The 224,318-nt window shown below is 45.3% G+C and overlaps 3 protein-coding genes across 23 annotated transcripts; 1 reads left to right on the forward strand and 2 right to left on the reverse strand.

Annotated features, from left to right (window-relative positions):
* Nucleotides 1–55,525: 55,525 nt before the first annotated feature.
* On the reverse strand, nt 55,526–61,105 carry DBI (diazepam binding inhibitor, acyl-CoA binding protein). Of its 3 annotated transcripts, none has more exons than XM_009185040.1 (4): nt 60,971–61,105; nt 59,739–59,856; nt 57,265–57,327; nt 55,526–55,826 (listed from the first exon to the last, which is right to left on the reverse strand). In XM_009185040.1, exons 1-4 carry the CDS (start codon nt 60,977–60,979, stop codon nt 55,753–55,755), a joined length of 264 nt encoding a protein of 87 aa, XP_009183304.1. In that variant the 5' UTR covers nt 60,980–61,105; the 3' UTR covers nt 55,526–55,752. The 3 variants fall into 3 exon arrangements, with proteins under 3 accessions (XP_009183304.1, XP_009183305.1, XP_021779215.1); XM_009185041.2 differs by having other exon boundaries at nt 60,817–61,061; XM_021923523.2 differs by having other exon boundaries at nt 60,583–60,983.
* A 44-nt stretch (nt 61,106–61,149) lies between these two features.
* Nucleotides 61,150–174,474, forward strand: C10H2orf76 (chromosome 10 C2orf76 homolog). Of its 17 annotated transcripts, none has more exons than XM_021923519.2 (7): nt 61,197–61,264; nt 80,708–80,852; nt 100,699–100,749; nt 104,459–104,496; nt 109,964–110,045; nt 138,669–138,825; nt 150,175–150,853. In XM_021923519.2, coding segments are annotated over exons 2-7 (462 nt in total). In that variant the 5' UTR covers nt 61,197–61,264; nt 80,708–80,719; the 3' UTR covers nt 150,176–150,853. The 17 variants fall into 17 exon arrangements, with proteins under 17 accessions (XP_031507045.1, XP_003909259.1, XP_021779211.2 ...); XM_021923520.2 differs by lacking the exon at nt 138,669–138,825 and adding an exon at nt 140,285–140,406 and having other exon boundaries at nt 150,175–150,852; XM_017947931.3 differs by lacking the exon at nt 150,175–150,853 and adding an exon at nt 140,285–140,406.
* Nucleotides 152,409–197,192, reverse strand: STEAP3 (STEAP3 metalloreductase). 3 transcript variants are annotated; one of them, XM_003909204.5, is made up of 5 exons: nt 196,929–197,188; nt 174,558–175,057; nt 172,329–172,856; nt 165,748–165,912; nt 152,409–157,959 (listed from the first exon to the last, which is right to left on the reverse strand). In XM_003909204.5, the coding sequence occupies exons 2-5, from the start codon at nt 175,047–175,049 to the stop codon at nt 157,678–157,680; spliced, it is 1,467 nt and encodes a 488-aa protein (XP_003909253.1). In that variant the 5' UTR covers nt 175,050–175,057; nt 196,929–197,188; the 3' UTR covers nt 152,409–157,677. The 3 variants fall into 3 exon arrangements, with proteins under 3 accessions (XP_003909253.1, XP_031507042.1, XP_031507043.1); XM_031651182.1 differs by lacking the exon at nt 196,929–197,188 and having other exon boundaries at nt 157,432–157,959; nt 174,558–176,125; XM_031651183.1 differs by lacking the exon at nt 152,409–157,959 and having other exon boundaries at nt 163,698–165,912; nt 196,929–197,192.
* Nucleotides 197,193–224,318: the final 27,126 nt, after the last annotated feature.

Consider the following 224,318-nt stretch of genomic DNA (forward strand, 5'->3'; position numbering starts at 1 on the left):
GGGCAGGGTGGCCTCCCCATGAGAATAGGGTAAGGGGATGGACTTTGGACCTTCAGCCAGCACTTGCCCATCATCCTCAGCCTGTAGTCCTGTATTGTTTTTTCCACAAAGTGTTGGGTGTGGCTTTTCTTTTTTTTTTTTTTTTGAGACAGGGTCTCACCCTGTTGGCCAGGCTGTAGTGCAGTGGCATCATCATGGCTCACTGCAGCCTCAACCCCCTGGGCTCAAGCAATTCTCCCACCTCAGTCTACCAAGGTGTTGGGATTACGGGCATGAGCCAACATGCCCGGCCTCAAAGTGTTTTTAGTTAAAAAAAAAAAAAAATTCCCCCTCTCTACTAAAAATACAAAAAATTAGCCAGGTGTGGTGGCGGGTACCTGTAGTCTCAGCTACTCGGGAGGCTGAGGCAGGAGAATAGCATGAACCTGGGAGGCGGAGCTTGCAGTGAGCCGAGATCACGCCACTGCACTCCAGCCTGGGCGACAAACAAAAAAAAAAAAAAAAAAAGAAAAGAAAAAGAAAAAGTTGAGGATTTTATGCTAAATTCTGGATTTCTGGTGTAGGGGTCGGTCAAGGAAAAACTTCCCTTACCCTCTGAGGGTTTGCTGAAAAGTCAACTTGCAAAAGGAGGTTGTGGCACTGAAATGTATTAGCATGCAAGGGGATGAATCACAGCGTGGTCGCCCCACCGTACGATGGGGTACAGATGGTTCTGTACTCTTCTTTCTAGGGGAGAGGGAGATGGAGAAGTGTGAATGATTTCAGAGGGGTGCTAAGTGATCTTTAGGGGAATTCAATGAAGAACATACAATGGCCTGGGACAGAGTCTGTTGAGCCTGCAGAGCAGACAATAGTTTGTGACAAAAGCCTGCCCAGGTATGTGGACAGACTTCGGTCTTCCTGCCATATGAGTTCGGTTAATGAAAGCTTAGGGAAAGGACCAGGAGTCATTGTTTTCTTCTTCAGTGGGTCCAGACTTTAGGCAGATTAGGAAACTTCAGAGAACAACTTCGTGCTTTTCTTTGGGAGAGGAAGGATGGAGCCGGGGAAGATCAGAGGGATGGTCAGAGGCTTTTTCTTCAGTTCAGCAAGTCAAAGCACCACATTTTGCGGTATCATTTTCTGAGCCCCAACCCTGACTTCTTTTGAAAATGAGACAATCTGGAACCCTGAGGATCACTTGGCCAGATGGGAACAATGGCCACAGCCCTGCAGGGCTGCCCTATGGACAGGCTATGCTCTGTGGGCCCCACCAGTCTTACCCCTGGCTCTGTCCGTCCTCCATGTCATCTGCTGGCTCTTCTAAGAGTTGAACTTGTAAGACCAGCCCTGTTGCTGTGCTGGTGAGATAACCCAGCCATACCTGCAACATCCGCATCTCGCTATCCCACCTCCATCTGCCTTCCCCACCTCACCATCCACTGCAGCCTCCTGCCCGGACTCCAGCTCATGGCGACTCTACAGCAGCCCTCACCCCTCATGGCAAATGACCTCTCCACTTCCAGGCTCAGATTCCTCAGGGAGAATCTCTGTAGCCCAGTAGAGCTAGGCTGCTCAGTTTAATGATAAGCCGGCAGTCTGAGAGCCAGTTCCTCCAGAGCTAGGGGCCCAACGCTGTCCCCTAAAGCTGTGACCAAGGACTGGATGCAGGGTCATGTGGCATGAAGCATGGTCTCCGGGGCCACAGGGACTATGGACAAGAAGGGGCCAGCACTGAGGCAGGGCTGTCCACCCAACAGAGAGCTCTTCCTTGGGGGCAGGTGGCCCTGGTCCCAGGCTCTCTCCCCGAAGCACGTGGCAGGTACACTGGCCAGCCTTGTTCTGTGACTGCAAACTTCTAAGCCGACACTTCCTTTCAGCTGGTCTCACCTACACTGATGGCCAGGGGACCCTTCTGTCTTCCAACTTTGCACCAGAAGATATTGTATCCTTATGAACTGATTTTAATGATACATTTAAAGAATTCTAAACACAGCATTCTCCAGCTCCTAAGTACTTTGTGAATATTTACGTGATTCTCAAACTTCTTTTCCAGCAGGAGAGAGACCCACCTCCATCCCATCTTTTTGTTTAGCTGCTTCAGAGCTCATTAACCATTCTTCTCAGATCATGGCATATTGACAGAATCCTCACATTCAAGGTCTTTCTAGGATTGGTTTTTCATGTTCTTCCTCAGACTCTATTTTCATTCCCTATAGAGGCACGCCCTCTAATGTATTTGATATATGTTTGTAACCAAGTGTGTATCCTTGTGTGTGTGTGTGGATTTTGTTTCCTGAGTTGTATTGTGCTATAAATCTTGTTCTGTTTCCTACTCTTCTTACCCAACAGCATGATTTAAGACCATCTCTGTTGATGTACATTGAAGTCAATGCTTTGCAAATGAAAGTATAGGCCCCACTAGTGACTAGTGAAACGAATTTGGTAGGAACATCACTAGCATTTATTAAAAATGAATAGAAAATGTCAGAGTGCCTCAGACATAATTAAATGTATTTTTACGAATTTTTTCAAAGACGGATGGATGGATGGATAGATAGATATAGATAGATAGATAGATAGATAGATAGATAGATAGATACAGATAGATAGATCCCATGTTACAATATAAAAGGTATTTCTATGTTGTGACTCATGATAAAAGAAGTTTGCAAGCTCATAATCTAGTTCATTGCCTCTCACTGCTGTGATTACCCTGCTATTCATCCACCGCATTTTATTTGTTCATTTTAGTGGTGAACAACTAGGTCGCTTCAGAGTCCCCCCCCAGCCAACCACACTGATGAATATCTTTGTCCAAGTTCTGTCATGTAGAGAATTGTCTTTTTGCTATGGAAGCCTCTAAGCACAGCACCAGACAGGCCGAAACAGAGGTCACAAAATAGAAAGGCTCATAGGGCAAATTAGGCTGCCTGAGTCATATGGAGTGTTAGATCAATTGAAAACACACAGCAGGAAGGCAGGGGAAGACATAGGGAGTGTGTTAACATGCTTAGGATAGGGTACAAGTGGGCTGGAAGGTGTGCATGACTTGTGTCCCAGGTGCATAATGCTCAAATGTCTTCTCTGTCCTCCCCTGTGGCATCAGCCTTCCCCACTGAAGATGAATCAGGGGCCTAGAGTTGAGGTTTGAGCAAGGGGTGCCCAGCAGACAGATGGTGCCCCAGGGTAAACACACACATTTGCTCTATTTGACAGTCAAAGGAGAGTAGGCCTGGCCACAGCTGTTTCATAGTGAAGGGGCCCAGAACACACCACTATGACATACACGTTATTTTGAATTGAAGGCATATGAGAATGGTTTTGTTTTTGTTTGTCCTACACCTTTTATCAGCCTAAAACCAGAGCTTTCCAAGAAGAACTTCTAGAGGTGGAAAAACTGTTTTCCTTCTACCCATCTTAGGTTCATTGTCTGGGCCCCCATAAGTTAAACTGACAAATGAAAGATTAACAAGAGAAAAGCAAACAAAAGTTTATTAACATGTGTATTACGCTTGAGTGGGCAAACTCAAAAGAGTGGATACAACTTGGGTTTGTACAGCATCGGCTATGATTTGGATAGGGATTGTTTGGCTCCTCCAAGTCTCATGCTGAAATACGATCCCCAGTGTTGAAGGTGGGCCTAGTGGGAGGTGTTTGGATCCTGGGGACAGATCCCTCATGAATGGTTTGGTGCCATTCTCATGGGAGTGAGTGAGTTCTCATTCTTAGTTCCTGCAAGAACGGGTTGTTGAAAAGAACCTGGCAGCTCCTCCCCTCTCTTTCATCCTCTCTTACAGTGTGACACCAGGTCCCCTTCACCTTCCACCATGAGTGGAAGCTTCCTGAGCTCTCACCAGAAGCAGATGCTGATGCCATGCTTCTTGCACAGCCTGCAGAACCATGAGCCAAATAAACCTCTTTTCTTTATAAACTACCGAGCCTCAGGTATTCCTTTATAGCAACACAAACAGACTAAGAAAATTGATTCTGAGAGTGGGCATTGCTATAAACATACCTGAAAATATGGAAGTGGCTTTGGAACTGGATAAGGGGCAGAGGTTGGAAGAGTCTGCAGGGCTCAGCAGAAGACAGGAAGATGACAGAAATCTAGAACTTAAAATGTTAGAAGCTAATCAAGTGGTTGTGACCAAAGTGCTTATAGAAATATGGATAGCAAAATCTAGGCTGAGGAGGTGTCAGATGGAAGTGACGAACTTATTGGGAACTGGAGCAAAGGTCACCCTTGTTATGCCTTAACAAAGAACTTGGCCACATTGTGTTCATGCCCTAGGACTTTGTGGAAGGCTAAATATAACAGTGATGACCTAGGTTTTATGGCAGAAGAAATTTCTAAGCAGCATAGTATTTGATTAGTGACAAGTTGATTTTAACAACTTAAATCAACTTGAGAGCAAAGGAATGACTTAAAGTTGGAATTTACAATTAAAGGGGAAGCAGAGCATAAAAACTGGGAACATCCATAGCCTGGCCAGTGGCACAGAAAAAAAGAGAATTTTCAGGTGAGAAATCTGGCTGAGCAATCACTTGCTATAGAGATTAGCATGGATAAAAGAAAGCCAGGTGGTAATAGTCAGAGCAATAGGAAAAAGTCCCCCAAAACATTTCAGAAATCTTCGAGGCCACCTCTTCCATCACAGGGCCAGAGGCATAGGAGGACAGAATGGTTTCAGGGGCCATGCCCAAGATGCCACTTCCCTGCACCATCTCAAGATGGTGCTCTCTGTATCCCTGCTGCTCCACCTCCAGCCATGGCTCAAAAGGTCCCAGGAACTGCTTGGGCCACCACTTGAAAGAGCACAAGCTATAACCTTGACAGATTCCACATGGTGTTAAGTCTGCAGGCATGAAGAATGCAAGAGTGGTAGAGGCTTGGCTGGTTCCATCTTGATTTAAGAAGATATATGAGAGAGTCTGGGTACCCAGGAAGAAGCCTCCTGCAGGAACACAGCCCCTACAGAAATCCTCTATTAGGTCAGTGCCAAGGGAAGTGTGGGGTTGGAGTCCCCACAGGAGCCCCATTGGGTCACTCCCTAGTGGAGTTGTAGGAGAGCAGCTTGCAACCTCAGCCTGGAAAAGCCACAGGTATTAAACCTCAACCTGTAAGAACAGCCATATGGGCTTTACCTAGCAAAGCCATGGACACAAAGTCTTGGAAGCCCACCCCTTGCACCAGTGTGCCCAGGATGCAGGATATAGAGATGAGAAAAGTAAAATAGCTTAGAGCAGTCTGAGCTATGTGAGGTATGCAAAATGTATCAGGCACAGAGAGACATGAGCATGGGACTTTCATCCCATCATACTTCTCACCTCCCTTTCATTCCCCAGCACCCATCCCTGGGGACTGTCATGCGCGTCCACGTGAAGAGACCACCAAACAGGCTTTGTGTGAGCAACATGGCTGTTTATTTCACCTGGGTGCAGGTGGGTTGAGTCCGAAAAGAGAGTCAGCAAAGGGAGATAAGGGTGGGGCCGTTTTATAGGATTTGGGTAGGTAAAGGAAAATTATAGTCAAAGGGGGGTTGTTCTCTGGCGGGCAGGAGTAGGGGGTCACAAGGTGCTCAGTGGGGGAGCTTTTTGAGCCAGGATGAGCCAGGAAAAGGAATTTCACAAGATAATATCATTGCTTAAGGCAAGGACCAGCCATTTTCACTTCTTTTGTGATGGAATGTCATCGTCATCGGTTAAGGCGAGGCAGGGCATTTGCACTTCTTTTGCGATTCTTCAGTTACTTCAGGCCATCTGGGCGTATATGTGCAAGTCACCGGGGATGCGATGGCTTGGCTTGGGCTCAGAGGCCTGACAGGGACAATTGTTGAAAAACATCTTGTTCCTAACTAGCTGTCTCACTCATTACCTTCATGTTCTGGAATTCATGATACAAAAGACACTGTACAGCCAATCAATATCTTATCTTATTTTAATCAAATGTTTGGTAAACAACTTAGGAATTGCCTTTCTTTTCCTTTAAAAATCCACTTGTAACTGCTGCTTCTCAGAGTGTATATTCAGGGCAAATCTATGCTCCTGGGTTGCAGTCCTCAAGCTTGGCTCAAATAAACTCCCTATTTCTATTAAGTTTGCCTCAGTTTTTTCCTTTAGGGTGACAGAGTCAAAGGAGATTATTCTGAAGCTTTAAGATTTAATGTCTGCCCTGCTGGGTTTTGGACTTGCATGGGGCCTGTTACTCCTTTCTTTTGGCTGATTTCTCCCTTTTGGAGTGGAAATGTTTACTCAATGTCTGTTTCACCATTGTATCTTGGAAGTAAACAACTTGTTTTTGATTTTACGGTCTCATAGCTGGAAGGACCTTGCCTTGTGTCTCAGATGGGACTTTGGACTTTTGAGTCAGTGCTGGAACGAGTTAAGACTTTTGGGGACTATTGAAAGGAATACTTGTATTCTGCAATGTGAGAAGGACATGAGACATGGGGGGCCAGGGGCAGAATGCTATGGTTTGGATATGATTTATTTGGCCCCACCAACTCTCCTGTTGAAATCTGATCCCCAGTGTTGAAGGTGGGGCTGGTGGGAGGTATTTGGATTGAGGGGGGAAGATCCCTTATGAATGCCTTGATGCCATTCTCACCAGAGCAAGTGCATTCCCACTCTTAGTTCCTGCAAGATCTGGTTATTGAAAAGAGCTCGACAGCTCCTCTCCTCTCACTCTTCCTTCCTCCTTCACCATGTGATCTCAGCACACACTGGCTCCCCTCCACCTTCCACAATAGGTAAACTTCTTAAGGCACTCACCAGAAGCAGATGCTGGCACCATGCTTCTTGTACAGTCTGCAGACCTGTAAGCCAAATAAACTTTTCTTTGCAAATTACCCAGTTTCAGATATTCTTTTTTTTTTTTTTTTTTGAGACAAGTCTTGCTTTGTTGCCCAGGCTGGAGTGCAGTGGCTCCATCTCAGCTTACTGCAAGCTCTGCCTCCCAGGTTCACGCCATTCTCCTGCCTCAGCCTCCTGAGTAGCTGGGACTACAGGCACCCGCCACCATGCCCGGCTAATTTTTTGTATTTTTAGTAGAGACGGGGTTTCACCATGTTAGCTAGGATGGTCTCGATATCCTGACCCTGTGACCCGCCCACCTCAGCCTCCCAAAGTGCTAGGATTACAGGTGTGAGCCACCATGCCCAGCCTAGATATTCTTTATATCAACACAGATGGACTAAAATGGCATCTTAATGAAAGAGCAATAAGTTCTTAGAGAAGTGACAAGACAAAGGAAAAAGACTTTTGAGTTTCTAGAGTAGCGATTTGTGGGAAGGGAAATATATAGGGAGATTAATGGTACATAAGGGCTAGTTAGTAAGGTTTGCTATGTAGGTTCCTTTGGGGAATCTCCAGGATGATAAGAATCTAGAGTCATCTCCAGCTCTCTGGTGACTAACTTCTGTCTTTCCTGGTAGAAAGGGGAGGGAGGACATCTTTACAAATTTCTGTCCTGCTTTTAGGCAAATAGAGGGAGGGCAGAAAGCTTTTCTTGGATTTGCTTCTTCTCAATTGCCTTCAGGTCAAAATAATTCTCTGCCAAACTGGCACATTTTGGAGTGGTATGTTCTACTACTATTCATATTCAATTGTCATAAATTACTCCCCCAGAAATAACAGGGATGGTTGATTTTTGTTTGTTTGTTTTTTTGTTTGTAAGACACAGGGTCTCACTCTGTCACCCAGGCTGGAGTACAGTGCTATAATTATGGCTCATTGTAGCCCCAAACTCCTGGGCTCAAGTAATTCTCCTACCTTAGCCTCCTGAGTAGCTAGGACCACAGGCTTGTACTACTACGTCTGGCTAATATTTTATTTTATTTTTTGTAGTGACAGAGCCTCATTATGTTGCCCAGGCTGGTCTTGAACTCCTGGCTTCAAGTTATCCTCCAACCCGAGCCTCCTAAAATGCTGAGATTATAGGCATGAGCCACTACACTCAGGTAAAGATTGATTCTTACAATCACTGACTAGAAGTCAGCACTACATATAAACGAATGTTGCCACAAGACTGTCATATCTCCCATCTATTCTCCTAAAGGCCCACTTATTTTTCCGATGGTATGTAAACCCCAAATTCTAACCGTCTCCTTGAGGCACATTTTTTCTTGTGAACTCTGTATGTATATTATGAAAATCTACATTTTCTCTTTCTAATCTGTATTTTGTCAGTTTAATTTGCAGACCCACAATCAGCAAAGCTAAGAGAGCAGAGGAAAAAATTTTTCTCCTCAAAGTAGTGGCAAAGGTAATTTTCCTTCAAACTGACAATGGACAGATTAAAAGGAGAAAAAACATACAAATGTATTGATATGTGTAAGAACAGGAGCCATACATAACATGAGACTCAAAGAAGGGCCAGATGGCTGAAGCTTAAATAGTGCCCTCTTCATTGGAGAATGCAGGAAATTGTGAGAGATTAGTAAATGATTTTCAAGGGGAATAAATGGGCCTGGAAGATAGATAATGGTCTGGGACAAAGTTCCTCTGGGTACCAGGCCACATGGTGGGAAGGTGAGGGGCAGAATCTCACTGTGAACAAAGGTTGTCTTACTATGCAGATAAAGTCTCCCAGGTAATCTCTTGGAGCTACCCTCAGAAAAATAGATAAAACGTCCATGCCAGGCATGGTGGCTCACAACCGTAATTCCAGCACTTTGGGAGACTGAGGCAGGTGGATCACCTAAGGTCAAGAGTTTGAGACAGTCTGACATGAAGAAACCCCATCTCTACTAAAAATACAAAATTAGCCAGGCGTGGAGGTGCATGCCTGTAATCCCAGCTACTCAGGAGGGTGAGGCAGGAGAATCGCTTGAACCAGGAGGTGGAGGTTGTGGTGAGCTGAGATCACGCCATTGTGCACCAGCCTGGGCAAGAAGAGTGAAACTCCATCTCAAAACACACACACACACACACACACACACACACACTCACACACCCCACAACACAAAAAACATTCCCCTGGGCATGGTGACTACTTTTAGTCTTTTCTCTTCTCTGGTAATTAGTATTTCCTGCATGTTTGATGACATTCTAAGGAGAGGGTCTTAAGAAATTGCATTTCTCTTGGAAGAAGGTTTCCCTAGTCACATAAGGGAACTCCAGAGGGAGCTCCTGCCTGTGCTTCATAGTGGGGGTTTGGTGGGTGAGAAAAAAGAGAAGGTTAAAAAATCCTTGGTTCTGAGAGAGCTTCTGAGGCCTTCTAGTGTCCAAAGCACTGTATTTTGGGGGTATTGTGCTCTCAACCTCAACACTCACAACAGGTGATATCTTTCTTCTACTTTCCTTTACTAATGTTCTGCTTCCTGATACTTTCACCCACTAGATTGGTGGTCCCCATCCTTGGCTGCTCAGTGGAATCCCATGGGGAGCTTTTAAAACTATGGAAGCAGCCAGGCGCGGTGGCTCATGCCTGTAATCCCAGCACTTTGGTAGGCCGAGGCGGGCGGATCACAAGGTCAGGCGATCGAGACCACGGTGAAACCCCGTCTCTACTAAAAATACAAAAAATTAGCCGGGCGCGGTGTCGGGCGCCTGTAGTCCCAGCTACTCAGGAGGCTGAGGCAGGAGAATGGCGTGAACCCGGGAGGCGGAGCTTGCAGTGAGCCGAGGTCGCGCCACTGCACTCCAGCCTGGGCAACAGCACGAGACTCCATCTCAAAAATAAAATAAAATAAAATAAAATAAAATAAAATAAAATAAAATAAAATAAAATAAAACTATGGAAGCTGTCCAGTGCTTGCTTTGAGAGTCTGAGGTGGGAGGATCACTTGAGGACAGGAGGTCAAGACTAACTTTGGCAACATAGCAAGACTCTCTCAAGCTATATGTGTATATATATATGTGTGTGTGTGTGTGTGTGTATGTATATATTTCAGACATGGTGACACATGCCTGTAGTTCTAGTTACTTGGAAGACTGAGTTGGGAGGATTGCTTAAGCTAAGGAATTCAGGGTCACAGTGAGCTATGATCATGTCATTGCACTCCAGCCTGGGCGAAAGAGCAAAACTCCGTCTCTCTTTAAAAAAAAGGTGGGGAGGAGGGTGAGGGTGATGCTTGGACCCTTGGGCCCTGCTGCAGAGGATCAGATTTAATAGTTTGGGCTGGCTGATTAAAAACCACTGTCCTAGACTCTTCAGCTGTGGCTGTGGCACAATCAACCCAGGTGCCCTTTACCACATTTGCCAACTTTTCTTCCTTCATTGACCTAGAACTCATTTAGTGAGAAACTAATGAACACTTAGTTGTAAATGGATGATTTACTCCCCTCCAAGAAGTGGAGGGAAGTACTTTTAATGTGAAGATATTGGTGAACAATAACAGGTCTCTAATTCTCAGACTATTTGGCAGTATAGAAATGTAAAGTGAACCTCTAGGGAATTTACTCTGAGAGTAAAGTGAAACTTTTGAGGCCAGACTCTAAGCTAGGATTGCCAACTCTAACCACACATTAGAATCACCTGGGAGCTTTTTTATTTTTATTTTTATGTTTCTTTAAGAGACAGAGTCTCACTCTGTCATCCAGGCTGGAGTGCAGTGGCATAATTTCATTGCTCACTGTAGCCTTGAACTTTTGGGCTCAAAGTGTCCATCCTCCTGCCTCAGCCTCCCAAGTGGCTGGGATTACAGGTGTGTACCACCACACCTGGCTAACTTTTAAAACTTTTTTTTTTGTAGAGATAGGGGAAGAGGTCTCGTTGTATTGCCCAGGCTAGTTTTGAATTCCTGGCCTCAAATGATCCTCCCACCTCAAGCCTCCCAGAGGGCTGGGATTACAGGTGTGACCCACCATGGCTGGCCCACTTGGGAGCTTTAGAAAACACCAACAAACCCCTATCCCAGACCAAAGAACTCAGAATTTTGGTGTGGTTAGACAAGGGCATTTTTTAAAGTTCTGTAGGTGATTTTAATTTGCAGTTGAGGTTGCAAACCTCTGCCCTCAAGGCTTTGTGCTTTCCTTAGTTTCTTGCTCTACTCTTTTCTTCTGTTCTGGGTTCTAAGGAGATGTTTTGATCTTGGAGTTTCATTTGTTGGTTTATAATTGCCCCAGAGCAACATGAGCTCAGAAGTGGAGGGTTGGTGTTTGATCTTCCTGTAGGTAAATGTGGTAAGTAAGAGACTGTCTGTGTCTGTGTGTGTCTCTGTGTGTGTGTGTGCTGGAGATCTATGTAGCTGCATCAGTCTACACACGTACCTTGAGAGAGAAGCTATTCTGCTTATCCACATGCTACTCACTTGGTAATTTCACATGTGTCCATCACAAATGAGAATCAAGGAACAAACCCCCCAAAGGTTCCTCTATCATCAAATAGGGTCCCTGAAATCATTACAGGTTGAGCAATCCTGATTCAGAAGTTCAAAACCTGAAATGCTCCAAAACCCAAAACTTCTACATTTTATTTTATTCAATTTTATTTTCCTAGAGACAGGGTCTCATTCTGTTGCTCAGGCTGGAGTGCAGTGAGTGGTGCAATTATAGCTCACCACAGCCTTGATCTCCTGTGCTCAAGTATCCTCCCACCTCAGCCTCCTGAGTAGCTGGGACTATAGGCATGCACCACCACACTTTGCTCAAAATCCAAAACTTTTGAGTGTTGACTTGATACCACAAGTGGAAAATTTTATACCTCATGTGATGGGTCACAGTTAAAATGCAGGTGTACAACACACTGTTTATTTGGAGTCCCCAAGGGAAAAAAGACAGTCCCAGTTCCCTTCAGCTGCAATGTATCTTTTCTGCCCATGCCCAGATTCCTTCACACAAGCACACCTACGAAGGGTAACAAAATGATATGTGTGCAGTTTGGATGTGCCAGTGGCAGGTTTCCCACAATGCAGTACACGGGGACAAGGCCTGACAGTGTGTGCATTATTCATTGTTTTTTCTTTTTTTAAATTCTCTTCTCTGTAGTGGAGAGATGTTCTTGAAAATGTCAAAAAGACCTGCAGACACCTTTATGCATAAGAGCAAAAGTAAAAGAGGAAATATTTATATGTATAGCACAGAAAGTCAAGCTGTTGAAAAAGCTGGACAGCGGTTCAATTGCACAACATCTTACAGAAGAGTATAGTGTTCGAATGGCCATTGTATATGACCTGAAGAAACAGAGGGATAAACTGTCGAGGCTCTACACTGAGAGTTATGAACGGAAGAAGTTAATGAAACATAGAAAAACCCTACATAAAGCTAAAAGTGAAGATCCCAATTGTGTATTGAAAGAGTGGATCTATCAGCACTGCCATGAACACATGCCCCTTAATGGTACGCTGATCATGAAACAAGCAAAAATGTGTCACAATGAACTAAAAATTAAAGGGAACTGTAAATATTCAACAGATTGTTTGCAGAAATGTAAGAAAAGACCTAACATTACATTTTTTAAGATTTCTGGTGATTAAACATCTGCTGATCACAAAGCAGTGGAGGAATTCACTGATGAGTTTGCCAAGATCATTGCTGATGAAAGTCTGATGCCAGAATGAGTCTCTAATGCTGATGAAGCATCATTGTTTTAGTATTATTGCCCCCAAAAGACACTGACTACAGCTAATGAGACAGACCTTGTGGGAATTAAGGATGCCACAGACAGAATAAGTACTGGGGTGTGCTGATGTGGCAGGTATGCTAAGTGTACACTTGCTGTGATAGGAAAAAGCTTGCATCCTTGCTGTTTTCAAGGAAAGAATTTTGTGGCTGGGCGTGGTGGCTCATGCCTGTAATCCCAGCACTTTGGGAGGCTGAGGCAGGCAGATCACAAGGTGAGGAGATCGAGACCATCCTGGCTAACAAAGTGAAAACCCGGTCTCTACTAAAAAATACAAAAAATTAGATGGGCGTGGTGGTGGGTGCCTGTAGTCCCAGCTACTTGGGAGGCTGAGGCAGGAGAATGGTATGAACCTGGGAGGCGGAGCTTGCAGTGAGCTGAGATCGCGCCACTGCACTCCAGCCTGGGCAACAAAGCGAGACTCCGTCTCAAAAAAAATAAATAAATAAAATAAAAAATAATTTATTATCAGTTTATTATTATGCTAACAGAAAGGCATGAATCACTAGGGACATCTTTTCTGATTGTCTTCACAAACATTTTGTACCAGTGGCTTGTGCTCACTGCCAGGAAGCTGAACTAGATGTTGACTGCAAGATTTTGTTATTTCTTGACAACTGTTCTGCTCATTCTCTGGCTGAAATTCTCATAAAAATAATGTTTATGCCATGTACTTTCCCCAAACATGGCTTTATTAATTTAGTCATGTGACCAGGGTCCTTAAATCAATAAAGAATAAATATAAAAACTGCTGTTAGCATGAGAAGAGAAGTGTGGGTGTGAAAGGTTTTCAAAAGAAGTTTAGCAAGAAGGATGCTATATATGCTGTTGTAAATGCTTGGAACACAGTGACTAAAGACATTTGTGCATGCCTGGAACAACGTCTGCCCTGCAACTATGTTCAGTGATGACAATGAACAAGGTGGTGATTCTGAAGGATTCCGTATGTCAAGTGAGACAAAAGCAATGTCTGACCCCCTTACATATGCAAAAACAAAACAAAACAGAACAAAAAACAAAACAAAAACAACGACAACAACAACAACAACAACAAAAAACCCTCCAGAATCTGTCTGTATGCTGGGAGAAGTGGCTATTGAAGAAGTTTTCAACATCAATAAGGAGGCTCTAGTTGTTTATTCATTTACTGATGGCAAAAAAGCCAAAATGGTTCTGAATCAAGTTGATTATAATAACAGAGATATGAAGATGTTGTCGTTAATGTAACACTGCAGAAAAACTGCCTATAGACCATGTGGTGAAAACGTGTGATGGGCTCATTGAAGGGCTGGAGCAGTTTAACAGAGCAAGAAATCATGTCAGTTTATAAAATCCAAGAGAGATTTTAAGACAAAAACAGTTGTGAATAAGGCAGAGGACTCTGGAGGAAATATTCTAGAAAGCATCCAGCAGAATACCTCCTCATCTCTACAAGACCCACTTCCTGGGCCCTCAACTGCTTCCGATGTTTCTACTCACCTACGAAATAAAGTACAGCACACAGTAACTTTGTATTCAAAACACAACATTAGCTGGACCCTGGTGACTCATGCCTTTAATCCCAGAGTTTTGGAGGCTGAGGTGGGAGGATGGCAAACCCAGGAGCTGGAGACCAGCTTGGGCAACACAGCAAAAACCATCTCTACAAAAAATTTTAAAACATTAGCTGGGCATGGTGGCATGTGCCTGTTGTCCCAGCTACATGGGAGGCAGAGGCAGGAGAATCACCCGAGCCTGGGGAGGTTGAGGCTGCAGTGAGCCATGGTCATGCCACTGCACACCAGCCTGAGTGACAGAGTGAGACCCTGTCTCAGAAATAAACAAACAAACAAACAAAACACAAAACACAAAAAACAAACCCCACTAAAAATGGCAACAAAAGCCTGCCGTTGTTTGTTGCTGTTGCTTTGCAGCTGTTCTGGTGATGCTACTGTGCTGCTTAATTACCATGAGCACATTATTTTTTCACTCTATTAATGATACGTAAGACTTTTTACTCTTAAATACTTACATGTGAATAATGGTAAGAAAATGATTGCCTATCGGTGGCATATAAATTCCGAGTCAGGAGTGATGACGGTGGCAAACAACCACAGATTGTCCACACGGGTGGCTGCGATTGTGACCCCTTTGCTTTCTGATGGTTCGCTGTACACAAACTTTGTTCCATGCACAAAATTACTATAAAAAATTGTGTAAAATTACCTTTAGACTATGTGTATGAGATGTATATAACACATAAATAAGTTTAATGTTTAGACTTGGGCCCCATATCCGAGACATCTCATTATATATAAGCAAATATTCCAAAATCTTTTTAACAATCTGAAATCTGAAACACTTCTTGTCCCAAGTATTTTAGATAAAGGATACTCGACCTGTATTGAATTAACATAGCATCCTTGGCGTCACTGAATTAACATAGCATATTTGGCTTCACTGCTGAATTCCACCAAATAGTTAAGCACTAGTACCAATGCTACTCAAACTACTCTGAAAAACAGAAGAGGAGGTGATACTTCCAGACTCATTCTACAAGGCCAGCATTACCCTGATCCCAAAACCAGACAAAGACACATCAGAAAATGAAAACTATAGGCCAGTAGAGCTGATGAACATTGATGCCAAAATCTTCAACGAAATACTATCAAATTGAATTCAACAATACGTTAAAAAAATCATTTATCATGACCAAGTGGGATTTATCCCAAGGATGCAAGGGTGGTTCAACATACACAAATCAATCAATGTGATACATCATATTTACAGAGTGAGGGACCAAAAAAATGATAATTGTAATTAATGCTGAAGAAGCATTTGGTAAAATTCAATATCCCTTCATGATAAAAACCCTCAACAAACTGGGTGTAGAAGGCGCATACCTTAACACAATAAAAGGTATATATGACAGACTCACAGTTAGTATTATACTGAATGGGGAAAAACTGAAAGCCTTTCCTCTAAGATTTGGAAGGATGCCCACTGTCACCACTGTTATTCAATGTAGTACTGGAAATTCTAGCTAGACCAATCAGATGAGATAGACATGAAGGGCATCCAAATTGGAAAGGAAGAAGTCAAATTTATCCTTGTTTGCAGATGATATAATTTTATATTTGGTAAAACCTAAAGACCCAATCAAAAAAACTATTAGAACTGATAAACAAATTCAGTAAAGTTGCAGGATACAAAGTCAACATAAAAAAATCAAAAAATTTGTAAATGTCAACATCGAACAATCTGACAGGAAATCAAGAAAGCAATCCCATTTACAGTAGATAAACAGAAAATACTTAGGAATTAACCAAGAAGTGAAAGATCTCTGCAATGAAAATCACAAAACATTGATGCAAGAAATTGAGGAGGACACAAAAAATGGATATTCCATGTTCATGGATTGGAAGAATTGATATCATTAAAATATCTATACTACCCAAAGCAATCTATAGATTTAATGCAATCCCTGTCAAAATACCAATGACATTCTTAACAGAAATAGAAAAAAATCTAAAGTTAATATGGAACCACAAAAGACCCAAGAATAGCCAAAACTATCCTAAGCAAAAAGAGCAAAACTGGAGGAATCACATTACCTGACTTTAATTATACTACAGAGTTATGGTAACCAAAATGGCATGGTACTGGCCTAAAAACAGACACATAGACCAGTGAAACAGAATAGAGAACTCAGAAATAAATTCATACATCTACAGTAAACTCATTTTTGACAAAGTTTCCAAGAACATACATTGGGGAAAAGACCATTTCTTCAATAAATGGTGCTGGGGGAAAACTGAATATCCGTATACAAGAGAATGAAACTAGACCCCATCTCTCTCCATATACAAAAATCAAATCACAATGGATTAAAGGCTTAAATCTAAGGTCCTAAACTATGAAACTACTAAAAACAACATGGCGAAACTCTCCAGGACACTGGAGTGGGAAAAGACTTTTCTTTTTGCTTTCAGGGACAGCAGCCAAAGCAAAAATGGACAAATGGGATCACATCAAGTTAAAAAGCTTCTGCACAGCAAAGGAAACAACAAAGTGAAGAAACAACCCATGGAATGGAGAAAATCTTTGCAAACTACCTATCTCAAAAGGGATTAGTAACCAGAACATATAAGGAGCTCCAACAACTCTATAGAAAAAAATAATAATAATAGATTTAAAATGGGCAAAAGATCTGAATAGACATTTCTCAAAAGAAGACAGATAAATGGCAAACAGGTATATGAAAAGGTGCTCTGCATCAATGATCATCAGAGAAATGCAAATCAAAACTACAATGAAATATCACCTCACCCCAGTTAAGATGGTTTTTATACAAAAGACAGGCAATAATAAATGCTGGCAAGGGTGCGGAGAAAAGGGAATTCTCATTCACTGTTGGTAGGAATGTAAATTAGTACAATCACTATGGAGAACAGTTTGGAGGTTTCTCAAAAAACTAAAAATAGAGCTATCATACGATCCAGCAATCCCACTCCTAGGTGTATACCCAAAAGAAAGGAGATCTGTATATTGAAGAAGTATCTGCACTCTCATGTTTGTTGCAGCACTGTTCACAATAGTCAAGATTTGGAAGCAACCTGAGTGTCCATTAACAGATGAAGAAATAAAAAAATGTGATATGTACACACAGTGGAGTACTATTCAACTATTTAAAAAAGAATGAAATCCTGTCATTTGCAACAACACGGATTGAGCTGGAGGTCATTATGTGAAGTGAAATAAGCTGGGCACAGAAAGACAAACATCACATGTTCTCACTTATCTGTGGGAGGTAAACATTAAAACAATTGAACTCATGGAGATGAAGAGTAGAAAGGGTTACCAGAGGCTGAGAGGGGTACCTGGGCAGGGTGAGGATGGAGGTGAAAGAGGGATGATTAAAGGGTACAAAAAAAAAATAGTTAGAAAGAATAAATATGCTGGGCGCGGTATCTCATGCCTGTAATCCCAGCACTTTGGGAGGCTGAGGCAGGCAGGTCACAAGGTCAGGAGATCGAGACCATCCTGGCTAACAGGGTGAAACTCCGTCTCTACTGGGCGTGGTAGCGGGCGCCTGTAGTCCCAGCTACTCCGGAGGCTGAGGGAGGAGAATGCTGTGAATCCGGGAGGCAGAGCTTGCAGTGTGCCCAGATAGTGCCACTGCACTCGAGACTGGGCGACAGAGCAAGACTCCATCTCAAAAAAAAAAAAAAGAAAGAAAAGAATAAATAAGACCTACTATTTGCTAGCACAAGATGATGACAGTTAAAAAAAAAAAATTATACATTAAAAATAAGTAAAAGAGTATAATTGGATTGTTTGAAACACAAAAGATAGATGCTTAAGGTGATGGATACCCTATATACCCTGATGTGATTATTACACTTTGCATGCTGCATCAAAACATCCAATGTAACCCATAGATATATACAACAACTATGTACCCACAAAAATTAAAATAAAACAAAAATACATAATATACTGATTGATGTTCTGCGACCTCAAGTTAATTGGAAAAGTTGGGTCAGGTGTCCTTAAGAAGGCAGGGAGCCCACAGGCATTTAAAATGCTTTCTATCCATTGTGATGGGCTGTTCCTGCCTGAAGGGGTCAGCTGCAAATATTTGAGACAGATTTACGTGCAACCAGTTAAGTAGGTTATTCCTATATGTGTCTGTGTTAGGGATTATAATATTATTATAATATTTGTTGCACGCTTGTGTACTAGATACACTAGATACTGTGCTAGGCACGCTAGAATTTTTTTCTTTTTTTGGGGGGGGGACGGAGTCACTCTGCGGCATGATCTTGGCTCGCTGCAACCTCCACCTCCCAGGTTCAAGCAATTTTCCTGCCTCAGCCTCCCGAGTAGCTAGGACTACAGGCGCCTGCCACCACGCCTGGCTAATTTCTTTTTGTATTTTTAGTAGAAACGGGGTTTCACCATGTTGGCCAGGATGGTCTCGATCTCTTGACCTAGTGATCCGCCCGCCTCGGCCTCCCAAAGTGTTGGGATTACAGGCGTGAGCCTCCGCGCCCGGCCCACATCAACCTTTATAGGCAGGTAGTACTATATCTCCATATTAGGCAGAGGAAACAGAAGCACAAGGAAGTCAGGCAGCTGACCCAGGCTCGTTTGCAGCTGGGGTTTCAAATCCAGGGCTTTCTGCAGGATCAGCACTCTCAGCACAACACTCGCACTCTGGACTCACCACTTGCAACCTGGGTGCTCCGTGAAGGCCTGGGTTTGATTAAAGAGTCTCAGAAAGCGCCCAACGGCATTTCCTGGAGACCTTTCAGAATGGCCAGCTGCCTAGATGGTGAGCAAAGCACCAGGAAATGCCTCCCTCTGGGGAAAATCGAAGTGGGGACTGGAGCTGGCAGGCGACTGTGGATGCAGGGCTCCACGCCCCTGGCAGGCTGGCTGGGCTGGGCAGTGCTGTTAATTCAATGCAGATTGAGTGTCCTTTACCCAAAATGTTTGGGACCAGAAGTGTTTCAGATTTTGGATTTTTTTTTCTTCAGATTTTGGACTATCTGTATATACAGAATGAGATCTCTTGGAGATGGGGCCCGAGTCTAAACATGAAATCCATTTTTTAAATATACATCTTATACATGTAGTCTGAAGGTAATTTTATACAGTGTTTTAAATAGTTTTATACATAAGACAAAGTTAGTGTACATTGAAACACCCAGGTCACCACCCACAGAAATGTCTCAGCCGAGAATAAACTTGGCTTCCCAAGTCCTGTCTGTGGGTAGAGGGCCCTCAAATCCCAACACATTCCAACATCTCCCTCTGCTGGCCTCTGCCTGACATTACAGACAAAGAATCGATTTATTCCCCCGCCCAAGTCTGGTACCCCACTGCCTCTAACATACACACATCTTGCAGACATAAGAGATTTTAGTGCCTCTGTGTCTCTTTCCCCCCTCTTTTGGTAGCACTGCCCTGTTCTCTGGGGGGAGACTGGCCCTCTCCCCTTGCCCACGTTACCTGTTCCCAACGGAACCACAATCTCAGAATCCTGTCATTCCTGGCTGTGGCAAGGCGCACATGGCCTGGGGGTGGTGACAGTAATGGATGGGTCTGAGGGGTGGGTGCCTAGCCAACCCAAATGGGACAGTTCTGGGGCATTATGTATACACCTGGAAGTCCCTTCTTCCTCTGGTGTCTCCGTAGGTGGGGCCGTCAGCGGCCACTGCCCTCCTCTCTGCCTAGGAAAGTCCCTCCCCAGCAGGACAGAGCAAGGCCACTGCACAGAGACATCCAAGGGAGAGAAGGCTGGAGGAACACTCAGATCCACACCCTGGATCTATGTTCCTAGATCCAGGCCCACTGGGCCAACCAGCTTGCTGTGGGACTTGAAACTGAAGTGGAGAAAGAAAAGCCCCACACGTTGAAGCTGGGGGCTTGCTAGGGAGTTGACCACCATCGAAACTGAGCATGTGGACTTGGCTGCGCACACTGGTCACTGTACCTGGGAATATACTCAGTCAGTCTGTACAGTATTCATTAGCATTCATTTAATTTGTTTTTCAGCCATTTCTTAAGTACATCTTTTTGTGTATTTCCACCCCCCAACCCCCATCCCAACTGCCAAGCTCTCTCACTGTCTCCTGGACAGGGGCAGGTGCTTTCATTTTACCCAGTGGTGCGGGTCCTGGTCTTGTGATTTTAAATTAGAAAGACATCAGGCCGAGCCTCAGTTTACCCAGCGATGGGGGAGCCCTATGGCAGGAGCACACCTGGTCTCTCCCCATCTCCCACACAGCCTCTGGCTGCAGTGACACTGGAACCCATGCAGGCAGGATGTTCCCAAATGTCCCTTAGTGGAGTAACAAATGGCAATGGCTTGGCAATCATATTGCCTAGAGCTGGGAGTCCCAAATGCAGTAACAACAATTAAGAGTATAAATGTTAATGCTAATGTGGCTTCTGCATTCTAGGGATGATGGTAAAATTCCCATTTCTCATACAGGGAATAGGAGGAATTCCTCCGTCTATGGTAGTCAGCCGGGCGTCTGGTCCTGCTCTGCCCTGGAGGTCCAGCATCCAGGGCCTGCCGTGTTCCTGGATCCCCTTCCCAGGCCAAGGTCCAGCTCTCCACCCCTGCTGCTGCTTGTGTGGTGGTGATCCAGCTCCCTTAGTCAAGGGTCATTTCTTGACCCCTCCCACTTCCAGCTCATATTCTGCACTTTGAGGGACTGGAAGGGCTATGGTTTGAATGTTCATGTCTACTTCAAAATTCGTGTTGAACTTTAATCCCCAGAGCAACAATATTAAGAGATGGGCCTTTAGGAGGTGATTAAGCCACAAGGGCTGTGTCCTCATGGGTGAGATTATTGTCCTTAAAAAAGGGCCAAAGGGAGAGACTTTGCTCCCCTTCATTCCTTTTGCCACATGAGGACACCTGGACAGTGCCATCTATGAGGAATAGGCCCTCACTAGACACCGAACCTGCTGGTGCCTTGATCTTGGACTTCCCAGCCTCAAGAACTATGAGAAAATAAATTTGTTTTAAATAAATTACCTGGTCTCAGGCATTTTGTTATAGAAGCACAATTAGACTAAGAAAGAAGACTGCAGTTCAAAAACAGCTGACTTGGAGCCAGAGAGGTGCATGGCTCAAGCTTCAAGACCTCTTTCTCGAATGGGTCTCTTCTAAATGAATATTAGCTTTCAAACCTAATATGAGATAAATAATTTTACACCTCTGTTTTAAGGAGACTCCACCGGATGGTATAAGCCCACAGAATTTGCATCCATCTCGCCAGTAGGGGAGCCCTAGGAAGGGCCTAGCCTGACTTAAGGAACCGTGAGGTCTAACATCTAGTCTTGCTTTGTTCTTTGGTGTTTCCAGCTGGGGGATGCTCAGGTGGGTACAGTCAGGTGATCAGTCGTCTTCATGGAGTCTATCCATGTGGGGGAGCTTGGGCCTCCTCTCAGCATGGCAGCTTCTGCAAAGTCAGCCCTGGGAGGTGAAGGTGTCAAGAGTGAGCATTCCAGCGGGCAATGCAGAAATGCAAGATAGTTTTTCTAACATTCATTTTAAGCTTGCCCTTTCCTACCTTATACATTTCTTCAGATCGTAAGTTTTGTTGCCCACTCAAGACCAGTGCCAGTTTGGAGAAGGGAGAGGCCACCCAGACCCACACATGGGGCCAAGCAGAAGGCACCACAGAGACCCAAATCAGTATAAAGAGGGGTTCTAAGGATCAGAAACGATGAAATCTCTCCCACGAGTGTCAGTGTCACCAGGTGTGACAATGGTGACAGCAGAGCTTAAAGCAAGTCCTTCTGAAACAGGGACCTGTGTGTGGATCATACACTCACGAAGCTGGCCCTGGTTGGATAGAATCTGGCAGAATTTGGTGGCCCTAAAGCAAAGCCAGGTGCCATCCATTGCATGTTCTCAGGGTAGGAGCTCCTGTACCTCTTGTCCTAAGGAGTGCCTAGAAGACAGGAAGCTCTGCCAGTGGGGGCCTGTGACTGACACCAAGAGCAGCCAAGCCAGGAGCCATCCTTCCCTCCACACCTGCTAGCAGGTGCCCGGGTACAGACGCACACCTAGTATATGCCAATCATAACACTCCCATCCCAACTCTCCTTGAGCGAGAGGGGCCATGCCTTCTGCTGGGGTTTGTGGGTCTGTGGTGCCTTCTGATTGGCCCAATGTGTGGGTCTGGGTAGCCTCTCCCTTCTCCAAACTGCCACTGGTGTTGAGTGGGCAACAAAGCTTATGATCTGAAGACATGTATAATGTAGGAAAGGGCATTTTGACATTCTGAATAGTTTTGGGGCCAGGGGCCCTGCATTTTCATTGCAGATCCTGCCTGGGAGTGTAGGAGATACAGGTTCAAGGGCAGATGGGATCAGAGGCCAGTTGTGTGGAGCTGGAGAGGACAGAGACCCGGACCTTCTTATCTTGCTAGTCTACAGATGAGGAAAAGGAGGTCTCCAGGGAGAAGAGACCTAAGGGGTCCACAAAGCTGGTTAGAAGCGAGACCAAGGCTCTGTGTTTCTACACCAAACTCCTTGAACTAAAGCAGCCCCTAGGAATACCATGGAGGCATGATAGGTCCAGTGACCACCCTCTGCAGAGGCAGCACGGAGCTATGGGGACAGCCCGGGGTGTCATCAGATGGACTGGAATCTGATTCCCAGCTGTGGGATCTTGGAGAAGACGCTCAGCTTTCCTGTGTCCTCATTGGAAAACCAGGGATAACACTCAGGGCTGTTGTGAGGACTCCCCGGGGTGGAAAGAACCAGCTGTGCCGTGTAAGTAAGTGTTTAATAAGTGTTAGTCCCTTTGCGTGGTCCCTGCCCCTGGGGATGAGCCACAGCATCCACAGGCAGAGCCACTGGACCCAGAGCACTGGCGGGACTTTTGGGCTCTCTGTCTGGGTGGTGGCTCCCTCCATGGGCTCACCCATCCCCGTGCTGCAAGGTCCACTTTCCTGTCCATGCTCCCCACCTCACATCCAACAATTGGCATAACAGTTGCAGAGCCCTGGAGGCTCCTTCCTGAAGTGGCCTTACCCCTTCGTGGCTGGAGGTTGGGGACTGCTCAGGAACGGGGCTGGAGGAGCGGTGCCATGGAGGAACGGGGGAAGCTTCCTCTTACTGACGTGTACTAAAAGCAGTCCCATTCCATGGCTCATCTGCATCCTCAGCACTGGACGCAGTGAGTGGCACATGGCAGTGCTCAGCAAACGTTTGATGAGTGAGTGAATGAACGAAAGGAGAATGGAAACGCCAGGTACAGTGGCTCACATCTGCAATCCCAGCACCGGATGCCAAAGGCGGGATGGATACCCAGCATCGGGAGTTCAAGATAGCTAGCCAACATGGTGAGCCTGTCCTAAAAATTACAAAATTAGCCAATGGTGGTGGCATTGCCTATAATTCCAGCTCTGGGAGGCTGAGGCAGGAGAATCCCTTAGACTTGGAGGCGGGAGTGAGATTGTGCCACCTCCAGCCTGGCCAGGCGAGACTCTATGCCATCCTCTCAAAAAGAAAAAAAAGGAATAAGACAGATAGGAGGAGGCGGGCGGGAGGGTGCCAGGGATGGGGCATTGCCCGGCAGGGCGGGTGGAAGAAAAAAGGGCAGGGAGGTCTGGCTGCTGGCTTTCAGCAAGGTTTGCTGCTTGCGCCAGCTTTCAGTAGCTTCCCAGGACTGCGGCGCACCTACACCCTCACCTGGCTAGTTTTTGTATTTTTCCCGGTGAGAGCGGTTTCTGTTGTAGCCAGGATGGTGCTCGATCTCACCGGCATAAGTGATCGCCCGTCTCGGCAGCCTTCAAAGTTCTGGGATTACAATGAGCATTGAGCCGCGGCCAGCGCCAATCCCAGGGTATTTTACAGCCTCCTGCCTGCGGCCGGTTTTCCCCAGGCCGAGAGTGGTGTTATTGATGTGTAGCCGGTCGCTGGTGCAGGAACCAGCTCCTGACAGACCCCAGCAACTTATAGATGAGCCTCAGTGAACTTTCCTCATGACCATGCTAAAGTATCCACCCTGGGCAGAGCTGTAGCTTTATAACCATAATACGCAACCCACGTGCTGGCGTGATGACTTGCTGTGCCTGCGCCGCTAGGACTCCCCTCTCCATGTAGCAATGCACCCTCTGCTCTCTGCATCACCCCCATAAAACCCTCCTGTCACTTCCCTCAGGGAGACACTCTTTGGAGAATACACCCAGTGTGCTCCTTACTTGTGCCAAGAAATAAAACTCCTATTGATCAAAACCTGTGTTCTTGTGGGGAGTCATTTGTTACTCGCCAGGCAAATGAACCCTGGTGTTTTTGGGTAACACCTTCAGGCTCTGTTTCTTTTAGGGTCTGATTTTTAAATGCTGAGCAGAAATTTCCTTGAGACCTGTGTAGAGAGTGCAGTGTAGCTGAAGGATCATAAACCAGAAATCTTTGGTCCTGCACCGTGGGTGCTTTCTAAACTTCCAGGATGTTGCAACCGCCTCTGGTGCTTAGAAAAGCTCCACCTTATCACTCCTGCCCTCTTTGCCCTTGCAACTGGGGTGTTTTGGTTCCAAGCTCACATGGCTTCTTTCCACTGGGTGGTTGCTGCAGGATGGGGCCAAAAGCAGGCAGTAGAGATAGAACAGTGGTTCTCAAAGTTCAATGTGAATCCATTACCAGGAGGGCTGCTGAAACCCAGACGGCTGGGCCCTACCCCCAGAGCCTCTGATGTTGCGGGTCAGGGGTGGGACCCAAGAATTTTTCTTCTATCGAGTTCCCAGGTGATGCTGAGGCTACTGGTCCAGGGACCACACTTTGAGAACCACTGGTACAGACCATTGCACCAAGAACATGGAGACTGGCGTTCTGCTGTAAAGTCCTGATGACTTGGGTAACCCACCTATCTTCTTTTTGCTCTTTTCTCATCTCTGAAATGTTGATAATAACAATCCCTAACTCAGAGTCATTGCGAGAATCAGATGCGATGATATGTGTTAAACATATGCCACAGTCTCTGGCATACAGTTAGTGCTTGTGATACGGTATTGTGACTCATAATAAGATATAATCATAATAAGATATAATACGTGTTTTTGTTTTGTTTTGAGACAGAGTCTTGCTCTGTTGCCTAGGCTGGAGTGCAGTGGTGTGATTGCAGTTCACTGCATCCTCGATCTTTTGGGCTCAAGTAATCCTCCCGCCTTAGCCTCCTGAGTAGCTGGAACTACAGACATGAGCCATCTACTTTTAAACAATTTTTATTTTTAGTACAGATGAGGTCTGGATATGTTGCTCAGGCTGGTCTCAAACTCCTGAACTCAAATGATTATTCCACCTTGGCCTCCCAAAGTGTTGGGATTATAAGTGTGAGCCACCACGCCTGGCCAAGATATAATATACGTGTTTGGTTTTCATCCCTGTTTCCTGGCAAACAACTCCTAAAACCCTTGGAATCTCTAAAGCGATGTGTCTTGTTGAGTGCTGATGGATTAACTGTTGGCTGCCCAAGAGGATTGGGACTTTCACTCCCACTCCCAGCCTTCAGAGAGGGCAGAGGGGCTAAAGGTTAAGTTGGTCACCAATGGCCAATGATTTCATCAATTATGCATATGTAATGAATCCTCCATAAAAACCCAAAAGGACTGGGTTTAGTTGTTTCTGGACATGGAACACATGGAAGTTCCTAGGGGGTGGTGTGTCCAGAGAGAGCATGGAAGCTCTGAGACTCTTTTCCCATGCCTCGCCCTGCACATCTCATCCATAGGATGTTCATCTGCGTCCTGTGTGTCAACCTAAAAGGAAGAGGCTGAAGTGCACAATGTGATTTAAAGAGTTTACTTGAGCTGGATGTGATGGTTTATACCTGGAATCCCAGCACTTTGGGAGGCCAAAGCGGGAGGATTACTTGAGCCCAGGAGTTTGAGACCAGCCTGGGCTACGTAGTGAGATCTAATCTCAACAAAAAATACAAAAGTAGCCAGGCTTGGTGGTACACACCTGTAGCCCCAGCTACTTGGGAAGCTGAAATGGGAGGTTCACTTGAGCCTAGGAGGTTGAGGCTGCAGTGAGCTGTGACTGCACCACTGCACTGCAGCCCGGGTGACAGAGCGAGACCCTGTCGCAAAAATAAAAAATAAAAATAAGAAAATAGTTTACATGAGCAAAAATAAGGACAGCTGCGCAAAAGACTCAGACCCAAGTAATTCTGGATATGAGCTTTGAGTGGCCTTTACTGCAGGCAGGTTTTTAAAGGAAACAAACGTGAAACGGGGAATGGCTGATATAAAGTTCTGTCAGAAATTCTCTCTACTTTACAGAAATGACATGGATTAGCGATTGGTTATACACTGTTACGCTATAGGATGTGGGTTATATGCTGGGTGGGGCATTATTAGGTTAATCTACAGCTACTTGTGGCAATGGCAAGCAGTTTCCAGAGACGCAACATAGCTCAAAGTGGGAAAGAGGATGTGATCGCAGTCTCATTTCAATGCCTCCTCTCTGGGCCTAATAATTTGAAAGGGCTCCCATTCCTCAGATAAGAGTTATATTCTGGGTGGGTGTGGCAGCTCACGCCTGTACTCCTAGCATTTTGGGAGGCTGAGGCGGGTGGATCACTTGAGGTCAGGAGTTTGAAACCAGTCTGGCCAACATGGTGAAACTCCGTCTCTACTAAAAATACAAAAAATTAGCTGAGCTTGGTGGCGGGTGCCTGTAATCCCAGCTACTTGGGAGTCTGAGGCAGGAGAATCACTTGAACCCGGAGGCGGAGATTACCATGAGCCAAGATCGCGCCATTGCACTCCAGCCTGGGCAACAAGAGCGAAACTTCGTCTCAAAAAAAAACAAAAAAAACAAAAAAGTGAGTTATTTTCTTTCCTTGTTGTAATATCCTGTATAATAAACTGGTAAACGTGTGTTTCTGTGAGTTCTGTGAGCCGCCCCAGCAAAGTAATTGACTCCGAGGAGGGAGTCGTGGGAACCCTGAGAGCAGCCCATCGGTTAGAAACATAAAACATCACCTGTGCCTGCGACTGGCATCTGAAGCAGGGACAATCTCGTGGGGCTAGGTCCTCACCTCATGCTGCTTCCAGGTAGACAGTACCAGAACTGAGTTAAGTGATAGGACACACAGCTGGCATCTGCTACAGAACTGGTTGCTGGTGGGGAAAAATCTCCACGCATTTTATTTTGGTGACCAGAAGTCACAGAAGTGTTCTGTGTGGATCACTGAGTGAGGAACTAGGAAAAGCACTTTTTTTCTATATCTGCTCAGAGTGCCCAATAAATATTAGCAATTATTATCTAGAAAATAAAAGTGTTTTCTAATCCTGGTAGAGTAGGTATATGGCACATGCACAGACCTCCATAACCTGTCCCAGGGCAGGTGATACTAATTAATCAGAGCTTCCTTGCCAAGGTCTGGATGTGGCTTCAGAATCCTTCTCAACACAGTACGCTAGGCAGCCACTACCAATCCATTGATTGGACTCAGCATTCAAGTTGAAGCCTGTTTGCCCTCCCTTCCAGGGCTAGTGATCAGATGTAAGCTGAACCACATGGTCTCTTCTCCATCTGAGCAGACACCAGTTAATCTGGGGGTAGCCGGTGGGCAGACAGCGCACAGGAGGAAGGAAGGAGTGCCTGGTCAGCCCCAGGGATCACAAAACTGTCCAGGAAGGAATCCCCTGAGAACCACAATGTTCTTTGCCAAGCACCATGAAACGCCAATACCTTAATTCCCTTATGTGAAACAGAAAGGAAGAATAGTAGAAAATCCAGTTTCCTGACATGAATATATGAATGAGCCTCAAATAGAAAAACAGTCTGTCAAACTAGCAATCAACATTATTTTCTCAGTTTTCATCAGTACTAATTTTTTCATTATTTTAAAAAATGGGCTGCTACTAAAGAAAATTGATGGGAAAACCACTTGAAATTGAGACCATTCTACTCATCAACTTGGAAAAGCCATGTTTCATGGTGGAAGGCACATGGACTGTGCTGCCAGACAGATCTGACTGGAGGCCCCCCAGGTGTGGGCTCAGTGTGACCAATTGTCCGGGTTTGCCCAGGACGGAGGGGTTTCCCAGACAACGGACTTTCAGGAGGAAATGGAGAGTCATCATTTCCTTCTCTCCATAAAAAGCCCAAGAGAAGGCAATGTGGAGTGTTAGGGTGAGGGCTCTGGGGCCAGATGCCTGCATTTGCAGCCTGGCCCTGCCCCTTACCAACTGTGCATCTTGCAAAACTTACTTAACCTCTCTGTGTCTCTGCTTCTTACTCTATGAAGGAAGAATGAGTTAGTGCCTAGTCCATGTAATAGCTTAGAACAGACTTCCTGGTGCACAGCTCCAAAATGCTGCTGTTGATTATTTTTCTGGTAATCAACTATTTAACCTGCCTGGACATCAGGAGAGCACCGGGGCCTCTCAGGTGGTGCAGGTAGGGAAGGCAGTGTCCCCTGGGGGGAGGCAGGAGGAGCCCTGGGGAAGGCAGGTTCGCCCCAGTGCAGCTTCTCTTGCTCTCTGATGCCTGAGCATGAACCACAGATGAGTCATCTGTCAGGTAGAGCGTTGTATTGTTCCCCATTTCTCCTTTTGGAAAGCAAATATTTCCAGACAGCGTAAATCCTAAGCATTTCTGGGGCTGGGACTAAAATGAAGGGAAAAATGCTAAAAATGGAGAATGGGAAGGGGGTGTCTATAAAAGGCAGTTCTGCTCCCATCCTTGAGGAACAGCTTACAGGTAAGAGGCTCTGAGCAGGTGTAGCTCCTGAAATGAATGAGACTGTCCCAGGATGTCCCTGAGAAGGACAGGCCTTCTAGGGCTATTCTTAAAGGGATTGTGTGTGTGTGTGTGTGTGTGTAGAGAGAGAGAGAGAGAGATGAAAGTCTTCAGTTTGGGATGGGGCATGTGTATCAGAAAAACAGATTCAAATTAAAAGAACTCATATTTGGGCTGGGCACGGTGGCTCACACCTGTAATCCCAGCACTTTGGGAGGCCGAGGCGGGTGGATTGCTTGAGGTCAGGGGTTCGAGACCAGCCTGGTCAACATGGTGAAATGCTGTCTCTACTAAACTACAAAAGTTAGCTGGGTGTGGTGGTGGGCTCCTGTAATTCCAGCTATTCTGGAGGCTGAGGCAGGAGAATCGCTTGAACCCAGGAGGTGGAGGTTGCAGTGAGCCGAGATCACGCCACTGCCTCCAGTCTGGGCAAAAGAGCAAGATTGTTTCAAAAAAAAAAAAAAAAAAAAAGAACTCATATTTGGAAAAGGAAAAAAAACTCATGGTGTTGCAACACAGCTGGCAAAGGGAAAGCACTGATTGGTGAAGCTGTAAAGGGCTTTCAAGAATGGGCACCCTGCTTCTTCAGGGACCAAGGACAACCCTGTCTCCAGGAGGCTGTGAAAATGCTGAGTGGGTAGAGGTATCCGCCCACCCTCTAGAGGCAAAAGCTCAAAGTGCATCGTAGGTGGAGCCACCCCGCTCCCCCCATGCCCCTTGCTTGGTCGGGAGACTGGGAGTGGTCCAGCCAGATGTGCTCCATCTTTGTTTTCCATCACTTGCCCAGCCTCACCTTGCTTTGCTTCCAGTCCACTGAGGGTGGGTATGGAATGATGAGAGGTGGGTGACTTGCTGAGTCAAAGTATCTCAGTCTCTTCCAATTTAAAAGAGACTTTTTTTCGAAGACTTAGCCCCTTCAGAATTAGGACTTCCCATCAGTTCTTCTCCTCTCTGAAGGCGTCTCCTCTCTCACCCCTCCTCCCCAAGGCGGTGGGGCAGAAGGATGGCCCCTGGCCTGGAACTGTCACAGGGCCCCCACTGGATCCCTTACGGAGGTGTGAATGTCTTAGGAACCTCAGGGCCTTGTCAGGCCTTCTCCCCAAGTCCTTGTGCTGGCCTGCCCTTGCCTGGGCACTTGCTGGGGCTGCCATCCTTGAGGTCTGGATGTAGCTCTTTTTCAAGACCTGGCCCTAAAGTCCTGCCTGTTCTCCTCCTCAGGCTCTCTTCCTCAGAGGGAGCTAGCCCTGGGTTACCTTTGGGGCCCGTGGGCATCTCTGGATGGTGGAGCTCTCTGGGCCTGGCCCTTGGCCCTGGGGCCCCATTCTCCTAGGCAGGGGGCCTCAGCCTTCCTAAGACCCAGCAGAGTGCCCAGAAGCGAGGGAGGAGCCGCCTGTCGGATCCATCCTCCACCCTCACACCACCTGAGTATTTTGCTCTTGTAGGACTTAGCCTCCTTCCTCCATACTCAGCCTAGGGAGAGGGGGAAGACACTGTGGGCTCACCTCCAGGCCTTCCCTCCCTCCCTGCCAGCTCCGCCCCCTCACACCTCCTTGGAGGCCCTCCTCTGTCTCATGGAGTGCAACAGCCTGGTCATTCTGTATCTTCTTGATACTGTAGTTTATGTGAATGGTCTAGTCTCAGCCCTCAAAGCTTTACTTTTGACAAGTAATGGGAAGCGTTTGGAAGTCAGAAACCTTTTCTGTCTTCATAAAATCGAGTTTTAAACATTCTTGTCTTTCTAGGATTTAATAAAAAAAAAATCAGTTTGAAAAGGGATCAATGACATGTTCAAAAGACATCTCTTTTCTATGTCTGTAGCTTCAAAAATGACTCAGTAGGCTGGGCATGGTGGCTCACACTTGTAATCCCAAAGCTTTGGGAGGCCGAGGTGGAAGGACTGCTTGAGGACAGGAGTGTGAGATCAGCCCGGACATGGTGAGACTCAGTCTCTATAAAAAATTTAAAAACTAGCCAGGTATGGTGGCACATACCTGTTGTCCTAACTGCTTGGGAGGCTGAGGTGGGAGGATAGCTGGAGCCCAAGGGTATGAGGCTGCAGCGAGCTCTAATTGCACCATCGCACTCCAACCCAGCCAACAGAACAAGACCTTGTCTTAAAAGAAAAAAAGACTCAGCAGTAAGCAGTAGTATTTTGCTTAATTCTAAGTGCCAAGGTTTTGTACTCTAATATAATTCTACACCAAAGGAATCAGGATTCTGGTAGAAGGTAACTGATGGCCTGTCTGTGTCTTGGGAGTTGAGGAAGATCAGGATGGTCCTAGAATATCCTGCTGTTGGCCCCAAACAATGGAAGGTTTCAAAAATATGGCACCAAACGAACTGCTTGGCCAAACTGTAACAACTGGTAACCATCTATCATAATCTGAGCATCAAAATGGAATACTTGTAGTGTTAAGAATAAGTTTAGTCTAAAAAGACATGCGACTATAATGATACCTGAAAAAGAAATGTTTATATAAAGTGTAAAAAGATAGTATTGGAATAAATTGCAGTAGTGAGGAGGGTGTGGATATGTCTGTTTCTAAGGCTATATAAGACGTATTCTCCATTTGTAAGTGGTAAAGAATAAACATGGAAAGGTGAGCAAGTGAGAGATGACCAGGAGAAGCAAGGAGGACCTATCACTGTTGTCAGTCACACAAAGCCCCAGAGGAGAAAGATGCCCCAAAGTGCTGCACAATGACGGACCAGGCGAGTCTCCCAGAGAGACCATCTGTCCAGACTGCATTCGTGATTTCTGGGGGATGAGATCTCTAGTTGTCCTAATTAATCAAAATGCATCCTAATCTCAGGTGACGGGTGCACCAAAATCTCACAAATCATCACTAAAGAACTTACTCCCGTAACGAAACACACTACCTGTTCCCCAATAATCTATGAAAAAAAAAGCATCCTAACAAAACCAGCATATATGTCCTCTTGTCCGTCTTTCTCCTCTTCCTTTTCCTCCTTCTCTTTTTTCTTCTCCTTAATCTCTGCTCCTTGTTTTTCAGGATATATTTGCTGTATACCTTGAAGGTATCAATATACACGTTCTAAGCTCTAAAAAGGTAAAACAAGTGTAAGGATGGTGATTATAAGAAGCCTCCTGGACATGTGCAGTGGCTCCTGCCTGTAATTCCAGCACTTTAGGAGGCTGAGGAGGAGGGTGGATCACGAGGTCAAGAGATTGAGACCATCCTGGCCAACATAGTGAAACCCTGTCTCTACAAAAAAATACAAAACTTAGCCGGGCATGGTGGCCTGCGCCTGTAATCTCAGCTACACGGGAGGCTGAGGCAGGAGAATTGCTTGAACCCAGGAGGCGGAGGTTGCATTGAGCCGAGATCCTGCCACTGCACTCCAGCCTGGCAACAGAGTGAGATTCCATCTAAAAAAAAAAAAAAAAAAAAAAAAAATCTCCTGGCTGGGTGCAGTGGCTCACACCTGTAATCCCAGCACTTTGGGAGGCTAAGGCAGGTGGATCGCTTGAGGTCAGGAGTTCGAGGCCAGAACTAATTTTAGTCTCTACTAAAAATACAAAAATTAGCTGGTCATAGTGGTGCACCTGTAATCCCAGCTACTTGAGAGGCTAAGGCACGAGAATCGCTTGAACCCGGGAGGCAAAAGTTGCAGTGAACTGAGATAGCACCACTGCACTCCAGCCTGGGAGACAGGGCAAGACTCTGTCTCAAAAAAAAAAGAAAGAAAGAAAGAAAAAAAAAAGTAGAAAAAAAGAAAGCGGACTCTCATACTGGTGGTATTTTAGAACAAGTTTAAATGTAATCTTTTGTCTGGTGTATTTGTGGATATTTTGTTTCAGTCTAAATCTTTTTCTTAAAAGGCCAGGAGGTAATTTTGGCTTTACAGGCCATGTGGTTACTGTTGCAACCACTCAACTCTGCTGTTGTAGAGGGAAAGCAGCCATACACTATACGGAAATGATGGTGTGGCTATGTGCTAATAAAACTTTATTTGTAAAATCAGGCAATGAGCCTCAGGTTGCTTACTCCTGGAGTAGAATATTTGAAGTTTGAGATGATCCATCGTGATAAAACTGTAATTTTAGTTTAAGCCACTTAGGAAAGGTATTGAATAACATCTGTAATCAGTGTCCAAATGCTAAAGAAAAATCATTCTCTAAATGTGGTTTATTAAAACTACATTCTGTTTAATAAAGGTAGTATTAACTACCACACAAAAACCCTTCTAAATATGAAAATAGTCTACTGATGCTAGTGACAGAGCTGAATCTAAATTCTCAAATCTTTGAACTGGTAAAATAATTCCCATTAAGGTGGTGTGACAGAGAGTAGCCGACTACTAAGGAAACCCATTTCCTCTTCTCTCTGGGCACACATATCTGGACTACATTTCCTAGCCTTTCGCATCAATTTGGGTGCCTTGTTCTTGAATTCTAGCCAATGGAATATCAGCAAAAGTGATGCGTGTCAATTCAAGACCTAGCCTATCAAAACCTCCATTGTCGGCTGGGCATGGTGGCTCACGCCTAAAATGCCAGCACTTTGGCAGGCCAGGGCAGGTGGATCACCTGAGGTCAGGAGTTCAAGACCAGCCTGGTCAACATAGTGAAACCCCATCTCTACTAAAAATACAAAATTAGCCAGGTGTGGTGGCACACGCCTGTAGTCTCAGCTACTTGGGAGGCTGAGGCAGGGTAATCGTGTGAACCTGGAAGTTGGAGGTTGCAGTGGACCGAGATCACGTCACTACACTCCAGCCAGGGTGACAGAGCGAGACTCCATCTCAAAAAAACAAAAACGAAAACCTCCATTGTCCTTCCCAGTCCTCAGGCTAAACTCAGAGGCCCCCATGGCTGTAAAGGAGGTCAGAGGCAGAACCTGGAAGGAGCCGTCCACTCAGCAGGAAATCTATTTTGTGCTTCCCATGACAGAGCAATAAAATTCTAATATATATGTATAATATATATATATATCCTATAAATACATGCCTATGATAAAGTTTAGTTTATAAATTAGGCACTGTAAGAGATTAATAACAAAATAGAGCAAATATAACAATACAGTGTAATAAAAGTTATGCGAATTGTCTCTTTTTCAAAATATCTTATTATATGTAATATTTTTGGACTGTGGTTGGCTGCAGGAGACTGAAAACTTGGAAAGTGAAACCGTGGATAAGGGGGGCTCCTGTATCTTAACTGTGGCAATGATTGTTGGCAATGGGGATTTACTAATAGAATTTGTTTTGGAATACCTTGAATGGGGTAGAGCTGAGGAAGACAATCAGGAGATGAAATTTTGACATCCATCTGTTCATCCATTCAGTAAGTGTGTTTATTGAGGATTTATGTGGCTAACCTCTGAGATAGGGAAGATACAGCTGCTGTCTTCAAGGACCTTACCCAGGAGGAAGCAGACAGTTGTGCTAACAAATAATTGTAACAAAGAATTTAGCTGAGGCCAGTGGCTCATGCCTATAATCCCAGCACTTTGGGAGGCCGGGGCGGGTGGATCACTTGAGGTCAGGAGTTCGAGATCAGCCTGGCCAACATGGGGAAACCATGTCTCTACCAAAAATACAAAAATTAGCCAGGCTTGGTGGTGCACACCTGTAATCCCAGTTACTTGGGAGGCCGAGGTGGGAGAATCACTTGAACCCAGGAGGCAGAGGCTGCAGTGAGCCTAGATCGCACCACTGCATTCCAGCCTGGGCAATATAGTGTGACTCCATCTCAAAATCAATCGATCAATCAATCAATAAAATGCATCTAGAGTTCTGTGATCGAAATGTGTCCCCATGAGTGGGTGGGATAGAGGAGGGTGTTATCAGTTGCAGGAGAGAAGGGAACAGCTTTTTCAAGAGTATACAAGGGTGCTATAACCTGGGGCCAGATAGGCAGGGGGAAGTTGGGGTGGGGAGGCATACCATGAGGAGACTCAGAGAAGCAGTTCCCCCTCAGATCCCACCAGGCAGGTGACAAGAGGCAGGCGGTGGGTTCCAGGATTGGGCTCTGCATAAACAGATCAGGGTGTGGCATAAATCTATACCTGCAGTGTCAATTCCAGCCACCAAAAGGAGAGGCTGCACAGTCAGCCAGGCAACAGGACTTGAGTAAGCTTGTGGGGACCCCCAAAATGATGATTGGTTCAATCATAGGAGCTCCCATGCTTCCTATGCAGGTTCATTCTTTGAATGCACATACTGAATGGCTACTGTGTGCCAGGTGCAGTCCCTATTCCACTGTCCATTGGGCAGTGGGGGCAACAGACACATAAACAGATTATTTTGATTCCACGCCCTTTGTTAGTCCACTGAAAGACCTTGTTCTCGCCACACAATAAAACTCACTCCATGTATTGAGTAGGTACTGGGTGCCAGGCACTTTATACATCTGAACACATTTGATTTCATTCAGTCATCATAATAATCCCTTTTAGAGATGAGTAAACGGAGTTTCAGAGAGGTTAGTGGTAAGTGGCAGAGCCGGGATTTGAACCCAGACCTGCTGGCACTGAAGTAAATCCCATGCTTTAAGTACTCTGTCCCAAAGCTCCCTCCCTAGACACTTCACACTTTGCTCATCAGGCCCCAAGGCCTTCCTTCCTCCAGACCTGGGCCATTGCACTAGAGCATTCTGCCATGTCCCTCTGACAACCTTGTAGCATTCCCTTTACGTGTTCCTCTGACAACCTTGTAGGATATGTTGTATGAGGTTGTCGTTTTCCATTTGTTACTGTATATTATTCCATAGTGTGAATATTCATTTTAATTATTTAATTTTTAAAAAATTCAACTTATCAGTTTTGTTGTGTGTCAGTCAGTTACGGTGGCTCACACCTGTATTCCCAGCACTTTGGGAGGCCAAGGCGGGAGGATCACTTAAGCCCAGGAGTTTGAGACCAGCCTGGGCAACAAAGTAAGACCCTGTCTCTACAAAAATACACACACATACATACACACACACACACACGTTTCTTTTGTGGATCATGCCCTTGGTGTGTATCTAAAAAGTTATCACCATAGCCAAGGTCATCTAGGTGTTCTCCTATGTTATCTTCTAGAAGCTTTATACTTTTGCATTTTACTTTTAGGTCTATGATCCATTTTGAGTTAGTTTTTGTGAAAGGTGGAAGGCCTGTGCATAGATTCATTTTTTTTTTTGCATATGGATGTTCAGTTGTTCTAGCACCACTTGTTGAAGACTATCTTTTCTTCAGTGTATGACCTTTGCCCTTTTGTCAAAGATCACTTAGCTGTATTTATGTGGAGCTATTTTCTGGGCTTTCTCTTCTGTTCCATTGGCCTATGTGGCTATTCTTTCATCAATACCACACTGTCTTATTGGAACTTGATAGTAAGTCTTGATATCAGGTACTGTCAGTCCTCCAACTTTGTACTTGAAGATATCGTGTTCGCTATTCTAGATCTTTTGCCTCGCATATAAACTTCAGAATTAATTGACCAATATCCACAAAATAACTTGATAAAGTTTTGATTGGGACTGCATTAAATTAGATCAAGCTGAGGAAGAACTAATAGCTTGACAATATTGAGTCTTCCTCCATGAACATGTAATATACCTCCATTTATTTAGTTCTTTGATTTCATTCATCAGAGTTTTGTACTTTTCCTCATAAAAATTTTGGACATAGTTTGTTAGATTTATAATTAAGGAATTCATTTTGGGGGATGTTAATGGAAATAGTATTGTGTTTTTAATTTCAAATTCCACTTGGTATATAGGAAAGTAATTGGCTTTTGTATATTAATCTTGTGTCCTGGAATCTTGCTATAATTGCTTATTAGTTCCAGAAGTTTTGCATTGACTATGATTTTCTACATAGAAGATCATATCATTTGCAAACAAAGATAGTTTTATTTCTTCCTTTTTAATTTGTATTTTTATTTGTATTTATTCTATTCTTCAAGTTGGTATTCTTTCATTTCCTTTTCTCATCTCATTGCATTAGCTAGAACTTCCAGGACAACGAAAAGGAGTGGAGAGACAGGACATCCTTGCTTTGTTCCTTGTTTCCTTAGTGGGAAAGCTTTGAGTCTCTCACTATTAAGTAAGATGTTAGCTATAGATATTTTGTAGATATTCTTCACCCAGCTGAGGAAATTCCCCTCTATTCCTAGTTTACTGACGGTTTCTTTTTTTTAATCATAAATGAGTGCTGAATTTTGTCAAATGCTTTTTCTGCATCTATTAATTAGATCATGTGACTTTCTCCTTTAACATGTTGATGTGATGAGTAACATTAATTGATTTTGAATACTAAATCAGCCTTGCATTCCTGGGAGAAATATCAGTTGGTTGTGTGCATAATTCTTTTGAAACCGCCTCTGCAAAAATTAGAACAGAAAATTATTATGGTGAAAGAGATCTGACCTAACTGATTCCAACTTTCTTCTAACTTCCAAACTGTCCTTGTTCATTCCTGGGCGCAGGCCAAACTAATTTTGGAAGGAACTTAGTTTATGGTTTAACTTTGAAACAAAGAGGATAACAGCCCTCTTCCAAAACAAATCCGCTTCCCGCCTGGGGACTAGACTGCCTTTGCAGGACTAACAAATTAGCCACAAGATTAAACATTATGGTTTAGAAGTCACGCTGCTAGAGGCTGCAAGGTGCTAAACCTCCCAAATTATCGTGGGGATAATATCACTAAGATCAGACCCTGTACTCGATAGATCAGCTGGTACCAGATCTATCTAAACTGGCTCATCTGGTCTTGTGGCCCCCACCCAGGAACTGACTCAGCACAAGAGAACAGCTCCCTTTGATTTCATCTACAACTCAACCTGTCAGTACTCCCACGTTCTGACCCCAAGCCCACCAAATGATTCTTAAAAACCCTGATCCCCTAGCTTTCTGGGAGACTGATTTGAATAATGATGAAACTGCAGTCACTCACACAGCTGGCTCTGTGAGAATTAAACTATTGCAATTCCCCTGTCTTGATAAATCGGCTCTCTCTAGGCAGTAGGCAAGGAGAACCTGTTGGGTGATTATACTTTTCTTTCTTTTGTTTTTTTTGTTTTGTTTTGTTTTGTTTGAGACAGTGTCTTGCTCTGTTGCCCAGGCTGGAGCCCAGGCTCGGTTCACCGCATCCTCTACCTCCCCAGGCTCAAGCGATCCATCCACCTGAGCCTCCCCAGTAACTGAGATGAGAGGCATGCACTGCTATACCCAGCTAATTTTTGTATTTTTAGTAGAGGTAGGGTTTTACCATGTTGCCCAGACCGGTCTCAAACTCCTGAACTCAAGTGACCTGCCCGCCTCAGACTCCCAAAGTCAGTTACACTTTTCTATCAAACTGTTGGATTCAATTTGCTAATATTTTGTTGAGGATTTTGCATCTGTGTTCATGAAAGACTCGAGTCTGCAGTTTTCTTTTCTTGTAATGTCTTTGTTTGGTTTTGGTGTTGGGGCAGTGCTGGCCTCATAGAATGAGATAGGAAGCCTTTGGTCCCCTTAACGGTGTTTCTCACTGTCACTTAAAATTCGATTTAGGGAAAAAGCTTTTCTCGGTTCCTGAACAAAAACAGGATCCTGGCAGGCCCTATAGTTTGCCGGTTTCCTCATATATAGTAAAGTGTCCTTAGATGGAGTAAAAGAACTCTCACACAAAAAATACAAGTCTCACACACAAAAATATAATTTCATCTGTAGGAACCTGTAGAACAGGAAAAACTAATCTGTGGTAGAAAAGGTCAGAGTAGAATTTGCCTCTAGAACCATGATGACAGATATTGACTGGGGAGGGGCATGAAGGAACTTTCTGGATTGATAGTAATGTTCTATATTTTGAGAGGGATCTGGGTTGTACAAGTATATGCATTTGTTAAAACATCACACAGTACACCTTTTTGCGTGCATTTTGTGGTATATAAATCTTTCCCTGAGGAAATAATGGACTGTAAATAAATACTGAACTTTGGTTAATAATATACATGCTTCAGTTTTTTGGGGAAGCATACGGACATCGGCAACTTACTTCGATATTCAAAGAAAATATAATTTAGACTGCTTGAGTGATAGAGGGATGATGGATAGATGGATTAATATATGATAATGCAGCCTGGTGCAGTGAGTCTTGCTTGTAATCCCAGCACTCTGGGAGTTTGAGGCAGGAGGATTGCCTGAGGTCCGAGATTTGAGACCAACCTGGACAAAATAGCAAAACCCCATCTCTACAAACTTAAAAAAATAATAATAATGCAATTTGTGTAAAATGCTGTGAGAAAATCTATGTAGTGGATACAGGGGTGTTTGCTGGAAAATTCTTTCAACTTTTGTGTATGTTGGAAAATTTTCATAATAAAATGGAGAGAAATAACAAATGGAAAGTCCTTTAAAGTTTGGCATGGCTAAAAGAATGGTCTGTGTCCTGGCCCTGGCCAGGTGGTCTTATGGCTCTAGCCTGTGACTTCTGCAGACCCCTGGCCCCGGCTGTGTCCTGCTGTCTGTCTCATGGCCGTCTCCGCCGGAAATGGCGTCATCTGCTCAGAGCCCCAAACACCGTTTCTAGATGACTCATGGTCTCTGCCCACGCAAGATATACAGGTTCCCTTTTAAGCTTTTGAGTCTTGATCACACGCATCGTTAAGGAGATGGCTTCCTCAGTAGCTGTTGGCAGCAATGCCAGCACTGGCTTGGCTCCCCCTGAGCGCTGCATCAGGCCTGCTCTGCTAAGCGGAAAATGCTGCTCTGCCCACTGGGCAGAGATGAGGATAAGGGGGCTTTTCCCGGCAGGCGCAGCTCCACTCAACACCTCTGCTGGCTCCAGAGGGCTCTGGGTTAACCATTTAACATGAACTACCCTAGTTAATGGAAAACATCTGACCTGCTGCACCCTGGCAGAAGCAGACTTTGAAGTGGAGAGCTGGGACTGAAAAAGAAAAAATCTGTGTGAAGAACTCCAAAATACAGGAGGAAGGAGGAAACCAGAAATTACGCAAGATGGCCCCAAGGGAGAGAGAGAGAAAGACTGCCTCTGAAGCAGCAGAGGCCGCTAAAGAGAAACCTGGAGAAGGCAGCCATCAAACCCTTTTCACTTTCAAGGGAGCCTGAAACTGCAAGCTACCACTTATCGGCTGAATTACAAAAACAACAATGTTTAAAATAATAATATTCAGTGCTAGCAAGAAGTTGGTGAGAGGGCACTTTTGAGAGCTTGTTTGGAGGTTCTAGCAGGGGAGCACAGCTACTCGTATACCCTTGACCGAAGACCGGTCCTCCTCTAGCGGGGATGGTCGTCCTCTTCGACCAAGCACGCAGCTTCGGGAGAGACGCACGTGGAGCGGTGAGGGAGGAAGGGGACACCCGCCTAGCCAGCCAGATCAGCCGAATCAACCCTGGTGATCAATGGGGTGACAGATGTCACAGCCAGATCACCCTTACATCCGGAGAGGGCGCTTTTATACATTACTAGTAAGAGGTTTTTATGAAAATAATTTAACAATATGTATAAAAGGTCATACATTTTTACTCAATAAGTTATATCCAAGGGTATATCTATTCTAGGGGCAAAAAATCAAAATGTTTTCAAAGATCTATGTATAAAGATGTTTAACAGGCCAGGCGCGGTGGCTCACACCTGTAATCCCAGCACTTTGGGAGGCCGAGGCGGGCGGATCACAAAGTCAGGAAATCGAGACCATCCTGGTTAACACGGTGAAACCCCGTCTCTACTAAAAATACAAAAAAGAAATTAGCCAGGCGCGGTGGCAGGCGCCTGTAGTCCCAGCTACTCGGGAGGCTGAGGCAGGAGAATGGTGTGACCCCGGGAGGCGGAGCTTGCAGTGAGCCGAGATGGCGCCACTGCACTCCAGCCTGGGCGACAGAGCGAGACTCTCTCAAAAAAAAAAAAAAAAAAAAAAAAGATGTTTAACAAATTATTATAATAACAGGAAAAATGGGGTATTGCTTATAGGTTACTAATTAAATAATAGTTTAACAATGTGATGCAACTATTATGCAGACATTTTTCATGATATACTTTTAGGGGAGAAAAATCAGGTTATAGAACTATTATATGCGATATGATTCCCATTATGTGCTAAATGATTATGAGAGATTATTTGTTCTCTTTTTCATTGTTTTCAATATTTTCTAAGTTTTCTGCAATGCATGCATATTGTTTTTCATATTTGGAAAAATATTTCTTAAAATGCAGCAGTTTGGAGATGGAATGTGAAGATTTCTCTCTGGGGATGGAGAAGGCAATATTGCCAAGGCTTCTTTAATATCTCTTAAAAATCAATTTGCTTAAGGACGAGCTTGCTATATTAAAATTAAAAAGAAAAAAAGAAATGGAAAATAAATTTGCGAATCTTTTTCTTTTTTTTTTTTCTTTTATTTTGAGACAGAGTTTTGCTCTTTTTGCCCAGGCTGCAGTGCAATGGCGCCATCTTGGCTCACAGCAACCTCTGCCTCCAGGGTTCAAGTGATTCTCCTGCCTCGGCCTCCCGAGTAGCTGGGATTACAGGCATGCTTGTATTTTTAGTAGAGAGGAGCTCGTCTCTACTAAAGTTTCTCGAACTCCTGACCTCAGGTGATCCACCTGCCTCAGCCTTCCAAAGTACTGGGATTACAGGCGTGAGCCACTGCCCCTTGCCTTCTTTTCTTTTTTCTTTTTTTCTTTTTAAATCTTTTATTCAGTCTGTCCAAGAACACGGCAACATTTGCAGATTTTTTGCTTATACTATAAAGACAGTGCAGGTTCCAGTTTAGATTCGTACATGAAAATGTTGAGTCTGTGGGTAGGAGGAACAAAGCCGACTGCTGAAGAGCAGGGCTCTGCCTCCATTTGGCGGGGACTGATGCATTATAAAACTTCCCCAGAGTGTGGTGTAGTTGTAAGGCAGGGTTACGAACTGTGTAGGCAAAACAGCAAAACCCCATCTCTACAATTTTTTTTTTTTTTAAAAAAGAGATAATGCAACTAAAGAAAATCTATGTAGTGAATACATAGGTGTTTGCTGTGAAATTCTCTCAACTTTTATGTAAGTTGAAAAAGTTTCATAACTGTCCATAGTGGCAAAGGTTGCTGCTACGCTTTCTTGCAACACAGACAGCTTTAGTGACAAATTTCCACCATCCACGGGGAAAGTGAAGGGTCACTGGAAAAGAAGGAACAGGGGAAAGGCGACTACCACTTATGGAGTCTTGTGGGACGTGTGTATAATGTTGTTGTAGGCAGAAAATGACAGAAACCTCTCTCGCACTAGCATACACAAAAAAGCGTTACATTGGAAACGACAGTTCAATTGAAGCTTCATGTGATAATATGAATCTCTTGAAGCTTATATTTTCCAAAAATGGCTGCAACAATCTCCCATCCCATGGGCCTTTCCTACAATATGACTTTGACTTTCCTCCCTTGAAGAGATGGGGTCTATGTTCCTTCTGCTTGAATTTGGGTGGGCTTATGACTATGGCAGAAGGGACGCTGTGTGATTTATGAGGCTAGGTTATACCAGGTGACACAAATTCTGCCCACTCTCTGGGAACACTCACTTTGGGAACTCGGCTCCCATACTGTGAGGAAGCCCAAGCCACATGGAGAGCCAGGTGTAGGCGTCTGGCCAATAGCCAGTATCAATCATCCACCCGACAAATGAGTGAGGAAGCTCTGTGGGGCGCCAGCCTCCACCATCAGGTGCAGTCTTGGGAGCCATCCTGAACAAGACCCGCCCAGCTGAGCCCGATTAACCCCAGAGCCATAAAAACAATAATAAAGTGATTATTGTTATTTTAAGCCACTAATTTCTGAGGTGATCTGTTACACCAAAATAGAGAACTAGAACAATCTCCATCTCTTAGCTCTTCCTCCCTTTGTTGTTGAACTCATTCTCTCCTGGTGGGTGGCAGGGTGGCGGGAGTGGCTACAGTAAGCTCCAGGCTTAGTATCTCCATGAGAAAGAGATTTTTCTTCTAAAGTCCACATACAATCTCAGGAGACAGCTAGTGTGTTGACTCATATGCCCATCTTTGGAAGGTCACTGTGGCCAGAGGAACAGGATTCTGTGATTCAGGCTGCCATTTGTTCACTCCAACATACATTTCCTCCTTCCCCTGGTAATGACATAAATTCTCCTGATTTTATTCAGGTTGGCAATGTGCCCATCTCTCTTGTAGGTAGGCATGGCTAGGTGGTTAAATTCTGGCCAATGACAGGTGTGTGGTCCTTTACGGAAAGATCCTGTATCAGCTCCTATTATTGTAACAGATCACCACAAATGTAGTAGCTTAAAACAACATAAATGTATTGTCTTGCAGTTCTGGAGGTCAGAAGTTTGATGTGGGTCTCACCAGGCTAAAGTCAAGGTGTCGGGGGACTGTTCCTTCTGGAGGCGGTAGGAGAGAATCTGTTTCCTCACCTTTTCTACTTTCCAGAGGCTGCCATGTGCCTTGGCTAGTGCCTTCTTCCATCTTCAAAGTCAGTGATGGCTGATTGAGTCATTCTTACATCGCACAACCCTGACATTGCCTGTTGTGCCTACCTCTTCCACACTTTTGTGATTACAATGGGTCCATCTGGATAATCCAAGCATCTCCCCACCTTAAAATCAGCAGATTAGCAACCCTACTTCCCCTTTCCATGCAACCTAATCTATTCACAGGTTCTGGGGGATTCAGACACGAACCTCTCTGGGTAGATCATTATTCTGCTAACCACAAATCTTTAAAAAGGAAGGGTACCCTTTTATCCTTTCTTCTTCCTTCCTGCTATCTTGAATGGACTCCACATACGTCCACTTCTGGGATGAGGCACTGTGGTTGGCAGCCTGCCCAAAGCACCTTTTGGCAGTTGCTCCAAAGAAAGAGGAACTGTTATTAGTAGGCTGAGAGAAGGATGCCAGACAGACAAAAACATCAGATGTTCATTATAAACATCTGCTGCAATAATGCTGCATGATCAACAACCCCTAAGACTCAGTGGCTTAAAAGATTTATTTGTTAATTTCTAGCTCACAGGCCTTCAGTTGATGGTGGCTCTGCCAGGCTTATCTGGGATCAGCTGGACTTGCTCAAGGCTGTGGTTAGGTTCAGGTAGGCCTTGCTTGTCTCTCATGTACCTGGCAACAGTGGCTCCTTGGCATCTTCTCATGGCAGATGGCAGAAGTTCAAGAGAGCCAGCCAAGTCAAACAAGCTCATATAAAGCTCTTTCTTGCATCATGTCTGATCACATGCCATTGACCAAAGCAAGTCCTATGACCAAGCTCGAGTGAATGGGTGGGGACAAGCAGTTCACTTCTAGTGGGCACTCTTCAGGTTGGCACCGTGAAGGGCACAGACAGATAATCCTTTACGGAGGGTGCAAGGCATTGGGAACAATCATCTAATTTACCCTAGTGAGCTCAGCCAATCCACTTCCCTCATCAGTGAGGAAGTTTTGTAGGGATGTCTCTTCATGCCCACTTGGCCTGGAGGCGTGCTACAGTGATTTTCTTCCCCCCACATCCCATGCCCACTATTTTTAAAAATATTGAAAAGTGCAGAGGGAATGTAACAAATACAGAATACATGCTCACAATCCAAATGTAAGAAACTTTTAGGCCAGGTGCAGTGGCTCACGCCTGTAATCCCAGCACTTTGGGAGGCTGAGGCGGGTGGGTCATGATGTCAGGAGTTAGAGACCAGCCCGACCAACATGGTGAATCCCCATCTCTACTAAAAATACAAAAATTAGCTAGGTGTAGTGGCATGCATCTGTAATCCCAGCTACTCAGGAGGCCGAGGCAGGAGAATTGCTTGAACCCGGGAGGCGGAGGTTGCAGTGTGCCCAGATCACACACCACTGCACTCCAGCCTGGGTGACAGAGCGATACTCCGTCTCATAAGAGCCCCTTAAATTTGTATCCTTTTCATTTTCTACTTCTGGAGCACCAAATTTTTGAGACTCTCACATAACTATAAATGCAATTGTTTCTGTTCCAGAAGCCTGAGTCCTATACTCTAGGATTTTACCATACTTATCTAATATGGGCAAAGTCCTGACTAATCACAATACCTTTATTACCTAGGAATTACATTTGTCTGTGTGTAACGGTCTCCTGAAAAAAGTGGTTTCAACACGCAGGATCTATTCTCTTAAAGAAATAAATTTTGAGGTAAGCAGTCCAGGGATAATTCACACTTCTTCAGAGCCACCTGGAATCGAGATTCTTTTATCTTTCTGTTTCCATCCTCCCTGCTTTCAGGATAGGAGAGAGCAGACTTCAGCATGAGACCCATCCCTAAGTAAGCAGCTGATTTGGGATTTTGTCTTGGCTAAAGTTAACAACCAGCTCATCTTAATTTCTCCTTACCATAGGAGCGTTCAGTAATCATCTAAGTTGTGAGATAGTTTGTTTTGCTTAACTTTTTGTTGTTGTTGTTTGTTTCTGTTTTTGTTGTTGTTTCGGCCTTTTTTCCCATTGGGTTTGACTAACTCTATCCAACTTGATCATATCCAAGGGAAGCTTCCAAATTATGGGGAATTGTAGTGGGATGAACCACAGACAAAACTCCTCAGACACTGAGTTAAAGAAGGAAGGGGTTTATTCAGCCGGGAGCATTGGTAAGACTCCTGTCTCAAGAGCTGAGCTCCCTGAGTCAGCAATTCTTGTCCCTTTTAAGGACTCACAACTCTAAGGGAGTCCGCGTGAGAGGGTCGTAATTGATTGAGCAAGCAGGGGGTACGTGACTGGGGGCTGCATGCACTGGTAATCAGAACGAAACAGAACAGGACTGGGATTTTTACAATGCTTTTCCATACAATGTCTGGAATCTATAGCTAACATAACCGGTTAGGTCAGGGGACGATCTTTGACTACCAGGCCCAGGGCATGGCACCAGGCTGTCTGCCTGTGGATTTCATTTCTGCCTTTTAGTTTTTACTTCTTCTTTCTTTGGAGGCAGAAATTGGGAATAAGACAGTATGAGGGGTAGTCTCCTCCCTTAGAAAAAGGCATCTAAAGTGACTCCAAAAATGACATAATTTGGTTTATTTGGAACAAAAATTATACAGGAAGCATTGTCAAATACAAAATGGTGTTTGATTTTCTTTGGACTGTATTTGTATAAATGTTATTGGTGTGTGCTCCAAAATTACGGGAAACTTCTATAATTCTTATGTGATTTAGTGTACATTATCAGTAATAATCATAATTGTAAAGTTAAAATTATCGTGTGAGACAGAGGTAACAAGTTTCCTTGTCAATTGTGTCTTTGACTATGGCTGCCCTAAAACTTTTTCTCACCCATGGATAATTGTTGTCTTGTTTTGGTCCTCTTTAGAAAGTGGTTTTATAATCAGCTATGAAACTCTAACAGGTGCTCTCGAATGCAGGTTTCTGATAACTTTGGAGATTGTGGCATCAGAATAGAGGAAAACCCTTCAGGACTCATGGAGAGCTAAAACGTTCATGAATATCAAACAGAACAGGAGTTAACTGCATGGACTGAACTAATCTTTTTGACTTTTTGCTTAAAACGTTGCTGATCCTTTGTTTTGTGTTTCAGTCTTGAAACTCTTCTTTTGAGCTATTGACAGCTTTTAACAATTTAGTACACTCCTATGAACAAAATTTAGAGCATATGTTTCTCTCTACCTGATCTCTCCAGAATTGGAAAACTATTTGTGAGTATTCTTTTTTCGTTTTTGTTTTTTGTTGAGACGGAGTCTTGCTCTGTCTCCCAGGCTGGAGTGCAGTGGCGCTATCTTGGCTCACTGCAAGCTCCGCCTCCCGGGTTCATGCCGTTCTCGTGCCTCAGCCTCCCGAGTAGCTGGGACTACAGGCGCCGGCCACCACGCCCGGCTAATTTTTTTGTATTTTTAGTAGAGACGGGGTTTCACCGTGTGTTAGGCAGGATGGTATTGATTTCCTGACCTTGTCATCCGCCTGCCTCGGCCTCCCAAAGTGCTGGGATTACAGGCGTGAGTATTCTTAACTTACAGCAATACAGTTATTTGCATAAGTGCAATAAGAATCTGTTTTCATTTGTAACAGGACACAATTGGAGAAACTGGTTATTCCAGTCAAGGCTTTGACTGGAATGGTATGTTTTCCTTTAAGGAATCAACTTTGACTTATGGAGCCAATAAAAGCCCTTGGGGAAACTGGCCTCATACCTTGTCTACACAGTCCCTCTAAAGGGTTTCTGACCTGTGGTTAGTAATGAATGTCACTTTCTGATAGGCCCAGGAGCCCCAGGTTTATCCTGGGACCTGAAGAGGAGAGGAAATTCACCCAACTCATAGGTATTTGTTGATACAAATCTATGGCTGGGCTTGGCTTTAAAAAAGTCTCATCTGAGAGAAAGTTCCATCAAAGCAAATTTTAAAAAGCCTATGTGAAAAATAATTATTCTTGATGTACTTTATACAAATAATCTGGCCAAATATAATAAAGCAAATTGGTCCTACCATGATTTGTCTTTAGTAAAAATGGTAAACTGGTGAGAGAAAAATTATGTTTCAAAAACTATAGTACATCTGTTGTTAGATTCTAGTCTTGCCTAAAGTTTTTCAATTTTTATTATTTTCTACAGTTTGGGCTGAATTCTAATTTTTCCTGGCTACAAGTCTCCAACATGATATTTTAAATTTTTTTCTTCTTTCTTTTCCTTTTTTTCCCAATGTTTTTTTTCTAATTTGAAATCACTGAAAACTAAGCTGTGCTTTCTTAAAGCCCTGTGAACTGAAGCTAGACAACTGAAACTTCAGAAGAAAGTAACAGCAACTTATTTACATACATAAGCCACTTTCCAGGATCTTTCTTTTGTTTGTTGTTGTTTTTCTCCCTTCCTCTTTCTATTTTCTCTTCATAGGACAAAGCCACTAATGAGCTTTTGGGACCTACCCATCTAGGAATAAACTGCCCTCGCCATGAGAAATCAGATGCAACCTGAGACCAGAAACTCATGTTCTTTTCAAATGCTTTCTCCAAAAGATGTTAAAAAAAAAAAGGGGGGGAAATGTGAAATGAAAATCTTGGGGCCCCCAAATTACTAAGCTAAAGGGAAAAGTCAAGCTAGGAACTGCTCAAGGCAAACCTGCTTCCCATTCTATTCAAAGTCATCCCTCTGTTCACTGAGATAGATGCATATCTGATTGCCTCCTTTGGAAAGGCTTATCAGAAACTCAAAAGAATGCAACCATTTGTCTCCCATCTACCTGTGACCTGGAAGCTCTCTCCCTGCTTCGAGTTGTACCCACCTTTCTGGATGGAACCAATGTACTTCTTACATATATTGATTGATGTCTCAGGTCTCCCTAAAATATGTAAAACCAAGCTGTGCCCCGACCACCCTGGACACATCTTGTCAGGACTGCCTGAGGCTGTGTCATGGGTGTGCATCCTCAACCTTGGCAAAATAAACTTTCTAAATTAACTGAGATCTGTCTCAGATTTTTGGGGTTCATACCCACTAGGCTTGATCTGTTTTTCATTACCAATGCCTGCTGCTAAAACTGTTCAAGCACCCTCCCTCTAGGCCCAGGGACGATCTAGCAGGTGGATATCTAGCAGGTGGATATGCGAGACTGTAAGGGTTGGTTTTGAGGGATAGAATTGGTTTAGATCCAAATCAAGGATGGGCACACAGATGCTCAAACAGCTGGCCGGCTTAGGGACTTTGCTTCCCGGGCCATTATGTGGCCCCTTTTCAATCCATCCCAACCATAAAGAATTTTCTGCTTCTCATAGACTTAAAAGAGAATTGCCACGGACATCAAGACACCTGTGATGAAGCCTTCTGGGTATAATTGTTCCCAGTTATGGGGTTTATGAAACTAGATATATGACATAATTTATTGACTACCTTAGGACAAATTTCTAAGGAGACTGCAAAAAACAAAAAACAAAAAACAAAAAACAAAAAACAAAAAAAACAAACAAAAAAAAAACATTTTGGCACAACAAAAGTCTCTAAGTTCCTTAGCTCAAATAGTTTTACATTGCTACATATTTAACTGAAAACAAGGCTACAGTAGCTCAATTCATATAACTTATAGATAAGCCCATTTTACAACCTTGCTTTTTGGCTCTAAAAGGTTCTAAGGTTGTTAAGTGCCTGCCCACCTCCATTCTCATCTGGCCTAGAACATTTAATTGGTTGTAAGTCTTTTGGCTCTAAGTCCCTTGGCAATAGGAGTTCCACCAAGGGACAGAATGGACATGGGGTGGGCAGCCACACCATCCTGCAATAATATGGGACAAAATAAAAGTTTGGCCATCTCTGCTGCCTCTGGCAAATCCCAGCCAAAGGGGAGAAATGAGAAATAATTGTGTTAGGCACTGCTTAGTGTTTTTATAAAGAAACACCTGAGACTGGGTAATTTACAAATAAAATAAGTTTAGTTGACTCATGGTTCTGTAGGCTGTACAAGAAGCATGGTGCTGGCATCTGCGCCTGGTGAGGCCTCAGGAAGCTTCCAATGATGGAAGGCAGCAAACGTGTCACATATGAGGGCAGGAGCAAGAGAGTGAGGAGTGGGAGGTCCCAGACTTTTAAAGCCATCCATGGGGGTCTACCAGCTCCCACCCTCCCCCAACACCCCCCCACCCCGATCTAATACCTCCCACCAGGCCCCACCTTCCATATTGGGACTCACAGTTCAACATGAGATTTGCAGGGAACACATATCCAAGCCACATCAATATTGAAATCCAAGCTCCCCAACAGAATGAACGGACCCCCTTTTGGCCAAGAGGACCCCAGAGAAACCTTGGAAGCTGAGTTCCTGAGCATGATGGGATGGGAGTTCAGACATACCTCATTACAGCCTGTCCCTGACAACCACCATTAGGCTGTCTTCCCTAAGAGCTAAACAGAAACCAGCCCTTTCCAAAGACTCCACACTGATAATGTAGATTATCAGCTTATCTTCCCAGGTACAGAACAAAGATGAGATTAATTGTTCCTTCACCCCTCCCTGAGACATCTGCTTCCTCTATTCTCTTTTTCTTCAAATCTTATTTTATAAAACGTAGACTTAGTGGGCACTGACTGAGGTCTCATGTATGTAACCATTCCTCTCACTGCCACCCTGCCCCATCCCCTTTAGGGAAACTGTATAAAAACCTTTAGGGAAACTGTATAAAAACTAAACCTCCTGAGAGCCTCTTTGGAAAAAGAAAAACAGCCACAGATCTGTCTATGTGGCTTGTGCGTTTTCCCAGGCACGCTCTCAAAGCTGGCTCAATAAACCTCGATTGATGGGGACGCCTGCCTCAGTCACTCATTTTGGTTGTCAACAGCTACGTTAAAAAGAAAATATTTACAGTTTAGACTTACATTCATTCATTATTTAGCAAGGATACTTACTGAAAACCATAAAATAAGAAAACCTGTGGACCAATGATTCCTACTCTTCCAAGGGTTGAGTTGTACCTTAGGCAGCAGGTTGTTGCCAAGAAGGCGGTGGGTTCTCTGCTTGGAGGGGGAGGAGAGGGCCCCCCATGGCACATCTTTTGCACTGCAGTTTATAGCTTTCAGGCAAGAATGAGTCTTCATTTCTAGGGTCCAGCACAGGACAGCCCTGATTTTGGGGTTTATTCTTAGCTATCCCAAGTCCTTTTGAAAGAGAGATTGACTGTGACCACAAAATAAACAGGAGAAAACACGTTCTGAACTTCTCTTCCATGGGAACTGCAAAGGGCACAGGCCTTGTCTTGCCCTGACTCAGACCCCAATGGCACAACCGTGCAAAAGCCGCCCCCGCTGGTGATGTCTCTTGGCTCATCCTCAACTTCAAATACCTATAATTTAATGTGAAGCACCCTTAATTATGTGGGCACTTCAACTACCCCCTCACCACTTCCCAGCCCAAGCCTGGTTCTGATCAAGCCAGCCAGCCCCGGGGGCTTTCTCATTCTCCTTCTCTGGCTTTCAATGGACACACGACCTTCTGTTCAGCCCCAGCTTACTGATGAAGAATATGAGGCTTACAGAGGTGACATATCTTGCCCCATGTCTATTTAATTTGGATGGTGACTGAGTGAAAGCCCTTGCCACTTGAAATTCTGTGGCCTTTCCATGTTCCCTTCTGGCTGGCTCCTGATCCTCAGTCCTGATTTCCAGACTTGTGAATCTCGGAACTATTTGTTTGGGGAGGACATCCTCAGATAACCCCCACCTACTTGCGTGGTTGACCCCTAAATTTCTGGAGCCCTGCTAAGGTGAGAAGCAGCACTGTGCGGCCAGGCCAGTCCAGCCCGCCGGGGAGACCTTTGGGCTGCAAACCAGCTGCTGGTGGGTAGGCACCGTGCTAAACACTGACCCATCTTGTCAGCACTGTGAGGTGCAGATTCTACCCATTCTCCAGATGAAGGAACTGTGGCTTCAAGGTGATACATGATTCAGCACTGAGAGACTGAAGTAGGATTCACAAGTTAGTGTGTCAACAAAGCCAGATTCCAGCTAAGATGGACCAGAGGTGCTGTGGGCCCCTCACAGATGAGGGGACGCTTGGTGATGCCTTCACTGACAATCTCATTTGTATTGTGAAGTCAGGGACCCTGAACGGAGGGGTCCTCTACTTATTCGACCTCTCACCTGGATGGATGTTCCTGCGGAAATCTATACTAACGATAGTGTGCGCCTGGAGCTACAGATGACCGTTGCCCCGCTCAACCAGAAGAAGGCACTGCATTTAATGTTACTATGGGGTTATAAATATCCTCCTCTGTGCCTGAGACATGCAGCTGGTTGTATCTATATAGAAACTCAAGTCTGGGCTGCTTATCTTCCAGAGAGATTAGCCACAGGGGAATGGGGACATTTAGTCTCCAGCTCTCCCTTTCTCCTTTAATACAAATAAAAAGGGGAGTAATAGGAGATACCCCATACTTTCAGTATAAACCTGTAGGAAAACCATGTCCTAAAAATTTTGAGGGTCCATCTAAAACTTTAATTCGGGAAGATTGTGTTAACTCACATGCAGTAGTATTACTCATATGGTTTAGTAATAGACTGGGCACCAAAAGGCTATTTAAAAAACAACTGTTCCTCTGGCGGAAGGGAATGCCTGGAGGCTACTTATTTTATTTCTTATTGGGAGGACGAGGCTATTCATCTTACTTTGCATAGGAGGTTCAGCTCGTTCTGAAATGGGAAGATAAGGGCATTACCCCCCTTTACAAGGGTATGATATTCTCCATTCTGAGCCCAGAACACCCAGAACTTTGGAAATTGGCTATTGCCATGTACAGACTGCGAGTATGGGAAGGGGAAACTTTTCTGTTATCCCCACTACTGCCCCTCGCATCACGATTCTGAACCCCATGATAAATCCCCTTTGAACCCTTTTCCTCTTTTTGATGCTGACCCTCCTTTATGGGACTTCAATTGGCATTATAATTCTGCTCAACCCAGGTATGCCCCTGTACCTCTTCAGCATCCCCAGGCACCTTGGATTGCTTCTTTATGGCAGAGAACATCAGGTGTTGCCACTGTCGCCCCTCTTCCTCAGTATCAACGTAGATTCAAACATTCTGCTTTGTTTACCTCCAGCCTGACAATTCCTGTACAGAGTTGTGTTAAGCCTCCTTATACCCTGTTAGTGGGAAATATCAAAATTTGGATGAACAATCAAACTGTCCAGTGCATTAATTGTCATTTATACACTTGTGTTAACTCCCGTTTTGACTTCAGGAAAAGTGTAATGTTGGTTCGAGCTCAAGAAGGAATCTGGATATTGGTAACTTTACCCAGATCTTGGGAATCTTCCCCCTCAGTACATTTAATTGATGAAGTGTTACAACAAATTCTCAAAAGATCTAAGAGATTTGTTTTCACTTTAATCGCTGTGATCATGGGCCTAATTACAGTTACTGCACTGGCCACCACTGCTGGAATGGCATTACAGCAATCTATTCAAATGGCTCATTTTGTTAATGTTGACAAGCCAATTCTACCCAAATGTGGAATTCTCAACAGGGCATTGATCAAAAATTAGCTAATCAAATTAATGATTTAAGACAGTCTGTTATTTGGCTTGGAGATCGGGTAGTGAGTCTCGAACATTGCATGCAAATGCAGTGTGATTGGAATACTTCTGATTTCTTTATCACACCATATTCCTACAAGACTGATCATTTGTGGGAAATGGTCAAAGGACACCTGCTGGGTAGGGAAGATAATTTATCCTTGGACATAACTAAATTAAAGAAACAAATTTTTGAAGCCTTTCAAGCTCATTTATCTATTGTGCCTGGAGCTGAGGCATTAGATCAGGTGGCAGAAAATCTTTCTGGACTAAACCCCACGACTTGGATTAAGTCTATTAGGGGCTCCACTGTAGTAAATTTTGGAATCATGTTTCTCTGTTTAATTGGCTTGTTTTTAGTGTGCTAGACCAGTCAAAGAATCCTGCGTCAAAACCAAGAGAATGAACAAGACTTCATCGCCATGGCACATTTATATAAAAAGAAAGGGAGAGATGTTGCAGGAAGTTAGGGACCCCGAACAGAGGGACTGGCTGGAGCTGCAGCAGAGGAACATAAATTGTGAAGATTTCATGGACATTTATCAGTTCCCAAATAATACTTTTATAATTTCTTATGCCTGTCTTTACTTTAATCTCTTAATCCTGTTATCTTTGTAAGCTGAGGATGTACGTCACCTCAGGACCACTGTGGTAATTGTGTTAACTGTACAAATTGATATAACTGTACAAATTGTGTGTTTGAACAATATGAAATCTGTGCACCTTGAAAAAGAACAGAATAACAGCAATTTTTAGGGAAAAAGGGAAGACAACCATAAGGTCTGACTGCCTGAGGGGCTGGGCAAAAAACAGCCAAATTTTTCTTCTTGTAGAGAACCTATAAACAGATGTGCAAGTAGGGGAGACATCACCAAATTCTTTTCCTAGCAAGGAATATTAATATTAATACCCTGGGAAAGGAATGCATTCCTGGGGGGGGGAACTGTAAATGCTGCTCTGGGAATGTCTGTCCTATGCAGTTGAGATAAGGACTGAGATACGCCCTGGTGTCCTGTAATACCCTCAGGCTTACTAGGGTGGGGAGAAACTCCATCCTGGTACATTTGTGGTCAGACAGGTTCTCTGCTCTCAAACCCTGTTTTCTGTTGTTTAAGATGTTTATCAGGACAATACATGCACCACTGAACATAGACCCTTATCAGTAGTTCTGCTTTTGCCCTTTGCCTTGTGATCTTTGTTGGACCCTTATCAGTAGTTCTGCTTTTTCCCTTTGTCCTGTTCCCTCAGAAGCATGTGATCTTTGTTAGACCCTTATTAGTAGTTCTGCTTTTTGCCTTTTGAAGCATGTGATCTTTGTATCTGTTTTACATCCCCTCCCCCTTTGAAACTCTTAATAAAAAACTTGCTGGTTTGAGGCTCAGGTGGGCATTACGGTCCTACCGATATGTGATGTCACCCCTGGCGGCCCAGTTGTAAAATTCCTCTCTTTGTACTCTTTCTCTTTATTTCTCTGCTGGCCGACACTTATGGAAAATAGAACATATGTTGAAATATTGGGGGCAGGTTCCCCTGATAATTTGTCCCCAAGTGACACCCTGTGAGCCAGCCCTGGGTGGTACAAGGACTCCTGTGGGAGCCACAGGAGCAGGTACAGCCCCAGGCTGCTGGTGCTCTCAGAACTGCACAAACAGTACTTTCTGAGAAACCAGTAAAGTACTTGCTAGTGAGGGGGGAGGGCATCTCCCAAACCGGCTATGACCTAGTCACCTGAGGTGCCTAAAAGTCTCTCTCATCTGTGCCTCACTCCAGCTTTGGAAGTGGGACCTCACTGTCTAAGCCACTCTTCCGGAATGAGCTGCACAGTCAAGGGACAGATTTCACACCAGCACCTTACGCTAGCCCAGACAGACAGATGTCACTTGCTGCGACACAGCAGAGATGCAGACTAAGTGGCAGACAGGGGCCATGAGAGGGAACGTGGTGGAGGGGGACAAACAGGGCCCTCCCGGCCAGTAAGCCCTGGGCTTGGATCCAGTTAAATCACCTCTGAGCCTTCATTTCCTCACTCAAATAATGGGACAGTAATCCCCATTACACAATATTGAGGTATGATCCCCACCGCAAAGGGCAGCGGGATTGTAAATCCAAGAGCTGGAGGGGAACATCTGGCAAGAAGGGTCTAGAGAGCTGTCTCCTTTTCTTCGTTATTACTTTTCAACAACCTACCTCCTACGTCCTCCAGAGTCAAGCTCCAGCCTTTCTCCTCTGCAAGCTCCCAGGATTCTTTTCCCTGCTGCCTGCAGAGGACACAGCCCTTGCCCACTGACTGTTGCCCAGACAGCTGCCTGTGGCTTCCCCTGGGACTTGGGGAATGCCTCCTGTCAGGTTCACACTCCATCCCTGATGAGGGTTTCCACCCTGGCTCGTGCACTCTGGAATCAGGGACCAGCTGGGCCTCAGACAAACCTCAAACACTGTAAACCCTGCCTTCCACGGGGACTGGGGCAGGAGCATCCCCGACAGAAGTACCTGCAGACTGTGGTCTCAGCCAGCCTGCCTCATCTTCCTCAGTGTGGCTGAACTGGGAAGGAGGCGAGAAAGGCCACTTCTACCATCCTCCTCCTCCCCACAAAGGGCCAGCACACCCTGGGCCAGGGTGTGGGGCAGGACCGCCTACCTCATACTCTACCAGGTACATAGCTGAAGCACTACCAGAGGTCTTTAGAGAAAGGAAGCAAGGCTGAGGTCAGACAGAGCAAGTCATCTCAAGAACTCAGATCACTAAAGTTATTTAAAGTAACAAATACACTTTTAATGGATCTCAGATAAAAACTACTCGAGGAAGGTCAGTGATCGTTTTAGCCTCTAATCTGTTAGAGCCGTATGGTGCGCAGCCTTGAGTAGCTGGGCTAACTGGTTATTTTCCGGAATTCCCACCATCCACGGTATTAGAAAAAACAAGGCATTGTCTCAGTTTAGGAGAAACACATGGCCTAGTAACCAAATCCAGTCACTCATATCCCGTATTTTTTCTTTAGCTCTTCTACTTTGTCGATGTAAGCTTTCATGGCATCTTCCTTGGTAGTCCCTGTAAGGAATCGATAGGATTATTTGTCAGGGAGGCAGCGTGGTAGGAAATAAGCAGCTTCCAGAGCCCCAGACAGCTCTGCTGTAACTCTCCGAGGCTCAGTTTCTCACTTATAAAGTTGAGATTCTACTAATTACGTGTTGGAGGAGACAGTATCCATGGAACCTGGCCCGAAGTGAATGCTCTATAAGCCACTGTACTCAGAAAGCCTGGTGGGGCTGGCCAAGACCTGTCACCCATCTGCTGGACACCTGCATCCCCCACCTCTCCCGGGGGGAATGGCCAGTGTGAGCCTGGGGGAGAGGTGCCACCCTCCAGACAGGCAGGAAACTGTCACTGTGGTGACTTTACTGGTCCTGCTAACTCTCGTGGCTGACATTGGCTTTGGCCTTTTCAGTGTCTCTGGGTTGGGCTCCTATCTCCCAGAGCTGTTAAGCTGGCAGTGAAAAAGCAAAGTCAGGCACCTTCTTCTCCCCAGAGGGAGGCTATGAGAAAAGTTTCAGGAACTCTGAGCAAAAGTGGTTGCTTCTTGGAGGGGAATGAGGCAAATCTTTGTCTTCTTGCTGCAGTAGAAAGGACACGGAAGGTATCCCTCAGAGACAGTGACACCCAGTTTCCTGGATTCTGTGGTGAAGGAGAGAGACCCTCTGGAACTCAGAGCTTGTCGTGAAGCACTGGAGAGTATGGGGCCTGAGGATGGTATGGAAATGTCCCATGAAAACGGCCAGGCAGACGGGCATTCCCTTCCCAGTTACTTGCAGATCCTGGGAGTGTGTTTATTGTATCGTAACCCTTTCTGAATTCAAGGATTGCTCATATGCAGAAAGACAGAGGGCTTATTCAGAAACTAGCCAGCGGGAACGCCAATGCTGCCAGGAGTTTTGGTGCCAACTCTTGGGTCTTGCTGCTGCAGGTGGCACGTGATTAAGTACGAGCTTGGATACTTCTTGGCTGCTGGTGCTTAGCATATAATGGCTCCATTCACTGAGCCTACGATGCCAGTGGCAGGCCATGCATTAGCTCATTCCCTTCTTTTATGTACCCTTCTGGCTAGGAGGGAACTGGGGAGGGCCACTGGGGTTAGGGCCTGGCCTTGTAGGGGAGAGGGAGCTGCAGACAGGAAACCACCCCTTATTCTGAACATATCCGAAGTCCACGCCAACTACATCACTTCCCAAACTATTTTTCAGTGGCCTGATTCCCAGCCCCTCCTCTCTAAATGATACTCCTGCTCAGAGATGGTGCTTTTAGAAAAGGCATAAACAGTGTTAGGAAAAAAAGTAGGTGGCCCAGTTTTTTCCCATTCTGGCACAGCTCAGGCTGGTTTCCCACACGTGCCCCATTGACTTTGTTTCCTCTCCTCTTGCTTTACACTTCATAATGAAGACTCTTTCATTACTGGGTTTCACAAATGAAGGAAATTGATTAGAACAATTACCTTTCAGCTCATTCCAGGCATCCCACTTGGCCTTGCCTGTGAAATCCAACATCCCGGGCCGTTCTTAAACAAGGAAAGAAAAGGCATTAGATCTGGTTCGAATTCTAATGGAGACCTTGATCAACCTTCTTGCCATAAATGCCATCTTCTATTACACCTGTTCCTTCTAGGCTCTCTCATGGGGTTAAATAGGTCTAGTAGAGTGGGTTCTGCCCTAAGAAAACCAGATATACGCCAATCCAAACTTAAAATCTAGAGCAAATAGGAAGAACACTATTCTTATTACAAGATAACCTTTTTCTTACAAGTTAAGTGACTCCAAAATTTCTCCTTTAAAAAAATTATACTTTAATTACAATTGTTTTTAAAACATCCATTCATATGGCTTAAAATTCAAAAGCGACAGAGGAAAATACTATAAAGTTTCTCTCCCACCCCTGCTCTTAGCTACCCAATTTCTCTCCCTAATCAGTAATGATATCAAGTGTCCTTTCCTATGAACTGTTTATATCCTAGCCCCATTTTTCTACCAAATTGTTAGTCTATTTCTTGCTGATTTGTGGGTGTTTTCACCCAGGGTAAGATTTCTTTAAGTTACATGATGACTTTATGCTTATAGACCTGTTATCATCTGCAGTTGGGAAACACACTCACCATCTCCCTGTTGTCCTATTTCACTAACATGCCCACCCCCAAAGCCAAAGGGAACAGCGTCTGTAGCCTGGAGCACTGTGTCTGAGAAAATGTTCCTGAGCGCTTTCAGGGAACTGTTCCCAGGGACAGCTGAAACAAACTGCCCTTGCGGTCATCATCAGGATCCTAGAATAGCACTCCTCAACAGCTCTCTCCAAGCGATGGAAATGGAAATGTACATGTATATTTGCAATGTCCAATTCAGGAGCCACTTGCCACACCAAGTACCTGAAATGACTACTGGGCATCTGAAATGTGGCTCCTGTGAATGAAGACTAAACTTGATTTTATGTAACTATTTTTAGTTTTTTTTTTTTTTGAGACAGAGTCTCGTTCTGTTGACCAGGCTGGAGTGCAGTGGTGCATCCTTGGCTCACCACAACCTCCACGTCCCCAGGTTCAAGCGATTCTCCTGTCTCAGCCTCCCAAGTATCTGGGACTACGGACACGTGCCACCATGCCCAGCTAATTTTTGTATTTTTAGTACAGATGGGTTTCACTATGTTGGCCAGGTTAGTCTCAAACTCCTGACCTCGTGATCCACCCGCCTCGGCCTCCCAAAGTGCTGGGATTACAGGCATGAGTCACCGCGCCCAGCCTCAGTTAAAATTTATAGAGTCATATGTGGCTACTGGCTATTGTACTAAACTATTGTGTTTGGACTGTCATGTTTTATAATCGTGTAATAGCGCTGTAGAGTACAGCCCTAGAGAGCCAGTGATACCTCTTTGATCAGTAAGTGAAAGATTCCCATGCCAGTCTATCTAGACTCACGTGAAAACCGGTAACTCTAGTACCGGCACAGGCCAGTCTCTGTGAAAACACTGTCAGAAAAGTATCTCAGCACCTCTGGCCTCCTCCACTTCACCTTTCCTTCCCCTCCCTGGAAGGACAGAGTTTACGAACTCACTGTAAAACCCATCTTCGCCACAAGACCTTCCTCAACTAAGTGCTCCATGTGAACCCCAGGGTTTGATTTGGTACTGCCTGCGATCTGTCATTCTGGGTGCCATTTCCTGCTTCTAGCTGGCTGACAGCCAGCCCACATGCTCCATCTTCCACCCCAGCTACTGTGGAAATGGGGACCATGCTCACTTTCCTTCTCAACAGGGGCAGGGGAGACCTCCCTTCTGTGCTGCCATGACAACCCTGAGTCCTTGCACAGAATGCACTGTGCTGTTGCCTCAGTATCCACCCATGTTTCAGGGACTTAGGGACAGAATGAAACCTGCCGAAGGTAGGAAAGACGTTATTACAGAACATGATAGTCCAAAGTACAGCCTCAAAATCTGCACCAAGATTTTCGGACAGGGAAAAAGTTGTCATCAGGAAGGCACAGACTTGTTAGCGAAATGCTCTGACCTGGCCCAAGGAACCAGGTGCTTCTCTGCTCCTGACATCAGGCTTGGCCAGGCTGTCAAGTGCTCCACCTTTGATCCTGCCCATCTAGGGCAGAAGCTGAATGGCTCAACAATGATGCCACTGAGCTGAGAGCCTACAGCAAGTCTTTTCCAAGCTGCAGCCTTTGCTTCTTCCCTAGTAGAGAGGAGCTGCTGGTGATAACCAGTAAAGACCTTCTGAAGCCAGGATTTGAATTCTGCTACTACTGGAGACACTGAGAATCCGGAACACCTTCTTTTCCAACCCAGGAACCATCACCATACCCCAACTGAAGAGTAGGGCCTCAGGCAGTTTGAGAGTGAAGTTCCCAGGGACTTCCAGTCTGGGCTGCTGAGCCTGCTTTGATGAGAAGAGACCCTCCCAACCCCCGCTCCGCATACCTGTATTTATGTCGCCCACGGTTGCTTGTTTGTAGCGGCCATAGATGAACAGCATCTCATCATCGGCTGGCTTGGTCTTAAGGTGCTTAACCTCCTCTGCAGCTTTCTCAAACTCAGCCTAAATGGAAGGGAGAGGAGAGGACTGAGGGCCTCCTCTGGGTGGGAGAGGGTAGGAGTCCTGCTGTGGCCTGAACAGAGTCCAGTTACAGGGATGGAGAGGTGGGAAAGGTGGCACCCTTCGGGCAATGCAGCCCCTGAAGTGTGTCTGCCCCACCCTGCCCCAACAGGGCAGCTAGAAAGATTCAGCAACACAAGAAGGGGAAGCCCCTCCAGTTCACTCATTCAATCGAAAACCCTGTATCCAGCGCTCTCACAAACGCAGGCATCAGGTCTGGAAATACAGCAGTGAAGAGGGCAGGCCAAGCCTTTGCCCGCAGTGGGTGTCCACCCCACGGGAGAAGTGGGAGAAGCAGCGCGGCCAACTGCCTGGCCACCACCGTGCCAGGCACTAGGGAGTGGCCGGGGTTTCAGCTAAGCCCTGGCCTGGGGACAGAGGCGGCACAGCATGCTGGAAACCTCTGAAAGGGGACAGGGCATAAGTGCTCCGGTGTCAGCGCCCGTTGGTCCCCTCCCTCCCCCTGGGGCCTGGGCATTCAACACTGACCTCTGTCCCAGTGCCCGGATTGGCAGAGGCAGGCGGGAGGGGCCAGAGGTCGCCCCACATAGCTTGGTCTCCGATAAGTGTCTACACTGGAGGGAAGGGAGGGACCCCTGGGTCACCTCTCCCCGCCCGCGATTCTCCTCGTCCCGCACTCGGAGAACCCGGCCCCGTACTTCCCCTGACCTCCAAGCTCCCGTCCACGGCCTCCTCGCTTCCCCACTCCGCCGCGACGTCCCGCCCTGTGCTTCGGGATGGGGACTGAGTCTCCTCGCTCCTCCAATCCGTGCAACCCCTTCCCCCATCTTTCCATCGAGCACCCTCGACTCCCACTCCTCTCCCGCTACACAGCGAAGTCCACCCCATGGGCAACTTTCCGGCAGCAGAGTTAGAAATCCCCAAACGGAAAATCCCGCTCACAAGGCTCTGTCCAACGAATCAGGGCTGGACATGGGTCCAGGAGGAACTGCGGGGCACGGAAGGAAAGAGCCCGAGAGTTTCTGGCTGCCGGGTGAGCCACCAACAGGCCTCCAGCCCGCTGCACCGTCCCAGCCTGGCTGTGCACGCGCTGTACCTGAGACATCCTGGCCGCCTTGCAAGAACTCCAGGGAGACTGCGGAGGAGGCGAGGACCAGGAAACGATCGCTCAGACTGCACTGGCAAGCGCTTTTAGAGGCGCGGTTCACTCGCCCCAACCCCGCTAGGGCGAGCACCGGAAAGCCAATCAGAAGCCAGCTCTGTGCTAGGGGCGTGCCCAGCCCCCGCCGCGGCGCCAGCCCCGCCCGAGCCCACGTGGGACTGCTTGCGCACGCGCTGGGAGTAGCCGAAGGGGACGCCGGGAGCAGGTGGGGACCACGGAAGTAGGGCGGTTAGTTTTGCGGACGGGAGTTGGTTGAGAGTTGGGTTCAGTACTGGACCGTTGTGGGGGCGGCACGCGGGGGAAGGGGAGGGGACGGAGACCGAAGAGCGGAGGTCCATATATTTCTTTTCTTTCCTTAAATCTCTTGCCCGGCCTGCAGAGGCCGGAAGTTGCTTCTCTGGACAAGTAAACTCTCAGACCTGGGAATGGTGGGCGGGACCCGCTCGTCTCTGGGGGTCTAGAGGAGACTCCCGGAGATGGTCCCTGGTGAGCTGCGTGATGGTGGAAAGCTGGACTGGTCTCCAGAAAGGCGAAGCCGAGGCCTCTTCCGCTGAACTTTTGGCACGCGTTCTTTGACTTGCCTGTGGCCTTAGTGTCAGTCCTGTATTGCACATTGATGTCTGTGGTGCATTTCTCCATCTGGGGCCTTAAACTTAAAGGCAGGGACAGTGTCTTATTTGTCTTGATTTAACAAACTTGGATGGGACCAGGTGTTCAGCACATATTTAACAATAAGTTAAATATAGAGTTCTTTAGAGGCTTAGAGAGGTGGAAGTTTATAGTTTTAAATGAAGGAGGGGGAGTATTGAGGGAAGGTGACATTTGAGAAAGTTCCTCAAGGAAGGGATGGAGGATTCCAAGCAGAGAACAAGTGTAAAGGCGTGGACAGGGAACCAGGGGAAGAGTAGAAACATGAGGCTGGAGAGTTTTGGAGGTGGCAGGCTGGCTAAGTGATGTAGAAGTTGGCCTTCACAGGGACTTTGACTGTCATGCTGAGTGAGATGAGAAATCGTAAAAGGATTTGAAAAGAGGATGAGGAGACGGAGGGGAACGGCTTTGCGAGATTGTTACAGAGACTACTTTCCATGGGAACAGAAAGGAGCAGCACAGGTGTCTGGAAGTGTTTTAGGATCGATGTTTAAGAAGCTAAAGGAAGACTTCTCTGGCAGTGGTTACAAAGGAGCTGGGTGACGAGAGGGAAATGATGGAAAATTCTCTGGAGGTCGTTAAAAAAGCAAAATCCTTCCTCTCTAATTCATAATTTGTGGCAAGAGGACTGGACTACAAATCTCTCTGCCCTGCCTACACCTCCCCCCTCCTCAGGGAAGGTAGATACTTTCAGACTTAACTTACTAACTTAGTGTAGGTCAGGTTTTATGGACGGTTTGGGAAGAAATGAAGATGCAACAGGGAACAAATCTAGGGTTTTCAGTCTGAGAATTTTGTTTGAGAAAGAAAAACGAAACAAATTAACACAAATCTTGGAGTTAAATATGGGGAAAGTACACTGAAGTGTAAGAAATGCAGGTTTCTTCGAAAATCACAATTCAGAGCTGCTTTTTCCATGTACGGCCTGGATTTGGTTTTGCTCTACTTGGTGCTTACAGCTTCCTTGATGGAAACTCAGATTGCTTGTGTGGACCAGATTTGCAGTCAAATACATCCCCTAGTCAGCAGGTTTTAAGTTAGGGTATTGTCACGATTAGGTACTTTGATAATGCAATTATCACTTCTCAAAGATCAGTTGCTTTGATTTAGTTTTTTAGTTTTTTGTTTTTTTTCTTTTTGTGTGTGATAGGGTCTCACTCTTTTACCCAGGCTGTAGTTCAGTGGCACAATCTCAGCTCTCTGCAGCCTTGAACTGCAGGCCTCAAGCGATCCTCCCACCTTAGCCTCCCGAGTAGCTGGAACTATGGGTACAACCACCATGCCTGGCTAATATTTTTATTTTTATATTCACAACTTGGCTGTTTGGTGCAAGAGGCCTAATATTCAACCTATCTTGGCTTTTATCATGCCTTCCTCACTAAGCTTAATCATTTCTAACTTTTGATTTAAAATGAGAGACTAACAATGCTTCCTGTCACTTGAAAACCTAGAGGCCATTGCAGTGTTATTAATTGGCCTAATTTCAATATTGTTGTGCATGTTTTGTTAGATTTATACCTAAATACTTGTTTTTGAGTGATTGCAAATGTTATTGTATTTTGTATTTGTATTCGTATTGTATATTGTATTCCGTATTCCATGTGTTCTTTGCTACTATTTGGAAATACAGTTGGTTTTGTGTGTTTATTTTGTATCCTGTGACTTTGCCAAATTCATTAATTCTAGATTTTTTTTTTTTTTTTGAGAATTCTTGGGATTTTCTGTGTAGATAATCATGTCATCTGCAAATATAGGGACAGTTTTATTTCTTCCTTTCTCAACTCTCTGCCTTTTATTTCCTTTTCTTGCCTTGTTTCACTGGCTAAAACTTCCAGCAGCAGGTTGAGTAAGAATGGTGAGAATGGCTGTCTTTCCTTGTTCCTGATCTTAGGGGGAAAGCATTTAGTCTTTCCTCATGAAGTCTAATGTTAGCTCTAGTTTTGGTTTTTTTTGGTTTGTTTTTTGTAGTTGCTCTTTATCAAATTGAGATGTTCCCCTCTTTTCTTGTTTTTCTGAGAGTCCTTATTGTGAATGGATGTTCAATCTCCATTGATGTTTGTCAGGTGCCTTTTCTGTATCACTTGATGTGATTGTGTGATTTTTCTTCAGCTTGTTAATTTGGTGGATTACATTGATTGATTTTCAAATATTAAACTGACGTTGCTTCTCTTGAAAAAACTACTTGGTCATGGTGTATAATTATTTTTATGTATTGCTAAATTCTATTTGTTAATGTCTTACTAAGGATTTTCATGTCTATATTCATAAAGGATATTGGTCTGTTGTTGTCTTTTTTTAGTAATGGCTTTGTCTGGCTTTATTATTGTGGAAAAACTAGCTTCATAAAATGAATTAGGAAATGTTCCTTCCTTTTCCATTTTCTGAAAGAGGTTGTGTACAATTGATGTTAATTCTTCTTTAAATGTTTTGTAGAGTTCTCTAGTGAAACTTTCTAAGACTGGAGATTTCTTTTCTTTTCTCCTTCCTCCCTTCCTTCCTTCCTTTTTTCCAGGAACCCCATCAGGTTCTTATGGAGATTTCTTTCTTGGGAGTTCTTAAATTATGGATTTAATTTCCTTAATAGTTATAGGGCTATTCATATTGTTTATTTCGTACTGGTGAGTGTTGGTAGTTTGAGTTTTTAAAGAAATTGGTCCATTTTGTCTGTGCTGTGAAATGTATGTATGTAATTAGTTCGTATTCCCTTATTATCCTTTTGATATGTGCAGAGCCTATAATGATATCCTCCATTTCATTACCGATATTGGTTATTTGTGCCTTCTTTTTTTTCCTAGCTGGTCTTGCTTAAGATTTTTCAGTGTTTAAAAAATCTTCTCAAAGAACCAGCTCTTTTCTCATGGATTTTCCATTTTCTGTTTTCAATTTTGTTGATTCCCGCTCCTAATTATTTCTTTCCTTCTGCTTGCTTTGGGTTTGTTCTGCTCTTGATTTTCTAGGTTCTTGAGGTGGGAGCTTAGATTATTGACTTGAGACTTTTTCTCATTTAATATATGCATTTAGTGCAATACATTTTCCTCTTCACAGTGCTTTAACTGTGTCCAACTTTTATTCAGTTCAGTGTATTTTTAGTTTCTTTTTTTTTTGAGACGGAGTCTCCCTCTGTCACCCAGGTGGGAGAACAGTGATCTCGGCTCACTGCAAACTCTGCCTCCTGGGTTCAAGCGATTCTCCTGTTTCAGCCTCCTGAGTAGCTGGATTACAGTGCCTGCCACCAAGCCCAGCTGATTTTTGTATTTTTAGTAGAGATGGGGTTTCATCATGTTGGGTAGTCTGGTCTCGAACTCCTGACCTGAAGTGATCTGCCCACCTCAGCCTCCCAAAGTGCTGGGATTACAGGTGTGAGCCACCGAACCTGGCCTTAGTTTCCTTTGGGACTTCCTCTTTGGTCCAGGGCTTGTTTAGTAGTCTGTTCCTTAGTTTCCAAGTGTTTGAAGACTTTGCTGGTAGCTTTCTGTTTCTGATTTCCAATTTGATTCCACTATGGTCAGAGAACACACTGTTTAATTTCACTTCTTTAAACTCATCATAGTTTTTTCCTGTGGTGCAGAATATGGATGTCTTGGCATCTATTTTGTGGGTACTGGAAAAGAATGTGCATTTTGCAGTCATTAGTGAGGTGTTCCATAAGTGTCCGTTACATCCTGTTGGGTGGATGATGGTGTACAGCAGCGGTCTTCAACCTTTTTGGCACCAGGGACCGGTTTCATAGAAGATAGTTTTTTCATGGATGGGGTGGTAGGGGGATGGTTTTAGGTTGAAACTGTCCCATCTCAAATCATCAGGCATTAGATTCTCACAAGGAACATGCAACGTAGATCCCTCATATGCTCAGTTCACAATAGGGTTCGCGCTCCTATGAGAATGTAATGCCACCACTGAGAGGAGGAGTTGATTCCATTCCTTCTCCCTATAGGTCCCACAGGGGCAATCAGAGTAGCTCATTTGCTACTGCGTGTGCAGTGGATTTGTGTCACAGCTGTAAAACCCCAGGTTTAGGTAAATCAAATTCTTTATAAAGGGCTGCAGGCAAACCTGCCCAGCCTTACCCTGGAGTGAGATATCTTCATTGTACTGGACAGTCTGGTGGGAGATACTGTCTCTGTCTTTCTAAGCTGTTTGCTATATACATATCTTTGAAAGATAGTTAAGAATGAAAGCAGCCAGCGCCTCTACTTCTAAGACACTCAGAAGTGTGAGAGACCCATGGAGAAATGTCTCCTAACACACAATACAGGGATTAACATTCTCACTGATGATTGCAAATCAAGAAAAAGAGAATTTATACCCAGTATACCTTGTTTAAGAAAGTAAGTGTATGAAATATTCTTTCCAAATGGTTAAGTCTCCAACCCTTGAGAAAACTCAACTGTCCAGAATGGTTTATGGAGAGTCTTGCATATCTTGAGCAGAGAAAACAAATTATGGTTTTGTACATTTGCTCCAGATTGAAGGTCATAATGGCAGGTCTGAGGAATTGTAGGTGTTGATTTGTCAGTGGGTGGTGTACTGTACGTGTGAACAGTAATCAAGGATATATTTATTTTTACTGATAATGGTTCTTCCTCAGGGAAGGTCAGCTGTTAATGTCATTGTGTAGTAAAGCAGTTACAGCACGGAGAAGCATGTGCCAGTCAGCAGATTAGCTAAAATTCATCTTGTACCTAATGTGTTACCTAACCCCCTAGAGGTGGAAGAGTTTATTTTTTTAACCTATCTAAAAAATGGTTGAGGTTAAAGACTTTGAAATCATTTATAAATGAATTGTCGAAAATATATTTCTCAAAAGTTCTGTCAGTGAAAGATGATTTAACCAACTCTTCTAGAATAATGGTGCTTTCATTTGTATTATGCAGCTAAACAAACAAAAAATTGCCAAGAAGTTTTCAAATGTTATTTAACCCTCATATAGTCCTAGTTTATAAATGCAGGGTTTTTTTTTTGTTTGTTTGTTTGTTTTTATATTTTGAGACGGAGCCTCACACCATCTCCCAGGCTGGAGTGCAGTGGCAGTGGCATGATCTTGGCTCACTGCAGCCTCTGCCTCCTGGTTCAAGCGATTCTCATGCCTCAACCTCCTGAGTAACTGAGATTACAGGAGCATGTCACCTCGCCTGGCTAATTTTTTTCTGTATTTTTAGTAGAGACGGGGTTTCACCATGTTGGCCAGGCTGGTCTTGAACTCCTGACTTCAAGTGATCCATCAGTGATCCGCCTGCCTCAGCCTCCCAAAGTGCTGGGATTACAAGCGTGAGCCACCGTGCCCTGCCATAAATGTAGTTTATAAATACTGAGTTTCATATTTTTAAAAAAATGCTTTTGAAAAAATGGAAAGCAGATTCTTTAATGGACACGTAATTGTACATATTTGGGCAGCACAGTTTGATGTTTCAATGCATATATATGTTGTAGAATGAGCAATTCAGGGTATTTAGTGTGACCATTGCCTCATGCATTTATCTTTTTGTGGTGAGGATATTTAAAAATCTCTCTTCTAGCTATTTTGTAATGTACTGTTAACCATAGAATGCCAGAACTTATTCCTCCTATTTAATTTCAGCTGTGCCTTCAACCAGCCTCTCCCAATCCTTTTCTCACCCCTTCTCCAGTCTGTCCTAAAAAGAAAATTCCTGGGGCTGGGCGCGGTAGCTCATGCCTGTAATCCCAACACTTTGGGAGGTTGAGGCGGGTGGATCGCCTGAGATCAGGAGTTCGAGACTAGCCTGCTCAACATGGTGAAACCCCATCTCTACTAAAACTACAAAAATTAACGGGACATGGCAGCGTGTGCCCATAGTCCCAGCTACTCTGGAGGCTGAGCAGGAGAATCACTTGAACATGGGAGGCAGACGTTGCAGTGAGCTGAGCTCGTGTCACTGCACTCCACCCTGAGTGACAGAGCAAGACTCCAGCGAGACTCTCAAAAAAAAAAGAAAAAGAAAATTATTGTTACCTTTTTTCTTTTTATTATAATGTCCAACTTTTGATATTGTTACTGAGATCTGTTTTTAGAAGACAATTTTGTTCTCCATCCAAGAGTTAAAATTATGCTTTTGAAGTAGGCCAGAGCAGATAAAAATGCAATTAACATTTTGCTTTTAGTCATAGTACTAAGTGCGAATTAATTTTAATTTGTCATTCTTACAAACTTAAACTGAAGTTAATATAAAGTTATTAATTTGCCAAGGTTAAATTTTCTGTAAATGGTGAGCATTTATCATTCATCTACTAACAGTATGCTAGGTGTTCCATCTTTTTAAGAAGGGTAATAAAAATAATTTAGGCTCCCCGACATCACCCCGGCCTTAAACAACATTTTTTTTTTTAATAAAATGACATATTTAAATGCTATTTAATTGCACTTAAGGATTATTTACTCCAAAATCATTAAGGGCAGTTTCAGAATCATTTGCATATTCAGTGATTTTCTTCTTAGCAATTTCCTGCTCTTTCTCCTTTTATACGTGCTCACGTTTGCCAATTCAGTTTCCTCACATAAAGGAGCAGTAACAACCGTGTTTCATATATTCTTTTTATTGATTTATTTGTTTTAAAAGGAAGGTGATGGACTCTCTGCCCTGTGATACTGGTTCCTAAATCTTGAGGAGAATTAAGCATTTAGCATGATTACATATACATACGTACATATGTATATATATGTAATCACTCTAATATACTCTTTCTGTATATAACCTGTCTATAATGAAAGAGAGAATCTGGTGTTAAAAGGAAAACTTTTGACAATTCAATTTAGCAGCGTTTAAGTAAAGAATGCATTAATTAGGCAGCGTCTGAACTAGTAAAGGTTCAGAGAGCACTAACCAGCAACAGTATTTTCTGTCTGTAAATACCCATCAGGCAGTATTTATGGTCAGAAAACAGAAGTGAGAGACCGAAATAGTCTGACTGGCTACAGCTTGGCTTTTGCCTTATTTTGACATGTTTTGGCAGTTTGCAGCCTGTATTGGCTGAAAGTTTGGCTGCTGTGATTGGCTGAGGCTCCGTTACTTACTACAATAATACACTTGCAAGTTAGGTTGCAGCTTGTTTACATAGTAAGATAGGATGCAGTTCATTACCTATGGAGGCAGCTTTAGGTCAGATTTAATTGAACAGTGGTTACAACCTTCCCTTTTTGAAAGTTGTACCTTTTTTGTTTGGATAAGACAAACTTTAAAGGAAAGTTGATATATGACAAGTGTGATTTTACAGTACTTAAATTTAGGGAGTAGATGTGCTTTATAAATATTTTCGTTTTTCAAAATGATTCTCTCTAGGAATCTGTTAAAATTCTGGTCATAATTTCTTGGAAACCTGCGTGTGACATGAAGGAAGGTCAGCCAGTGTGCAAGTGGTTATAGGGTCTTCTCCATGTTAACTGCCTTAGTGCTTGATGCTTTGCCTACCCTTAAAGCTTCTAATAGCTCATTTTGGATTCCATTCTCTGACAAAAAGGTCAAGAAGATGCTTTCTTCAAATACCATAAGGCATATATACTGGGTTTTTGAGGTAGTACAGTCAATCCTAATTATTTTAGGCAGTACAGTCAATCCTAATTATTTTCAGATTCTGTATTTGCAAATTCATGTACATACTAACATTTTTTTGTAACCCCAAAAGCAATATTCATGGCACTTTCTTAGTCATTCTTGGACATGTGCAGAGCAGTGAAAATTTTGAGTCACTCAGTATGTTCCCAGCTGAGGTCAAACAAGACAACGCTCTGCCTTTTTTATTTTTTATTTTTTTGAGACAGGATCTCGCTCTGTTGCCCAGGCTGAGGCTGGAGTATAGTGGGACAGTCTCGGCTCACTGCAACCTCTGCCTCCCAGACTCAGGTGATCCTCCTACCTCAGCCTCCTGAGTAGCTGGGATTACAGGCGCACATTACCACACCCAGCTAATTTTGTTATTTTTTTCTTTTTTTTTGTAGAGACAGAGTCTTGCTATGTTGCCCAGGCTGATCTCAAACTCCTGGGCTCAAGTGATCCTCCCGCCTGGGCCCCCAGAAGTGCTGGTATTACAGGCATGAGCCACCGTGCCCAGTCGCGCTCTGCCTTCTTGTTTCAGCTCCTATATTGTAAACAAGTGACCAGTTTGTGGACTAGGTAGTGCCATGTTTTTTTCATTTTAATGCTTTTCTGTTGGTGATTCTGCTATTTAAAATGTCCCCCAAGCATAGCGCAGACATGCAGTCAAGTGTTCCTAGGCGCAGGAAGGCTGTGATGTGCCTTATGGAGAAAATACTGTGTCAGATAAGCTTTGTTCAGGCAGGCTGTGAGTGTTGTTGGCTGGGAGTTCAATGCTGATGAATCAGCAACACATAATGTCTCTTTCAACAGAAACATGCATGAAACAAGATGATGTATTGATCGTTTGCCAAAATGTGAAGACGGGCTCACAAGATCCTAATCCTGTAGTTGCCCTGGGAGCAGTGGTCCAGGATTTGCTAATTCAGTGTTCATAGCCAACTTTATAAACCATAACTGCTACCAACAAGCCGAACCAACTGTAGTGATGTTGGTTGTGAACTGACAGAGATCAGTGTAACATCAGCAATCAAGTATCTTGTGAGTGTTTTGTGCTTATCTGGATGCTTGGCTCTGAGCTTTCGTGTGTGGTGCCTAGTTTTTCACCCAGAAACCTGCCCCTGCCAGTTTATAACTCTGCAGCTCAGAGCTCTGCCCTGGGGAGACCAGCCAGCTTGGGAAGGGGAGCCACTGGGCAAGTTAAGGAGCATTGCATTTAGCTTGTTCTGGCTTTCCCTGGTTGCTGAATTTCCATCACAGGCTGCAGGACTGAAGGCTGAAGGCCCATCTCATCTATGGGGCCTCAAAGCTTCCAAGCTGTACTTCCCTCCTCACCATCCTTGCAGCTTGCACCAAAAAAGCAGCTGCAGAGGGGAGGGTGCTGGGCTGCTCTGATGCAGTGGTTACTGGCCAGGGAACTGGGGCTTCCATGCAAGGCAGTTCCTATGGAAGTTTTGTGTTTGCTTTGTTTGTCTGTAAGAGCTTCGTTTTGCTTTGCGTATGGACTTTTCTTCACTGCCCCAGACTAGCTGGGTAAGGTACTAGCTAGAACTACAGGTTTTTTAGGCAGAGAGGTTTAAAGACCTTCCTAAGCTCTAGGCACTCTTACTTTTCAAAACATCACCTGGGTCTTATATGTTGCAATATACCCATATCCTACATTAAATCTAACATGTATAATTATGAATAGAATCAAGTTGCTGTTGAACTGTTACATTTTAGAAATATATAATTAATATTAATTTTGTTTCTTTTTTCCCACATCTCAAACATTTTCTTGGGTCCTGTGTCTCTACTGCAAGATTGCCATGTTAGTGTGTCCTTAGAAAATGGAAGAAATCAGGTTTTGTTTCCTCCCTTTAACTGCTCATTAGTTCTACAAACATTTATCGAGGGTGGGCGTGGTGGCTCACACCTGTAATCCTGTGCTTTGGGAAGCTAATGCAGGAGGATTGCTTGAGCCCAGGAGTTCAGTACCCACCTGGACAACACAGTGAGACCCTAGCTCTACGCAACATTAACAATTTTAAAAAGAACATTTATGGGGCTTCTGAGGTGTCTCATGCTACACAAGCTGTTGGGTCTACAAAAACGGACCACACAGCATTCTTTCCCTTAAGGAGCTTGTGGGCCAGACCTCTAAAACAGATGACATCAATAGGGAGTGATAGGTACTGCCGCATCCAGAGGGGCCTATGGCTCAGCCTGGGGGAGAGGAGGAGCCCAGCTCAAAGGTGTCCTGCAGAAGATAGCCCCTGAGCTGGGTCTTGAAGGAGCCTCTGTGGGAAAGCAAAGAGGGCAAGGGGCGGAGGGATTTTGGAGAGAAGCTGGGCTGGAGAGGTGTGGTAGAGGTGTGGCAACAGCCTGGTGGGTGTGGGAAACTGAGCTGTCATTGTGGCTGCAGGGATATTTGAAAGGCAGATTTTGATGGTGATGTATACCACTGGAGAGGCAGCGAGGGGCTTGTACCATCCTGGACAAGTTCAGACTCCTCTGGGCGTGTGACCTGCTTCTGGTGCCTCTGAATGCTGTTTGGATTTATTTGGTGTTCCTTGGTACATAGCAGGAGTATAACTAAGTTCCTAGCCCTTCCCTCCTTTCCAATACTCTCGTAAGTTTGGTATTGTTTGCTTTGTTCTGTTATCTCTTCCTTCTTAAAAAGAAATGGAAATAGCTGAGTTTTTAAAATAACTTTTTGTTGATGCATACACATATATCAGAAAAGTGCAAATATAAGTATACAGGAAATAGCTTAATTTAAAAACATGATTGGTAAAACATCAAACAATATTAAAAAGTATATAAAACAAGTAACAGTCTCTTGGATTTCTGCCCTCAGAGATAGCCACTGTTAATGTTTTGGTAAAGGCTTTTCTGGACATCTCTCCATGCTTATGTTTACATGTAACATACTGACATTACAAACATGCGGTGATACTATACGCAGGCAGTTTTCTAATTTTTTTTTTTTTTTTTTTTTTTTTGAGACAGGGTCTGGCTTTGTCTCCCAGGCTGCAGTGCGGTGGTGCAATCTTGGCTCATGGCAACTTCCGCCTCCCAAGCTCAAACCATCCTCCCATCTCAGCCCCCCAACTACAGGCTTATGCCACCATGATGGGCTAATTTGTGTATTTTTAGTAGAGATAGGGTTTCACCACGTTGCCCAGGCTGGTCTCTTGAACTCCTGGACTCAAACAATCTGTCCGCTTTGGCCTGCCGAAGGGCTGGCATTACAAGTGTGAGCCACAGCACCCAGCCCTTTAACTTCTTTTTTTTTAAGACAGAATTTCACTCTTGTCGTCCAGGCTGCAGTACAATGGCACAATCTTGGCTCACTGCAACCTCTGCCTCCTGGGTTTAAGTGAGTCTCCTTTCTCAGCCTCCCGAGTAGCTGGGATTAGAGGTGTGCACCACCACACCTGCTTAACTTTGTATTTTTAGTAGAGACAGGGTTTCACCATGTTGGTCAGGCTGGTCTCTAACGCCTGACCTCAGGTGATCCACCTGCCTTGGCCTCCCAAAGTGCTGGGATTAAAGGTGTGAGCCACCGCACCCAGCCTAACTTGTTTTTTTACTCACTAGTATGTCATGGCCATCTTTCAAAGTTGGTATCCATACATCCATATCACCCTTTAATGACTGCAGGGTATTTTATTTTATTGCATGGCATAATTTACTTAACCGTATCTTTACTGGTGGACATTTAATTGGATTCTAATTTTGTTAACTATTAGAAACATTTCAGTGAAAGAAAATCTTTGAATGTACACTTTTGTGCACTTACAATCTTCTTGCAAAAGTTTTTATTAGGAAAAATGTCAAGCATTTACAAATGGAAAAGTATATGAGTCTTCATATATAACCAGCGTCAACAGTTAACAATGGTTTAGTATTTTTTTTTTTTTTTTTTTTTTTTTGAGACAGAGTCTTGCCCTGTTGCCCAGGCTGGAGAGTAGTGGTGTGGAGCACAGTACATAGTTCACTGCAGCCTCAAACTTCTGGCTCAAGTGATCCTTCTGCCTCAGTCTCCCAAGTAGCTAGGATTATAGATGTGTGTCATTGCACTCAGCTAATTAAAAACATTTTTTGTAGAGATGAGGTCTTGATATGTTGCCCAGGCTGGTCTTGAACTCCTGCGCTTAAGTGATCCTCCTGCCTCATCAGCCTCCTAAGTGCTGGGATTACAGGCATGGGCCACCATGCTTGGTCTCTACTAATGTTTTTTTAATCTACGCTTCTATAATTGTTTTTCCTCTGCTAGGGTATTTGAAAGCAAATACAGGTCATCATTTCACCTGTGTATTCCTCAGTCTTTTAAGATAAGGACTTAAAAACATAACCATAATATAATATAAACAGAATTAACATTAATTCCTAATATCATCTAATATTATACAAATTAGGATCCATACAAAGACTAAATGTTGCATTGGTTGAGATTATCTCTTTTAAGTCTCTTTTAATGTATAGCCTTCCTCTATTCTCTTTATTTCTCATGCCATTTGTTGAAGAAATCAAGTCATTTTTCCAGTACAATTTTCCACCATCTGAACTTGGCTGATGGCCTCCTTGTGGTGTCATTTAACATGTTCTTACACACTCTATCATAGCTGATAAACTGGGAATGAGATCTGGAGGCTTGATTCATTCATTAATATTGATTAGTCAGCTCAGGTGTTGTCAACCCCCGATGTACCCATGCTAAAGTTTCCCATCAGTCTTTTACCTGATGGTTTTAATGCCGCTTTATGATCATTACCTACACTCATTTCATTAGGGTTTTCAGAATGATAATTTTTAGAATCTTTTTATTTTGAGATAATTGTAGATTCACATGTAGATGTAGGAAATAATACAGAGATCCCATTTCCCCTTCATCCACTTTCTCCCATTGGCAACATCTTGCTTGAGTATAGTCCGATTTTACAGGCAGAAAATTTACATTGATACAAACAATGGACCTCATTTAGATTTCACTAGTTTTATATGCGTGTGTGTGTGTATGTGTATGCCTGCATGTGTATGCATTTAGTTCTGTGCAATTACATCGCATGTAGATAAAAATGGGTAACACCACAGTCAAGAATCAGAACATTCCATCACAAGGATCTCCCATTTTACCCTTTAATAGCCACAGACACCTCTTTCCCTCTCCTCCCTTAACCCCTAGCAACACCCTAATGCATTCTTCATTTCTGTATTTCTGTAATTTTGTCATCACAAGAATGACATAAAAATGGAATTATACAGTATGCAACCTTTTGAGACTGCCTTTTTTCATTCAGTTTGATTCCCTTGAGATTCACCCTGATTGTTGCCTGTATCAATAATTTATTTTTATTACTGACTAGTATTTCATGATATGGATATACTGCAGTTTGTCTGATCATTCATATGTTAAAGGGCATTTGATTTGTTTCCCAGTTTTGTGGTATTACACATGGATATGCTGTGCACATTCATGTACAGGTTTTTGTGTCAATGTAAATTTTTGTTTCTCTGGCATAAATGCCCAAGAATGCAATTACTGTGTTATATAATGGGTATGCCTAGTTTTGTGAGAAATTGCCATATTCTTTTTCAGGCTGGCTAGTACCATTTTACATTTCTACCACCAATGTATATGAATTTCTCCACCCTCACCAACATTTGGGGCTCTTGCTGTGTTTTATTTTAGCCATCCTGATAAGGTATGTAAATTGGGATTTTAAAAATTTTATTCTTTTAGTACTTTTTAGCTGTAGTTCTTCTATAAAGAAGAAACTTTTTTTCATCAGCTATTTGGTAACACTGAAATATTGTCTGTACAAGAAAGGAAGGGTAAAATGTTTGATTTCTTATTTCCACCAACCCTCACTTGGAAAGCCACTTTTCAGAAAAACAAATTAGTGCCCTGTTAGCCGCCAGAATGACTAGCTTTTTAGAGGTGTCATTATGAACTCTTGGGTTTATAAAATAATTGATATGATTGTCTTCTCAGGGTGAATTATTAGAAAAGAAATTGCCATATCAAAGGGTAGACAAATTTAAAATTTTGATACAGATTACCTACTCACCTCCAGATAGGCTGTTTCATTTTATATTCTTGCCAGTAGTTTATAAAAAATATTTGTTTCTCCATATCCTTGCCAACACTGGTTGGCCAGTTTTTAATTTTTCTTATTATACCAGTCTTATGGCAGAATTGATATCTGTTTCTCTTTCAGTTCTTTAGTTGGAAGTAAAGCTGATCTTTTCACATTATTGGCTTAAGTTTAGCCAGTTGCCTGTTAATTACCTTTATCCTTGTTTATATTAGGATATTGGTCTCTTTTTACATTTTTATGTTGTTACAACTATTAAGTCTTTTCCTTGATGACTGCTGCTTTGTCTTTGCTTAGAGCTTTTACTATCTTAAGATTATAAAAATATGTACCTATTTTCTTCTGGTGCCTCTTTATGATTTTATAGTTAAATATTTGTTTCATGGAGAGGTTGTTTTGTATAAGGAGTGAGATAAGAATCCATTATTACTTTTCCCCAAATCCATTATTAGTTTTCTCAATGCCATTTATTGAGGAAACTATCTTTTCCTCACTAATTTGAGATGCCACTTTCATCTTATATTAAATTTTCTATAATCTTAAGTCTGAGTTATCTGTTAGATTTCACAGATTTGTCCATCTATTCCTGTTCCAGTATCAAAGTTTATATTACTATGGCTTGATTTTGCATTTAAAATAGGTGTTATTGGATTTTGTAAAATTATGAAAATCAAACAAGCTTTTTCCTGTATAACGGTTGCTTTATAATGTGTTTTAATAATTGGTGTCACTGGTCTCTTTTCTTTTTTGTTGTTTTATGACTTTGCTGACAAAGGTCACAGATTCTTCTAGATGGATTTTAGAATTATTTGTGTCAAGATTCCCAAACAGCCCTTTTTAATTTTGATTGGGATTTTATTCAATGCATAGGTCAATTTAGGGAGACTTGATTTCTTTACTACTTTGAACCTTTGTAGTTAAGGACATTGTCTATCATTTCATTTATTTAAATCTTTTATGTCCTTGAATATTTTTTGTTAATTTATCCCAAAGTTTATTTTTATTGGCTTCTCTGCCTTTTCATTTGAGGAATGCTTTTTAAAATTGATCACATTCACTTTTTTTTAAAAACTAGGCCAAACCTTCTGGGAAAAATGTCAGATTTTATTATCTGTAAAATTAGTCTTCTAAGCTGCCTCTTCAGTATGTCATCCTCTCTAGGCAGACAAGCCTGTGTCCCACTGTCCTTAAGGCAAATTAGATAATGGTCCTTCTGATATTGTTTTGTTACTGAGTATAAATTGAAGCACATTTTTTAGAAAAATGACAATAGTTGCCCAAAATTAGATATAACTCAGATTTTGGGGTTTTAAATGGAAAAGTTCAACTATTTAAGTACAGCATATGGGCAGCTTTTTATTAAGTGAAAATAACAAACCTGTAATTGTGAAAAACAGTTTCATGAGGAATGCAAGTGCCAGCCTGCCCAGCCTTCGCTTCATTACATCTGGGAATTTATATTTATCTGCTGCTTAGCTGTCTTTATACCCAAACCTATTTTAGTCTAAATAGAATAATGATGATAAAAGCAGCTACTACTTACTGAGATCCTCCGATGTGCGAGGAATTGTGTTTAATGTATGTTAATTTCTTAAATTAATGGAACAACTTGTTTTTTTGTTTGTTTGTTTTTTGAGACGGAGTGTCACTCTGATGCCCAGGCTGGAGTGCAGTGGTGCAATCTCAGCTCACTGCAACCTCCACCTCCCTGCCTCAGCCTCCCGAGTAGCTGGGACTACGCCTGGCTAACATGGAACAGCTTTTCAAGGATTTCTTATTTTATAACACAGCTAAGAAGCAGAGTTGATCTTTAAGTTAAATAGTTAAATCTGTCCAACTCTAGGCTCTTAGGGACACTGGGCTGCATTATAGGGCTTCCCTGTGTGTGTGTGTGTGTGTGTGTGTATGTGTGTAGGTGTGTGCATATATGTGTGTTTGGGAGGGCTTTTTTGTTGTTTTGGGGGGTGAGAAGAGGGAGACGTGGTCATAGCTTTAGCAAACCTGTCAACACTGCTTCTGAAATACAAGAGGCTTCTATATGTCTCTTTCTCAGGAGGTATTCCTTATTGAGTACTTCAGTATATTTAAAATTTTAATTTTGTAGATGTTTGCTGAACTGCTATTATGTGATAGATTCTGGGATCAGATTTTCAGAGCAGCATTGTAAGCCAGATTTAATAAGAAATAGTGAAGTAACTAATATTGAAATTGTGAAAAGATTTGTTAAACTAATTAACCACAAAACATGCTTATAAGATTCAGAGAGACTTTCCAAGCCAAATTAATGTGACTTGCTTGTGTGTGTTATAAAATATCCCAGACGTAGTAAAAGGCATAAAGAATGATATACTTTGGGAGGCCGAGCCAGGCGGATCACCCGAGGTCAGGAGTTGGAGACCAGCCTGGCCAACATGGTGAAACCCCATCTCTACTAAAAATACAAAAATTAGCCAGGCGTGGTGGCTATAGTCCCACCTGTAGTCCCAGCTGCTCACGAGGCTGAGGCAGGAGAGTTGCTTGAACCCCGGAGAGGGAGGTTGTGATGAGCCAAGATGGCGCCACCACACTGCAGCCTGGCGACAGAGTGAGACTCTGTCTCAAAACAAACAAACAAAAAGCCATATACCTAACATCTGCTTAAGATATAAAATGTTACTAATATAATTGAAGCCCCAATTTATTACTTCCCAAGTACATAATTCTTCCTACACTTCAGGTGATTGTCTCCTTTCTTTTTTCTTTTTTTCTTTTTTTTTTTTTTTTGAGACCGAGTCTTGCTTTGGCACCCAGGCTGGAGTGCAGTGGCACGATATCCGATCACGGCAGCCTGCGTCTCCCGGGTTCAGGAGATTCTCCTGCCTGCCTCAGCCTCCTGAGTAGCTGGGATTTCAGGCACCCGCCACCATGCCTGGCTAATTTTTGTATTTTTATTAGAGGCTGGGTTTCACCATATTGGCCAGGATAGTCTCGAACTCCTGACTTCAAACCATCCTTCCGCCTCAGCCTCCCAAAGTGCAGGTATTACAGGGGTGAGCCACCGTGCCTGACTAATTGTCTCGTATGAAACAAAATAAAGACTATGTTTATGAACTTTGTATAAATGATAGTACGGGATGCTCTGATTCTTCTGCAACTTGCTTTTTTCCACTCATGGTAGTATTTTTGAGATTTATCCATGTTGATGCTTGTAGTTCCAATCCATTCATTTCGATTGCTTGTCATATTTCATCGTATGAGTACCCCATCCTTTTCTTATCTGTTCTGCCATTGATGGACAGTTGTTTCCAGTTTTTGCAGTTAAAAAATGACACTGCTATTAATATTTTATGGTTCCTCCTTGTGAGATTCCTTAGGGTACCTATGTATGAATGAAATTGTAGGATCAAAAGGTATGTGTATCTTCAGTTTTACTAAAGATTGCCTAATTGTCTCCAAAAGTACTACTCCTTTAAGTGCCTGCTGTCACTGATGAGGTTTTCATTGTTCTCTACCCTTGCCAGTAGGAGGTATTGTTAGACTTTGTAATTTATCAGTTAGACGAGTGATATGTCTCATTGTTATTTTGAATTTCCCTGACTACTAGTGAGGTCCTATAGCTTTCCTTACATTTATCAGTATTACAGGTATTTTTTTTTCTAATACTTACTCTTACTGTATATTATGGTTTAAAGTTACATGCAAAGTTGTAAGTAGCACAAAGTAGGTATTACTAGATAGAACTACGCCCTGCTTGTATCTTTAAAACAAATGGGTTTTTGATACTTCAGAAAGTGAATGTGAGAGTTAGAGTTACATCTTTCAACACAGATAAATGAAAAGCGATGCTGAAAGGCTTGTGGAAGCTACATATAATACACCATGTATTAAAGTTAACCATGCTGTGTATCTGTGGGCACAGTACTTCAGCCTATTTGTGTTTCACTTTTTCTGTATGAGATGATCTTACCAACCTCACAGGGTGATTGGAGGTGAGTGGGCAGTCGATGATAGAATGAGTGCTAAGCACTTAGAATAGTATCTGGCATGTAAGCATTGTTGATATATAACAGAAAGTGTTGCTGGGCATGGTGGCTCACACCTATAATCCCAGCACTTTCAGAGGCTAAGGCAGGAGGATCACTTGAGCTCAGGAGTTGGAGACCAGCCTGGGTAACAGAGTGAGACCCTGTCTCAAACAAAACAAAATAAAGTTAAAAAATATATATAGAAAGTGTTGTTATTGCTGCACATAATAGTCTATTTTCTGTAGATTGAAATGATACGAATTAGAGTGTAAAATTACCTATTGGAATGGTGTGTGTGAGTCACTGCTCTGTCATCCCAGGGCAGGAAATGCTGGTGGAATTGGGGAGGGTACACGGGACTTCTGATGTGTTTTCTTCCTAAAAGTTGATGCAGTTGCATCAGAATGTTAAGATTTGACAGGATAGTGTAGCAGGTTCTTTTTTTTTTAACTGTTTGCTTAAGATACTTCAAAACAAAAATATTTTTTAAGCATGGAAAAAAACATTGGCAACTGTGCAGAAATTTTTTGGAGGAAATAATTTGGGGTGGTTTTCCAATTTGGGTGTGTGTGTGTGTGTGTATGTATGTGTGTGTGTGTGTGTGTGTATTAGAAAGCATGGACTTTGGAATTAAATTGATGCTTCAATCCTGACTCCATTATTTGCCAGCTTTATGATTTGGGGCAGTTGATGCAATCTCTCCAAGTCAGTCTTCTCATCTTTAAAATGTTATCTCACTTAATTCTCTCACTAAAGCATGAGGCAAAATGCTTCATGGTTTGGTGAGAGAATTGAATGAATTAAATGAGATAACATTAAGACCTGGCACATGTGCCTAGTACTTAGTTTTAGGATGAAATATACATACTGAGCTTTAGTAATGTGAAAGACGGGTACACCATCATATATAATTAAATCAGCCCTGAAATCTGGCAGCATTTATGAGATTGAAATGCTGTCTGTTGATAGTTGATTCTAATATAAATGTGCTTCCATCTCAGGGCCAACTGAGGGGCCCACTGACATAGGGTACCCACAATAGGCGTGTGTTTGCCATGTGTTTGTGTTTGGCCATTCTGCTTCTCTGCTTCCACACGTATACACGCCCCTGTGTTACTCTGGTTCATTTTCTGTACCCTGTCAGTTTTCTGCTGGTTAGAACATCTGTGTCTGTGACAGAGCCGTCCAGGATTGCAGTGGATAGGTGGGCATAATCACTCGACCCTTCTGGGGACTCTGGAACCTGGCTTCTGTTTGGGAACTCTGTCAGTCATCATGCAGCGTGGAAGAGGGGGCTGGTGCCGGAGAGCTGATAGAGATGCAGGCTAGGTGCTGGTAGACAGCTGTGAGCTGGCTTCATTCAGATGTTTCTCGTGTCTCTCGCCACAGGAATTTCCTCACATGGCTCCTGAAGAAGTGACCATCACAGTTCGCCTCATCCGTTCCTTTGAGCATCGTAATTTCAAACCTATAGTGTATCATGGAGTGAATTTGGACCAAACTGTAAAGGAATTTATCGTATTTCTAAAGCAAGGTATGAGATGTGAAAGCCATTTTGTTTTACTAGTATTTTTTAAAAATAGCTGACTATGACATTAATAATATAATCTTGAACAAATCCTAAAGTACTTTGAAAGATTAACCTGGGTTCTAAGCCAGGTGCTGGGTGAGCCCCTATTCTAGGCCCTGGCATGTGCAGAGGGCCTCCCTCAAGGATTCTCACTGAATAGTCTGTGTCCTCATGAGGGATTGTGACCGTCATTTTTGGCTTTTTTTTTTTTTAATTAAAAAAAGGCAATATCTAGGTTTGTTGTTAATGGGCTTATGTATTTGGAGGTTGATTAGCAAGGGAGTGCAGTGTAGCTGATTGTGGTACCCAGCTGAGCACAGCGGGTGTGGGGTGGTCACATGGGGAAGCGTGGAGGGAGGGGAGCGGGGGCCGTACAGCAGGAAGTCATGAGAGCTGCTGATAATTGTGGTCACAGACACAGAAACGGTGGTGCTAGTTTATTGTTTCAAACTAAAAGTATGCATGAAGTTAGTCTTCATTCTGTTACGTCCTCAATGGGTTTCTCTTCTCTGTTTTTAATTATTGAAGTGTTCTAATCGTCGACCTTTGAGAAAACATCTAAAATAAGGTTCTATTATTTTAATTGAAGTGTTATTTATATATGCTGCAATCTGCAGATTTCTTGTATAGTTCCATTGGTTTTGACGAATAATATTGCTGTATGTCCAATGTAATTTTTGTTTACTTTGACATCATTTCAGAGTCATAGACAAGTTGCAGGAACAGGACAAAGAATTCCTGGATGCTCTTCACACAGATTCCCTGTGTGAACATTTTGTTATGTTTGTTTTATTCCTGTGGAGGCCAGAGCAACTCCATCTTGGATGCTGGTCTGCCATATTGACTTCTCATTAGCCCCAGTTTCGAGATGCCTCTAAGATTTCCAGGTTATCTACTGTTCCTTGTGTAAGAACAGGTACTTACTATAAATCCTGACCTTAGGTCGAACAACCTTGATGTTACTGTGCTTTGCTTGCCCTGCACATCCCTTCAGATCACCCTTTCCTATGGTATAAGCCCTGGGTCTGGGGGATAATGGTGTATGGATCCATTGTCCTGTCCTGCCGAAGCCTGAGACACAGACATGGCTTCTGTTTGTAAGTTCCTATTCAATATGTCTTTCTAAGAAACTGAATGTGTCAGCCTCTTTCTTCAGCCTCTCAGCTTCCTCGGACTTTCTGGGGTAGGTTCACATAGACCTGCTCACCTTGAAACGATTCTCCTCACTCCCTCCCCTCTCTCCTCTTCCCCGTTCTCTCTCACTCTCCTCACTCCCTCCCCTCTCTCCTCTTCCCCGTTCTCTCTCATTCTCCTCACTCCCCTCTCTCCTCTTCCCCGTTCTCTCATTCTCCTCACTCCCCCAGATAAGGTAGCATCCTCAACAAAGAAGAGTAAAATTTTAGAGAAGTGACAAGACAAAGGAAATGAACTCTGAATCTCTCAGGGTGACAACTTGTGGGAAGGTGAATAACCAATAGATAGTTACTAAAGCTCGTTAATGTGGATTCTGTTGTGCCATCTCTAGACTGATAAGGGTCTAAAGTTGTCTTCAGTGGTTAACCGTTGTTTTCCCTGGTAGAGAGGTGGGCGGGATACCTTTTGTCTTTGTAAATCTATTGTATGTCCTGATTTTAGGCAAACAGAGGGAGGGCTGAGAGCTTTCCTGCATCTGCTGCTGCTTAATTGCCCTTAGCTAAAAAAAAAATCCTTAGCTAAAGAGGCGTATTTTGAGGGCCACTTCCTGGTCTCTGACAGTGTCAATTAGAAAGTGTCGTGCTTTTGAGAGGTCGTTATCCAAAGCATAGTCAGAGTTTGAAATAGAAACAAATCCCTACTTTTTATTTATAATCTTTATGTGTATTATGGGTTGCGGTGTTTCTTAATGTTGATATAGCAAGTGCTATGATGTTCTTTGTACAGTGCAGACTAGGTTCTTGAAGTCCTTGAGAATAAGATGTGTTTTCAAGCTGCTGCAGTGGCAGGGGAAGATGTCTCTGTCCCAGGGTCATGGTGTTCTTTTCTTCCCAGGTACCACGATGCCTTCCCCAGCAGAGCAGTGGTACTGGTCACAGTGAGATGCGCAGACCCGCCTCCTCACACCTTTCATCTGCAGTGGGAATAACAGCCACTGCTTGTTTCAGTTGTGCACTTAAGGAAATGTGTTCCACTGAGTAAAAGGTGAACTTTTGGGGTACAGGCTTTTTTGCGTTGTGGGCTCTGTGTCCAACCCTATCTTTGTCATCTGATTTGAGCTACTATGGAACTCTGAAAGGTTGATGGGCCACATATTTGCCTTTTATGAATTGTGTACATAACAAAGACCAAATAGTTTGATAGTGAAGGATTTTTGAAATGTGTCATAATAATAATGATAGCAAACATGACTATGTATCAGGTACTATACTAAGAATTTTACCTAGAGTATCCATTTCATCCTCACAGCATCCCTCTAAAGTTGGAACCATTTTACAGGTGAAGAAACTAAGGAACAGAGGGTTTAAGAAGCTTGCTTGGCCACCTGCAGTGGATCATGTCTGTAATCCCAGCAATTTGGGAGGCCAAGGCAGGAGGATCACTTGGGCCCAGGAGCTTGAGGCCAGCCGGGGCAATATAGCAAGACCCTGTCTCTCCAAAAATCAAAAACAAAAACAAAAAACAAAACAAAAACTAGCCGGGCATGGGGGCATACATCTGTAGTGCCAGCACTCAGGAGGCTGCGGTGGGAAGATCGCTTGAGCCCAGGAAGTTTAGGCTGCAGTGAGCTTTGATTGCACTACTGCACTCTAGTCTGGGCCACAGAGCAAGATTATGCCTCAAAATAAATAAATAAATAAATAAAACTTTCCTGATGTTGCACGGGTAGTAAAAGGCAAAGCTGCAAATCAACCCAGGCATATTAACTATCAAACATGTACTCTTACTAAACACTGCACTAAATTGCTTCTTTATTCTTCTCTACTGCCTCACTTGCTTGAGTGGGATCTCTGAAATAAATGGATGGACTCTGTGTCAAAAGGGTCTTTGAATGTAGTTCATCTTGCTCTAGTATTTTGAATGCTGAGTGCTAGCGAGATTGTTTGGCAGTGGCATAGGGAATTTTGTACAGTCACAGAAATGGTCATTGTGAAGAAAGATCTCTTGGAGTTATTTTACATACTTTATTGCCTCCCTTTCTTTTTAAATTAAATTTTATTTTTTGATCCTCCTCCCTCCCCAAGGCTTTCTAAATGTTATTTTCTTTTGTAGTCATGTTTTGCCATCTACAGGTTAACCTAGTTACCTGCCATCATTCTTTGTAGTTTCTCCTCAGCCAAAAAGTTTTGGTTAAATTTTATTCATTCCCCATTGAGAATCATGGCCCTAGAGCATCAGGTCATCAAAACCTTAAGTCGCATAAATACAATAAATATAAATGTATATATTTACATATAAATATAATAAACCTATTGCTGATGTATGAGAACTTTTTCTTTCTCTCTCTTTCTCTCTTTCTCTCTTTCTTTTCTTTCTTTTCTTTCATTTATTTATTTTGAGACATACTCTCGCTCTGTTGCCCAGACTGGCGTGCAGTGGTGTGGTCTCGGCTAACAACCTCTGCCTCCTAAGTTGAAGCGATTCTCCTGCCTCAGCCTCCTGAGTAGCTGGATTACAGGTGTGTGCCGCTATGCCTGGCTAATTTTGAATTTTTAGTAGAGACGGGGTTTCACCATGTTGGCAGACTGGTCTCAAACTTCTGATCTCAAGTGATCCATCTGCCTCAGCCTCCCAAAGTGCTGGGATTACAGGCATGAGCCACCACACCCCGGGCCTGGGAAATGGATATTAACCAGATATTATGATCATAGAGGTATCATAATATATTACCATCTATAGATGACTGTATTTTTTAGGTTCAGAATACTAGATGAACCAATTAGATAACATAAAATTATTTTAATTATTCTTAATTTGCAAGCATTTCGATTCTTACTAATACTTCAGATCTGGTTTCCAAATGTAAAGTCATCCCAACTATGAAAAAGAACACTGTGGAAGCTCTGTCCAACCTTCCAGTTCAGTCTGATGTTTTTCTCATGGTTAGACTGGGCTTATGAGTTTTTGAGAGGAAGGTCACAGAGGCACAGAGTGATTTTATCAGATCGTATCAGAGGTGTACGCTTTCCACATGATTTAGGATTATTGATGTTGACCTTGATTAAGTGGCAGAAGTCATGTCAAGTTGCTCCACTGTAAAGTTACTCTTTTTTTCCTTTCCTTTTCAAATTATACTTTTCAGAAGGAATTCATATCCACAGTTAAACACTCGGGGGTTATGCTCCCCTTCCTTTAGAATAAAATATGTACAAAAATCCTTTGGAGTTCTGTGTGGCAGACTTGACTTTGTTGCTCAGATTATGCTAGCTTTGGGAGCTCTTTCAGTTGCTTCCTGTGCTCCTCTGACACACGCCCTCAGTGTGCATGGGTGCACGTGTTCAGTACTTTTTCTTTCTGCTACTACAGGATGCTCCAGACTTGTCTTGTACATGTCCTGTTCCTAGAATCAGCTTTATTTCCAAAGAGTCTTGGTTCTTTTTTAGTAGAAAATGGTGTTAGAAACCAGGATCTAGGTAGTAGATGTGTTCATTGCTACTAGAGTGTTATTTCTTTCTTTCTTTTTTCTATGGTAGATATCTAAAGACCAAGGAGTGTCATTTTAAACTGTCTCAGCTGATCAGGCAAAGAAACATATGTGTCTATATTAACTTCTGCATATGTACATATGTATAAATATTTTTATATGTAACGATCTATATGTAAATATGTTAAACATGAATTCTTACTGATCTTTCCATCTCTGATCCATTACCCTATGGTTCATTCTAGCTTCCTCTCCTTGCTTATCTGTTAATTCCCACACCAACAGTGAGAAACGTGGTCCCACCATCTGCTATCCATTTATTTAATTGTTTAATTCTAGCATACAGGTGTAGCAGTGTATCCCCGTGGGAAGCACTTGAAGTCAGTTAGATACAGTCCTTTTGTGTCCTTTCGCCATAAGCACTGTAGTCTTACAAAATCTGTTCATTGCCAGAGTTATTTAGGTCAGCACTTTTTTTTCTACTCCCTTCAGTAAGGTTGTTGTAGCTTTTGTAGTACAGATAGATTAGATTCTCTTGTCACCACCTGCATTCTTTCCTGGGATCCCCTGACTTCTTAAATAATTTAAAAAAAAATTTTTTTTGAGAAAGGGTCTCACTCCAGTTGCCCAGGCTGGAGTGCAGTGGCATCATCTCGGCTCACTGCAACCTCAACCTCTTGGGCTCAGGTGATTCTCCCACCATAGCCTCCTAGCAACTGGGACTACTGATGCATGCCGCCATGCCTGGCCAATTTTTATTTTTATTTATTTATTTTATTTTATTTTTTATTTTTACTAGAGACGGGGTTTTACCATGTAGCCCAGGCTGGTCTCAAAACTCCTGGACTCAGGCAGTCTGCCTGCCTCAGCCTCCCAAAGTGCTGGGATTATAGGTATGAGTTGCTGCGCCCGACCTTTTTTTTTTTTTAACTTTGCATACATTGAGGTTCACTCTTTGTGCTACAAAGTTCTTTGGGTTTTTGACAAACGGGTAATGTCATGCAGCACCGTTACAGTGCCGTACAGAATAGTTTCACTGCCTAAAATATCCGCTGTGCTTCACTTCTTTATCCTCTCCCTCCCCATGCTGCACCCTTGGCAACTACTAATTTTTTTCTTATCTCTGTATATTTTCCAGAATGTCACTGAATTGGAATCATACAGTATGTAGACTTTTCAGAATGGCTTCTTTTACTTAGAAATATACATTGAAGGGGTCAGGCACAGTGGCTTATGCCTGTAATACCAACACTTTGGAAGGTGGAGGTAAGAGGATCACTTGAACCTGGGAGTTTGAGACCGGACTGGACAACACAGTATGACCCCATCTGTATTTAAAAAAAAAAAAAAAGAAACCTGCATTGAACATGCATTGAAGGGTCCTTCATGTCTTTTTGTGACAAGTCATGTCTTTCTATTCTCCATTAATCTGGAGCAGTCCCCCACCTTCTTTCGTTTTTGATTATATTAATTTTTAAAGAAAAATTTAGGCCAGTGTCTTATAGAATGTTACATAATTTGCATTTGTCTAGATTGTTTTCTCATTATTAGATTCAGGTTAAGCAGTTTTGGCAAGAATACCGTGTAGGTCAGGGGTTAACAAACTACAGTCTGTGGACCATATATGTACCACTTTTGTGCTTTAGTGGTAGAGTTGAATAGTTGTGACAGACACTGTCAAAGAGATGGAGACTCGTCCACAAAGCCTGAAATGCTGATTCGCTGGCCTTCCAAAATAGTTTGCTGGCCTTGATGTAGGTGATTCTTCCTTGTATCACATCAGGGAACACTAAATGTCAGTTTATCCCTTCATTGGTGATACAGATTTAAATCCTTTGGCTAAAGGTGCCATCCACCAGATTTTCCTGGTGTAAAGGTATCTTTCTGATTTATAAGTAGTCTATGGAGTGATAAATGTTGAGACCGTTTACGTATCTTGTTTCTAATGGTTTTAGCATTTATTGATGATCCTTATCTGAATCATTGGTGGTTGAAAAACTGTGATTTTTCCAATTCTGTGATTCTCTCTACATGTATTATCTGGCACTCTTCTGTAAAGAAACACTCCCTTGAAGCCTCTCTTTTTTCGAAAGGAATGCAATAATTTGACTGCAGCACAGTCGTAACGTATTATTGCCTTATCACGTGAGGCAGTTCCTTCAACATATTGTTAAGGCAATGCTTTCTTGTTTTTACTACTCTACTACAGGATGTACTGCAGATTCTTTAAGTAATTAACTCTATAATTTTAATACACAAAATCATACATGGCCTGGCATGGTGGCTCACACCGTAATCCCAGCACTTTGAGGGGCCAAAGCGGGAGGATGGCTTGAGCGCAGGAGTTTGAGACCAGTCTGAGTAACAGAGCAAGACCCTCATCTGTACTAAAAATTTAAAAACGTTGGCCTGGCCTGGTGGTGCCTGCCTGTAGCCGAGCTATTTGAGAGGCTGAGATGGGAGGATTGCTTCAGCCCGGGTGGTCGAGGCTGCAGTGAGCCATGATTGTGCCACTGCACTCCAGCCTGGGCAACAGAGAAAGACCCTGCTCAAACAAAACAAAACAAAACTATTTTTATCATCTCCGGCTATTAATCTTTGGAATGAGAGTATAACAACAGAGCGGGTATGCTAACCTAGGGATGGCAGGTGGCTTCTTCTAGGAAGGCAGTAATAGTGGGACTGGGGAAAGATAGAAAGGTTTCAGCTGTTTCCAGATTGTTCTACTTAGTTAAAAAAAATAGTAAAGGATCTATAGTAATATGACTACATGTTAACATTTGTAAAATCTGGTTGGTGGGTTAAATGAATTTTTTTGTTCTACTCTGTGCTTTTCTATAATTTAGATTATTTTATAATTAAAGTAAAAAGCATCTTAATATAGCTTAACCTTGGAATCTTACTATCATATCTGATAAAGATACCTTATCAGGTTTGAATGTTGGTGCATAGTTTTGATTACTAGGTGTTTGGTATTCTTTGTCCATATAGATTAGTCATTGGTTTAGTTTTATTTTTTTTCCTTTAGGTGTTTATGCTTTCTCAAAGGTCTTCTAATGTAGATCTAGCATCCAATAAGTTACAGGTTGTACCACTTCTATTTTTAGAGCCTTTAAAACTGTAAGGCAAAGAATTATTTTATTGCCTATTGATATTTCAGTGGTTTTCTAGACTTTATTGATTTTTGTATTGAAATGTGTGTTTTAACATTTCAGACTCCCCTGGGGCATCCTAATTTTCAGTAGTATATTTGTTAAGTTGCCTAAATTTTTCCACTGATTTTTTTTAATGGAGACTTAATGGTGTGAGAAAAGTTACTGGTTACCTTCTCGTGACCTTCCTTTCTATTAATGAAATATTAAATTAGTTTTTGCAACATTCTGAAGTCTTAAGTTCAAAGGTGGGAAAACATAAAATGAAAGAATAACTCAGTGCAAAGTGGGAAATAATTTTCAGAATATAATAGATATGTCATAGACTTTTGCTTTCAGCCAAGATGGAGTGGGACCAGGGGACCAGGCTTGCTCTTCTATATTAAACAACTAAAAAAACTATATATAATATATAAAACAATCATTTCCCTGGGATCGGGGAAACAGGCAAGGTGACCCCTATGATTGCGCCACTTTCCAGGCCACAGGGCGGAGAGAGGGAATTCAGCCAAAGCTGGTGGGTTCCATGAGTTTAGGAGTCAGAGCTGGCAGTCTGGAGTGGAGCCTGGAGAGTTCACAGGGCAGAGTACAGGAACATAGAGAGCTGTACAGAGAGATGGGGAGCTCTGAAGATTTGCAGAGGAACTTTGAAGGTATACAGAGTGTGAGTCTTCAGTTGTGTGTGGATCAGTGCAAGCAAATAAAGAAACCACTGGAAGCCTGGGAAAGAACCACCTAAAAGTAGTAGAATGAGAAATGCTCGGAGCTCCTACAGGGCTGGGAATAGATTTTATTCCACCTGTCGGAGCGGAAACCTTGTTATTCACAGGCTGTCGGGCAGAGTATCCAGAAGGGTGTTGCTGCAGTAGTAGAGCAAAATTAGCTGTAGACTGGATTCTGCCCTGGTCCCACCTAACAAAGTTCAGAAGCACAACGTGAACGGATCACATTGTTTCCAGGTAATTTAACTGTATCCCAGAAGAAAGCTCAAGAAAGCTTACAGGAATACAGATATATCCAGCACCCAACAAGATAAAATTTACAGTGTCTAGCATCAAATCAGAACTTACCAGGCATGCAAAGAAGCAAAAAATATGATCTATAATGAACAGAAAAAAAAAAATCAGTGGAAACCAACCCAGAAATATTGCAGGTGATAAAATTAGTCAGCAAAGATGACAGAGATAATTATAACCATATTGCAACTGTTCAAGAAGCTAGAGGAAAGATTGAGCATGTTGGCAATGGAAGATATTTAAAAATACCTGAATTGAAAATAGTGTCTGAGATGGGTATACACTGGACAGGATTAGCCTGCAGATTAGATGCTGCAGGAGAAAAGTTAGTCAACTTGAAAACTTAGCAATAAAACAATCTAAGATGAAACACAGAAAAAGACTGGAAAAAATAAAGCAGTGGGGAGGTATGGGACAACTTCTGGTAGCCAAATATACGTGTCATTGGAGATGGTGAAGGAGAGGGGGATGGGGGACAGACGATATATTTGAAGAAATAATGGTTGAAAATTTTACAAATATGATAAAAACTAGAGACTCACAATTCCAAGCAGTTCAACAAATCCCAGCCAAAAGAAACATGAAGAAAGCCACAGCAATGTATACCGTAGTCTAACTGCTTAACTGGTGATAAAGAAAAAAAATCTTAAAAGCAGCAAGAGAAAAAAGAACACATTACATAAAAAGGAACAAAGATGAAATTGACAGCTGACTTCTCATCAGAATCAATGCGTGCCAGAAAGAAGATACTGGATTAACTTTTTTTTTTTGTTTGAGATGGAGTCTTGCTCTGTCGCCCAGGCTGAAGTGCAGTGGCACGATCTTGGCTCACTGCAACCTCTGCCTCCCAGGTTCAAGCGATTCTCTTGCCTCAGCTGCCCAAGTAGCTGGGACTACAGGCATGTGCCACCATGCTCAGCTAATTCTTTTCGTATTTTTAGTAGAGATGGGGTTTCATCATGCTGGCCAGGCTGGTCTCGAACTCCTGACCTCAAGTGATCCACCTGCCTCAGCCTCCCAAAGTGCTGAGATTACAGATGTGAGCCACCACGCCCGGCCTGGAGTAACTTCTTTAAGGCAGTTAAGGAATGAAGCCAACATGAAGATGTTTTCAGATATACCAAAGCTGAAAGAGTTCATCACCTGGAGATCTGCACTGTAAGAAATGTTAGAAGGCCTTCTTCAGACATAAGGAAAATGATACCAGATATAAATCTGGATGCGCACAGAGAAATAGTACTGGAAATGGTAAATACAATAAATATAAAATATTTTTTCTTATTTTAAAAAAATTTAAAAAATATATTTGACCATTTATAGAAACACAACCACAATGTATTATGGGTTTTGTGGGAAATTTATGACAGCAGTAGCACGAAGGCCAGCAGAGGAGAAATGGAAAAATCTTTTGCTGTTACAAAGTGCTATAGTATCATTTGGAGGTACAGTGATAAAGATGTTTACTGTAAACCTCAAAGCACCTCCTGCCTCCCAACCCCATAATCTAAGGGTTACAGCTAATGAGCTAACAAAAGAGATAAAATGGAATCGTAAAAGATTGTCAAATAGACAATCCAAAAAAAGAGAGAAAAAGGAAATAGAGAACAAATGGACAAATTTAAAGGAATAGCAAGATTTTAACCATATCAATAATCACACTGAAAGTAAGTGGTCTAAATACCCCAATTAAAAGACAGACATGTAATGGGAAGTCCCAATTATATGTTGCCTACAAGCAGTGTACTTTAAAGATAAAAATCAAGTTAGAATAGAAGGATAAGAAAGTTATACCATGCTGATATGAATCCAAAGAAAGGTGGAGGGACTATATTAGTATCAGATGAAGTAGATTTTAGAGCAAAATATTACTAGGGATAAAACTATTGCTTCATAATGATAAAGGCATCAATTGAGAGGACATAACGATGTACCTAACAACTGAATTTCAAAATAAATGAAGTAAAAACTCATACAACTGCAGGAAGAAATAGATGAATGGAACAAATAGAAAATCAGTAAGGATCCGGAGAACTGAAAAACACTAGCAACCCAGTTAACTGAATTGACATTTATAGAATCTTGCTTTCAGCAATAATGGAATTTACACATTTCTTTCAAATGCACATGGAGTGTTTATGAATAGTCCAGACTTCATGCTGTAAAACAAATCTTAATAGATTTTAAAGGATTCAAATTAGACAGTGTCTGTTTTCTGTCCATAATGAAATTAGATTAGAAATCAGTAACAGAAAGATCTCTGGAAAAATCTCCAAATATTTGGAAACCAAATAACACACTTCTAAATAGCCTAAGGGTCAAAGCAGAGATCAAAAGGGAAAGTATTTTGAACTGAATGGAAATGAATATACAACTTTTCAAATTTTGTGGGATGCATGTAAAAATAGTATTTAAAAGAAAGTCTATAGTACTAAAACACCTAAATATTAAAAAAGGTTTCAAATCAATGATTTCAGTCTCTATGTTAAGAAACTAGAAACAGAAAAGCAAATGAAACCTAAAATAATCAGAATAAAAGAAATAATAATGACTGCAGCAGAAAATAGAAAAACCATAGAGAAAATCAATGACAGTTGTCAAAGTTGGTTCTTTGAGATCAGTAAAATTGAGGAAGCTCTAGCCAGACTGATCAGGAAATAGAGAAGATACAAGTTACCAGTATCAGGAGTGAGAGTTGTCATATCACTACAGACTTTCTACAGATATGAAAAGAATAAGGGAATATTCTTAACAATTTAATGCTAATAAATACATTATCCTAGATAAAGTAGACAAATTGCTTGAAAGACCCAAACTATCAAAGCTGACTAAAAAAGAAACAGCCAGAACAACTCTGTATTTTAAAAGGAATTGTGGTTAAAAAACACTTCTACAAAGAAAACTCCAGGCCCAGAAGACATTCATACAGCCAACAAACACATGAAAAAATGCTCATCATCACTGGCCATCAGAGAAATGCAATCAAACCATTAATGAGATACTCATCTCACACTCCAGTTAGAATACATCATTAAAAAGTCAGGAAACAACAGGTGCTGGAGAGGATGTGGAGAAATAGGAACACTTTACACTGTTGGTGGGATTGTAAACTAGTTCAACCATTAGAAAACAGTATGGCTTATTCCTCATGATCTAGAACTAGATGTACCATAAGGACCCAGCCATCCCATTGCATATACCCAAAGGATTATAAATTATGCTGGCTCTAAAAGACACATGCACACGATGTTTATTGCAGCACTATTCACAATAGCAAAGACTTGGAATCAACCCAAATGTCCATCAGTGACAGATTGATTAAGAAAAATGTGGCACATATACACCATGAATACTATGCAGCCATCAGCATGAGTTTGTGGGGTCCTTTAGGGACATGATGCAGCTGAATCCATCATTCTTAGCAAACTATCACAAGAACAGAAAACCAAACACCGTGATGTTCTCACCATAGGTGGGAACTGAACAATGAGATCACTTGACTCGGAAGGGGAACATCACACACCGGGCCTATCATGGGAGGGGGGGAGGGGGAGGGATTGCATTGGGAGTTATACCTGATGTAAAATGACGAGTTGATGGCAGCACACCAACAAGGCACAAGTATACATATGTAACAAACTCACGCTATGCACATGTACCCAACTTACAGTATAATAATAATAAATAAATTAAAAAAAAAAAAAAAAAAAAAAAAAAGAGAGGAATGAATAAACTGTTATCAAACAAAAAAAAAAAACTCCAGGCCCAGATGGTTTCACTGGTACATTCTACCATATTTTTAAGGAAGAAATAATCTCAGTTCTGCAGAGATTCTTCCAGAAGAAGGATGGGAGCCAGGCACAATAGTTCTTCCCTATAATCCCAGCTGTTTAGGAGGCTGAGGCAGGAGGTTCTCTTGAGGCCAGAAGTTTGAGAACAACCTGAGCAACATAGTGAGATGCCGTCTCTTAAGAAAAAAGAAAAGGAGGGGGGAATATTTTTCACCTCATTCTCTGAGGTCATCCTTACCCTGATACCAAACCAGAGACAGTTGTTGGAAGAAAATAAAGCTACCAGCCAATATCCGTCATGAATGGAGATGTAAAAATTCTTGCCCAAACTTTAGTAAATCAAATCCAAAAATATTAAAAAGGATAATACATTATGACTCTCGGTTCTGCAAGCCACACACAAAGCCTAGTGCTGGCATGTGCTTCTGGTGAAGGCCTCAGGAAGCTTACTGCCATGGCGGAAGGCAAAGGGAAGTCAACATGCCACATAGCATGTCACATGAGAGAGGAAGCAAGAGAGAGAGAGAGGGAGAAGATGTCAGGCTCTTTTTAACAACCGGATCTCATGTGAACGAAGGAACTCGTAATAGAGGAGGAACTCACCCATTACAGCATGGAGAGCACCAACCCATTTGTGAAGGATCTACCCCTGTGACCAAAACACCTCTCACTAGGCCCATCGCCAACATTGGAGGTTACATGTCAACATGAGATTTGGAGGGGACAAAACATCCAGATTGTATCAATGACCATGTAGGGTTATCCTAAGAATGCAATGCTGGTTCCACCAAAAAAAAAAAAAAAAAAAAAAAAAAAAAAAGAATCTGTGTAATTCGTCATATTAATAGTGAAGAAAAGAAAACTATAAGATTGTTTTAATTGAAGACAGAATCCAAAATCCATTCCTGCTAAAAAACTATTTCAAGCTAGGAATAAAAAGGAACTTCCTCTACCCGATGAAGGGTATTTATGAAAAACTGTTGCCTAACATCATACTTAATGGTAAAAGACCAAGTGCTTTCCTTCTTTTTTTTTTTTTTTTTTTTTTGAGACGGAGTCTCGCTCTTTCGCCCAGGCTGGAGTGCAGTGGCGCGATCTCGGCTCACTGCAAGCTCCGCCTCCCGGGTTCACGCCATTCTCCCGCCTCAGCCTCCGAGTAGCTGGGACTACAGGCGCCCGCCACCACGCCCGGCTAGTTTTTTGTATTTTTAGTAGAGACGGGGTTTCACCATGTTAGCCAGGATGGTCTCGATCTCCTGACCTCGTGATCCACCCGCCTCGGCCTCCCAAAGTGCTGGGATTACAGGCTTGAGCCACCGCGCCCGGCCAGTGTTTTCCTTCTAAGATAAGGAAGCAGGGACATCTGTTCATCATCACTGCTATTCAACATTGTAGTGAAGTTCTAGCCATTCATTAAGGCAAGAAAATGAAGTAAAAGGCAACCCTGTTTGAAAGGAGGATGTGAGACTGTCATTATTCACAGGCAATATGATTATCTATGCAGAAAATCCTATGAAATCTATACAAATGTTACAAACTGAGCTTAGCAAGGTTATAAGATACTAAGATATAAGATCAGTATACAAGAATTAATTGTATTTATAGTTATAAGCAATGTACAGTGGGAAACTGAAAAAAATGATAAAACATCAAAAAAATGAAAAACTTAGGATACATTTGGTAGAAGTGTAAGACTTTTACTCTAAAAACTTTAACTATCACTGAGAGAAATTTAAAGAGCCCTGAGTAAATGGAGAGGTATACTGTGTTCATGGATCAGAAAACTCAAAACTGTTAAGATGCCATGTGTGCTCAAACTGTGGTATTGATTCCAGTTCCAATCAAAATTTCTGCAGGCTTTTTTTTCTTCCTTTCAGATAATACCAAGCTTATTCTAAAACGTATAAGGAAAGGCAGAAGACCTCAAATAGTCATAACTCACAAAAAGAAGAAAAAAAGTTGAAGAAATTGCACTAACTGATTTCATGACTTACTGCTATAAAACTCTAGTAATCAGTACTGCATATGTGATATTGGTGTGTAGATAAACATGTACATTAATGGGAAGTGGCGTCCAGACACAGACACACAGATGTGTTAAATTGATTTTTGCTCAAGGTATTTTTGAGGACAGTGTAATTTTCCTAAACAAGGTATTAGGACAATTTGGTAGCCATGTGCAGATAAATGAACCTCAATGCTTACCTCCTACCATGTACAAAAATAACTCAAAATTGGCCAAGAACTAAATGTAAAAGGTAAAACTATAAAACATCTAGAAGAAAACAGCAACAAACCTTAGAGACTTTGATTTTGGTAAAAGTTTCTTAAATACAGCACAATAAGCACAAACTATGAAGGAAAAAAAATCAGTTGGGCTTTAGCACAATTAAAAACTTTTCCTTTTCAAAATATACTGAAAAAAAATGAAAAACCAAACCACGGATGTGGAAAAAATATTTGTAAAACATACATCCAACAAGGAACTATTATCTAGAATAATAACAATTAAAACCAGAACCAAAACCTCTTATAAGACACACAACACAATTAAAAGCGGGCAAAAGATTTGAATGGACACTTCACTGAAGAAGACATGTGTATGGCAGATAAGCACATTAATTAATACCCATCATTAGTCTTTAGTGAAACAGAAATTAAAACCACAATGAGATTACACAACACATCCGTAAGAATGACTGAAATTTAAAGGAGTAACTGTAGCAAGTTTTGACTAGGATATGGAAGAACTGAAACTCTCATATACCACTAGGGGGAGTATTAAAAGGAACAACCTCTTTGGAACATGATTTATTATTTCTTTCCTTTCTTTTGGAGACAGTCTTGCTTTGTCTCCTCTAAGCTGGAGTGCAGTGGTACAATCATAGCTCACTGCAGCCTTAACTCCTGGGTTCAAGTGATTCTCCTGCTTCAGCCTCCTGAGTAGAGTAGCTGGGACTACAGACACCACCATGTCTTTTTTTTTTTTTTTTTTTTGAGACGGAGTCATGCTCTGTCGCCCAGGCTGGAGTACAATGGCGCGATCTCGGCTCACTGCAACCTCTGCCTCCTGGGTTCAAACGATTCTCCTGCCTCAGCCTCCTGAGTATCTGGGACTACAGGTGTGTGCCACCACGCCTGGCTAATTTTTGTATTTTTAGTAGAGATGGGGTTTCACCATGTTGGTCAGGCTGGTCTCAAACTCTTGACCTCAGGTGACCCACCCACCTTGGCCTCCCAAAGTGCTGGATTACAGGTGTGTCTTTTTTTAATTTTTATTTTTGTAGAGACAGGGTCTCGCTGTGTTGTCCAGGCTGGTCTTGAACTCCCAGGCTTAAGCGATCCTCCTACCTTGGCCCTCCAAAGTGCTGGGATTCCAGGTGTGAGCCCCTGCACTCTGCCAGCAGTTTCTTAGAAAGCTAAACATACACCTAGCGTATGATCCAGCCATTCCACTTCTAGGTGGAATGACAGTATGTGCCTGTGAGGAATGAAAGTAATTTCCTCCACGTGAATGTTCCCAGCTTTATTTGTGATAGTGCAAGATTAAAAATGACCTTTATCTTAAGGAACATGTTTGTTTTATTCTAGTTCCTTTGCAGACATCTTTATGCTCATTTTTGCTAAAGCTCTTATCTCACCGGAGTGTGTCTAATGTCTAATCTGTCTTTCTGTCACTGTGGAAGGTAACCGCTTTAGTTCCCACCCTTCTAAGTGCTGCAGGAGGGGAGTTGAGAGGGCTAGGTTCTGATCTCAGCTCTTGACACCTTGGACTGACCAGGCACTTCTTGAGACCTCAGTGTTCTCCACTGGCAATTGTAGGCATTAAATTATATGTATTCTTTCATGAATGTTTTTGAGCACATGCTGTGTACCAGGCACTAGTTTAGGTTCTGACAACACAATGGAGAAAACGGGCCGTGGTCCCTGCCCTCATGAAGCCAGTTTGTGTTAATTTGCTATGGGCTGGACATGGTCTTAGGTTTTGAGAGGACAGCCCATGTTGTCATCTCGAGGAATTTATAAATTCATAGGAAATAGAGACAAAAATAAGTTAAAAGACAAAACTATAATTGTAAAACCTGTTATGAAGGTAACAATATCAGAGAAGACCCCCACTTTAGGCAGGCTGTCAGAGGAGGCGGCACTTCAGTTAAGATTTAAAGGCAGGAAGAGAATAGGTGCATGCTGTGTCCTGGTCGTCTCTGCTCTCAAAAGTCTGGACTGAACATAAGACTGATTTGATTTCTTCAGTCGTAGACATCTCTAAATGATAATAGCTTCATGGGGCCATCTGTTCTTTACCTCACGGCTTTCTTCAGGGAGTTTCATTGTCTGATTCAGGAAATAAAAATGGCAATACATTAAATGGAATTAATTCTCCTTTCTGATGTTTAATGAATAGTTCTTTGGCCCATAATTCACAAATGATTGAGACAGAAGAAGAATAAAATGAAGTGCGTATACTCTTGTAAGCCTAAGCCAGAGGTTTCAAATTGGTGTCTGGCAGGGCAATTCCTGCCTCCAGAGAGGTTTCTTTTGGCCCATAGTGTTTTAAAAGTCAAGAAATTTCACCTAAGCCCTAGACTTGTAGCACTGCCATTTAAATCTTTAAGTGTGGCCACTCCAGGCTCATGTTCCTACAGCACTGATCAGTCAGCACTGACTGGCAGAGCCCCCTTTGATGGGCGCGTGCTCTCAGATCCCACTGCCCTTCCTTGTTTGACCTGCTTCACTCACCTGTTGTCACCTGTCTGGCCCCCGGGTAAATTTATTTGACTATGAATCATCTCAGGGTTTTTTTGTTTTGTTTTGTTTTGTGTTTAAATATCTCTGCCTGGGACCAGCCTACTGTGAATTGGATCCACTCGTGCCAGGCTGGGTGATTCTGACGTGTAGCCGGGTGAGGACCACACTCCTAGGACCGTAGCACTGGCTGGAAATGTACTTTTGTTAACAGCATTCACCACTGGAGCACACGCTGTCATGAGTGGGCAGCTCCTCTTTCACTCTGTTCCTGGAATACCTGGTAGTAGGTGCTTTAAATGCTTGTAACATAAATGAATAAATTCTATTTTAATTTGATATGTATTTGACCTTGAAAAAGCATTTTTAAAAACCCCACATTTCCTGACCAGGTGCTCATGCCTGTAATCCCAGCACTTTAGGGGTGAGGTGGGAGGATTGCTTGAGCCCAGGAATTTTAGATCAGCCTGGACAACCTAGTGAAACCCATCTCTATTTAAAAAAAAAAATGCCGGGACTATGGGCATGGTGCTGAGTGCCTGTGGTCCCAGCTACTTGGGAGGCTCAGGTGGGAGGATCGCTTGAGCCCAGAAGGTCAAGGCTGCTGTGAGCATAATCACGCCCCTGCACTCCAGCCTGGGCAACAGAGCAAGACCTTGTCTCAAAAAACCTTCACATTTCCTCATTTAGATATGTGGATTTTTTGGTTTGTTTTTAGTTTTCTTTAGTAGATAGCACATTCATGTGGTTTTAAGATCAAAATGTAAAAAGGAATATAGTGAAAAGTCTCCTTTCCCCTTCTGGTCCCTGTCTGACCAGTGCACCACCCCCTGCCCTCCCTACCCCCAGTCAGCAAGTACAAGCAAATCCAACCATAAATTCTCATTTCATCTCCTTTTTACTCAAAAGGTAGCATCCTAAAAATAATGTTCTGTCATATCTCTTTAGCCTTGACATAACTTGAAGATGTTATCATGTTAGTAGAGAGCTTCCTTCTTTTTCTTTTAACAGTTGAAAAGTACTTTTCATTGTTTGGGCATATTATGATTTACTTAACAAGTACCTAATTGAAGGACATTTGGACTTCTAACATTTTCTGCTGTGAGCAATGCTGCAGTTAATACCCTTCTATGAATGTCATTTTACACGCACACGTGTGCATACTATAATTCTATGATAATAAATTTCTGGCAGGGCACAGTAGCTCACGCCTGTAATCCCAGCACTTTGGGAGGCCAAGGCAGGCAGATTGCTTAGGTTCAGGAGTTTGAGACCAGCCTGGACAACATGACAAAACCCCGTCTCTACAAAAAAATTCAAAAAATAGCTGGGCGTGATGGCATGCACTTGTAATCCCAGCTACCTGGGGGGTTGACGCAGGGGGATCACTTGAATCTGGGAGGTCAAGGCTGCAGTGAGCCATGTTTGCACCACTACACTCCAGTCTGGGCAACAAAATGAGACCCTGTCTCAATCAATTAATAAATTCATTCATTCACTCATTCATTCTGAAGTGGAATGACTAGGTGAAGGAGTATATGCATATATAATTTTTATACACACACACACACACACACACACACACACACATTTCTCTGTTAGGTGTTGTACCAGCAGATCTTATTAATTAAAATTAGTACTGGCATTTGGAATATGTTTTTAAAAGAATATTTACTGTGTTTTGTTGTCTTTGCAGAGTTAGAGGAGTTATTTATTGGTTATATGAATTTTGGTAAGAGTAGTAAGATTGTTCCAGGTCATTGGTTTCCACCAACGGTCAAAGACCCATAAGGGGTTCTCAGATTCATATGCTAAACAAACATCAGCTATATATATATGTCTCACACAAGTGTATTAGTATATATTCTAACTATACATAGATACTGTTGTCTTTAATGAAATTAAAAATTCTTTTAATAGTGTTACTAAAGTCTTAGTTCAAATAGTAACAGCTCAACATCTTGTCAATAACTCTAATATTTTAGATGGTGATATGCTTTGTCCGTATCCCTACCCAAATCTTGTCTTGCATTGTAGCTCCCATAATCCCCACCTGTCAGGGGAGGGACCTGGTGGGAGGTAATTGAATCATGGGGGTGGGTTTTTCCCGTGCTGTTCTTATGATAGTGAATAAGTGTCATGAGATTGATGGTTTTATAAAGGGCAGCTCCCATGCACAAACCCTCTTGCCTGGCCATGTTAGATGTGCCTTTGCTCCTCTTTCACTTTCTGCCATGATTGTGAGGCCTCCCCAGTCCATTAAACATTTTTTTAAATAGATTACATAGTCTTGGGTATTTCTTTATAGCCGTATGAAAATGAACTAATATAGATGGCCCTTGGATTTCGGTGATGTATTCGTCCTGTGTTCTATCAGTTTTTTCAAAGTAACTTAGTCTGTAGATAGAGAAGAGTAGAACCAAAAGACTGTACATATTCCATGAATGTCTATTTGCTTATTGTGTAATAAAAATAATCTTTCTCTTGTAGATGTCCCTTTAAGGACCAGCCTGCCACCACCATTCAGAAATTATAAATATGGTAACCATTTTTTTATTCTTTTAAACTATATATTAATACAATTTTGCATTAGTTTGTTACAAACATATTTTGTTTTCAAAAATGAATTGACTATCTGTAAATAAAAACCAATTTGGAAGTTTATTTAGAAATATAGGAATGCTAGTATGTTGCGCAAATGAATTGTAATAGTAAGGAAGTGACATATTTGCAAAGAATAGCATGTTTGGCAAAACTATGTTTAAAATGAGTTTCTCTGCCAGATAATTAGAAAAGGAAAATGATTGAAGACTAAGAATTAAAAGAAGGGATTTAACATTTTAAATGCCAGTAATTTGAGCATGTTATATCGTAGTTTTATATGTTACAATTGATGATTTAAAAATGGAGTAATAAGGCAAGAAGCTAGATGTCATTCATTATTTGTTATAAAGATGGCACAGTTATTAACCTTCAGCAGAGGGACACTTACCAATCTTTGAATTTGAGACTTCACTTGAAAGGTATGATGCACCTAATACATATTTCTGTTAATTGATGCAGACATTTTAAAGTATAAATTTTTTATTACCTTAGATTATTTTTTTGGAGTGGCTTTTCATTCTGTTCTCATTTGATAGAACAACTTATGACCTAAAATCCTTTGAAATCACAATCTTCACCGTGTGTATGCATTTTAATATCCAGAAACTAATTGTAAGGTTATAAGGGGTAGTGAAGCAGAAGTTGAAGGCACTGAGTGGAAAGCACTTTGATTTATTGGGCTTAAAGAATTTACATACTCAATATTGAATAAGAGAAAGGAATAAAAAGGATGATTAAGGTAAATATGAAACTTCTCAATTGTGGCTTTCAAGGCTTTCAAAATACAATGTCTTGAAATATAGCCTTAAACTTGAATCAACTTACAGATGCCATTTTAAATTAGAATAGTTACATATGGTTTCCTTTTTCATGGGGTGTGTGTGTGTGTGTGTGTGTGTGTGTGTGTGTGTCTATATGTCTATGTGCAAAGCTGTGTTCCATGGAAGTTCTTTTGAAAGAAATTTTAGATAATGAAAGCGTTAGAATATCCAAGTTGCTAAGCATTATTGTGGTAGATAATGTACCTTTTAGGCTATTCTATCTTATTAACATCCTTCTGTCCTAGTATTTCTATACTGTTCAGATGAATTGGCAGAAAAAATGAATACATTTATCTGTGAAGAAATTCTAGAACCACTCAAGTTTTCGTAGACTTCAAGTGGCTTTGTCTGAACTTGGCTCTTTAACAATCTTCTGCTTTCTGTTGAACAAGGAAGGCTGCAGTGTTATTTTCGCCTGTCATTGTCATCCGAGATTGCCACCTCACAGTCTGAGATTGCCACCTCACAGTCTGCGGGACAGAGCACTTTGTTGGGTGTTAGGGAGTGGAAAGAGTGTGGAGTCAAATTTCAGTTTTGCCTGTTACTGTCTCCCTGCCCTTTGGCAAAGGGCTGGTTCTCTCTGCCACCAAGAGCCTGAGATTTCTTAGAGCCTTCCTCCCATTTAATTGGCATCCACATCTATTACTGATTTACCACGCATGCTACTTATCTTAAATCCCTATCGCCTAGATATGACGCATGAGGGCACACAAAAATGTAGTTGTTGTACAGTGTGGGCTGCTCATCCCTCTCTGTTTCGTAAAGCTGAGTGTGATGCTGCACAAATACAAGATGATATTTTTGTGAGGTTGCTTTCCTCAAGGAATTTGTATTTAGAAAACAATGCCCATAGGTGTTGTTTGTGATCATTATGAGGATGATTTGAAAGAAGCAAGAACAAGGGAAGTAACTTATTCAACACAGAAAGGGACAGTAATACATCTCTTTGCTGCTTTGTCATTTCTCCTTTCTTACCCACTCCTCAGGTCACACCCCTTTCTGTTGGAGAGAAAAATCTGGCAAAAACTTCTCTTCAAAACATTTCTTTTTGTGCTAAAATATGTAGCCATTTAGTTGTGTGTTTGCCAAACCTATTAGAGCAGCAGGATTTCTAGTTGAAAGGCTCATTAGCAAAATATATAGAACAGGATTAATATTTAGTAAGGTCAGACTATAGTTTTGCAGGTTGATTGCAACAGACTTTGAGCTCCTGTTATTTAAAAAATTACTATTGGCTTCTCTCACTTGTCTCAAATAATAAACATATCTACAGTAAGAAAAAGAGCATGATAGGTAATTCAGAATACTAGATAAGCTGAAAGTCAGCTTTGTTTATTTTCTTACACACATTTTAAGCTTATTTTTAGCAATTACGGTTTATTTACATCCCTAATATGTACATTTTACTTAGGTTAGATTTATTTTTATTTCTTAGGAATACAGAGTTATAGTCTGAGGATTATGTTGACCTTGTATAAAAAGTTACAAGACCGGGTGCAGTGACTCATGCCTGTAATCCCAGCACTTTGGAAGCCAAGGAGGACGGATCACCTGAGGTCAGGAGTTCGAGACCTGGCCAACATGGTGAAACCCTGTCTTTACTAAAAATACAAAATTAGCCGGGCGTGATGGCGGGCGCCTGTAATCCCAGCTACTCGGGAGGCTGAGGCAGGAGAGTTGCTTGAACTTGGAAGGTGGAGCTTGTAGTCAGCCAAGATAGTGCTGCTGTACTCTAGCCAGGGTGACAGAGCAAGACTTTGTCTCAAAAAAAAAAAAAAAAAAAAAAAAAAAAAAAGAATTGCAATAGATAACTGAAAGTTGACTATTTAAAATAATGGGCAAATTCAGAGTGCTAGTTCTTATCTCGATAGCCAGCTTATTCTGTATTATTAGAACATAGTTAAATAAGATCTGTTTTAAAAATAGATCCTTTCATTTCCTGTCACTGTTGGAATTCCTTGTTACAACGTGATTGATAGAAATGAGTTTTAGTGTAAGGTTGGGAGTTTATTCAGTAATACATTGTAATCATAATGCATTCATTAAATGGTTAAATAAAAATGAGTGAAGAATTGGAAACTTTCTGAATTCCAACCTGTTGAATGGCTGCGTAGATTATGTAATTAAGGGCTGATTGTTGCTGAATTAGAATTTTACCCAAGTGTGGAGAAGTTACTTACTGGAAATGCACAGTGTAGCCTGACTTCAAGATAAACAAATTAAGGAGTGAAGCTGGGTTTGAATAGAGCAGATTACATGGTGTGAGCCTGTGCAGTATTTGCAAACCAAGAGGCAGATATTGATATTCTTGGGGCATTAGCAGCCTTGTTCCGATTACCTGTGGTCCTAGATACAGTGTTTGAATTCTGAGAGTGGCAACACCTGTGTCATCGTTTGCTCTCGTCATTGTATCTCGTCTGAGTAGATTTTTTTGAACTGCTTTTGCTAATGTTTATTTTAAGACTTTTTTTTTTTTACATTATTTGCTAATCCTGGTCTGTAGTGATTCCAAAAAACAAGATACAGTAATGTGATTTGCTTGTCTTCCATTCTAAGAGAAAATGTGCTGAGTTGACATAAAGTTCTGACACACACTGCTGTGTGTCTAAAGACCAAGGCTTTAAAAGATAAAGATCTTTTACTTCAATTTTAATGATCTACAAAAGTAATTTTTCTTTTACTATATAGTATATTTCTAAGTGAGTCTGGTTATAAAACAAGGACTTACATTTCTCAATTTCATAGCCACCCTCCAATCATTTTAATAATTTGAAAAGAAGTTTAGAATAAACTGTGTAAAAAGATAACTTGCTTTTTTCTTTCAGATACACTAAAGATTATTCATCAAGCGCATAAATCAAAGGTATGTTCCACAGGTACACTATCTGGCACATAGCAAGTAATCAATGTTGGTTGAATTTGTGAATAAGTGAATGAATACCTGTACATCTAAAATATTTCCCATTATAATAGCGCTTTTTATTTTATAGGTACCCTTTCTACTGCCTTGGCTTTTTCATTGAAGAAAAATAAGCTATTTCCCTGTTAGTAGTAGGTCCTTTTTAAAAAAGTGTTAATTAAAAAAAAAGTATACCATATTTTGTTTATCAGGCACATATTTAGCATAAAATAAGCATAAAACTTGGAAAAGTAAATTCAGTTTACAGATAAAAGAAACTGCTTATTATCTGGCAATCCAGTGTCTTTTATTTTCTTAATTCTGTACCAGAACAAAAGGGCCAGAAGCAAACACAAATAATTCACTTGTTCTGATTTGATTCTTGCTGGGTATAAGAGAAGGCACAGAACCGTGGCTCTGGGAGCACACCTTTTAGCTCCACCAAGGCCACGGCCTGCAATACTGACGTTGTCTTGCCTTTCCCAAAGAGAGCTGTTTATGTATGGGTTTGTTGCGTGTTTATATTTCTGTTTTTTTACTTTTTTGGAGTAACATTTTTATGAAGCCACAATCAAAGAATTATCAGACAGACAGAGTGATTTTTTTCCCCTTTAATCTCAGTGGCCTTCTATAGAGTCCTCTTTAAAGCAGTAATCTTACTGTATTATATAAACTACTCAAGAACAAGATATTATTTGTCATATCCCAATACCTGGCACAATGCCTGGCTCATAGTAGTTTTTCCGTAACAATTTTTGAATGAAGTACTTATGAATTCATTTTATTTCATTGTCTTCTGTTGTCGTAATTGTACTTCATACACTCAATCACCTTTCAGATAAATGGGTATCACAGATCACAAGAAAATGGCATGAGGGTATGTCTGTTGACCATTGATTGATAACTGCTTTAAAATTTATTTAAAAATTTTTTTGTGGCTTAAAACAACACACGTTTATTCTCCCACAATTCTGGAGGTCAGAAGTCCAAAATCAGTTTCACTGAGCAAAAGTTAAGGGTTTAGTAGGGTTGGTTCCTTCTAGTAACTTTATTTTTTATACCAAGGATTGTATATGCCAGTTTTACAATATCCGTTGTGAAATGCCTCAAAATGTCATGCTCACATGTGTCTGGGGCTGTGATATGGAATCTGCCCCTTTGATTGGTACTAGAATATAGGGCCACCGTATTTGGACTTCGTCCAGTTTCTCTCTTTGGGGACAGGAATGTTTTCAACCTCATTCCTAAAATGTAGAGAATAGGAAATGTCCCATTTTATATTTTTATATATTATATACAATATATTTAAAATACAAATATAAATATAAAATAAAGTTAAAACAATATGCTCTTTGAAAAGGTTGTAAAGCAAAGTGAGTCCCCATTCTCCATTCATTGCTGCATGTTTTACATCGTTTGGCTTTTCATATGCTCATGTTTCCAAAAAGGAGTAAGTAGTAAATTATTCCTTTATCTTAGTGAAGACACAGTTCATCGTGTTCAAATTATCAGTATTATAACATTTTTAGAAATCTGGAAATTATCCTGTCATTGGAAGACAAAACAATCTTAGAATTGTTACTTATATTTAAGACATATGTTTCACACTGGCAGGTTCTAGTTATAAAATTAGGGCTTGTCTTTACAGTTGAACAATGTGTTTGTTTAAGGGAGGATTTCCAAAACAATTAAGTCACTTAGAGTGCTTCTGGAATCTAGCTTTATAAACTTTCATCCAAATCATAACAATGCTAGTTAAGATGCCCTGGGGATGGTTCTGCAAGTTTCTACTTCAACTTTTCTAAGGGAAGAGGTCAATATATTTTCACAGATACAGTTTTAAAACTTCAAAGAAACTTCATCCACATGTCCTCATTTGTGCCTTATCCAGCTCACAGTCATTTTTCTCATTTCCAAGTTATTGTTGTCCTTTCATTTTCTATTCCCCATCTGCGGGGCCTGTGGCATTGCTGGCCTGGCCTGTCAGTGTTCCAACTCAGCTATAATTTTAATTTCCTTCATCAGCCAAAAGGAGAGACTTCTAAATAATTCTGTTGTCTTAATGAACTCATTCATAAAAGGCATTTTTCCCATTTCCCTAGTTTTCTGGACTTAGAGACTTTCCTAATTGCAGTTACTACATATCCTCAGAAATTTCTTCCCATTCCAACAATAAAAAGACTGACTGGATACCTTCCCACCATAGCCTCGTGTGTGTGTGTGTGTGTGTGTGTGTATTATGGATGTAATCAGTGGTCTGTTTATAAAGTTAGAATAATTTCTATTAAAGAGATTGCAATAACTTTAATTTCCATTTTATGTGTGGAAGTCATATCCTGGAATAAACTTTATAAGAAATGTGCAGGGTCTTTAAAAAGAAAACTTAAAATGCTGCTGTCCTTCCTCACCCCTCACCACACACACACTTGAAAATATGAATCTAAGCTCTGGGATTAATTTTTCAGACCCATTAAAGTGAACTCTTCTCAAGATCTGTGCATTTTATAGTGTGAAATTGTACTTCAACTTAACAACAAAACAAAACCTGCTATGAGAGTTCCAAAATAAGACTTAAACAGAAATGCTTAGGATATTTTGGATAGGAAGATACAACAGCACAAAATCAATTCTCTCAATTTACATATTTAATGCTGCCCCAATAACACACAATACTTGTGTTTATATGTAAACTAAATAAGCTGATTTGAAAATTAGTATGTAAAAAATACGAATAATCAGGAGAACTCTGAAAAAGAGAAATGAGAGTAATTAGCTCTAACATATAAGACATGTTATAAAACTATAGTAATTAGAACAGTATGGCACTATCACATGAACTGGTAGTTTAAGGGCACAGAATTAAAAGTTCAAAAATAGACCCCAATGTGGAAATTGAATGTATGGTAAATATGGCATTTCAAGTTTGTAAAGAAAAGATGGCGGATTCAATAAATAGTACTTGAATAACTGCATAAACATCTAAAAAGCAGCTAAGTTGAATCTGTGTATTTTTCTTTATGCCAAAATAAATACCCCTTGGATTAAAAAATTAAACCCATAGATGAGGATAGAGATGAAACAGATGGAACATGACTTGATAATTTGTTCAAGTTGGGTCCTGGGTACAGGGCAGGGGGTTTATTACACTATTCTGTATCTATTGTATATTTGAAATTCTCCATGATGAAAAATTCAAAAAATGAAATTCATGAAAATATTTGAAGAGAACGTGGAATTTAAAAAATCTTGGAGTGAAGAAGGTCTTTCTAAATATGACAGAAAACTGAGAAACAATATGAGACTGATACATTTTACTTCATTCACTAACTTATTTATTCCAAGAAAATTCATTTAACACCTTCTATGTAAAAAAAAAAAAAAACAAACAAACAAAGAAACAAAAAAAAAACACTGAGAAAAAGCAAGGAACAAATAAAAAGTGGGGGAAATTTTTCTAACTTACAGAAAAGGCTGAATTTCCTTAGCATATGAAGATACTCTAGACTCTACAACTCTATTGGATAAATTAGCCTACAACTCCATCAAAAAATAGAAAATATTCAGAACTTTGAGCATAATAAAATACAAATTAAGACTATACTTAATCCACACCTGTCAGATTGGCAAGGATCAGAAGGCTTTGCTAACACACTGTGTTGGGAGAGTATGGGAAATAGGGCCTCTCAGTGGTCCCAGTCCTCTCTGGAGAACTAGATAGCTGGTGGATGGGGATTGGGAGGAGACTGACTTTTCACTTCCTATTCATATGTGCTTGGAGAACTTTGTATAATCAGTTATTATACAAAGAATAAAAAAAAAATTATTCTTTTTTTTTTTTTTTCGAAACAGAGTCTTACTTTGTTGCTCAGGCTGGAGTGCAGTGGCATGAACACAGCTCACTGCAAACTCTACCTCCCAGGATCAAGATATCTTCCTGCTTCAGCCTCCTGAGTATCTGGGACTATAGATGTGTGCCACCACACCCAGCTAATTAAATAAAACTTTTTTTTTTTTGTAGAGATGGGGTCTTGCCATCGTGCTCAGGCTGGTCTCAAACTCCTGGGCTCAAACAGTCCTCCTGCCTTGGCCTCCCAAAGTGCTGGGATTACAGACTGTATTACCTATTCTAAAATGATTTTTTGAGTAAAGTATTTTTTCTTTTAATGTGTGTGCTCTGGAGTTTAAGCCCCTGTGCTCTGCAGTGAATGAGGTCCATGAACCCTGCATGGCGTGGGCTTCGGATTTGGCTGCTGAGAGGCCTTTCCGTTGACTCTCTGTCTCAGCTGTATTCTAGAAATAGAATATGTTGCTAAACAGGTGTGTTCTGGTTGACAAGTGGTGCTGTGTGACACTAGTGGTCATCTCTTTGTGCTATTTAGAGGCAGATAGCAACTTTAAATTTTTCACTTGTATTTATGGAGTCTCGCTGGATTTGTAAATATCACTGGAGAGCACTCTTGTTTACCCCCACCCCAAATCACATAGAGAAATATTCCAATTAATGTGACATGGAACCAAATTTTTTTAGCTTGGGCAAGGTTTTTAGATATGTGGACTTATGGCCATTTGAAGTATACTTGTGGCCAGGTGTGGTGGCTCATGCCTGTAATCCCAGAATTTTGGGAAGCCAAGGTGGGAGGATCACTTGACTTCAGGAGTTCAAGATGAGCCTGGGCAATATAGTGAGACCCCGTCTCTACTAAAAACAAAAAAAAAATTAGGCTTGGTGGCACATGTATGCAGTCCCAGCTACTCAGGAGGCTGGAGATGGGAGGATTGCTTGAGCCTTGGAGACTGAGGCTGTAGTGAGCCATAATCATGCCACTGCACTCCAGCCTAGGTGACAGAGTGAGACCCTGTCTCAAAAAACAGAACAAAAGAAGGAAGTATACTTGCTTCTCTCAGAAGTCAGACTGGCCAGAGCTGGAAGCTCTGCTCTGTTGCTGACCAGGTTAGGATGGCAGGAGAAGATGATGATGATGCAGCAACAGAACAGTGACAGCTAAGAGAGAGTGCTCACCCTGTGGCTGGCACTGCTGAGGATTTATATGCTCCATCCTGTCACCCTTACCACAGGTGATGGGGAAGGAGCCCTCTCCTCCCCTTTTCTACCGACGAGGAAATCGAGTCCTAGAGAGGTCGTGTAGCTTGTTGAGAAAACACAGCTGAGTGCTGGTGGAGTCTGGATTTGCATCCTGATCTGACTTCATTGCCACGCCACAGGACTCTCCCCAGTGCTTTACGTGGTGCCTGCACTTGGCAGGACCTCACTGTGCCTCTGTTCACTGCCCTCATTATGGCCAGGGGAGTGGAATCTACTTAGATTATTGCTGTGCTCAAAGTTACAACTCTGTGTCTTTGAGAAGTCTCACGGAACACATCCATGTAAGTATAATAAAATGCAGATTTTCTTTTTCTTTTTTTTTTTTAGACAAATGAACTTGTGTTGAGTTTGGAAGATGATGACAGACTCCTGCTGAAAGAAGACAGCACTCTGAAAGCAGCTGGAATCGGTGAGGAAGGGGGCCTTGTGTTGCTGGAGGGGAAACCCTCTCCTGGCCTATGCTGAGGCCTGGCTGATGGTATTTGGATAACTCACTGGAAAGTAAATGCTGCTGTTGGCCCCCCGACACTGCCCGGTAACTGCTGAGAGGAGGAGGATGAGAATGATGTGCATTCCGATCTCTTGACTGAGGGCAGTAGATGTCTGCTCTCCAAATACGCAGAATATAAATGGCTCTTTTCAGAAGGTATGCTCAGAATTCTCCTGAGGGGCCGTTTAAGGGACGAGTTGTTAGTACCATGTCTCCTTACTCTTATCATTGTCACTTGAGCCGATGGTTGGAGAGAAATGGGCACAGTAAGAACTAATGAGGAATAATGCAATGCGTTGTTGTTGGTATCACATGCAGTGTGGTTTCTGATGGTCTTCCGAATCACTCAGGGCCCACCGAGGCATGGAATTTAAAATAGGAGCCTGGTGTGTGCAGCTGAAAAGTACCTGATTGGGCCTTCGAGCCTAGAATGTGCATTGGTTTTATTCTAAATAAATGTTATGTGACATATTTTGTGACCATTAGATGTCACTGTTATTCTACGTATATGTACACCTAAAGCTGATCTGGCAGGAGGGGAAGGGGAGATTGTCAGGGAGGTCTGAGTGGTTAAAGGCAGTGTGCCCCTGATACACCTCTGCTGTTGGTGACTGATGCAGTGTCACAAGCCATGCTTCTTCTTAATTATTTATTAATTAATTTATTTTTTGAGACAGAGTCTCACTCTGTCGCCCAGGCTGGAGTGCAGTGGTCCGATCTTGGCTTACTGCAAGCTCCATTTCCTGGGTTCAAGCAATTCTCCTGCCTCAGCTTCCTGAGTAGCTGGGACCACAGGTGCGCACCACCACGCTTGGCTAATTTTTGTATTTTTTTAGTGGAGACATGGTTTCACTATATTGGCCAGACTGGTCTCAAATTTCTAACCTCAGGCGATCTGCCTGCCTCAGCCTCACATTGTTCATAATTATTTATATGCACTTGTTAAGGAACACGTTTAGTAAGGTGCACATTGGGAGCCTGGATTTTTTTTTTTTTAATGAGTATTATTTTTAGTTACTTTAATCACGTATATCAGGAATTTACTTCTGATTGATTCATGTGACTAGCATGAATTCCTGACATAGATCTGAGTTAAACAGGATCTTAAATAGCATGTTGTGAAATCTTAGACTTGATTTCTCTGTTGTCATCTACAATATTTGCTAGAATATTCTTGTCTTTCCATGTTATGAATATGTAAGGTTGTTATTTTGAAGAATGATTTTAAATTTGGCATTTGTTTCTTTAAATGCTATTATATTATTGTAGCAGGTGGCACCTTTGTGATTGGGGCATGTAGCACCTAGAAGGTAGCCCTGTTTGTTGTTAAAGCATAAAGCATAATGAATATTACAGACTGATATTGATGGGGGTATTGACAGACAGCTCCATGGAAAACACTGGAAAATCCAAAAACTGAAAAAAAGGTAATATTTCACAGGATAATAAAGTTGACATTTCAAAGAAGTGAGGAAATAATGATTTAGCCAGAAAATTATGTGAAGCCCATTGCCAAAGCATTCAGGAAAATAAAATTCAAACTCTTATCTCATCTCTGTTTTTATTACAAAATAAATTCTAGATGGGTTAAATGTTATAATGTAAAAAAATTTTTAAAAATGAAAATGTAGTTCAGTAATCTCATAATCTTGGGAAGGAGAAGAGCTTTCCAAGCATGAGCTCAAAGACAGAAGCCGTAAAGGGGGATAAGTGATAGATTTGACTACGTAAAAACTAAAAACTGTAAACAGTTAAAGGAGAAACTTTGAAAAATATTTGCAGCATATACAACAGTTAAAAAAGTTATTAGCCTGGGGTCGGGTGTGGTGACTCATGCCTGTAATCCCAGCATTTTGGGAGGCTAATGCAGGAGGATCACTTGAGGTCAGGAATTCGAGACCAGCTTGGCCAACGTGGTGAAACCCCATCTTCACTAAAAATAAAAAAAATTAGTCAGGCATGGTGGCATACGCCTGTAATCATAGCCACCTGGGAGGCTGAGGCGGGAGAATGGTTTGCACCTGGAAGGTAGAGGGTGCAATGAGCTGAGATTATGCCACCGTACCCCAGCACAGCACTCCAGCCTGGGCAACAGAGTGAGACTCTGTCTCAAAAAAAATAGATAGATAAATAAATAAATAAGTAAAAAGAGAAGAAGTTATTAGCCTGACTTTATAAAGAACCGTTGTAATTACTATGAAAAAGAGAAATTCTACTGATAGAAGAAATAACTCACATATAAAAAATAGCTCCTTCTCATTAGGAGAGAATGAGGACTTACTAGAAATGAGTACATAGATACTGTTTTATGTAATAGAGTCTAGTGTGAAGACTCTAGTCTGGGGCTGGGTGCCATGGCTCACGCCTGTAATCCTAGCAGTTTGGGATGCCAGGCTAGTGGATCGCTTGAGGCCAGGAGCTCTAGATTAACCTGCACAACATAGTGAGACCTCATCTCTATAAAAATAAAAATTAGAGTCTAGAGCCAGAGTGCTTGGGTCCAAATCCTGATTCTGTCTTTTACTGTCTAGGTGACCTTGGACCGCAGCAGTTGTTATAAGATTAGCAGACATGAAAAAAGTGGCATTGTCCAAGGGAGTTCAAGGTGTAGGAAAAATGGAGCGTCTTATACCACCGTCAGGAATGAATATGACCTCGAATTTTCTGTGGGTCAGTTTGACCAATAAGACTTTCCCAAGTTTGAATTTCAGTGATACTTGTTTCTTTTTGTTTGTTTGTTTTGAATATTTAAAGTTTATTTCTTTCAGTACTTAAAGAAACATAGACTGAAATACTGGGAGAAACAACGGGTCCACTGACTGCAGACCAAGATGAATTAGTCAAGAGATAATATAAAATTTGAGCCAAGGGTCAGTTCATCCCAAACAGGTTTTGAAAGATGGTAAAGTATTCCCTCCCTCTCAGATGTCTTCAAATTAATGTTTTGTTTGTTTGTTTGAGACAGAGGCTCACTTTGTTGCCCAGGCTGGAGGGCAGTAGCACAATCTCAGCTCATTGCAACCTCTGCCTCCCGGGTTCAAGCAAACCTACTGCCTCAGACTCCCAGGTAGCTGGGATTACATAGTGATACTTGTTTCTAAGCCAACAGGGACAAGCCGTGAGGTTGTGATAGGTCTTCAAGGGGGTGGTGGGGTTAGCCCTGACCTTCCCTTGTATGTGAAGCACTGATGTAGAGCTTGATTTATTGAATAGAAATAGAACATGCTGTGTGATACCATTATGGTTTGGGTTTTTTTTTGTTTTTGTTTTGAGACCAGAGTACTTGCTCTGTCACCCAGGCTGGAGTGCAGTGGCACAATCTTGACTCACTGCAGCCTCCACCTCTTGGGTTCGAGCAAATTCTCCTGCCTCAGCTTCCTGAGTAGCTGGGGTTACAGGTGTGTACCACCACGCCTGTACCACCACGCCCAGCTAATTTTTGTATTTTTTAGTAGAGACGGGGTTTCGCCATATTGGCCAGGCTGGTCTCGAACTCCTGACCTCAGGTGATCCACCTGCCTCGGCCTCCCAAAGTGCTGGGATTACAGGTGTGAGCCACTGTGCCCGACCCCATTATTGCTTTAAAGTGTTTAAAATATACATGTAAGATTATTGTTTATGTGTATATGGAGAAAAGATCATATGCCAAAATTATAGAAATGGTTTCTTGAGGTGGTGGCATTGCCGGTAATTGATATTCTCCTTTGTAATTAAAGGACCATTTTTTTTTTTTTTTAAGTATAAACCCATGAAGTTGGGGAAAGTCAGTTAGAATGAAGGCTGTGCATTTTGCTTGCTTTCTGGCCTTCTGTAAGCCACTTATCGTCTCTGAAACTCTATTTTGTTTTCTGTAAAAATAGGAAGAATGAAACCTATTCTAGAAGGCTGTCATAAGGGTTGTGTAAAACAATGAAGGCATCGGGAGTGATGTGTGTAAAAGGCCCTCAAGAACAACTGCTTTGTCTGGAAACCGTCCTGGAGAAGCCAATTGGCAAATGTTTTGACTTTACTAAAATATTGAGTTGTTGGTCTTGTTGTGATTAATTACAAACTGACTTATGTAATGAACCATCTGTAAAGGTGAGAAGCAAATCCCTTTTTTGTCCTCTTACTTTAAGGCTATTGGTCCTGGATCAGAGTCAGATTCTTTTCCCAGATTCTCCACTCATTTCAGGGTGGTATGAGGACTCCAAACGTCTCTCCTAACTCCAGCAAGCCAGCAACCCTGGGCTCAGGGTGATTTGGGTCCCTGCAGGGAGCGAGGGTACCTGGAAAGCAACAAAAAATTCTAAGTGAGAACTGAGTTGTGAAAATGATACTTGAAATGTGATTTTTTTAAGACAGACCTCACTCTGTCGCCCAGGCTAGAGTGCAGTGGTGCGATCTCGGCTTACTGCAACCTCCGCCTCCCAGGTTCAAGTGATTCTCCTGCCTCAGCCTCTGAGTAGCTGGGATGATAGGCATGCACCACCACGCCCATCTAATTTTTGCATTTTTAGTAGGGATGGGGTTTCGCCATGTTGGCCAGGCTGGTCTTGAACTCCTGACCTCAAGTGATCCGCCCGCCTCGGCCTCCCAAAGTGCTGGGATTACAGGCGTGAGTCACTGCGCCCGGCCTGAAATACGTGATTTTTCTAGGGAATTTTCCCTCTCTCAGTGCCATGTTTGATGAGATTTTTAAGAGGTTTAAGAGAAAAATTCGAAGTCATCTCTGCCTCCCCCTTTTCACCACCTGATCTTGCTGTAGAGCCGTCACTCTGCGGCCACAGCCCGTTGCCATGGAATAATACCAGGGTAACAAATTTATCATTAGGACTTTTCTGCAGTAGTCATGAAAAGAAAAGAAAGGCTGCAGGTGGGGAAATTAGGGAAAAAAAATGTTTGAAGATTTCTTTTCTCATGGAGAAATTCTCTAGTTCATCCTTTGGCTTTTTCTCTGCAGTGCAGATCCCGATGGAACATTCTACACCTGACGTCAGTGGAAGTTTTTTTGCTTGTGGACTCAGTACGGAAAACACGTACTTAAAAGAGATTTGCTCAGTAGAAGCAAGAAGAGACTTTTACCTAGAAATGTTACTTATAATTTAAAGATTGTTTTTACCTTGTTGTCAGCAGTTGTAGTTTTATGGACTAATTCCCCTAAGTAATAAATTTACGTGTAAGGGTTTTTTTTTGGAAGTGTTATTTTCTCTCTTTCATTTTGCTACATTCTATTACTGTTGTCTTTGGAATCTGGTCTGGTTTAAGAGAGAAATTGTGACTGGGTAACTCTTCCAAAGCCAGTTGTGTTTCATTGGAAATATTTTAAAACAAGATACAGTGGCCAAACTGTAAGTGTTTATCTGAGGGAAGCATTCTCGGCAAGCCAGGTCTTGTAATAATTCCAAAACTCCCTCGTGGTTTGTTTTCATTTTGCGTGTCACTTCTGTCATCTGCCCCCAACCAGATCCCTGTCGTTCACGCCTCGCCTCTTTGGGTGATCTTGTCTGTACAGCTAATATTGTGGGATTCTGTGGCTCCCCCTTTTCTTTCAGGATCATGTTTGATTTGTGTGTCCTTAAGGTGTGGGTCCCCTTCCCTTTCTTCTTCTGGGTAGCAATATTTTAGGTCATGCGTGTTTTCTTCCTTCGACAGTATGTTATGGTGGCCGTTTTTCACTCTTACATAGAAACAGTGATAGTCTGGTTACTCGGTAATGTGGGTGTTGGACTCGGGAAACTGGGGGTTTCCAGAAGCAAGACTTAGAGTGAACCTCTGTGGAGTGCTTTCCTTTTTACCTCCCCACACCATGGTGGAAATTACAGGCATGTACCCAGTCTAGCAAAGACTGAGATTTTTTTTTTTTTGGCTAGTTGTTTTCTTCAAACTGTAGTTTGAAATCTTCTCTGCCAGCAGATCCAAAACAATATTTGAAGCAAGCCGCGAAATAAAAGGCACAGCACTTGGGACCTCTGTTGGTGGTGAAAACTTAGAAATATAACTCAGCTGCGAACACAGCTTTGAATGATTTGTAGATGAGGATTTTGTGACATTTGGGAGGATAGGTGATACTCCTCAAGTGGGAGAGAGGGGGAAACTTCGTCCTTTTGGTCTCAGATTGCCACAGAAGCCACACCTCACCCTTCATGTATTTTTTTGGTCAACAGTCTGTGGTTATTGTCACAAGGCAGCCTCCCTGATCGTGGATTTTCTGTACCACAAAGTCAGTGTGCGTGTCTCAGGCTCCTTTTTCCAGACAACAGGGGCTGCGCCTCATATTACATTGGTGCTGACTAGCACAAGGCTGGGGACTCAGAACATATGGATAAATCCTTGTTGATGATGAGTTTATTGAGATAAATTAGTTGAAGAGTTTAAATACATTGCATTTAATTTTTCTTGGGATTTTACACTTAAAATTGATCTTATATTCTTTCATTTAAAGTCATTATCATTATGTTCCTTTTAAAGTTGTGTATGTCTGTCTGGAAGCATTATAAAATTATTAATTTTATATCCAAAGTTTGAAAGCCCTGGCTTGTGTTTATTTCATTAAACTTGAACATCAGTATTAAAATGATCCTACAAATGTATTTGGAGGGTTCTCTGTTTCATTTGATAGTAAGACGAAGGGATGAAGTGGCAGTGTATTTATTGGATTTTAGATTGCACATTCATTTCAGATTCCCATGCCAAGGCACTCTGCACCTGACTGCACTGCCGCCTGCAGCACATTTAATTTAAAATCAGGTGCCCTGGGGGACCAGCACAAGGTAGACTTCCGGAGGGTTCATCCCCAGCCAGTTTTAAAGGAGCCATTTTAAATAGTATTTGGGAAGCAGGAATTTAAGGGATAATGGTGGAAAGAGTAATTATGTAGAGGTCTTAAAAATCATTTATAATTGGTTTTCACGTAAATTGGCAAATGAATTTGCAGTATAAGTCCCTGAATTCATTCTCTCAAACATTTTCCACAGAGTTTTACAGATATAAGAAAACATTATATTCTACTTCTGCTTAAGGACCACATTACTAAAATTTAAAACACATTTAATGTTTTACTTTTGAATGTTCAGAGTAAATTTTAATTTGTGTGTTTTCCAGTTTGTTACGGGTGAAGAAATTTTTAAGTCAACCTGAAGTATTATAGTTTAACCCATTTGTTTACCTAGATTTCCTGAAAAAAAAGTACAGTCATCTGAAAATAAAATCTTTACACTGCAGATTCTCATTCGGAGTCTACATTATGAGAGCTAGCATAAATGCCCTATGTAAATAATGGATTGATATTTAAGTTAACTGGACCCAGGAGAACCTATGTGTCAAAACAGAACTGCTTAGTCCTTGCTTCCCATCAGCTTCTCTGAACCTACTATTGCTGAAGAGCCACACAACATATTAGTTTCTCAGAAGGGGTTCAGATAAATGTCAACTGCAGTAAGTGAAAATTGTAATTACAGTTAGTGTGGATTGAGCAAAGTGCTGTGTGGGCAAAGCACTGTGTAAAGTTCTGTATGTAAATAGCACATCACAGATAAAACCTTGCTCTGTGATTATTAAGAACAGGGTGTCTTTTGCTCATTTTCCATTAGAAGGTTGATTAGAATCACTTGCAAATTATATAAGTCTACCTCTGGGCATGCTTCCCTTCAAAAAAGGAAACCCCAGGAGCTTTTTGTATAAAGGATAGATTTCCAAATATCTTTGAATATTGAAGTTTTTGAAGCTCCCTTTCTTGATTTTCTTTTTCCCACTGATTCCAAGTGTGGAGTCTTTTTACCTATTCTTTTAGATGCCACTTTCTTGTAAAATTTAACTGTACCTTAACTTACTGTTTGCACAGGGTGCATCTTTTCACAGCCCCTCCTTATTGATCTCCAGTTTCTCTCTGCTGTATTCCCCACAGGCTCCTTGTCATGCGAGGCTGCAATCTGATTTTCATCTCCTCAGATTAAATTTAATCTTGAAGATATAGTAAGGACTGGAATGAGGATCTGTGACTATGGCTGGCTTTATTTTCTTCTTTTGACACTTGTTTATTTTCTGTAATGAGCACGGGTAGCTTATGATTAACAAACGTTAAATTTGATATTCTTGAAAACAGCAAAAACATTTTTAATGAAATGGCATGCTAATCTCATTAATTTCATTGTTTTGTGATAAAGTCTAATGATGAGATGAGAGCTGTAAACTAAGAGACCAGTAGTAATCCTTGGCACCCTTTCTTATTATCCTATTTATTTGACTTGGAGAGTTTTACTTGTCTGTTTTTAGAGAGTATGTTAATTGAGTACTCAGTATTCATTACGAATAATCTTGACTGTTTTCTTGTGAAGATTCTGAAGGCCCTTTTGCTCTTTCTGTAAAAGCCAAGCAGACTGTATTAACTTCTGGTTTAATTTAAAAAACGAATGTGGAACTTGTTGGCACAACACCTTAAAGAATTGCATGTTTAATAATTGGAAGGCTTTCCATCAGATTTGTCTCTAGCCTGAATTAATAATGTTGCTGACTTACTGTTTTAGAAGACGCAGTCCTTGACCTGCTAGGTTGAAAGAATTGTGACTGCTCTGAACCTTCATGGGTCCTTTAGCGGTGCCATCTCCCCTGTGAATAATTAGAGGTATTTGAAGGTATTGAGGTAGCAGCCAATTTGTGTCTTTCACTTTGCATATTGTTGAAGCCGCATGAATTAATCATAAGCAGGGCAAAAAATTAACTTCTTCAGACACATATTTTGATGGGTCATGAGGGAGAATGTAAAGTGATCTGTAAAATATTCTACTGATCCTCTAAGTATTAAATTATTATACCTACAGGCTAATTTCAGGGGGGAAAAAGAGTTTTCCCTCCCCTTCCTTCAGTACCTGAGTAGCATATTTGAGAAAAAAAATCAAGGTTTTTTATTTCCTAGCACTGTAAAGAGTACTACAAATGAGCAATTTTACGATTTCCTGAAAACCAGATTCTTGCATTAACTCTTGATTTTAATTTTTGGGTTTTTTTTTTTTTTTTTTTTTACTTTTAAACCATTTGAGCTTTCAGTTCTTAAAACTTCACCTGAAACTTCCTGTTGATTTGGTAAAATTCATTGCCAACCCAACAAATAACTCATCTTTTTCACTTTAGGCATCTGAAGCTATTCTAAAATACCGAATCAAAGTCATATGGATTTCCATACTTGTTTAAAATTTAGATTTACATTGAAATCTTGTTTTCTATTTTCTGTTTTTTTTCAGCCAGTGAAACTGAAATTGCATTCTTCTGTGAAGAAGATTATAAGAACTACAAAGCTAATCCCATTTCATCCTGGTGAAAACATCTCGAGGGCTTCCTTTTTGCATACCTGTATTAAGCTTTCTATTCCACTGCTGAGTTTGTGAAATTGACAAATAAATCTTAAAAAATTAATCCCAGGCTCTACTCTTTGAGCTAAAATCTGGTGATTTCTTTCTCTTTAGGTCTTTCTTTCCTTCCCTCTTTCTTTTTCTTTGTTGTAAAATAATATATTATGAGAAAAACATTTGATTTTTTTAAAGGGAAATAAATTGTTATTAAAAATTATCGTGGAATATTGATTCTTAAATTATCATTTATTTTCTAAAATTAGGAATTATTTTGGTGACTTGCATGTTGAGTTCCTTAAAAAGATTGTAAGACTAAGATCATACTGTTTATTTTATATTTTTTCTGTAGTTTCTAATTAGAGCAACTGTTACTGTCTGTGGCTACCAGAAATTCTGAATTTCTTGACCCTCATGGCTACCTTTTAGCTCAGGGTGTGTGATACATACCACCATATGTGCAACTGAATTGTGTATATTTTAGGGAGGTTTTATGATGTAGGAAGGTTACTTTTTTTTTTTTTTAAAGTATCGCAGCCTATGCAAGTAATGTTGCTGATTTTTTTTTTCTTTTCTTTCTTGAGCTGTGTTTTCCATCTTTAGGAGCAAACTGTCATAGAACCAAATTCATTTATTTAGAGAGAGGAAGTAGCAGGATGCTTGCACTTCTGGAAGAAAATTGTTCATTGAGAACAAGTCTATGTCCTGGAAGATACATTCCTTCTAAATAATATAATACTTGTGGTTCCTGATCATGGCTGATCATCAGCACGTGAGGAGTTATTATTTCATAGGCCTTTCAGTCAGCCTGCGTTTAATCAGAACTCCTGGAGAGCTTAGCTGGCCTTGCCATTGCTCCCTGAGTGCTGGAGGGCTTAGCTGGCCCTGCCATTGCTCCCTGAGTGCTGGAGGGCTTAGACAGCCTTGCCATTGCTCCCTGAGTTCCGGAGAGCTTAGCTAGCTCTGCCATTGCTCCTTGAGTCCTAGAGAACTTAGCCAGCTCTGCCATTGCTCCCTGAGTCCTCAGAGTTGCCAGGAGGGCAAATTGGTTTCATTATGACCACGTGTAACTTAAGAAAACCTATTATTTTTTAAAAATAAACTTTGAAAGTCTGATTAACATGATTAGAAGATGCTTTGCTTTATTGAAAAAGTTAATAGGGTCTTCTTTAAAACAGAAATTCTATTTATTTTACTCATTATTTCATTCAGGAGCAAAGTGTTGAATACACAGATGACATAGCTATTGGGGGAGTTAATAAAGAAGAAAATAAGACCCAGTTTTTGCCTCAGTAAATGGAGAAAGACATAGTACAATCAAACGATTTTAAGAATAGCAGAAAAGCTGCCATCAGAGCATTGTTGACAGAAATTAGTTCTGTGGTTTTTGTTGGTTTTTTTTGTTTGTTTGTTTCTTTGTTTTTAGAAGTACCAGTTGAGCTGTGTCTTAGAAGATTGAATAGGAATTTTTGCTTAGAAGAAAAGAAGGGAAGGGCTTACTGGAGGAGGGAGTAGCATACACAAAGGCAAAGAAAGAGCTTGAGGTTTCAGGAGAAAGCACAAATTTTAGTGTCCCTGACTTTTATAGGTGGTGCAACTTAATGATGTTTAGACCTAACAGTGGTACAAAAGCAATAGGCATTCAGTAGAAACTGTACACTGAGTACCCATAGAACCATTATGTTTTCCACTTTCAGTGCAGTATTCAATAAATTACATGAAATATTTAATACTTTACAATAAAGTAGGCTTTGTGATAGATGATTTTGCCCAACTGTAGTCTAATGTAAATGTTCTGAGCACATGTAAGGTAGATTAAGCTAAGCTGCAGTGTTTGGTAGGTTAGGTGTATTAAATGCATTTTTCACTTATATTTTCAACCAACAATGAGTTTATTGGGACTAACCCCATTGTAAGTTGAGGAGCATCTGTACAGGAGGGCAAAGTACATGGAACAGAGTAGAGGAAGATAAGGCCAGAAAGGTAGGTTGAGGTAGGCCTTACAAGTCATGCTAAGGAGTTGGAACTGTATCTAGTAGGTAGATGGGAGCCAGTAGCATGATTTAAACAGGTGTTTGATTCCATTTGTATTTTAGCAAGTGAGCTTTGTCAGCAATGTCCAGATGGCAGAAAGACTAGAAGACATCATTGAGCAGGTGACGTTTGGAAGGCCTGGCTCAGGGCAGGGACAGAGGGGAAGAAGAGGAGTGGGGAGGTTCTTGGTGTTACCATTTGATCATGCATTCCGTGGCAAATGTGATGTGGTAGTTAATTTACATATGTTATCTCATTTGACATTTACCACAGTTCTTCAGTGGTAGCATGTATATTTATAGATGAAGACACTGGGGCCCAGAGAGGTAAAGTTATTTGCTCGAGAGAATGCAGTAATGTGCAATGGAATTAGAACCAAGTCTGTCTTAAAATTCTGACTTCCCCCATTCCATACTGCAGCCTCCCAGTGGAGACCTGAGGTAGAATGACCTTAGAATGTTTGGGACCTGGTGAATGCCTGGACGGGGATAGTGTGGGGAGGGAGGAATGGAGACTTCAGTGATTCTTGCTGGAGTTGAGTGGCTGGATTAATGATGGTAGCAGTAACCCAAATAGGGAATTCAATAAGTAGAGGTTAAAACATATTCCGTTTGTTCGCTTTGCACACATTCAATTTGCATACCAGGCTTTTTTAAAATATAAAATTAAGCATATCTTTACCTGTGCATTTTTAAGTAGATAATGTAAAAATATGTATGTATAGTACCTTTTTGGGTGTGTGTTTTTCTTATAAAAGGTACATATAGGCTATTTTCACTTATAAACAAGGAATAAAAATCAGAAATAAACCTATAGAGAGCAACCACCAGAAAGAGGCAAAGACGGATTGTTTCCTAAAGCCTGCAGAGCGAGCAGGGCCCTGCTGACATCTGGATTTCAGACTTGTAGCCTCCAGAACTATGTGAGAAAAGACATTTCTGTTGTATTTACAATAAATACAAATATATTGTGACTAAAAAGGACTTTTACCAGGAATGGAAGATTGATTCAATATATAGTTTTCAAAATCTATAAAGGAGAAAAAAATTATGTTTATCTCAATAGGTGCCAAAAGGCATTTGATGATATTCTTGCTCACGCATATATAAAAGTTAGCAAGGGAAAGAAATACCCTTAACTTGATGAAGGTTGCTCGTAGGAAACCTACTTAATGGAGCAGTGTTTCAGCAAATCTGTTAGATATGAATAAGAGGCTGCGGCTGGGTGCAGTGGCTCAGGCCTGTAATCTCAGCACTTTGGGAGGCTGAGACGGGCAGATTGCTTGAGCTCAGGAGTTTGAGACCAGCCTGGGCAAGAGGATGAAACCCCATCTCTACAAAAAAACAAAAATGAAAAATTAGCCAGGTGGGGTAACTTGCACCTGTAGTTCCAGTTACTTGGGAGGTGGAGGTGGGAGGATCCCTTGGGTCAAGAGGTCAAGGCTACAGTGAGCTGTGATTGCACCACTGCACTCCAGCACAAAAAATATGAATTAGACAAGAATGAACACTATTGCCAGTACTATTCAGTATATTTCTGCAAGTCTTACTGTAGCCAGTACTGTGGGAAAAGTAATGATTCTCAGATATTGGAAAGTAGTAGGCAAAACATTCATTTGTAGACAATATGATTGCAAGAGAATTAAGTTTTTTGAAGTAAGAGACTTCAGTGCTGAACCTAAAATGTATTGTCCATAAAAGCTATAAAATAGTGTTATTAGATGAGTATAAAAGACCTAAATAGAGATAGATTACATGTTTATAGATAGAAGATACCTACCTAGTCCATAAGTAAATGCAATCTCAATCAAAATCCCAAAGGATTTATCATGGAACTTGACAAATTGATTTTAAATTCATTTGGAATAAAAATATGCAAGAATAGCAAAGATCAACTTGGAAAAACAAAAGGTAGACCTTTATTTTTTTCTTTTTGCACATATGTTATTTAAACATATAGGTATGCATTTTAAAGCTTTGTCATTTTGTGCATTTCAAAGCGTGATCGCTCTCTTAAATACAGTTGAGAAGTCTTTTTTTTTTTAAATCACCGCTATGTGCCAGACACTGTATGTATTTTATATTATCTCATTTAATCCACACAGTACACTGTGGTAGAGCTCTGAGGAGTCCTGGTTTCCCCATCTGTGAGATGGAGGAGATAATAAGGGCCACTTTGTAGAGTTTTGTGATCAAGCGGGACATTGCCTACAAGGCACTTACGGACAGAGCCTAGCAGGAAGTGAGTGCTCATTACGTGTCTTCGGGTGCTTATTGTGAGAGTGAGTGCAGCAGCGACAACTTTATTTTAGAGCAAGGAACCCTCAACCTCAGAGATTAAGCCACTTGCCCAAGGCCTACAATCTGATAAGTCAAAGAGCAGATCTCTTCTGGCTTCAAACCTTACTTTCTGCCACTCTTCGAAAACAAAGGGAGTTGGGCACTTGGAGAAACATGGTAGAAAGGTGGTCAACCACGGCCAAGAGACAGTTCCCCATCTGCGTTGTTGGCATCCCTTTACACGCATTTTTCTGTTTCTCAGGTGAAGAGAACTTGCCTTTGCCAAAGGAACACATGGGCCCTGGTCCCACAGGTTGGGCCAGGTTTCATGTGACTTTGAGGAACTTCTTTGCCATAGCAAACGGGTTTTCTTTTCCTTCTTTTTCTGCTTGCCCCAGACACAGGCAGGAGAGATGGTGATGTTCCTGCCTATTTGGACACCCAGAGAACCGGCCTGGCCTGAGCCCCTTTGGAAACCTGCTGCTGATTGCTGGGGACAAGAGTGAAGAGCGGGGCCTTCCCCATTTCTGCTAATGCATGTCGGGGCATGCATGTCCTTTAGCTTGTGCATATGTGAGCCTGTAAGGGTGACTCCCAGGCAGGGGCAGGGACACAGGAATTACTTTGCAGACGGGATGTCCCGCTTCCCTTCCGAAGACTGAATGTTCTCACACATGATTAGGCAATGCCAGTAACTCTTCGGGTAGTGTACAAAACCCTCCATTTGTTTCTAGGTTATTTTAAAAATTAAGAAATCTCACTTTAAGGCAGCGGACAGAATAAAAACCAGTCTGCCCTGGTGCAGAACTGTGCCTCTGTGGGCTCTCTTCCTGGCTTAGCTGGGTGTGGCTGACAGCAGAGAACTATTCCCGGCAGAGGGCTGAGCTGGGGCTGTGAGTGGGGCCTGAGACAAGATCTGAAGTGTCCAAAGCCTGAATAGCCAAGGATCTGTACTTGAACCCCTCTGCCCACTACAGAAGTTGTCCAGCAATCTTGTCATCTTTTTCTCACTGTACATGTACACATATATACATGTATGCATGCATGTGTGTACCTGTATGTATGCAATAATCAGAGAAGGACTCTGATTATTGGTTCTGGGCAGTTTCACCGTATTTTACTTTCAGAAACTCTCATGATTGCTCAGAGTAGCAAAGGTAATTGAAGTGGAATATTGACTTAATTGGTCTGAGGTTAATATTTTGAACTGCACCATCAAGACAGTGGGCCTTGCTGTCTGCAGGCCTGGAAAGAACCCATATCTCACGTGGATCCGCAGCACATATCTCATGGCCACTCTGTACCTTCCACTCTGCACTTCTACCATTTACAGGAGTGGAAGAGGAAGGCACGGTATTCGTCATTTCTTTCCATCAAAGGAGACATATTTATTCAAAGAATCAGACCTGAGACCACTTTCCCCATCCCCAGATGTGCATTTTGGGCTAGAATATGAGCGTAAGAGTTTTGATAATGGCCTTTGGAGGCTCGTTTTTTGATCATTAGTCAGCGAGAGGGTCATATAGTTGTCATGACTTAAACATGCAGGATGTGTGTTGTGCTGCTCGATGATGTGGTTTCTTAGGGAGCAGTGACCCTCCTCCATTCCGTGCTGCTGCCACTTCGGCTTAGTGTTCAGTAAATGACGTCATTCGTAGGCCGCGAGATTTTAAGATGGAGAAAATCCATTTCAGGTCCCAGATGAAGTCACGTGACTCTTTCGAAATAAGTAAGGGCAGACCGTTTTGGGGATGCTGCCTTAGAGACTCAAGCTTTTGGTTTTAACTTCGTTTCTATTACATCCAATATGTAGGGAAAAAACTGTCGTCCATAATGGTATTCTTGTGATCTATCAAGTCTGGTCAATCAAAGCAGTCACCAGAGTACTCTTAAGGCTGTGATTCCTTCACAGGACTAAGGCAAGTGGCCAGGATGGAGGGTGGCGAGGGCTTCTTCCCCTCCATCTGTGACTTGGTGGGGAATGAGCGCGGTAAGATCGGGAGCGGTCATCTTCAATCCACTCAGTGTGAATTCTGTTTAGCAAAGCACAACAACCTCATTTAATTTCCTGATCAGTGCCCCTTCCCCCTCCCTCTGTCCTGTGACCTTGAGCCTTATGCCATCGGACTACACATCGCCATCCCCCAACCTTGTTGCAGACACCTGCAGGCCCTGTGCCACTCCCCCTTATTACCTGATGATTATAGCTCCTGGCTCACCGCTGCTGTCTCTCATAATTCAGGATAGACGTAGACTAGCCTTCCTGTACCCTAGGACCTCTTAGGTCATTGAATAACTCACTGCAACCTTCTTGTCGTCTCTGTCTCAGCCACCTACTCCTAGAGGCACACCTTTGCCGTAGTCATTAATAACTGCACCCTAGTCCACAACGCCATCTCAATATCCACCTCCCATTCTCTGACCGTTCTCTCGTGTCTTTCCATTTCTCTGCCTCTGGTGCCCCCTCCAAGGCTCTTCAACCCCCACCTGAACTACACTTCATTGATCCTGCTGTCTTCTCCCCGTCCCACCCCCGACTTGAGATCCTCTGCACCTTCTCATCAATCTCTGCCTAGACCCTTGCTGCCCTGACCCCTCTGGCCCCAGGCCTAACCCTGCCATGCTCCACCTTCTCCACCCGCACCCGAACCGCTGCACTGCACGTGGTGGGGTGGAGGGCGAGTGCTGACTGGCCACGCTGTCGGTCATGGCTGCTAAGCCGCAGTCAGGTCCTCACGCTACCCTGCAGTTCCCCTTGCTCTCCGGGTTCCTTTAGGCCCTCAACCCTGAGACCCCTCCTCTCACTCCCAGCTGCTGTCCTCACTTCGGGCCATCCTAGACAACATGCTCCTGCCCCCGGCCATGTCCCCCACCTGCCTTCCTGTGTGGATAGGCGAGCGAGTAGTGCCGTCTGTCCTCCCTCGTGCCCGGGCCCCCCTCCTCTGGAACACCAACGAGCATACTTCAGCGTTGTCCTCTCTCTTCCACACCATCAAGCTCTGCACCCCACCAGCATAGGGACAGCTCTCCCATCGAACCCTACCACAAGAGTCACCCCATCTTCCCTTTACAGCCAAATTCCTGAACCGAGTTCTCCATACCCTCTTTCCTCCATGAGGGCTTCCGTCCAGCACTCTGCTGAGACAGCTCTTGCAAGGTCACCAAAGGTTCCTGTTGCCACAGGAATAGGATTCTCTGTCTTGGAATTGCTTCACCTCTCAGCATCTTTGGACACACAGAATCAACCGACACCCGTCTTGCCCACACTTGCTTCGCTTAACTTCACTGGCCACTCCTCCCCATCTCGTTTGCCGGTTCTGCCTCATCCCTTAACCTTTACAATGTGGAAGGCCCCAGGGCTCAGGCCTCTGACTTCTCTAATTATATCTTCTCCCTAGATGACCTCATGCATGCTCCCAGCTTTAAATAACAGCTAAATGTTGCAGACTCTGGATCTCAGTCCACAGCGCAGCTCCGTGTCGGAGTCCCCGCTGGGTGCTCCCCATCCCTGGTGAGGTGGCTGATAGGTGTCCTCTGATAGATGCCTCAGATGCTAACACACCCCAGCTGAGCCTGTGTGCCTTCTCCCTGAGGCTGGACCATGCTCAGTCTTCTCCACTGAAGGACATGACCTCCAGTCCTCCATTTGTTCAGGCCAGAAACCTTGGAGATATATCTCTTTTTTCTTTAACCCCCACAACCAGGCCATCAGCCAGTTCTGTCTGCTCCACGTTCAGAGTATAACCAGGGCCCAGGCTTCTCTCACCTTTTTCACTACTACCACTGGGTCCAAGGCACCACCATTCTTACCTGGACTATTGCAGTCACCTTCCTTCTAACTGGGCTTCTTGCTGTCACTCCTACCCCACTACAGTTCTTCCTGTTCTCATTTCTACCCCACTGCAATGCTCTACCCAGCCATCACAGCGATTCTTCTAGGATCCTGTCATGCCTCAGCTCAAAACCCTTACTCAGAGAAAGAACCTTGGCCTTGGTCCTCTTCGTGGTGCATACCAAATACATGCATGCCCCAGGGCCAGCTGGTAAACATACACATGCCCCAGGGCCTTTGCTCTTGCTCTTCCCTCTGCTTGCAATGACTTTTCTACATTTATTTGCATGGTTTTCTCCCTTTCTGTCAGATGTCTGCTCAAATGCCATCAAAGAGGCCTTCTCTGCTTATCCTATACAAAATAGCAAATGCTTGCCTTTGCAAAACTCATTTGTCTAACTGTTTTACTTTTTAAAAAATCCTTTTCTGTTCTGCCTTCTGCTATTAGAATGTCTCCAGTGTATAGAACAGTGGCTGGCACTTCATAGGCCAGCATGGATGTTTCTGGGATGAGTGAAAGACTTTAAAATTGTATTTGTTTTTTGTTTTGTTTGTTTTGTTTTGAGACAGATTCTCACTATGTCGTCCTGGCTGGAGTTCAGTGGCACAATCTTGGCTCACTGTAACCTCCGCCTCCCAGGTTCAAGCGATTCTTCTGCCTCAGCCCTGGGACTACAGGCGCATGCAACCATGACCAGCTAATTTTTGTATTTTTAGTAGAGGCGGAGTTTCACTATGTTGGCCAGGCTGGTCTCAAACTCCTGTGTTCAGGTGATCCCCCTGCCTTGACCTCCCAAAGTGCTGGGATTACAGGCATGAGCCACCGCGCCTGGCCTAAGATTGTAGTTGAATGTTAAAGAAAAACTTTACAGATTGTTGAAGCTCATCTCATAGCAATGTTTTAATAAATCTGTGTAGATTGAATACACTCTCTAGGAGTTTCTTTAGTTGAAATTAGTCATCTAGATGTGTAAAGTGGTATAGACTGAGATCTGGAATAATTGGTCAGCAGTCCTGAGTGCATATGTGTTTCAAATGGAGTTGAAGAAATGAGATGAAAACCTGTGTTGAAAGTTAGTTTGTTGGCTGGGTGCGGTGGCTCACGCCTGTAATCCCAGCACTTTGGGAGGCTGAGATGGGCGGATCATGAGGTCAGGAGATCGAGACCATCCTGGCTAACACGGTGAAACCCCGTCTCTACTAAAAAAATACAAAAAGCTAGCCGGGCGTGGTGGTGAGCGCCTGTAGTCCCATCTACTCGGGAGGCTGAGGCAGGAGAATGGCGTGAACCCGGGAGGCAGAGCTTGCAGTGAGCTGAGATCCGGCCACTGCACTCCAGCCTGGGCGACAGAGCAAGACTCCGTCTCAAAAAAAAAAAAAAAAAAGAAAGAAAGTTAGTTTGTTTTTGTGGATCTGACTCTGGTCACTGCTGCACTGGCATTTGCATGCGGCTGACAGTTCTTTTCTGCTGCGTGGCTCCGCGTATGCCCGGAGGCGGTCCTGAGCCTCCTGTGAGGGCTTTTTTACCAGCTGGAAATAAAAGACAAAAAACCTCAAATGCTGTGGTGGTTAGTCACAATAGGCAAGATAAGTGTCCTAGATTGTCATTTGTTTCTGTTTGAACTGTTCCCTGGAAAACTGAGTAGAAAACTGAACAGTGGATTGTACAACTGTGCAAATGAAGGCAGAATTTTTTTTCCCCACTTGCCTTAAAGCAAAGTTGCTTGTTTTAAAAGTGACCTAGAAGTGAACTTGTGGTGACATTTAAAATTATACAAATTGGAAAAGGCAAATGGTGCACTTTTGCATATATTGGAATTATTGGTCTTTCTGTTTGCTTTAGGCAAGCATGAGTGGGAGGAGAGAGCTCAGCTTTGACATAGGCAGCCCGGGGTTGGCAGAACAAAGGCATTGTCGCTAGCTTGGAGGTGTGACCTTGGGTGAGCTGCTTGGCCTCTCCAGATCTCAGTTTCCGGCTCTCTTAAGTGGGGATGATAACACTGACCTTCCAGAATTTCTCTGTGGCTTTAAGGTGAGCTAGCTTGGTGCTGCCTAAACATACTCTGTTTTGGGGAATAAGTTCTGTTACACTGCTATTTTACAAAGAAATACTATTAATCCCATCGCTCAGGGAGAACATTTAGACACCGAATAGGAGGCTGTCCCCTATGAGCACTGGGCAGTGGAGCCAGGCCTCTTCCTACAAGGCAGGGGTGTCTGGTTGCCGCCAGTTCTCCCCCTCCACCTGCCAGCTCCAGCCAAACCACCCAGCATTGTTCTTGGACCCAGGGAAGGACCCATTTTTCATTTCCCAAGAACCCTTCTCTTCCCATTTTATTTCCCGAGGTGTCTTGGCCTTGGATTCATCTAGCCCTGAGCACATTACCTGTCACATGTTTCCTTGACATGTCCCCTTTCTTCTGGTTGGAATTTTCCCCAATTAGGACAAATGGGCTCATTAACAACAGCTGGCAATTTAAACGTCCTTTCTGTAAGAATAAAGCCGTCCCTTTCAGTGTTCTCTGGCTGTAACTTGCTTCAAGTGGGATGGGGTGGAGTGGGTTGGTAGAATGAATGGATACACAGGTTGTCCAAGGAAATATAGTCTCTGGGAAGAAAAATCTTGCAAAGGCCGGTTTTGTAGTTTGAATATTCTAGATACCTGCCAGGCACCAGCCGATTAATGCACAGCTGTTTATCTTTACGTCTTGCCTAGCAGCTCCTCCTCTGATATGACACCTTTCCCGCCGTTTTAGCACATCCTCCTTACCCAGAGAAGTCCAGGCTGCAGGTCAGGTGGAGTGGCTCTGCACTTGTCCGCCTTTGCCTGCCCTCAGCCACCAGGTGGCAGCAGAGTCTGTCTGGGCCTGGGAACTGATGAAGCCGAGCCAGTGTCAGTCATTTATTAAGGACTGTGTGCAGTAGGTTTATTCCCCTGTAAGTCAGCCTTGGCGTCTGATAGCTGAAAGTCAAAACCATCAGCTTGTACATGGGGTGGCATGTTGTATTAGTGCTCAAAAGCAATCATGCAATTGCTACCGCCTGAAATTTTATTTTTATTTTTATTATTTTTTTGAGGCAGAGTCTCACTCTGTCGCCTAGGCTGGAGTGCAGTGGCGCGATCTCGGCTCACCACAACCTCCGCCTCCCAGGTTCAAGCGATTCTCCTGTCTCAACCTCCCAAGTAGCTGGGATTACAGGCATCCGCCACCATGCCCGGCTAATTTTTGTGTTTTTAGTAGAGACGGGGTTTCGCCATGTTGACCAGGTTGGTCTCGAACTCCTTACCTCAGGTGATCCACCTGCCTTGGCCTCCCAAAGTGCTGGGATTACAGGCGTGAGCCACTTCTCCGAGCCTACAATTTTATTTTAAAAGTAAATGCTTAATTATTTCAAAGCCAATACCTAACTTTAGTCAGTTTTACCTCTATAGTCTTATTTCCTTCTTTTTCTTTTATACCACTCTATTTGATGATGGGCCATTTCTAAAAAGAAGACCAATAATGTGTCAATGCTTTGGAAAATGTCTCTCTTTATTTGTCGAGGATTCCTTAAAGCTGAGGGTTGAAAGTTGAAAGGTGCTGAGCTGGTTTCTATAGCTCCTTTGTTAAAAGCTTCCTAGCACAACAATTGATAGGCAACCTCCTCCGTTTGGCCCAGGTGAGGTGCTTAAAAAACTCCTTCCCAAACCAATTGCAGGGAGACTGTCTTCTGCTTGGTGGAGGGGCTTGGAAGCTGTCCTTTAGCTTGTGCATATGTGAGCCTGGAAGCAGTGCCCAGAGCTTTGGGGTGAAAGGGTGACTCCCAGACAGGGGCAGGGACACAGGAATTACTTTGCAGACGGGATGTCCCGCTTCCCTTCCGAAGACTGAATATTCTCACACATGATTAGGCAATGTCAGTAACTCTTCGGGTAGTGTACAAAACCCTCCATTTGTTTCTAGGTTATTTTAAAAATTAAGAAATCTCACTTTAAGGCAGCAGACAGAATAAAAACCAGTCTGCCCTGGTGCAGAACTGTGCCTCTGTGGGCTCTCTTCCTGGCTTAGCTGGGTGTGGCTGACAGCAGAGAACTATTCCCGGCAGAGGGCTGAGCTGGGGCTGTGAGTGGGGCCTGAGACAAGGTCTGAAGTGGCAGGGTCTCCTTATAGCTCTGTGAACTCCCTTGGTGTCTAATTCCAGTCCCCAGTCCTGTCAAAGCCACCCTGCACTTTTTTTTTTTTTTTTTGAGAACAGAGTCTCACTCTGTTGCCAGGCTGGAGTGCAGTGACACGATCTCGGCTCACTGCAACCTCCGCCTCCTGGGTTCAAGCGATTCTCCTGCCTCAGCCTCCTGAGTAGCTGGGACTATAGGCGCATGCCACCATGCCCGGATAATTTTTGTATTTTTAGTAGAGATGGGTTTTCACCACGTTAGCCAGGATGGGTCTCAATCACTTGACCTCGTGATCTGCCCGTGTCGGCCTCCCGAAGTACTGGGATTACAGGCGTGAGCCACCGCACCTGGCCGCCCTGTGCTTTAATGCAGACACCACCGCTGGTAGACGCTTCCAGAGTAAGATGTCAAGGAGACTTGGTTAAGTGCAAGATGGAACACAAAAGCTAAACCACAGGAGAGCAGAATTCTAAGAAGGCTGATTTGAGGCGGAGTGCAGTATGTCCACACCTGACTGTGTGAGACCCCCTGACCTAGTGCACATTCTGCAGCGTCAAGGCCCCTGTATTGGCTAGAAGTGCGTTGGGACTTGCCTGCAAAGGTCCTGGTAACTGGCCTTCCTTGGGCTCCAGGTCAAAGGGACAGAGTAGTTTCTAGAGCCAGCAATTCTCTCTGTATTCCCTCTTCCTCTCTTTCCAATGTGTTGGGTTTTTCAGTGTCTTGGCCCAGGGTTGCCTGTACACTTGAAAGCAGAACAGCTTGAAGATGGATTATTTCAGTCTTCCCTGAAAGCCTTCGAGAGTCAGGGAAATTTTGCTAGAAGGCTTGAGGTATAAGGGAGGGAGAGGAGGCTGGGGGCTGGAGTGACTCACCAAGGCTGAGGGGACGGAGCTTGTGGGTTTTACCATTGCCAGGTGTCTGGTTCTGGGGAGGTGACTTGTCCTCAGAGGGGAAGAGCTGACCCTAAGCAGGTGAGTGCCCCCTTTCCAGTCTCTGGCCCGGGCAAGGCCTGCAGCTCCCAGGTTCTGAGGGTGAGCGTCCAGCTTCTAGTGGATGGTGCTTTCTGCCAGTGTTGGGGTTGGAGCTTTCTCTGCCCTGACAGTTCCACCCCTCCGTCCACTTCTCACCTTCCAAACTTGGATCAACTCTCTCGTCCTCAATGTTTACTCTCTGGGTCTCTTTGTCTTCATGGGTTTATGTTTGTATTATCTCCTTACTCCCATCTTATTGGGGTTTTCAGAGGAGATGATGTAAGTGAATAGATCAGCCTCTCATGTTTAACTTTGGAAATCTGCTTGCTTGCTCTCTCCCTTTCTTTTTTAAAATTGAAGGATAATTTACACATGGTGAAATGCAAAGATCTTAGACATGCAGTTCTTTCGGTTTTGACAAGTGCACGACCCACATCTAAGTCAAGATGCAGAACATGCCCACCGCCCCCGAAACCTCCTTTGTGCCATTACAGTTCCCTCTCTGCCCCTCTGTCATCACCACCACCGCTGTGATGTCTGTCACCATAGGTGAATTTGGGCCTTCGTGTTTGAATATATGAGGGTAATGTATATGGTCCAAATCACTCTCCCAACACAACTAACTGAAGACCAACTCTAATATTATAAGAAATTGGAATTTAAGTAAGAACAACGCCACTTTATTTAAAACACACACAGTTGTGTCCAAATCTAACCTCTTCCTTCAGGAGTGAGGAGAGAAGGTGTGTTATCTTCTGGAATTTGCTTCATAACCAGAACTTCATGTCAGTTAAAAACTTCTTCCATGAAAAAAAAAAAAACTCAAGAAATCAAGAAAGAGCCTCAATGTCTTTGAACAAACATCGCGTCTCCTTCACAGATCTTCCCTGCCATATTCTCCTTTGTTGTTCTCGACAGAAACAGAGACTTCCCATCTTAAAAATGCATATGTGATGTCTTCTTTAAAAAAAGCGTGTTATTAGCTCTCCTTTCAAATAACCCTCCAAAGCTGTACACTTGAGGGCAGAGGCCGTTGTGATGGGGTTGTGGGAGAGCGTCTTGGGTGGTGCGCATGTGTGTACATGGGAACATGTGAGGGTGAGCTGGTGGGGACTGAGGTGTGATAGTTGCTTGGTTTCTGGCTGGTGGTCACTTCCATTGTGTAGATGTTGCGTATGTGACAAAAGCCATATTTCAGAATTTCAAGTATTTTTCCAGCAAGGTCCAGCAAGCTCTGCAGGACAAGCCATCAGAAGTGAGACTGAGCCAGGCGTAAAACAGCCAACATTTATCAAGTGCTTGCCCTGCCAGGCCTCACTAAAGCACTTTGCAGATATTTACTCACTATTGCTCATGACTCCTGTGAGGTAGGTACTAGTTATCTACATCTTACAGATGGGGAAGGGGCACTTGGAGGTAAAGTGACCTGCCCGACGTTTCCCAGCTCCTAAGTGATGGAACCTACCAGAACCAACCATCAGGAGGGACTTCACAGGTGAAGGAAGGTTCTTACACTTACTAGGGGTACTAGGAAGAAATTCCTAGTCATAGCTGGAGCAAGTGATACCCTTCTTTGCCTTTCACTACTTGCTGATACCTCCTCAACAGGAGTCAGCTCAGAATTGCCGGAATGAACATCTCATGAGAACGGCCTCCCCTTCCCTTCCCACCGCCACTGCCCTGCTCTGGGCCTCATCATTTCTCATCCTGACCGCAGAGACACTCTCCCGTCTGGTGTCCTTTCCTGCAGACTCTCATCCACGGAGTCCATCTTTCATGCCGCTGCCAGAGTCATCTTTTAAAAATGCAAGTCTGACTGCTGTATCCCTCCCTGTTCAGAACCATCGGATGGGTCCTTGTTTCCTTCTGAATCACGTGCACACTCTGGCATGGTGTATTGGGGCTTCCTGGGTTTGATCTCTGGCTACATCTCCAGCTTCTCCAGCTATGGAATTTGGCACCCCCTCCTGTCTTCCCCAGCTCTCCCCTATCCCCTTGCCCTGTTCTCTCTGGGCACACCGTGCTGCCACTTCCTCAGACTTCCCACTCTGGTCTCTGAATGTTCCACCAGACTAGCATTCATCCTGGGAGGCACAGCCAAGGACCATCTTGTCCCTAAGGTCCTTTCCGTCCCACCTTCCCAGCACTTCACAGTCAGGAGACTCGACCCTGCTCTCCTTTTCATCCTGCTATGTCCTGGCTAGTCCTCTGTGGCACTGATCACACACTGTGGCCTTGCTTTTTTTTTTTTTTTTTTTTGGAGATGGAGTCCTGCTGTGTTGTCAGGCTGGAGTGCAGTGGTGCGATCTCGGCTCACTGCAACCTCTGCCTCCCGGGTTCAAGCTATTTTCCTGCCTCAGCCTCCCAAGTAGCTGGGACTAAAGGCGCCCGCCACCATGCCCAGCTAATTTTTGTATTTTTAGAAAAGATGGGGTTTCACCATGTTGGCCAGGATGGTCTTGATCTCTTGACCTTGTGATCCACCTGCCTCGGCCTCCCAAAGTGCTGGGATTACAGGCGTGAGCCACCGCGCCTGGCCGGCCTTGCATTTTTATATACTGACCTTACCCAAAAGATGTGGCTCTCCCTGAGGTTGAAGATCAGGCTTACTGTTACATTTCCACGGCCTGCACACACTGGGAGTTAATAAATGCATGCATCTGTTGTTTATGTATGAATGAACGGATTCACTTTTCTTGCTATACCATATACTCTTCTAAAAGTTACCAGGCTTTCTGGAACTTATATTAAGAAATCCAGATACCAGCAATCATATCCAGGTAACTCAGCCTCTGCCCAAATTGCTTGATGAGATTACCTGTGTCTCAGCACCAGGACCACAATTTCGGTTTCTTTTCCATTTTCTCCATGCCCTGACACAGTGTTGGATATCCACTACCTGTTTAAAAATGTATGTGATGATTTGAGTTGGTCAGGTGTTGGGGGTGGGATACGACAGACAGAGAAAATGGGGTCCCAGCTACTGAGGACCTGACACATGCAAAGGCAGACGGGACAGAGCCTGTTGAGAAAAAGCTCCATTGAAGCCAGTTCCGGAGCCTTTCCTCCACAGCCCAGAGATGCCTGTGCACTTCCCCCAAGAAGCTCCTCCAAGTTGCATGACCCTGATGAAGGTCTTCCTTCACCATATGATTTGTTACAGGAAAAATGAGGAAGGAATTTGGAAGCAGTTAAGGTCACTTTGTGCCGAGACTATCGCACTATATCATGTTAAATAAAATGTCAGGTGATAGTTATTGAGTCATTCTTTTCTAACGGTTTTATGCACAGTAGATAGTTTTATTATCTCTATATGATTTGGATTTGAATAAATTATCAGTTTTGAAGAATTTAATAAGAATATGTAAATACATTTGTATTCCCTATTTAAGTCAACCTAAGAATGAAAGGATGAGAGTAATGATATTTTGTGAGGATGGCGGGGGCCTTTTGGTAGATGACCTCCTCTGATCTCCTCCACGATCCTGGAACACAGATGGTACATCCCCTTCTTACAAATGAGAAAACTGAAGCTCAGAGGAGTTAATTTGCCTAGGGTCTCCCATCCCAGAGTATGGGTTCAAATTTTAGAGGTTTTTCACCTTATGCTACCCTTGGATATTCAAATCTAAATTAATTCCCATGAAATGATGGGTTAAATCATTTACAAAATGACCAACCATAAGATTCTGTTGGCAAATACCCATGAAATATTTATTTTTAAAAATGTCCCGTCCATGCACATGGATTTCAGTTTTAAACATGAAAAATATTTTAGCTTTTAGGTTGCAAAAAAATCCCCCCAAACAACCCACCCACTATACGAATAGTATACAAAATGAACACAGGCTGATGTACATCAATGTTTCCATATAGTAACAGGAAACCTGGAACAGATTTTTGGGGTGGAGGTAATTTGGTAATATATATATACCCAGACAAAAATTGTACAAGCCCAGTGATCCATGGAGGCCTCTTGGGGGTTCTATGGGTACAGCGACAGGGACACAGGAGTGCAGGGAGGGGCTCTGGGTTGCCAGAGACCTGCTATGGAGAAGTTTTCTGCCCTCGATAAACCCTACAACTGTACACAATTTAGTTTGAGTCCTATTTTCATCATCCGCAAAATTAGGCTACTTATGCCTTTGTGGGGTGTCCGCATTGAATACTGGGGTGTCGGCCAAGTGCTTCGCTAGGAGCCTGTCTGCGACATGGCTCAGCCAGGCGGGATGTGACATTCCCTCGTGGTCAGTGAGGCATGCCCTCCTGGCTGTGACGATTGGGAGGATGTGAAACTGAAGCTGGGTGCTGGCGAATCATGGAGACAGCTGGGAACCTCAGTGTCTCACGCTCTGCTCCTCAGCTGGAAATGAGAAAAGAATGTGGCTTAGGAGAGGGGTGAACCTGATGTCTGAAACCGCTTTCCTTTCATGGGTGAGAAAGTTGAAAAGCCAGTTTCTACCAGGAAGGTGGCACGGGACGCCTTGGCTGTGCACCTGGATGTGTGGGGCCGTTTCATCACACAGTTGCATGGGGCTTGCTTGTGTGCTGAACTTTCCAGGATGTCCTGAGACTGGACCTTCCAGTTTCCAAGATTCAGTGCCATTGTCACAGCCTAATATCTGATTTTTTGATTTGATTATATGGTGTAGAGAAGTGGAAAAATCCTCAAGTTTGGGTCATTAAACATTGTAAAATAGGGCCAGGCACAGTGGCTCACACCTGCAATCCAAGCACTTTGGGAGGCTGAGGCGGTTGGATCATTTGAGGTCAGGAGTTCAAGACCAGGCTGGCCAACATGGTGAAACCCCGTCTCTACTAAAAATACAAAAATTAGCTGAGTGTGGTGGCGCGTGCCTGTAATCTCAGCTACTCGGGGGGCTGGGGCAGGAGAATTGCTTGAATTCAGGAGGTGGAGGTTGCAGTGAGCCAAGATGATGCCACTGCACTCCAGCCTGGGCAACAGGGCCAGATTCCCTCTCAAGAAAAAACAAAAACAAAAAACAAAAAACCCCAAAACCATTGTAAAATAGAAATGGATGTGGGGAAGAGAGAGGGGGAGAAGGCAGAGCAGGAAGGAGGAGGCAGGAAGGGCAGAACTGGCACCAAGGCAGGCCCTGGGCTGGATGCCCAGGAGTGTGGGCAGAGGGGGTGCAGCACTGAGAGGCGGACTGGAAGCTTCTCCTGCCAAGCTCATGACAATGAATGGGAGGCAGGGAGGAGGCCCACAGAGCTTGCCGAGTGCTAAGTGCCTGCACCCCTGCCCCGAGCTACACCTTGGTGCCACTGTCAACGGCCAGCCCGAAGCCTCCAGGGAGATGGCCACCAGTGTCTCTCAGGGACCTGGGCTTCCTTCCCACCAAGGAAGAGGGAGAGAGACTAGGGCTGCGCTCCACTGTGAAGAGCCCAGCTAATTATTCATGACACCCCCGCAGGATGGCTGGACTGCCACAGCTTCCCCGTACCCATCCTCAGAGACAGAGCCTCAGAAGTGGACATCCGTCTTTCAGGCGGGACTTAGAGGAGCCCTCCCAAGGATGAGCATGTTGTTTCCCGCCGAAGCCTTGAGTTTTGAAAAGTGAAGCAGGGGTGGTTGGTGATTCTAGGTTTAATGCTTCCACCTGATTCCCCATTTCATCACACTCCTCAGTGCTGTGACATTTGGATTATTTTTTAATCTTCTCTTCCCCTTTTTGTTGTTCTGCTGTGGAACCGATTATGCAGAACTGTGTGTTGATGTCTCTGTGGCATCTTCCCTCCAGGGATGCAGCTCTGTTTTCCAAACACCCCCTCTTAATCCTCTTAGGAGGGAGGATGCACCGCGGTGCTCACCCTGTCTGTCAGGACCAGCAGAGACGGATGCTTTACAGGTGTTTGTTAACCTGGACCATGCTGGATGGGAGGCTTGGAGGCACCAAGATGCTAAATCTCTTCCCCGTCCCTCCAGCCAGGCATCTCAAGTGGCTAAAGAATAAATGCATGAAAATTAAGAGCCAGCTCTGCCTGCGAAAGAGAACAGGAGCAAGCTGGCTGTTGGCTGTCACCTGGAGTCACCTGCTGGGAAGTGCCGAATCACCCCAGACCAAGGACAGGAAGGAGGCTTAGTGAGTGACAGTCCCACCCTGGCAGTGCCATGAACAGCAGAGCTTCAATTCAAAGTGAAAACAGATTCCCTGCATCAGAGCCGACCTATTGGTATAAGATATTTCACTTCCAGCCCAGGGGCATTTATGATATATAGATCCACACAGGATCGCCCGGTTTCATTGTTCATGTATATGGGCTACTCGGGACACCTCTCACTTTCCCAACTTTTTGTATCTTTTTAAATTTTTTTTCTTTGAGACGGAGCCTGGCTCTGTCTCCCAGGCTGGAGTGCAATGGCATGATCTCAGCTCCCTGCATCCTCCGCCTCCTGGGTTCGAGCGATTCTCCTGCCTCAGCCTCCCAAGTTGCTGGGATTGCAAGCATCTACCACCACACCTGGCTACTAACTTTTTATATCTTAATGCCTTTCCAGAACTTTCCAGAACATGTACAACATGCTCCTAGTGGACCTGGAGATGGTTGAGGGTGGGTAGCGCAGGAAGACAGTTACTTCAGTTTTCTTTCAGGTCTTCTGGTTGAGAGAATAAGAGGTTTTAGTTTGGTGATGGCAGGTCCTTAAAACTTCACTTGCTTGCCTCTCTCTGTTCTTTTGAGAGCGGGTCTCCACCAAGCATTTTAACAGGTAAAAAATCTAGCTAGAATTTAATTATATTGTCTTGTTTTTATTTATTTTGAGGTTGTAATTGCTTTAAGGTCTTACAGCCAGTAATAACGTTTTTCTATTCATGTTAGAAATGTTTATTTAGCAAACGCTTATATAGCACTTACTCTGTGGAAGATCTGTTTTAAATACCTTAAAAAGAGAAACTGTTTTTTCTCTCTCATTCTCTCTCTCTCTCTCTTCTTTTTATTTTGTGGTAGGGTCTCCTCTATCACCCCAGGCTGGAGTGCAGTGGCAGGATTGCAGTTCACTGCAGCCTCGACCACCCTGGCTCAAGTGATCCTCGCATCTCAGCCTAAGAGAAACTCTTGGAACAGAAAACCAAATACCACATATTCTCAGTTATAAGTGGGAGCTAAATGATGAGAACACATAGACACAAAGAGGGGAACAACGGACACCGAGGCCTACCTGAGGGTGGAAGTTGGGAGGAGGGAGAGGAGCAGAAAAGATAACTATTGGGTACTGGGCTTAATACCCAGTGATGAAATAATCTGTACGACAAACCCCCATGACAGTAGCTTTCCTATGTAACAAACTTTCACATGTATCACTGAACCTAAAATTAAAGTTAAAAATAAAATTATGTTAAAAGGATAACTCTTGTTTTTCTCATAACCTAGTAACAAACCTATGTGGTAAGAACTATAATCACCTTCATTTTATAGCTGGGGAAACTGAGGCAAGAGGCGGTTAAATCAGGTTAGGAAGTAGTAGAAGTGGTGCTGAAACCCTGGCAGTGTGGTTCCAGATTTTGTGTTCTTTTTTTAACCGTTTTTTGTTTTTTTTTTTAGAGATAGTGGCTTGCTGTCAGCCAGGCCAGAGTGCTGTGGTACAGTCATGGCTCACGACAGCCTTGACCTCCTGGACTCAAGTGATCCTCTCACCTCAGCCTCCTGAGAAGCTGGAACTACAGGTGTGTACTACCAGCTTGAGTAATACTTAAAAATTTTTTTTTGTAGAGATGGGGTCTCACTATGTTGCCCAAGTTGGTCTTGAACCCCTGGCCTCCAGCGATCCTCCTGCCTCCCAGATCCCTGTGATTACAGGCCTGAGTCCCCATGACTGGCCTGGACTTTGTGTTTACAACCTCTGTGCTATGCTGCCTCTCCATAGGGAATATTAAAAAGTAATGTGTTCAGGCCGGGCGCCGTGGCTCACGCCTGTAATCCTAGCACTTTGGGAGGCCAAGGCGGGCGGATCACCTGAGGTCAGGAGTTCAAGATCAGTCTGGCCAACATGGCAAAACCCTGTCTCTACTAAAAATACAAAAGTTAGCCGGGCGTGGTGGTGGGCGCCTGTAATTCCAGCTACTCCAGAGGCTGAGGCAGGAGAATCGCTTGAACCCGGGAGGCGGAGGTTGCAGTGAGCTGAGATCGCACCACTGCACTCCAGCTTGGAAGACAGAGCGAGACTCCGTCTCCAAACGAACAAACAAACAAACAAACATTTTCAGGGAGAACAAGTGAGTAGATTCGAAGGAAACATTGATATAAAGAAATGAGGTCCAAGCCTGGGTGGAAATGGCAGATATGGCAGAGGTGAACGGAAATGGGTGCAGCGGCTGGCCACACTGGCAGATACGAGGAAGAAGGAGCTGGTGGATTAAGCACTTACTTGACCTCAGACACGGCACGCTCCTCAACAGGGCCTCTGGAGCCTCAGCTAAACATTCCTGTGGGTTGACTCTGTAGTAGAGCTATCTTGCTGGAACAGATGTATTTGTAATAATACACACATGCATATGCATATACTGCTGCTTTTGCTATTAACTACCAATCCTTTCCTTTCACCTTGGTGACAGCCATAGGGGGTTTTCAGCTCTGCTCAGAGATAAGCTGAGGAACTCCTCTAGGCCCTATGGATGGGGTGGTGCTGGGCAGGTAGTCAAGGCAAGGCTACTCCTGAGGGCAAGCAAGGTCTTAACCAAGTATTGAAAAGTGACCTCAGGCCTGGTGCAGTGGCTCAAGCCTATAATCCTAGCACTTTGGGAGGCCGAGGCAGGCAGATCACCTGAGGTCAGGAATTTGAGACTAGCCTGGCCAACGTGGAGAAACCCTGTCTCTACTAAAAATACAAAAATCAGCCAGGCGTGGTGGCGGGCACCTATAATCCCAGCTACTCAGGAGGCTGTGGCAGGAGAATCGCTTGAACCTGGGAGGTGGAGGTTGCAGTGAGCTGAGATCGTGCCACTGCATTCCAGCCTGGGTGACAACAGTGAGACTCCGTCTCAAAAAAAAGAAAAAAAAAAGTGACCTCAGTCATCCTACTCAAAAAGGAAAGTGCTAGGTTCAGACATGACTCTGGACCATGATTCTCAGACTTCAGGGTTTACATAATGAAGAATTTAAATCTTACAGATCGATTTGGATTTGGCAGCTCTTTATTTTACTAAGTATGGACATTAAAAACCAAACCACACTTGCCTAAACAGTAACGAAGTCCGACCACTGTCTATCATCACTATCAATACATAAGTGAAAGGAGATCCTAGCACAGAAACATAGGGAGGAAATAAACTTCGAATAACCCGTGTGTGTGTGCGCATGTTTGCCTGCATGTGCATATCACATTGCTTAAGACAAAGATAACTTCTTTGGGGAACAACATTGGCAGTATTGGGAACCACCGACCTGGAGTGCCTGTCTGACGTTTTTGCTGTCTCCTGTTGGCTGCCTTAACTACCTTAATTTAAAAATTACCTCCCTCAAGTCATACCAACAAGGTATTTCCTAGTTATCCTGGAATGGAAGGTCCTGATTATGGATCGTCCTGGCTCTTACTTACTCTCTGCAGATTTTTTGTTGTTATTGTTGTTGTTACTTTAAGTTCTGGGATACGTGTGTAGAATGTGCAGGTTTATACATATACATGTGCCATGGTGGTTTGCCGCATCTATCAACCCGTCATCTAGGTTTTAAGCCCCACACTCGTTAGGTATTCATCCTAATACTCTCCCTCCCCTTGCTCTCAACCCCCAACAGGCCCCAGTGTGTGATGTTCCCCTCCCTGTGTCTACGTGTTCTCACTGTTCAGCTCCCACTTATGAGTGGGAACATGTGATGTTTGGTTTTCTGTTCCTGTGTTAGTTTGCTGAGGGTGATGGCTTTCAGCTTCATCCATGTTCCTGCAAAGGACATGGACTCATTCTTTTTTATGGCTGCATAGTATCCTATGGTGTATATGTGCCACATTTTCTTTATCCAGTCTGTCATTGATGGGCATTTGGGTTGGTTCCAAGTCTTTGCTATTGTAAATAGTGCTCTCTGCAGTGCAGATTTTTAAAAACCCAATTCCCACTCGGCCCCATCACCAATGGCGTAGAATGTCCCGGGAGGCTGTGAACTTTGAGTGGACAGCTGTGGTGTCTGTCACTGCCCTATCCTAGGACCTAGCACAGGGCCTGGCATAGGGCAGGTACACAATGCCTATTTGTTGCATGACTGAACGAATAAACGAATGACTGATGGAGATAATTCCATTTTTAATTTGTATTCTTAGCATGCAGATCTGATGAAGTCTTCATATAAAACACATTTGTGAATCATGAAACATGATAATCAAAAGTATACTGTGAACCCACCACACGACCTAGGAAGAAAACTTGGGTCTAGCTCCCCTGTTCCATCCTCCTGGCTTCCCTAGAAATAAAAACCAGCTTGAATTTTGGGTTTATCATTCCCCTGCTTTTTAAAAGAATAGTTTTAAAAATCACATGTCTACTTATTCCTAAACAATATTGTTCAATTTTTGCCGATTTCTGAGCATTATGAAAATGTTATATGGTATACAGTCTATCCTAAATTTTATGTTTGCCAGCCTTGCTTCCTTAAAACATAGTTTTAAAAATCAGATACATATGTATTCCTAAATAATATACTGTTTCATTTTTGCTTGGTTTCTAAGGCTTATAAAAATGATATCATATAGCATGTAGGTTTTTGATACTTGTTTTTTTCCCTCTCCATAATCATGTTTCTAAGTTTCACTGGAGGAATAGGTCATTTATTTCATTGCTGTATAACAGATCATCCTCTGAATAGCACAATTTATTCATGCACCCCTGTCAATGGAGTTTGGGGCAATTATGAACAATACTGAGATGAACACTCTTTTAAACAAATTTAGTTGCTAAAAAAGAAACCATTATGGCCAGGCACGGTGACTCACGCCTGTAATCCTACCATTCTGGGAGGCCAAGGCAGACTGATCACTTGAGGTCAGGAGTTTGAGACCAGTCTGGCCGACATGGTGAAACCCTATCTCTACTAAAAATACAAAAATCATCCGGGTATGGTGGAGGGCGCCTGTAGTCCCAGCTACTTGGAAGGCTGAGGCAGGAGAATCGCTTGAACCTAGGAGGTTCAGTGAGCCGAGATCCCACCATTGCACTCTAGCCTGGGAGATAGAGTGAGACTCCATCTCAAAACAAACAAACAAACAAACAAAAAATAAAAAAACAAACCAAAACCAAAATGAAACACAAAAAACACCATTATACACATACATGTATATATAGCATAAGACAAAATGAGAGGTTAACGAAATTACGAGATAAACACCTTTAAACATCCCCGTGTAAAGGAAATTGACTCTGACCCCATAAGCCTGCCGGGTTCACTTTCCCAAATGCAAAGCCCCACCCCTCCTCCAAGAGTAAATGCCAGCCTGGCTTTTGTGCTAATCGCCTCTTTTCTTTGCAGTTGTGCTCCCCGTTCCTGAATACTACAGATGAGCTGTGCCTTCCTCCCCTCCCCTCCCTTCCCCTCCTTTGCTTTGCTTTTATGTCAAAATATTAGGCTGTAGTTTTCACCTGTGTGTTTCTCTGGCATGCTTTTATCGTCTGCAGGGATGTTATTCTACTTTTTCTTTTTTTCTTTGAATAACTGTGTGGGATTTGACTTCAATCCTTTTCTGCTACTTATGTTTACATAATATTAGATTTCTTGAACTTTTTGAAAGGAGGCATAATTTGAAGGGTTTTTCTCATTTCACAATGGTAGAGCACTCTCTTCTGTTGTTCTTGTTGAGTATTTTAAAAATAGGGCCCCTCACTTTCTGAGAACTTCCATTCCATTCTCTCCTACTGTAGTCTGGGTTCTCTTTTTTGCTTTTCTCTATTTTCCTGAAGTGCTCAATTTGGAGTCTGTTCCCAGCTGGGCTTCTGTTCTGGATGGGGGCTTGGGCTGGTTAGTTTGGAGTGTTTATTAGGCCCAGTCTTCCCTAGCCTCTTCTGACTTTACCTTTGGAACTCACATGCTTTTACTGAAAGATACAAATACCTCCCTGGGTCAGGTGCTGTCCTCCAGCTGCCTGCGGGCTTTACACTAGTTGTTTCTTGATTATTTTAAAGTTCTTGTTGCAGGTGATCAGCGACTATCTGGGCCGGTAGCATGGGCTGTGAGAAGAATTTGCCAAGATGGTTAGTTGTAGGTTAAAAAAAGGCAGATTTATTAGAGAAGGTAGGCAAATATGTTGCAAGGATGCAACAGGCAGGTTACAAAAGAAAAGGAACTGATTGCAAGGAAACGAAGGCTTCCTGGGGATTTTATAGGATGGTGCTTATGCTATGTGCTGAAGAGGGCTTTGTGCAGTACTGATGACGCCAAGGTTGCAATGAACTAAATTGCGTTATTTTATTAGTTGAGGGTTGGCACAGGAAGGCACAGTTGAGCACAGGAAGGTCGTGAGTTATTTGCGCGGGAGGGTGATGTGTTTTGGACCTTATAATAACCCTTACAGCTTATCTGTTTTCTGTTTTTTGCTTCCTCTGCTCCTGCCAGCCTGACTTCTTTCCCCTCATGAGGACCCCACCGTTTTGAGGCCTACCAGGTGCTCTGTTGCTTCCTTCTGTGTCCTCCAACAAAGCTGCTGATACCATGCAGATCTTGTAGCTGTGTCTCCACCCATTTGTGTTTTAGGATTTGTAGGGATTTGGTGTTATTTTGTTTGTTACAGGGATTGTCCATGGGTTTTTAGTTTTGCAATCCTGGCTGCTTTGTGTATCTTTATGGGGGATTTGGAGATATTAAATAATTATGCCATCAAGGCTGCCACCTTCTCAGAATCTTCATGTTGTTTTCATATACATTGAATTTTTTCTTTTTCTTTTTCTTTTTTTTTTTTTTTTTTTTTGAGGTGGAATTGTGCTCTGTCGCCCAGGCTGGAGTGCAATGGCATGATCTTGGCTCACTGCAACCTCTGCCTCCTGGGTTCAAGTGATTCTCCTGCCTCAGCCTCCCAAGTAGCTGGGATCACCAGTGTGCACCACCATGCCTGGCTAATTTTTGTATTTTTGGTAGACACGGGGTTTCAACATGTTGGTCAGGCTGGTCTTGAACTCAAGTGATCTAGCCTCGGCCTCCCAAAGTGCTGGGATTATAGGCGTGAGCCACTGTACCCAGCCTATATTCAGTATTTTTTATATATCCACTGTTGCCACCTATAAGAATTTTTCTAAATATACTTTGGGGAGCAATTACAGGCTGTTAGGGTATGTAAAGGTTCAACATTATAATGCTGAATTGTTTTCTCAAGTTTCTGTATCAATTTATGTTGCTACCTTCCTTCTGGTTTCTTTAGGTTTGGTTTTCTCTTGCTTTTCTAGTTTCTTAAGATGAAAGTTTAAGTAATTGATTGGAGATTTTTCTTCTTTTTAAGGTATTTACAGCTATAAATTTCCCTCCAAGTACCTACCACTTTAGCTGTACCCCAGAAACTTTGGTATGCTATTTTTTCCCTTCATCTCAAAACTTTTTTCTAATTTCTCTTATTTGTTCTTTGACTTCTTGGTTAAGAAGAGCGTTTTTAAATTTCCACATATTTGTGAATTTCTCAAATTAATTTTTGATATTGTTTTCTAATTTTATTCTATGGAGAACATACTTTTTATAATTCTAATCTTTAAAAATTTATTGGGACTTATTTTGTGGTCTAATAGATGGTCTATCCTGGAGAATGTTCCATATGTACTTAAGAATGTGTATTCTTCCTCAAGGATCTAGAACTAGAAATACCATTTGACCCAGCAATCCCATTACTGGGTATATGTCCAAAGGATTGTAAATTATTCTACCATAAAGACACATGCACACATATGTTTATTACAGCACTGTTCACAATAGCAAAGACTTGGAACCAACCCACATGTCCATCAATAATAGACTGGATTAAGAAAATGTGGCACATATACACCATGGAATACTATGCAGCCATAAAAAGGGATGAGTTCATGTCCTTCGCAGGGACATGGATGAAGCTGGAAACCATCATTCTCAGCAAACTATCACAAGGACAGAAAACCAAACACCGCATGTTCTCACTCATAGGTGGGAATTGAACAATGAGATCACTTGGCCACAAGGCGGGGAATGTCACACACTGGGGCCTGTTGGGGGTGGGGTGCTGGGGGAGGGATAGCATTAGGAGAAATACCTAATGCAAATGACGAGTTGATGGGTACAACCAACCAACATGGCACATGTATACCTATGTATCAAACCTGCACATTGTGCACATGTACCCTAGAACTTAAAAGTATTTAAAAAAAAAAAAAAGAATGTATATTCTTTGCTAGGTATGGTGGCTCATGCCTGTAATCTAGCACTTTGGGAGGCCAAGGCAGGAGGATCACTTGAAGTTAGGAGTTCAAGACCAACCTGGGCAAAATAGCAAGATCCTGTCTCTACAAAATTAGCAACTTAGCAAGACCCTGGGCAACATAACAAGACCCTGTCTCTACAAAAATTAATAATTAGCTCAGTGTGGTGGTGCACACCTGTGGTCCCAGCTACTCGGGAGACTGAGGTGGGAGGATAACTTAAGCCCAGGAGGTAGAAGCTGCAGTGAGCCATGATTGTGCCACTGGATGCCAGCCTGGGCAAGAGGGCAAGACTCTATCTCAAAAAATAAAAATAAAAGAATGCATATTCTGCTGTTGTTGAGTAGAGTGTTCTATAGGTGTGTGTTAAGTAAAATGTACAGTGTTGTTCAAATCTTCTATTTCTTTGGTAATCTTTTGTCTAGTTGTTCTACCCATTACTGAAAATGAAGTATTGAAGTCTCCAACTATCATTGTTGAATAGTTTATTTTCCCTTCAATTCTGACAGCTTTAACTTCATATATTTTGAGGCTGTATTGTTAGTTGCATATATGTTTATAATTTATATAGTCTTAATGGATTGACACTTTATTATGTAGTCATCCACTTCTCTTTTGGTTACTGTTTGCCTGTCTTTTTTCCATCCTTTTACTTTCTTTTTCTTTTTGAAATGGCGTTTTGCTCTTGTTGCCCAGGCTGGAGTGCAATGGCATGATCTTGGCTCACTGCAACCTCCACCTGCCTGGTTCAAGTGATTCTTCTGCCTCAGCCTCCCGAGTAGCTGGGACTACAGGTGTGTGCCACTACACCTGGCTAATTTTTTGTATTTTTAGTAGAGATGGGGTTTCACCCTGTTAGCCAGGATGGTCTCCTTCTCCTGACGTCGTGATCCTCCCACCTCAGCCTCCCAAAGCGCTGGGATTGCAGGCGTGAGCCACTGCGCCTGGCTCATCCTCTTACTTTCAAATCTTTGGGTTTTTTGTTTTTGTTTAGTTTTGTCTAGAGGTGAGGTTTTACTATGTTGCCCAGGCTGGACTTGAACTCATGGGCTCAAGTAATCCTCCTACTTCAGCCTCCTAAGTAACTGGGACTACAAGCACAAGCCACTGTGCCTGGATGGGTCATTTAAAACAATTTTTTGTTCTGCCAATCTCTGCCTTTTCTTTGAGTTAAATCCTTTCACATTTAATGTAATTACTGCTAAGTTAGACTGTATTACATCATTATACACTGTATGCCCATCACCACAGATATATAGCTACTTTTTTTCTTTCTTTCTTTCTTTTTTTTTTTTTTTTTTGAGTGACAGGATCTCACTCTGTCATCCAGGCTGAGTGCAGTGGTACAGTCATGGCTCACTGCAGCCTCCACCTTCTGGGCTCAAGTGATCCTCCCACCTCAACCTCCTGGGTAGCTGAGACTACAAGCATGTGCCACTGCATGTGGCTAATTTTTTTTTTCTATTTTTTGTAAAGATAGGGTCTTGCTATGTTGCCCAGGCTGGTCTTGAATTCCTGGCTCAAGTGATCCTCCTGCCTCGGCCTCCCAAAGTGCTGGGGATTACAGGCGTCAGCCACTGCACCTGGCCTATATGCTCAGTTTTTGTTTTCTTGAATCAGTTTTGGTAAGTTATATTTTTCATTCCAAGTTTCAAATTTGTTTGTATAATCTCACATATAATATTCTCTTATTATCTTTTACATTTCTGTTTCATCTGTAGTTTTCTCTCCTTTTTATGCCTAAAATTATTTGAGCATCTTACCGTTTTTCAGGATCAGTTTTATCAGAGATTCATTTGTTGATGAGTTTTATCCAAAAACCAACCTTTGGCTTTGTCAGTCCTCTCCATTATATTTTTGTTTCCTAGTTCACTAATTTCTGCTCTTACTTTCAGTATATCTTTCTGTGTGTATCTATCTTTTACTTTCTGTGGGTTGGATTCTTTTTGTACTAATTTTTGTCAAGGTTATTGATTTCTTCTAAGCAATATTTTTGCTGCATCTCTAAATATTTGATATGAAGACATTTAATAATCATTCACATTTAAAAGTTTTGAAGAATTTTCAGTATAATTTTCTCTTTGATTAATGACTTATTTAGAAATGTATATTTAAAGTTTTAAAACGTATAGACATTTAAAATATAGCATTTTAGGCCAGGCATGATGGCTCATGCCTGTAATCCCAGCATTTTGGAAGGCCAAGGCAGGAGGATTGCTTGAGGCCAGGAGTTTGAGACTAGCCTGGGCAACATAGCAAGATCTCATCTCTAAAAAATAAGTATTAAAAATTAGCTGAGCACAATGGTGGTGCTTGTAGTCCCAGCTACTCAGGAGGCTGGGGTGGGAGGATTGCTTAAGCCCAGGAGTTTGAGGCTGCAATGAGCAGTGATCATTGTGTGACTGTACTCCAGCCTGAGTGACAAAGTGACCCAGTGACAAAATATAAAAGATATTTTATTAAAATATAAATATATATTATATATATGTGTGTATACATATATACACACATACATATAGCATTTTATTCTTGATTTCTAACTTTCTTGTATTCACCTGAGAGAATGCCGATATTATTTGAAATTTATTGAAATTTGCTTTATGGTATAATATGTCTTCAATTTGTTTTCTCGAGAAAAATATAATTTTTCTATTTCTTATTATATCCAACTTGTGTTGTTATACACATACATGCATGTGCACACATGCATATAATTTTCTGTTTGTTATAATCTAGTATAATGAGGGATTTGTTCACATTTCTTTCTTTTTTATTTTTTTGCTTTACATATTTTGAGGCTATATTATTAAAGAACATTATTCTAAAATATGTAAATCCTTATTTTATTATTATGTAGTAATTCTCTCTATTCCTAATAATGTCTTTTCTCATAATGCTTCATATGATAATAATCTAGCCATTCCAACTTTAATTTAGTTTGTTTTTGCCTAACATACTTTTTTCCGTATCTTTACCTTGAGTCTTTAGGTATGCCACTTACAAATATAACTAAAATCCATTCTGACCATCTCTATCTTTCAACTGAAGTGTTTAATCCATTTGTATTTATTGTGATTATTGCAGGAGGACAAGTCCTTGAATGACCTTGGCTGATTCAGCTCTCCCTGCTCCTTCTTACAATTCTTGGGCAGAATGTACGAGAATGTAACATCCTGAGAGAAGAACCATCTAGAACAGCCTGGGCTTTGTCTTTGTTCTTCTCAGAACAAGATGCTCTGCAGTGCTTAAGCTCAGTGATTTAAGTACCTGTAGGGTATAAAACCCAGAGTGAACTGCTTTCAGGGTCCCTCAGCAGTAGTGTGAAGTTGGGCATGTGCAGATGAGATTCTGTCTGCCCTGGGCAGCTTGCTTGAGTTCTGGGGGACCAGCTCACCATGGATTCTACGCTTCTGTGTATCTTTGCTACTGATCTGTGAGTAATAAGTTGGCTTTGCCTGACTTGTGCAGGTGTTTTGTCATACCAGACTGAGACTCTGGCAGCTGGGTTTGTGCAAAACCTTTAGAAGCTGGGTTTGTGTAAAGACTCCTGCCAGACCTGGGCACCCACCAGATATAGGAATCTTTACAAAAATTGGCCAGGTGTTTAGAGTCCTCCCCTGGTAACCAGCGTATGGTGTATCCCTCATAAAGATTGATACCAGCGCATGGTATTCTGTTTCACAATTATGAATATATGTGGATTTTTTCTAATATCTACTTTTTGTTTTCTGTGTCTTGCTTTATGCTCTTTTTCTTGTTTCTTGTTTTTCAAAAATCCAATTAAAATTTTTTCCCTTCTTATGGATTTTGGCGTTATACTTTTAGCTTTTTAGTGGTTACCTTTGACGTTTTTCCTGATGTACTTAACAAGATCTAAATTAACCCATAACTTTCCCAGCCCCAACCTCTAAACAAATATGAGCCTCAGAACATTTTAACTCAATCCCTTATTTACATATCATCGTTTTTAGCCAGTTAGTATGTCCCTTTTGTTGTTGTTGTTGTTGTTGTTGTTGTTGAGATGGAGTTTTGCTCTTGTTTCCCAGGCTCGAGTGAAATGGCACTATCTCGGCTCACCACAACCTCCGCCTCCCAGGTTGAAGCAATTCTCCTGCCTCAGCCTCCTGAATAGCTGGGATTACAGGCGTGCGCCACCATGCCCAGCTAATTTTGTATTTTTAGTAGAGATTGGGTTTCTCCATGTTGATCAGGCTGGTCTCAAACTCCCGACCTCAGGTGATCCGCCTGCCTCGGCCTCCCAAAGTGTTGGGATTACAGGCATGAGCCTTTGTGCCTGGCCTAGTATGTCCTTTTAAAAAAACACATAAATAGATATTATTCTTTTATAGAGAAAAGGTTTGCTTAGATTTACCTTGAGGGTCACCACTTATTCGCTCCCTGTTCCCTCTGGGATCATTTTCTTTCTATCTGAAGTATATTTTTAGAAGTTCTTCAGAAAAGAACTGTTGATAAGCTCTCAATTTCTGTAATCTGAAACTTTCTTATTTTGCACTCAATCGCGAAAATCAGTTTTGCTTGATTTAAAATTCTAAGTTGGCAATCATTTCCCCCGGACTTTCAATATATTAGACTACTATTTTCTAATCTCCATTGATATTGTTAAGAAGTCTATTGTAATTCCACAATTGTAGGTCATCTATAATTTTTCTCTGATTGCTTTTAAGAGCTGCTTAGTGTGGCTAACCATAGCTTTACTTTTAAATTTGCTTTCCTGCCTGGTGGTATACATTACACTTTCAGCGTTTTTGGATTCCAGTATTTCACTAGTTTCAGAAAATCCTTGGTCTTTATCTCTTTAAAATTTGCCTCTTCACCATTCTTTCCTTTTGGAACTCCAATTATTTGTATGTTAGAGTTGTTCATTTTAACCTTTATCTCTGTTAATGACTCTTTTATATTTTCTATCCATTTGTCTCTCTTTTGCATTCTGGGTAATTGTTTTAGCTTTTAAAATTCAATAATTTTCTCCAGTCTGCTGTTAAACTCACCAAATTGTTTGTTTCAGATCATTTTTTATTTCTGAAAATTCCATTTTTCACCATGCCTGTGCCTTTATAGTATAATATTGCTTATTTATTTTTTGCAACTCTATTTTTTAATTCTTTAGATATTTAATATATCATTATCCTATATTTGACAATTCTGTTCTTCTAAGTCCTTCAGGTTTTGTTTCCACTGATTCTCACCTATGGTTTATTAATGTAAATATTAAGCTTCTTATGTGGTTGATCGGAACTGAGGTTGCTTTTCTTCAGAAAGGACTTGCATTTGCTTCTGCCAGGAGCCAAGGAGAGCTATTTTTTGTTTGTTTTTGATTTTTGTGTGTGTTCCCATTTATTTTCTGTCCTGATGATTTCCCCTACTTCCTGCAAATTTAGTATTGCCTTAAAAAGTATGTCTTTTGTTTAGGAACTAATTGTGTTTTAAGCAGAAAGACCCTTCAGGAAGTTAAAAGTCTGAATGATTTCTCTAGTTGCGGAACTTTTAAATGTTGGCTAAAATTAGATTTTTAAGAATAGACTCTTCATATATGAGAATTATACAAATAAGGTAGGTTTCTGGTCCAATAAATGAAATCAACACTCAATAAGCAAGAGTGTTGATTATTCACTTTACGGGAGGATTGGCAGTGGAGGTTTTTGGTTGCCTAGTGCATCAAAGTTCCATTTGTGACTGTTCATTTCTGAACAGAGAAAACAAAAATGAAGCCAAGGCATTTTTGAGTAACTATTAGAGATGACACTCAACTAAGACAAACTACCTAGAATTATTAAAGAAACTGGTGAGGGAAAACAGAATTTAACTAAACAAAAATCTACTTTGCACACTTCCCAGGAAACACAATTTGGTATATTTCACTCTGGATAAAAAATGATTATAATCAAATTTTGTTTTTGTTTTTTAAACCCTATCAGTTTTTCTGGTCCGCTCCCTTTTCATTTTCTCCAACAATTATTTTCAACGGTTTTGTCCATCTTCAACCTTCAGAGCTAAACCTTCTTCCTCCCCTGTTGTTCTCAGCAGAAGGGATTGACTGTTTTTTTAAAAAGAACAGACAACATCAGAAGGGAACTGTCACAGGCTGTGTCATCACAACTAGCCCCTCCCCTTAATACTCAGCCACTTCTTTTCCCCTTTTCTCCTAGTGGCAAAGGACAAGCTCCTCCTCCTCCAAAGCCACCTGTACTCTGCACTCCATCTCTTCCCAATGTCCTCTAGGACTTTGTGATTCTCTATCATTCTCTCTCATCTTCCATCATTCCTTTTCACCTTGTTTATTCCCCAGAAGCATTTAAAACATGTTCAGGTCAGAACTATGGAAAAATACAACCAGTCCTCCTTCAACCCCCTATACCCCTCCCATTACCAGTCCTTTCTCTTTCCTCTGCTTTACAGCCAAATCTCAGAAGAGTTGTCCAGAATTACTGTCTCCATTTCCTTCTTATTCATACTCAATTGGGATTTTACCCTCAACGTCCCACTGAAATTCTCACCGTTAGGTTTCCATGTTTCCAAATCTAGTTGACATTTATTGGTCTTCACCCTATGTGATTTCTTCGTAGCATTCAACACAATTTCAGACACTCACAGTGGACACAATACACACACACACAAACACACACACACACACACCCCTTTAGTCTTTATCTTAAAATGTCAGCTACAAGAAAGTCAATAATGTTTAGTTGAGTATCACTGCATTTGAAAAGCAATTTATTTATTGTAAGACTAGTAATATAATAATTATTCATGATTACTGTTACATATGTATGTTTTAGTATAAATTACTTCTACTTTATGTTTCAGTTTAGACCTTACATTGATTTTAAAAATTGTATGCCTAGGTAGGTTATACTATTTCTGAATTTAATTTCAGCAATTAGTAAAGAGATTTTCAAAGTATTTCTTAGAGGAAGTCAGTGATCTTTGATGGGACTGAGAATTTCTGCTCTAGTGGAGCCAACTGTCTCTTGGTTGAGACCAGGGAAGTGGCCCAGCACAAGAAAGCTTCTGCACTCCAAGAGCCAGCTTCGTGGCTTTCGGGAAAGATTCAGTGTGTCAAACAGCTGAATGATAACTTTCTCTCCTGAACCGATATGAGTGATTTTGGTGGTTCCTTAGTTCTTACATGGGCTACCTTAGTAGTGGGTATTTTTCAACTATTTGATTACTCCTTTGTAAAGTTAACTCTCCCAGCTTTATGCATGGGAGGACACAGAGGAGAAAAGTAAACCTCCAAGCACAAGATGCTTTTCACCTTGAAAACTGTTTGTCCCGAATGTATTTCCTGGCCGTGGTTCTTTCTTTGGAAAATCCTTATCATGAACTCAAAATGGCAGGGCCATCTTTTGGTTCTTGTTCCCGATCAATGGTTTTTAGCCACTAGACCATTTTCTGCACTGGGTTTCTTGTCTCCTCACCCTGTACCATAAGGCAGTCTGGCTGCTTCAGCAGGAAGGCTCGGCGGCATGATAGGCGGGTGGTCTCTGAAGAGAGCTCCTCTTGTTTTCCTGATGGCCCAGGGCCAATGTGCCGCAGCCCCTGCGAAGCACAAAGTACGAGGCTGTGGCTCCTGGATGGAGTGTTTCTCCCTTTGCCTTTAAGAGAACGCAGGAGTCATAGCGGTGTGCAGACGTGTACCTTGCCAGGGCTGCCAGGGGAATGCAGGCTCCTGGGGAGGGTTGAGGGGACAGAGATGTGTGTGCACTGTTAGTGTGCCATAGACTACAGCACAGCAGAGGCAAAGAATGCCATCTAAGCTCTTGTTGCTCGGAGTGTCCGAGGATCATCACCATCCGGGTCACCCAGGAGCTTATTAGAAATGCACAGTCTCAGACCTCAGCCCAGACCGTGAATCAGAACCTGCATTTGAACCACATTCCTAGGTGACTCCCAGGCACATTCTAATTCGAGAAGCTCTGCTGCTTTTACCTGCACTCAAGGCCTCAGACTTCAGACCACTCCAGGAAGCCTTCCTTTCACATCCCGACACCCCCCCCCCCCCCCGCCGACACTCTGTCACCTGGATCTTGCCCATTTCCTCCCTGGCATGTCCCTTAGTCCCTTAGGTCTGCACATCTGCCCTTCCTCATTGGCCAGCTCTAGCACAGATCACTGTGTTCACCTTGGCAGTCCCAAGTCCTTGCATACTGCCTGCCTGAGAGCAGGCTCCAAGCTGAAGGCCTCTCGAGTCAGTGGATGAACGGATATGTGATCTACATGGCAGAAATAAAAGCCTGAAGCTCGCAGAAGGTTAGGTGTTTATTTGCACTGCTTTTTAGACCGTCTACCAGGTTAAAAAAAAAATTACACAGACTCTTTTGAAGGCATAGATTTTAGATACCAACCTCCAACTGTGGCATTTGGGGTTTCCAGAGCATGTTGTGGAGGCACTTTTGTACCCAGAGGCACATGGAATTTACCAGGCTGTAGGGAGCGATGTGCTCTCAGGGGCTGCTGCTGCCAGTAGCCTGGTGAGGTAGGGAAGACAGCAGTGGACACACAGTCAGGGCCCAGTACACAGCCCGCCTGCCTTTCATGTGCTGATTGTCCAGCAGGTGGCACCTGTTCCCTCCTGCCACCCACCTTAGAATCGCTTCCCTCTTGATGAGCACCTTCAGCCAGAGGTGGGTGGGAAGGGGAGGACGTGCACTGGGCTCTGCTCTGTGCCTGTATCTTTGGTATAAGGAGCCATTCCCTGGCCCAGGGCAGGCAGCCAGTACCCACCAGGGTTGGGGATCATTGTGGGTCTCCATTGCCCATGCTCTCTCTGCCTCTCATTAGTAGGGAATCGATGGGCCCTTGTTATGCCAAGGCAATGCTAAAATCTCTGCTTTACCTGCCCCCTTCTCAGCGAGGCTCTCTGTGGGCCACAGCTGATGCTCCATCAGTGCCAGTTTATGAGACAAGTTTCTACTGCTCAGCCTTGGCACGGCAGATGGAAAACACCAGCAGGAAGAGCTTCCCCGGCATGGCCTTCCCTGCGTCGGTCATGTGCCTAATGAGCTATCCTTGCGGTGGGCTTTTCTGCTTTTCACTGAAGAACCCTCATATGCTCCATAGACATGAGCTCATGAAGCCTTCCTGGGGGGCAGGGGCAGTCTCATCTGTGACACTCTCTCTGGGCAGCTTCACCGGCCCTACTGTCTTCCTTCTATCAGAAGATGCCTTTGGGCCCAGGAGACTCATCAAGACCTTACCCCCTTTGTCTTCAAAGATGCTTTTTTTGGTGACAGATCACCCTGGTTCTGCAGCGGGTTGGGGGCTAAGCCAAGAACACCTGTTTCTCCACAGGGGAAGTAAGCTAGAGTCAGGAGGAAGCAGCGAGGATGGCGTGTGACTGGACGACAGACGTCCTGTGGCCCCGGCGGTGCTCTCTCCTCTTGTGCTTTGGGGCAGCAGCGTTTTAGGTGTGTAGCTTTGGTGGAAACGTCGCTCCCCACTGTTTGGAAGTGTAATGCTCCATGAGGAGGAAGTTGGAGCCAGTGTGGTTTTCTGGGTCCTCTGCCAGAGGACATCTGGAGTCCCCAATGTTTCTCCAGGAGCGACTTAATGAAGACAATCCTTCAGCCCAGGCAGGGTCCCTGAAAGGGCTCAACGCTGGTGCGCGGGGAGCTTCACTCCCTAGTGTGTCCTCTCGCTCTGCCCCTTGGGCTGATTTCTAAAGGGTCTACTCTAGGCCTTCCTGGGAGATGTTCAAACTACAGATGGAACGGGTGAGAAGGCACAGTGGTTTAAAGGATGCTCATCACCAGCTCAAAGGAGGGAAGGAAATGACGCTTTGTTCTCAAGCCAGGTTCACTGATGGCTCTGGCAAGGAGGTGACTTCGCTCTCACAGGAGGATCCATTTGCAGGCTCCATGGTGACTTCTGACTTTTAGGGAAAATGTCTCCCCCACTCGGCCAGGATGAGGTGCAGCAGCTTCAGCCCAATCCCCCCATCCTCCTACCACCCCGCAAAGGACCAGGCACAGACTCCAGGCCGACTGCCTGATTTTGCTCCTCCCCAGTCCTCCTGCTGCTGCCCCAGGTGGAGGGAAGAGATGCGGCCCCTGCTCACAGGCATCAGGGGTGACTCTGGGCGGAGCTGTTGCTTTCCCTCCTCCTTAGAGCTCCAGCTCTGCAAGAGCCTTGGGGGAGTAGCAAAAGGGGAGTTGTGGGGGTGGGATGGGCAGGGATACATCGAACCCACCACAGCACAAGCCTCTTCTGTACAAAAAGTGTGTATATCTCTGCAAATGTCACAATAGCATGATCTGCTCTTCTCTTAACATACGGCACTTGCTTTTAAATCTACAAGTTGAAATCTCAGAGACCCAACTTTTTAGCTAGCTATGTATAATTGCAAATCCTGTTATATATGTGGAATATATGTAAATACATATCACACATATGTGTGTATATCATTCTGAATAGTATTGCATACATTTGAGTCCCAGGAATTTGGACCTCAAACCTCCTATTTGCACACAGTTATACCGCTCTGCACCACCAAGGAAAGAAAACCTAACAGGCCCAGGGCACCGTCCCTCGTGTGCCTGGTGTCCAGAGCCCAGGGCAGGCACCTCATACGTGGCTCGTCTTCTCGGCCAGGGCATGGTCCGTGGGCAGCGTGAACTTGATGGCGCCGTCCCTCTCCCAGCCCCTCCGGATCCTGGTGAGTCTGCGGCTGATGCAGGGCAGGAGAAACAGGGCTTTGGCCAGGATGACGACGCACGGCACCAGCAGCGTGAGCGTGAAGGTGGGAGGCAGGTAGAACTTGTAGCGGCTCTCCTCGAAGGCGCGGGTCCAGCCATAGGTGAGCGTGTGCAGTGTGCTCAGCACCAGGGCCACAAAGCCCAGCGAGGACTGTGGAGCGAAAAAAAGGCTGGAGTGAGGGCAAGGGGATGACAGATGCAGCAATCCTGCCAACGACTCATCTGTTGGCCTGGCGGAGGGGAAGGAGGGTGGCCTTAGCACTTGTGGCTCTGGGTTGGAACCCGAGTTCTATCACTCTTAGTGTGATTTTATGATAACTCTCAACTCTCTGTGCCTCAGCTCCCACAACAGGAAAATGGGAAGAATGCTTCTATGCTGAAGGTATCTAAGGACTGACAAATTCATGCGGATTCCTTACAATAACCATATAACCATGTTTTTTCCTTAACTTGGTTATTTGTATCTCTGGAGGCTGCTGGATGATTTCAGATGGAATTAAGTTCAAAGAAGTTTAAAAAACAGTTAAAGCCTGCTGAGGTGGCTCTCGCCTGTAATCCCAACACTTTGGGAGGCCTAGGTGGGAGGACTGCTTGAGCCCAGGGGTTCGAGACCAGCCTGGGCAACATAGTGAGACTCTGTTTCTTCAAAAAATACAAAAAAATTAGCCCGGCTGTGGCAGCATGTGCCTGTTGTCCCAGCTACTTGGGAGGCTGAGATCACTTGAGTCCAAGAGGTCAAGGCTGCAGTGAGCCAAGATTGTGCCACTACACTACTACACTACTGCACTCCAGCCTGGGTGACACAGCAAGACCCTGTCTCTAAATATATATATACACATATACATGTATATGTGTGTGTGTGTATACAAATTTTACTAGTTATGTGTGTATTTTAATGTATATTAGAGTAACAAGTGTCTGCCTGTATACCAAAATCATAATTTCACAGATAACATTTGGCCTAAGTTAAGATCAGATAAAAAGTGGACTGATTTTAAATTAGCTTGAAGATAAATGCAGAGTAAATAATTTACAGATGGCATGTGGATTTGGTACCAGTAGTGAAGGCCCACTCATGGGGCCTGTGGTCTGGGTGACCTGGCACCATATAGAAAGCCCCAGAACACCACACAGATGCCCTCTGTGCATGCCAGACCTTCACCTCCCGCCCCATGCTGGGTTATAAATATCCCGGGTGGAAACCCCGCTGGGCCTACTCTTCCCTCTGGAGGAGATTAGTGACCGTGGGGAGAAGAGACCGTCCAACTCCAAATGGAAATGGTCCCAGCCATTTTACAATGGAGCTGCCCACCCCTTGAACCACGTGTGGGCTTTTGTGGGTCACTTCCAGCCAAGAGTGACTGATCCACCACCCAAAGCATGACTTTCTGTAGAAGCTGCAATGTGAAAATGGCTGGGAAGTGCTGCTCTGTGACTCCAGCCTCTTGGCATGTACGAGTTCTCATGGACCACGAAGGAGGAGATCCAGGTTCTACTGTTGGTGCTGGTTCAACTGATATGAACCCTGGGCAGTCCACTTAATCAACTTTAGTGGGAGATAAGTAATTTCCAAAGCTAAAGTCAGAGGGGGAAGTGCTGGGTAGGCGCAGTCGCCTCCATCTAGTCCCCTAGACAGGGCAGGCAGTGACACAGCAGAGGGCACCGAGAGCGAGGGAAGAGTGGCACAGGGGGGCTCTGACTGAATTCTGCGAGCACTGGGGAGCCACTGAGAGCTTTGGGGCAGGAGAGACCATGTCTATTACACAGGGATGGAAATAGCAATGACCCATCAAGCAATGAACACATAATGCATTTTCTCCAAGGAGACATCGCGAGGGTGTAATTTAAATGTGGCGGCTCACCGAGACCTCTGGGTGGTCTCTATGGATTCCCTTCTAGCCCGGCTTGTCGGCATCAATCCAGAGCCTCAGCTGACAGATGCTTCTCATTTGCACTCCCCTCAGAAGTGTTTCTAAGTGGGTCTGATTCCACACTGGGCCCCGTTCTTGCTCCTCCCTGGTGTGTGTGTGTGTGTGTGTGTGTCCCTTCGTTTGCGACTGCTCCAGAACAGACACCAGGACGGTGAATGTCAGTGAGTGAAAGAACATGGTGTGGGAGAATTGCTTGTAATACTTTTGCTAAAGATAATAATAAACATTTTCCAATGGCTGCACACTACAATTTCACAGACAGGTTCTCACGTTCAACATCCCTGGGCCCAAGTAAAATAACCAAATAAAACCTTCTGTATCCTTCCTCACCCTCTTTGGTTCTTCTTGGCTTTGTGTCCACTTCTAGAATCTTCTTGGCCCGGTCTTTAACAACTTCTGGCTCACCACGAAGAGTGAGGAAGCCACCGTGGGCTTTGTGCTGTCACTCACAGTGAATTCCTATCATTTTAATGTAGTCACCTCCTAAAGAGAAGCCTCCTTGACCGTCAATGGCACATGTAAGCAAATCCTTGCCACTTCCGGAAGTGTCTATCAATAATTCCAAATCCCCTGCAACTTCTCAGCCACCCCAACTTTTCTAAATTCTAATCTCTTGGTGTGGAAGACTGTGGTTAAAAAGGTCCCCAGAACCGACCATCAAGAAAAAGTCTTGGCCGGGCGTGGTGGCTCACGCCTGTAATCCCAACACTTTGGGAGGCCGAGGTGGACGGATCACCTGAGGTTGGGAGTTCAAGACCAGCCTGACCAACATGGAGAAACCCCGTCTCTACTAAAAATACAAAAGTAGCCAGGTGTTGTGGCACATGCCTGTAATCCCAGCTACTCGCTTGAACCCGGGAGGCAGAGGTTGTGGTGAGCCAAAATCATGCCATTGCACTCCAGCCTGGGCAACAAGACTGAAATTCCATCTCAAAAAAAAGAATAAGTATTGATGTCAATCACCCTAATGTTCCCCAGCCAGGTTCCCAGCCCTAATTAACTGTGGGCCCTCCCACCCCTCCTCATTGTGGACTTACTGGTGTTGCTAAGATGGCTGGGCAATGCCCTTTATCCCCGAGAGTTTGTCACTCTGTGGCTATCAGACTGTGGTTTTCAAACCTTGCTACACATTAAAATCACCCGGGGAGCTTGCTTGGGTAAAATATTAGTGCCCAAACCCCACCCCCAGAAATTCAGATTAAATTGGTTTGGGGCGGGACGTGGGCATCTGTTCTTTTTTAAGGTTCGGCAGATGAGGCTGATCTAAACCACTCATGTAGGAGACTGTCGTCACCACACCCTTCTAGCTTCAGGGTGAAAAGTCCACACGGGCCCCTCTGCTCAGGTCACTTGACTGGGGAAGACCTGGACCTATCTGTTCCTTAGACAAAGCCCCACTGAGAGCCTTTTGGCGCCCACCTCTGTGTCGTGGTGCTTTTCCAGAAGGTGCGGCAATGGGAGCCCGTCCAGGCCTGGAAAGCCAGCCTTAGTGGACCCAGTGAGGTCTTTGCATCTCCCTCGGGCAACGTGCCCTGTGGCTCCAGTGTTTGGTCTGTGTGGGCCACTGTCCCCAGCCCCTGATCTAGAGAGTGATGAATTTTGCTGGACACTCTGGGCTCTGCACAGGGACAGTGTGGAGACACTGCTCCAAGGCCCACCAGTGGCAGTCAGCTCCTCCTGTTCATATATCCTCATGCTTGTGCCATCCAAAATCCCACGGTGCAGACAGCAGGAAGCTCCAGCCTCAGGCTAGTGGTTCATAGCAAGGACTGACAGCCAAAGGCCAGCCAATAACAAAGGGCCTTTGACTTTCCTGTCCCAGTGGGAAGCCTGCATGATTCCAGAGAGTTACTTTCCCGAAAACTCTCCTTGGGAACAATTTAAAAATCCCGGAACCCAAAGAAGCCCAAAAGAAGGAGAGGGATTGTCATGAGGCAATTAATAAGATCTCCAAGCTAGGGCCATTTTTATTATACGTAAGCTTGTTAGCAAAAAAGAAACAGCCAGGTCGTTGTAGCTCCTGCTGGTGCTCAATTACTGCGGCACGAAGGGGCTTTGGACAATCGCTCACGAAGCTGGGGTCAGGCTGGTCTTGTCATTATTTCAGGCAGGTGGCTGGAGTGGGTAAGGTCACAGGCAGTTCCTCTCACTCTGGGAGAGAACTTAGGTTCTGAAAGCTGAACCCTCATTTTTCTGTGCAGATGAACTGCTCTGACTGGGGTATTTTGCAGTCTAACATCTAATAATGTTTAACTGGCTGAATTGGAACAGTTAGCACAACCCAAACCAAACCAAAACGATAACAAAAAGTACCCAAAGGAACACAGAATAAAATGTAAAACTTTGAAAACAGCTTTGGGAACAAAAGGATCAATGCGAGCGCAAGTGACCTCTTTGTGGAATCAACACATTGTTTCAATGGTTTTTAGCTAAATAAAGTGTCTGAGATGTTCAAACCAGAGCGACTTCACCTTGAATGGGGGCTGGGTAAAATGAGGCTGAGATCTACTGGGCTACATTCCCAGGAGGTTAAACATTGCTAGTCACAGGATGACATAGGAAGTCGGCTCAAGATACAGGTCATACACACCTTGCTGATAAAACAGGTTGAGGTAAAGAAGCCAGCCAAAAGCACCAAAACCAACACGGCCTCTGGTCATCCTCATTGCTCATTATACACTAGTTATAATGCATTAGCATGTTAAAAGACACTCCTGCTAGCGTCATGACAGTTTACAAATGCCACGGCAATGTCAGGAAGTTACACTATATGGTCTAAAAAGGTAAGGAACCCTTAGTTCTGGGAATTGCCATCCCTTTCCTGGAAAACTCATGAATAATCCACCCGTCATTCAGCATATAATCAAGAAGTAACAATAAGTATAAGCAGCTGGGCAGCTATGCCGCTGCTCTGACTATGGAGTAGACATTCTTTTATTCCTTCCTTTCTTAATAAACTTGCTTTCACTTTACTCTATGGACAGGCCCTGAATTCTTTCTCGCGTGAGGTCCAAGAACCCTGTCTTGGGGTCTGGATCAGGACCCTTTTCCGGTAACAAAAGCATTACAGATCTAGGGGTCAGCCACGGCTCCTCAAGAATCATGGCTGTCCCCGTGGCGTGGTGTCTGCTGTGGACATGTGTGTAGGGGAGGGTGATGGGGCTCAGGTAGCTTCTCACTGGCCGTGCTAACTTTAAAGGAGAAGGTTGCAGCTTACCTTAAAAGCCAGCATGCCACTGTTGGCTGCATGCATCCTGCATTTAACGTGTCCAGTTCAAATCCTCTCAATGACCATATGGGGTGGGCACAGGCACAAGCGAGCAGCCGAAGCTCCGAGAGCCTAGGAAACTTGTCTGATGATGCAGGACAGGTAAATGGGGGTCTTGGGACTGAAATTCAGGTCTTCTGGTTCCACTGTCTGTGTTCCCTGCACTGGAAGTTGCCACACACTGTGGCATGCGCACCTATCAGTCACTCAGGGAGCTGCAAAAATAGACTGCCAGAGCCATCCCTCAGCATCTGGGTCCATGGATGGGAGGCAGGCCTGGGTTTTCAATTTCTCAACCTATTTGACAGGGACTCGCAGTAAGAATCGTGTTTTCCTCTGCTGCCCGGTAGACAATGAGGTATGCTACATTTGCAAATATAACTAGCAAATCCACATAACTGAAAAAGTATCCTGACAACATGCAAAACACTCCACTGTTTTCTTTGCCATTCTATTTTATTTCATTTTTAAAATGCTGCTTGTGATCCACGGAATCAATTGCATGATCCACTAGTGAGTGTCCACCAGTTTGCAAACACTGACCTGGACCACTTTTAGGCCCAGCGTTGGAGTTCCCTGGCCTCTATCTCACTGTCGCCTACTGAACTCAGAAACGGATGGCTGGTAGCTTAGTCAGGGATAATGGACATGTGGCCAGATACCCTAAGAATAATAGCAACATGCTTTTTATTTTTCTTTCACACATAATCTCCTACTGTGGCTCATAAAATCCCTGTAGGGCATTAACTTGGTTTTTCAGGGGTGTAAACTGAGGCTCTTGGAGCAGACATGCTCTGCCCACACTTACAGAGAAGGGTTGCGGGGAGGGAAAGCTGGAACCCGGGCTTCCCAGGCGACGCTGACAGTGCCTCCTCCGTATTGACATCTGGTTTTTGTGGATGGAAGGCAGGCATTGATTTCCACAAGTAAAATCCTGCCTCTCTACCCACCTAACACCACCCCGCTCTTGCAGTGGCAAAAGGACTGTCCTATTTGTATTTCAACGCTTTAATATGTAAAGTAGAAGGCAGCTGCTAGGGTCTCAGTCAGCTCTTGCTAACAAAATCAAATCCACCGGCTTTCTCTGGCAGCCAGAGCCAGGGCATGTAATCTATGGCTGCTTAAGGGAGCAGCTTTCTGGTGAGGGGAGCAGCCTGCGGTCGGTTTTAATTGTGGATAAGCCGTGCACGCCAGATACTTCCAGGTGGGAAGAGGAAAATCCTAGATTTGAGTGTGAGACACATGGGGATTAGTGGCAGATAAATAAAATTCTTCCCCTTCTCGTATGCTAGCATGTGTCAGCCCTGAGCCCTCCTCCAGGGACCTTCCGAGACGAGCAGAGTCAGGGAGATTCAGAGGCAGACACACTTTAAAAAATACATGGCTACAACTCTGTGTTGTTCCAATGGATGTGAAGCATCCCTGGTCAGGAGCAATTAATTTGGATTACGTAAGAGCATTACGCTGTCACTGTCCCTGAGTCCTGTACCACGTCCTCCCTGCACAGATTTCTGTTGATAGTGGGGGTGGATAGGATGGCTGTTCTCTGCCCTGATACAATGGCAGGATACAGCATTAGTCAGCTCCCACCCAAGGGAGGGGAGGAGTTAATCCGCCAACACTGACCGCAGATTCTGTGTGGAGAACAGTGGGAGATGCCAAAGAAATGTAAACAATGTCCCCGCCTCCGTTTCCTTTATCATGGAAAGATGGCTCTGCCTGTCTTGTTCTCTATTGCATCACAGGCCTAGCAGGATGCCTGGCCTGCAGTAAATGCTCAATAAATGTTTGTTGAATGAACAAATGCAAAAAGAAACTTGCCACTAGCAGCATTTCCCAGAGTATGTTCTGTGGAGTTTGTTTGTTTGTTTGTTTTGCAGACGAGGTCTTGCTACGGTGTCCAGACTGGACACTTGAACTTCTGACTTCTGGAAGGATCGCTCAAGCTCAAGTGATTCTCCCACCTCAGCCTCTGTTAGTAGCTGGGATCCCAGCCACATGCCACAGTGCCCAGCTTGTGGAGTGCTGATAGCTGTTATTTGGAAAAAAGGAGGGGGAGGGTGCTAATGCTCCAATAAGTCTGGTTGACAAAGGTTTGTTTGTTGTGGATGTTACTAGAATTTTTGATGTGCCAAAGTGCATTGTGATCTCTTAGAGGGAAGTAAATCTTTTCTCAAATTCATTTGATGACAGACCTCCCTTTTCCGGATTGTTTCATAGGAATGGCATCCTTGCGAAAAAGCTGTGCTGCATCCCCTACAAACTGGGGTCCTAATGCTTGTCTCCCATCCACGCTGCATGAACCAAGGGGTTAAGGGGAACAACAGAGCCAGGCTGAGACGAGGGATGGAGGGTGGTGGACCAGGCTCGCTCACTCCCTAGCCCACGGACTCCTACCTAGACCAGCAAAATGTCCAGTGACTTCATGTCATTCAATTTTGTTTGGAAAGCTCAAGAATTCTAGAAGCTGAGAACAGTGGACCCAGGGCTCAGTGTCCTGGAATGTAATGTTTTCCCATGCCTGTGTCTGGCTTCCTCATGTAGTGGCAGGTTAAGTTTGTAGCGGGCAGCCCCTATCAGGAGGCTTGGATGGGCCCTCTGGGTCAGGAAGGCATCTCACTGAGTGGTCCTGCTGTGCGGATGATCAGAGCCCAGGCAGTTCTCGAAGGTGGAGCACTTACTCATGAGAGGTGGGCCAGGGCCACGCTGAAGCTTGCTGGCGGACGAGAGACTACTTTACCTGAACGAAGCTGAACTCCCTCCAGTTGAGCGAGTTTGCAATGGATGGCAGTGAGGTCACGGCCAGCAGGGACAGCGTGCCGAGGGCCAGCACTCCCAGGGAGAGGTAGATCTCCATCCGCCAGACCTCCTCCTCTACCCAGAGGTGGCTCTTGTTGGCCAAGACCTGACATGGATGGAAGGAAAAGAAGGAAAACCATGAACGCTGTGGCAAAGGCTGGTGCCCTGGGAGGGCAATGATGAAGGACACGAGAAAGATGATACGGCGGGTACTCACACTGCACCTGACACTACCCGGGCCTGTGACAAGCATTTCTCAGGCACTAACTCATCGAATCCTCAAAACCATCCCACGAAGTAGAGATCACTGTTATCCCATTTCAGAGATGGAGGAAATGAGGCACAAAGATGAAATCACTTTCCCAAGGTCACATGCAGCTAACAGATGTAGAGCTGGGACCAGGACCCACGCACTCTGGTGCCAATGACTGGGGCTTCTGGGGCTTTCACACATCTGCCCCAGGGCAACCAATCAGAACAGTCACATCAGTAGAGTAAGGAGTCAACCAGAAATCCAGCCCTTAAGCATGGCTCCGTCTCACGGTTTTCTGGCCCCAGAATCCCAGGACAGGAGAGAGGAGCTCTTCTAGCTCAGAATCCCCTCAGCCAATGAGCTCACACCCTACTGGCTGCTTCCCTTCCCAGCCTGTTTCACCCTGAGCCCTCTGTCTTCCTGGAGCCCCACACTGCCCCTGTCACTGGCTCACACTCAGGACATACAAAGACACAAGCAGACACTGAGCCCCCAACACTTCCTGACCCAAAGCTCTCAGCCTCCCGTCTTCCCACCCAGTTCTCTACTTCTGCCTGGGGCCCACAGCCTTGGCTCAACTTTGCCAGGCAAGAGAGACTGACGGCCATTCACCAAGCAGTTCAGCGAGCACTTACGAAGCACCTACTGTGTGCCAGGCCCTGGGCTACAGAAAATAAAGATACCTGCCTTCACCCTGCCCTCTGAGAGATCTGGGGCCCCCACCAAGCTCCAGGACACATAAATTGGGGAGCCCGTATGAACCTGGAAATTTCTGACCCTTCTCTCCCCACCGTGCCACTGAGCCCCTCCTAACCCAGCCAACGCTCACTTGCACAGTGCCCTCATGAGGAAGAACTTTTATCAAGGTGCAACTAGACCAGGTAGCAGAGTTCGTGGAAGTCAAAGTGTTCTCTGCGAATCACTGTGAAATGCTGGTACTTTAATTCTATAATGTTAGCAGAACAAGGAACAGTATTTCCTTTAGAAGATGTGACTACACTTTAATAGGCTGCCTCTCAAAATAGAATGACTCATACAGGTTTTTTGAGAAACAATTTCAGCAGAAAAAAAAAAAAATAATAACATGAGCTCAGTTACCAGATAAAATGTTAAAAGTGAATCCACTAGGCTGAGCAAAATGGTTATATAGCTTATAAGAGAAAGTTTAAAGAAACAGAGAAAATGCCATCCATTGAGTGCTTTTCCTGCAATTTGTGAAAAATGATTGCCTCTGTTCTATTTTAGGGCAGGCCTGGCTCACTTTGGTGACTTTAAGCCACTAAGGGACCAGGAGTCTGGGGATCCAGCCTCTTGTCCTGACCACCAGTGGCATGTGACTCTAACAGGTCTGTTTCTGGGCCTCAGTTTCTCTACCTGGGAGGTTTGGATGAGGTCATGTCTGAAATTCTCTTGATTTTGCTTGTGTGCCTGCTGTGGTTGAAGTCACCATTAGCTGGAAAGGCATGCAGAGGGCGGAGAGGTCTCCTCCGTACCTCTGCCCAGAGAAGTCTTACTCACATCTCGCAGCATGAATTGAGTAAGTCATCTCCTCGCTGGAAGTTGTTTGTTCTTTAACTCTGCTTCATTAGTCATTCCTCTCTGCGTCTCGGGAAGATCAGGCAGTTAATGTCACAAGTCAGAGTTTCGATGATTACACACACACATACCACATTGGCTTGCAAAATGTCTTGTTTTTTTCCTCTAATATTTCTACTCTGCAGTGACGCTGGGAAGGGAGGGATGAGGTGGGCAAGGGAGCAGTGGATGGCGAAGAGCCACATGAGGACTGAACCTAAGCCAGCCTTAGGAGTCCATGAGATTCTCGGCCAGCCTATTAAACCACAGTGCTGTGCTCAGAGCTCCCCGGTGACCAGTGGCGCACATGGCTAACTGAAACAGAGGTGTAATAGCTCGCCTAGTAAGTCTCTATGTTTAGAGATGATCAAGTTCGCCACCTTGAGAAGGCGAAGGAGAGTCGTCATCAACAAGAGAAGGAAAGACAGCATTCAGGTGTGGGATTTCCCTCTAGGTTGCAGATCAGACGCTGAAGGACCAGTGGGGCTGCAGCATTAGCCCCTCTCCATGTCTTCACAGCGGGTGATGGATGGGAAGGGAGTGGTACTGACTCACTGCCTGCCAGACTCAGAGGAGGAGGGAGTGGCAGGGTGTGGAAGGGCAACCTGGGGGGCATAGAGACCACAGGCCTGGATTCTGACGCTGACTCTGCCACTGGTGGGCGGTCATGAGACCCTGGGCAGTCCCTTTCCTGGCTCATAGCATCCTTGTATCTTGCTGTGTTACTGTAGGACTAAAAGCATTACATTTGTGGAATGAGTAGCATGGGACAGGCACACAGTGGGCACTTAATGTAATAAATGGCTGTTGTTCTCAGTGGCAACAAGGCAGTTAGGCTAGTTCTTGCTCCAAGCTCTACGTGCACTCCTCTTAAGATGCCTGGTATTGGCTTTGTGGTGGGCAGTTAAAAATCAGTCACTCAGTGAACATGCGCTGGGAACCTGTGTTAGGAACCATAGACCCCAAGGTGTGGAAGACCCAGTCATGGACCTCTGAGTCGGGTATGAAGCAGTGTGTAAGAAAAATAATAGTATTTACAAAATACAACAGATTACAGAGGCAGGTATGGGGAAGTCAGGAGAGAAGCTAGGGGAGCTTAACAGAGGTAGGGTTTTGAAGGAGGAATAGGAGTTTGCAGGAGGAATAGGAGTTTGCAGGCTGTCAAGGTGTCCCAGCGTGGGCATGCGAAGCCACGAGGAATGAGCTCTGCCCATTTAGAGGACAGTATGGGACCCAAGTGTTGACATGTCACAGGAGAAGGGGAGATGAGGCTGTGGAGGGAGTCTAGCTGCGTAGTTAGGGTTCTACCATTATCCCAAGGACACTGGAATCACTGAACCTTTTCAGCAGTGACATGGTCAGATGAGCGTTTCAGACTGACCATCCTATGCCAGCCATGTGCAGATGTAGCTTGGGGTGAAGGTAATAGGAGAACAGAGTGCAGCTTAAACATTTCTTTGATCTTGATCTTTGATTTTGATCTTGAAATGTGTACTTCCAGGGAAATACACAAGCAAAACCAAAGGCCCTGTACAAATATCAGTTATTGATACAGTCTGTAAACATGGTCTCAAAGGTTTTCCCTACAGTTGGGATACAGCTTTGCCTCCTAATCTGCAGACTCAGGGCTGTAAGAAAATCTTGGAGGAGTTTCTTGTGCCTGGACTAATGTGCTCCCTGGCCCCAAGGGCCCCGTGGGCAGTTGGGGTGGTGAGTGGATGTGTGGGGACCCTGTGGTGAGATGCCCACGGGCTGGCAGCAGAAGCCACATATCAGGCCTGAGCTGCCCAGAGGCCCTGCTGTTTGGGGCTGAAGGCAGAACAGCCTCAGGTGCCCAGGCCCAGAACCGCGGGCATGGCTTACCGCGGACCGTCCAGAATCTACTTGGATGTGTCCAGGCTTGGGCACCTCCCCACATCTGGGCTGCTGTGTGTCAAGCCCCTGCCTCCCTCTGACCATCCACCCGACATACCCACATCAGCCCTGGTTTTGCCCTTAAGAACTCTGCAGAACAAGTTTAAGCCCCTTTGCGTGAGAGGCCTTTGGTGTCTCTGACTGATCTCGTCCTGCGGGAGGGATGGTTTCCTGGCAACCTCACCAGGGCCTGCAGCCCTAAAGAGTTTTGGGACGCAGGGAAAATTACCTTGCATGAGCCTCTCTGTGCCCTGGTATTTGCATCAGGGCAGGATTGGGTTAACAGACTATCAGGGAGAGCCTTGGCAGGGCAGAGAATTTAGACAAAGGCAGTTGGAGGGTGGCAGGGGAGGGAGGGAGCAGTGGTGTGTCTTGCTGTGGGGGATAGTGGGCACCGTCACCGTTTTACCCACTGCTGCTGGAAATACCTGCCAGCTCAGGGGAGAGGGAGTGGTCGTGGTCTCTTCCACGCAGATCTGCCCCATTCTGGGCAGCAACATTGTACTAGTCCCCAAGGAGCCCCGCAGAGCCTCCCGCCAAGGGGCTGGCGCTGTGTAGAAGTCAGTAAGAAAATATCATCAAAGAGCATTAAAAACATTAGCACTAGGAGAGAGCTTGATCTACCCATCAGGGCCCCAAGGACAAAAGAGGGGCGGTAACTTGCTCAAGGTCAAGATCTTTGTTGCAGTCAGCGATGCTGGAGAGCATGAGTCCAGGCTCTAGCCTTCAGGCCTCCACACTGCCCCACACCAGCTGAGGCAAGAAGCCAGATGCTCTGTGTCTTTCTTACTCCTTTCTGTGGCCCCAGGGCCTGGCAGCATAGGTGCTCAGTGAATGAGTGAGTGCATGACCTAGTTCTTAAATCATTTACTCAATTGTTACTTTGGTTTCCCTGTAGAAAGCAGCGTGGGTATAAGCATGGATCTGGAAAATAGCTGGATCTGAATCCCAGCTCTGCTACTTACTGGCTGTGTGACTTTGACCAAGTTACTTAACCCCTCTGTGCCTCAGATTTCTCATCTATGAAATAAGGATAGAATAGCACTTGGCCTACAGGGATGAGATGGGGTTAAATGAATTCACAGTGGTGTATGAAGCTCTTAGAATGGTTCCTGGAACACAGCTTGTTAAGGGTTCATGACTGATTTCTTCCCTTCCTCTCATTTCCATCAAGCATCTTGCTTTTCTGCCTGAAGTCTGGGGTTCTTCCTTTGTCTTAGGAAAGTCTGAGCCCACAGATATCTGTGGGTGGCAAAGGATGAGGGCAGTTGAGTAGCTGCTGGCAGAGAAGCAGCAACCCTGAGAGTGAGTAGGGGCTGAGGTCTGTGGTTCTCAGGAGGTGCCCAGCCCTGCTTCCCAGTCCTGCCAATCCCCCATCCTCAGAGGGGAGTGCCCAGCCTCAACAAGGTCCCTGCATCCTAAGCAGGAACAGGAGCTGCAGGGGCTGCCAGGCTGGAATGAGGGGTGGATGAGAAGTGTCTCACCAGCACCTGGGCCGAACCCTGTTGGGTGACTGGCGTCCTGGAGTGGGCAGGACCTAATTACCAACCAGACCCAGGGCTGGGCACTGGAGGTGGAATTCATTTGGAGAAAATAAAGAAAGACAGTGTTGCTTGAAGACGTGAGCTTGGGACTAAGAATCAAGCCCCGTGAGCTTGCGGACCAGGAGGGAGGATCAGGGGCCTGTTTCTGTGGGCACAGGTGCCAGCTGATGCCTGGGTGGTCCCCACCTGGTGTGGCCTGAAGGCCCTCCACTTCCCAGGAATCCTGCTGGCAACCAAGTGCCATATGGATTTTCTAAATGAATGATTAATGCCACCCCCAGTAAAAAACAAAGAACAACAACAACAAGCCTAAACCTGGAACGCTGACTCCTGCAGCCTCCCCCATCTCCGCTGACAGCAACTCTCTCTCTCAGGTGCTCAGACCCAAACCCCAGAGTCATCCTTGACCACCCCACAAGACCCCGGGCCCATTCCAGCAGCAATTCCGTGCACTCCAGCTTCACATGTGCCTTCGGGATCTCCTTGCTCCTCCACTGCTCCCACTGCCTCCAGCCTCCGCTGCCTCAAATCTGGGCATATGCACGGCCTCCTCGCTGGCCCCAGCAGCTAGCTGCTTCTGACCTCCTACAGTCTGTTCTCAGCCAAAACCCAGAGAGAACCACTTAAAATGTCAGGCAGATCAACGCCTAAATTCAAACCTTCACCAGCTCCCTCTTTCACTCAGAGCCTAAGGCTGAAGCCCTTCCTCTCAGGCCTCACCTGCCACCCGCTCCTTGTTCAGCTCCAGCCACATGGGCCTCCTGGCTGCTCCTCCAACATACCAGGCACCCTTCTGCCCAAGGCCTATGCCCCGTGGCCTGCAACACCACCCCAGCGGCCCACCAGACCCTCTCCTCTCCTTCCAGCTCTGCTCACATAGCACTCACTCTGCAAGGCCTCCCGGACCATCTTCAAAACTGCACCCCCACCACCCACCCCTGCTTTCGTTTGCGCCTTAGCACTCCTGATCCTTTCAACGCCCACTATAATTCACTGCTGTATTTTGTTGAAGTCTGCCCCAGCTGGGATGTACCCATGGGGGCAGGAATTCTCATCTGCTTTGTTCACTGATACTCAAAATCTTGGGCAGGAGGATGTGGGTGCTGCCCCATGAGAACAGAATCTGCAGTTGGCACCTGGGCTGCACCTGTGGGTATCGGCTGCACCTGGTTGGTGGAGGGCACTGGACAAGCATGTGCTGAGTTGCCAGAGGGAGGAAGGGCGTGGGATGGGTACCTGCTTGACTGCCAGGTTGACCAGGTCATAGCGGTGGGCACGGCGCAGCGGCAAGCAGAAGCTGTAGAGGGCGTGCAGGGCGGCGCAGAAGAAGCTGAGTAGCCCGATCTGCTTGCGGTGCTGCAGCCAGTGGTCCAGCCAGTCGGGGAAGCGCTGGTACTTGGTGCCACGCCGCAGCTGCAGGGCAGCCGCCAGCACGCCGGGCAAGTACACCAGTGACAGCAGCACATAGGCCACGCACGGCAGTGTGGTGTTGACCACGGACACGGGCAACTTGAAGAACTTGTTCTGGCTCTCCTGCATGTAGGGCTGCAGCACGTCCCGAACGAAGTTGTAGGCATAGAAGCAGACGAAGAGCCCTAGGGCCAGCAGGGTGGGCACCTTCCAGGCCGGGAGGAGGCGCAGGGGCATGGCCTCCACTTCCCGGGCTGATGCCAGGGATCCCATGTCCACGGGCATGAAGCCCATGGCGAGCGCCATCTCCGAGACAGCACGCTTGGCTTCCGGCTGGTCACTGCAGATGGGCACCTGTGGGAGGAAAAGCGGGGCAATCAGACGGGGTCACAGGCCACAGGAGTGGGCAAGGCCTCACTGAGAAGCTGAGGAAACTGAGGGCCAGAGGAGCAGGGACTTGTCCAAGTGAGCTGCCAGTCAATGGTACAGGTGGGAGCTAATGGGACTCTAGCTCCCAGGCCAGGGGTATTTTCTCTGGTGCCAAGGCCTCCCAGCCTCTGGCCCAGCTGCCCAGCCAGGCCAACTACTCAAGATGAGAAGCTGCGAACAGTAAGCTCCTTGCCCAGCTCATGGACATAGCAGTCACAAGCAAAATGCTCATCCAGGCTGTCCCCATGGGCCCCTGACATGGCTGTCGCCAAGGCTGTGGCCTGCCCTGGGAGCCGCTCAGCAAAAGAGTTTTGCATATGGTGCAGGATGGGCAGCGGTGGCTGCAGCTCCATCCCTCAGTTCAGAATCACCCCCTTGATGATGTCTCTCGGCTCAGTAGGGCCGTCAGTCAGCACATAAGGTCTTCCACGAGCCAGCTCCAGCCTGCCCTCTCTGCCTTGAAGCCCACTGCTCTGACCCACGAGGTCCCCCTGCAGGCACATTGGAGTCCTCAGATCCCAAAGCACCCTGTGGGCCTTGTTAACACTGCATTGGTCAGTCTAGTCTCAAAACACAGACTGAACACCTACTCTGTGCTGAGCTTTACATATATGATCTCTCTGCCTTGCCATGAGCCCACAGGTAGGTACTATTGTCTTCATTTTTCAGATGAGAAAACTGAGGTCTAAGAGCATTGTTTCTTATCTCTGTGCCTTTTCAGATTGTTCCCTCAGACTGGAATGCACTCCTGCTCCCTGAGCCTGACAGCCTGAGGTGGGCCCAGGTCAAAGCCCTCCTCCAAGTCTTCTCCAGCCAGCCTGCTTGCTCTGTTCCCTCCACGCCCTGCACCCAACACTCCCCACTGTTCCTCCTGGTCCATACCTGGGAGTCCCGTGATGCAGCCTGCATTTAAGGTGCTGTAGTCAGGTATAGCTGGGCACCTTGAAACTGTCCTACAGAGCCTGGCACCTGGGCTGGACTCACTGGTGGAAGTTCTCACACACATGGAGTCTGGCATTCTTTCGCCAAGAAAATGCATTAAAAACCAAGGTAGCATTAAAAACCACCTTGTCTTGGTAAGAACTCCTCGTGGCAAGAAATGTATGCAGCTCTAGCTGTTCCGTGGAGCCATTATCTAGCCCCAGAAAAACCCGCTGTTGACTTTTCTGAGAAATCAGATCTTGGAAGCCCTTAGAATAAATAAGAAAAGGTCTGAGACATGCCTGCCTTCCTCAGGGCCTGGTACATAAGTGTGTTACTTTCCTCCTTATAAGTCCAATTCTAAAAGCCAAGCCTCTCTCCTTCTTGGCTCCAAATAGCAAAAAGCCATCAAACTTTTCCTCCTTGCCCTCTAGGAAACCCAGTTACCATAGCAGAAAGAACATGGGTTTCAGATCCATAGGAACTGGGTTCAAATCCCAACTTACCAGCTATAGGATTTTGAGTAAGATCATTAATATCTTTGAGCCTCAATTTCCTGTTCTGTAAAATGGAATTTTGCAGTGATGCAGGATTAGCTATGATAATATACCAAAAAAAAAAAGAGCCTGGCATGCTGGCAGCACTCAATGAAAATTAGCCATTTATATTTATTGTTATGATGGATATTATTCCCCCAGAACCTACCTGCCTGTTACCATCCCTCGGGCCAGCCTGCAGGGTCCAGGCAGAGATGACATTGAAGGCCTTGACCACTGTGCAGGTGGGGAAGAGGGAGGCCAGGTACTCAGCATTGGACTCACGATGCTGAAGGTGCTCTTGCTCTGTAGGGTTGCTCACATCCACCAGGATCTTGCCAGCCAGCTGCTCACTGAGACTGCACAGTGAAGAGTAGTGCTCCCGGAACACAGCCACAAAGATGACCTCTGGGGAGCTCACTGCCTCCTCCTGGAAAGTCACTTGGGCCGCTGAGGGGAACAGCCCGGCTGTGCGTTTGGGGTTGCGGCTCCCCACCACCACTTTGAAGCCAGAGCCCACCAGGCGTGTGGCCAGGGAGCGGGCAAAGTCCCCGCTACCCAGGATGCCCACTTTGGGGGCCTCATCGGGGACCTTGGCAAGGCTACTATCGCTGTCCACCAGGTGGAGGCTGATCAGTGGCTTGTCCATCTCTCCTGACATCTTGGTGGCTGCAAGAGAAGTCAGGAACCTGGTCAGTGGAGGGCTCCTGGACTGCCCCTTCTGCCACCTCCCTCCTCTTATACATCGTAACTACACGGCAGTCAGACATTCATCCAGCAAGTGTTCACCGAGTGCTACCACATGTCAGCACCAGGGGAACAAGGTGAGCACAACACAGCCCCTTCCCTGGGGAGAACACAGACTCAGGAAGAGCAGGGAGGACTTCTGCCCTCCACCCTTTGTCCCTCCTGCTGAATTATTTCCTCGGGGAAAAGCTGGCAGAGTGAGAGTGCTGGGAAAGGGGACTCTGGAATTTCCATGACCAACGTGATGCAGTGCCATACTTCTTTTCAAAAGGATGATGCAATGGACAGTGTCACTAGCCAGGAGTGACCATCTAACCCCAACCTCACCATCGCTGGGTGTTTGATGACCAGGAAGGGTGAGCATGTCCCTATACCTGTCTACATTTTGCATCTTGGAGCAGTTCTTCTTATGCTCTCCCTGACGGATGGTGAACAGCTTGAGGGCAGGACCTCATGTCATCTGACCTTGGATCTCACTGTGTATCATAGTCTGGCACAGAGGCAGTACTCAGTGTTTGCTGAATGAATGAATGAATGAATGAACACCAAACCCTGATCTCTGAGGGCAGGACTGGAGAGACATGTGAATGGGCCCCTAAGATAGGGTGGGTGCCCTGCGATCTTCTTTGCTGAGCCCAAGATATGAGTGGATGTGGAGGAAACCCTGGACTCAGGCCAGCAGTCTACAGTAAACTTGGATGGGAAAAATTATTATATATTAATTGTCACCAACTTCTAACTAAAATTTGCTGTTTCCTTTAAGTATGAAGGTAGGCAACATAATTTTTCATTAACACTGGCCAAGATTATATCATAAATTTACCTGTAAATAGTTTATCCTAATACTATTTAAATTAAGCACAAATTTAAAACTATGCTAGCCAGGTGCAGTGACTCACACCTGTTATCTTAGCACTTTAGGAGGTCAAAGCAGGAGAATGGCTTGAGGTCAGGAGTTCAAGGCCAGCCTGGGCCACATAGGGAGGTCCCATCTCTAAAACAATAATAATAATAAAAAAATTAGCCAGGCACAGCGGCATGTGCCTGTAGTCCCAGCTACTCAGGACACTGAGGCAGGAGGATCGCTTAGCCCAGGAGTTGAAGACTGAAGTGATGACACCACTGAACTCCAGCTTGGGTGACAGAGCAAGGCTGTCTCAAAATAATAATAATAATAATAATAATAATAATACTAAAATAAAATAAAAATAAAATTATGGTAGACATTAGATCTGCCACTAGAGCTTGTTATTTAATGTGCTAATAAAGAAGCATGCATAATGCTACTGTAGTCTTTTTTAAAAAATATTTTCACCGTGTTTCCATGTAATATGTTTCCTTTGTAACCCTAGGCTATTTTATTTGGCGCATGTAAGAACACTATTCTGAGCAGAAGTCCACAAGCTTCACTAGCCTACAGTTCCACAGGGCTTAAGAACCCCTGCCCCGAGGCAGCAGAGCCGTTGGGGTGACTTTCGACACCCTGCATAGGTGTCGGCCTCTTCCCACTTTTCCACAACACTCTCCTGGAACCTCTGGACACCTGACCAGGTGAGGAGTGGGTCCAGGGACTGACACAAAGATGGGGCAGGGGGACCAGGAGGCTGGGCCCGGCTCTGCTACGAAACGGTTGTGTGTCTTCAGACAAGTCTGTGTACCTCCCTGGGCCCCAGCTTCCATCTTTGTCAATGGAGTTCACAATCTCTGCTCTCAGATGACAAACAATGCAATCTTAAGAGGTTTTCGAAACTGTGGTTGTTCCTTTTACAAGGCAGCAGCAGCAGCTCCTGTTAACGGAATGCCTACCATACACCCATCACTGCTGTCGGGCCTTTCCTTGGGTGATGGGCCTCTGGTCCTCACAGGAACCCCAGCAGGTGGATTCAGTTATCATTCCCACTTTACAGAGGAGGGAACTGAGGCTCAGGGAGGCTCAGGAACTTGTGTCAGGCAGCACAAATAATTGAGGGGAGGAAGAGCAGGAGGCAGGTCTGTCTGCCTCGGCAGTCAGAGCTTCACTCCGTCTTACTGCCCAGACAGAGAACAGCGAGCTTTCCAGAGATGTCCCAGATTGCTGCGGAGCTGGGACCACAGTGGCTGGGACGAGAGGCCAGCTGGAAGGAGGTGCATTCTCAGTGTCAAGAGTCAGGGGACGTGTGTTCCTGTCCTGCCTCTGCCAGCGTGGGAAATTCCCTTAGCCTCTTGCGCATCTTTAACGTGGTTTTCAAACATGGCCTTGCCTGTCACAGGATAGCAGGGATTGACTGATGTGAGACACTGAGGGGTTGCTTTTGTGGGGATCGTGCTTCCCGAGTCCACAGATGGGGACACACCTGCACAGACATGCAGGCACCCGCCAAGGCCCCCACCCCACACACGCTGGGCGCAGCCACCCTGAGAAGAGGAGACGATGTTTTCTGCCTGGTTCTAGGAGCGTTTCCTGGGTGGTAAGTTACATTTTGTAGGTGACAACGGGCCTCCTGACCCATCCTATAGTGAGTCCACGGCAGGCGGGTCTGCACCAGGCCCACAAGGCTGCTCGGTCCAGGAGCCAGGCTCTAGAGCCAGACCGCCTGGATTCTGGTCCTGACTCTGCCGCATTTGAACTGTGTGACCATGGGCCTGTCTGTGCCTCAGTTTTCTCAGCTATAAAAGGGAGACCATCGCAGCACTTCCCTTATGGTCAGGTTATAGGAGTAAATAAGTCAATTGTGCAAAGCACTTAGAACAGTGCTGGGCACATAATAAGCACCCAGCAAATGGCATTCAGTAATCACTAAGCAAACACTGGCTGCCAACAGAAACGAAGCTCCATGCCAGCAGCAGGGCCCAGGCGGAGGGAGGGTAGAAGACCCTGCCGGCACCCCTTCGACCCCAGGGAAGGAGGATGAAGAGCTGGGTGACAGTTATGTCAGCCCAAGGGCCTTGCAGATGGCCTCAGGGCTCACAGGCCAGCATCTGCGATTTGGGCCAAGGTGAATTCAAATTCCTCTTCTCCTGCAATCGGGAGGGCCAAGGCTCCCCTTGTGGTCAGTCAAGGCTGGGACAGATACACCCAGGCCTGTCCCCAACCACAGGGAGACACAAGTCCCGGGGAGTTTTGCCCTGATGGGGAGGAAGAGTAGCCACCCTGAGGCCTCCGGACCATCTTTCCAACATTTGCTAACGATTTGGTTGATCCTAAGTAGGATCCCTCTGGACAGAAGCCTTTCCTCTATGTCTGCCTTCTCTGTCCCCCCTCCCTCCCCTCTCCTGAGTGACTTTGTGCTGAACACTCCTAAGCATATGAAGATGAGTGAGAAGCGGTCCCCACCCCGAGGACTTACAAGCTAGTGCGTGCTGGGGGAAAAGGGGCTTGAATAAGACCCGCCGCTGATGACTGGACATGGGGCAGCTAGAGACAGAGCTCAGGCATGGCACAGGTATGGCCCGGGCTCTTGCCCAGGGGGCAGCTGAAGGAGAAGCCAGGGCGGCTTCACTCAGACGTGCATCTGAGGATCCCTGAAAAACCTCGAATGATTTACCTCGAAAGGAAACTGAACCAGCCCAAAGTGAAGCCAGGCGAGCAGATCCAGATTCTGAGTCCTGTCTTTGTTGAACACCAAAGCTAATCACAGGTGGGAAGGGATTGCCGGGGCGGGGCCTTGAGAGTGTTGCTCAGAACCTGACTCGGTGTCTGCTCCCTTCCAGGGAGCTGATATGGAGGCTGCCGCAGCCGAGGGGAGCTGGTCCCAGCTCTGCCTCTAACTGGCGCTGGGACATAGGAGGTCCCTGGACCTCTCTGGGTGGCTTCTCTAACAGGAGCTGCTGCACCAGCTCAGCTCTAAGCCCCTTTCAGCCCCAGCAGTCTAGGGAGCTATGAAAAGTCCTAGACTTATGGTTCTAAGGGGCCCTGCTTTCCAGCTGTAGGATAAATGCAAACGAAACGTTAAGCACCTCCAAAGCTTCTCTTGCCACCAAAATGCAGTCTGCAACAGGAAAACGCCTGCTTGTAATGCCGCCTTGTGTTGCTCCCTAGACGGCCTCTTCCTAGACCTTTCTGATGCAGGAGCAGAGCCGCTGGGCTGGGAGGAGTCAGGCAGGTGGTTAAAGGCCTGGGGAGAAATCATGGCCTCAAACGTCATTCAGTAGCTTGGTGCCTTTGGGCAAGTTACATAGCTTCTCTGTGCCTTAGTTCCCTCACCTTTAAAACGGAACGCTAATTATACCTCTCTAAAGGCTGTCTGAAGATGAAATGAGTTAATATGTGTAAAAGCTCAGAGCTCTTTTCTGACTGGTTGTATGTGCACTTGTGTTTCCTAATCTTGTGTGTGTGTGTGTGTGTGTGCACGTGTCCTACTCTTGTGTGCATGTGTGCTGTGTGTACTCTTCTCTAACTTCTTCATGGACGGTGGCCACGTTCAATTCTTCTGCCCCCTCCTGATGCTCAGCGTGAGCCCTCCTGCTGAAGGCTGGCAGGGGTTGGGGGCAGGACAGGTGGTACATGTCCTGGAAGTCTCAGAGGCCTGTCCCTGCGGCCTGAGGTGAGGGTGTGACTAATCCTGTCTGGGCCCTGGTTCCCTGGGGGTTCTATTTATAGAACTGGAGAGGGAGCAGACGGGATCAGATTGCAGCTCTGTGGGCCGAGGCCTGTCTCCTGCACGCAGACCTGCCCACCTCTCCTCCCAAGCTGTGGACAGCACTGCATGGAGGCTCGGGTGTCCCGGTCCCCTCTGGGTCTCTGCCCAGGCTTGTCTGTCCCCTCCCTCTTTCCGGCAGAACTACAGCCTGTATTTATGGCTGGGAGCCACGCCTGGCCCATGGGCCTGCCTGCCAGCTGCTGTCTGCTCTTGTGCAGGTCACTAATGGTTAGCGGTATGACATCCACAGTCCCCTGGCCTCTTCTTCATGGACACTGATCACCTTTCAGACATGAGTGGCCGGGGCAGGCTGTGGCCACGGAGAGTTTGCTGTGAGGTCGGTGTGGATGGAGGGGCTGGGGCCACCGACAATCAGAGGCTGGCTGTGGTACCCTGCAGCTAAATGGAGAAGGGGCAGCCTGCAGGCCAAGAACGGGGTGTCTCCCACACCTCCCATGTGGGGACTGACTGAGCAAGGAGAGAGAAAATAACCCAGTTCTTGTCCTCAAGCAGCCCACAGTTATCTTCAATTTTTTAAAAAAATTGTTATTTATTTATTTATTTATTTATTGAGGCGGAGTCTTGCTCTGTCGCCAAGCTGGAGTGCAGTGGCGCGATCTCGACTCACTGCAACCTCTGCCTCCCAGGTTCAAGCAATTCTCCTGTCTCAGACTTCTGAGTAGCTGGGACTACAGGCGCATGCTACCACGTCCGGCTACTTAATTTTCAATTAAAAAAATTTTTTTTTATCTGGTCAGTAAAATTACATTTGGGGGCACATAGTCCTATTACTGCTCTATTTCTTTATAAGTAAAATACATTGAAAATGTACACTTATGCAGCAGTTCCCTATAACGTTGTATGTGGTATAGATCATATGTAAACAAATGTAGGTGCAAGGGAGGCTCTGTATGTCCTCCCTGCTCTCAGGGAATGAGCCTTAACAAGCCCTGAGGAAGTCCACACACACCCTGGAGACCTTTGCCCCCTGGGAGGGCCAGGCAGTGGACTAAAGTGTTCAAGGTCTCCTGACAAGGGCACTGACTTCCGACAGCGGGGACTGGGAGGATTCCTGCAGGAGGTGGGCCTGAGCTGAGCCTTGACGAATTGAGAGTGAGCCCAAGAAAAGCACTTCAGAAAGAGGGGCCTGCATTGAGCAAAGGGGGCCCAGGATGGCCCAGAGTGCAGGCACATATCAGCAGTGCATGTCCCTGGGTGAACGAGTATGTGCCCACAACCAGCACCGGGGCTCAGCAAGTCACAGGTGAAAACGTCAGTTCTTGCACACAGCCTGGCCAACATGGTGATACCCCATCTCTACTAAAAGTACAAAAATTACCCGGGTGTGGTGACGCGCGCCTGTAATCCTAGCTACTCCGGAGGCTGAAGCAGGAGAATCGCTTGAACCTGTGAGGTGGAGGTTGCAGTGAGCCGAGATCACGCCACTGCACTCCAGGCTGGGCGACAGGGTGAGACTCCGTCTCAAACAAAAACCAACCAACCAAACAAAAACAAACAAATTCTTGCACAGAACTCTTTTCTAGACTGAAAACGTGTAGCGAGGGAAAGAGGAAGGAACTGGGTCTGGGGTCTACCCTGAGTATCTTCTCACTGGGAGGTGAGTCATGGACATGTCAGTCCTTTCTCTAACCTGTTTTTTCATATGTAAAATGAAAATACTGATTTTCCCTCAAGGGCATGAAGTAGCCAAGGCCCATATACACCTGGGGCATTGCTCTGTGGCTGGGCTGTTTCTGGGAGTCCTTCCCCTGTGGTCTTTCTTTACACGTGCTCCTTGTCCACCCCCTGCCCCCACTTCCCTGAGCTTTGGGAGGGCAGGATCGCTGTGTTTTGTTCCACACGCACCCAGAACCCCGCACCATGCCCGGCACACTGTAGAGGTTCTGTGCCTCTCTTTGCCTGACTGCATACACCACTGGAGCCTAGGTAGCCTCTGGGGGCAGAAATCCTTCCGAAATGCAGTACAAAATCAGATCCTCATCCAGCACCCCAGGGATCACCCCAGCCTGCCTGGGGTTCATCTTCAGTTTTCACAGAGCGTTTGTATAAGCTCTGCCTCTTCTCTCATCCTCAGGCCTTTATGGGCGCTGTCTGTCTGCCTGCTCGCCTCTGAAAGGCCCCCAGGTCCTGCTAATTCGCTGCTGAGGAAATCGAAAGAGTACAACATCGAGAAAGTGAAAAGCCAACTTGGAATGGAGAAAAGTTTGGCAAATCATGTATCTGAGAAGGGGACCTATTTCTAAATATCTGAAGAACTCTTACACCTCGGTATTAAAAAGACAAACAACCAAAAAAAAAAAAAAAAAGACAAACAACCTACATAAAGTGGGCAAAAGACTGGAAAAGACACTTCTCCAAAAAAGATATACAAATGCCCATGAAAAGATGTTCAGCGTCATTAGCCCTCAGGGAAATGCAAATGAAAACCACAATGAGATACCACTTCACGCCCACTAGGATGGCTACAATGATAGATTTTTTTAAAACACAGGGAGGATGTGGAGAAATCAGAACCCTCCTACACTGCTGCTGGGATTGTGAAATGGTGCAGCCGCCGTGGAGAACAGCCTGGGAGTTGTTCAAAACATTAAACAGAGTTTCTATATGACCCAGCAACTCTACTACTCTATATATCCAAGAGAAGGAAAAACGTATATCCACACAAAAACATTTTCACCCATTATTCATAATACGCAAAAAGTGGAAACAATTCAAACGTCCATCAACTGAGGAAGGGTTAAACAAAATGTGGCCTATCCATCCAGTGGAATAATATTCAGCCATAAAGAGAAACTAAGCACCCGTCCATGCTCCAACAGGGATGAACCTTGAAAGCATTACTCTAAGTGAAAGAAGCCAGTTACAAAAGGCCAGACATTACATAATTTCATTTATATAAATGTCTAGAATAAGCAAATCAATAGAGACAGAAAGTAGATGAGTGGTTGCCAGAATGGGGGATTTGGAGAAAATGGGGAGTGACTGCTCACAGGTACACAGTTTCTTTTTGGGGTGATGGAAATATTCCACAGTTGATTATAGTGATGATTACACAACTCTGAATACACTAAAAACCATTGAATTGTATACTTTGAATGGGCGAGTTGCATGGTAATGTGAGGTATAGCTCAATAAAGTTATTTAAAAAGTTGTTACTTAAAAAAGGAAATTGAGATACGGCAGACTGCTACTAGTGTGCGTAAACCAAGAGTAAACATGTTTTGAATGAGAGCTTAAGCACGCTCCATGAGCCTAATCATTGGATGGATTTTGTAACACCATTTGGTGGCTGCTGTGGTTTGGAGGTTTGTCCCCCCAAAACCTCATGTTGAAATCTGATCTCCAATACTGGAGGTGCACCTAGTAAAAGGTGTTTGGGTCATGGGGGTGGATTCCCTCCCTGGCTTTGGGGCGGGCAGAGGGGCAAGTAAGTTCCCTGTTAATTCTCACTGTATTAGTTTCCTCGAAAGCAGCTTGTTAAAAAGAGCCTGACACCCCCCTCCCCTCTCTCTCTCTTGCTTCCTCTGTCCCCAGGTGATCTCTGCACACATGGTACAGATGAGGAAATGGGGCTCAGGAAGGTGAAGTGACTTGCCCAGGCCACCAGCTAGCAAGTGGTCAGGTGGGATACAAATCCACCCCTCTGCTGGGCCCTTGCTGGCTGACCTTGCAGTTTACTAAGGTGACTGATCCGGAATAAATCCAGAGCATTCAAATGTTTGCCTTTCTTTGGCCTCCACCATGAGTGGAAGCAGCCTGAGGCCCTCCCCAGATGCAGATGCCTCATCGTGAACTTTCCAGCCATCAGAGTCATGGACTAAAAAAACCTTTTCTCTTTACAAATTCCCCAGCCTCAGGTATTCCTTCATAGCAACAAAAAGACCACACTAACACAGTGACTCTGCAACCTTCTGAAGTTATTTCCTGTTTGTTTTCCACATAATTGAGGTTCTTAAGCCCCATGACCTCTGGACAAGTGAGGCTTATATAATCAGTACCATTACCTGTTGTTGTTGTAAAAATGGTGCCTTGGGCTAAACTGTCCTCTTGGCCTTTGCTCACACAGCTACTTCTCTGCCATCCATGCAAGCAGAGAGCCATTCCAGGGCCCAGGGGATGATGTGTGTGTGCCAAGTGCCCAGGTCTGAGGTCTACCCCACCAGCTCCTGGGTCAGTGAAGAGGGCAGATGTGTTCCAGGGGGTGTGGGGGAGGCGCCATCTGCTACTCACCCACATGGCTGAGGGTTTATAGCAGGATGTGCAAGTGGAAACATGCACACAGCTGCAAATCTTCTAAGTCCCTCTTCCTCCTAAAGTCATCTCTTCCCTAAGCAGGATCATTTCAGCCCCTGGGACTCTAAATAACACAGCTGAAGCCACAATTTGTCACTGAGAGCTTCCCTAGCCAGGCCAGGCCACTCCCCACAATGCAGTCAATGGGACATAGGTCCCACCATGCAGCCAACAGGACATGGGCTCAGGAAAGCATTAGAACACTCTGGATTTATTCCAAATCAGTCACCTTAGTAAACTGCAAGGTCAACCAGCAAGGGCCCAGCAGAGGGATGGATTTTCATAACCCACCCGACCACTTGCTAGCTGGTGGCCCGGCCAAGTCACTTCACCTTCATGAGCCCCATTTCCTCATCTGCACTATGGGGTGATGTTCCTCACTTTAATGAGGTGTAGGAAGGATTATATGAGACAAATAAAGTGCTATGCTCTGGGCCTTTTAATTTGCTCATTTTTTATTTTATTCCTCTCTAGGATAATTTGTAAATCTTCTTGTCTGAGTAAAGCAGAAATAGATGCACCCAAATCAATACACGGTGTTCTCTGCCTAATGGAAAAATTTACTTTAAAATTTTCTAAAAATGTGCTCTAAGATAGTGGCCTGGAGGGACATACCCAGTTCTCCCCAAGACAATTGGAGGAAAAGACCTGCTGCTATTTGGGATTCGGGAGTGGGAAGAAGATGGGGGAAGAGCAGAGCAGGAGATCTGGGGTGGAAGGAAGAGTAGGAGGGCCTGCTGCTCAGGGCTACAGCCCTGGTGGTTGGGAACTGGGGCACTGGGCTCCTTGAGCCCTCTAGGGGATGCTGGTCCTAACATCTGGCTGCCTGCCAGGGACAGTCATGCCACTGGGGTCTCCAGGCCACTTACCCTTGCAAGGATCAAGCCCACACCAACTGCTCCTCTGCCTCCATGGCCCTCCAGAGCAATCGGTCTCACTGGACAGTACTGTTTTCTCTCCTGTCTATCTTCTCCCCAACTCCAAGCTCCTCAAGGTGAGAACTAAGTAAAACTCACGTTTGCAAACCCCAGCACTTAGGACACATCAGGTCAAACTTGAGCTGCATCAGGGTCACCTGGAGGACTGATGAAAACATATTGCTGGGCTCCACATTCAGAATTGCTGGTGCTGCTGGTGTGGGGACCACACTTTGAAAAACACAGCGTAGGTGCTCAGGAAAGGGCTGTGGAAGGGGTGAATGAACTAACCACTCACTTGCATGCAAGAGCAACTCTGTTTTGACTTTTTTTTTCCTGGGTCTTTACAGTTGGCCCAGCTCCCAGACCACTTGGTCCAGAAAGTCCTCCCTGTTCACAGGGACTTCGCGTATTCATGCTCTCTCTGAGCTCCTCTAGGTCTTGAGGGTCACATGTATATGCCCTGTCCCTACACACCCCTTGGCTGCCCAGAGCTGGGTCTCTCAGGTGAGAAGAAGGTGATCAGTCATCGTGGCATTGTTAGCTGAGTCAATGAAACGAATCCCATGGGGACCACTCCCTGGCTACATGTGGGTCATTAGGCCCACTGCAGGCTGGGGAGGGAAGCAGTTCTAGGGGACCCTAAAGATCTTGGAGATCCGGGAGTCCCCTAACATCTTGACTGGGAGGATATTCCCAAAGGACAGAGTCTCCTGGCTGACCAAGAATCCAGATGGCCTGCCTGCCAACCAGGAGTCTCTCACTACCGTGCTTTGACAGCCCAGCCTGGGAGAACTGCTCACTGGGACAGTTCATTACTACCCACTGCCAGCGTATGGGAAGGAAGATGATCAGTGCCGGATGGGAAGGGGAAGAGGAAAGCCCAACCGTCAGCACCAAGGCCAGGGGCTTGAAGCAGCAGAGGGGGTGGGGCATGCTCAAGCCCTAGGGTCCCTTTGCAGCACAACTTTAGGAGGTGCCATTTACATAGTAATCGCTGTGGAGAGTGCCCTCTGCACAGCCTGTGCAGTTTTATGCAATGGTCTGTCCTGCCAAACCTCCTCTGAGAAATTCTCTTATTCGTTATTCCCAGAGTACCTGCTGTGTACCCAGCATGGAGCAAGGTGCCAGGGCCATACAGGTAGCCAAAGATGACCTGCCCTCTTAAGGCTCTTGGGAGAAAGGCCAGCTACACAATGCAGGAAGGAGCAAAGTGCTGGAATGAGGGGATGACTGGGCACTATGGAGCCAGGGAGGAGGGCTTTACTTTGCCCAGGGAGGCCAGGGAGCTGGACTGTAGGGGCAGCCAGCTCCCTATGGGCCGGTTAATCCAGCCAGGTTGGAGGCCATCAGGCAATGGCAGCTGAATCTGCAGCCTCAGCGTCTGGAGCTGAGTGGTTTCTTGCTTTCCAGGGAGACCTGGAGCTGCACAAACCCTGGGACTGGTGGGTCTTGTAGGCTGTGGCTGCCCCCACCCTTCCCCTTGTTATGGCATAGGATTTACTGAATCAGGGATGGGCCTCAGCCCTGCTCCTGGGCAGGGCAAGCCATGGGAGTAAGGAAAGAGCAGAGTTAGCCAAGACACACAGAGGCAGCTCAGGGTGTCTGCCACGGAGCTCGGCCTGCCTCACATCACCTGATTTTTGGGCTTAGGGATGCACATCTTCTCCTGGTTTGTCCAGCTGCTGCGCTGCCTTTTACTGGAAGCCTCTGAGGGGCCCTCCCCTGCCCCTCAGTGGCCTCTTACTTTGGATTCTCAGGGATACTGGAAGTCGGCCTCCACCCTGTAACTGCTCTGCATGGGGAGAGTCATGCAGCCACTTCCCAACCACCTGCCATGGGCCAGCTCCAACTTTTGCAAGAGCTCTGACTTTTGCAATAGCTTTCACGTTGCCAGAGTCCCAAGAGCTCAAAAGGCTGGTCCTAGAAAGGCTTCTACCTGGGTCTAGGACAGGGAGGACTTCGCGCTCTGGAACTAACTCTGCACTTTTTGTCACATTACCATTGGCTGCACACACTGGTTCTCTTGTCTGTCACCTCATTGGATGGGGGCCAATAAAAAACTCATTTATGTGCCTCTAGCACCTACTGGGGCCTGGCACACAGTAAGTGCTCAATACATTTCTGTGGTTTGAATGATTTAAGACTAGATTCTGAGGGGAGTATTTGTGAGTCATAGCTGTTCTCCCCAGAACCTAGCTGGGGCTCTCTCATACTCAGTGGTGATGAAATAATAATACTATGAGTTTCTAATCCCTTCTGCAGTTTGGTGACATCGTTAGACCTAGTTAAGCATTTCGCTATTTGATAAACTTAGTAACACTGAGGACGTATGCACAGATGAATTTAAACGCTGGAAATACATATTAGCGAAGAGACTGCTGCAGCTCTGGTCAAAGTGAAAATCAAACACCAGATCTAAGGTGCACTGAGGTGCAGCCTGGTATGGGGGAACTCATGGAAGGAGCCTTCAGGAATGCTGAGTCAATGGCTTCAGGGTTTTTGGAGGCTTCTGGGCCAGGGCATAGCAACCATTTGGAGGGGGTCTGCCCAGTCTCCATTAGGTGGGGGTGTCAGGGTAGGTGAGGCCTGGCTGCTGCCATTGGTAGATGTGCTGTCTCCTTGGCCCTTCCAAACCTGTGTTTGCCTGGTCTGTGTCTCTGGCCACTTCCCACCCAGAGCTCTTGCTTTCTTTCTGCTTAGGTTATAGGCTTAATCTTTTTCCCTGGGAAGTGCCTTTCCCCCAACTAGCTAAATTCAACAGGAAGGCCCAGTGCCTCTACAAGGCAGAATTAAGTTCCCCACCTCTTATCTCTGCGGCACAGGTAACAGGATGCAACAAACATACGGTGGTATGTACTTTCCCTTAGAGGTCCCAGGGGTAGGTGGTGGGGGGGCCCTACTCCCCATCCTCTCGATCACCCCTCCCCACATGCTAATGTTAGTATTAAAACGAACACCCTTGGATATGAAGAATCAACATCTCCCAGTCAGGTAAAGTGAATAACAGCTTCTGCAAAGTCTTTCCCATTTTATGGATCTGAAATTTACAATGTAAGTCAAAAGCAGGGCACATTTTATGCAAATAAGTTTTCAGGGAAGTCCCCCACCCTGTGACTGCCCCATGTAGCAACTCCGGGCCTCCCCTATAGCGTGAATTCCATCTTCCCCAACAGAGAGGAGCTGGGCAGGCACATCCCAGCACCTAACAAAGGCTGGCATGGGCACAGCTGCAATAACCAGGAGTCAAATGCAGAGAAGTGCCCGCGAGGCGAAGTCGGGGATCGTGCCTGAGGATGTGTGCACAAGGTTTGACCTGCGGAAGGCTATCATTCCTTCTACTTTGCAGAAGAGAAAACTGAGGCCCAGACAGGTTAAAGGACCTCCTCCGGGCCCCGAGTTGGCTCTTGCCTGCCCTGGTTCCACTGTGCCCTGGGCCTGTCCAGTCCCTGCATTCGAGCTGCCTCTGGGGTGGCGAGGGCCTGCGGCTCATTACTCGGGACGTGAGTAACAGCTGGTCACCCGCTCAGCACCAAGCTTTGGTGTCTTCTGCTTTCTTCCTCTTCGGTTTTCTGTCTCCTCAATGAGCTGCTCCAACTCACACTTTCCAGCCTCTCATTCTCAGGCTGTTTCTGCAAATCCAGAGCTGCCCGCTATCCCCAAACCCCCAGGCTTGGTTCTCACTGGGCCTGGGGTCCAGGAGGCCCCACCTGACCCCAGGTCCCTCTTGCTATCCCACCCCTAGCCTCCCACAGCTGACCTGAGGGGAGAGAGGATGGAGGATGCCAGTCTCAAATCATGGTTTAAAAGCTTGGTTATAGCCATACACATCTAATTGGTATATTTCTATTTTCTCTGTGGGCATTTTCCCTTTCTGATGGACTCTTACAAACATTTTACTGTTATATTTCTTGTAATACTGCCTGGAATCGTTATTTAGACATCATTAAAAAATTATTATATTTTTAAAAGGAAGGCTGAGAAGTTCCTACAAAAGAGAATACAGAAAGCTCAATCACACTCGAGCCAATACCCACAGAAATACACATGCGCGCAAGGTAGGTCTGATGGAAAAGAGTTTATCATCATACCACTTTGCAAAATAAAAGTGAATGAATAATTTAGAGAGCTTTTTACAAACATCTAGATTTTCGAATCATTCTAGAAAAATCCGGTTCAATGACTCGCAGCAGCAGTTCCGTGCTAAACCAATGCAGAAATGGTTACCAATGAGAAAAATTTACAATTCCCAATGGGCCTGCATTCCACAGAAATGCATCATAAACATTAACATCCTTACACACACACACACACACACACACACGCAACTGTGTGTGATAAATCCTTGAACCTTTGACTTTTAAAAGCCTCCTGACTTAATAACTTGGACTCCCTTTCCTCAAAAGGGGGCCATGAAAACGTGCAGATGATACATATTTCCCATTTTATACTGCACTTTTTGCAGCCTGTTCCAAGGCAGTACAGATCTCTGGGAGGTGTCAAGTTCCTCGGACCTCCTGGAGATTCAAGGGGCGCCCTCCAGTTGGCCAGGGGTCAGGGGGTTGGGGAGCTGGAGGGAGGGGTTTGCACAGGACCCATGCCACCTTGGATGTGCATCAATGCCAGATTTACCAACAGCAGGCTGGTGCGACATCTGGCTGACATGAGGGTCTGAGGGTCTGGGGCTCTCAGGTCACTCGACAGCCTCACCATGAGGTGAGCCACCTTTCTGGCTCAGTCTCCAACCAGGACAGCCTGGCTTTGGTTCTGACTTTTGGTTTCTCAGGAGACGAGGGACCTGCCAGGGAGAGAGCCAGCTGCCTCCTCCAGCCTGCACGCCAGCTCTTGGCCGCAGGGACTGGACCGGGAGTGGTGACTGATGCTTGGTTGGAGAGTGCACTGAGAGAGCGCAGCTCTGGCCTGCTGCTTCCTGCTCGGGGAGGAAACCTCACTGGTGATAATTAGTGGCTCAGACTCAAGTCTCTTTGCTACAGGAACTGAGGTGGGACGACCAGTAGAACCCAGGATGCATAAAACGAATAAATGTCATCTAATGTGCGCACACACACATGAGAGAGAGAAAGAAAGGGAGAGAGGCATTTACTCTTTGGGATACAAAGGCAAACATAATGGCTGCAGAAAGTGGCAATTTATCAATTTCTGTGGGGGAAATTTATTGCAGTCACCATGGTTGCCACTGGCTTAGTGATAATGCTCTCAGCATTTGGTGCCCACAAAGGCTTCATTGTCATCTTTACTTGCTTGTCAGTGCTCACAATGGGGAGAAAGACAGACAGACAGACAGACCCACAAACAGATGACAGCACTTGTCTCTGGGGCAAAGCCTGGACGGGGGCTGAAGAAGACACAGGCATGTTTCTGTTGGCTGGGGATGGCTTTTCAGTGGACCTTGGAGGCCACATCGGCAGCCCAAAGGAGGCTGGAGGTTTGGAAGCTTTTGTGTTGTTGAAGCGAATTATCTGCAAGTCCATTCTTAGGGATAAGTGTATTCTATTGTTTTCAACTTGTTTGGAACCCAGCGATCTTGGAATAGGGCACATCTAAGTATCCCTGGCATCTTTATCTCAAGCCTGCGTGCAGAACCTATTTATCAGATCCCTGAGCATCTGATAAACAGGTTCTGGGCAGGTTTCCTCTATCATCACCAAACACCAAGCCAAGGCCTCATTGTGCTCTGTGGCCCCCTGGGTCTCTTCTCTCCTGTTGGAATGGAAGCTCCTGTGGGCAGGGCTAGATTGCTGAATCTCTGCGGAGTCCAGCACAGGCCGGTAGGCAGGGACTGACTTCCACTACCCCTCCTTCCAGTCCCTGCCTACTCCACCCCCCACCACAGCCAATGGCATTCCTTCCATCTCAAATCTTGACATCCTCCTGGTGCATCCCAATCCCCCTTCCTTGAAGATCCCAGCCCAAGGCCTTGGGCACTTAAGGCACCGGCCATCTCCCCCAGTCCCCACCCCTGACAATCTCTCCCTGCTTTGAATTCACAGAGGCAGCTGTGTTAGTTGGTGGACCTAGCTGGACAGAGCTGTGTGTGAATTCCGGTCCAGCCATGTGCTAGCTGTGTGACCTTGGGCAGGTTGCGTTCCCTCTCTGTCCTGATGATTAAACAGTGAATGTGAAACCCCTAAACACATGTCTTCCTTAGGACTGCTCTTGTGTGCACCTTTCCTTGCTCTGCTGTGGCCACTCACTGCACATGGCCCCTCTGCCACTCTGGGTGCTCTGTGGTCAGCTGAGGGAGGGACCTATGTGCCCTCCACCCCAGCACATCCTCACACTCCCTCACATCATGCTCTGCTTAGGTGAAGCTGGTGGATACCTGTTGAGCCAGCGGGTCTCAGGCAGTGCTTTCAAATGTTCGTGAACACCAGAATCGCCCGGGCAGTTTAAGTGGGTGGGTTTCTGGGCAGCCCCAGGCCCAGAGTCTCTAGTTCAGTGTGTTGGTGTGGGGTGGACAGGACCCTATTTTCCTATCAAAGCTGCTGGGGGGGTCTCCAGATCTCTTTGGAGAAGCTGCACTGTGAGGAAACCGCACCTGAGGAAAGCAAACCTTTCTGTTGCTTTTGAGAGTACAGGAGCCGGAGAGTATACGTTCCTGGAGGGCTCCAGGTCAGCGGTGACAGCTGGCCCCTGGGGTTCTCACTGAGACCTTGGCTCTACCCCGAGCTCCCTCAGCCTTGGGATTTCCCCTCCTCTCAGCACCCCCCACGCAGCTGCGCCAGATGTTAAAGGTCACGGGAGGGCAAGCAGCAGCCCCACTGGAACTCACACCAGCCCGGGTGACGCAAGGTTTCCAACCTCCAGCCTTCAGATCTGGGAACACCAGGAGGGCAGGGCTTTCCCAGATGCCCGCCCCTCCATCTACCCATCACCCTGATTTCTGGCTGCTGGGCCCAGCACTGTCTTGCTTCCTTCCCTTCCAGTTCCAGGTAGCACCTTCTTTCTGGCCAGTCCAGAGACATCTCCAAGGGCCAGAGGGTCATCTCCAGAGGGCCCGGCGTCACTTCCCACAGCTGCTCTGGCCTTACACCCAGGTTGGGGCGATTTGACGGCCAATGGTGGGTCCTCTCAAACTCCACTGCATTCAGTGTGCTACTGACCCTCGTGCAGGCCTGGATGGTCACCCAGAAAGCCCCCTTGGATGCCAGCAAGCCCACTGTGGCAATATGCAGGCCAGACCTCACCTGGAGGGCCCAGCTCACAGCCACTGTATCCTCTAGCTGTGTACCCAGAGTTCACCTTCAGAGAGACCCTCGCCCTGACTGGGGGTGTACCGTTACCCTCTCAAGCCCACTGGGAAAATCAGGCACCACTCGCCATAGCCTGCTGGCCACCCCACCAGTTGGATGCTTATAGAAATGGGAAGCAGCCGGGCATGGTGGCTCACACCTACAATCCCAGCACTTTGGGAGGCCGAGGCAGGTAGATCACCTGAGGTCAGGAGTTCAAAACCAGCCTGGCCAAACTGGCAAAACCCCGTCTCTACTAATAATACAAAAATTAGCCGGGCGTGGTGGAGCACACCTGTAATCCCAGCTGCTCGGGAGGCTGAGGCAGGAGAATTGCTTGAAATGAGGAGGCAGAGTTTGCAGTGAGCCGAGATGACACCACTGTACTCCAGCCTGGGCGACAGAGCAAGAGTCTGTCTCAAAATAAATAAATACATACATACATACATACATACATACATACATAAAAGAAATGGGAAGCTTGTTCACTCGCAGACCCCAGCATGGCAGTTCTGGGGGCCCTGCTGTCTACACATGACCCGAGACAGCTGACACCACCAAATAAAGCTTAGTGGGCCCATTCACCAACCCCAAATCTCTTTACATGTACCAAAGTCGGCTTTATAATCTTGGGGCAGTATTTTTTTTACAACTTTAAAAAGAAGGCTTACACAGGCGATGTTTGCTGAGCTCCCACCTGGCTCTCATTAAGCAGAAGGCGGAGATGGAGGAAGTCACTGCCTGACTGAGGAACAATCAGTGCTCACCTGTTGCCTGCGCTGCCTGGTAACTGTGGGCATGCAGAAGACAGACTGACTGGGAAGAGTTGAGTATCAAACAATTCTCCAGTGACAGTGTTCTTTTTTTTTTTTTTTTTTGAGACGGAGTCTCGCTCTGTCGCCCAGGTTGGAGTGCAGTGGCCGGATCTCAGCTCACTGCAAGCTCCGCCTCCCGGGTTCACGCCATTCTCCTGCCTCAGCCTCCCAAGTAGCTGGGACTACAGGCGCCCGCCATCTTGCCCGGCTAGTTTTTTGCATTTTTTAGTAGAGACGGGGTTTCACCTTGTTAGCCAGGATGGTCTTGATCTCCTGACCTCGTGATCCGCCCGTCTCGGCCTCCCAAAGTGCTGGGATTACAGGCTTGAGCCACCGCGCCCGGCCGACAGTGTTCTTACAGCGCTGAAGCAACCAACGCCTGGCCCATTCGGAGGAGTGCTCATGAGGCCAGGCCACACCTGAAGAGGAGCACACTCTGCCCCTGGGTTGAAATGACAACGTAAGAGTTTCTTAGCCACGAGCAGTCGCCTGTCAGCCCTCACCGCAGGCACAGAGGTTGATCCCTCCGGCTCAGTGGGTGAGGGGAGGGGGTGTCTCTGGTTTTGCATCCTGGCTCATTCACATGAGCAATAGGTCCTGGGCCTCACCGCCACGCGTCTCCTCACTCAGATTCACATGTACGCAGAGGGCATGTGTGTTTGTGGAGTGATTAATGACAACACTCATCCTGCTAGCAGTGGGACTCAGCTGGTCTTAGAGTGCCTGGCTCAAAGTTAGTGCTCAGTAAGTGTTTGTTGAATGAATAACCAATGAGGCAGAATTTGGACAGGAGAATGTGGCGGTTAGTTAGTGGCTAGGAGTCTCAGGATAGGGGTGGAAAAAAAGAAGTTGGGGTCCATATGTGCTTGGAAAGTCACGTGGTTGGGAAAAGAACACTGTGGACCTCCTAAGAGTCTCCAGGTACAAATGAGCTCCTGTAGGTAAAGTATTTGGCCCGGGAGCCGGCACATGGGAGGCTGAATGTCAGTGATGAGGACTGGCATTTCAGGCGAGATGGTGGTGGTGTGTGGCATGCCAAGGATGTGATGGTTGGAGCACACAGAGGCCCGGGACCCGTGGGAGGCTGTGTTGGACAGGTGGGTGGACACAGCTGCAGGAGACTGATGGGAGGAAGCAGGACTTCAGTAGCCCAATGTTTGAAGACCACCTAGTCTCACCCCGACCCCTGCCCCTCTCCTCTCCAAGTTCTGTGATCTCCAAAGCCTCTCAAGTTGGGATGGGTTGGCAGGGGTGAGGTAGGAGCGGAAAAAGAGGCATACACCCTTCCAACCCCTAGAGGGAGGAAAGGCGCCAATTTGGCCTTAGGTTCTAATAACTACTTAAACTGGCAAACATCCTCATTTTAAATCGAGAGGCACCTCCCTGGTCTAGATGCTAGAAAGCGGTTTCATAGTACTCAACCTGCTCAGCTCAGGCCTGCCCAGCTCAGGAAGACCTGGCCACTATGCACCGTGGGTGGACAGGAAAGAGCAGATCCAGCCTCAGCTGGAAGACCAGGGAGCCCGACTCCCCGAATGACCTGCTTCCTTCCCCTGCCCCAGCCTGCCTGAACCTCACCCTAGTCCGCTCAATTGTTCATTTGCAGCTAGACAGGGAATGCAGCAGGCAGCATAGACCACCAGTCTGGGAGGCATCAGCTGAGACAGAGTTGGGAACCCTGCGGCTTGGAGCCAAGGCCAGCTCTGCCACAGAGTACGGAACCTGGAGGCCACTCTCTGGGCCTCAGTTACCTTCTTTAGGAAAGTCAGTGGTTTGGTCTAGAAGAGTGCTGGGCCTGGAAGGCCCCTCACTGGTTAACGCATAAACCTGAGGTGAAGAAGGAGGGATCTGATATTTACTGCACTCCTAAAATTCAGCACTTCACACATTTAGTCCCCCAGATAGGCATCCTTGTTTTATGAGGATATCCTGTTTGAAGCCCTTGGCAAGGTTTTGCAAATGAACAGAGGTTCAGAGAGCTGAGGGCTTCATGTCAGGGGGTAAGGAGCTGAGATTTGGACTCATCCATCTGACTCTAAAGCCAGACTCTCCCCCCAGCTCTCAGCCAGCGACCTTTACCCACCCAGCTCTCAGGTGTGCGCCTTTGGACTTCACTCAAGAACTTTCACTTTTTAACTATCTGAAGCCCTGCCCAGCACCCTGGTCTCTGATAAGCCCAAGGAGGGAAGGGCTGTGGGCCAAGGATAGGAGACATGAATGGGAGAGGAATCTATCTGTTTGACATTTCTAGGCTGGAGAGGGCACATGTGTGATCCCAGCTTGACCTGGCCTGGTCCTGGGGACCTCAGCAAACCTGGGGCAGGCTGTTCAACCTCCAGGTGGACAAGTGGCCCAGCCTGAGTTCCCTGCTGGCTCTGAGGCCAGCATTAAACTGTGTTAGTTCCATACCTGCTGCCACATTGCCTGGCTGAGGCCACCTGCTCCATTTAAGCCCCTTCAGGACACTAGTGACACCATCTACCCCACTCCGCCCACTTACCCATCAGACATTGGCTAAGCACCTGCTCCCTGCCAGCCCCTCTGCAGGCCACCGGGGACACAGATGAGTAAGACACAGTCTGGGTCCTCCAGGTGCTCCTAGCTGATTCAGTCAGCTTTGGATGGGACTTCGGGATCTATATTTTTAACAAGGCTTGCAGGTGACTGAGGGGACACACCCACGTGGGACCCTTTGGTTTTGTGGACCTTCTGCTTCCCAGCACTGTATTCTTGGGGCTACCAGAATCCTCTTGAGGACACAGCCTGTTTCACCCCACTGGTAGGTTCCTCTGGGCTCCAAGTCAGATAACTCTGGGTTCAAATCCTACTTCTGCAACTTGCTAGCTGTGTATCCTTGCACAATATGTGGACTCTCTGAGGCTGTTTCTCCATTTTTAACAAGAGATAATGGTGCCTTCCTGTTGTGAGGATTAACTGGGATATTATGCACAAAGCCCTTAGCAAGAGGCCTGGCACACATAAATGGGAATATCTGCTGTTAATTATATTATGGCTGCACTCTGATGGACAGAAATACCTCCCTGGGGCTATTTCCAGAACCCCCCACTTCTGGAGTCCATCTCTGAGGTGGCCCTGGACACCTGGGAGGCCTCTCCGTGCCCTCTGCCAGGGCTCCAGCAGGACCTTCCTGCTTCTCCCCACGAATCCGGCTTTCTGGTCCCCAAACGGCATATTATCTGGGCACACCCTCCCCTTCATTTACCCAGAGTGACCAAAGTTCCAACCACACCTCTCCGGGCCGCCTGTCCCCAAATTTCGGGGAAGTGGGCAGGAGGGGGAACTTTGCCGGGCAGGAAGGGGAACTTTGCCAGGCAAGAGCTCTGCGGGCAGAGGCGGGCACTGGTCAGACCAGCCTCCTCCTGGGGACCAAGGTCGGGCGCCCCTGCCCAGCCCCTGCCCCTGCCCTGCCCGGCTGCGAAGGGACTGGGAGGTCTGGCGAGGAAGAGCCTGGAAGATCCCGCCCACAGCTACCAGCCCTCCTTTGGGACCGCTGGCCAGAGCCCCAGCTGTGGGACACACGGAACCTGTGGACTCAGCCGGGGTCACCTGGAGGGGCGCCCACGTCTGCACCCGGGGCTCCGGAGCCTGCTCCCCGCCACTGTCGCCGCCGGCCCTGCCCAACTCGCATGGCGCAAGCGGCTTCTGCGCCTAGGGAAGGAAGGCACGCGGGGTGGGGGCCCCGGTTTCTCTGCCGCCCGACGCACGTGGCTCGGTCCCAGGGCAGAGGGGTCGCCTCCAGACGCGTGGCGGCACCCGAGGTCCGCGCGGCGATGGCGCAGGGTGCAACCGGGCGGGTGTCTCGGGGACCCGGCGCAGCACACAGCCCCGCGGAGACCGGGGGAGGGGTCACTCACCTCTGCGGCCAGCCGCTCGGAGCAACCGCGGCAGCTGAAGGTCCGCGGCGAAGGCAGTGGCTCGGCCCGAGGCTCCTCCTCTCGCGCGCCCCACCCGCCCGGGAGGGCCGGACCTGCAGGGGAGGTGGCCGCCCGCCAGCCCGCCGCAGCTTATCCGGCTCGGCCACCTCCCCCGGGGCCGCAATCAGGAGCCTCCGGGTCCTCGCTCCCCGCCCAGTCCTGCAGGCCCGGCAGCGGTGGCGGCGTCTAACCACCCTCCTCCCCTGGCCCCAGGCAGGAGGTCCCCAGCCGGGCTCCAACACTTCCTGATTTGCAGTGCCCCGCACACAGCTGAAGTGAGCAGAACTCCGGGACCGCCTCTTAACCCGGCCAGGGAGGGCACCGAGGCCAGGGTGACCTCTAGACCTCTAGGCCCCCCTCTCTTAACCTGAGGAGCATCTCGAATCCTTGTCCATGTTATAACGGAGGCCAAGTGGCAGCCATGGTTGCAGGTGGGAAGAGACCAGGGCGCCAGATTGGGTCCGGATCCCTTCCGTCTCAACAAGGTTGCACCCAGGCCTTTGTGGTCCTGCCCATCTCTGTCCCTTGTCCACCCTTTTGACCCTTCCCAGCAGTCCTCAGGTTCCAAGACCGGTGGGATGGCGGGCACCTTTCTCCCGGAGGTGCCTCCCTGTCTAGGCCTTCTGGACTCTGAAACCCTACCCGTCCCCCGCTCCCCCTGGGGCACTGCTCGATGCCCTCCGCACTTCCAGTGCCGATGGCTTCACAGCACAGCAGTGAGGCCGGGCATAAGTACGGTGAGGCCGTCTGTGGGCGCCTTTCTAGAGGTGTGCGCCCTGGTCCGAAGCCCTTTCTCACCTGTGGTCACAGTTGCCGGCTGCTGTTATTCTTTTTGCAGGTGAGGAGACCCGGGCTTTTGATTCGTGGAGGCTGAGTGGGGGTTCCTGACCCCTGATACTCTTTCTAGAGTATTCCTGGGGGGCATATTCTATTAGCTTCTGATGAGGAGCCTCAGGTTATTTTTAGGAAGTCTAAGAATCCTATTTTCTGGGGAGCCAGCCTCTGTTGGGGAGATAAGCCTCCAGAGGCCAGAGGCAGGAACTGGGCCTCAGGGAAGGCCCCACAACTAGACCCCAAAGGGTACGGTAGGGAGGAAGAGGCAGAGCTCTGGTCTCCCTGTGGAGGGAGCGCTGCTGTGAGGGCCTTTTCCTCCACCCCCAACCCCCACCGAGACCCACCCGCAGGCGGTTTGCTTCCCCCTCCACACAGCTTTCCTCCTGCCCGAATACCCACCTCCCAGCTCTCTGCACAGCCAGGGCCCAAGGCCAGAGCCTCTCCTTTCTCTTGCAAGAATTTTCCTGTCCCACCTTGCCCCAGGGCAACACCTCTTGTGGCAATTCTCACAGGTCCTTTATCCATTCCTTTATCCATTCAACACTTAACGGTGCCTCAGGTGCCAGACCGTGTTCCCAGTACTGGAGACACAGGTGTCCAATGGAGGTTCCTGCCCTTAGGGTGCCAGGGCTGGTGAGTTGCCCCTGCAGTGGGTTGTAAACTTTGAAAAGACAAGACCCAGTTCCTAGCCCCCTCTGGTGCCCCCAATAGGCTCCCCCCACAGTAGCTGCTCTTTTGAGGCCTGCTTCTGCTGACGGGGATGGCTGAATATCCTTCCTTTAATGCCCAGGGACAAAAACTGAGCTTGGGAAACGCAAACACTGAGAGGTCTTCCAGCATCTTTGGAAGAATCCCTGGGAACCAGTGTCTTTTTGTGGGGCTCTCCATGCATGAGTAAGAGAGAGGGAGACTTTTTTTGGTGGGGGGGCTCTCCATGAGTAAGAGAGAGAAAGGGAGACAATTTGAAGGCTGGGCTGGCAGAGGTCTACAGAGGATTATCTTAAAAGGAACATGAACTCCTGCTGGAAAAAATAGAGGGGTCTGAAATTTCTCACAGAGAGGGAGGGAGGTGAACGCCCTACTTGGGCACACACACCTTGGCAGAGAGGGCACCACCCACGCCGTTGACCTTTGGTGTTTGTTCTGTCCACTGACCCCTGGACTAAGGTGGCCTTTTGAGTGTGAGCTTGTCTCACCTGGCACAGGGTCAGATGTTTCCAGAAGCTTGAGGGCCAAATTTCTCAAAGCAGACGAGCCCTTTCCTACTCCAGGGAGGAGTGCAATGTGCTGAGCTTTGTTGAGCACCTTCTATGGGCCAGACTCTGGTGTCCTCCGCCAAGGGCAGAGCAGTCAGAACCATGCTTTCAAGATGTTTGCCAGATCGCGTTTCTCCTCTGCTCAAAACTCTCCCCCCTCCCCCAGCAAAAGTAAAGTCGTTGCAATAGCTGTGGCCCAGTGTGATTGGCCTTCTCTCCTCCTCTGTCTCCGTCTCTCTGCTCACACTCAGTCCCGCCTCAGATAGATCTGACAGGATCCTGACCCTTGCGGTTCCCCTTGCCTGGACCCTAGGTATCCCCAGGGACCCTCCCTACCTCCCTCAAGTCTTTGCTGAAAGGTCATGATCTCTGTGAGGCCCACCCCGATCACCCCCATTCCTCATCCATGTACCTGCTTTCTTTCTTTTTTTTCCCATAGCCCGTATTACCTTTGAACACACTATCAAATAGAGTTTTTTGGACTGTTTTTCAGTAACTTTCTTCTGCCATAGAAATGTGAGCTCCTGCTGGGCAGGGATTTTTATGTTTAGTGAGTTCTGTATCTCTAACAGCTAGAGCACTGCCTGGCTCATAGTAGGTGCTCAGTAAATACCTGTTGCAGGAATGCACACCCGTCCTCGCCCTTCCTTCGCCTCTTTTAGCATCTCGGAAGTGTCCCCACAGCTCCTGCCCATTCTGCTCTCCTTTGTATGCCCCCGGCTGGTGTGATGCTGATTCAGAGGGGAGCTCCACTCGTGCACTTAGGAACGTCTCTGCCCCCCAAGTTGCTGAATATTCAATGTTCAGAGCCCCCGGGATTGCCCTTTTCCTTGACGACCAGGCTAGCTGTTTGGCTAAGAAGAGAATAGTATCCGGGAAGAAAATCTAGATTTATTTCTTATTTGATTAGGAAGGAGAGGGGTGTTGTTCACCCTTAGCTTCTTGGATTAATCCAGCATTTATAGGCTGGGACAGAGCAGATCCACTTCACAAAATAAATCCTACATGAAAACGAGAGGGTCACGGGAAGCTGCGTGCCCCAATGCACTCTGACAGCCCTTGCCAGGAGCCGGGCCACTTGGATCTGGTCCTGCCCAGGCCATGGTGGGCCGTGGCCTCAGGAAAGGTGCCGCTCCCCACTGATACTCTCCCCACTAGATCAGGTGCTACAGGGCTCCTCAAAGTTCTGGGGCACAGGAAGCTCTTCCCTATGTGAGGCTGCATTCAGGGTAAAAGGGAGGCATTGTCTTTGCCATCTCGATGGGTGGAGGTTCATCAGCAGCACTCAGAGCTGAGGCAGGGCGGGTAGTGGGAGAGGGCGCTGAGCGGGGAGGCCAGCTGACAAAGGAGTGCTGGAGCCTGGGACTGAACCTTACAGACTCCGCTTTCCATGGCCCATGATGGTGAGCCAATATTGTACAGCATTGTAAAGTGTGGCTTCCGGGGCATTAGGACACCCACCCCCACATACACACACCAAATCTCCCTGCACCCCAGAATTTGGAATTCTACTGGAGCATAAGGTTGTCCTTCTTTCAGTCTTCTCTCGAAACATGAGCCCTCCAGAGAGGAAGCGCTGTCTGAGCTCTGTGTCATGAATATCTGTGTATCTGCAGGGAGATGCAACTGTGGCCAGCAGGGGAGTATGGAGAAGGTTCGAAAGGAAGTTGCTTTTTATTTGTTTATTTTGGCTCAAGAGAGCATTGACAAAGGCAGTTGCTGAAGGAAGAGTGGATCAAAGATGCCGGGGTGGAGGGTGGGTCAGGGAGCAGGACCAACCGTCTTTCTGAGGGAGCTTCCTGGCACATAGTAGGTACTTAAACTTTTGTGTATGATCAATGGTCTTGGCTCGTGACTAGACCAAGATTGCCAACCAGGATGGAAGGAGGCTGACCCTGCACACCCCAGAAGCATTTACAGAGCCAAGGAAGAGATTCTTCTTGCCCGTCCATAACATTGCATTGCCTTTCAGCTGGGGGAGATTAGAAAGGTACTCACTACTGGATCATGGGAGACGCCTGGGCTTTAACCCCTTGCTGCTCGGAAGGTGGTGATCGTGATGGCCTGGGAGGGTTTTAGGATGGCAAAGTGTCAGGCCTACCCCAAAGCTCCCAAATTAGAATGGCATTTTAACAAGACTCCCTAGGAGATTGTATACATGTTTAAGTTTGAGAAGCGCTGGTCTGCATTACAACCAAGGAAACTCACTACTCCCTGAACACCTGCATCAAGGTAGATTCACAGAAACCTAGAACTGGACGACACTTCCCCTCCCCAGGGTGCATGACAACATCATGCTTGCTTAAAAGTTCTTGTGAGGCAAATAATCTGATAATCGTCTGAATTTCTACAAATATGGAGTAAATAACTCTACCCTTTTCAATACTCAGTGCCTATTACACAAAGCTCCAAGAAAGAAAAAAAAAACATGATTAGTATGTTTACTCTTTTCCCATAACTAATTGTATTTCCCCTTTTACTGTGGTAGCCAGGATACTCAGGCACATGTTCATGACTATATCATCCTTATTAAATATGTTTAAATGCTACTTTCTTTCCCCCAGTCCATGATTTTTTTTGTCTGATTTACTATTAGCCTTATTGCTAAGCTTTTCGATGTAAAGCCATCCCAAGCAGCCTTTGGAAAAAGTCAACCGTGTAAGCAAAATAAATAGGAAACATCTGTGCACTCCAGTAAGGGAACCCTCTTTCCCCCTGACTGCTGTCACCTTTTGTGGTCGTGGCACGTCCTCTGCTGGATTTTTGAGCCAAGGACAGAGGGTTTGGGAAAAGGAGGCCTCCTTGGACTTCTGCCAGGAGTTACTGAGAAAAGAAAATCCAACCAGTTGCAGGGCCACTTGGGGGTAAATCTGCACTGGATGTTCAAACCGTGCCCCTCTCTGCTTCTTTCCTGACCCTCAGAGCCCACCTCAGCACATCTGGAGTGGAGGGTGCTATCTGCCCCATCAGACCACTCTCCACACACAGCCTGGGGCAGGAACAATGGGACAGGTGGCTGGCGCTCACTCAGCACAACAGGGGTGGTGGAAAGACACGTGTCAGCTGAGGCTTGGCTTGAGGTCAGGCAAGTCACAGCCAGGTCACAGCCCAGCCCAGCATAGGCAAGGTGTAAAAGTCACTGGCCTCAAGGTCATATGCAAACACACTGTGATCAGAAGAGGAGATAAATCCACCCCACAGGGCTGGGATATATTTTCCGCATACCCAATTCTGTTTTCTTGGTCTTGGTCCTCAAGGTGAGGGAAGAGGAGGGAAGTGAAGTTTGCCGAAGTCCCACCTGGGGCAGGCATCGTGCTACATTGAGGTCAGCCCCCTTCAATCCCCACTGAGACCCTGCAGAACGGGTGGGATCAGCCCCATTTTTCAGATGAAGAAGTGACTTTTTTTTTAGCATCACGCTGTGAGGAAATGGCAGATCCAGGATTTGGACCAGGTCTGCCTGACTCTCAGATCTTCCACTACCTTTGACCCGCTAGGTGGAGGGCTCCTGTGAGCTGTGGCCTACACACCTGTGGTGACCCCTCGGTACTGAGGACTAGGACCAGCTTAGTGTGAGGGCCCAGCAGGGGCAGTCCATGCAGGGAGATGAACCTGGGGGATTTTCTCCCAAACACTCCTCACAGAGCTCCCTGGTCTGCTTAGGCAAGATCCTATCAGCTATCCCCAACCACTGGTTGTGTCTACCTGAGATTTGCACAGTCTGGATGCAGGTCTGTGGAATATCAGGCATGTCACCGAGAGTCTGGTTCTCTATGGTGTACTACCTGATTTCATGGACACAGGCACAGAGGGCCATCATCTCAGAGCCATCTTTAGGCATTTGCTGGTTACAGCAGCCTGGGAGAATCCAAGTCACTGCAAGAAAAGATGAGGGAGATAATGCCTCAAGACCCTCCCTCAAAGGTCTTGGGCCACAGCTACCCAGGTTTGGGGCCTCCAGGGAAGGGGGAGGTGAGACCTTGGCTTCTGGAGGCTTCCACAGGGTAAAGGAACACGCACAGTCTTTGAAACCACATGGACCTGGTTCAAATTTCACTTCTCCCCTAAGTCTCCATTTCCTCCACTGTAGAATGAATGTATAGACCTCTCAGCAGATTGTAAGAATTAAGTTCCCAGGAAAGTGCTGGGCACTTAGTAGGTGTTCATTAAAAGACTGTCAGATCATCTGAAAGGAAAAGAAAGAGTGTTCGGAGAGGAAGGCAACTACTAAAGAAGACAGTTCCCAAAAGAAATTTACCTCCAGGCAGGCTCTGCTCCTCTCCCTTGGGGAAGGTCTTCTTCCTTATCCTGTGCAATGATCTAAACCCTCCTCTTCTCTGAGAAGCCCTCAGGGAACTTGCTGTTCTCTGGCCTCCCCTCTCCCACAGCGAGGAACCCAGGTGGGCAAAAGATGCCAGTGGCCCCTCCTCCTCTTCTCACATGAACAGTAGGTGTTGTTGGCACCCTGGTCTGGGAATCAGGAAACCTGGCCATGCCCCACCCACGTGGCTGGCTGATTCATAAAATCTCTTCTTGTTGGACCTCACACTCCTGCCAGTTTGAGGTGTCTGAGATCTTGGTGTTGGAAACTTCCCCTGCTTCTTTGAAGATTGCTAGGAACAGGTCCTGCCCTGTGCAAGGGCGGAGGTGCCCTGAGAGGCGCTTAAGGAGATGGGGCTGGGGAGGGAGGAGGCAGATGATAAGAGGCCTGGTTTGCCTTTGGTGAGAAATGAGGCTTTATCATGCCGGCGGTGGGAGCTCAGGAAGATTTTAGGAGGTATGAGTCTATGTGATCATAATAGCTAACATGTTTTTGAGTGCTTGCTGCATCCCAGATGCTGTTCTAAGCATTTTGATTGTATTAACTCATCTGATCATCATAATACATTTTCCGTTTTTGAATTTGGAAACTGAGGAGGTTTTGAATTGGAAACTGAATTTGGAAACGCAGGAGGTTAAGTCACCTGTCTGATGTGACATAGCTCAGACAGTGGCAGAGACAGGATTCAGGTTCCTGGTTCTGTTTCGGTTCCACCTCCTACTACGACATCTCTGTTGTCTGGACGCCCTTATTCATCTCTGAAAAGACTTTCTCCCTGGTAGCCACAGGGAGAGTGGACCAACAAAGGAAGATGCCAGGCTGGGATGAGCTTAATGGGCAACTGGCAGGCAGAGTCTCAGCACTGTGTTTTGAAGTCTATTTGGGGGACTCAGTAAGTCTTATGTGTAGGGAGCCTGACGCCCAGGCCAGAGGCTGAACATTTAATCAAGGAGTTCAAACAACTGCCTGCAGCAGGCCTCTGGTTGAGGCTGAAAAGTCTGCAGAAAGGCAATTTAGTTCAGGTCCTATCCCTTGACTGCTGAGTCCAGGAAGAGAAGTGACTGCTAGCCCTGTGGCCCACCTATTGACTTTGACACCTAAAAAGAACAAGGTTTTTGAAGTTACAAGAACCTGGGTTTGAATCTTGAGCCTCAGTGTTCTTACTGATCAAATGGGAACGTTAAGTAGAGTAAACCAAGGGCAGATGGTGCAATGTAGGCCTTGAACACATTGAATTCCCCGCCTTGCTTCGCCTGTGAGCCCTTGGCTCCTTGTCCTTCACCACAATTCTGTGGATTTCAGAAGCTCAGTGGGGGGATGAAAGGAGAATGGCAGAAGGCAGGCTGCACTCTCCCTTGGCCCCGAACCCAGCTGGAGGGCCTGATTTGGGTAGTTGCAAGGTCCAGTTTTCCCTTAGCTCTGCCATTCAGTTCCACAATCTTTCCTGAAGCCCCAGAAATCCTCATCCTTGGGGGCCCTTCTTTTCCCTTTTCTGCTCCAGGCCCATGTAATTACTCTTATTCCTTGGGGTGCACCAGCTTAGGTGAGACCCCAGACCTTCCCCCTCCTTGGGCCTCCATCCCAAACAATCCAAGGAGCCTGAGATCCCTGCAGATGCCTGGCCCCACCCACCTGGACATGAGGGCGGCTTACACCTGGATAGGTGAAGTCGCTCTGAAGCCTGGAGAAGATCCTTTTTATAAAAAAATTGATATATCAGCCAGAGTTGGTGGCTCAGACTTGTAATCTCATTATTTTGGGAGGCTGAGGCAGGAGAATCCCTTGAGCCCAAGAGTTACAGGCCCGCTGGGTAACAAAATGAGACCCCCATCTCTACAAAAACACACAAAAAATTAGCTGGGCATGGTGGCGAGGGACTATAGTCCCAGCTACTCAGGAGGCTGAGTTGGGAGGATTGTTGGAACCCCGGGAGGTTGAGGCTGTAGTGAGCTGTGATTCTGCCACTACACAGGAAAATAAGAAAAAAAATCAATTAAAAAAATTAATTGATATATCATAGTTGTACATATTTTTGGGTACATGTGATCTTTTGATACTTGCATACAATATGTAATGATCAAATCAGGGTAATTGGAGCATCGCTTCAATGCTTCAGTTCAAACATTTATCTTTTTTTTGTGTTGGGAACATTATAGTTCTTCTCTTCTGGCTATTTTGACTTATATAATAAATTATTGTTAACTATAATTTCCCTACCAGACTACCAAGTGGAAAGATTCTAATCTGGTTTAAATTAGAACTGCTGAGAAGTGGGAGAGGAGCAGAGATGTTGTGACCCTGCCGTCCCCAATTAACAGGAACTTCTAATGGTAGCCACTACAGGCAGCGGGCAGGAGCCCCAGAGCAGGGTTCAAACACAACACGGGACAGCCCCAGGGTAGACATTTGCTGCTGGAGGTGGGAGAGGAGCTTCGAGTACCTTCTTGTCATGAAGTTCAGGAGATCACATCTCTGCTTGTGCCCCTTCCTGGAATGCAGAGCTGCCTAAATGCAATAATTGCCTACAAGACACAGTGGGAATACAGTATATATGCAGATTTATGCAAATAGCATGCAAATGCAGTGACCTTAGGCTGCGTGCCCTGGGATGGCAGCTGGTTGGGGATGGGGTGCCCCCCCTTTTTTTACTTCTGACTTTGCCTTCAGCCCCCTGAGGACCTCACAGGGAGAGGCCCACTGCCTTCTCTCCACACAGTCCCTTGTCACAGCAGGCTTCAGAAAGAGACAGCAAAGCCACTATGGTACACCCTGTGCAGGAAGCAGCATGGGCATCGAGGGGACACCAGAGGGGAAGATTCCAGGCACATGCATGGGCATTGTGCAGACCACGTGATTCAGTGCAATGTCCTCATTTGATGAAACAGGACAGCAAGGCTTGGAGAGATGTGGTAGATTTCCATCACAGAGCCAGCCGTGGCAGAACCGGAATCCCATCCAAGGCTGCCCGACTCTGATTCCACACTGTCTTTGCCATGCTGCTGCCTACAATGCTGTGCCACCTGATCAATAAATAATGTGCCAAGGTGTGTGTATAGATGTGGGCATGTGGTCACCTAGAGCTCCCAGACCCTTTCTTTTTTCTTTTTTTTTTTTGAGATGGAGTCTCACTCTGTCATCCAGGCTGGAGTGCAATGGCGTGTTCTTGGCTCACTGCAACCTCTGCCTTCCGCATTCAGGCAAGTCTCCTGCCTCAGCCTCCTGAGTAGCTGGGATTACAGGTGCCCATCACCATGCCTAAGTTTTGTATTTTTAGTAGAGACGGGGCTTCACCATGTTGGCCAGGCTGGTCTCGAACTGCGGACCTCAGGTGATCTGTCCTCCTCAGCCTCCCTAAGTGCTGGGATTACAGGCGTGAGCCACCATGCCCAGCAGACCAGACCCTTTCTAATACCTCCTGACCCCAGCAGTGGGGCGCAAGCCCACCTAACATGGCAGCCCGGATGCACCTCTCGGTTCCTAGGCCTGGTGCCTGGCTCAGTAAACCTTTTTTTAATTTTTTAATTATTTTTATTTTTTTTAATGCTTGAAAGCTCATCTTTATGGTACTTAAATTCTATTTCAATTATTAAGGATCTCTGTCGCTTTTTTCTTAGGGCAGACTTGTCCAGGCCAGACCACACTCTGTGGGGATTTGGGAGTAGAGTTTTCTTGCTGCAAGGAATAGATGTTCTTTAAGGCAGTCATCTGGGAAAGAAGTTAATCCTAAGGTGAGAAATTAGGGGAGCCTTATACTTGAAAGGGAGGTCCCCTTTGGGCCTGGGGAGCATTGGTCTAAAGGCTCAGGTATGGAGGATGCAAGGATATCTGCTGGCGAGGATTGAGCTGGAACTTCCCTGCTTCCCCCTCCCATCCTAGTCCCCCCCTCTTTTTTTAAAAAAAAAAATTATTTTATTTTTATTTTTTAAGATAGAGTTTTGCTCTTGTCACCTAGGCTGGAGTGCAATGGCTCGATCTTGGCTCACTGCAATTTCTGCCTCCTGGGTTCAAGTGATTCTCCTCCCTTAGCCTCCCGAGTAGCTGGGATTACAGGCACCCACCACCAGGCCTGACTAATTTTGTATCTTTAGTAGAGATGGGGTTTCACCATGTTGGCCAGGTTGGTCTCGAACTCCTGACCTTAGGTGATCCGCTTGCCTCGGCCTCCCAAAGTGCTGGGATTACAAGCGTGAGTCACCATGCCTGGCCCTGTTCCCCATTTTAGTTCCAGAGAATTAAGTAGACATAGACATGGATTGAGTGGAACACTAAGATTGGGCTGCCACCTGTGAAAGCTGAGAGCGCTGGACTTGGGTTAACGCTGAGCTTTGAGGGTATTTGCTCAAGCTCACAGCTGGGCCTAGCTGTTCTGTGGGGAATCAGGGATCCCATTCTCCCTTCGTGATCCCACTGGAGAGAGCTCATCCATGGGGTCATTAGCATCCATACACCATCAACATGGTGGACATTCCAGAGGCTGGAAGAAGTGCTCTGCCCTTGGGAGCCAGTGGAGACAGTTTTCTGGAAAGTACTCAGAAATCACGATGGTGGGATTGGGGTAGGGTGGGAACGTATACTTTGTGAGGGGATACATTTTTGGGTAGAAGGTAGTAGGGGACTAAGTATAATGATTTCAGCTTAGAAAGCAAGAGTGCTGGCTAGGCACAGTGGCAAGCTTCCCAAGTAGCAAGGGTGCTCTCTTTTTGGGAGTCACAGGCTGGTCGGCTCAGAGACCCATATATCCCAGCCTGGCTCTGACTCAGGGATCAGCCAGGCAGAGTGTGGTGGGTTAATACCCAACAAGGCCAGGGCGGTGGCCAATGGCCAGAGCTGGTCAGAGGCTGGAGTGGCCTGGTGTCCAGGCCCAGCAGCCAGACTCCTCCTACTGCTGGTCTCTGAGCACTGAGACTCCTGCTCAGTTGCAGCATTTGGGAATTTAACTGGATCCCAAATGAAATGAGACACAACTTTTCACTTCCCCGGACATCACACAGGGACCATGTACAATGATGGGTAAAATGAGGCACTACTTCCCACAGTGGAGGCCCAAGTGCTTGGCAGAGGGCCATCGGTAGCTGAGGCTGCATGGAGAGCTGGGCTACGGGGCGGCGCTGGGCTTCTTGCCCAGGCAGGACAGAGGTGGGGGAGGCCTGAGCACTTAGTTGGGGATGGAGTCTCAGTCTATTTCCCGGGACCATTAGTGAGGCAAGAGGCTGCTGAAAAATTTAGCACAGGCCCCGGTAATGCACTTTGGAGAGGAGCCTCCCCTCAGGTGCTCCTGTAGCATGGTGTGGACTGAGCCCTGGCATAAGGCGGCCAGGGCTTGTCTGCCTTTTGGAAAATGACAGTGAGGAGCAAAACAAGGAGCTGCCCCCACGGACTTCCTCAAGTGCGTGTTTGGACAGTGAACCTGAAGACTGGGGTGACTCTAGCATGAACCCCACTACAGTCTCAGGTCCAGGAAACCGTCTTTGACTCTCACCCTGGGGTTCCGCCCTGCTGCCTCGAGGTCCTTGTCCCTGCGCTGAAGACAGACCCCATTCCCCTGTAGGGTCACGGAGAACGATACCCCAAAGTAGGAACCGTTGGCAGGCTGAGCACTGTGAATTAAAAGAAAATGCAAGTCCTTAGAAGCTGCCTCAGAGCTAAGAATTTTCTAACCTTCTCTTGTTTCTCCTCTGCCCCCTCCCCAAGTGCAGGGAAAAGGGGCTTTCTAGAATTTCCTTCTCTGACTAAGGAAACTTCTTTCCAAAAGAAATGAGGCCGGGCGTGGCGGCTCAAGCCTGTAATCCCAGCACTTTGGGAGGCCGAGGCGGGCGGATCACAAGGTCAGGAGATCGAGACCATCCTGGCTAACACGGTGAAACCCCTTCTCTACTAAAAAATACAAAAAAACTAGCCGGTCGAGCTGGCGGGCGCCTGTAGTCCCAGCTACTCTGGAGGCTGAGGCAGGAGAATGGCGTAAACCCGGGAGGCGGAGCTTGCAGTGAGCCGAGATCTGGCTGCTGCACTCCAGCCTGGACAACAGAGCGAGACTCTGTCTCAAAAATAAATAAATAAATAAATAAATAAAAAGAAACGTGACTGTCTTAAGGCCCCCTCCCTAGAAATCTCATCAAATAACCAGGAAAGATTAACCACCCACCTGCAAGGAGAAAAGACTAAAAGCTGTCACCAAGCCCAGACTTTTCGTCTATTCTTCTGAGGGCGGCTTTGAGGGATTGCGAGGCAGGCTTTACCTACATGGTAAGACAACCTTTGTTCACAGTGCAGTTTTGCCCTGCACTTTCCCTTACATTGCAGTTCCATTCAGCTTCCTAAGAAGACGTTTATAGGAAACTGTCTGCCTTCTGGGTCCGTTTGATTTTGCTCAAAAGTATTTACTAACCTTGAAAATTACCTACCCCCATTTCCCTCTCTCCTATGAAGAGGGTGCTACTTAAACTTCAGTCATCTGGCGCTCTTCTTTGAGTCTCATATTTTGCATAGCTCTTGTGTTTATGTATGTTAATACATTTGTATGCCTTTTTCTCCTATTAATCTCTTATTGTCCCTTCATTTCCAGTGAACAATCAGGGGGGCCTACTGGAAGCTTTCCTTTTACCCTTACACTCCCAGTCAGCCCCAGAAGCCCTGTTTTTGAGGCAGAAGCCTTGCTATAAGCACTCCTGGACAGAGGTCCTGCATGAGTGTGCTAGTGGGAGGAGCTGCAAGACTGGATACTCTCTCAGCTGATGCCGGGGCTCGCCCCTGTGAACTGGCTGTGCTGCAGTCTGTAGGGCAGCTCCTGTGTGCCAGGGGCTCCACAGGCATCATCTCTGACATATTCAGTGCCCTTGTAGGAAGCCCCTCCACTGTTGAGAACACGAATCCTTTAGTGGTAAGAACTGAAGGCAGGCTGGGCACGGTGGCTCATGCCTGTAATCCCAGCACTTTGGGAGGCCAAGGCAGGTGGATCACCTGAGGTCAGGAGTTCAAGACCAGCCTGGCCAACATGGCAAAACCCCGTCTCTACTAAAAATGCAAAAATTAGCCAGGCTTGATGGCGGGCACCTGTAATCCCAGCTACTCGGGAGGCTAAGGCAGCAGAATCACTTGAACCGGGGTGGTGGAGGTTGCAGTGAGCCAAGATTGTGCCATTGCACTCCAGCCTGGGCGACAAGAGTGAAACTCCGTCTCCAAAAAACAAAACAAAAAACAAACAAACAAACAAACAGAAAAAGAACTGAAGGCAGTTGCATGGTACATGGTGCTTTACGAAGAGTCAAGCTGAATGCAAATCCAGCCGCAATTTCTTTTGTGCTGCAGCACTTGAATCGTGATGTTTCTTCCGGGCCCAAGAGTTCTCCTTCTGGTTGGCAAATATTCATCTTTTCAAGCCTTTATTGGGTGGTTGGTTTGTCAAATGGGTATAAGGCAATGTTTTTCAAGCTTTTCCACATTGCACCCCTAACCCCATAGACACATAATCAAATAGAGGTTGTACCTTCGTGATTGAAGCAAAAGTGTTATGAGACAAAAGTTGCCCTTAGGACATGTGATAAGATCTGATATTTTACAATTTTATTCTTTTTCATTAAAGAAAGAGGTTGTTGATCCTAACCTCTCATAAAGCTGAAAGTCAACATTTGTGAACACTGGCAGGTAGCTGCGTGTCAAGGTGAGGTGTCACCAAGCACACTGTGGTCACTGTGGTGGTGGATTGGATGTAGCCTTTTTGTCTTCCTAAACTGGAGCCGGTGTAAGTGAAGAACATAGATGGAGGATTGTCCCAGCCACACACCTGCTCTGACATGTACCCTGAGGATGTGGCAGGGTTCAGAAGCATCCATTCTGCATCCTGCAGGGACACGGGATTCCCTACAAGGCCTGGGTGCCTTTGACTTAGTCACTCTCTCTGCTCCTAATTCCTCCTCTGAGCACTGAGAGGGTTGTAGCCTATAACATCCATGGGCCTTTCCTGCTGGACATCCTGAGTTGGTTCCAAGTTAAACTTGACTTCCTTCTCCCTTAACCTTCCCCACTTTTCTTCCTAGCCTGTAAAATCCTGCCCAGTTAGAGGCCAGAGCCACACGTGGACAAGCCACTGGAGGCTGAGGCGGGTGGCAGGAAACCGCCTTGGCAAAAATTATGACACATGAGCCATGTGAGCCCAGCGATGGCTGGGAGCACTTCTAAAGCCATCTGAGAGAAATCCCCTTTCTTGGTTATTTCTACCCTTGTATTATCTCCTCCTCATTCTATGTTAGATGCCCTCTCCCCTACTCGGGATTCCAATCAGCATCTGGAAAGCACTTCTTGGCTGGAGCCCTGAACCCTCCTGCCTCCTCTGGCTTAGGCTCCAGTCCCTAGGGCAGATATCTTTGCCTGGCATCCCACTAAGAGCAGAGCCACAGCCTGGGCATGTGTGCCTCCATGCATGCAGTTTATTCGGGAGGAGAGCTCAGGGAGTAGGGTGAGGGGCTGAGGGAGTGAAGTGGAGAAGGAGGGGAAGCCAAGACAAAGGTGTGTTGTTGAGCTGATCTCCATCCCACTGGAAGCTTCTGGGGAGTGTGTACGCTGCTGCCCCCCCACCCTGCGCCCCACATACCTACCGCATGGCTGAGGGTTGCTGCAAGAGTCCTTGACAGTCCGGCACTCCTGAGCTGTGCACGCCTGTGGGACTGGGCTTCTCAGGTGACTGATGTCACAGTGTCGAAGAGGCCCTGGGGCTGCAGGAGAATAAAAGCCTGCAGGGGGCATACCGGGCAATGCTGTGGTTAGAGGGTGGCTGAGGGGTGTGAGATGGGCACAAGAGGCACGTGATACAGCCAGGGTAGCCCCAGCGGGGCCACACAATCCAGACGCTGACTCACATGCACCTGGTGAGTGTAGGCACAGTCCCTGCCCTCAGCCACATCATTATCTAGCTAGGGAAAAAGACCGCATGTGCCAAACAATTGGTGAGGCCACAGGACTTTACATAATCCGGTTTCACAGCCTGTTTGCAGTGGATGAGGATATCAGAGCTGGAAAGAACTTCAAGGATCCTCTTGTTAATTCTAATCCAACCTTCTCACTTAGAGATGAGAAAATTGAGGTTGATTTATGGGTTTGTGTAATGACTATGCCCATTTTATAAAGTGAAAAGGGAGAGAGGTTAAGCGACTTCCCAAGGTGGCCCATGTGTTGAGTGATTCACCATTACATCCTAGAGGAGTGGGTGACTATGGGTGACTGTGGGTGAGGCAGGGACAGGGTGGGGAAGGTCAGCTTCCAACCTCCTCCGACTTTTGGTGCTGCCTGCGGAGGGGACTCCTTGTTATTTTGGGCACATCTAGGAAGACCTCAGGACCTTTGCTAGAATCTTTGCCCATGTCCTGTAATTATTAATGGGTATTGATCGACAAATAAATGCTTAAAGCGAGGCCTCCCTTTAAAGAACAAGCATACATTCCTGTAAAATTTGGATTCCCACAGTAATATGAATACTCCTTCTCTTATCTGCACTTCTGTTTTTGTCTCCTTAACTTTGGGCACTTCATCTTTCTCTCTCTGGGCCTCAGTTTCCCATTGTATGTAACCCTCCTAGTGCCTTGCATAGATGCATGCTTGATGGCCAACTGACTGACTGAATGCACCGGCCAGCTCACAGCCTCAGAAATAATATCCAGTCTCCTCTAATAAAGGAGGAGAAATTGAGGCATACAGAGAGGAAATATGAATTGCTTTCTAAATACCCACAGCAAATGAAGGAGGCAAATGCTTAACTAATACCAGGTGATAAGTGTCATAGCAGAGGTGTGTACCAGGAACACAGACATCCGCAAGAGAGACATGATGAAAACTTGTTCATGCTGCTTTGGACGGTGAGAACTGAGCAAAAAGACAGCCTTCAATTCCCAGATACCATGGAGGTTTTGCCAGCATCACGCTCCCTCCATCCCTCCTGCCACTCCTGCAATGATCATCAGAGTTCTGCCCACAACAGACCTGGACTCTGCCGGCCCGGAGCAGGACACTGACCTCTCCCAGAATCTAGGGAGGCTGAAGGGAAACTGGCAGAAACCACAGGCAGCTGGAAAGCCAGCTGAGGCCATAGGGCAGAGATTGCCTGGCCATGACACTGTGGCCATTGGTGTGGACACCAGGTGCTACCACTGGCCCTGCTGACTTTGCTGCTGGGGGTGGGGATGCCACGTTGGCCAGCAGGATATTTTATTATTCTACTTAATCATATTATATTATATTTATTATATTATATTATTTATTCTAGAGACAAGATCTTGCTTTATCACCCTGTTCAGTGACACCTCACCCTGACACGCAGTCACCTGCCAGTGTTTGCAAACGTTGGCTTTCAGCTTTATTAGAGGCTTGGATCAACAAGCTCTTTAATGAAAAAGAATAAAAATTTAAAATATCAGGTCTTATCACATGTACTAAGGGTAAGTTTTGTGTCATAGCACTTTTGCTTCAATCGTGAATGTATAATCTCTATCTGATTAGGTGTATGTGGGGTTAGGTGTGCAATTGCTGGGCTACAGGATGCAATCATAGCTCACTGCAGCCTTGACTTTGTGGGCTCCAGTGATCCTCCCACCTCAGTGAGTTGCTGGGACTATAGACATGCTCTAATATGGCTGGTTATTATTATTATTATTACTTTTACTTTTGTGGAGATGAGGGTCTTGCTATGTTGTCCAGGCTGGTCTCAAACTCCTAACTTCATGCAATCCTCCTGCCTTAGCCCCTCAAAGTGCTGGGATTACAGGCATGAGTCACTGTACCCAGCTCCCAGAAGGACTTCTGACTGGCCCTGCTTCTAGATGTCACTCACCATAGACCCAAATCCCTGGTGGGAGCATCTGACTGTCTGAACTTGGGTCATCTGCCTGCCTCCAGCTGCCCAGGCCAAGAAGAGTAGGTTGAGGCCTTTTAAGCGTTCCTCGAAGAGGCAGGGCCTAGCCCTCCCTAAGATTCACCCACTGGCCCATTCCTGAAACATGGGGAGGTGCTCGATCCAACCTACTGTGTATTCTATACCTTCCTGGCTCCCTGTGCCTACCCTGTGCAGGATGCAGACCTGACTTCAAAGAGCTCACTGACATCAGAAAGAGGCTTGAGACTGAGGACCCAGGAGACGCCAGCCCAGCTCAGGGCAGCCTCTTTCATTCCAAGGGTGCTGGAGAGGTGAGGATAGCTGCTCATTCCACCTATAAACTTAGCAGTGAGCCACCAAGAACCCCGAGACCACAAGGGGATTTGAACAATAAGTTCAGTCCTGTCCCTCCCCCTCCTTCCATAAACTGCACTCAAGAAGGAACCATACACTGCAGAATGTCCACCACTGCTAAACAGAGCTCCGTTAAGGTGCTGGAATATAGTGTAGACCAGCGCTTCTCAAATTACAAAGCTTGCAGAACTCACCTGGGACTTTTATCCAAATACAAATTCTAATTCAGTGGTTCTGAGGTGGGGCCAGAGGGTCTGCATTTCCAAGTTCCCAGGCCATGCTGCTGATCTTAGATCACCCTTTAAAAAATTATCATTGGCTGGGTGTGGTGCCTCATGCCTGTAATCCCAGCACTTTGGGAGGCCGAGGTGGGCGAATTGCTTGAGGTGAGGAGTTGGAGACCAGCCTGGGCAACATGGTAAAACCCTGTGTCCGCTAAAAATACAAACATTAGCTAGGTGTGGTGGCGGGCGCCTGTCATCCCAGCTACTTGGGAGGCTGAGGCAAGAGAACAGCTTGAACTGGGGAAGGGAAGGTTGCAGTGAGCCGAGATCACGCCACTGAACTCCAGCTTGGGCGACAGAGCGAGACTCCGTCTCAAAAAAAAAAAAAAAAAAAAAGTACATATATGTATATATAAAATTATTTTTAATAGCGACGGAGTCTCACGGTGTCGCCTGGGGTGGTCTCAAACTCCTGGCCTCAAGACATCTTCCCTCCTTTGCAAGAGCCACAGTGCTTGGCTAGTGTAGACCCTTTGAGCATCTAAGGTGTACACAGGGAGCGCTGTGGGAGCTCTGCAAGGGGTGTGAGCAGGGCGGATGCTGAAGTAGGGAGGCAGGAAGAAGGATTGAGTTACCAGCCGCCTCTCTCCCTTCTCCCCTTTGCCTTCCACACACAGCCTCTTGTCCAGCCACTCCCTCGTCCTGGAAGGGCCTTACTGACAGAGTGCTGGGAAGCCCTCTCAGGCCGCCACAGCTCTTAGCAAGGGCCACCCACCCCCTCCTTCAGGCCTTCACCGTGTCTTGGACTCTCCCACTGCCAGAGCCTCAGCGACACTGTCCTTAGACCCAGGCCAGCGGGCTGTGACCCGGGACTGCACTTTGGAAGGCCTTGCTATCTTCCTCTGGCCATCTCCTTCTCCAGGGCCCGAGAGAGCTGCAGAACCCGAAGAACATGCCAACCTGAAGCCTGGGCTCTCCCTTCTAGATCTTTATCCGGCTGTGCTCCACCTGGGATTTTCTGCCTGGGTGGCATCAAGATCGCTTCCAAGCCCTACTGGGACTCTTGGCTGGGTCGTTCCTCCTGCAGGCGAGCAAAGACACAGGTTTGTGTGCACCTGGAGGCTCGAGAGGAGCTAAGGGCGCTGACTGTGGAGAGAGTCTGCATGCAAGGAGCTTGGCTATGAGGGCTGAAGGGTCTCTGTGTGTGTGCGAGCCCCTCGTGGGGTGGGACGGGGCAGGGGGTGGGAAGAGGAGGGAGCTGGACCACAGGCCAAGGCCTGGCTCTCTCATGCTGTCATGTTCCAGCATGAAACCCAAGGAGTCTGAGAATTCTAAATTCTAACTCTCTCCCACTTACATCCTTGCCTCAGTCTCCTCAAATGTCAGGGTATATCTGTCCCATCCCTGTGCAGGGCCGCCACTCTGTATGCAAGGCCACAACTCCCCGTTCAGGGCCGTAAGTTCCTATGCAGGGCCGCCACTCCTTGTGCAGGACCACACTCTCTGTGCAGTGCCACCAGTCCCGTGCAGGGCCACCACCAGCCTCATGCAAGGCCACAACTCCCTGTGCAGGGCCATAGGTCCCTATGCAGGGATGTCACTCCTTGTACAGGGTACATCACCTGTACGCAGTGCCACCAGTCCCATGCAGGGCCCACAGTCCATGTGCAGAGCCACCACTCCCTGTGCACTGCCACCACTCTGTGCCTGCAGCTGCCCACCTGGCTGACTGTGAGGTCAGCCTTGTTCTCCCTGTCTCTCCAGTGCCTGTGCAAGTGTGTAGGACAAAGTCAATGTCCAGTGAAGTTTTTTGTATGCCTGAAAGAGGAAAGTTGGTCTGATAGGTTGGATCACACTTAAACCAGTTGCAGTAAGGTTTACATGATAAAGCGCCTCCAGTGAGAAATAATGTTGAAACAATGTTCAGTCCAAGACTTTAATCTGGTGGCTCCCTATTGGCAGAATGTCAGATACTATGGCACCTGGCTGGGGTGGGGGTGGGGATATTATTATTTTTTAAAATTAATATTAAAATTGAGTATTTGATTAAGCATAATCGTACACATGATAAAAAAAATTCAAAATTGTGCAACATGAGAAGCATTTCTCTACTCTTGTCTCCTTGTCCCCATGGTCCTTCCTTGGAGACTACTCCTGGATCCATTCTTCTTCTTCTTCTTCTTTTTTTTTTTTTTGAGACCGAGTTTCACTCTTGTTGCCCAGGCTGGAGTGCAATGGTTGCAATGGTTGGCTTACTGCAACCTCCACCTCCTGGGTTCAAGCAATTCTCCTGCCTCAGCCTCCTGAGCAGCTGGGACTACAGGCATGTGCCACCACGCCTGGCTAATTTTGTATTTTTAGTAGAGACGAGGTATCTCCCTGTTGGTCAGACTGGTCTCAAACTCCCGACCTCAGGTGATCTGCCCGCCATGGCCTCCCAAAGTGCTGGGATTACCTGGGACCCATTCTTAGGGATCCTTCCAGAGCTGGTCTATGCTATATAAGACCGTCACAAATGGTAGTAGACGATGTACACTGATCTTCACCTTGTTTTTCCTTCTTAGCAATATATTTTGGGGATTGTTCCATATCAGAACATGTAGAACTTTCATCCTTTTTGATGGCTGCAGAACATCCTTTATTTACCCAGTCCCTCTGATGAAGAGTTAGATGGCTTTCACGCCGTGCTTTTTACAAACATTGTATATGGAGGTTTTGTACGTATACGTGAGTATATGTGTAAGATTAATTCCTAGGAGTAGAATTCCTGGGTCAAACGGCATGCACATTTGTTAATAAAATGTCTACAGGTATTTCCAAATTGCTCTTGAGTAGGGGCTGTATCAAAGTGCACTTCCAACAGCATGTGAAGATGAGGGCGTTTGTTCCACGCAGGGGTATGAGTCATAGGGTTAGGGGCTGAAAAGGTGCAAGTAAGTTTCCCAGGGCTCATCAGAACCCACCGACATGGCATGCCCAGTGCTTGGCCTGGAAGATATTTCATAGTTCTCTGACTGTGTCATAAGTGCTAATTTTCTGAATGCAAATATTTTGCCAGGGCTTCTCCTTCCTCTTGGCAGAATTGGTCTCAAGGGCCTCTGTTAGCCCTTGGGGCCATGGCTGTCAGGCTGAGGGAGAGACAGCAGGAACGTTCCTCTGGCCATGCACCGCCTTGCATTTAGAGCTGATTGGCCCTGTGGCATGCTCATTGCTCAGCCAACAGGAAATGGCAGTGGCCTAAATAGCTTATTCTAAAACAAGCACTCCTTCACTTGCTCTCCAGCCTCATCCATCAGGCTGTCCATCTGTCCATCCATCCACCCACCCATCCATCCGTCCATCCATCTGCCCCTTCTTTCATGCAACATTTAGAGCAGTGGTTCATGTGTGCTTGAGAGCTTTGAGGTGATGGGAAAGGAGAGGGGGTAGAGAAGTGCAAACTACACGTAAGACTTTGATGACTTATGTGCTGATGCAGGGGAAAGTTGATTATGACAGGTCCCGTTTATTGAGACCCACTGGATTTGGGGACCTCGGTAGGCACTGGGCTGCAGAAATGGTTTAAAAAGCACCACCTCTTCCCTAAGGAGATCAGGGTCTCCAAGGGAGGAAGGACAGTCACGAAAAACCAATACGAGGGAAGTGTCCTCCCGGTTGTAGGAGCACTGGAGAAAGGGATTAATTCTTGCTGGGAGTGAAGGAATGTCACATCATTTTATTTTCTTTAAATCAAATTAAACTGGCTGCAAGTTCCCATTTGTCAAGATAGATGAGAAATCTGTATCTGTCAGGTTTGGGGCAGGACTCACCCAGGGTGAACATTCAGGGAAGAGCCCTCTGGACTTCTCCTGTCATTGGATACTCTGATAAGTTCTTATTCTAGTAGGTGTGTCACTCTGCTTCCAGGCCAGGCTGCAGCTTGGGGTCTTCACCATGGAGCCTCAGGATTTGATGGCAGTCCCTTTAGGAACCTCCCGTATGAGGTTGGCTATCTGCTTAGGAAGTGGTTCAGGTGAAGGCCTGGGTTCCTGCCCTTCTAGAGACCCTCCCAAATCTCTAAACTTTAATTTCTAGGCCCTGGAGAAGACTTCAAATGCTTCTTTCTCTGGATCCCAACCTTCCCAAACATTGGTATCCTTCCCTTCTGGGGAAATCCAGCTCCATCAACTTTTAATTAACTCAAACTTTTGAAAACAAGAGCTTCGGTGGGTGCCTTGTTTCCCTGGGTGCCTTGGCGAGTTCTGATTTTGGCTGGCTGAGCAACATGGAATGGAGAACAACCTGAGGGAACAACAGCTTGGTACCTTCCTGTTAACAGGAGACGAAAACACCTCCAGTAGCACAGGGGATGCTGCTCTGATCCTCTCCTATCCCTTTTTTTGTTTTGTTTTGAGACAGAGTCTCACTCTGTTGCCCAGGCTGGAGTGCGGTGGTGCAATCTCAGCTCACTGCAACCTCCGCTTCCCGGGTTCAAGTGATTCTCCTGCCTCAGCCTCCCAAGTAGCTGGGACTACAGGCGTGTGCCATCACACTCGGCTAATTTTTTGTATTTTTAGTAGAGACAGGGTTTCACCGTGTTAACCAGGATGGTCTCAATCTCCTGACCTGGGGATCCACCCGTCTCAGCCTCTCGAAGTGTTGGGATTACAGGCGTGAGCCACTGCACCCGGCCCTCATATTCCTTTGACAGTGCCTGTGCACCCATCGCTGGGTTCTGGCTGCTTTGTGGCCCCAGCACCTGTGACCCTCTTAAATGGCTGGCCTTTGAGGGCGTGCCACGGTGCTGAATGCATGCACAGATCGCAAGAGTGCTGGGAGCTGGTGTCCTCCTGGGGCAACCCTGAAACAATGACTGACTAGAGCTGGGGTGTGAGAGCCCAGCCCCCTTGCAAGTCAGTGTAATTTATATCAAGCTGAGGCTGGGACTTTGCCTGGAGCACAATTTTCTTAGTTTCTTCCCTCCCACTCTGGCTCCCTTATCCAGTTTTCCTGGGCACGCCCTCGATCAGTTGCACAAATGCCCATCTCAGGGTCTGCTTCAGGGGAACCCACCCTAGGGCATCCAGTAAAGAAAAAACACAAATTACTGTCTACTTCTGATGCTCTGCCAGTGAATGCAATGGATGTGTTGTTTCAAAGCACTTTCCCAGCAGAAGGGGCCCCCTGAGCCCACCCAGGCTCCATTGTCTCAGCTGTGTAGACCAAGCAGAGGCAGCCTCTCAGAGCACAGATGAGAAAGATGTGACGGCTTGAGATGACCACAAGCTCAGGGAGCCCCTGATGGGGCTCAGCTGCCTTAAGCGAATGCCATCATAGTGGGAGAGGCGTGCTAGCAAAGCTCAGGTCCAGAATCAGGGAAATGAAATCCCACTTAACCCTCCAAGGTCATATGTCTCCGAGGTTGTGGGTTCACTGGGGGCTGTAGTTAAAGAGGGACTTTCACAGTCTGGATGGAACCTTCTAGGTGACCTTGTCTGGGATAGTGAAGGGGCTGGAAGCCAAGGTGTGTGGCCCAGGGCAGCTTGTTCTCTAGAAACCAGGAGGGGGACTTGGTCTTTCTGAAGCAAATGGGGAAGGCTTCATAGAGCAAGTAAGGTGGGCACTGAGCTTTGCAGGGTGAAAGGTGTACACCAGAGAGAAGAAAGGGCAGAGATAGCTTAGCCTTTGACTTACTGTGTGACCTTGAGTCATTTTACCTCTCTAAGCCTCATGTTCCATTTACGTAAGATAGGGGCAATAGATTTATTTATTTATTTATTTATTTATTCATTCATTTAGATGGAGTCTTGCTCTGTTGCCCAGGCTGGAGTGCAGTGGCGTGATCTCAGCTCACTGCAACCTCCGCCTCCCAGGTTCAAGTGATTCTCCTGTCTCAGCCTCCTGAGTAGTTGGGATTACAGGAGTGCGCCACCATGCCCGGCTAATTTTTGTATTTTTAGTAGAGATGGGGTTTCACCATGTTGGCCAGGCTGGCCTTGAACTCCTGACCTCAAGTCATCCACCTGCCTTAGCCTCCCAAAGTGCTGGGATTATAGGCATGAGCCACCACGCCTGGCCCACTTGTTTATTTATTATTTTGAGACAGGGTCTCATTCTGTCACCCAGGCTGGAGTGCACTGGTGCGATCCTGGCTCACTGCAGCCTCTGCCTCCCAGGCTCAAGTGATCTTCCCACCTCAGGGTTCTGAGTAGCTGGTACTATGGGTGTCTGCCATCATGCTCGGCTAGTATTTTTTATTTTTTGTAGAGATGAGGTTTCACCATGTTGCCCAGGCTGGTCTTGAAATCCCCGGCTCTAGCAATTCTCCAAACCTGGCCTTCCAAAGTGCTGGGATTACAGGCATGACTCACTGTGCCTGGCCAGTATTACTTCATTCATAGGGTTCTTGTGAATATTAAATAAGCTATGCATGTGAAGAGCTAAGGCACGGCTTGGCACGCAGCAAGTGCAAAGATAACATCAGCCATTGCTGGTATATTTGTATGATGAGGAGCTGAGGGAACTAAAGATTGCCTACTTGAAAAACGCCTACATGTAGGTCAATGCCCAGGTGAAATGGGAATATCTGATGATCACCTCATTACTTCCTTCGTCTTTGACTTGGCCAGCTCCCACTTTGGGCATCCCTGTCTGTGCCGTGTCATGGATGCTGTGGCATGTTGTCCAGGTCCCCTTCTGCACGCAGGTACTCGTATCCCTGGCTGCTGGAGGAGCAATGGTTGCAGCCCTCTCTGGGAATTGCTTTCCACTGAAGGCAGATGTATTGCCCAAACTCACTCACGCCCTCTCTGGGAACAGCCCACATTACAGTGGATGAGACAGGGGTAGAGGCCAGTCTTCTTGCCTCCATTTGGTACAACTCTGAAAGCCCATCCAGTTTCTGAGTTTCTCGTGGGTTCTTCTGATGCCTCTGTTGGGACTGCGCCTTGGTTTAACTTCTCCCTCTGCCTCCTTTTGCTTCTTGTCATTCCCTCCCAAGTGACAACTTCCTGCATGCAAACCCAACCTGATGCATTTTCTCCATATCTGTCTGTATACTTGTTTGCTTCCACCAATAAAACTGGAGAACTTCTTGAGGGCAGGGGCCGTGGATTCTTACCACTGTCTCCAGCGCCTACCATAGAACAGTGCAGGCCGGGCGCGGTGGCTCAAGCCTGTAATCCCAGCACTTTGGGAGGCCGAGACGGGCAGATCACGAGATCAGGAGATCGAGACCATCCTGGCTAACACGGTGAAACCCCGTCTCTACTAAAAAATACAAAAAACTAGCCGGGCGAGGTGGCGGGCACCTGTAGTCCCAGCTACTCAGGAGGCTGAGGCAGGAGAATGGCGTGAACCCGGGAGGCGGAGCTTGCAGTGAGCCAAGATCACGCCACTGCACTCCAGCCTGGGCGACAGAGCGAGACTCTGTAAAAAAAAAAAAAAAAGAACAGTGCAATGCAAGGATAGTCCAGGAGTCCAGGGGAGAAAGTGCCCAGATACAAGGAGTGGCTTCCAGGGGAAGGCAGCTTCTGAGCTGCGGTGGTGCTAGCCCTGTGTGCACCCACTTGACAGGCTAGCTAACAGAGGGCTAGGCTTGTGTGAGGGGCTCCAGGACCCGTATCCATCAGGGGTCTCTAGGCTCTTAGAGAGGGTGACAATCATGAGCTCTCAAGGGACTCCAAGGGACACCTCGCAAGTTTCAGTGAGGACACGAGTCCAAAAGGAGAGAAGTGTGGGCAGTTGATTCCAGCAGTACAGGGTCTGGCAGGAGGGAAAGCTGACCCTAGAGGCTCCAGCTGAGTGGGCAGAAAGATTGAGGCCCAGTGATCCGTGGTGCAGCCTCTGGTGGAGGAAGTGTGGGGAAGATGGTGAAGCCTTTGCAAACACACATGTGGAGCTGAGAAGTTCGGACTGCTGAACACACAGATTTGGCCGGCATAGGAGCAGAGATAAGAGTGAAAAACACAGGACTCCGGCTGAAAAATGTGGAGTGAGAGGAGAGGAAGGCTGAAGATCCAATTGGAGGTGTGGGGAGAGGGAAAGAGAGACCAAGAAGGAGAGCTGAGGAGGTCAGGAGGGTGTAAGACAGGAAGGGAAGTGGGGTCAAATATTGCTTGCAGGTCAAGGAGGCTGAGGCCAAGAGAAGCCATTGCACTTGGCTCCGAGAGGCCCCTCATGGCCTCGGTGGGGCTGACTAGGGCAGTCACTGAGAGTGCAAGTTTTACAGTCTGAGCTGGGTTTGGACTGTAGATCCTGGGCGACCTCAGAGGGGTCATTTAACCTCTCTGATCTCTGTGGTTGCTGTAGGGACTAAAGGACACAATCCTGGGGAAAGTGCTTGGCACAGAACTTTTCAGCTTGCTATGGGGAGTGCCAGCCACCGGCAACAGGTGTGACTGTAGGGGAAAGCCTTGTGCAGGTGAGGGAGAGGGGCCGGAATGAGAAGGGCTTTGTAAGACTGGGGCCACGATGTTGGGTCTGCTACGGAGCGGGGAGCCCAGGAGTAGGCAGGGCAGATTTGAACATGGGAAGGGGAAAGCCGCTGCTGGAAGCAGTGGCCCGTGCCCAGGTGCGTGGAGGGGAGAGCCCGGAAGCCTCCCTCGGTCCCTCTAGGCTGGCGGAGGCAGGGCCCCGCATTGGCAGTGGCGTGAACCATTTCCCCTCATCATGGGGCTGCTCGTGGCTGTGAAACATGGGATGACACTAGATTTGGTCATTAAGTAAATAGGATAAAGAAATAATTGGGAGATGGATCCCTGCCTGGAAGGAGTGGAATTGTTCCTGGGGCTATTCGGCATCCTGCTCTCTGAGTAGTCTGCCGAGCCAGGCAAGGAAGGATGTCAGGTTTAGGGCAGATGAGAACCTTACACTTGAAAAGAGCTCAAAATTACCCATGACAATGGAAAAGCCTTTGTCTCCTGAACAGAGAGAGGAAAAAGACCCTGAATCTTCTCTGGGGCAGGAGGAGAGAGAAGACTGGAGGGCAGTCTCGAGTCACAGAATGTCAAACCCAGGACCCCAGTGTCTTTCCAAGTTGGGGGCACTGGCCAGGGAAGGATCCTGGTCCTGCGAGGGTCTGGGATGATGAGGCTGGTCCTCGGGCAGTGGGAGGCTGGAGGAGGGGGAATGTGTGAAGACCACATGCTTTTGCCTGCAAGAGCATCCATCCATGTCTTGGTCTCTGCAATTTACATCCTCCCATTCAACCCTCAGCACACCCACCAAACCAAGTTCCTCCTTGCACCCTGATGGGCAGAAAGTTGGAGTGATGATTATCTAAGACAGAGCCCTGGGGTGAAGAACTGGTTTTCCGTGGAGGGGGTGAGGGGAGGATGGAGGGAGCCACCCCTTCCCTGTCCTTGCAAATCCTTTAGCAAAAAATCCATAGTGTTGAGTCAAAATGCCAATCAGATGTGCCTCTCTGCAGCTTCAGGCCTGGACTTTGACCTCAGCCCCACCCCCCACCCCCACAGGCGTTCAGCCTGAGCTCCCATTCTGCAT

Source organism: Papio anubis, chromosome 10, assembly GCF_008728515.1.
Source record: "Papio anubis isolate 15944 chromosome 10, Panubis1.0, whole genome shotgun sequence".
NCBI classification, from domain to species: domain Eukaryota; kingdom Metazoa; phylum Chordata; class Mammalia; order Primates; family Cercopithecidae; genus Papio; species Papio anubis.

Excerpts from the sequence above, each read along its gene's own strand:
- DBI (XM_021923523.2), bottom strand. The coding sequence starts at position 60,762 with ATGGGGTGGACTTCGCTGTGTAGCGGGAGAGGAGTGGGAGTCGAGGGT. Across the intron at positions 59,857-60,582 it reads CCGTGGACGGGAGCTTGGAG|GCTGAGTTTGAGAAAGCTGC; the intron begins GTCAGGGGAAGT and ends CCTTCCATTTAG. Across the intron at positions 55,827-57,264 it reads TGCCTGGAATGAGCTGAAAG|GGACTACCAAGGAAGATGCC; the intron begins GTAATTGTTCTA and ends GATTCCTTACAG.
- C10H2orf76 (XM_031651185.1), top strand. The coding sequence starts at position 80,720 with ATGGCTCCTGAAGAAGTGACCATCACAGTTCGCCTCATCCGTTCCTTT. Across the intron at positions 80,853-100,698 it reads TATCGTATTTCTAAAGCAAG|ATGTCCCTTTAAGGACCAGC; the intron begins GTATGAGATGTG and ends TTTCTCTTGTAG. Across the intron at positions 100,750-104,458 it reads ATTCAGAAATTATAAATATG|ATACACTAAAGATTATTCAT; the intron begins GTAACCATTTTT and ends TTTTTCTTTCAG.
- STEAP3 (XM_003909204.5), bottom strand. The coding sequence starts at position 175,049 with ATGTCAGGAGAGATGGACAAGCCACTGATCAGCCTCCACCTGGTGGAC. Across the intron at positions 165,913-172,328 it reads TCAACCTGGCAGTCAAGCAG|GTCTTGGCCAACAAGAGCCA; the intron begins GTACCCATCCCA and ends CATCCATGTCAG. Across the intron at positions 157,960-165,747 it reads GGGAGTTCAGCTTCGTTCAG|TCCTCGCTGGGCTTTGTGGC; the intron begins GTAAAGTAGTCT and ends TTCGCTCCACAG.